Here is a 288358-nt window from a genome sequence, read left to right on the forward strand (position 1 = left end):
AAACATTGCAGTTTCTTCTTTGGGAATTCATTTTTCAAGTTGCCACAACATAAGAAAATGCTATTAGAATGCTGCATCTGCATGTTGGGAGGAAAATAAACACCTTTCTTTTGAGATCACACAGGAGGAGAGAGGTTCAGATAGTATACCACTTGAGAGGGGGGAAAAAAGAAAACAAACAAACAAAAAAATCACTCAGACAACCGTTTTTGAGTTCAGAAACTGCTTTTCAATTTTTTATTAAAACATAATTCTTCAAAGAGTATAGAAATACACCTGGCCATGACCTGTTAGAAGTCAACCAACTGCTTCAAACATACATAAGTAACATCTATCAAATTCCGGCTCACCAGAATTTATTAAGTTGTACATATATGTTATCAGAAGGACACCAACATGGCTACATTTGACCGATTCTTCTAAAGTGGACACAAGTTTCTGACAGGTTATGTTTCCCCTTGATGAACGCTGTAACAACTGTGACGGTTTGAAAGATACGCTTGAAGGGCCACAACGGGAAGCATGAGGGCAAGGAGCTCCAGAGCGCACACAGGGGCCCCGGGAGAGGGGGTGGTGGGCCCCTGTTTCCGCTGTGAGCACACAATGCTTCAAAGAAACGAACACAAAGAGGAAGGCACTCCCTCCTCTGGACAAGGGTCTTTGGGTTCACATTCGGGAATCACAAGACAGCACACCCAGGAAAGGACAGGAAAAGGAAACTCCCTACACATAGTCTGACCTTCCTACGAGGGACAAGGGCCTGTGTGGTTCAAGGAGAAGATCCGTGAGGACCCCTTCCGTTGGGATGTGTTCTTTGCCGCTGAGGATGCCCCCTCCCCTGAGGCTTGCTCAAGGCACTGGATTGGCTCCCTTCCATACTATGAACAAGAACAAAACGCCCTCCAGAGAAGAGCAGACCTGGCGCTTGATTTGCTCTCCTTAAGAGTGAAGTTTCCTTTGTGGTTTGAATTCAACCTGGTGAAGCCCACCCCAACGTAGACTCGAATTGCTGTGAGAGCCCCCAGGCGGCTGATCAATTGAGGACACTGTCCTCCCTCTTCTGTCCTGTCTGGCTCCTGCTACAACTTCACTGGGAAGGAGTAAGTGGAGAGCTCACCTGGGCTAGGTATTGCCTTGGCATTGTACAGTGATGAATTCCTTCTCCATGTTCTGTTCCTCCTTCGTGCCCAAAATGAAGGGAGAACCACAGTCGTACAAACAGACTGAAAATGAGACTGGCGATGCATGGGGTCTGCAGTCCTCCTTGGAAGGGAACCAACTTTTCCCACTCTTTTGGGCAGACTCACTTCTCCTAATCAAGTATTTTTAGCTTGACGTTTCCAGAGGACCCCGTTTACCCTAACTTTGCCTTTTTAAATGACCTTTAATTCCAGAAGTTGGCACAAACCTTTTTCAATACACTTTACCCCTGCTGATTGCTGAATAAAATCTTTCACATGAGACCATGTGGGAAGAGAAAACTCTACAGAGTGTGGATATTTCTCAGTCTTTCTTCTCCACTTCTAAGCTTCTCTCTCATTTGTTGAAAAAAACACAGCTTAAGGGGGAAAGACATGATTAAAGCTTGCAGTGTTTTCCAATCAACACTGCGGACTTCTCTTTCTGAGGCCTTAGTGATGCCCGGAGATGGTCAGGATAATCAAGGACAGAATATCTTCCTAATCCCTGGGCACATCTATTGCCATGTCTGTCAGATGGGGCTGCAATATTCATTCATCCCTCACCTACATCCCAGCAAAGGAGATGAAGGGCATCGGGAGAAACTGTGAGTCATGTGATCAGGCTGTCCAGAAAAAAGGTATCAAATGCCAAGGTTCTATCTTCCCTAAAGATACAGATCAATATAAACCATTTTGAATATTTGTCATTTTAAAATCGATCAAATAGGCATTTTCTTGTGGCCGCACGGCTCCATAATTATCTTGGGCTTCTCTTAGAGTGCCCCTGCTTCCTTTGAACTCACAGACATTCTTCTCTCCGTGTATTCTTTGCAGGGCTCGGAACTGAGATATCCCCAGAAAATGCACACAGAGAACCCACCCAAGACCTGTTTCCCGCTACCCAGCTTTCGTCTCCACAGAGAGAAATGTGGACTTTACTGAGGATCACTGAGATAAATATATATATATGTATAAATATATATATACGCCCTCAATAAAGAGGACATCCGATTTTATATAGATTTCCCTCTCATTCAAAAGCATCCGGCCCATAGAGGAGGAATCAACCCATACTGGGTTGCAAGGAGATCAGACAAATCATAGGCCCAGTGAAGGGAGGGCAGGAATGTGGAAGGTCTGTTGCTTCCAGGGATTTACAAGACTTGCTAGGAATCCACCTTTGGGAAGATGCTCACTTTATTGTTTCTGCTCATCTTCCGTTCCACCCTGCCTACCTTGGGCATCTTTGTCTGGATCAGCTCTTCCGGGGTGTTGCCCAAGGGGGGAAGCAGCCTCTTCTTGCTATTTCGGGTCTCCGAGAGCCACTGTGGAGGCAACTCAAATGGCCCAAAGCCGAATTGCAGGGAGTACCTGTCAGGGAATGTCTCAGGTTCCACAGGGACTGCTGGTGCCACCTGGGATATAGAGTCCACGGTGCCCGGGGGTGGTGCAGGGGTAGCAAACCGCGGCCCCTGCTCTGCCTCCAGGCAGGTGGGAAGTAGCTCCCTGGCCTGGAGGTCAGCTGAGCCGGCATACTTGGCTTCACTCTCTTCCTCGTCATCTGTGGGCTTAAAGATCTGCTGCTGCCCAATGTGGAACATCTCCAGGAGCTGGCTGCCCGAGCGCATGCTGGGCTCCAGGCTGGCATCGGCCACCCCGCTCCCTGTGCCCACCACATTCCGGCGACTGTAGCGGTGGTGCAGTTGTACCAAGGTCCCTACCAAGCACTTGCGGATAGATTTGTTCACAGTAAGAAAGAGCACAGGGTTCGCCAGCAGAGAGACTTTGGGCAGCCAAATGGCCGTGAGCAACAAGAAGACAGAAGTGTTGGGAACATTGAGCACAGTCTGGTAGACGACCAGTGTGGCATAGGGCACGCTGCATAAGATGAAGACCATCACCATGGACAGCAGGGTGGCGTGCAGCTCGGCCTCCCGCTGGGAGGCATAGGGGATAGAGATGGTGTTCTGCGGGGTCCGCAGCGCTGCTATGATGACCTTCTTCTTCTGGCTGGCACTCAGGGCCCGGCGGATCAGTATCAAGAAGAGGAATACCACGGCCACAGGCACGATGACCGTGGTGATGTTGTAGACCAGAACGTACACCAGGTGGCCCAACGAGTTGCTCCAGACTTCCGTGCAGGTGGACATGGCATAGATGTCAGCCACGTTGGTCACCGCAAACACAGGGACGCTGGCCACCACGGCATGGGCCCAGATGTATATCACTAGTTCTCGGGACTTTGCATCAGATATTTTTCTCTCCAGAGGATAGAGGACTGAGTAGTACCTGCCAAACGCACAAGCAAAATTCGTTTCACAGAAGATACGCTTTAATTAGGGGAATCTATATTACTAAAAGTAGGAGAGAGGAAAGAAAGGGTCCATTTCTTCTATTCTGCCTAAGACAGAGGAAACCACTGGGGGAATTAGGAAGCTAGACCTTAAGTTTTGAGGATTTTGCTGTACAATTCACAGTTAGCTTTATAATTATTGCCACCAGGACTAAATCCAAAAGAGTGCCCTCAATATAAAGGATATCTCCCTCTGCTGGAAAGACACCTCTTTTTCAATTTAAGGGTGAAGGGTAATTTGTAAAAAAATTTTTTACCTGGGCTAGAGGAGCTTGAGGGCAATTTTCAAAGCCACTAAGAGAAAGGAAATGTGTCTGCACACAAATCCAAAGGAGACTCGTGCCACAGTGGATATGCACGGATATCACTAGCATTTACAGCCACCTGGGGCAGAAGAAGCCAGTGTGAGGGAGGGACTCTGACAAAATCCTTCCACAAGATCAACCTGACTGAAAACAATCATGCCTGCTCCATCGCCATTGTTCCCATGATAATCGCTCAGTACCCCTAAGAGCAATTAATAGACTTAAAATGCCTGCATGATTAGATTTTTGTTAAAATCAGGGAAGACTTTTTTCCTTCAAGCTTGACTTGATTATTCTATAACCACCTAATCAGAATTCCAAAAGCACCTTGTTTCAATATCACCTTGTTTCAATATCACCTATGACTGGGGGAAACGGAGTAATGTGTTAGACTCTAGAACCACATCTGTCATGAAAGGGCAGCCAGCAGCCCTCAGAGATATGGCGAGTTTCTTCACCTTAGCTCGGCCCACGTCTGTGCAGTCAGCTAATGCTGGAGTCGACCTTCCAACCCTATTAACATGCATTCCCTCATGGGGCCAGCTGAGCAGGCGTGCCTTCTGTCACAAGGATTTCTGAGCACTACCTATCTGCTAGGTATTGTGCCAGGCACTAGAGTGCAAAGATGGAAGAACGCACGGGAATGTTTCTTAACTAAATGGGGAAAGGCGGCATGTAAACAAACAATTATAACCGAGCAGATGATGGCTCTACTGGAGGGACACACAAAGGAGGTGGGGAAAGGGAGCACCTGGGAAAATGTCAAGAGCAAGCAGCCCTGTGGTGGAGTCTGGCAGGGGACAAGCTGTGGGAGAGACGATGCAAACACAACACAACCACGGATGACCAGAGATGGATGGAGTGCAGTAAAATGTGTTCTAGATCACTTTCTGGGAAGGGAAAAAAAAAGAGAAAGAAATGTATAAGTTATGCACGCTCTCAGTTGTTTTTCTCTGAACACGGAGAAGCTTTTCTAACCACCGCTCAGTAAATCCAGTGTGGTGGCCCCACGCCCACGCATGAATACATGTCCACTGTCTCTGATTCCCATTTGCTAAGTGACAGGTGACAAACCCAGGCTTCCCGTCATTTTTGATTCCATTCTAGGTTGGGAAATAGACCGCAGCACAAGCACACAGGCTCACTATACATCATTTTGTTAGTATGTGCGTCTCTAGAGGATGATGCAGGAAGTATAGGTGGCCTCCCAATTCACTTGCTGACTTGGTGCCACGAAACAAATATCTGGGCAAGAAGTGAGAGAAAGAACTGTTTTCCCTTTGTCTTCGTGCACAACAAACCTATACTTTCCAGTAATCTGCATCTCTGAATAATGAAATAGGAATTTACCAAACTTGCTTTTCTACTAAAAGAACTTATCTTTTTTAAAAAATTAGGAATTTTGGATTAATACAATATATAAAATAGATAAAATAGATAAACAACAAGGACCTACTGTGTAGCACAGGGAACTATATTCAATATCTTATAATAATCTATAATGGAAAAGAATCTAAAAAAGAATACACACACACACACACACACACACACACACACACACACACACACACACACATATATATAACTGAATCACTTTGCTGTATACCTGAAACATTGTAAATCAACTATACTTCAATTAAAAAAAATAAGAATAAAAGACACACTGAAAAAAATGATGGCAAAAATACAGTAGATTTTCTGCTGGAAAGAAAATAAGGATTTCTTATTATTTGCATATTTTCTTGCCTAAAACCAAAGGCTCAAAATAACCCACAGGGATTATTGCATTGCTTCCAGGTAGTATAGCAACCTGTCCAGAATAATGTGTTCCCACTCTTGTTGAATCCTGTTCTTAAAAAACCTTCAGGATTCACAGCAGCATTATTTATAATAGCCAAAAAGTGGAAACAACCCAAATGTCCATCAACTAGTAAATGGATAAACAAAATGCGGTATATGCATACAATGGGAATATTATTCGGCAATAAAAAGGAATGAAGTAAGTTAAGAGAGTAGATCATGAGTTCTCATTACAAGGAAAATAAACATTTTTTGGTATCTATATGAGATGATGGATGTTAACTAAATTTACAGTGAATCATTTCACAATATGTGTAAGAGAAGTCACTATGCCATATACCTTAAACCTGTACAGTGCTGTATGTCAACTATAACTCAATAAAGCTGGAAAGAGAAAAAAAGAAGTACTGATACCTGCTATAACATGGATGAACCTTGAAAACATTATGCTGAGCAAAAGAAGCCAGGCACAAAAGAACACATATTGTATGATTCCACTTATATGAAATGTCCCCCCATACAGAGACAGAAAGTAGATTAGTGGTGGCCTCGGTCTGGGGGTGGGAATGGGGAATAACTGTAAATGAACACAAGGTTTCTTTTTAGGGTGACAGAAATGTTCTAAAGTTCAATTGTGGTCATGGCTGCACAACTGTACATATACTAAAATTCATTGACTTGTACATTTTAAATGAATTTTATGATATGCAAATTATATCTCAATAAAACTATTAAAAAAAAAAAACCTTCAGGAAAGAAAAGCCCACCATGTGGACTGCAGACATAAGACCTCACCAAGCAGGTAATAAGGGGCCTCCAGAAAGACCTGCCGTGAACACAGAATGGATCAACACAAAAAGCATTAGGAGGGGCTTCCCTGGTGGCGCAGTGGTTGAGAGTCCGCCTGCCGATGCAGGGGACACGGGTTCGTGCCCCAGTCCGGGAGGATCCCGCACGCCGTGGAGCGGCTGGGCCCCTGAGCCATGGCCGCTGGGCCTGCGCGTCCGGAGCCTGTGCTCCGCAACGGGAAGGATGGGAAGAGAAAACAAACACCATCACAATATAAAACCTTGGAAGTAGATGCTCCAAAGGAATTCTGGTGCTATCTGGCCAGGTCCAACAGGACTGTCTAATCATTTGTTAAATGGCCACTGAATTGTTCTCTTGTTCTTCCAGAAATGTTTTCATCCTGCATCAAAAGGCCCTAATTGCAGAGTTAGCAATCTGATGAGCAATCTACTGCAAATTGCAATGCAAATACCACTAATTCCAACCAAGCTGAAACTACATCATGATCCACCTCTGCCCCAGCATCGTCATGATGTAACCTCCCCAATGCTGTCTTCTGTGAGGCATCTGTTTCAGCAATCGATTTTCTTTCTGTTGACAACAAGCAGACTAAAAAGCAGTATTTGGAACACTGACTATTCACTATTTGCTTCGTGATGCTAATTTTTCAATACACTTAAAAAAAAAAAAAAAAAGTTGCACCCCTGGCTACCTGATCTTACCTGTCCAAGGCAATGGCAGGGAAGCTGAGGATAGTCACAGAGCAGAAGACTTTGTGCAAAAACTTAACGACCTTGCAGAAGAGCATGGTGTAGATCCACCAGCAACAGTGAGGACTGGTACTGAGGATGATGTCGAAGGGCACGCAGACCAGGCTGGCACAAATCCCCGAGCAGGCCAGGTTTTTAATGAACCTGTTGGTGACAGATTTGAACACGGTTGTGCGGCAAGTCGACCATAACACCATGAAGTTTCCTGGCCAGATAGGCAAAAATAAAAACAAACAAAAAAAATGTTTAAATAAAAAGAAAGAAGACAAAAAAGAAAGAAAGAAAATACAGGTTAAAAAAAAGATTGAAAAACCATAGTTAAGAGATCATTTCAAAGAACTTTAAAGGCATAGGATATTGTCAATTTATGTGAAATTATTAAATCACTTTCATAAGTATCAAAAAGTCTAGAAGAATTTTTTAGCCATGAGTTTTATTTAATTTTAGGCATAATCGTATTATGATGATGATTCTGTCTCACCTGAGTATAAACAGTCAGCTAGGGATTACTTAACCTCAGCCAGTCTACTCTAACCAAGTTTGCAAATGACCTCGCCTTACCAAACTCTGTAACAGAAACAGGGCGAAAGCCACACATGTGGCTTAAAATTTCCTAGTAGTGATATTTTTAAAAAGTAAAAAGAAGCAGGTGAAATTTTAATAGCGTATATTATTGAACCCAATCTATACCAAACATTATCATTTCAAAGTCATCATTACTTTAAAAAGTATTAAAGTAATATATTCATTCTTATTTTTGTGCTACATCTTTGAAATGTGGCGTGCGTTTTTTTTTTTGTTGTTGTTATTTATTTATTTATTTTTGGCTACGTTGGGTCTTCATTGCTGCGCTCGGACTTTCTCCAGTTGCAGTGAGTGGGGGCTACTCTTCGTTGTGGTGCACGGGCTTCTCATTGCAGTGGCTTCTCTTGTTGCGGACCACAGGCTCTAGAGTGCAGGCTCAGTAGTTGTGGCGCACGGGCTTAGTTGCTCCGCGGTATGTGGGATCTTCCTGGACCAGGGATCGAACCCATGTGCCCTGCATTGGCAGGCAGATTCTCAACCACTGCACCACCAGGGAAGCCCCTGGTGTGCGCTTTTTAAATTGAAATATAATTAATATATAACAGTGTATTCTTTTTAGGTGTGCATGGTGTATGTTTTATTTTACACTTACAACACATTTTCAGTTCACATTCGTCACATTTCAAGGGCTCCATAGCCACATGAAGCTGGCGGCCACTGGACAGGCCTGCACTGTTCTAGACCTTTAGTGTCAATAACACACTTGCCTGTCCGTCTCTGAGCATCTTCCTCCTGTGGCTTCCACAGGCCTACAGCCTCCTGGTGTTCCTCCCACCTCTCCCAGGCCCTGGCTGCCCCAAGTCTTCTTCACCAGGTCCTTCCCCATCCTCTCTCTCCAGCTTCTCCCTAGGTTAAATCACCCATTCAGGTGGTTCTCCACTGAAATGCTGGTGACTCCCACATTCATGGCCCAGACCAGGCCTCTCCTCTCAACTCCGGACTCCTGTCCCACTGAACATCTGATTCTCCACCCCTTCTCGGTCTGCTCTGCCCACCCATTGTCCTCCAGAGCCTACACAATCCAGGGCCTACCTGCCTAATCTCACGCCACGCTGCCCCTGGCTTGAAGGGCACTGGCTACGCTGCCCTTTTTTTCTGTTCTTGAAACACAACGAGGCTGATCCGGTCTCCACGCCTGTGCACAAATTTTTTATACTGCCTAGCATGGTCCTCGTGTGTCTGATTCCTTTTAATCCAGGTCTTAGTATAATTGCTGCCTCCTCAAAGAGGCCTCCGCAAACCATATTTTTATTTTAAATACTCACTGCTCCTCCCTCCAGCATACTCTCTTATAATATCCTCTTGTGGCCTTCTTAGCTCTTATCATAATTATTAATTTGTTTACTCATTTTCCCTTCAGTTCATGAGGATAAAAAAAATGTCAATCTTGTTCACTATTATAACTCCACTGCCTAGTTCAGTATCTGGCACAGAACAAGCATTCAGTAACTATTTAGATGAATGAATTTGAAAGAGGACAAACAGTAATCAAAAGTCCCTGCAGCAAGATAACCCGTTTCGTAGTAGGAATGTCATGAGAGGCTATTCTGAGTCAATAGTTCCCAAACCTCACTATGCATCAGAAGTACTATACCAGACATCCTGAATCATAGTTATAGGTATAGAACTGGGAACCTGCATTTGTAACAAGCACTTAAGATAGAGTTGGCTCCCAGACTGAAGTTACAGAAATGCCACATCTAGACAGAGACTGTAGCCTTTCATCTCCAGAGTCTCACAGGGCCCAAGTCGTCAGGTATGCTGGGCAGCCTACGTTACCAGGGGAGATTTTACCTGGTGAAAGATCCAGGTCCACATGGCCAGTCAGTCATGACCCAAGGACACTGCTCTCTCCTGGGCACAGGCACACAGAATGCCCTCTAATGACTGAGGCAACAGCTCAGCCTCATGCAGAAGGACAGCATGGTGCCAGGGGAGGGGAGCACAGGGCTCAGGGCTGCAGCCGAAGCCACTACCAGGAGCTGCCTCGCTGCCTCAGATGCTGACATAACTTACTGTCAAGAGTCTCTTTGCAGACACAGTAGTCTACAGCTACTTCTTATCTGCCAGAAAAAAAATGGGCACTGCATTTAGGTAAGTAGGCCAGCTGCCTCCAGGAAATTCTCTACCAAACTTTCCTTACATAAATATGCTGACTCAGTGAGATGAAATTCACAGTGTGAATATATACACACGTTTGTTCAATAGAAAAGCTGTTTATACTAATATTACCACCTCAGGCCCCCTCAAGCTTTCCTGTCACCAAGGTTACAGACAGCAATAATGATATATTTGAAGCTCCATCTATATGGGGATTTTTTTTTCCTGGCCTTTCCCACTGAAATACAGATTAGGATCTGGCTGAAGCATCTTTCCTCACTTAAGTTTTACAGATAGGACTGAAAATCTGGTAACCATCTAATAATGAAATTGTCCACTTAAAGAAATCTGCCATAGGGCTTCCCTGGTGGTGCAGTGGTTAAGAATCTGCCTGCCAATGCAAGGGACACGGGTTCAAGCCCTGGCCCGGGAAGATCCCACATGCCGTGGAGCAGCTAAGCCCGTGCACCACAACTACTGAGCCTGCACTCTAGAGCCCACAAGCCACAACTACTGAGCCCACATGCCACAACTACTGAAGCCTGAGCGCCTAGAGCCCGTGCTCCGCAAAAAGAGAAGCCACGACGATGAGAAGCCCGCGCACCGCAACAAAGAGTAGCCCCCGTTCACCACAACTAGAGAAAGCCCGCACACAGCAACGAAGACCCAACACAGCCATACATAAATAAATAAATAAATAAATTTTTTTTTAAAAAAAGAAACCTGCCGTGAGGAGAGTGTCATAGTATCTTCAGTTGTTAATATCGGGGCTGTCTCCAGTCCACTAGGGGACTTCCTATAAAGACCATCCTTCTGCTTTATAAAACAAGACCCACAGGATTTTCTATTTCTCTATCACTGTTAATCTTTGTCGCTTGGTAGGTTACACTGAATAAAACATTTTGTATAACAAACAGGAAAATTCATTGCAAAGGAGAGGACAGGCTGTGTGCCAAGGTCTCTCATGCATACAGCAGATTTCTTTGAAACTAATGTCCATCATTACCCTCATACTCTAACTCTCTTATCTTTCTCTCTCCCTCCCAATTATGTCAGGCACACTTTTTTATTGTTTTTTTCTTAAATCATACATTTTATTAGTATGTCCATGCTTGCGAATGAGGAAACTTGTTTTCAATGAGTTATTACTGAAAAACCCGAGATGGCTATAATCACATTGTATCTCCACTTACTTATAAAACTCTACGAGGCATCTGAAGCCTAATCCCTTTTCCTAAGAACCTGAAGCTAAAGAAGCCTCTATGTTCTTTCCCTTCTTTAAACCACCTCTCGTCTTCACTTAAAAACTGACTCATTTGGCTCTAAGAACCCAAATTAGAAAAAAGTATCAGGAGAGGAGCACCCACACTCAAGATCTGATTGGCCACACATTAAAAAGAAAAGTGTGTGTGTGTACACATGTGTGTGTGTGTATACACACAACAAAACAAAATAATTACAGACTTGATCATTTAATCTCATGAGCACTTTAGATTCTTCTTAGCTTTACAAGGTACATCAAGGATAACTCAGCATATATTTTAAATAACACAGTATTCAACCTTGAGATACTTTTTAGTTTAGACATCATGGTCTAAATTACCCAACCCCCTTTAGAAATGATTCAAGTTCTCTACCCATTCTTCCTCCCTACATATTCCCATTATATTTTCTAATGCTGGATTCCATGACAACATTCAGTGCCAGGGCTGTGGGCACAGCAACACAATTAGTACACACTCACAGCACACACAACCAAAGGGGAATAAGAAGTAGAGCATGATGGCGCTGGTAATACAAACCTACTCTCCCTGGGACTGCTATTACTCTATCATTACTCCTCATCTAAAATACAAATCAAGGTTTCTCTTTACACAGTATAATCTGATATCAGACAATGCATAAAAGGACAAAAAAGAAAGTAAAAATTACCCACCCAGTGATAACTAACTGTAAACTTTAAGTATTTATCCTTCCAAACTTCTTTTTATATATACGGACTTTTTGATTATGCCAGTGGGACCAACTACTCACACTGCTTTTTTAGATCTTTTTCCGTAACAACCACCTTTCTATACAATAAATAAAAATAGATCTATATCATCATTTTAGCAGCTTCATAAAAGCAATAGTGCTTCTCTGGTTATACACTAATGTATTTTGTCTATTGCACATTGATGATTTTTTTTTAAAGCTGTTTTCAATACATCTCTATTATACAATGTTGAGATCAACATCCTTATATATTTAAGTTCGGAGGAAGTGAACTGATTATTTACTGAAGATAAATTTCTAGAAGCAGAAGTTCCGGGTCAAAGAGCTTACACATTTTTTATATATATTGCAAAATGACCCTCCACAAAAGTCATATGAGAGAGGTGGTTTCCCCATATGCTAAAAGTTCTGCTGTCTCACTAAAATTTTGGAATTTTGCATACTTCCTCAATCCTACGATTCATATTTTCCTTATTTCCAGAAAATTTTCATCCATTGCCTCTGAATCTTGCCCTATCCTTTCTCCTTATTATCTTCTTCTGGAATTCTTATTAGATTTACGTTAGACCTCATTCTAGTCTCTTAACCTCTCATTCATATTTTCCATTTTCCATCAATTTATTGTCTTCTGCAAACTGAATGCTATTTCTCATGTCTTCCTTCCATTTTATCAATTCTCAATTCATCTGGAAGCAATCAAACCATCATTCTTTCTTTCTTTCTTTTAGCTTCTTGGGTAGTAAACTTTTTGAAATTTGTATTTGGCTCCACTTCAAACTGCTTACTCTTTATTCCTAGTGTCTAGTTATTTTACTCTGGCTCTTTTCCTTCTTTAATCTGTAATCACGTTTGTTTTTTTGGCTGTGTTGGCTCTTTGTTGCTGCACACGGCTTTCTCTAGTTGGTGGTGAGCGGGGGCTACTCTTCGTTGCGGTGCGCAGGCTTCTCACTGTGGTGGCTTCTCTTGCTGCGGAGCACGGGCTCTAGGGTGCCCGGGCTTCAGTAGCTGTGGCTCATGGGCTCTAGATCGCAGGCTCAGTAGTTGTGGCACATGGGCTTAGCTGCTCCACGGCATGTGGGATGTTCCTGGACCAGGGCTAGAACTGGTGTCCCCTGCATTGGCAGGCGGATTCTTAACCACTGTGCCACCAGGGAAGCCCCTGTAATCATGTTTTTTAAATGCTTGTACTTTCTTTTAGATTATTCTATTGTTTCTAGTTCTAGATGTGTTAATTTTGCCATTTGTTGGTTCTCCTGGCCCTCCTTTTATGGTTTTCCTCACATGGTTTTTAATGTTCAGTTATGAGCTCATAGTACATGGGGGTTGTTTTTCTGTGGCAGGCTACAGACCCTGGTTGTGGAAATGTTTCAAGTGGCTAGCCAAGCACATATTAGTACTTTGTTGCACTTTCATGTGCAAATCAAAGATAATGCAGTTGAAAGACCATTCTGAGAAAGGTTTAGTGTGTGGGGAAATTTTTACCCTAGGGAGATGCAGGATATTTTAATGACTAAGAGCACAGACCCTGAAGCCTTACTCCCAGATTCAAGTCCCAGCTCCACCACTTACTAGCTCTGTGATCATGGGTGAATTAACTTCTCTGTGCCTCAGTTTCACCATCTGTAAAGTGGACATAATAACAACGCCTATGTCCCAGGGGCATTGTGAGGATTTAATGAGCCCATACAAGTAATATAAGCACAGCACTTAGAACAGCTTCTTGTGCCTAATACATGCTACGTAAGTAGATATGTCACTGTTATTATTAGTTGCAAAAGTTTCCAAGGAAAGGTCTGACAGAGAGAGAAACAGTGAGAGGCTGGGCCAGAGGAAACGAAACCTGGAGCTGTATATAGAGAAGATAGAAGAGGACAGGTCCCTAGAAGGACTTGGAAGCAATCAGGAAGAAGAGGTAAGGTAGGACTGACTGGCCTGCAGGTTCCACATGGAACACTGGGGTCTGACAAGGAAGAAACTCCTAGGTTTACCCTGTGGAGGTCCCTTGGGTGGTGCTGGCAAACTCACAGCAGACTGTCCCATGGGGTCATGATGGGTGCCTGGGACTCTCGTGTTTGAGTAGTTGTGACAACTTCAGAGCTCCGTCCTTAGGCCTGTGGCACACACACAACTAGTCTCTCTCCCTCTCACTGTTGTCTGGATTCAGTGACTTCACTAAAGCCTTGTCTCCCTGGCAGGGGGGGGGGGCAGGGGCCGTTGCAAGATCTGCTCCCTCCTAGAATGTCCAGCCTCCATTTGAATTGCACGTGACAGGTCTCAGACCAAGGACGTCTCTTCTCCAGATGGAGTCCTGCTCCTAGAATCCATCAAGCCTATCATAAGACATTCCAAACACCTTACAGGAATCTTGCAGCAGCACACAAACATGATACATCTTAATAAAGCCCCAGAGTGAACTAAAAACCCAAAGGGTCAAAAAAAATCAAAAAAGGAATCAATGATCTTGACATCGTTTCATTAAGAAAAATGAAAAATCTCAAAGTGATGATGGCTTCCTAATGTTTTCAATTCAATAATCTAAACAGCTTGAAACCATCAAGAGATTATTTGTATCATTATGGGAAAAGTTTTAAAAATGCTATCTGGCCAACGATAATGGTACAAGTAATAAAACAATGATTATTACTATACTTTATCATTTGCTTTAAAAACTTTTTAAAACATTAATAATTACCCACCATCTTCCCAATAGGTAGCCACTAAGCACTCTTGTGCATTTAGACACACAGGTTGAGCAATTAAGAATTTTAATCAGAATTTAAATTTTGAAAAAGTCTATTCAAAATTATTTGAAAAAAAAAAAAACTTCAATTGGCCCTTGAACAAAGCATGGGTTGATCTGCATATAACTTATAATCAGCCCTCCACAGTTTCTCCACATCCATGGATTCAACCAACCATGGAATGTGTAGCACTATAGTAAATATTTACTATTGAAAAATATCTGCATATAAGTGGACCCACGCAGTTCAAACCCATGTTGTTCAAGGGTCAGCTGTATTCAGTTTCTTACCACCTTTCTAGAAAGTAAAGGTGTCCCTGAATATCTGAGGGCATTTCTCCATTTTATTTAGGTATGGTTCAGAGGTAGTTTCATTAGGACACTGATTTTTGCAAAGAGTTAGTTTTAAGAGAATGCCAGGGCTTCTCTGGTGGCGCAGTGGTTAAGAATCTGCCTGCCAATGCAGGGGACATGGGTTTGAGCCCTGGTCCGGGAAGATCCTACATGCTGTGCAGCAGCTAACCCTGTGCACCACAGCTACTGAGCTCTAGAGCCTGCAAGCCACAACTACTGAGCCCGCATGCCACAACTACTGAAGCCCACATGCTGCATCTACTGAAGCCTGCGTGCCTAGAGCCTGTGCTCTGCAACAAGAGAAGCCACTGCAATGAGAAGCCCGTGCACCACAACGAAGAGTAGCCCCCGCTCGCCGCAACTAGAGAAAGCCCGCACGCAGCAACGAAGACCCAGGGCAGCCAAAAATAAATAAATAAAATAAATAAATTTATTAAAAAAAAGAATGCCAGAGGGCGAAAAATGCGAGACTGACTAAGTAAACCCATTTTGAAGAAGAGCAGAGGTACAACAGTAACTTGATTAATATTACCAAAACATTCAGTAGTTCCCTACTGCCACTAGGAAAAAAACAAACTTCTCAACATCATATAATACCCTTTAAGATACGACCCCTGGCTGCTCCCAAGCTTACTATCCAAAGTTACAGCATTATGATAGAATGAAATAACCCTGGAAATCTAAAGGGCAAATCCACATTTTTCTCTGAACCCTTAAACCTGCTGCCTAAGCAAAACCCTCAAAGGAAACTCCCTTTCATTAGCAAGAGTGCGAGAGAGAGAGAGAGAGAGAGAGAGAGAGAGAGAGAGAGAGAGAGAGAGAGAGGAAGCAAAGGTAAGACAAGATAGGAATAAAGAACTCCTCAGTGTAGAGAAGGCAAATGGTACCTGACAAGTTCAAAAACAAAAAAGACACTGTTAAGCTCCGTGAACCTGGGGACACAAATATTCAAACTGAGTTACAAAGTTCACACTTTCAAAGGAAAGCTTAAATAGTTCTAAAAATGATTCTATTTTATTCTGATTTTTAAAAAATCTTTCTCCCGTTAATCTATGTGGGTAAATTTCCCAGCTACCCAGAGAGTCAGCACTGGCAAGGTGATAAGTAGCTTTTTGCCACTGGTATTATTATGAATTATGGCCGCAGCAAGAACGGGGAGGAAAACAAGCTTGTAGCCAGAGCACTGTGCCTGGTGGTTTTCAATACAATTTGCTCTTCCTCTGAGTCTAAAAGTTTGAGCCTTTCCCTCACTAATGAAGTGTCAATTTGCTGTAACTTGTGATTAAACTATCTAATATCTGCCCAACTCTTTTTAAACTGATCATTATTAGCGTGAGAAAACTGTTACTTTAGTTACAATTAATCTGATTCCAGAGGTTGTTCTGAAATGACACAGAAGGTTCCAATTAAGCAGGAATTGGATTAGCAGGAAGAAGCTATGTAGTAAGTTTATTAAAATTCATGGTGAATTTCAAATAATTGCTTTGAATGAAAAGCATCTTATGAAATACATATCCCCAATCTAACCTTGGATGGTTTCCCCTTAGAATACGTGTTCCCAATGAATAATTCAGATAAAATATTAACAGGATTCAGTTTTGTAAAACATAAGAATATAGAAAGAGACTCCAACAATAGCCTCTTCCACTCAACTCCTGTGAGGTTGCACAAAGAATTTTAGGTGAGTCTGCAACAAATGTGCATATGTTTTAGCAACAATGGTATCCCCAAAGGTAAGGCAGACTATGTAACTCAATCAAGACAAAGAGATCCCAGTGACCATAGCCACTGGGGTTCTCTCATGGAAGTCGCAATGCCCCTGAAACTAGCTCAATCTCTCACATCTCTCAACACACAGCAAGATACACACAGATCTAAAAGGTAAGAAGAAAGACTCACAAAATCTGAAGTTGATAACTGTCCCTTTCTTTTTCTTTTTCTTTCTTTTTTTTTTTTTTGTGGTACGTGGGCTTCTCACTGCTGTGGCCTCTCCCGTTGCGGAGCACAGCCTCCGGATGCGCAGTCTCAGTGGACATGGCTAACGGGCCTACCCGCTCCGCGGCATGTGGGATCTTTCCGGACCGGGGCGCGAACCTGTGTCCCCTGCATCGGCAGGCGGACTCTCAACCACTGCGCCACCAGGGAAGCCCCTGTCCCTTTCTTTGACTACTGAAATTTTTTCCATATAAACTAACCAGAAAATTTTCATAACTTCACAGGATTCCTTGCTCTCCGATCTCTCACATTAAATAGGTTAACCTCCCTGAAAGGTATATTATTCCCTGAAAAAAAAATATGGCAAGAGTCTCAGTATCATTGGCCCCATCTAACTGTGACAGCTTCGAACCTTTAATAACCACAAGCTCCATTTCCCCCTCAGTAGGTGTATAGAGAAAGCTTCCAGGGAAAAGGAGGAAACCAGTTATCAAACTCTCTCTCTCATTACACAAGCTCCCCCTGGATCTGCATGCTAACAAGATATTCCTGATTAAGTGGAGGTGAAGTAGTTCACTGCCTTAAATGTCTACGCCACAGGCCATCCTACTAAGAGGTTCTTGTCTATATTAAATTGCTTATGTAGTCTTTGAAGGCAGGGTCTGTATCTTCTGCAGCGTTCATATAGCATTAGCCTAGAGGGGTTATTTCTCCCATAAAATATTGTGAGATTACGAAGCCTGAGAAGAACCTTATCTGGAAATTCTGTTGACCCTCATGAGCACAAACCATGGTTTTGTATCTAGGAGTTGCGTCATAAATACCCAGATAAATGAATGAATAAAAGCTTGAAGTTCAATGTGACTCTATCAGAATTATCAGAATGTTTTTTCTGTGTACTCAGTTTTTCAGGTACATCTATTGATGCCAACTGCCTCTGATCAACAAGCTGAATGTTTACTATCTCCCGATCACCAGCACACAGTGTCAGAGCAGCTTGAGAGTGATGTATTCAACAATATATCACACTATACTATAATTAGTCTAGTGAACGTGCACAGAATACACATGCATTCTATTCTCCTACGCCCTCAGTTCCAGCAACTACAATTATGCAGTCTGAAAGGGAAAATTATGTTGAAACTATTTCCAAAGAACACAAGGGTAAGATAATTAGAGGGCTAAGAAAGGAAAGTGAGCCCAATCCTGCTTCAGTCCACGGGGACCCAGCGTGGCTGATGTGAGGTGGAGGAATAAGATTTTGGAAATGAGCATCCCTTATTCCTTACGATCTGGCACAATCTGACAATGACATTAATTCAGAGTTGAAAGCTCCATTGCTTTTTTTTTTTTAGCTGAGTTTGGAAGGAGAAGGGGAGAGGCTGGAAGGTGAGGGGCAAGAAATGGCAATTCTAAACCTTCTCCTAGCAGATTTCGGGCCACTCCCTCACTAGTGGGGAGGTTCCATCTGCTCTAGCATAGACTTTCCCATGTCTCCTTCACCACTTTCTCCAATTCCTGCAAGGAAGGAGGAGGCCAGCAGCAGAGGGGTGTTTGTAGAGTGAGGAGCTGGGATCAGGAGAGCCAGAGCAGCAGATGGTATAAGATCTGGAGGAAGCCAGACCCAGGCCAGGGCCAGAGACACATGGTCAAGGCAGGGAAGGCTCCGGAAGGAAGTGATGGATCTGAAAGTCAGAGCTCGGTGGGGAATAGAACACAAGAGACATTGAAAAGATCAGTTACAGCACACAGCCCATCAAGGCCCACCAACAACATAAGAAAATGAAATAAATGCTCAGATAAAATACTAGGAGCCAAGAGCTCTGTAAGAAGCGGGGATTGGCACATGGGTAACATGGAAGGAGCTTGATAAGTGAGACAGCCTCAGTCTAGACTCTGAACTTGGATATGACTCTTTGTGAGGCAAGAACTGAACCAATAAGATGTATTTAGGGGCCTTGCAGGTGTAACACGATTTTGGAAATACCTGTAATGAAGGGCGTGTGGATGGGCAGCAATAACACCTTTCAGAAAGCAGATTCTTAACATTTCTCTTTCTCTCTTTTCCCCTTTTTCTCCTTCAAGTAGTAGCAGAGGATGGAGAGAGAAGAGAAGATGACAAAAATTGAGAGCAAAATAATAGGGAGAATAATTGCAATTCCATTTATCTCCACGCCAAGACCTAGCTTGTACGTGCATTTCCCAGTGACTATTTAAGGCAACCAAGGCCTTCTGTGCCTGAATATTCATTAGTCACATTGCTGAAAACTGGACAAAAGGTTTCTTTTCTTTGTATCACGTTCCAAGAATCCAGGATTCATGATTATGGTAACCACAGTGATACAGATAAACAGAGAAGGAGAATTCTCCTTTAGCATTTCATGAATGAGCAGCTTCCAATTCCTGTATTTTTCCTCTAATATTTGCTGATTTGAATAACACTGAGTCATTTACCATGTAATTTTCCTGCTGGTTCAAAATAAAATCAGCATGAAATACTATTAGCTTGTGTAAAGCACTAAGATCAATGAAGAGACGTGACCTCTTAATTCCCCATTATGAAACAAAAGGCCAGGGGAAGCATTTTTTTTTTTTTTTTTTTGCGGTACGCGGGCCTCTCACTGTTGTGGCCTCTCCCGTTGCGGAGCACAGGCTCCGGACGCACAGGCTCAGCGGCCATGGCCCACGGGCCCAGCCGCCCCGCGGCACGTGGGATCCTCCCGGACCGGGACACAAACCCGTGTCCCCTGCATCGGCAGGCGGACTCCCAACCACTGCGCCACCAGGGAAGCCCCAGGGGAAGCATTTTTTATCTTGTGAGATACTGATTTTCCTCTTTGTGTGTTTGTAAATTACTGGCTTTCAGAGTGTAGTCAATGTCACTGATTCAATGTGAATGAAGTAAATAAGATAAAATATAAAATCTGTTCACTTTCATTAAGCTCCAGTTTCCATTAGTCTTGCCTCTGACATTATTCTTATAAAGGTTTAAGCATGCAAACACCATGGCCAAAGGCAGAACATTGGCTAATAAATATTAGCCAACAAATTTTAATATTACCCCAAGGAAATAAAAGTGAGCATATATACAATGGTCAAGGAAACAGTGACCAGCTACAACATTTTAAATTGTCATTTTTCCAATTAGAAACTCTATAATGCTTTAATAGGAATAAGAAAGTAATCTACAACATTTGATTGACTTTATATACTCACATGAATGGAAGGAACCTGGAAGAGTCATCTATACCTCCTTGTTTCCACATAAGACTATGTAAATCTTGTGCAGAGGAAAGATATTTTTGCTAACTGTTAAGACTTCTGGGAAAAACAATACCTTCAGGCCCCCCTACGGTAATCAGCTTCCAAGATGGTCAGTGATCCCTGCCTCCTGGTATTCCTGTCCCCACGTAGGCTTCTCCCACAACTGAATAGGTAAACAATGGGATGTAGCAAAACAACAGTGAGACTTCCAAGGTCATAAAAGACATTGCCATAAAAGACATTGTCTTAATCTCTTGAATCACGTGCCTTGGGAAAAGCCAGAAGATTCTGGCTACTCATTACAACCTCTGCGTCTCCTTCCTCTACCTCTCAGCTTTTTCACAATGAAAATAGCTTTAGTTTATTTCTTTTTTTTTAAGATTTATTTCTTTTTTTTTTATTTTACTTTATTACCTTTGGCTGCAACCGGTCTTAGTTGCGGCACACGGGATCTTTGTTGAGGCATGCAGGATCTTTTGTTGCAGCGTGCAGGCTCTTCGTTGTGGCGCGTGGGCTTCTTGCTAGTTGTGGCGTGTGGGTGTTCTCTTCACTAGTTGTGGCATGCAAGCTCCAGAGTGCATGGGCTCTGTAGTTTGCGGCACACAGGCTCTCCAGTTGAGGCGCATGAGTTCAGTAGTTGTGGCACGCGGGCTTAGTTGCCCTGTGGCATGTGAGATCTTAGTTCCCAGACCAGGGATTGAACCTGCATCCCCTGCACTGCAAGGTGGATTCTTTACCACTGGACCACCAGGGAAGTCCCAGCTTTAGTTTATTTCTGAGTGTTTTTTTTTAAACTAACACATGTTCACTATTATAAATTCAAATGGTTCAGAAAAGTATAGGAAGAAAGAAAAATCACCTGGAATCCCACCACCTTAAGATAAACATGAAACATGATTAATATTCTGGTCATCATCTTTTAATACACCTCTATATGTGTATAAACACAATTTTATGTAAACGGTATACCATTTGTACATACTGTTCTTCTTTGTGGACACTAGTGTGATTTTCTATTTATTCGTAAATTTATACGCTGTATTTAGACATATATGAATATATCACAGTTTATTATTCACCCTTTGTCCTCTAGATGGGCATTCACTTTGTTTATCAGTTTTTGCCATTATAACTAATATTGCAATAAACACTGTACATATATGCTTATTTTCTGGTGTTTATATTTCTGTGACATTGATTTCTCCGTTCCACCAGCAATGTGTACAGAACCTTTTCCTCCAAAATTTTTGCCTATAGCAGGCGCAATCACTTCTCATGGAGTTTTGCTAATCAGTGGGTGAGCAGTTATATGAAGATCCAGAAGCGGTAGTCCCTGTGCCCAGTGCCCTAGGCTTCATGGATGAGGCATCACTGGTAGGGCATATACTTTTCAGAATGGATTACTGTTAACATTTCTGGAAAGCACTTCAGCCAGTTTGGGGTTGAACACTGCTCTAGTCCACCATAAGCTCAGTAACAGGTCTACTTGGGTCAGGCAGACCTTCGTACATCATGCTCTGTCTCCCAGATTACATACACTGCCTCTGTGGGGGGCAAGCACCCCCAAGAGTGTTAGCATGAATTGCGCTGGGGTGCCTACTTCACCAGCCAGATAAGGAGGACAGAGTGGCAGAAGAGGGAAAAAGAGAAAAACCTTAGGCCTCAGAGGAGAGCTGCAACCCACAACAAATCAGTCCCCAGAATTGTGGTACAAATCTGATCCAAGAAACATCCAGTCTGAGCAAGCCAGAGCAGAACAAGGAATGAGGAATTAAGGGTACCGGCTAGAAGCAGAAGTGGGAAGTCACTTCTAGAAAAACTTACTATTCAGCAAAGGACATTGAGAGGGAGTATACTTCTGGAAAAAATTTCCATAGCTGGAGTAAAGACAGGACCCAGGGATGCTTGCAAACTAGAAAAACCTCAGGAAAGGGGGACCACACAGGAAGGTGGACCTAGTTTTAGCAAGGAAGGTGCAAGAAAGGCTCAGAAGCTGCTGGGCCCTAGGAGTCCTTAACTCTCCAGGTGCTTCTCTCTCTAAGCCCGACATGCTGGCCACTGGAAGGTCCTCCCCTTCTGCAGGGGGCTTCTACAGGTTCTGCAGAGAGCAGGGTAGAGCAAGGCAGCACGCCCACAGCGTGACCACTGCAGAGCTGGGGCAAAGCCAGAACACCCACAGCACCTGTGCACACACATTGTTTCCTTCTTGTTCCTGTAACCTTTCCAAATGGCATTTACATGAAATCCATCTTTTCGATGGTTTTTAATTCATACGGTGCAATGAGCTTCTATGATTAAAATCCATCATGCTCATTAAAGCTGCTTCTTCAGCTCTTGCCTGGAGAAAACTGAAGCCTGTGGAGGCCTGAAAGCAGTTGCAAATGTGCCAGCAGGGTCAGCGTCCAAGAAAGACCACTGACCACTGACACAGGGTATCCTCAGAGAATGGCAAAAATTAAAATTAAAAGGAGAAAACATTTCCCACCACTAGTTAGCAAAAATAAAATTTATAAGATCAAGTATTAAAGGCTATGGGGATATAAACATTTTATGTTTTTGGTGGGCAAGTAGATCGCTATAGTGAATGAAAAGTAACCTGGCAGTATCTACTAAACGCATGTTCCTTGACCAGTCCTACTTTTGTGAAACTATCCTACAAATAAAAGAATCAATATATAAGGCTGTACATTGAGCTATGTTTGCTGAAGGACTGCTGACCATGACCTCAAGATTGAAAACAACCTGAATGCCCATCATTAGGATAAACTGTGGCATGTCCCTATAGGAAGATAGAGAAATATATAGAAGGATACACCCCAGGCTGTCAACATTGATTACTTGAAGCAAAGTGGAATGGGCGGATGGCATAATACACGTGTGTAACTTAATTTGTTTCTAAACTAAAGAAGTGAAAGGGAAAATATGTTTGCTCACACACACCTCTCTATGTCTATCCAGCCTGGTATGATGCTGAAGACAGTCTTCAGCTGACTGAAGACAGCTTTAGGGGTTAATTTTTCTATTTCCAAAAGTCTACTGTTAAAATACAGACATTTCTGGGTTTTTTGGCCCTTACCACCTGGGGAAATGATGTTTTGCTCGCTTTCCGGCAGTGATAGCAGGCTGAGGGGAACTTCCTTTCCTAGGACAGGTAGGCACCTATGTGGGGAAGAGAGGGGCAAAGGCACTCCCTGGCTCCTAGCCTGACAGACATGCGCGTTGCTGACACTGAGGGAGAGACACTGAGAGGAGAGGTGGATGGGGCCGGCGTTTCCCACCTTTGCCTGAGGCCACTGTGACTTTGGACGCTGCTCAGGCTTCCTTCCTGGTTCACTGAGGGTGGAGTTGGCCCTCTGCCAGCTAGAAGGGCAGCGGACAGACGGGGACCTTGAGGGGGTCTGGGGGCGCACAGACTAAGCATCGCCTGAGACAGTAACAGGGATCAAAGGTGCCAGACATGGTTTCTTGCAATCAATTCGGGGAGCAGGACAAGTAATCATAAAAGTGTGATTTTCCTCAGCTCCAATAAAATGAAAATGTCTGCCTTTGTTGTGAAGAGCCAGGAGACTCAAAAAAAAGGAGTTAGAGGAGACATCGGCATGCCCCACAGGCAAACCAACCACTGCTTCCAGCCTGATGCGAAACTGAGGACAGAGGCGCTTCAGCCTATACGAGAATATAGCAACACTGCCCTCCCACCATATCGCCTGTGGGCCTGTTCGTCCAGGCTGGAGTACCTGGAATGGAAGCAGAGGGTGCTGATGTTGGGAAGAACAACGGCTCACCAGCATTCAGCGAGCACTTACTCCCTAAGGCTTTGCATGCACCATGCGCACTTTATAAGAACCCCATGAGATAGGTTCTATTTAATCCCACTTTACAGATAAAGAAACTAAGGCACTGAGAGGTTATGTCATTTGCCCGAGTTTATAGAAATAAGAAGTGGTAGAGCTGGAATTTAGTCCCAAGCAGTCAGACTCCGAAGTCAGGATGAAACCACCGCACCAAACTGTCTCCGTAGGAAGAGACAACACCTGATACTGCTATCTGGATGCTAAGAACAAGGACCGAAGATTCATTCCCGGAAATTACCTCACCTCTGGTGGAATGGATTTATGAAAAACCGTGGCTTAACGAAGGAAGCTATGAGATGAGAAAAAAATCCCAAAATTCCAGGTGAGATGTGCGTGCAGGAAACAAGGAGTTCGCAAGCATAACCAATGTTCTGGGGTGGAATCTAGGAAGGTCCTATAGAGTGAGGTTGCAGCTGTCTGCAGGGAAAAGTAACTCACCCTGGGATGGCAGGGTGAGCTTAGGACACACCCAGAAGGGACTTGAAAGTATAAGTTGCTTGACGGACTGGTCAAAAATTAAAATGAGAATTAGTAAGCCAAACCTATATGGTAGAATTTGTTTAGACTACTTTCTCTGTTATACTGCGTAGTCACTTATTGCTTTGACTTTATTGGCACTGCCCTCACCTCACCTGAAAACTTGGCAACCTGGTTTTACAGCTCCAACGCACAGACTTTAAACATCTCCCTCAAGGACAAAGTTGGACCCTTTCTGAGTCCCCATCTCTTCTCTCTGAGAAGGAACCACTCTGCTGCCTACCACATCCAGCAACTCTACTCCTAAGCATAGACCCAAGAGAAATGAAATCACAGGTCCACAGAAAAATTTGTACACAAGTGTTCATAGCAGCACTATTCATAACAGCCCCAAGGTGGAAACAACCCAAATGTTCATCAACTGACGAACAAAGATAATGTGGTATATCCATACAAAGGAGTATTATTCAGCCATAAAAAGGAATAAAGTTCTGATACATGCTACAACACGCATGAACTCAAAAACATGCTAAGTGAAAAAGCCAGTCACAAAAGACCACATATTATATGAATCCATCTGTATGATATGTCCACAATAGGCAAGTTCATAGAGACAGAAAGTAGATTAGTGGTTGCCTAAGGCTGGGGGTTAAGGGGCAATGGGGAGTGACTGCTAATGAGTATGGGGTTTCTTTTCGGGCTGAAGAAAATGTTCCAAAACTGATTGTGGTGATGGTTGCCCAACTCTGTGAATATGCTAAAAACCATTGACTTGTACACTCTAAAGGTGAATTGTCTGGTAAGTGAATTATGTCTCAATAAAGCTGTTATTGAAAAAGAAAAAAAAAAGGCTCAGTCAGTGTGTGCCTGAAGGTGTGGGGCACAGAAATGAGGGAAGACTTTTTTTTTTTTTTTTGCGGTACGCGGGCCTCTCACCGTCTTGGCCTCTCCCGTTGCGGAGCACAGGCTCCGGACGCGCAGGCTCAGTGGCCATGGCTCGCGGGCCCGGCCGCTCTGTGGCATGTGGGATCTTCCCGGACCGGGGCATGAACCCGCGTCCCCTGCATCGGCAGGCGGACTCTCAACCACTGCGCCACCAGGGAAGCCCGGAAGTCTTAATATGTATTTAATTACATGTCCCTTAGAGGTTGCATTGAGTGACTGTTTTGCAGGGAATGTGGTCTCCTGAATCAGTCAGAATATAAAGACAGCTGGCACAGAAATGTGTCTGGCATCTCAGACATGGGTTCCAATTTCATGCACCCGAGGAATGTGACATTGCTCCCTCACTGGGTGAGCCTCCTGCTCCTCAGGAAGCCACAAAACAGGGCAGCAATTAAACATACGAAGTGTTTTGCTTTGAAGATATTCTCTCTCTCTCTCTCTCTCTCTCTCTCTTTCTTTCCCTCACTAACCCGCTCACACGCATACACAGGGAAAGCCCATTTTCTACTACTTCTCCCCAGATGTTATAGTAGAAGTACCCTCTCTCTGTCTCCTCCTTTCATAGTTCAGCAAACAGCTTATTCATTTCATAAGAGCAAACCTGTTGCAACCCACTAATAACAAATCACAGGCATAATTACAACCCCAAGCCTAGCATAGCTAATTCTCTTACTAAAAAAAAGAGTCTGGTTGTGAATATTTTTCATAAAATTAAAGGATAATTACTTAGAGTTCCAGATCCACTGATGGGCAAAAAGCTATAAAATTAAGGTGAAAACAAAAATCTTACGTTCCACAAAGATTTATTATGGGGAAGAAGTCAACCAACTGTTCTCCATTTTCAGAGGCTTGAACAAGAGAAAACAGGAATCGATTGCATCAAAGATACTTTTTTAAAAATAAAAAGTAATATTTTGTCCTTAAGGATGCTTAAGCCCTTGAATAAACTTCATGGAAAGGCTATGAAATCTCCCTTCCTTTAGAGTTGTATCATTGTTATCACTTAAGGTTAGATTTGGCTAAACAAGAAATAGTAGCATAAGCAAGGCAAAAAAGTGTTTCTGTCTCATATAAAAATCCAGAGACTGTCCAGGGCTGCTTACAGAGGTTCTGCCCAACAAAATCTTCAACATCTTTCCAGTTCACCATTCGACCATCCCCAATAGGGGGGCCCCATTTCTCATAGTCCAAGGTAGCAACTAAAACTCCTTGAAACACATCAGTATTTCAGGCAGCAGGGTGGAAGAAGGGATGAAGCTGGGAAAATGATAGCATGTGTCAACTGTCTTTAAGGAAAATTTCAGGAAGCTATCATGTGATGCTTTGCACTGGTTACAGGACCACACTGGTTGCCATGGAGCCCGTCTTTACTCTGAGCAGCCTGTGCCTATCTAAAAATCAGGGTTTCCATTGTTATGGAAAGAGCAGGAAAGGCTGCTAGAGAACAATGCTGTCTCTGCCACTGTCTTCAACACTCATCTCTTTTACTTTGGGCAGTTACTTCAAAAGGCTTTTCTTTTTATAAAAAGTCTAGAGAGAGAGAGAGAGAAAGGAATTTTTCACACTTTGTATACTCAGAGACATTTAAGTACCTCCCTATTAGCTACACTTTGGGATAAATTTTTACCTTTGTTCTTCTGCTTTAGGTTTGAGAAGGGATGCAATTATCCTAGCCCCAAAATAGTCAGAATATTATCAAGTAAGTACAGGATAAATAATCAATAAATAAAACTGTAAAAATTAAATAAATAAGCAAAAAAATGAACAAACCAAAAAATCCTTACTGTCAAGGCCTTACACTTAATGCACACCTGAGGCAGTCCACGTGTGACATCAAACAACCACTTAAATGGGCTACACTGCTGAATCTGGTAGGTTCCAGCTGAACTCCTTGGGCAGAACCAGCTCTTAGAGAGGATGTTTTTATTTGCAGTAACTCATGTAGGTCCAGACTATCAATCTCCAGGACAGTGGAGAAAGTGGACTGTTCATGACCTCTGTCGGTTTTAGATGAGTAAACTTTGGTTTAAATTACGCTGTTTTAAATCATGTATAAAGTGCTTTATATATGTGTATATATATATAATTATAAATACAGATATATAATTATTGTCTTAACAAATAGATTTTATTTATTAATAATTAATAACAATAATAAGGATGTAATAAATACTTGGCCCTAGAGACATATACAGATTTTCTTTTTAGAAAGTACACACTACTTTAAACAATGATATATCGTGATACCTAGACAGTCACTGTGGAATTATTTTTATCTGAGAAGATTATCATTTAGGTTATTACTAAAGTCAATTAAAGCAAATATCTGTGAAGTCATCCTAATTGCACAGGCTAATTATGACAACGCACACTCACCTGCCATTCTGTGCTGGAAGGGAGATAATCAGAGCTGTCAGGTCCCCCACCAGATCATAATACTTCCACGACACATTTTTACCTCTCCGTGTTATCTCTTCCTTTGCTATGTGTAAGTTCACACTCCTATCATCTGATTGAAATATGGTGTTCCTGACTCACCATATAATATGGGACCTTGGACCACTCTGTACCAGGAGGACTCTGGTCCCACAGCCCCTCCCCGACCCCCTTTGTTCAAGGAAGAAGAATTTGGAGACTTTATGAGAAACTTTAGCCAGTGCCTTGAACCCAAGGAGACGAAAAGAAACGAATTTCTGGGAATTTGGGGGAAGAAGGAGATAATCTCAAGACACTGTCAGATGTGCAATCAGAGCCTGATGGTTGAAATGGAAAAGGAAATAAGAGTGGCTCTCACATGGGCATCCAGACTTTGGAAAGCACATGTGAAATGTCTCATTTGAATCTGAAGAGGGCTGGTGCCCTGCAAGTAGGGGACGAAAACCAGCACAAAATAGCCCCACTGGTATGTATTTAAAAGGTAATTTATAAACAAGAAAAAAATTTATACTTCTAAATCATTACTTTTATTATCCTTAGTTTGGGCCATTGTTAGACTAACAAGGCATTCAATTCAATCCTGAATATTAAGAGGCCCTACTGTCCAGCCACTCCCACCACCATAACCACCACCACCACCATGAAAACTGCTGCCAACTGAAGCAGAGCTCCAGGTCAGCCCCAGTGACAGTGAATCAAACCAGCACTCCCAGAATCACATTTTGCATGTTAGCCCACATCTGGAGTTTGAACTTACCAGCCGACTGACAGAGCAGTAGCACTCTCTGCTTGTGCAAAAGATCATTATATAAGCGTAGCTCTGCCTGAGGTGGGAAAAAAGCCTAATCCCCAGCTAAGATGTCATCTGGATTTAAAATGCAATAAATCTCTTTCTAGAGTAGATATGATTTTTAAAATACCAGACATCTGATGGCAGCAGGTGCCGTTAACAGGAAAGAAAATGCTGACTTCAACAACAACAAAAAAATAGCTTACAGATCTGGGAATTTAGCCCTGTTTCAGAATATAGGGTAGCAAGTACTCTCTTCTATGTGATTTTGACTCACTTCCCTCATTTAATTTTCCCTTCAATCCTAGGGGAGGCCTGTAAAGCTGAGAGCAAAGGCTGTTAAACTGCTATGAAGATATTATTCTGTCATTTTCCACTCAAGTTCTCCTTCCACTGCTGAAAGTGGAAAGAATAGCATCAGTAAAGTGTCCGGGGGGATGGCTACTATTGCTCTTCTAACTTTTACCCAAACCTTAACGTCACACAATTAACAGAATGACAATATATGATAAAGCCCTTCAAAGTTCTAAATATTTTTTTCACGGCCCTTCCAACTAGAAGTAAAATCGGATACAGATTTCCCCCCGATATCCTCTGGACATCACCTAAATAGTATAGAACAAGTGAAAAGTGGTCCTCTAATGTCAGGATTCATGAATACGACATGGGGTGCTTGTAAAAAGGTACTTTCCTGGTCCTCTCCCTGAACCTGCTGATTCATAGTCTATGGCGTTGTGCCTAGGAATCTGTATTTAATAAGCCCCCAGGTGATCTTGGAAAGGTAATTTCAGACCACACTTTGGGAAACCCTGCTATAAAATGTGTATTTCACCTCAACGCACATTATATAGCTGTCAGTTTAGCTGTTCACCTACCCTAGTATCTAAATCACAACTAGACAGTGTTCATGGTTCTACCACTGACACAGGGTCAGATAAGGCGGGTGGGGGCAGGGGGCAATGAACAGAGATCAAGGAATCTTCTTTCAAACTGGTCCTAGTAACCCAATGGGAGCTCCTCCACCTCACCCACCCCTGACTGAAAAAAAAATAGATTGGGTGAGAATTTGGAGCAAGAACCAATAGGACACATAGATCCTGGCCCAGGGAGTACCCACCGTTTTCCTTGGTTTGCTGCCTTAAGGAGAACATACATTAGCAAGCCCTCAACTGTACAAGGCTTTGAAGAATCAAACTTGGACAGCCCAGCAATGATCTCAAACTACTCCAATGCCCTCTCAACCTCTTCCCTCCCCAGATCCAACCAGAAAACGTGCTGAGATAACTCTCAGACTCTCCAAGGGTGACCAACCATCCTCGTTTTCTTAGGACAGAGGGAATTTGCAGGATGCAAGACTTCCCCTGCTGAAACTAGGAAAATCCAGGGCAAACTGAGATGAGATATCTGACTTCAGTTGTAAACAGGGGTCACAACTTGTCACCAGTCATGCTGACCTGCCCCTACTTGACACAGATAATTTCTCCATCCTCACCTGGTTTGGAACTACTTTAAACATAACTCATTCTCTGGCTGGAAGCCAATTATTGGAAACAGAACTGGATCTCTATACCACTTCAGGGTGGTCCTCATGTAACAAATTCAATAAAAACATTAAAAATGGGCCCCATCAAAAAATAATAAAATAACAGGGAGATCAGCTCGGTGCTTTGTGACCACCTGGAGGGGTGGGATAGGGAGGGTGGGAGGGAGGGAGACACAAGAGGGAAGAGATATGGGAACATATGTATATGTATAACTGATTCACTTTGTTATAAAGCAGAAACTAACACACCATTGTAAAGCAATTATACTCCAATAAAGATGTAAGATAATAAAATAAAATAACATAAAATAGAAAATACCCAATCTGTCATAAGAGAGAAAGTAGATTGAAAAAAGTGATCCAAGGCTCAGGGATCTGTGTAACTATAATAAAAGATCTAACATTCATGTCATTGAATTCTGGAAGCAGAGGCAAATGATAGTGAGGCTGAAATAGTACTTGAAAAAATAATGGCTAAAAATTTCCCATATTTTGCAAAAGACATAAATATACAGATTCAAGTAGAGTAAACCCAAAAGAAGATAATCTCAAGGAAGTCCACACCAACACACATCATAGTCAAATTTCTGAAAACTAAAGACAGGGACAAAAATCTTGGAAACAGTAAACAAGAGAAAAATGAAACCTTATTACCTATAGTGAAAAAACAATTAGAATAATAGCGGATTTTTTCACCACAAATCATGGAGGCCAGAAACAAGTGGCACAACACTTTCCAGTGCTGAAAGAAAAGAACTGTCAAACCAGAATCATATATCTAGTGAAAATATCCTTTAAGAATAAACGGCAGGCAGACCTACTCTAAAAGGATGACTAAAGAAATTTCTCTTAAATAGAAAGAAAATGATAAAGGGTGGAATCTTGGATTTTCAAGAAGAAAGAAAAAAATGGAAACAGTAAAATATAGGAAAATACAATACATTTTTCTTCTCAAGATTTCAAAATTGTGTTTGATGGTTGAAATAAAAAATTATAACACTAATGTGGTTCTAAATGTATATAGAGGAAATATTCACAAGGATTATACTATAAATGGGGAAGGGCAAAGGAGATAAAGTTTCTATACCATGAACTGGTAAAATGATGGCACCAATAGACTGTGATAAGTTATATGTATGTAATATAATGCCTACAGCAACCACTAAAAAAGCTATACAAAGAGATACATTCAAAAACACTATAGATAAATATAAACGGAATTCTAAAAAATGACCAAGAAATCCACAGGAAAGCAGGAAAAAGAGAGAAACAAAAGACTGAGAGAACAAAAAGAAAACAAAAAAATAAAATGTCAGACTTAAGCCCTAACATATCAATAATTACATTAAATGCAAATGGTCCAAATAAACCAATTAAAAGACAGAGACTGGCAAACAGAATAAAAAAATATGACCCAACTACACACTATCTTCAAGAAACACATTTCAAATATAATGATATACATGGGTTGAAAGTAAAAGGAAGGGAAAATACATATCATGCAAACATCAAAGAAAACAGGAGTGGCTATATTAATATCATATAAAGTAGACTTCAGAACTACAACAACAAAAATTACCAGAGACAGAGAGGAACACCATATAATGATGAAAGAGTAAATCCAGCAAGAAGACATAGTGATCTTAAATGAATATGCATCAAAGAACAAAATATGTGAATCAAAAACTTCCAGAGCTGAAAGCAGAAATGGACAAATCCAGTTATAGTTGGAGACTTCAACACCTCTCTTTCAAGCAAGTGATAGAACAACTAGACAGAAAAATCTGTGAGGATATAGAAGAATTCAATACTACCATCGATCAACAGGATCTAATCAACATTTATAGAACACTCTGTCCAATAGCAGAATACACATTCTTTTCAAGTGCTAATGGAACATATATCAAGATAGACCATAGCCATAGCCATAGAAAAAAAAACCTTCAATAATTCTTTAAAAATTGAAATTATAGGGACTTCCTTGGTGGTCCAGTGGTTAAGAATCCACCTTCCAATGCAGTGGACATGGGTTCGATCCCTGGTTGGGGAGCCAGGATCCCACATGCCACAGGGCAACTAAGCCCACGCGCTGCAACTATTGAGCCCACGTGCTCTGGAGCCCATGCGCTACAGCTAGAGAGAAGCCCACGCGCTGCAACAAAGAGCCCACGCACCACCATGAAAGATCCCGCATGCCACGAAAAAGATCCCTGCGTGCTGCAACTAAGACCCAACACAACCAAATCAATTTAAAAACTAAATTAAAAATTTATTTTTAAATTGTAGAGTGTATTCTCTGACCACAATGGAATCAAACTAGAAATTGATAAAAGAAATAAAACAAAAATCTCCAAACACTTGCAAACTAAATAATACATTTCTGAATAATCCCTGGGTCAAAGAGGGAGTCCCAAGGTAAATCAAAGGATATGTTGAACTAAATGAAAATGAAAATACAACATATTAAAAAAAATACAACATATCCAAACTTGTAGGACACAGCTAAAGCAGTGTTGAGACAGAAATTTATAGCACTAAGAGCTTACATTAGAGCTATTTGTAATGAGGCGGATAGACCTAGAGTCTGCCATACAGAGTGAAGTAAGTCAGAAAGAGAGAGACAAATACCGTATGCTAACACATATATATGGAGTTTAAGAAAAAAAATGTCATGAAGAACCTAGGGGTAAGACAGGAATAAAGACACAGACCTACTAGAGAATGGACTTGAGCATATGGGGAGGGGGAAGGGTAAGCTGTGACAAAGCGACAGAGAGGCATGGACATATATACACTACCAAACGTAAGGTAGATAGCTACTGGGAAGCAGCCGCATAGCACAGGGAGATCAGCTCCGTGCTTTGTGACCACCTGGAGGGGTGGGATAGGGAGGGTGGGAGGCAGGGAGATGCAAGAGGGAAGAGATATGGGTACATATGTATATGTATAACTGATTCATTTTGTTGTAAAGCAGAAACTAACACACCATTGTAAAGCAATTATACTCCAATAAAGATGTTTAAAAAAAAAAAAAAAAAAGAAAGAAAAGACGAAAAGTCTCAGATTGGTAATCTTAGCTCCCAACTCAAGAACCTACAAAAAGAGGAGCAAAATAAACACAAAACAAGAAGAAGAAAGGAAATAAAGATGAGTAGCAATCAGTGACATTTAAAACAGAAAAACAACACAGAAAATCAATGAAATGAAGAGCTGGTTCTTTGAAAAGATCAATAAAATTGACAAACCTCTAACAAGAATAACAAGGGAGGGACTTCCCTGGTGGCGTAGTGGTTAAGAATCCGCCTGCCACCCAGCAATCCCACTACTGGGCATATACCCTGAGAAAATCATAATTCAAAAAGAGTCATGTACCACAATGTTCATTGCAGCTCTATTTACAATAGCCAGGACGTGGAAGCAACCTAAGTGTCCATCGACAGATGAATGGATAAAGAAGATGTGGCACATATATACAATGGAATATTACTCAGCCATAAAACGAAGTGAAATTGAGTTATTTGTAGTTAGGTGGATGGACCTAGAGACTGTCATACAGAGTAAAGTAAGTCAGAAAGAGAAAAACAAATACCATATGCTAACACATATATATGGAATCTAAAAAAAAAAAAACACAAAAAACTGGTTCTAATGAACCTAGGGGCAGGACAGGAATAAAGATGCAGACATAGAGAATGGACTTGAGGACATGGGAAGGGGGAAGGGTAAGCTGGCACGAAATGAGAGAGTGGCATGGACATATATACACTACCAAATGTAAAATAGATAGCTAGTGGGAAGCAGCTGCATAGCACAGGGAGATCAGCTCGGTGCTTTGTGTCTACCTAGAGGGGTGGGATAGGGAGGGTGGGAGGGAGATGCAAGAGGAAGGAGATGTGGGGATGTATGTATATGTATAGCTGAATCACTTTGTTTTACAGCAGAAACTAACACATCATTGTAAAGCAATTATACTCCAATAAAGATGTTAAAAAATAAAAAACCCAAGGCAGCTAAAAATGATTTTAAAAAAATAATTAAAAAAAAAAGAATAACAAAGGAAAAAGAGAAGACACACATTACCAATATCAGGAATGAAACAGGAGATATCAATACAGACTGTGCAGACATCAAAAGCATAGTAAGGAAATTTCTCCATACACATAAAAATGACAACTTAGATGGAATGGGCCCACTCCTCAAGAAACAAAAATTACAACAGTTTATACAATATGGAACAGATCATCTGAACAGTCTTATAATCAATAAGGAAATTTAGCTTGTACTTTAAAAACTTCCCCCAAAAGAAATCTCCAGGCCCAGTCAGTGTCACTGGAGAATTTTACCAAATTCTTAAAATTTAACATCAATTTTACACAATCTCTTGTAGAATCTTCAATAGAAGAGGAAGGAACACTTCCCAATTCATTTTACGAAGCTAGTGTTATCCTGATATCAATAACCAAAGAATGTACAAAAAGAAAGAAAGGAAGGAAGGGAGAGAGGGAGGAAGGGAGGGGAAGAGAGACAGAGACAGAGAGAATTACAGAGCAAAATCCCTCATGAATATATACACAAAAATCCTTAACAAATATTAGCAAACAGAATTCAGCAATATATAAAAATAATTATGCATCATTCCCAAGACTACTTCAACATTTGAAAATCAATGTAATCTCCTAGATTAACACACTAAAGAAGAAAGATCATGATTATATCAGTCAGTGAAGAAAAGGCATGTAACAACTTTCAACACCCATTAAAGATAATAAGTCTCACAAAAATAGGAATAGAGAGGAACTTACTCAACTTGATAAAGAACACTTACCAAAAATCTACAGCTTACATTACAGTTAATGGTGAAAGACTGAACGCTTTCCCCCTAAGATCAGAAGCAATTAAAGCATGTCCACTATTACCACTCTTCAAAATAATGCTAAAAGTTCTAGACATACATACTATATATCAATAGTATGATTCCATCTATATAACATCTTTGAAAAGACAAAAATTATGGAAATGAAGACTAGATTAGTTGTTGCTAGGGGCTAAGGTGAGGTCTGTGGTGGAAGGGAAGTAGTTGTCATTATAAAAGTCCTTGTGGGGCTTCCCTGGTGGCGCAGTGGTTGGGAGTCCGCCTGCTGATGCAGGGGACGCGGGTTCGTGCCCCAGTCTGGGAAGATCCCACATGCCGCGGAGCGGCTGGGCCCGTGGGCCATGGCCGCTAAGCCTGCGCGTCCAGAGCCTGTGCTCCGCAATGGGAGAGGTCACAGCAGTGAGAGGCCCGCGTACTGAAAAAAAAAAAAAAAAAAAAAAAAAAGTCCTTGTGGTGATGAAAATGTCCTGTATCTTGATGTAGAGATGTCAATATCCTAGTTGTGATGTTATACTAAAATCATGAAAGATGTGACCATTTGGAAAACTGGGTACGTGGGATCTCTGTATTATTTCTTAGAACTACATGTCAATCAACAGTTATCTCAAAATAAAATGTTTAATTTCAAATATATATCTCATCCTGTCAGCTGTGGGGAGAATGAATGGTAAAAAGCAGGAGTAGCGAGAGTGAGCCCAGTTAGGAGAACATGAAGTCATCCAGGCAGGAGATGACTGTCCTAAAACTACCATGGTGGGAGTTGAAACAGAGAAATGGGTAGATTTGGGATGTATTGTGGAGGTATAATCAATAGTATTTGCTGATGGGTTACCTGTGGAGCGTGAAAGAAAGAGAAAAGTGAAAAATGACTCCTAGATTTCCTACTTGAACAACTGACTAGATAATGGTGTCACAAACTGAGATGCGGAAGAGTCTGTTCACAGACATTTGGGATTTGAGACTTGTTCAGTTAGTTTATCCTCCTCTTGAACAACATTCAAATTTTGTATGTAAATATTTGCCCCTACAAGAGCTTCCAAGGTTCAACACAGGTTATGTTGCTTTGAATGAAACCAATGAAGAAAACATAAGCCTGAAAAGACCAGAAACAAGAAAGCACTGCTGAGTCAGAAACCCTTGTTTCCACCATTTCTTCAAGAATTGGAATACCAGAGCAAGAGAGAGTAAGACAGGGTTCCTCACTCTGAAGTTGTAAATCAACTATTTCAGGTGAACTGTCTACTTAAAATTTTATTTTTTTCCACTCAAACTGATGTTCTAGTTGAGGTGTTTTCTTCCCGATGCTTCACCTAGTTAAAGATAATTGGAGGGCCTAACGCAAAAGGCAGATGATCATGGAGCATCAGAGAACTTATTTCCTCCAAGGCACAAGATGAAAACCTGGCACTTAAACACATGCTGGGCTCCCTCTTTCTCTAGGGCAGTGCTGGATTCTCATCCATAAACATCAACTCTTGTTTTCCTTAGGAACACGGGTCAGTGGGCTGCAGCCCCTGGTTGTCATAGCAACTGCAATTTCACACACAGAAATGTTTTGCTCAGAACACAGACTCAGAGTAGCACTTTTTTTTTTGAGCATGTATTTTAGCACAGGAAGGATTTGATGCCATTTCCAGTCATCTCTTCCATCTCGAATATGTTTCTCTTCTAAAATGTCACAGTGACTGAAGACCAAGACCAAAAAAGGATTTCCAGATTTTTCCCTTAATTAGACTTTTGATCGTAATTGCTCCCTTGGCTGTATCTGCCCTTGAACAGTCTCCTTTTGGTATTGTGGTCCAAGGGTATCATAAGGCCACATAATCAGATCCAGCCTGCCGGGCAACCATAAACTACTGATATATTCTCAAGGAAAGGACGTACTTACTCCTTTATTTCATGCTGTTCTTATTCTTCTGGTCTAATATTTCCTGCCAGCCCAGAAAAGAAAAAAGAACGATGTGGTTGCTCAACTTTAATATTATGATAAATAGGGAAAAGAATCCTGAAGGCAATGGTTTCTTGTTCAAGAACAGTTTCCAAACGGCCCTAGAGTACATATAAAGCACATATACTACCACTCCCCCACTCTCACCATAGTAAACATTGAAAATCTACCACAGCCCTCTTTACCTCTGAGCCCAGTACAAGACCTCAGAATCCCTCTCAACACTGCATTCCAGGCAGCTGCTACCAATCAACTGGAAATGGTAAGAGTACTGACACCTACTTGCTAGCTGGGACTAGAATCTTAGCCAATGTTTCAAAAATGAAGTCCAGCACACTGACTGTAGCCGTCAAAAACTAATCCTAAGATTTTGCAAAACAAGCTGAAAACTAGTCTGTTACTTGCTTGCAAAGTCACTCACTTGCAAAGTCAACCAGTCAGTTTATCAATTCAGGCAGTTAAAAATCAAACATATTTTTTGATTTATCTTGAGCCTCCATCTTTGCCCTATGGATGTTTTAGAAATGTGTTTGCTAATGCAAACAAGGTCATAGGGGAATACCAGAGAGCATGTTAGCTTTTTCCTCTTGCCCAAACAGGGGTTATGTCCTTAACTCTAAATAGCTATGCTACAAGTATATACACAGGAGAGTTAGATGGCCTGTTTGAAACACACACAGGGTCAAATGTTCCCAACGTGGTGTGTTTTCCTACAGATTTCACCCCCTTTGGGATCTGTAATTTTGGAATGTTCATTAGAAAATGACTTAATTTACCATCTTTTTCCAGGCATTGGCTACACCTCCTGTAGTTGGCTAAAGCTGGGCAATAGAGAAGAAAGGGATCTAAGCGATCAGAGGGCTCAGAACACAGGCTGGCCCCAGCATGGACGAGAGAAGCCGACTTCCACCGGCTTGCTGACAGGGATTTCAGGATGATGCTCCTCTGTGTCAGGAGATCCCTGGCTGACTCTACTCTCCTGTATGTATTTACATTTCCCAATGCTAAAGCCCACGTGGAAATGAAACATAAATTCTATTCTTAATTATTACGATGCTGGGCACTTTGGAATATCCAGAAACTGGTTCCATTTAGAAAGCAGGAACCAGGTGGACCAACTAAGGGAATTAGCACCAATTCATTACTCTGAAGAAGAGAAACTCTCCTAAGGAGGTTCTGAGATAGTCCTGATTGTGAGCATTCTGTTCATCACGGTCCCAATAAATCCCTGACATGTCCCAGGATTTAGTGTTTTGGCAAACTGTGACAGAATGAAGTTAATAACCTCTAGATGGCAAGCCTCCAAACACCCTCCTTATTTAAGAAAAAAAAAATTTCACACAATTGTGATAGCTTGCAAAGCTTATCAACCATGATAAAATGTAGCCATGGCAGTAAATATTTTCAGGGATTATATAGTATGTTACTTTACCTGTAGTATGAAAAGTGTTTGAATAATTTAATTATAAAACTCTATTTTAGTATCAGCATGACTAAGAAACTGTACCTTTACCAAGGCTTTGAAAAAGAAATCTTTTTTTTAAAAGATTGTGACAGGGACTTCCCTGGTGGCACAGTGGTTAAGAATCTGCCTGCCAATGCAGGGGACACGGGTTAGAGCCCTGGTCCGGGAAGATCCCACATGCCGCAGAGCAACTAAGCTCATGTGTCACATCTACTGAGCCTGCATGCCACAACTACTGAAGCCTGCATGCCTAGAGCCCGTGCTCTGCAACAAAGAGAAGCCACCGTAATGAGAAGTCTGCGCACTGTGACGAAGAGTAACCCCCACTCACCGCAACTAGAGAAAGCCTGCACCCAGCAACGAAGACCCAATGCAGCCAAAAATAAATAAATAAATAAATTTATTTATTTTAAAAAGATTGTGACAATCCCCATTTAACACTCTACACCCTTTATGAGTGAGATAAACAGTGCACCCAGCAGGAAACCTGACATCAGTTCACATCAGAGAGACATCAGTTAGCTGTCAACTGGAGAGCTTCTAGGATTTCAATTCAAATTTTTTTCATAAAAAATGTTAAAGTCATGTTTCACAAAGGAAGTGGTAACTTCATGTCACACCTTAACTAGATGACTATTTCAGACCTTTAGATTGAATGTTGAACTATCAGCCCAAACCCTGTGCCTTTTAACATGTTTATTCTCCCTCTGTTCCATGCAATTATTTAGGACCCTTTTCTTCCTTGGGGGCCCTTTAGGAACTTCCATTCCAGTGGCAGTTCTACAGAATGAATGTTTGTGTCCCCCACTGAAATTTCACATGTTGAAACTTAATCCCTACTGTGATAGTAATCGGAAGTGGGGCCTTTGGGGTGATTAGGTTATGAGGGTGGAGCCCTCATGAATGGGATTAGGGCCCTTATAGAAGAGACTCTGAGAGCTACCTGCGCCCTTCCACAGTGTGAGGATGCAGCAAGGATGTCTGTGAACAAGGAAGTGGGCTCTCACCAGACGCCAAATCTGCCAGTGCTTTGATCTTGGACTTCCCAGCCTCCAGAACTGTAAGAAATAAATTCTCGTTGTTTAGAAGTCACGCAGTCTATGGTATTCTGTTATAGTGGCCTAAATAGACTAAAACAGGCTATCTGATTGACTGCTGACCCTCTTGGTTTAGTTCCCATTTCTGACCCTGCCTCCTCCCTCGGAGTGAGAATTTACTTCTCCTGGTTTGATTTTCAGTGTTTGCATTGTCCTTGTCCCCTGGCTTCAGCATGCATTGCCCCTAGTTCTTTGGGAACACACTCCTGTTCTTAGAAATAGAGAAGCTAACCTACTCCAAACACATACACACACACAAAATCTGAAACTAAACTTACTTCCAAATTTCCATATTGTTTTTTGTGCTTGCTTGGGGGGTTTTGTTGCATATTGTTTGAACATAAATTTTCACTAGCACAATCTAAAACCAGAGCTCAAAATAAAAAACTCAGAATTGGTCAAAACGTCATGTTTTACCAGTCATTTCACTAAAATGTACAAAGCTTTCCTATGGAAATAAAAGGTAAGAAATTTTAAACATGATATCCTACCTGATGAAATAAGTGACAAGATTCTCCCTGTTAGGAAAAGCAAGCTCACTGATGAGTTTGCTGGCCTGTGAGCTGGTTCATATAAATAAAAAACCACAGCGTTGAAAATCATACAGATTCTAAGAATCCTTTCCAAAAGTCAATGGACCACTACAATTAGTCGCAAGTCACATATTTGCAACAATTCTATAAATAACCTATCTAATCCTCAAGTAGATGTAGCAGCTCTTGTGGGAAAATCATTCACATTTGTTTACGTTTATTCGGTGCAAATTAAGGCTCTGAAATCATTTAGTGATCATCAAATGAAAAATGATAAGTTTTGCCATATTTTAATAAGATTTCTGATATCTACGTCTGCTCTTGAAATATTATGAACAGTCTCAACTGCCAAAATGTATCTTTAACCATTGAAAATGCTGCCACTCTGTTTAAACTTCCGAAGAGCCCCCAAAATTTGAAACCAAAACTTTAGCAAATGAAGAGACACTGCTTGATCTTACCTAAGACTATTCAACATTATGAAGATATCAACTTTCTCCAGTTAACGTATAACTTTACTATGAATCCAATAATAAAACCAGCAAGTTTATTTTACTCTGGAATTTGATACATTGATTTTAAATTTCATATAAAAAAATGATCAATCTAAAACAATTAGGAAAACCCTGAAAAAGAAGAGCAATGTGGAGGAAATAGTTCTATTGCTCTTAAAACAACCCACGATGCTTCTTTGATTAAAGCAGTGGTACTAAGCATGAACAGATGAAAAAAATGGAACAGAATAGAAAAAACACACCAAGTACATCTGGAAATTTAGAATATGATAAAGATGGCATCACAACTCACTGGGCAAAAAAAAGAGAGATTTTATAATAATAAGGCTGGATCAACTAGATAACATTTAGAAAAGATCATTTTAGTTCCAAACTTCATAACATACACTAGAATAATTCTAACCATTCAGAATTATTCAGATTTAAATGTAAAAAAATAAAAGCATACAAATACTAGAAGAAAAGATAGTGAGTTCTTTCATAATCTAGAAGTAGGAAACAGTTTTCTAACTATGACTTAAAATCCAGAAGCAATTAAAGATAAGACTGATAAATTTGACAACTTAAAATAATTTTCTTAAAGAAACATCTTTATGACAAAAAGAAAAACTGTAAGTAAAGTCAAAAGACAAATCACAAATTGGGAGAAAATATCTGCAATTTATACAAAAGATTAATCTCCCTAATGTATAAAGCGCTCTAAAACACTGAGAAGGAGAAAGACCAAAACCCAATAGAAAATAATGCACTCTCCCTCTTCCCCAAAAAAGGGGCAGACAGTTCATAGAATAAGAAAGGCAAATAGCCCTTTAAAATATGGGGAAAATGCTTACTCTCACAATAAGAAATTAAACTACATTTGGGGACTTCCCTGGTGGCACAGTGGTTAAGAATCTGCCTGCCAATGCAGGGGACACGGGTTCGAGCCCTGGTCCGGGAAGATCCCACATGCCGCAGAGCAACTAACCCCGCGCGCCACAACTACTGAGCCTGTGCTCTAGAGCCCGCGAACCACAACTACTGAGCCCGTGTGCCACAACTACTGAAGCCCACATGCCTAGAGGCCGTGCTCCACAACAAGAGAAGCCTTTGCAATGAGAAGCCTGTGCACCGCAACAGAGTACCCCCCGCTCGCCACAACTAGAGAAAAGCCCGCATGCAGAAAAAAAGACCCAATGCAGCCTAAAATAAATAAATGAATTTATAAAAACAAAAACAAAAACAACTACATTTGGATGCCATTTCTCAGCTATCATATTGACAACACATTGTGTTGGCAAGGCTTTGGAGAAATAGGTAATTTTGTACATTGCTGGTGGGAATGTAAAATGCTTTAAACGCTATGGAAGGAATATGTAACAAATTTCCATATGCATTGGCAACATCTAACAAAATTATATATGCTTTACTTTTTGACCCAGCAATTCCACTTCTATGAATCCATTTAGAAGATTTCCTTCCACTAATACAAAACAACATATAATACAGTTATTCATTGCAGCATTATTTGTAAAAGACTGGAAACAAAACAAATGTCCACCAATAAGGGACCAACCGAATAAACTATCTATGTCCATACCATGGAGTACTGTAAATCATAAAAAAGGACGAGAAAGATTTATATGATATGGAAGGACGTTTTCCAAGATATTTTGTTAAATGAAAATGCAAAGTGTAGAACAGTAATATAGGGTATGCTACCTTTTGTATAAGAAAGGGTGGGAAATAAGATATTTGCTTCTTTTTGCAAAAGCAATACCAGAAGGATAAACCTAAAGCTTATGAAAATGCATACCTATAAAATGGAAGGGGATGATTGTAAAGGACAGGGCTGGGACTTTCTAGTTACCCCTTTCTATATGGTTCTCAATTCTGAACACGGTAAATGTTTTACGTATTTAACAGGTAATCTTAAAAGGGGAAAAGCAAATGCTATAATTGAACAAAACATAAATGACCGAACATAATTTTATCTCAAATTAATACCATAACCACACAGAGAAAAGAATAATTTCAAGCAGTGTTTGAACGCACTACTCTGTATATCCTGGGCAGTATATAGTCTGAGGACAAAAAGAACCGCCAGAAAATCTTAAACTTCACTGGCATATTTATTGTCTGTGCCACGTATGAAGCTAATTTAAGTATATTCTAGAATGAAGAAAATAAGTAAACGTATTAATGTCATAAAAGAAAGAGATAAAAATATAAAATAAAAATACAAAATCAGAACTTTGATTCTTATTCTGAAAAATGTGTTTTCTTTTTCTAAAATGTACTTTTTCAAGGATACCATAAACGTGTCAAGAAACAAAACACGGAAACATTTGAGGAAGGTGGTTAGTCTGGAAATCAGACTGTAAAGCGGCATGAGAAGCGGGTGGGGTAGGGTGAGAGTAGAAAGAGTAGGATTACCCATATTCTAAAACTGAGGAAACAGAAGGAACAGCAGGATCAGGCAAAGGAGACAGCATGTGTTTTAGGACTGAAGGGAAGGAAAGAATGGAAACCTGAGAAAGACAGAAACAGAGAGGAGAGAGAGAACAAATATGAATATAAACAACCTACAGAACAGGGTCACGAAGAGCCCAGAATCCAGGTAAACGATTAATTTTAGAAAGATGGTTCTCACTCTGAGAATGGAGAGCAAGGTGGCCGGTGATATCGTAAGGTAAAGATGGAAAGTACAGAACTTATCTGAGGGTGCTCGTGCCCACTGACCCCAGTTAGTTCCATAATATAAGGGCTAGAAGCCTAGTGGGGCCAAAGCCACACGAACCTGCCCCCAGCATGCTGAGTGGGGCTCAGGGCTCTGCTGGAAGGTGCGATAGCACCACGGAACAGGGGCAGCAGACTCAAGCTGGGGTTCAGGCTCCAGATTTTGAGGATGAGAATGAGGCAGAGAAGGATGGGGAGAATTGACACCATGTGCCCAGACATGGAGGTCTGGAAATGCATGACTTGTCGGGAAACAGCTGTTCAGAGGGGCGGCCAGGGGTGGACCAGATGTGAAAGCAGCTTAGGAGTTTGAACTGCACCCTGAGGCTATGGAAGGCCACTGAAGGATTTCACACAGCTGAGTGAAATGAGCAGATACGGATTTTAGAACAATTGGAGGACAGCGAGACAGACACATACACAGCACAGAAACTGTTCTCAGCGGAGAGAGATAAAATTCTAAAGGAATAAGCATGAGGTCAGACTGACAGAGGGTTAAGATTCAGAGTGAGGAGTGGAAGCAGGGCTAAGGCGGAGGGAGGGGCGTGGCGTTTCCTGACCACCCTTTACAATGAGTGATTAGAACTGTGGCATCCTTGCTCAAGTAGTTCGGGAATAAGAGAAAATTTGGGTACCTGGGGGGCAAGATTTTATAGAAGCTTTGAAGCCTCTTCCAATCTGAATGTTAACTGGATTCTAGCTATTTGCTCAGGCTGACCCAACCAAATGTAGGTCATGATGCTCCCCTCAGAGTCAATAAGTGACATATCGCTAGAGAAGTGGGTTGGGCTGTGAGGACCTTCCACCATCGCCTATAACTGCTAAGTGAGAAGGGAAGCAGAAATGAATGAATTGAAGTTTATGCTGGCCCAAGGAGAAAGCAGGAGAGGGACGATATGAACAGAAAGTAAGTCTAGGATAATGAACAGCCACCCACCAATTGATTTCTTCAGACTCTTGGAGTCTTTATCACTTTTTGGACACATCTGGCTGTTGGTTAGGAGAAAGTGATCAATGAGGTGACCAGAACACAGGCTGTAGGAAAATACAGGTTTTTCTCAGCAAAACCAATCTGTACACCAGGCTAAGAACAAACAGGCCCCAGTGCCAACTGTGGGTGTAGGGGAGCTTCTAAATGAAAGCAGTGGGGCAGGTAGGGTCAGAGGATTTTAGTAGAACATACAATGAGACACAAAATAGGAATTAACAACTTGGGCACTTCTTCACCAGGATGGGCACATTGCTAAGTGCTGCTGACTAAATGTTTGTGTCCCCCCAAATTCATATGTTGAATCCCTAACCCCAATGTGATGCTATTAAGAGGTGGGGCCTTTGGGAGGTAATTAGCTTTAGATCAGATCATGAGGGTGGAACCCTCGTGATGGAATTAGTGCCCTTATAAGAAGAGGAAGAGGGATTCCCTGGTGGTGCAGTGGTTGAGAGTCCGCCTGCCGATGCAGGGGACACGGGTTCATGCCCCGGTCCGGGAAGATCCCACATGCCGTGGAGCGGCTAGGCCCGTGAGCCATGGCCACTGAGCCTGCGTGTCCGGAGCCTGTGCTCCACAACGGGAGAGGCCACAGCAGTGAGAGGCCCGCGTACCACAAAACAAAAAAAAAGAAGAGGAAGAGAGAGAAGTCTCTTCCCATGTGCACACCCTGAGGAAAGGCCATGTGAGCACCCAGCAAGAAAGTGGCTGTCTGCAAGCCAGGAAGAGGATCCTCACAAGGAATCGAATCTGCTGGCACCCTGATCTTGGATTTCTCAGCCTCCATAACTGTGAGAAATAAATATTTGTTGTTTTAGACGCCCAGTATGTGGTCTTTTTGTTATAACCAAATAAGAGCTGACTAAATAGGCACCTTACATGGGGCAGTCAAGGAGGTCACCCCAAGACAGAGTAATGCTGTATGCTTACAGCCAATTTTAAAAACTACTTTTCCAAAGGCTTGCTGTGCTTTTATGGGCTCTCGAGACAGAGGCTTTATCTAGGACATATCTCTTTAATTAGTGCTAATATAAGCACATTAACCCAGTGGTTACAATTAAATGTGGGACTACACCAAAATTTCAGTAACCAATCAGCTTGACAGTCTTCTGTGCAGCCCGTTAAATGCAGGGGCTGCCTGGAGGGTGTTTGCGCCCACAGGAAGAAGCAAGAGGGGCCAGCCCAGGGTCTCTCCCTCTTCGGACACTTGACCTTCACCTGAGTGACCTGTCTTCAGCAACGTAGCAGGCTCAGCTTCATAAGAGGGCCTGACTACACTGGGAAAAGGAATAGGCTTGAGGAAATAAGTGTTCCTCACGTCAGCACCTTAGCCCTACAGAAATTCCCTGAGACATCTAAGGTTCCAAAAACACTGTACATACACTCCCCTCTTCATTTCATTCAAGTGGCAGCACTGCCCTTCACTTCACACATCTGTTTGTTTTTGCAAGTTAAAAAAAAAATGTAGAGAACCGTTTGGTGAGCTTTTTGTTTTGCAATTTTACAGCCCATAATTTTACAACAGAGTCCCTGTGTAGGACTCTATTGTAGATATTTTGAAAACTAATTAGGTTTGGTGAAATTAAAAGTTCTCAATACTTTTTCCTCCATAAAACTGATTAAAGGGAAAGTAGGGATCCTTAGATCTGGGGTTCCAGACGCCCAGCAGGTGAAGCCATGGGAAGCTGTGGCAAGTTGCTCCTGTGACATCCCCACTGAGCCCTGGAGAAGGGCTCTTCATGATGCCGACCTCAGGCAGGTCTCTTGGCTCCCAGAGGTCCAGTCTTGAGCCACCAGTCCTCCAGATGGAGGCCACGTGTCACAGCTATTTACAAAGCGAGTCTCCGCGGCCAAACTGTACTTCTCAGTCACTTCTTTCCTCTTTTCTCTTTTCCCCTCATCTTCATCTCCTCTTTTTAATCTTTTATTCTCTTTTTAATCCCTTCCTGCTTTCATTTTCCTTTCGATTATCATGACCAATTCTTGTTCAAAGGCCTACTGCCTCCCTGCAATAGCACAATATTAATCCTTCACCCCAGTCACGTTTGATTCTTAGAGCTATCCCCCATCTCTTCCAGCTGTGTCTCCAAATAGTCTCAGTGCATTGTGAGAAAAAAAAGTAGACATCATAGCTGTCTCATTAACAAACATGTGGGGTGACACCGTATCTAGAATTTTGTGGAGTTATTAGGGGGCATATTAGCCTCGTAGGACTGCTGTAACAAATGACCACAAACTTAGTGGCTTAAAACAATACAAATTTATTTTCTTACAGTTCTGGAGGTCAGAGGTCCACAATCAGTTCCCCTGGGCTAAAGTTAAGGTGTTTGTAGGGATGGTTCCTTTAGAAACTCGAGGGGAGAATCTGTCTCCCTGCCTCTCTAGCTTCTGGAGGTTACCTACATTCTACAGCTCATGACCCCTTCCTCTGGTCACTCCAACCTCCTGCTTGTCACACCTCCTTCTGCAGCTAAATCTCCCTCTGGCTTCCTACATTGTTGATTACACTTAAATCCCACCCAGCTAATCCTAGGAAATCTCATCTTAAAATCCTAACTTAATCACATCTGCAAAATCCCTTTTGTCGTATAAGGTAATAGTCATAGGCTCCAAGGATTAGGATGTGGATATCTTGAGAGGCCATTATTCAGCCTACCACAGGGGACTTAAGTAACTCCATCCATTTCTGTTTCTTTCAGGAGAGCCAGTGAAAGGGAGTGACATCATTCAGGGATAACCATAAATCTGCTCCTTTTAGGAGAAAATGGTAAATTCCAGTACTTTACCAATAACATATTATTTGTGACATCTCACAACTTAACAGTATGTCCTAACATCATAATTAGGAAAAGTAATAAAGTGGAGAGTTGGTGTGGTAGGCAGAATTCCAAAATGACCCCAACATTCCCTACCTCGGTGTACGCACGCGGTATAATCTTCTGCCCTTGAGTGTGGGTGGGACCTGTGATTATGATGAAATGTCACTCTCTTGATGCACTACGTGATTTTTTTTTTGGCTTTCACATTACAACCTCACTCTATGAGAAACTAACTAGTCATGCACTAAAGTTCTTCTCATTAATGGATATTTAATGGAAGGTCTGCCTCTAAGTAGACCAACCAAGTGGAATGGAACATCTATTGGCTCTTTGCACCTGCCCCACTACCACCAGCCAGCCAACCACCACAATTGCTATTCAGGTCATTAGATCACTTACTTTTCATCTTATTCTCTTCTTGGTCCTCCTTTTGGCCAATATATTCATTAACCATGTCTTTATCACCATGTCTTTATTTGCAGAAATGTGCAAAGCCAGATGATGAAATTCAGACTAATACAGTTTACCCCCATTAACTGTTCTGATTAAAGATTTTCCAGGCTAGATGTTAAAATTACTGGGTAAAATGAAATTTGTGAAATCAACTTGCCATGTTTTACCTAAAACCTAACAATATGAAGAACTCAAAATGTATTATATAAAAGTTAGGTACCAAGAGGCTGGTTATAAGTCCAAGTGACTTGTTTAAGGTTGCAGTCTCTCTCTGTGTTTCCACCAAATGGGATAGGTAGGTGAAAGCTTTGGTACCAGTCATCTTCCTCTTCTTTTCACTGATATTTCTTAGAATTGGGCATCTTTTTCTAAGACACATAGCTGTAGTGGTAGGTAAAACCCCTTCCTTAATGACTCCCCAAGAGTTGACAATCCATCAGACACTCACCAATGACTCCTCATGTGGATGATTTGCTGATGAGAACAGTCCTAAAGTCTGTGAAACCATCAATTTTCACCAGACCAAGCCTTCTCCTCACCTTCTCCTAAATTAATATTAGGCTAATTGGTATCCATTTTTAAAACTGATCCTTTCTTAAAGAATAAACCCCAAAGTTTTCCCACATCTTCAGTCACTTTTCTTTCATTATTGTTGTGTATTGTTAACTGCACAGGGATGGTGGTTTGCATGCATTACATGATTTGCAGTTCATCCTTCAGAAACTTCCTGGTGTTAAATGAGTCATCTTGCAAACTTGAAGAATTCAACATTATCTCTTCACCTTTCATCATCTTTACTTTCTTCAGAGCCAATAAGAATTAGAGTAATAAATGGAGCTGGAGGAATCAGCCTCCCAGACTTCAGACTATACAACGAAGCTACAGTAATCAAGATAGTATGGTACTGGCACCAAAACAGAAATATAGATCAATGGAACAGGGTAGAAAGCCCAGAGGTAAACCCACACACATATGGTCACCTTATTTTTGATAAAGGAGGCAAGAATATACAATGGAGAAAAGACAGCCTCTTCAATAAGTGGTGCTGGGAAAACTGGACAGCTACATGTAAAAGAATGAAATTAGAACACTCCCTAACACCATACACAAAAATAAACTCAAAATGCATTAATGACCTAAATGTAAGGCCAAACACTATAAAACTCTTAGAGGAAAACAAAGGCAGAATACTCTATGACATAAATCACAGCAAGATCCTTTTTGACCACCTCCTAGAGAAATGGAAATAAAAACAAAAATAAACAAATGGGACCTCATGAAACTTAAAAGCTTTTGCACAGCAAAGGAAACCATAAACAAGATGAAAAGGCAGCTCTCAGAATAGGAGAAAATATTTGCAAATGAAGCAACTGACAAAGGATTAATCTCCAAAACATACAAGCAGCTCATGCAGCTCAATACCAAAAACACAAACAACCCAATCCAAAAATGGGCAGAAGACCTAAATAGCCATTTCTCCAAAGAAGATACACAGATTGCCAACAAACACATGAAAGGATGCTCAACATCACTAATGATTAGAGAAATGCAAATCAAACCCACAATGAGGTATCACCTCACACGAGTCAGAATGGCCATCCTCAAAAAATCTACAAACAATAAATGCTGAAAGGGGTGTGGAGAAAAGGGAACCCTCTTGCACTGTTGGTGGGAATGTAACTTGATACAGCCACTATGGAGAACAGTATGGAGGTTCCTTAAAAAACTAAAAATAGAACGACCATACGACCCAGCAATCCCACTACTGGGCATATACCCTGAGAAAACCATAATTCATAAAGAGTCATGTACCACAATGTTCATTGCAGCTCTATTTACAATAGCCAGGACATGGAAGTAACCTAAGTGTCCATCGACAGTTGAATGGATAAAGAAGATGTGGCACATATATACAATGGAATATTACTCAGCCATAAAAAGAAACGAAATTGAGTTATTTGTAGTGAGGTGGATGGACCTAGAGTTTGCATACAGAGTGAAGTAAGTCAGAAAGAGAAAAACAAATACTGTATGCTAACACATATATATGGAATCTAAAAAAAAAAACATTGGTTCTGAAGAACCTAGGGGCAGGACAGGAATAAAGACGCAGATGTAGAGAATGGACTTGAGCACACGGGGAGGGGGCAGGGTAAGCTGGGACAAAGTGAGAGAGTGGCATGGACATATATACACTACCAAATGTACAATAGAGAGCTAGTGGGAAGCAGCCACATAGCACGGGGTGATCAGGTCGGTGCTTTGTGGCCACCTAGAGGGGTGGGATAGGGAGGGTGGGAGGCAAATGCAAGAGGGAGGAGATATGGGGATATATGTATATGTATAGCTGGTTCACTTTGTTATACAGCAGAAACTAACACACCATTGTAAATCAATTATACTCCAATAAAGATGTTAAAAAAAAAGAATTAGCGTAATAGAATGCTCCTTCTCATCACTTTCATAGACATTATATGAGGTTAATGATGTTCGTGAAACCCCTCAAAATTAGGTACAAGGCCAGCAAACGTGAGTCCAGCATAGACTAATAGAAAAGGGAAGCCAGTCCACAACCAATACCACACGTGTTGCTGGCAGGCAGAGTTGATTCCCCTTTTCTAGGGAAGGTTGCTTTGTTTCTAACTATCCAAGCTGGGTTGTTTTTTTTTGTTTTTTTTTGAATTCCTAAATATAGGAGGTGCTATCTTGTTTTCTGAGCATGGTAAAAGTACAAGCAACCATTTCTGAAAACATCTTAGATTATTATGACAATACGAATGTCAATGTCTATTGTTTATTTAACTACAAAGGTATCATAATTTGTTTGGTAAAATTTGTTTTCAGAGAAATATTTGTCTTTGCAGAATCTGCACTAGATGGACAAATATTTGCATATCACTCTTAGAGCTGACATTTTAAAGGCATTCCTGGATAAACACATATGTTCGTACACAAGCAAAGTTGACTCATTCATAAATATTGAGTTTTTCAATGCTATGTTTGTAGCCAGTTTAAAGTATTAGGAAGACCACTAGATTGAGAGTCAACAGCCAGATTCTCATCCAATCTGCCACTCTAAGAGCTTGGTCAAATCTATGAGCTTGATTCTAGGAGGTTGGTCAAATCCTCTCAATTTCTTCACATATGAAATGGGATTATAATGCCAATCCTCTTTACCTGTCAAAAAAATGAAAAAATATATATGAAAATGTTTTGAAAACTACAAAGTATGATAAACATTTAAAATAGTCTCATCATTTTGCTTAACTCAAAGAAGTTTCTCACACATACACATATGCTCAACTTCAACTGATTTATCTGGTGTGTATTTTTTGCAGATATTTGAATCTATTCTATATTCCTCCCAAAGTTTACTGTTTTTAAAAGAATATTTTTAAAAAGAAGAAGAGTATTGGGCAGTAGAATTTTAAAAATTGCTTCAGCATTCATACACCCATAACCCCTTTCAAGGTCCTAGTAACATGCATTTAAAATTGATATTAAACAAATAAAACAAATAACAGACGCCACACTCCATTAAGTGGGAATTGCAGGAATCTCTTTTCCCTTTGCACTTAGGAAATCTCATTGCTACCATCCTCTTGTACACAAGGAATTCAGGCCCAATAAGACTGGATTTCCCACACCTTCTCTCTCATCTTCTAGAATCCTAGATCAGTGTGGGCTGCCGTTCTCAAACTGGTGTCCTACCAGTTTGCATGTTTGAATGCAAGAGGTATGTTAAGAATGTTTATGCTTATATTAATGATTTTTATACGTTAATTTCTATTGCTGTTATTAGGGGATGGCCTATTCAATATCTCATGAAAACTAGCATTTTTCTTAGCTTATATTCTGGTGGGAAATTTTCGCAGTGGCCAGGTAGATGCTCTAAGAATATGTGGTCTACAATATCTTTTGTTCCTTCGAGGTGTAAGGAATCCTATTTTTCTTAATAAATCAATTAAAAGCCTCACACAAAAAAATCCAATTACTGAGTCTAGCAGCTCTGAAAACACCTAACGGAAATCCATGTTGATCCCCAGTGCTATTTATATTCTCTCCTCTTTCATTCTTTAGTTTGTTGCCTCTTTAGGCTTGGAGAGATCTCTTTTATCAAAGTTACTGTTGCCAGGAAACATAATAACAAGATGGAGAACAAAAGCTACGAGCACAATAGGTTTACCTTCTCCCCTCCCTATCCCCACAAATAAGTTCAAGTAGACATCCCTGAACACACACTCATCTACAATCACGTTCACCCAGAGCCATCCATATCCAAATGTAAGCTGTAAACACAACAGATGCCCCCATCAAATTCGAGCAAATACTGTTCTAAATATCATTACCCTTGATACAATTAGCATCCACCTCTGAACTAGGTCACAAGTACATTAAACCCAGGCCTCCCGGTCCCGAACTCCATGCTCTTTCTACTACACATGCAATATTTCCTGATAGGAGTGTTCAAAAAAATGAGGCACGTGCATTTTCCTTCACTACAAATATTTCTTGCTTTTAGTTATGAAACTACTTTAAAGCCCTTTGGATAATAAAGCTCATCATTACACAAAAGAAGAAAATGAAACAAAAAGAAATGGCCAGAATGACAGTCAGGGAGGGCTGGCTGGCTGGCTGAAGGGCCATCCTTTGAAGTCAGGTGGGCAGAACACTCAAAAATCCCTATGTGTTTAGGCTCTGAGGACACAGTCCTTCCTGAATGTCATAGGCGATAGACTGTACTTGATGCACATGTGGGTGGCTTTGCCTGAAAGGTGGTACATCCCGGTGGAGATTACAGTGAAAGGTTATTGAGTGCTGTAATGGTACCACAATGGTACCAAAACCACAACATCTAGTGGAAGAAAACCAGAGGACAAATGGGATCAACCTACCATTTCAGAAACTCTTTACCCTTCACCAAAATGAAGACAGTAAGGTCTTAAAAGGGTAGGTCATTTGCCCAAGACCACAAGGGAAGTCAAAGGCAGAGCTAGGACTAAAACCCAATTTTTAACTCTCTGTCTGATGCTAAAATCTTGAACAATTATGGTGTTGCTTCATGGAAAAGCCCACCTAACCTCATTCTGTCATGCTGGAAGAATATGGTCACAGGAGCCACACATCCCTGACTGGAACCAGCCAGTGGTTATCAGTTGATTTTTTAGGTGCCTGTGGAACACCTAAAGCAACTTTATCCCAAAGATCTACTGAAATCTTGAGGCCAGTGAATTCCACCACACTTCACATCCTTGTCATATACCCAAAATTATACTCTCTTTTACATTCTAATCCCCACATTGCCCAGGGCTTCCTCTCCCTGCCCTTGCTTTTCCTCTACTATTTTTCTTACCTTGCCACTCACGGTGCCCTCTGGAACTTCTATTCCATGATTAAGACCAACACTTGACAATATCTTGCCTACTTTGCAAAGTATTCCCTGTAGCCTTGGGCCTTAACTAATCCAAGTATCCTGCTTCCCCACTGGGTACTACTATCACTCTCCTGCACACTCCATCTCGGGTCTGGGCATTGGGTCATCAGATTCCTCACTCCCTATTCCTACGTCTAGAACACTGTTCTTCCATATTCATGTAGACCATGAATGAGCTCCTGTAAAGCTCATGCCATCTGGCTATGTCTCCTACTTCCTCTTTGTTTCTGTAACCTGCAAGCTTCCAGGTTACTCCTTATTTGCTGATTTTAGCCCCTGATTCATAGCCTCTGTCCTCCCCAGGCCTCATCTTTATCTAGGATAATTTCAAAGTCCCATGTAGGTGACCAGACCCACAATTCCTGTACCTGTCAACTCCAATGAACTTGACCTCTCTTCGCTTCACTCACTCACACAGTGAATACGCTCAAACTTGTTATCTCTCAACTTCTGTGGCTAGGAAATCTAATAGTGACCACAATGGCTTAAGGGAGAAACTCTCTCTCTACTTTTTCCCCTCCAATTACTTCTAGAACCACAGTAATCTACCCCCAGCACTCTTCTGAAACTATTCTGTCACAAGGTCATCATGCATTCATCTTTGTCAATCCAAAGGACATTGTCTAGTTTTTCTCTGCTGGGTTTGATGCCATCGATCACTCTCTCCTGGAAACTCTCTGCTCCCTTTCTTTCTGGAGCACTTCACTACCACAGTCCTCACCCCACCTCTGGGACCATCCCTTCACTGTCTCCTTCACAGGACTCCTCTTCTTTAACTTGCTTTTTAAAATGCCCTTTCAACATCCTCTCATTAGGTGAACTCATCCACACTCTCATGGTTTAGTCATCTACTCTGCTGACTTCTACATTTATACCCTCAAGCTTTGATTCTTATATCTAACTAGGTATTTCCACAGGCACTCAAATTCAACTTGTACCAAACTTAAAACCTTTTCTCCTCACACCCTACTCTGTCCCACCTGCTCCTCCCCATGAACTCAATCCCTCTCTTTATTGATGGTACCACCACAGAGAGCCAATCTAGAAAACTAATCAACACACTCAACTCTGCCTTAACCCAACCTTCACCCCCATATCTGCTCAGTCACCAAACCCTGATAATCTTAACTCCTATATTTCTTGAATTTGTCACCAGCTTGTCACACTTAATTGCCATGCCCTGGTCTAAGCATTCATTATACCTTACCTCCTAATTGGTCTCCCTGCTTCTAAGCTTGTCTCCATCAAGTCCATCCTTCACACAACCAACACAATGATCTTCCTAAAATATAAACCTGACCTTGTCCTGCCCTGTTTAAAACCACTCTGTGGATCCCTGAGGCTCAAAGGACAAATTCCAAGCTTCCTCACCAGCCATGTTCAGCCTTGTGGGATCTGGTTTCTGCCCACTCCTCCAGCCTCACCTTTCACCACTCTCTGCCTTATAATTTATGCTCCAGCCACTCTGAAGTGCTTATGATTTCCATGGACCATAGTGTGCTCTCACTGGGTATCTCTAGCACTGCACTTAGCACAATGAATTATAACTATTTGTTTATATTTCTGTCTTCTCCGGTAGACTGTGAGCTGATTCCTTAAGGGGAGGGACTGTATCTTGTTCATCTTCATATCTCCAGCATCTAACAAAGTGGTTGGCATGTGGTTAGTACTCAATGTTAAAGAATGAATCTTTAAAATCTTCCATTTAAAAGGCACAACATAACCTACGATGTCATTAAAGGACCTAATAGTATTGGGTTTTTAGGCAATCAATCAGTCAAGTGGTCCAGTGGTGATGCGGCAGTTTGGGAGAAATAGTTTTATACCCATATACCTTACAAATTTGAAATGCAAAACCAATTTGGACTTTTTACAACAATCCTATTATATTCTATTTTGTTGTTATTATTACTATTTTTATTATTATCATCATCATCATCATATGTTAAAAACAATTCACTGTTAGATTCAAACTGTTATGAACATTCAAAGGGACTTAATTAAATTTTCTAATTGAACTATATATCATTAACAAAGGCAACTGGTCTAGTACAGACTATCATCTTAACTGTTTCCTATCCAGCACTTAATAACTTAATAGTGCTATGTTCCACACTATTAAAGGCAGTACTTGGTGCAGATGGTCCCTGCTAATGTATTTTAACACCTTTGTGTGTTGTTGTTTGTTAATAAAATTTACATTTTTCACTATTACTAATGTGTTGTGTTTTATCCCCAGTTCATACAAATGAATAGATGGTTCAAAAGTGCTCATTTAGAAGATGTGGAAAAAGGGAGCCCTCCTACACTGTTGGTGGGAATTCAAATTGGTGCAACCACTATTGAAAACACTATGGAGGTTCCTTAAAAAACTAAAAATAGAGTTACCATATGGTCCAGCAAGCCCACTTCTGGACGTATATACAGAAAAGCCAAAAACTCTAATTAGAAAAGATACATGCATCCCAATGTACACAGCAGCACTATTCACAATAGCCAAAACATGCAAACAACCTAAATGTCCATCGACAGATGAATGGATAAAGAAGATGTGGTACATATATACAATTAAATACTACTCGGGCATTAAGAAGAATGAAATAATGCCATTTACAGCAACATGGTTGGACCTAGAGATTATCATACTAAGTGAAGTAAGTCAGAAAGAGAAAGACAAATACCATATGATATCACTTATATGTGGAATTTAAAATGTGACACAAATGAACTTATCTACGAAACAGAAACAGACTCACAGACATAGAGAACAGGCTTCTGGTCGCCAAAGTGGGGGAGAGGGATGGATTGGGAGTTTGGGGATTAGCAGATGCAAACTATTATATATAGAATGAATAAACAACAAGGTCCTACTGTGCAGCACAGGGAACTATATTCAATATCCTGTGGTAAACCATAATGGAAAAGGATATAAAAAAGATTGTATATACATATAACTGAATCACTTTGCTGTACAGCAGAAATTAACACAACATTGTTAATTAACTATGCTTCATTAAAATAAATATTTTAAAAATTTACTGTGTAACACAGGGAACATTTGTGTCCACCTAGAGGGGTGGGATAGGGAGGGTGGGAGGCAGATGCAAGAGGGAGGAGATACGGGGATATATGTATATGTATAGCTGATTCACTTTGTTATACAGCAGAAACTAACATACCATTGTAAAGCAATTATACTCCAATAAAGATGTTAAGAAAAAAAACACAGGGAACAATACTCAAGGTCTTGTAATAACCTATAATGGAAAAAAAATCTGAACAAAAAATATCACTGTGCTGGACACCTGAAACTAACACAATATTGTAAATCAACTATACTTCAATTGTTTAAAAAGTGCTCATTAAGTCATAAATGTGTAATGAAAACAGCAACAAAAATACTAGAATTCACAATAATATTTTAAATATAAACAGTGAACCTCATTCTACTATAGAAATATGAATATACAATGAGGATGATTTCACACAAGTGAAGGAGGTCCAGTCAACTGCCAAGGAATATCTAAGAATTAGATTATATTGGACAATTATTCCATTTCTAAGTGTGTTCCTGTCCTAAACCCTTATCAAAGAGTGGCTTGAAGTAGTCAAAGCTTTCACATCATTTCAAACTGAATTTCAAAAATTGCACAGCAACCTCCCTACTAAACATCCTAAATTTTTCCAAAACAAGTACAAAATAATGCTTTCCAGTATGAAATTGGCTCATTCTGTCACTAAGGACAGAAAATAGCCCAAAACTACAGAAGCATTACTCCAAGTTGCATTCCTCATACAAAACAAATGAAGATTACTCTATTTTCAAAAAACCCATAAACCAGCCACCAGGTTAATGACAAATAAAATGCTCAGAGGAAAATTGGACTATGCAAGTATTGGCAAATTTATTAATGCCTCTGTTGGGCATCACACATCAATGGCATGCAACATGGAAGAATAATTTTAATCACATGCCACTAGTATGTATTTTGTTTCACTGGTGAAATCAATGATGCACGGAGTAGGCATATCAATTAGCACATGAGTAGAACATATTTGAGAAAGAAGTACTTAAAAACTCTTGGTTCTGTCTCTTACCAAAAACCCCATCAATAAAAGAGTTTTTCATTTAATTAACATTTATTTTTGCAAGCTGTTATGAACATTGGAAAAGGTGCCTTAGGATCAGTACTGATAGAATAAACAGCTATGTTTCCACTGAGGGACATAAATAAAAGTGCTACACAAATAAAAGTAGTTTTACCTTTATGCCAAAACACCCACAGCTTTATTCACTACAAAGGATGACACACAACAATATGCCTCCTCATCTTAACCCAGGGTTGTAGGAAATATCAAGTTTAAAATGTGAGTATAATCAAATGACAGTCCCTGTGCATTTGTCTTCTCAGCATGTCCTGCAAAGAAATGGGCAAAGAAATGGGCAAAGAAATGGGCAGCATGTTCTGCAAAGAAATAGACTAGTTGTTCCCCCCAGAAATACTCTGGCTGTCAAGGGCATTCACACCACCTTGTGAACTGAGGAACGAAACTAAAGCATTCCTGTTCCATGCAGATAACGTAAGCAAGGAGCAGCTCCATGGTTTCAAGTGGCAAATGTCAGCAGTGTAGTTAGTTATTTGATTTTCCTGATCCTCTCATTCAGTAACAAAACATGTTTATTTTGAATACTGAGAATAAACTTTAGAGATTCTTTGAGAAGACTGAAGGGCAAATTTGAGGAAAATGTCCTCATAGACTTGTAGGCTTAGCACCTGATGAAACACTGGCTCTATTCTTCAGGTGAAAAATCACACCATCGTTTCTGGACATAGGTTCAATTTGAATCATCCAACTTTCTGAACTAACAGAGTTATCACACGCTTGCTGCCACTCCTGACAAACTCTAATTATGAAGTATTTTCTATTTTAGTAAAATAAGGAGAAAGAACAAAAATCACTGGATATGAAACCAATCATCTTGCTAAATATTAGACATTAAATTGCAAATAATATCTTTCACTGATATAAGGAAAACATTTACTATTAATTTTTCAAGCTTTTTCAGTCAGCTTAACAGACATTTATTACTTATCTGCTAAGAAGCATGGGATTTTGTTGTTGTTGTTCTTTGGGGATTATTTTAAGTTAAAAAAATTTTGTTAATTGAAGTATAGTTGATGTACAATATTATATGAGTTACAGATGTACAACATAGTGATTTACAATTTTAAAGATTATACTCCATTTATAGTTATTATAAAATATTGGCTATATTCCCTGTGTTGTACAATATATCCTCATAGCTTATTTATTTTCTACATAATAGTCTGTACCTCATAATCCTCTACCCCTGCCTTGCCCCTCCCCCTTCCCTCTCCCCACTGGTAACCACTAGCTTGTTCTCTGTACCTGTGAGTCTGTTTCTTTTTTGTTATATTCACTAGTTTGTTTTATTTTTTAGAGTCCACATATAAGTGATATCATACAGTAATTATCTTTCTCTGTCTGACTTATTTCACTTAGCATAATAACTTCCAACTCCATCCACGTTGTTCCAAATGGCAATATTTCATTCTTTTCTATGGTGGAGTAATATTCCATATATATATATGTATATGACACATCTTCTTTGTCCATTCATCTGTTGATGGACACCTAGGCTGCTTCCCTATCTTGGCAATGGTAAATGATGCTGCTATGAACACTGGGGTACATGTATCTTTTCAAGTTAGTGTTTTCATTTTTTTCAGATATATACCCAGGAGTGGAATTGTTGGATCATATGGTAGCTCTATTTTTAGTTTTGTGAGGAACCTCCATACTGTTTCCCAAGTGGCTGCACCAGTTTACATTACCACCAACAGTGTAGGAGGGTTCCCTTTTCTCCACATCCTTGCCAACATTTGTTATTTGTGTTCTTTTTCATGAGAGCCTTTCTGACAGGTGTGAGGCAATATCTCATTGGGGTTTTAATTTACATTTCTCTGATGATTAATGACGTTGAGCATATTTTCACGTGCCTGTTGGTCATCTGAATGTTCTCTTTGGGAAAATGTCTATTCAGGTCTTCTGCCTTTTTTTTTTTTTTTGGCTGTGCCCTGTGGCTTGTGGGATCTTAGTTCCCCGACCAGAGATTGAACCCAAGCCCTCGGCCGTGAAAGCATGGAGTCCTAACCACTGGACTGCCAGGGAATTCCCTTCTGCCCATTTTTTAATTGGGTTGTATTTTTTTTTATGTTGAGTTGTATGAGCTGTTTACATATTTTGGATATTAACCCCTTATCTTTTGGTCATATAATTTGCAAATATTTTCTCCCATTTAGTAGGTTGTCTTTTGGTTTTGTTGATGGTTTCCTGGGATGTCAAAAGCTTCTAAGTTTAATTAGGTCCCATTTGTTTATTTTTGCTTTTATTTACTTTAGGAGACAGATCAAAAAAATACTGCTATGATTTAAGTCCAAGAGTGTTCTGCCAATGTTTTCCTCTAGGAATTTTATAGTTTCTGGTCTTGCATTTAGGCCTTTAATCCATTCTTAGTTTATTTTTGTATATGGTGTTAGGGAGTGTTCTAATTTCATTTATTTATATATAGCTGTCCAGTTCTCCCAGCACTGCTTTGAAGAGACTGTCTTTTCTCCAATGTGTATTCTTGCCTCCTTTGTCATAGATTCATCGATCACAAGTGCATGGGTTTATTTCTGGGGTCTCTAGTCTCTTCTACGGATCTATGTGTCTGTTTTTGTGAAACAGTTTTTATTATTAAATTTTTCTGAACTTTTTTTTTCAATTTACCTCAAATTATGGTGCACTCATTCTCAAAGCACCCTCTGTCTGTAGTTGCTAAAAGTTTGAGAAATATCATGTTGGCATATAAATAAATACCATGGACAACATTTTTTGTGATTCTTGGGAAATTTTCCTCTTCATAAGCCTAAAGGTCTTGAAACATTCACCATGTAATTATTTTTTTTAATTAACTTATTTATTGATTTATTTTTGGCTGCGTTGGGTCTTTGTTGCTGCGCGCGGGCTTTCTCTAGTTGTGGTGAGCGGGGGCTACTCTTTGTTGTGGTGCACAGGCTTCTCACTGCGGTGGCTTGTCTTGTTGCGGAGCACAGGCTCTAGGCGTGCGGGCTTCAGTAGTTGTGGCACGCGGACTCAGTAGTTGTGGCTCACGGGCTCTGGAGCGTAGGCTCAGTAGTTGTGGCGCACGGGCTTAGTTGCTCCATGGCATGTGGGATCTTCCCGGACCAGGGCTCGAACCCATGTCCCCTACGTTGGCAGGTGGATTATTAACCACTGAGCCACCAGGGAAGTCCCTCACCATGTAATTATTTTCCTTTCTTGTTCTAAACAAATGGAATTAGCAATCTATAATTCTCATTTATTTTTCTTATGTAAATAACAGTAAGATCCAGAAGATATATTATACAAATAATGACAAGAAAAGAGAATGTATCATGGCTGCAAAGTTCCTATGATAAATCTTTGTTAACAAATATTGTTATTTACTATTTAATGGGTCCATTAGAGACAACCTGCTCATTGGAACTGCCTCAAATAAGGTATCAGATCTGTGCTCAAATACCCTCCTGGACCACCTTCTGAGCCCCAGAGTAGGAAAAAAAAGAGGTCCAAATACCTCCCACTCTTGGAAGCAGTCACCAGGTCATGTGCACAGAGCTTACTCGAGGGTCATAAGCAAACCCCTCATGGCCCAGCCCCTTAAGACAAGGAAGTCACACTAAGTGTTGGTTCCTGACTGCTCTGACTTTGATGTAATCCTCCTTCAGCAAAGAGCTGTAAACAGTGTGGATAACACCTGACTGTTGCTAGGCACTGCCTTAGGTAGAGCAACATTTGGTAAGTTTTTGTATCTTGGTGCCCTGCAACTTCCACCAAAGTAACCCTAGCAGAGATTGCAGTCTCTCCACATCTAAAATTTCCAACCCTACGTAATAAGGTGAACTGTCCATTAGCTTAGACCATAATTACAAATACCGTGTATAGTGGGAATTCCCCGGCGGTCCAGTGGTTAGGACTCCACGCTTCCATTGTAGGGGTCACAGGTCCGATCCCTGGCTGGGGAACTAAGATCCCACAAGCCACGTGGCATGGCCTAAATAAATAAATAAACCCTGATTTCCTTGGCCCCATCTGTAATTTTTAAAAATATATATATATAAATACCGTGTATAAGGACCAACTAACCAGCAGTTTCCCAAAGTTTTACAGGACTTTATGTAACATAAATCCAACCACAACAGCTTAAACTAAGAAAGCGTTGTTTTTCCCATGTAACCCAAAGCCCAGGAGAGGATGGGGTGGCTGCTCAAAGAAGTCATCAAGGCAAGGGCCCAGCTTCTAACTTCCTACTCTGTCATACTTAGCATGTGGCTTATGTCACCAGAGCTGTAAGACGACTATTGCCTCCCCAGGTGTGGGACTCATACTCTAGATAGAAAGGGAGAAAGGCCTAGGCCAAGGGCAAAGGTATGTCCCAGCTTAACCTGTCCCTTTTCACCAGAAGAAAAAAAAAAAATTCCCAGAGCTCCATCCAGTAAACATCCATTCGCTGGTCAGACCTAGGTTACCTGGGCACCCCTACCTGCAAGGGAATATGGAAGGTATTTTTATCTGGGCACTCTGTTGCCCTAAACAAAATCAGGGTCTTTTAAGAAAGGAATAAATAATAACAGCATAGATACTGAATAGGGAACAGGCAGTGGCTGCCATCTGATCAAGAACACTTTATGTTTTGCTCGTTTCACAGGTCAAAAGCCATTGACTCAAACCTCAAACTGACTATTAACTACAGACATTTTTCTCCTCCAAGAAACAGCTCTAAGTTCCTGATCCTTTACTATCAAATTTACTCTTCATGACTGATTTATGTTACCATGCTCCCCCAAAGAGATTGGCCACACTCTAGAATACATCACATTAGTAACAATCACAAAGATTCACTAGCTCGGGGGCTTCCCTGGTGGCGCAGTGGTTGAGAGTCTGCCTGCCGATGCAGGGGACACGGGTTCGTGCCCCGTTCGGGAGGATCCCACGTGCTGCGGAGCAGCTGGGCCCGTGAGCCATGGCCGCTGAGCCTGCGCGTCCGGAGCCTGTGCTCCGCAACGGGAGAGGCCACAACAGTGAGAGGCCCGTGTACTGCAAAAAAAAAAAAAAAAAAAAATTCACTGGCTCATCAGCACCCTCTGAAGGAACTGAGCAAACCCTCTAGCGTTGCTCTGTTTGTTGTATGTTCTTCCTTGCTGATTCCACGGTAAGAATGGGTCTGTGCCCTTTTTTAAAGCCAGGATGTCTCCAAAGCAAATCAGGTAACAAGGAGTAAGGAGAGGAATGGGAATGCAAAAAAAAAAACAAGGTCATGAAGAACCTAGGGGCAGGACAGGAATAAAGACGCAGACCTACTAGAGAATGGACTTGAGGATACGGAGAGGGAGAAGGGTAAGCTGGGACAAAGTGAGAGAGTGGCGTGGACTTATATACAATACTAAACATAAAATAGATAGCTAGTGGGAAGCAACCGCATAGCACAGGGAGATCAGCTCGGTGCTTTTTGACCACCTAGAGGGGTGGGATAGGGAGGGTGGGAGGGAGACGCAAGAGGGAAGAGATATGGGGACATATGTATATGTATAACTGATTCTCTTTGTTATAAAGCATAAACACACCACTGTAAAGCAATTATACTCCAATAAAGATGTTAAAAAAAAAAAAGCAAAGCTGCCCCCACCTCCTTGCTCCAAGGCAGCTGCTCCTGCCCATTAATTGAATCACCTGTCGGCATCCAAAGTAAATTAGAGACAAGGCTTCCAATTCATTAACTACAGCACAACTATCACAGGACTTGGTAATTACAACACACCTGCCCTCCCAGGCACTGAGGGTGGTCCCCTGGCCTACATTATCAGCCAAGCACTGTCCCTGCCTTCTAGGAAACGAGTGCTCAGTGATATAGAACAAGACGCTAGGAGGAAGACACAATTTCTCCAAGTCTCAGACTGAGTACATAATTCAACACAACGCCCCTGCTTTCACGGGGGAATGCTAAATAATGTGTCTTTAGAAATGGGAATCTTGTCTGCCAAGAACTGTGAGACAGCACAGAACTTGACAGGAACACTTCCCTCCTGCTGGGAAGCAGCCCAGTGAAGGAAAGAACACTCACCTAGAAGTGGCAAGACCTGGGGGCTTGCTGCAGCCCGACACGCCTGGATAAGTCACCTCATCTCCCCACATCTTGATTTTCACATCTATAAAATGATGGCATTGGACACAATTAAAGATATCTGTGTTGTTCTCCCTCAGCAGTGGGGCACAGGGTCAGAAACATGGAAGCATGGGGATGAATGATTTTTTAAATGTTACTGAGTTGAGAGAAGCTATACTTGGCACACAAACATTAGAATGACAGAGCATGGGCCAAGGGCACAAAATGTCTTTACTCACACTGATCTCCTTTTTGTCAACCATCATGCAAATGTCCATAACATAATGTTAGCAGAATTAAACTTTAGCAGCTGAAAACAAGATAATTATGGTCACCTTCCGCTGTCATGGCTAATTGACCTGGGCCTGCTAGTAGCAGTGTGTCACATAATGGTGATCCTTGGGAAGGGGCTTTGTCCCTACTGGCCCACCAAATGGTGTGTGTATCCTAATTTAAACAGAAAAATGAGGCTCCAAACCTTTCCCAGGCTTACCTGCACTTTTGTTCCAATGGGATACAGGTTGGACCCCAGGGAAACTCTGAGGTTATTTCCTAACACTCTCTGAGTCTAAACCAGTGGTTCTCAAACTTTAGTGTACCTATGAGTCACCAGAGAAACTTATTAAAAATGAAAATTCTTAAGTCCCACTCCAGAGACTCTGGTTCAGTAGATTTGGGGCACATCATCACAGGAATGGGTATTTCAGAGAAGCACCAGAAGGCAACTGTGATATAGGTAATCCAAAACCCATAGTTGAAGACACGCGGGTCATTCCAAAACAGCTGGGAGGGGTCCTTGTACTAGAAAAGGGCCTGAGTTTCTTTTGTTTGGCTAAAAATCGCACAGTCAAGAATTAAATTCCAAACCAGCATGAAGAATATGTAGGTCCTTGCTTCTAAGGAAGATGGACATGGCCTGGCCAAGAACGGAACAATGCATATTCCAGACAAACACAGAGAGGTGACTGGTCCACAACCTACATTTGCTGGAATGATGACGCTAAGACAGCAGCATCATTAGACACTGTGTGTGAGTGAATCATTCATTCACCAGGTGAAAAACAGCATGGGCAGAAGTCCTGGAGAGCCCTGCAACCCGAGCAGGACTTACACAGCATCATACAGTTAATTTCCTAAAAAGTTTGTCTCTTTTCTTTCTGCTTTTGCTTATCACAAGTTTTGAGTTTCCCGAGGACCTATCTTCCTAGATAAAAATCTCACTCCCTCAAATTTCGGCACCTATTAGTAAGCCTGGCTCAATGATTCTCAATAGGAAAGATCTGAGGTTCTTCACCAAGAATCCTAACTCCTTTTCCAAAGGAGCATGTATGTCATGCTTCTCTCTGAGCTCTGCCATCAGTAGCTTCTCCAATGCCTTTCTTACCTCTCTTGAGGATGTAGAGCTTTGCAATTCTTTGACAAGATTTCGGTTGCCAGAATCTTGTCCACTGTATAAGCTTCCAGCTCATTACCTTTTTTTTTTCCTTTGGCCACGCCATGCGGCATGTGGGATCTTAGTTCCCTGACCAGGGATCAAACCCACGCTCCCTGCACTGGAAGCTCAGAGTTCTAACCACTGGACCTCCAGGGAAGTCCCCCAATCTCATTAATTTTGAATAAGGGAGGTAATGGCTTGTAATTAAGTCACCTCCTCTGGATTAGTTAGGGAACTGGAACTCTAAGCAAGACCCTTTAATTCCCACCCCTTGTGGTACACTGCTAACGCTCCTGGCGTTGCGATGTTTAGGGTCTCCCACTCCAAGGAAGAGACGATTCAGAGAGCAATTCTACCTCCTTCCCCATCCCTGCCTCACACCCAGGAAAAATAAAATGAGCCCATTCTATTTTCCTCATTTAATAAATGTTATGGGACCTTGACTCAAATGGTCCCCAAATATGAAAATGCTAGGGTCTCAAAAAGTTGCAATTGGAAACTTCTGAAAACATTTCACTGGGATCTAAGTTCCATAAAGGCAGGGACTTCATTTGGTTCATTCTTACGTTCCCAGTACCTAGAGCACCGCATGCCATACAGCAGGTGGACAAATAACACTCAAAAGAGCTGCCCTCAATATCTCCATAGACCTTCCATGGGCTGGGCCTAAGGCACATCCCCTCAGTCCTGTATTTACAGTGGCAAGCGGAGCCTGCTCCCAGCTCAGGAGAGCTGAAAGTACACATTTCTTCCCAGTTCCACTTCAGTGAGGTTACATTGGTAGCCTGAAATTCACCGTGGTGGGAATATCTACATCACGAAAATTGGCAAACACAACAAATCAAGGCTTTTTTCCTAGAGACAGCTGGTTGTTAAACATTTACCAGCATACCACTGCCCTTAAGACCTACAACGTCTCTTATCGGTGAATATGAAGGCCAGAAAAAATGAAGCTCAGTTTTTGGCAGCTCCAGTCTAGAAAATAAAGCGGTATTTGTCAACTTATTTTGTAAAAGAATCAATTCACACCAGTCCCTGATTCGGGTTCCTTGCGGGTCTCTATAGAAGAGACTGCACTGAAAACTGAAGGGGCTCCTCTGTGAGGCCGTTTCCCATCTGCAGAAGGTTACAGTTAATGAGAGTTAATTGAGCAAAGAAAAATTCTGACAACAGGAGTGAAGGGAAGACAGGAGATGAGCCTCGGGCCCAGCCCACTGAGAACCTATGGAGACGCCGAACATAAAGCTCTTCTGAGCTGAGCAGTTTGGAATCACAGACACTGATTTTGACTCTAAATTATGCTTTCTATTATATTTTCAAACATGTTTATAGCATTTACTATGCGCCAGGCACTAGTCAGTTTGCTTAGCAAATGTTTACTCATGATTTTAGCTGCAAGTACCACACATAAGTGTTCACTATCACCCAGACAAAAGAAACCCTTCTGACTCCCCCAGGCTTTAGCTCATGAAAAAGCAGAAACACACATCTACTCACCACCCACTTAATGGCTCTGGGCTTGTTCATGGTAAGAAACCTGGAGCTGAGGTCCACCTGACCATGGATGAGTTGGGTTTGAATGGATTTCCTCAGGGGTCACAGATTAAATTTGGCACCATGGTATATGTCCCTTCAATTTTACAACTGTGGAGTTTAGTGGAAAATGGCAGAAGCCAAGGAGGAGGAAGCAGCCAGTGTTGCCGTAGGCCTTCTCCTTTTTTGAAGAGGTAGAAGACTATATTAGGAAGCCTCTTAAATCTTTTCCCGCTATGTAACAATGATGATAATAAAGATAAAACAAACTACAAGGACTTCCCTGGTGGCACAGTGGTTAAGAATCTGCCTGCCAATGCAGGGGACACGGGTTGGATCCCTGTTCCGGGAAGATCCCACATGCCGCGGAGCAACTAAGCCTGTGCGCCACAACTACTGAGCCCGCGCTCTAGAGCCTGCGAGCCACAACTACTGAAGCCCGTGTGCCACAACTACTTAAGCCCGCACACCTAGAGCCTGTGCTCTGCAACAAGAGAAGCCACCGCAGTGAGAAGCCCGCGCACTGAAACGAAGAGTAGCCCCCACTCGCCGCAACTAGAGAAAGCCCGTGCGCAGCAGTGAAGACCCAATGCAGCCAAAAATAAATAAATTTTAAAAAAAATTTAAAAAAAGAAAACATCTCAGGGACACTGGTGGACTGAGAAGTCCAGACTGGTGACAGGTGGGTGGAATTTCAAGGCCTTAATTATTGAGGTATCAAATAAGAAGTCCCAGAAAAAGGTGGAGCCCAGCATGAATGAAAGGGCTGAAAGCAAAGAAGCCCAAAATACTAGGGATGGCATATGACACATCCCCATAAGAGGGTACATACTGTCTAAATTTTTTATTTCAATCTCAAAGTTTTGTGATTTTTTTAAAATTCTGCATAGTACAAATAGGAGGATGATTTAGTGTTTTCCAGTTTAGGTGACTTCAGACAGTTCTATCATATTTCCGACTGCCAACTATTCCAGCTGAACCTCCATATGTACATATTAGGTTAAGAGACAGAGAAGGAGCAACTAAAGATACGGGGAAGTACTCACATAACCCCACCACTACTTTTATAAAAAGATACCTCAAAAGGCAACCAACCTCTTGCCTTTTTGAATAAAACATTTAGTTATTACTTATAGGATATGGATTGAGATGGAGATGCAGGGGCAGAATTAGGAAATTAGACTATCTCATTCATAAAATTTTCAGGTAAGTTTCTTTATCTATGTCAAATTTGAGAAGGGGCCCTGCCTATTCATATCTAGAGTATCTATTTTTTCCATATTACCCTCAGACCTTAAGCAACACTAGCTATTAAAAGATGGATAGAACTGGTACCAATAACTCCAAAGTTAAATTCCTACTTCCTCCCCATCCCAACCACTCTCTTTGCAAGAATAAGTTGGCTGAAGGCAATGCTACTTACCCCCCTAGGAGGAGAAAAACAAGTCTTCTAATGACCCAAGCACTTACTTTAAATAACCAGTCTTCCCCCTTCATCCTCCTAACATCTACTCTCATTGGTCGGCTCCCGAGGCTATAACCTGGGAGTTAACCTGCATGATGCCCTACTGTCATCCCCACAGACACTAAGAAGTTGGCTGGGCATCCCCTAGATGAATGTTAAAGTGTGAAGCACCTGCATCAAAATCATATAGAGCACTTAGTAAAAATACAGACTCTAAGACCCCAGGCCAAACCCACTGAAACAGAATTTCTGATGGTGGAACTCAAGAACCTGCATTTTTTAACAAGTGATTTTTATACATACTAGGTTTAAGAATCTCTGCCTCACTATGACAATCACGAAGAGAGGCAAAGTGATTTACCAAGTCAACCCATCGCTCAACAGCAGGGCCAGGCTAGAACCCACCCTTCCTGAGCACCTGGTGTGAGCCTCACCAACTAGAGCCCATTGACTTGTTACTAACAAGAAAAACGATTTGGCGCTCTACAGAGAAAGTCCCATCCAATCTTAACAATAACAGCATCCCACAGAGAAATAGCCCTCTAGTCCTTAATTCTGCCTTTCACGTAGCAGAGGCAGAAAGCTTCATTTTAGGGCTTCTGATAATTTGTAGAATCATCGCTGCTAAAGATTTGCAGCCTTGGGAGAAGGCCAGGGAAACAACAGGACAAATACAAAAGGTGCTATTTTCATCAATCAGTGAGAGGGTCTGGAAACTGAAATTTGATTATTTTGTCTCTTCTTGAGTCTCTCTTGAACTCTGTGTTCCTGGAAATTACATTCACACTCAGGTTGACTTCAGAGAGTTGTTCTTTCCTTTCCATTTATCAGGTTTCGGAAGTGTTTTTTGTCCTAAGACACTGCACAGGAAGCCCCCACAAAAAGTAGCTTTAATTAAAGGTGTAAATGAGCACACACAGGGATGCTCAGGGAGCCGGGGAGTAAATATCACAAACTCTCTAATAAGAGGCAGAGGTGTCCTCAAACATTCTCGCTCAGAAAATACGAAGTCACTCGTAATACAAGGCACATTCTCAATTACTTTATCTGGAACAAGTAATACATTATTTTATTTGGACTTTCATAATGACCTGAAATTACCCCAGTCAATGTTACTTTAGGCTTCTTGTAAAGGTCATCTGATGAAGTAATTTTTAAAGGAGACAACGGTATCATTCATCATTCCTGGGAGTATGAACACACAACTGCAAGTTTTATAAGCTCTCATTAAAAAGCCACATATGTCTATGTCATGGAGTTTGTGAATGGCAACCAGACAAATAGGGAGAAAAAATGTCCGAAAGAAATCAGAACGGGGCTTCCCTGGTGGCGCAGTTGTTAAGAATACACCTGCCAATGCAAGGGACATGGGTTCGAGCCCTGGTCCGGGAAGATCCCACATGCTGCGGAGCAACTAAGCCCATGCGCCACAACTACTGAGCCTATGTTCTAGAGCCCACAGGCCACAACTACTGAGCCCGAGTACCACAACTACTGAAACGCACACACCTAGAGCCTGTGCTCCACAACAAGAGAAGCCACCACAATGAGAAGCCCTGTGCACTGCAATGAAGAGTGGCCCCCGCTCGCCGCAACTAGAGAAAGCCTGTACACAGTATTGAAGACCCAACGCAGCCATAAATAAATAAATAAAGAAGAATGGTTACTTGTGGCTTATGTTGAAATTTCAGTGCAAAACAAAAACAAAAAAAAAACAATGAGGCTGTGTCTCTCTTACACAGCTTGGAAGTGATGATGGGCCCTGAAAAACTGTATGAGGTGGCTCTAAAATGCTTCCCGCAAAAGCAGTTGCTGATATCAAAGAGGTATGTGGAGAATTTGAACAAAGTTGCTTCATGAATTTTAAGAAGGAAAAACAGCATTTCTAAATTAACATACTATTTTCTCATTGGAATTGGAAAATTCTATCAAGGCATCAAGATACAATAGATAGAGAATACCAAAGTAAGGTGTCAGATCAAGATGCAAATTTTTCAAAGTTATGGTCAAGTGGTTATAATACTGGAATCCTCACCCACCTGGAGGATATAAAAGAATAGAAGGGGCTTCCCTGGTGGTGCAGTGGTTGGGAGTCCGCCTGCCAATGCAGGGGACGCGGGTTCATGCCCCGGTCCGGGAGGATCCCACGTGCTGCGGAGCGGCTGGGCCTGTGAGCCATGGCCCCTGAGACTGCGCATCCGGAGCCTGTGCTCCGCGGCGGGAGAGGCCACAACAGTGAGGCCCGCGTACCACAAAAAAAAAAAAGAATAGACGGAGAGCTGTGGGCGGGCACTCAGTCCTATCCACGCAGGCAAGAAGCAGAGGGGTAACCATCTCTCCCCTCAACCCTAGTAAGGGGCTTCAACAAGCCCATGCAGACAGCTTGATGTGTGTCCCCTGCAACTGAGGTTCACAGAGAATTGTGACTGGCTCCTGTCTGAAAAACCTACAGCGCAAGAGATGGGCTGATGAGTGGCTCAAAGAAGAGGCTAGAGCAGGCAGCCTGCACTTCCAGAATTTGTTGGGGCCAAGAATCCATGTATGTTCCATTGGATCAGATGTGGGCCACAGTGTACGAGCAATGGCATAGGGTCAGGTCATGGTTTGTCCAAGAGGGTCACCTGCAGCGGCAAACAGCCCTCAGCAAAAAGAAGCTGGAGGTCCAGCAGCATTCACAGGGGCTGAGGATAGAGTAACCTACCAACCAAGAATACGGGAGGGTATCACAATCATCAAGGGACAGGTGACAGTCCAGACAACATGAAGCCACTTACAACAGGATTAGTCTTTCTGGTCTTTTCTGTCCCTGCTACATCTCCCCCCTCCACCTTTATACCACCAAGCCCCACCTCAGCTTCAGTCCTGGAAGGTCAAGAAACCTTGGCCCAGAAGCTCAAGATGGGGAAGGAAGCCAACCAGACTCCTTTACTCAACTTCAAGTTTCTCCCAGGCAACAGGCCTGGACTGGGGATCGCGGAAGGGGGGAGTTTTTCATTTTCAATCAAGTTTTGTGTTTTACCTCTTTCATCAGACTTTCGCACATTATGTACTAAATTGAGAGTGTTTGGGGACTTAAGAATAACCAGAAACGTTGCAGAGTTGCTCATGCTTTCATTAAAGAAGTCATATAAATGGAATTGAAATTAAAAGGAACAAACCATTGACACACACAATTTAGATCAGTCTTCAGGGGATTATATGGAGTGAAGAAACCAATCCCAAAGGGTTATACACTATATTATTGCATTTATATAATGCTCTTGAAATGACAAAATTATAGAAATTGAGATCAAATTAGTGGTTGCCGAGTAAGAAGGGGTGGGAGTGGGAGGAAAGTGGATATGGTTACAAAAGGGCAACAAGAGGAATCCTTGCTGTGATGGAAATGTTCTGTATCTTGACTGTATTGACATCAACATCCTGGTTATGATATTGTACCCACCATACACACGGGCCACACAGGTACTACTGGGGGAAACTGGGTAACAGGTACCTAGCTTCTCTCTGTATTGTTTCTTAAACTGCATGTGAATCTACAATTACCTCAAAATAAAAGGTTTAATTTTTAAAAAGGTGCTGAAAGCTGTGTGTACACCAGTTGAAGAGGTGATGACCAGCCTTTATTACACTGATTCAATTCTGATAGCTGAAGATACTTGGTCTGACTCATTTATAAAACCCGCTGCTTTTAGTTGTGCAAAAATCAGGGTTTTCAACTTAATATTCACTGGTTGCCTTGGTGTATTAGTTTACTATGGCTGCCAAAATAAAGTACCACAGACCGGGTGGCTTAAAACAACACAAATTTGTTGTCTCACAGTTATGGAAGCTAGAACTCTGAAATCAAGGTGTTAGCTGGGCCATGCTCCCTCTGAAACCGGTAGGGGAATCCTTCCTCGCCTCTTCCTAGCTTCCGATGGCTTGCCAGCAACCTTTGGTGTTCCCTGGCTTTCAGATGCGTAACTCAATCTCTGCCTTCACCTCTTTCTCTGTTCCCCCATGTGTCTGTCTTCACTTTGCCTTCTTTTAAGGACACCAGTCATGTTGGATTAAAGGCCCACCCTACTCCAGTATGACCCCACTGAAAGTGCTTACATCTGCAATGACCCTACTGCCACATAAGGTCACACCCTGAGGTACTGTGGGTCAGGACTCCTACATACCTTTTTGGGGGGATAGGGGTGCACAACCCATAACACTTGGCTAGAATCAAAATATTCTGTTTGTTGTTTTCAGACCTTATTCACATCCCCATTCCCACCACGGAGCTTCCCAGATGGACAGGTGGAAGGATGGATGGTGGTTCCCTGACAGTTGATAGAAACTCCAGCGTACCACTCTGATCTCACACACCTAGGAGCCACCTGTCTCAGTACAGGCAGCCAAATGCCACCTGTAGCTCCCTGATGGCAACACTGCCTCTTAGCCACTCTCCCACAGGGAGCATCATGGCCCCAGGCTGCTTCAGCAATCACTCTTTGTCTAGGATCCAAAAGCCTCTGAAAGCTATAGTGACATCCTCATACACATTATGCTGCCAGGTTCAAAACGCTGCCTGTCTTATTTCACAGGCTTGCTCTAAATTAAATCAGGCTATAACGTATGTCCTTGTGGATTTCCTATCAAGAGACCTGCTGTCCCTCCAGATATCTGCCTTTTATGAGCACCGCTCCCAGCCACTGGATATGACTGTGTGTATCTGAGTCCTGGCTGCGGGCAAAATTCAAGGTCAGGAAGCTCCTACGCATGTAAATCAAGATAGTAGCTATTTAATTAATTGTTCTGTTTAATTGTCCCCAAGCATCTCATTCAATAAACACTTACTGAGCACCAACTATATGCCAGGCACTCTTCTTGATGCTGGAGACACAGCAGTGCATTAAACAAATTCTGTATCCTCATGGCTCTGCATTCTAATGGAGAGAGATAGAACACTGAACAAGCAAGACAATCTCTAAGGTTGTAACTGCTGTAAAGGAAATAAACAGGATGATGTGACAGAAGTAGAGAGGGGACATCTGAGCTGCAATTTAAAGGATGAACACAAGCCAGTCACAGGATGTGTCTACGGAAGAACATTCCAGGGCAGAGAGAACAGCAAGGACAATGGCCTTTACAAGTATTGAACTTGGCATGTTCAACTGAAAGGTGATTCACAAACTATGTGGGACCTCTCTGCTTTGCTTCTTTCCACCTTCTGCCACTTTCTGTGTGCCTTCTGCCTTTGTACTGTCTTTTTTTTTTAATTTTTACTTTATATTGGATCATAGTTGATTAACAATGTTGTGTTAGTTTCAGGCGTACAGCAAAGTGATTCAGTTATACATATACATGTACCTATTCTTTTTCAAATTCTTTTCCCACTTAGGTTATTATAGAATATTGAGCAGAGTTCCCTATAGTATACAGTAGGTCCTTGTTGGTTATCTATTTAAAATATAGTAGTGTTTATATGTCAATCCCAAACTCCCAGTCTATCCCTCCCCCCCACCCTGTAACCATGAAAAGATGCTCAACATTGCTAATTATTAGAGAAATGAAAATCAAAACTACAATATCACCTCACACCTGTCAAAATATCTACAAACAATAAATGCTGGAGAGGGTGTAGAGAAAAGGAAACCTTTCTACACTGTTGGTGGGAATATAAATTTGTACAGCCACTATGGAGAACAGTATGGAGGTTCCTTTAAAAACTAAAAATAGAGCTACCATATGATCCAGCAATCCCACTCCTGGGCGTATTTCTGGGGAAAAAACATGATTTGAAAGGATACATGCACCCCAATGTTCACTGCAGCACTGTTTACAATAGCCAAGACATGGAAGCAACCTAAATGTCCATCAACAGATGAATGGATAAAGAAGATGTGGTACATACATACAATGGAATATTACTCAGCCATTAAAAAGAATGAAATAGGGCTTCCCTGGTGGTGCAGTGGTTGAGAATCTGCCTGCCAATGCAGGGGACACGGGTTCGAGCCCTGGTCCAGGAGGGTCCTACATGCTTCAGAGTAGCTGAGCCCATGTGCCGCAGCTGCTGAGACTGTGCTCTGGATCCCAGAAGCCACAGCTGCTGGGGCCCGCACGCCTGGAGCCCGTGCTCCGCGGCGGGAGAGGGCACCGCAGTGAGAGGCCCGTGCTCCACAACGAAAAGTAGCCCCCACTCGCCACAACTAGAGAAAGCCCATGTGCAGCAACAAAGACCCAACACAGCCATAAATAAATAAATAAATAAATAATTTATTTATTTATTTAAAAAAAGAATGAAATAATGCCATTTGCAATGACATGGATAGACCTGGAGATTATCATACGAAGTGAAGTAAGGCAGACAAAGACAAAAATCATATGATATAGCTTACATACAGAGTCTAAAAAAATGATACTAATGAGCTTATTTACAAAACAGAAACAGACTCACAGACTTCCAGAACGAACTTATGAATTGTTTGTTTAACTTGACAATGCCCACATGAGTCTGGCCCAGGTTCTTCCCTGCACTTGAACGCCTGGACTTTGTGCTGACAAATCTCCTGCTGTCCCACCCATGCCCTGGGCTTGGATCAACTGAGGATATGCATTTCACCCCTCACAGAAGTGATCTGCTTCAACCATCCTGAGAGCTGGACACTGGCCATGGTGAAATTCAAAGCAGAAAACGGGGAGCAGCTCATTTCCCCAACCATATACCTGCCAGGCGTCTGTGGACGTCATCCACACCCCACAACTGACTGTGATAAGGGTTGTGTTTCCCAGGACTCAGCCACAGCCTTGCCCGCTGACCTCCCCAGAAGCTCTATAAACACTCTGGAAACAGAAGCCAGCTTATGACCCAGAGTCTGGTGAGCTCATCATCTCCTGGGACGCTGCATCTAACAATGGCAGTTTTCCCTTTTTCTAACACAGATAGATTTTTTTTTCTGGTCTCTAAATTTTTATATTAATTAACTGTTAATAACTATTTATGTGTAAGTAACTTCATTTTTTTTAAACAATGTTTAACTGAGAGAGAAAAAGCATCAGAAGCTCTGTGCTGATTCAGGACCAATGTCACTGATTTCCTGGTCCAGTAGAGTCTCCTCTGGGCTTCTGCCCTTGCACGTGCACATGCAGCTTCCAGCCTCCTCTACGTTCCTGGACGACTTTCCACTCCTGACCTCTTGCACTGCCAGACTTATAGTCACCCTCAGTGTCCATGAGCATCTCTCCAGCTGCCAGCCCGTCTCTGGTTCCTGGTCAACTCAGGGCTCTGGGTTTCGGCCACTCTTCTTTCCTGGGGATCAGACGTTCACGGCATCAGGCCCTGCCTGGCTGTGGGAGTGTGCTCACGAGCAAGTCACTCCCCCTCTGAACATGTTTACACAAATGCAGGATATGGTGACAACAATACTATAGAAATTAGTCAGGATATTTCTGCTGTGCGTGACAGGAAGCCAACTCACGAAAGTTTAAGCAAAAAGGGAGATGTTGGGTTTTTTTGCTTCATGTAATTGGAGAACACAGGTTCAGGACCTCGAGGGACTCACACAGTATCATCAGAATACTTTCTCTGTCTCCCTCCACCCTTCACCCTCCTCTCACCCTCACCTCTGCCCTCATTCTCTACTGACCAGATGGTTCTGGGCTTCCTTTATCCCTGCTTAGCAGCCCCTTTGAAAAAGAGGGCTTCTCTACCAGCATCTCTATATCAAGGGCTTTGACCAAGCTTAGATTCCCACGACCCATTCCTGGACTAATCACTGAAAACAGGTAAATAGGATCCTGGGACCAGCAAGGCCTGGGTCATGTGCCCACCACTACCTCCCAGGGTAGGTGTGGGGCTAAGCAGAGTATTGTGAGGGGCAGTCATATAAGGAACCACACAAAGTAGAAAGCAGTAAATACTACAGTTTGGTTCACTAAATATTCATTCCATAATCCTCCAACCATCTGCTACCCTCTGCTACAAAGGCTAGAAAGCTAAAATTACTACTTCGCAGACTGTCTTGCAGTTAGAGCGCAGGCTTATATCCAAGTTCTGCCCAGCACATGTTCCCGAGAAAAGCAGGCATGATTAATGTGAGGTGGTGGCTGGTGCAGTCATCAAGTTTTCTCGTAAGTACAGGAGGATTACAGATAGCTTTTGTTCTTCGGGGCCAGCTATGTCGTAGGGTTCTAGAGTCTAATCCCTACATCACTGGTGGTACATGACAACAGCTTCATTTCTGCTAGAACTAGTGGTATGGCTGTGCATATTTCCTAACTGTGCCCCTAGCTCTGTAGCATACAGGCTTGGTTCCCTGAATCCCATAAATTCTGTAAGCAACCTAATACCCTGAAAGAAATTTCTTTCTTCATCAACTGGCTAGTTTGGTGTAGAAGTAAAGCACCTTGCCCTGCTACATTATGCAAAAACGTGCACTTTAGGTTCCCTGGTCAGGAGAAAACAAACATACACCTGCTCCCTGAGCCCCACCCCTCCCCCAAAATAAAAACAGTAAAAAGACACAGGATCACACTATCTAGCTCTGGTCCCCAAAATAACTGAAATAATGAACCTTTCCTGTAACTTACTGACTCCTGATAAAAACAACTTTATTGTATTGCAACTTTGACTTTTACAGTGCTGCCATCCAAAGACATGACACTATCTTTGAGGTTACAACACTCACGTGAGATAACTGCTTTTTTCCCCAACACTGAACATAGGAACTGTAAATGTGGTCATCTTGTGGTTGCTTTCTTTTAAAATAACTGTTTGTTGTATATTTCATTTGTCAAGCCACTCCTTCAAAAACCTGAACTCCCTTGCAATCCGTCTTTGTAAATAAAATGTTTTCCTTTCCTGAATGCTTTTATAGCTGTCTTCTTTTGACAATAGGCTCTGTTGTTTGCAATTAAGAGCCCTGATAAATACTGGAAGGGAGGCTCCCCAGTGTATGAACATGAGTTGTTGAGGGAGGGCAGTGCTGTTAAGAGGGAAAGGATGCGTTGAGAAAATAAAAACGCAAAATTTGTGCCTACATTATTTCATAATTCATATTATGATTGACCGGAATAATGTGGTATTGTTATAAACTACAAAACCCAGTGTAAAGGTAAGGCTAAAGCAGTATTCTGATTGGTAGTTACCATTTGGCAGGTGAGTCAAGGGTACCTGCATTGCACAGGAAGCATCCATCTCCCATTAGCAAAACCCTCCTTGTCTTTCCCTATTAAAGACCCTCTATGAAGGTCCTAAACTGCCCACATATATTGTCTTCCTAGATAAGGTGACCATTACTTGGAAATCAACAATGCACACAGAGTCATCTATCCCTGCCACAGGTGCCGACTAAGCATCAACTGGCAAAAACCTGATTGCAGGCCAGCATCAGGCAGCACCACCAGGACACAGACAGGGAGGAAGTTTACACTAGATACCCAATTCAGTGTAGCCATCAGCGCTGGAAGAGAAGGAGGCAACTGGACTAGGGAGAGGCACGAGGGGAGATTCAAATGCACCTATAACATTTTATTTTTATAAAATAAAAAATATAGGAAACAAATATGACAAAATGTTGCCATTTGTTATTTCTGAAGGTGGGCTTGTAATTTGTTAATATTTTTTCTGCATTTTTAAAACCTCTCAAAAAAAAAAAAAAAAGAAGAAAGAGAAGCCCAAAAGAGAAACCTTATAGGTTTCATGCTTTGCCTCTACCTCTGTAATTTTGCCCCTCAGGAGAAACCTTTCATCAGAAATAATAATTTTTTTTAAAAAAATGAGTTCTAAAACTGATGTTAAACCATTACTAGAAATTTATTTTAAGTGCTAAGGTGCCTAGACATTAGTGGTTCAAATTAACCTGAAAGTTTTTCAGGTGTCTCAGATTTGGTGAAGCAAGTTTTCAACGTAGGCCCAAAAGAAGTTTCCAAGATTCCTCAGAATCAAGTGTGGCCACCAATGAAAATATTGCTTGAGTCCATTTGAAGGCATTTCCCTGGAAACTGCTTGTAAATGCAAAAGCAAAAGAAAACAACAAAATTCCTGAACAGGAACATTCAAGAGTTTTTGGTTCTAGAGGCCTCCTGAAAGAAATCGTGTGTGTGTGTGTGTGTGTGTGTGTGTGTGTGTACATATTGGAGGGAGGGGGATGTTAATTAAGAGGGTTCAGGGCTACACCCTTGGCTTATTCAGTCTTGTCCATGCCTTACAGTGTGTTAAAGGAAGCTTTATTTTGCTTATTTTCCCTTTGTCAGTAATCCTTTATAATGCCCTAGCCTCATGGTAGAATTTTAGTAGAATTAAACTAACACAAATCAAAACTGCATAATTGGGCTTCCCTGGTGGCGCAGTGGTTGAGAGTCCGCCTGCCAATGTAGGGGACACGGGTTCGTGCCCCGGTCCGGGAAGATGCCACATGCCGCGGAGCGGCTGGGCCCGTGAGCCATGGCCGCTGAGCCTGAGCGTCCGGAGCCTGTGCGCCACAATGGGAGAAGCCACACAGTGAGAGGCCCGCGTACCGCAAAAACAAAACAAAAAAGACTGCATAATTAATTAAGTCCTGCAATTACTAATTGACCTAAGTCTAGGAAAAGGAGTCATCCAGGACATAGTCAGTTACACAACAGGTATAGCACTAGTTCAAGTATAATGGTTAAAACTAGGTTTAAGACTATTTTGGTTAAAAATCCCAAGTGTGCCCCCAACCTCTATCCTATTAACCCTCAAAGTTGTGGGTTCTGCATTTAACCTAGGAGCTACATTCTCAGACACCCAGGAACTATGGGATTACAAGGAAAGAGAAAAAATTTTAATGTTTTATGAGTGTAAAATAACAAAAACACAAATTTTACTCACTCATCCATTCAATAAAAATTTACGGAAGTCCCACACTGTTTATCAGAAACAGGTATTTTAATATACATGGGTTTCAACACTCTTCTTTCAAAATCTCCCACTTAACTTTAGACTGCTTTACACTCCCCAGGTAACCCCCCGCCCGCAAAACAGGGATTCCATTCTTCATATCCAACTTGAATTTGTATATCATAAATATTCTATTCTAATATTTTGTAATCAGGTAGCTCTTCCATAAATAAATTTTTAAAAATATGCTATTAACCCTAATTTATGTTGACCCAAATGTTTAAACAAAAACAACTCAGTTTGAACCATATGAAGTTGTAGTAAAAAAAAAAAAGGTCAAATGTTTGAAATGGTCAAATATCAGCAATATATAAACAAATATACATATTCTTAATGTTCTTATTTTTTACATACATTATCTCATTTTATTTTTTATTATGAATATGAATATAGTACATGTTCATTTACCCATAAAGCCCATCTACATTATTAATATTTTGTTATATTTTTCTCTAGTCTTACTTGCATTTTTTTGAATTTTATTTATTTTTTTATACAGCAGGTTTTTATTACCTATTTTATACATATTAGTGTATATATGTCAATCCCAATCTCCCAATTCATCCCACCACTACCCTCCCCCTGCCACTTTCCCCCCTTGGTAGCCATACGTTTGTTCTCTACATCTGTGTCTCTATTTCTGCCCTGCAAACTGGTTCATCTGTACCATTTTTCTAGGTTCCACATATATGCGTTAATATACAATATTTGTTCTTCTCTTTCTGACTTACTTCACTCTGTAAGACAGTCTCTAGATCCATCCACGTCTCTACAAATGACCCAATTTCATTCCTTTTTATGGCTGACATACTCTTAATGTTCATTAGTCTAGATTCCTAAACTTACTTGAGCTCACTTCCCTCATCCACTTTCTAACTTATTTTCCTTAATCTTTCAAGGTATTCTTATTCTGACCTGATGCCACCACCCCATTTGATGGTGGCATATCTCCTAGAATCAAATCTAGCAATCATCCCACCTTCTTTTTAATATGTTTTGCTTATTCGCCTACTTCCGATTCTGGCAACGTGGCAGAACTTAGAACACTGCTACAAACAACTAGAAGTGCTGGATAAAACAAAAGACATCTTTAAGTTCATAGCTGAGTTTATAAGAAATAAAAGGAAATCCCCAGTTGCCTAAAAGAGAGACCTGAGAGCTTGCACTGAGGAGTGATTTTCAGACCAGGAACTAGGCCCTCACAGCTAACTTTGGGTTTCAACACCCACACACAGACTGAATGAGCCTGGACCCCCCTGAAGCAGGTAGCTGGAATGGAAAGCCCTGCATAAATCCAGAATCCTCAAAGAGTGGCCACCTCAGTGAAAGAGAGAGTGAAAACTGTATCCTCTACCTCAGAGAGATGGCAAGGAAATGTGCCTGTTCCTGTGGTTGAGATCTTGGGCTAGTGACAACCCTGTTAACACCTGGTAGGAGCAAACGTGAGACTGTTCTGGAGGCCACTTCTGCAGCCAAGACCTCACAGTCCCTTTCAGAAAAAGGAGATGGACTCACAATCAAAAACTTACAAACATTCAAGGAAATGATCCACCATAAGAGAGAATCAGCAGACACAATAAGCATCCCAAGATAACGATCTGAAATAATACATTTTAAATTATAAAAGAGGGAATTAAAACTATAAAAAAAAAGAATAAGACACTAGTATCAACTGATACCCTCCTGCTCCTTTACATGCCAGGTGTATGCTTATACCCTCAACTTTTCTAAATGCCCTACATGCAATAACAGGCTTGCCTATATGATAATGTCACTAGAGGCTCCAAAAAGATCCACTCCACCCATTTCTCCTCAACACCTGTCAAATATATGAAATGCTCAACTTAGTCACCCTTTTTGCTTAAGATAGTAAACTTCTTTTTTTTAAAGTACACTTAATGGTCAATGTATTAATGCAATAACATCTGTTAACATGTACATCGAAAGTGGTTTATTTATTTAGCATGCCACCATGAAGGAATGGAATTCAATTTCTGTTAAGTTTGGAAGAGAGAGGACAAGTAAGTAATTCAGGACAAGGTCACTGGGCACCCACAAGGACAAGAAGAAACCAAGAGGTATCTGAAAAGAGATGGAGTGAATACGAGAACATTAAAACTCTGAAAATGGGTGTTGATTCTCCGAAGATAGTTTTCTTACTTTTTAGTTTTGCCTAGGGTAAATCCTTACTTCTAAATTTCACCTAGAGTCACTCATGCCTTTCAGCCTAGCCAAAAATTCCTCTAAGTTTTTACACTTTATGACTGATAAAGACTTTCCGCCCAGCCAATCTGGAAGTTCCTCGACAATAAAATGGTTTTCACAATAGCTTCCAGTCACAACCAATCTAAATGGTGTGTTCAGAAAAATGACACGTAGAGAAACTCTTTGGCAAACTCTGCAGAAGAGATAATTTCAGAGACTTGGACACCCGAGAAAAACAAAGCCACATCTGTTTGTTCCCATTTTGAAACAAATTTCCTCCCTTCCTAAAAAATTCCACCCAGTAAAAAGGATATTTCTTGTAGAACCGTGAATATTTGGAGTTGAGACTTTAGGACCAAAAAAAAAAAAAATTTAATTAAAGATGAAAATTCCAAACAATAAATTAGTTGCTTTGTCTACCAGCATCAAAAATGTTCTACTATACCTTAACTGTCAACATATGCAGACATACCCCAGAGATACTGTGGGTTCAGTTCTGGGCCAATGCAATCAAGGGAATACTGCAGTAAAGCGAGTCACATGGATTTTTTGGTTTCCCAGTACATATAAAAGTTATGTTTATACTATACTGTAGACTATGAAGTGTGCAATAGCATGTCTAGAAAAACAATGTACATACCTTAATTTAAAAAATACTTTATTGCCATATTTCAAAATTTTTCAATGGGTACATTTTATTCCAAACTCTTTAAAAATATCTACAAACGGGGCTTCGCTGGTGGCGCAGTGGTTGAGAGTCCGCCTGCCGATGCAGGGGACGCGGGTTCGTGCCCCGGTCCGGGAAGATCCCACATGCCGCGGAGCAGCCGGGCCCGTGAGCCATGGCCGCTGAGCCTGCGCGTCCGGAGCCTGTGCTCCGCAACGGGAGAGGCCGCAGCAGTGAGAGGCCCGTGTACCACAAAAAAAAAAAAAAAAAAAACCCCCCCAAAAAATATCTACAAACTTTATTGTTCATACTACTTTACTAATTATACCTAATGGTGTTTGTAAAATAGTGTCTAAAAGAGAAAATCTATTTAATAGGTGTTCAGATATATTAAAAAAATACTTTATTGCTAAAAAATTCTAACCATCACCTGAGCCTTCAGCAAGCCATAATCTTTTTGCTGGTGAGGGTCTTGCCTCCACGTCGATGGCTGCTGACTGATCAGGGTGGTGGTTGCTGAAGGCTGGGGGGGCTGCAGCAGTTTCTTAAAACAAGACAACAGTGAAGTTGGCCGCATCGATTGACTCTTCCTTTCATGAATGAGTTCTCTGTAGCACGTAATAATACCATTTGATAGGATTTTACCCACAGAACTTCTTTCAAAACTGGAATCAATCCTCCCAAACCCTGCCACTGCTTTATCAACTAAATTTGTGTGATATTCTAAATCCTTTGTTGTCATTTCAAAAGTCTTCCTAGAATCTTCAGCAGGAGTAACTTCCATCTCAGGTAACCACTTTCTTTGCTCATACATAAGAAGCAACTCTTCATTCATTAAAGTTTTATCATGAGATTGCAGCAATTCAATCACATCTTCAGGCTCCACTTCTAATTCTAGTTCTCTTGCTATTTCCACCACAAATGCGATCACTTCCTCCACTGAAGTCTTGAACCCCTCAAAGCCATCCATGAGGCTTGGAATCAACTCCTTCTAAACTTCTGTTAATTGTTGTTATTTTGACTTCTCATTAATCACAAATGTTCTTAATGGCATCTAGAATGGTGAATCCTTTCCAGGAGGTTTCAATTTACTTTGCCCAGAGCCATCAGAGGAATCACAATCCATGGCAGCTATAACACTACAAAATGTATTTCTTAAAGAATAAGACTTGAAAGTCTAAAGTACTTCTTGATCCATGGGCTGCAGAATGGATGTTGTGTTTGCAGGCATGAAAACAACATGAATCTCATTGTACATCTCCAACAGAGCTCTTGGGCGACTAGGTGCCCAAGAGCTCACTGTCAATGAGCAGTAATATTTTAAAAGGAATCTTTTCTTCTGAGCAGTAGATCTCAACAGTGGGCTTAAACTATTCAGTAAATTATAGCTGCTTCACTTTATTGTACAGCAGAAACTAACACAACATTGTAAAGCAATTATACTCCAATAAAAATTTAAAAAATAAAATAAAAAGATAGCTCCCCCCCAAAAACAAATATTCAGTAAACCATGTTGTAAATAGATGTGCTGTCATTCAGGATTTGTTGTTCCATTTACAGAGCACAGGTAGAATAGATTTGGCATAATTCCTAAGGGCTCTAGGATTTTCAGAATGGTAAATGAGTATTGGCTTCAACTTCAAGTCATCAGCTGTATTAACTCCTAACAAGAGAGTCAGCCTGTTCTTTGAAGCTTGAAGCCAGGCATTGACTTCTCTCTAGCTGTGAAACTCCTAGATGGCATCTTCTTCCAACCAAAGGCTGTTTTTTCTACATTGAAAATCTGTAGTTTAGTGTAGCCACTTTCATTCATTATCTTAGCTAGATTTTCCGCATAACTTACTGCAGCTTCTACATCAGCACTTGCTGCTTCGCCTTGCACTTTTATGTTATAGAGATGGCTTCTTTCCTTAAACCTCATGAACCAACCTCTGCTGGCTTCAAACTTTTCTTCTGCAGCTACCTTACCTCTCTCAGCCTTCACAGAATTGAATAAAGTTAGGGTCTTGCTCTGGCTTAGGCTTTGGCTTAAGAGAATGTTGTGGCTGGTAAGATCGTCTATCCAAACAAAACTTTCTCCATATCAGCAATAAGGCTGCTTCTCTTTCTTATCATTTGTGTGTTCACTGGAGTAGCACTTCTAATTTCCTTCAAAAACTTTTCCTTTGCATTTACAACTTGGCTAACTGTTTGGCACAAGAGGCTTTTTTTTTTTTTTGGCCTATTTCAACATTCGGCATGCCTTCCTCACTGAGCTTAATCATCTAGCTTTTGATTTAAAGTGAGACACATGCAACTCTTCCTTTCACTGGAGCACTTAGAGGCCAATGCAGGATTATTAACTGGCCTAATTTCAGTATTGCTGTGTCTCAGGGAATAGGGAGGCCCGAGGAGAGGGGGGGAGACGGGAATGGCCAGGCAGTATATTGGTCAGGACACACACAACATTATGGATTAAGTTTGCAGACTTACATGGGCACAGTTCGTAGCATCTGCAAACAATTAAAACAGTAACATCAAAGATCACTGATCACCATAACAAATATTATAATAATAGTGAGAAAGTTTGAAATATTGTAAGAATTACCAAAATGTAACACACAAACACAAAGTGAACAAATGCAATTGGAAAAATGGAACCAAAAGACTTGCTCAACACAGGGTTACCACAACCTTCAGTTTGTTAAAAAAACTCTATTATCTTTGAAGCATAATAAAGTGAAGCACAATAAAACAAGGTATACCTGTAAAAGAATATTATAACATTATATAAACACTGCTCTGATTGGAGAGGGTTACATTTCTAATCCTAAACAAAGGAGTTCTGTATTTCCTTAGCACGTGACCACAGACTGAGGTCCAGAACGAAACAGGATCAGATAAAAGAAAAAACAGTGGACCAAACTTTAGTCTTTCTGCTCCAATGAGCTCATTGTTGTAGAAACCTTTGTAAAGGTGAAATTGTTGCAATTATTCTTGGAGTTAGCTGCTTTAGATGACAGCAGTGTAGCAGAGTTATGATGTAGCCAGATCATTTACTAACATCCTAGCAGTTACAAATGACTGAGCCCTAACAGAGACAAGGCACATTAGCACACATGAAAGGGGTCTAATTGATAGACTAGGTAGAAGAATCCAGGAAACACAGAAAAAAGCAATTAACTGATTATATTTAAGTATGTCTCTATTAATACACTGGATAGGTCATTCATCTCCCTGCCTCTGGGAAAGTCTGTTTCTAGATTTTGGTTTTGTTTTTTTTTTCTTTTTTTGGCCACGCTGCATGGCATGTGGGATCTCAGTTCCCTGAACAGGGATGCCACCCGTGCCCCCTGCATTGGAAGCACAGAGTCTTAACCACTGGACCATCAGAGAAGTCTCTAGATCATGTTTTTACAGCACATAAAGTAAATTGCCAGTGGGGGAAAATATTTATTTTCCTCTTACTTATTCCTTGTCAAAGGTTTATGAAAATCCTTCAGTGGGACAATGGTAACAAAAGTTTTCACAGTATCAACAAGAGTGCCAAGACAATTCGATGGGAAAAGAAGCATCTTTTCAACAAATGGTGTTGGGACACCTAGTTCACAGTATGTACAAAAATTAATGTACATGGACCAAAGACCTAAATGTAAGAGCTAAAACTGTAAATCACTTAGAAGAAAGCATAAGAGTAAATATTCATGACTTTTGATTAGGCAATGGTGTCTTAGAAATGAAACCAAAAGCACAAGCAACAGCAAAAAATTTTAGATAAATTGGACTTCGTCAGAATTTAAAACTTTTGTGCCTCAAAGGATACCAGTGAGAAAATGAAAAGACAACCCACAAAATGGGAGAAAATACTTGCAAATCATGTATCAATAAGGGTCTAGTACCCAGAATACACAGCTGACCCTTGAACAACACAGGTGTGAACTACGTGGGCCCACTTATATGCAGATTTTTTTTACACTAAATACGTACTACAGTACTACATGATCCATGGTTGGTTAATTCTACGGATGCTGGAACCATGAATACAGAGGGCTGACTAAAGTTATGCTTGGATTTTTGACTGCCCAAAGGTCGATGGCCCTATCCCCCGCATTGCTGAAGGGTCAGCTGTAGAAGGAACTCTTACAACTCACTGACAGGAAGACAACCCAAGTTAAAAATGGGCAAAAGATCTAAACAAACATTTTTCCAAAGAAGATATGCAAATGGCCAATAAGAGCATGAAAAGATGCTCAACATCATTAGTCACTAGGAAAATGCAAATCAAAACCACAATGAGACACCACTTAACACCCACTAAGATGGCTATAACCAAAAAGACAAATAATAACAAACGTTGGCAAGGATGTGGAGAAATTAGAACCCTGATACAGTGTTGGTAGCAATAGAAAATGACACAGCCACTTTGGAAAGCAGTCTGGCAGTTCCTAAAAAAGGATAAACTTACAGTTACCATATGACCCAGAAGTTTCACTCTTGCTAAATACCCAAGAGAACTGAAAATATTATGTCTACACAAAAACTACACAAATGTTCAGAGCAGCATTAGTAATAACAGCCAAAAACTGGAAACAACCCAAATGTCCATCAATTGGTGAATGGATAAAGAAAAGGTGGTATATCCATACAATGGAATATTATTCAGCCTCAGAAAAGGAATGAAGTATCTGCTACAACATGAATGAACCTTGAAAACATTATGCTAAGTGAAAGAAGCCAATTACAAAGAACCACTGATTTTATGACTCCATACATAAGAAATGTCCAGTAGAGGCAAATCCACTGAGACAGAAAGTAGATTAGTGGTTGGCTGGGGCTCAGGGTACTTAGGGAAAATGAGAAGCAACTACTAATGTGAATGTGATTTCTTTGGAGGGGGTGATAAAAATTTCCTGGGATTCCATAGTGGTGATGGTTACATAATTCTGTGAATATATTAAAAACCATTGACCTGTATACTATAATTGGCTGAAATGTGTAATATATGAATTTTAATCTTGATAAAGTTTTTTAAGTTTTCATAGAATTTAATTTCCAGAAGAATTGGAAAGTAGAAGCTGTCCATTGAAGGCCTAGAAAGGAGAAGCAAAGGGTTACCAAAAGTATTTCATTCACATGGAGGCCAGACTGCTTTCCTGTGCTTAACGTATTACATTACAAAACAGTGGGGTGGCAGAATGCATACAGCATATGGAAATCAATGGCAACATGAGGCAGTTTGAGTCAGTATATTAGGAGTTCATCTACTCAGGCTGATAACTATTGACCTCACCATTTCAAACTCCTTAGGTCAATTCAGGACACCTTATTCTTGATGTAGTCTACTACATTTCTAGGCACACCAGAAACAGAAAAAGCAGGTATAATAAGGCTGTTGATAGTTACATTATCATTGGCTATAATTATGGCCAATATATTTGTTATCATATATTGTTATATATATATATATAGACTGTTGACATTACATTACTATTGGCTATAATTATAGCTAACATATTATTTATATAATTATGAAAAACATCCTAGTAATTATGCATTATGAGCACAAACTGGTAGTAACATTGTTTCTATCAAACATTTAACTAAGGAACTCCAAGAATTATCCAGCTCTTATCTGGTTAATTTCAACTAGTATCAAAAGCACAAGTATATTTCTCTGTCAAACAAGTACCATGAACACTGCTGGTGCCCAATATAACTTAGCTGAAATATTATAGACTACCATGAGCAAAAATGGTGTTTCTCCATATCACCTGTGAAATCAATTCAACAAGTAACCGCCCCCCCCCTTTCCTCTGAAATGATTACTTCAATAACCACCTCAAGGAATCAGACAACAGACAACTTGGACCTTTACTTGGGGTCATCAACTTCCCAAAGGTTCACTACAGACTATTGCTAAGGAAAGGGGACACAGGTTAAACACAGAGACCATACATACAGTGGTTTGGCAAGAGGAAGGCAGGCCGATTTCTCTATTTTAAAATAAATTTCAGGGTAGGAGACATACTTCTTGGCTGTTGTCTACAGTGCTGATTTTCTTTAAATAAGAGGAAATGCATTTATAAAAATCTCCTAAATGCCTCCAATGATGATAATAACAGATAACAGGCAATTTGTCCAGAAGGAGCTTAGAGGTAACAGACTAGGTCACAACCACTGACCTTTTTCAAGTCAAAGCACCAGAGAGGGGTCCAGCTTTCCAGGCACTTGGATTGTGAATCCAAAGGCAGTGGGGAAAAAGAAAGAGAAAGATCAACTCTGAGGAGTAAAATGCAAAACATTTATTGGAAATGATGGTTCCAATTCTTTCTGAGTCCTTGATTTCACATTGGTCACTACTAAAAGTGGTGTGCGCCATATATTTATCAAAGGGCAATCTAAATTATTTGACTCTCTTTCAAAATCTATGGTATATCTGAAGATATTCCAAGATGTTGCATAAAGAAGGCTGAGACACTAGCTCACACAAACCTTCAAAAGGCATTATTTGAACAATATTATATATAATTCTCAAGTTCATTTTCAACACAGCAAATAACGTCCCCTATGGTTGGATATATTATAGTTATTAAAAGTTGTTGGGGATTCTCCCTCATACAGGGCACTAAAACACTTTTCAAAAAGAGCTGTAAGATGTCAACAGTACAAAGAAATTATTTTCACATAATAGTAGGCCTCTGGAAATCCCAATGAAAAATTCTATGTAGAGAATATGGGAAGTATGTTTGAATTTATGTAAAGGGAAAAAACTCATTTGTCCATGTTTGGGCACAGAGGAAACAAGTAGATTAAACCAGTGTCATATGCTATTCTAGACACTATTCCATCCTCCATTTACTTTTCAGCCTTCTAGATTCTTCTGGGATAATTTTTCTCTATTTTTGGGCTTCATGAAACTAGGCTTCCCAAGTTTATTTGCCTTGCAACTGGCTGCACATGGCTTTGGTACTTAAGCTCTGAGCCTCAACTGGCATTACCAGGATTTGATGACATAGATATGTCTGTATGGGTCAAATCCTCAGAGAACAATGAATCAAGAATACCAGAAACAAGTGCACAGTGCAATGTTACGTAGTTAAGCTTTTAAGAAAACCAGACATGCCTTTCAATTTTGCACAAGTTCTCTGACTTTTGATTTCTAGAAATTTAACCATATTTATACTTTTTCTGAAAATAAAAAGGAGCAAATGAAAGTCTCTTAGGAGGGCCTAAGTCATGGGTAAGGGGGAATCCTCGCTAGGCCAAGTCAAGCATAACCAAAGATCAAGGGCAAAAATCAGTCTCCTCTTTGAAGACATCCACAGAAGCAGTTTTTCCGTGTCAATTAAAGTGCTGTGTGGAAAAAGAGTTGAATTAAGGGTAGATTTACCTAGGAATTCCTGTATCCAATGCAAGTTACCAGAATTGAAAGTACATGGGGGGCTACCCTGGTGTCGCAGTGGTTGAGAGTCCGCCTGCCGATGCACGGGACGCGGATTCGTGCCCCAGTCCGGGAGGATCCCACATGCCGCGGAGCAGCTAGGCCCGTGAGCCATGGCCGCTGAGCCTGCGCGTCCGGAGCGGAGCCTGTGCTCCGCAACGCGAGAGGCCACAGCAGTGGGAGGCCCGCGTACCACAAAAGAAAGTACATGGGAAGCAGAACATTTGTTAAATGTGCACTATTTACTCCGCCCTGTATACACATGCTGTTCTATTTCAATAGTATTCAAATTTTTAGTCAAACTATGAGAAAATTTCTCCTGGCACCATCGTTCTTCAGGGTTAAAGTTACCAATGGGAGAAACAAAACAAAACAACCAAACTCTCTCTCTCTCTATATATATATATATATATGCAGAACAAATGCAGACATAAAAATGCAGCCACTTCTACTGCCTCCCCAATAACCTACTCTTTAAGTAAATGTGACAATACTAGAATTTAACTCTCAAAAATCTACCGTGCAGGGCTACCCTGGTGGCACAGTGGTTGAGAGTCCGCCTGCAGATTCAGGGGGCATGGGTTCGTGCCCCGGTCCAGGAGGATCCCGCATGCCGTGGAGCGGCTAGGCTCGTGGGCCATGGCCGCTGGGCCTGTGCGTCCGGAGCCTGTGCTCCGCAGCGGGAGAGGCCACAACAGTGAGAGGCCCGCATGCCGGAAAAAAAAAAAAAAAAAAAATCTACGGTGCACTGTGCCTGGTACCCAGTAGGCGTTCAGTGTTTGCTTGTTAAATGAATACTGAAAATATCTGGGACACAAGCTTTCGCTTTGTTAATGTGCATTTACATTCCACTCATAAAAACACATTGTAACATACACACACAAGTCTACACATAGCCCCACTGATGTCAACTCCTGAAAATGCCCTCATGACAAAAAATGGAAGATAAATATTATGCTAGAGTGGGACAGGATGATGACAATTAGAGAAGCTGCGAAAGTAAAATTCTAAACACAATTCTTCCATAGTCTTTTTTGTATTACATTGTGTTATTTATTCTTTCTTTTTCTCTTTCTTAAAATTGAAGTATAGTTGATGTTTTATAGTCTTTTTGATGTCGGGTATCTTCGTTTCCATGATAATTCACAGGTGTCTACAAAAAAGTAATCTATTCCTACTATGAAACTTTAGGACTGCTCTTGGCCATAATATCGCACATAATTACGAACAATCTTTTTACATCCTTATAAACGGCACATCAGAGAATTCATATTTTAAAGGAAGCCACATATTTACAAGTAATATGCAACATGTTCAACAAATGTCAACAAGAATTTATATTCATTGTATCATTTATCATATAAAGAGTAGCTACCAGAAGTACAAGTAATTCTCACACTAGTGGACACTTTTACTAACCACTCATTTCAGTTCGTTGATCTTTTCTTTCCCTAACAAGTATTCCTAAATTTCTTGTGTGTGGCATTTTGTGTTTTTTATCCTGTTTTTATGCTGTACTTCAGAATAAACAAAAAATAGGGAAAGAAGTAGATTGGGATTTGTTTTGTTTACGGGTTTAAAAATATCTAAGGCAACATAGAGTTTAACTCCACAGGTTTGTTTACCAGCAGGTTGCTGTTCCAAAGAAGCCAGCCATTTAAAAAACGCGCAAAATAAGGCTCGCAAAAAAAAAAAAATTATATACAGGGAATAGATGGAGCGCAAAACACATCAGTCACCAGCAACAAAACAGAAGCTTCATTGCTCGCTATTTGTAAACAAGAGGTCGGGCCAGAGCTCCGTCCTGGCACCTGGGAGGTAAGGCATGTGATAGGCACAACCCCGTGCCCATCCCTAAGCGTTCCGCAAGGGCCGCCTGGGGCCCAAGACCAGGCAACCTACCCTCCAGCCGGGACCAAGCCCTACCGGAATTCTGCTTCCAGCTTGGGGGCTGGAGTCGACCCTCCCTGCTTAACTTCCCTGCAGATACCCTGACGTTCTTAAACCTCCTTCAACTATCTGCACTTTTGCCACGCACCCCGAAACCCACGGCGGCTCTGGCGACCCCCGATCCCGGCTCTCCGAGCCTGCGCCCTCGGGGAAGCCCACCCGGGAGGCGCCCCCGGGGGCGGCTTACCGAGCAGCGAGCCTATGAAGATGACGACCTGCACGGTGGTGGTGAACTGACGGTACAGCTGCGCCTCGCCGAACTCCCCGAGCGCGCTGCGGTTGGCGCCCTCAGCCCCGGCGCCCGACGCGTTGCGCGGCTCGCTGGCGTTTCGGGAAATCCAGCTGCCGTTATGCCCCATGGCGAGGCTGGAGCTCCAGCTCCGTCTTAGCCCGCCCGTGCGCCCGCCTCGGACCTCCGCGCCACTCTCCTGCCTCGAGCGCGGAGGAACACGCGGGCGCCTGGTGGATATCTGGAGAACCCGGAACAGCCGCGGGTCCCCTCACGTCTCCACATCGCCAGCCCCGGCGCCCGGGAGGCGGGGAGCGGAGAGGGCGAGGCTTCGCCCCATGCCCGTTCCCTCCGGGGTCTCCGTCAGCAGCCACATGAAGGCGGCACGGTCACAGCCCGCCGAGCGTCGTCCGTCCCTCCTCCCGCGTGGTCAGCGCGTCCAAGCCCACTTAGCAGACAGAGAAACACGAGAGGCATTTGATGGTCAAGGAGGGCGCTCTCCGCTCCCGCCGCCCTCTTCAACCTCTGCTTCTGGCCACCCCCGGGGCAGCCCTCTCGAGTCCCCTCCGGCGGACGGGCTCAGCCCCGCTCCTCAGAGGGAAGAGAACATTGGACTGCAGCCTTTTTTTCAGTCCTGCTGGCTTCGAGGCTACGTGGCGATGGGAAACCCGGAAAATGCCCAAGTCAAATGCTCGGAGCCCCGAAGGGACCTGCTGGTCCCCACGCCGCCCATGGCCAGGGTGGAATGCCCCGAACCTCCCCAATAGCCTCGCCGTCAGCGCCCGATAGTCCCCCAAGACGCCCGCGAGGGCTTCTCCGGCCCAGCCCCTCGCTGGGGGTTCCGACCTCCTGCCTCGGCGCGGGATGCACGGGCCTCGTTCCGCAGACCCTTTGCCTCTGCACGGCCCAGTGCCTCCTTTCCTGGCCCCGCTCCGGCCCTCGGCTGCAGGGAGAGAGCCTCCAGACTTTGCGGGGACACAAGAAGACACCGCTAGAAGGGAAGAGGCACTATCTGCGATATCGCCAAACAGCCTGCGCGCGCTTGAGGCGGCTGAGGGCGCGCGGCCCGCGGGGCGATCACGTGACACGCGTGGCCCCGCCCCTACGCCCAGGTTGCCGTGGGCGGGGAGGGACGGCGCCATCTTGCTCCCCTCCCACCACGATCGTGATAGCCAGGGCGGAGAGCGTGGGAGGGGCGGAGCATCCACGTCTCGCTGCGGTGTAGAAGCTCGCGGCTCCTCCGGGGCTTCGCCTCGTTTACCGCTGTCATTACTGCTCCTTATCTCGTCAGCTGGGGCTGCCTGAGGCTGATAATTCCACATCGTTGGCACCTGGGCAAGGAGCCCAGTCTCCTCCATCGGGCCTTGGGTGTAGCTGAAGCAATTAAGAAAGATGGGATTTAGAAATACAGTGCCCGGTTTCCTGGGCCTTTTCATTGAGTCTCATTTCTAAAATGTACACGATACAACCCGGTTGGGTGGATTCTGGGAATGAAGAGTTGGGGAGGGAGCAACTTCCTGTGGGCTGATGCAAACGGTTGGGAGGCCGGGATGAGCGAGTAAACAAGAAAAAATGGTAAAGAGAAGCCGAATGGGAAAAGGAACAGGTATGGATGGCATCCAGAGAGAGGATCAGGGGAAAAGAGAACAGGAGAAATTAGAAGAAAAGACAACTAAAATTTTGCCTGGTTTGACCTTATGAGAACTGTTTCTTTTTAATGAGTGAAGGACACGGTAGAGGGCTTTGACAAATGGACGGGTAGGACTAGGTCCCACCGCAATAACTCTTACGAATTGATTAAAATTACAGAGTTATTTCTTGGTTATCTCAAGGCTGATCGTGCTACCATAGGGCTACTTCACTTTCCCTATTAACCCTTATTACTTATTCTTCTTGAAAGGGCGAAGGTCCATGTCTTGTACATCTTTGGATTCTCAAAATACCTGCACATAATTCTCTATGTAAGCAGGTATTTTGAACATTTTGGAGACAAAAAGAAAAAGAAAAAGAGAGCTTCCCTGGTGGCGCAGTTGTTGAGAGTCCACCTGCCAATTTAGGGTACATGGGTTCGTGTCCCGGTCTGGGAAGATCCCACATGCCGCAGAGAGGCTGGGCACGTGAGCCATGGCCACTGAGCCTGCGCGTCCGGAGCCTGTGCTCCGCAACGGGAGAGGCCACAACAGTGAGAGGCCCACATACCACAAAAAAAAAAAAGAGAAATGGAAGGAAAATTAATGATAAACTGTATTTTCAAAAAAAAATAAGTCAGGCTTCCCTGGTGGCGCAGTGGTTGAGAGTCTGCCTAACAATAAGGGGACGCGAGTTCGTGCCCTGGTCCGGGATGATGCCACATGCCGCGGAGCGGCTGGGCCCGTGAGCCATGGCCGCTGAGCCTACGCGTCCGGAGCCTGTGCTCCACAACGGGAGAGGCCGCAACGGTGAGAGGCCCGCGTACCGCAAAAAAAAAAAAAAAAAAAAAATCATTTCCAGCAGTTAAAATTTGTTCTGGGAGTCCAAACATATTTTTCAAGATGAAACCCCTTACACTGTAGTCACTACAAAACATAATTTATAATAATTCAGCAATATCCAGCACACTCCTTAGGAAAGGTTAGGGAAGATGTGTAAATGAGTTGTGTAGTGACAGTTGTAAAAATACCCCTTTACCCACCGTCACCTGCCATCCCTATTCAATACTACTAAAAAGGATTGGGATAAATGTGTAGAAAACATTTTTCAATTTTTCAGATGTAAAGAGTGTTTAATAAAGCAAGAAACCTCTCATTTTATATTCCGAGAAGATACCAGTAAATTCTCTCCAGCCCCTAAACTGGTGTTAGGGTTTGGGGTTAGTTGAGTCAAGAAATAACCTGACAGGGGCTTCTCTGGTGGCGCAGTGGTTAAGAATCTGCCTGCCAATGCAGGGGACACGGGTTCAGACCCTGGTCCTGGAAGATATCACATGCCACAGAGCAGCTAAGCCTGTGCCCCTGAACTACTGAGCCTGCGCTCTGCAGCCCGTGAGCCACAACTAGTGAGCCTGAGAGCCACAACTATTGAACCTGTGCACCTGGAGCCCACGCACCACAGCGAGAAGCAGCCCCAGCTCCCTGCAACTGGAGAGGGCCCACACGCAACTATGAAGACCCAATCGCAGCCAAAAAAAAAAAAAGAACCTGATAAACTGAGGGGTCACCATGATCCTCAGACTTGAGGAAGGATTGCCTTGTGACAATATAGGACCAAGGATGAGATCAGAGTGGTATACTTCTTATGGCCATGGGCTATATGAAATTTTCACTGATTACGAGATAATTTAATATTGATGTAAGAAGGGGGAAAGGGGGGGCGGTGGGATGAATTGGGAGATTGGAATTGACATAAATACACTATTGGTACTAAGTATAAAGTAGATAACTAATGAGAACCTACTGTATAGCACACAGAACTCTACTCAGTGCTCTGTAGTAACCAAAATGAGAAGGAAATCCAAAATTGAGGGGATATATGTATACGTATAGCTGATTCACTTGGCTGTAGAGTATAAACTAACACAATATTGTAAAGCAACTATATTCTAATAAAAAAGTAAGATTGATGTAAGCGATTGGACATGATTTAAATATATGTCAAATGTCTATAGTAGTGTTATTTATACCTGTCTGCTCATCACAAACTTAGTGGCCTAAATTACAACAGCAATCACTTATTCTGTTCACAAATATGCAATTCTGGCAAGACCCATTGGGACTGCTTATCTCTGCTCCACATGATATCAACTGGACCAGCTCAAAGTCACAGCCAGGGTATGGAATCTGAAGGCTTGTTAACTAACATGTCTGGCAGCTGATGCTGGCTGTTGTTGGGACCTCAGCTGGGCCTGTCAGCTGGAATGCTTATATGTGGCCTCTTCCTGTGGCTGCTTGGCTTTCTTACAGCGTGGAAGCTATGTTCCAAAAGTGAGCATTTCAAGATAAGAGTCCCAAGAGGACAAGGCAGGAAGGTGGCCGACTTTTATGACTCATCTCAGAAGTCACAGAACATCACTTCCACTGTACTCTATTTGTTGAAGCAGTCAAAAGCCGCCACATATAAGGGGAAAGGACAGAGACTACACCTCTCAGTGGAGGCAGTGTCCATCATATTGTAAGAACAGCAGGTGGAATGAGATTGTTGCAGTCATTTAAGGAAAATTAAATCTGCCATAACATCTGTTTTCCTTTTAACAAAAAAATCCTTCCAAAGGTCTCATTTTTAGATATTTTTTTTTGGAATGAAACCAGAAGAGGTAAAAAACCACATAAATTAATTACAGTCCTCTTCAGTTACTGACCGTGTACAGGTATTACAGGGATATGAGCTAGCCAATATTAACACCTGGCAGCAAACTGGTACACAGCCATAGCTGAAGGCAGGTGATTAGGACCACCAGCCCACATATTTATGTGCTAGCTAATTTTTATCCAAAACTTTCTGGAGCTACACTAAAAGCAAATAATAGAAAATGGAATAAAAAAATGGGCAACCTCTGGCTCTTAGATAGTGCTTAGTAATTTTTCCTTACATTTTTCTCCCATAATGAATAGTATAAGAAGGCATTCTCCCAGCTTAAAAACACTTTGCGTTCCCAGAGTTTTAAAGTTAGTTGTGTAGTGCTCAGGATCCATTTCCCTATAGAAATAATAAACAGGATGATAGGGTTCCCAGGCAGAGTGGGGCAAAAAGAAGGAAAGGCTCTGGGGATTAAGGACTCCCAGGGAGGTCCTACTCAGTCTGTAGGTCTACCTAGCTCTCCAAAGGTCTACTTTCTTCACAGTGTTTGAAAGAATTACTCTTCTCCTTGTGCCAGCAGTCCACTCATTTAACTAATGTTAATGCCCTGTGCTGGGAAGGCAGGAATACAGAAATGTGGAATAGAACAGATTCTCGAAGCTTTCTCCAATCACCTGTTCCTTAATCATATACCTCCTGGGATTTGCTTAGGGATTTTACCTCTTATAACCATGGGAAAATAGGTATGATGGTTAATTTAATGTGTCAACTTGATAGGGCCACGGTTGCCCAGATATTTGGCCAAACATTATTCTGGGTGTGTCTATGAGGATATTTCTGGATGAGATTAACATTTGAATCTGTAGACTGAGTGAAAGGATTGCCTTCCTTATTGTGGGTGAGCCTCATCTAATCAGTTGAAGATCTGGCTAGAACATAAAAGCTGAGTAAGAGAGGATTTCCTCTGCCTGACAACCTTCAAGCTGGTATATAAGCTTTTCCTTGCCTTCAAACTTGAAACATTGGCTTTTCTGAGTGTTAAGCCTGGTGGCCTTCAGACTGGAAGGACACCATCAGCTCTCTTGGTTCTCAGGCCTTTAGACGGGACTAGAACAACACCATCTACAATCCTGGGTCTCCAGCTTGCCAACTGCCGATCTTGGGACTTAGCCTCCAAAACTGCATGATGATAAATCTCTGTGGTAACTTTTAAAAGCCTATTTCCGGGCTTCCCTAGTGGTACAGTGGTTAAGAATCCGCCTGCCAATGCAGGGGACACAGGTTCAAGCCCTGGTCTGGGAAGTTCCCACATGCCGCGGAGCAGCTAAGCCCTGTGCCACAACTACTGAGCCTGTGCTCTAGAGCCCGCGAGCCACAACTACTGAGCCCACGCACCATGTCTACTGAAGCCTGCGCACTCTAGAGCCCGTGCTCTGCAACAAGAGAAGCCACCACAGCGAGAAGCCCGTGCACCGCAACAAAGAGTAGCCCCTGCTTGTGGCAACTAGAGAAAGCCCGCGCACAGCAACGAAGACCCAACACAGCCAAAACTAATAAATAAATAAACAAAAATTTTAAAAATTAAAAAAAAAAAGCCTACTTCCTTCTCTGTTTTTTCTCTTACACTCCCATGGTGTGGTGATAGGCAAAATTTACGTGTAGGTGCTAATAACGTCTTTCCAAACCTATAGAATGAAATAGGATCCATTTATGTTCCAAAGAATTCCTGGATTCCAACTTTCTTGGGCATTTATTGAAGAGCAGGAAGGGAGCTGAGTAGGGGACAGAAGAGATGGAATAGGACTTGGGATAATTGCAAAGCCCAAGGGGAAGGTGGGGGGAAGTAAGGAGGAGCCTATGGGTTTATTTCCCCTTCCTTCTTCCTTTTCATCATGGAAGGTCTCTTCCTCCTGCCTCCTGTCCCCAACACTACACTCTCACATGTCCCTGCATGGCCTCTCACTAAAGATGGAGAGAAGAGAAAAGCTGGAAGTGTTTTGAGTTGGTAAGCCAAAGCAGCAGTGTGCTGAGGAAAGAGGGATCCTTATGGCCCCAGGCTACGCATCTGGAATAAGTAGTTCTATTTCCAAATGGCTAATTCTATACCTATACAAAAGACACAGACAATGCAGGTTATTATGTAAACATTACTAGTGTTCAATGGTATCTCATTCTCCTCTTTTTCCGGGCACACAGAAGACTATTTTTCTTGGCTGTCCTTGCAAATGGGAAGGGCTATGTGACTATAATGACTAATGATATGTGATCAGAAGTGACGAGTCATTTCTGAGCTGTGGCAGTGAAAAGCTTGTTGTGATTTTCAAGTCTCTCTGCTGCCCTGCCATTGTGATTGTGGAAGGGGACTTGTGTTGAAGAGTTGAAATATTGAAGCAGCCTGTGTTTCTGAGCTACCATATTGTGGCGGGGGGGGGGGGTTGCGGATGCCCTAGAGACCACCCAGACATAACAACAAATTTTATATAAGCAAGGAATAAATCTTTATTATACTAAACAACCAAGATTTTTGGAGCTGCTCATTATCACAGTATAACCCAGCCTATCCTGGCAGATAGAGTCATGAAAACTGGGGCCTGCAATATTTAAGACAGCATAGACTTTATTTCCTGGGAATGGAAGATATTGAGTTAGGGCTTAAAAAAAAATCTCTGTGTATATTGGTGGCAATAAGGATATCCTAGGTCCTTGTAAAATGAAAGTGGTAGCTGATAATAAAGTCTCTGGGCATCTTTGAATTGAACTACTGGAATATTTCATGTCCAAAAACATACTGGTCTCCAATAAATTTATGTCACTTAAATAACTTTTTTGGGGGAGTACTTAAGCTTAGTATACTCAGATTGTCTCTTTACACAGGCAAACCTACCAACTCCCTCAAGATAAAGAGTCTAGTATCCGGGGCACAGGGAAGGTGGGCAGTATGATGTTGGTGTCAGTTTGACCTGGGTTTGAATGCCTGCTCCCCTATTTCCACTTGTGACACTGGGCAGTTACATGACCTCTCTAAGCTCAGTTTCCTCCTCTACCAAATAGTGATAAAAACGCCTATATTGCAAGGCTGTTTAGAGGACAATAAAATACCAAATTAATGAAAATCTCTAACAGTACCTGGCACATCATAGGAAATCAATGAAACGTAACTATATAAGATTGATTCCAGTTTATTGATGCTTAAAGACAACAAATATCAAAAGGGAAAAAAAGCATCATCTTTCAACATTTTAAAGAATTCTCTCTTTGTAGATATAAATAAAGCACTGCCTAACAAGTCCTGTATTTCAAAAAATGGAAGAACCACTTACTTTGCAATTAACAAAGGACAAAATGGCTTTTGGTTAAAGATTTAGAAGTCTACAATTTAACCTTTACACTATTGGGCTAAATACGTTTACTTTATGGTTCTTAGTTTGGGGTATGTTAAATTACCATCAAAGAAATTATCTGTTGGGCTTCCCTGGTGGCGCAGTGGTTGAGAGTCCACCTGCTGATGCAGGGGACACGGGTTCGTGCCCCGGTCCGGGAAGATCCCACATGCCGCGGAGCGGCTAGGCCCGTGAGCCATGGCCACTGAGCCTGCGCGTCCGGAGCCTGTGCTCCGCAGCAGGAGAGGCCACAACAGTGAGAGGCCCACGTACTGCAAAAAGACAAAAAACAAAACAAAAAAACCAAACAACAAAAAAAGAAATTATCTGTTTAAAAAAGCTAATACTAATAATTTACTAATTATCGTAAGTAATGTAATTAGTATAATAATTTACTAATTATATTTACTAATAATTTGCATATTCCAAATTATCTCAATATGTGGACTGGGAAATGGTTTTCTACTGATATGAATCTATAACTCCTAATGCAGTTTCCTAATTTGTAATAGTCCTTGCACCTATAGATTGCTATTAAATTCATCAAAAATATCTGGAAGGTGAGAGATTGAATACCCCTTCCCCCAGAAAGCCTCAGTAATTTCATATACACAGACACATAGACACATGCACACACACATCTACACATAGTGATTATAAAGAAACCTGACTAATTTTTTAATAGCAAGTATGCCAAAACTAAAATATCCATGAATATTATCACCTTTAAAGGAGTCACCTTGGGAAGTGTTTAACTGTTGAAGAATATCTTAACACTTATTTGGGACTCTCTTTTATAACTAACTTCAGAAGTTGGAATATTCTTTCCTGTATCATAAAAGGAAACATTCTTTTGCTGATGGTAACAAATATGTCCTTTAAGAATAAATTTGAATTTTCTGATAGAGCCAAAAGTTATCTAGGACCAATTCTGGTGAATTAAGTGATCAAGACAGTATCTTCTTTGCTAAAAGATGAGATATGACTATAAAATACTACGACTCACAGTCTGACTTGTAAGTAATGGCACAGCTTTGGAATAAAAATATATACTTAACTTATTCCAGAATTTAAAGGACAAGACTCATTTGGATATATAAATATGTAAATGCATACAAATACCCACAAATTGATGCAAAATAAAAAAAGCAATTTTTATTTCATAATTTCTTGAGCAGCAGGAGCCACCTTGCCTCTCCTACTCCTGCCAGGCCACAGAGAGCTGTAAGAACAATTAAGTGCTTTTACCTGCTACAAGGAGACAGGAGAGAGGGCAGGGCCCAAAAAGTATTCAAAGAAGTAATGGCTGAAAATTTCCCATATTTGGCAAAAATCATAAGCCTACAGATTCAAGAAGCTGAGTGAGCGCTAAACATGATAAACCCAAAGAAATCTATACCAAGACACATCATAATCAAACTTCTGGACACTGACAAAGAAAAAAATCTTTAAAAGTAGCCATAGAGAAATGCCACTTTACCTATAGGGGAAAAACAATGTGAATGATAGCAGAGCTCTAATTGAAACCACAAAGGCCAGAAAGAAGTGGCATAACATTTTCAAGGGCTGAAAGAAAAGAACCACTGACCCCAAATTCTATATCCAGTGAAAATATCCTTCAGGAATGAAAGGGAATATAGTTTTAAAATTTGGGCACAACGACCAACAGTCTGGAAGTTTTTCTTTGGGAAGTTGAGGGTAAACAGCAAGACCAGGAGATGTACTTTTGGGGAGCAGGGAGGTCATGAGGAAGTAGAGTCTCTTCCTTGGAGAACTGATAAGGGTTTAGGGAGGGCCTGGAGAATAAGGAAATCTTGGAGTGTCCTGACAAATTGTTTGTGAACCCCAGTTACACAAAAACAATCTTACCAGTCTGGATGCTCCAAGAGTTTAGAGGTTATCTGCCGGAAGCCAGGCAAGTACCAGTCTTTACTTTCGAATGATCCAAGACTGCTGAGTTATTTCATGTAGGGCAACCAAATGCAATGTGTGGACCTTGTTTGGATCCTAATGCAAACAAAGCACTGTAAAACAAAACAAAACAACAACAACAACCTTTTCCTTTTAACAGATTATTAGAGTATAATTGACATACAATAAATTGCATATATTCTACAGTTTGATCAGTTTTGATATATGCAAACACCTGTGAAACTACCACCACAATCAAGATAATGAATATATCCATCACTCCCAGGAGTTTCTTCTTGTCCCACTGGAATCCCTCCAGAATCCCTCCCTGTGGCTCATCTCTGTTATCCTGATACCAGGCAATGGCTTATCTTCTATTACTAAGTTTGTATTTTCAGAGTTTTATATAAATGGAATCATACAATATGTACTCTTTTGTCTGGCTTCTCTCACTCAGCATAGTTATTTTGAGATTCATCCATGTTATTATTATATAGATAGCATATTTCTTTTTATTGCTGAATAGTGTTCCATTGATTGTATTGATACATCTCAATTTGTTTTTACCAAGAAACAAGTTTGTCCATCACTTTTGATGAGCATTTGTGTTGTTTTCAGTTTGGTGATTAAGGGCTTATGAACATTCATTTACAAGTCTGTTTATGGACATATGCTTTCATTTCTCTTGGGTAAATAAATACCTAGCAGTGAACAGCTGTGTCATATGGTAGGTATGTGTTTAACTTTTTAACTAAAACTCATGATAGGCCTAAATGTAAAACTGAAAACTATAAAACTTCTAGATGAAAACATGGAGGAAAATCTTTGTGACTTTGAGTTAGGCAAAAATTTCTTGGATAGGATGACAAAACACGATTCATAACAGATAAAAACTGATAAATTGAACTCCCTCAAAAGTAAGAACTATGCTCTTTGTAAAACACTGTTAAGAGGGCTTCCCTGGTGGCGCAGTGGTTGAGAGTCCCCCTGCTGATGCTAGGGGACATGGGTTTGTGCCCCCGGTCCGGGAAGAGCCCACATGCTGTGGAGCAGCTAGGCCCGTGAGCATGGCTGCTGAGCCTGCGCTCCGCAACGGGAGAGGCCACAACAGTGAGAGGCCCACGTACCGTAAAAAAAAAAAAAAAAGAGAATGAAAAGGCAAGCCACAGACTGGGAGAAAATTTTTGCAAATTACATATCTGATAAAGGACTTACTTCAGAATATAAAGAATTCTCAAAACTCAATATAATAAAAAAATACAATTTTTAAAATGAGCAAAAGATATGAAAAGACAGAAGATATATGAATGACAAATAAGCACATGAAAAGCTAATTAACATTATTAATCATTAGGGAAATGTAAATTAAGGCACAGTGAGATACTACTACACACCAATTACAATGTTTAAAATTTTAAAAATTGACAATAACAATTACTGACAAAGATGCAGAGTAACTAGAACTCTCCTAAACTGGTGGGAATATAATATAGTACAACACTTTGGAGAACAGTTTGCCAGGGTTTTTGTTGTGAAATTTTGACTTTGAAATAACTTCAAACTTACATAAAAGTTGTAAGAATTATCCAAAGAACTCTCACATATCCTTCACCTAAATTCCCCCCAATGGTCGACATCTATGTTTGACTTATCATCTCTCTCTTTATTTTCTGAATCACTTGGGAGCTAACTGTATATGTAATACCCTATTACCCCTTACGGTTTGAGTGGAAATTTCCTAATAGCAAGGACACTTTCTATTTGACCACAGTACAATCATTAAACTCAGGAAGTTAACACTGATATAATAATGCTGTCTAATCCACAAGACCCCCTTCAAATTTTGCTGATTGTTTTCATTATATCCTTTATAGGTCCAGCATACACTACAGATTCTAATTTTAGACAGATGGAGAATTTTGAACATAATTTGGGTATTAAATAATGTTAAGCAACTGTTATATTTTTAAGGTATAAGGACAGTATTATGTTCATAAAATGTCCTTATCTGTTAGAGATATGTACTTAAGTGTTTATAAAAAGAATATGATGTCTTAGATTTTCTTTAAGATTCACTCCTAAGGAGGTGTGTGTGTGCATGTTTGTGTCTGTGTTGAGGGGTGGGGAGAGGGGAGAAATGAAATAAGATTGAATAAGATTCTAAATTTGTTGAAGCTAAGTGGTGAGTACAGGGGGGTATTGTAATATTTCCCCTACTTTTAATGTATGTGTGAAATTTTTCCATAACTACAGTATTTTAATTTAAAAAATGGAGAAATGGAAGGATTTTAAGAACTGGGGTGATATGATCATATTTTAAATTTAGAAACATTACTCTGGCTGCAATAGGAAGAATGGCTTAAAGTGGGGCAAGAATGAAAGCAGTGACTAGTTTCCCAGCTGTTGAAGTCATCCAGGGAAGAGATGATGGTGACCTGAACCAAGTTAGTGGCAGTGGGATGGAGTGAAGTGGATGAATGGAAGAAATGGTAACTATCTGGATGTGAGAGATGAGAGAGAGGGAATCCAGGATTACTCTTAGTTGGCTTGGGCCAATGGGGAGGGGGGGGGGTGCCATTTACCTAGACAGGCATCACTGGAAAAAGAACAGGTCCCTAGGGGAGGGAAAGAGGAGATGGTTTGAAGGGGCCTTGGGTCAAACTAGTGCCTTTGTGTTATCTGGCCACAACTGAGTAGATAGATGACGGCAAGATACTTAAATAATCATTATTTAGCAAATAGTATAAATAATCACTATTAAGCAAATAGTATAGGGGTAAGCAAGGCAGACAGAAGGAAATGTCACTTAAACTTAACTTGAGATAATACGATATGATTATTCTAAATCAACATGCAGCATTAGTAGCCAACTGAAAATGAAATGTAATGACAATGTCTGGGTAGATAGGTTATTTTATAAACTTGAAAAAATATGATTGGAGACAGGATATAACAGAAAGACCTCCTCAATTCACATTAAGTAAACTGGGCATGCAACATAATTCTCTTCATGGGAGTGTTGCTCATAAGATGCCTGAGTGGAAAGACATTTTTCAGTTGAAATTGCATGGTGGTACTGTTGACCCCTAGGGTCAACATGTAGGAACAGAGAACATGCACTGGGATGTTGAATCTATGGTTAAGGGGACGAGTTCGAGGGTAAAAAACTGGCGGGGAGGGGAGTAGTGGTCTCGATTTTTACTCCTGGTCGTCTTCTGGGAAGGCTTAAGGGGAGTCAAAGCGGCTGGAAAACCCATCAAAGTCTGCCCTTCAGAGTTTTGTCTCCTACCAATGCCAGAGTGAAGGAGTTCCAGCAGGCACTTCTGTGAGAGACTTACTTCGTGAAAACCATACCCCTTGGCATTATCATTCCATTCTGATGGATTTGATCTCCCACGTCCCTTCAGGTTCCCCCGCTCAGTTCCCCCAGCAGAATGTGGGCTAAACCTTCCCCCAGTCTCGCTCCCATGCCGAAGCTGCTCACGCGCTAATAGCGTTCATGACACCGCTTCTCACTCAAGAGGCGGCCAGGGGCGCGGAGTTCCGGCGGGGATCCTGCTGGGCGCCGAGCCCCACCCCCACCGTGACCCCGCCCCCGGCTCGACGCCCCGCCCCCACGCCCCCTCCCGGCGTGGAGCTCCGGCTGCGATCCTTCCCCCAAGCGCGGAGCTCTCCCCATCCCTGACCCCGCCTCCGGCTTGGAGCCCCGCCCACGGTCCCGTCCCCGGAGCGAAGCCCGCCTAAGGCCCACCCACCTCCGCAAGGCCGCCTTGCCTTGCCTTGCCCACCGCACTACCATGGCTGGGGGCCGCGGGGCCCACGGGCGTGGCCGGGACGAGCCGCCGGAGAGCTACCCACAGCGACAGGACCACGAGCTGCAGGCCCTGGAGGCCATCTACGGCTCCGACTTCCAGGACCTGCGGCCGGACGCGTGCGGACGGGTAGGAACGTGGCTTGTCTGGTCGGGGCTGGCGTGCTGCGGCCCAGCTCCCCTGGCTCGATCTACCCCGGCCAGGCCCGCCCGGCTCTGCCGGAAACGAACCGCCTACCCCAGCTTAGGATTCTGGAGTCCTTTAATCCCTCGCGATTCCACCCACGCTCACTTTCTGTCCTTGCGCACGCAGCCGCTTGGCGGGTCTCCAGAACCCCCAACTGGGACGAATTCTCTTACAGCCTTTCCCCCCCGTCGGCTCCAGTCTTACCTGGCCCTGTTTCTTATTCCCACTGACGTTCCATAACTTCCCTGCCTCCTTACTGTCCTGCCTTTTTTCCTCCCTGACAGCCCTTGAGTTTGATACAACAGCGCATCCATAGGGACCCACTGCAACTTTGGGAACGCTTTGGGGGCTCTTGCACAGATCTTACTGATGCCTTCAGTCAGAAGTCTTACCTTCCCGTTTGTGTTCAAAACTATTAACCATGTAATCCCATTGTACTCCTCAGGTATCCTCCCTGTATTGTGCTGTGTGGAGCAACTTTCCTCTGTACCTTTCTCCAAGGCGCTTAGAGAGTATGGAATACAGTCTTCTTAGCTGTAATGGAGAGGGAGTGTGCTGAGTCCACCCTTTTAAAATGGCATTTGACTTAAAATATTATTTTCCTTTTTGTCTGGAAGTAAGTTAAGGCACATTATAAGCTGCTGATACTGACAGTCTTTCCCTCATCATCCTTGAAGAATTATCTACCAAACTCTTTATAGTATTATTTAAAAAGTAGTACCTTCTTTCATCTACCTTTAAATTTATTTATTTTATTTATTTTTGGCTGTGTTGGGTCTTTGCTGCTGCACGCGGGCTTTCCCTAGTTGTGGTGAGTGGGGGCTACTCATTGCGGTGGCTTCTCTTATTGCGGAACATGGGCTCTAGGTGCACCGGCTTCAGTAGTTGCAGCACGTGGGCTCCGTAGTTGTGGCATGTGGGGTCTAGAGTGCGGGCTCAGTAGTTGTGGCACAGGGGCTTAGGTGCTCCACAGCATGTGAGATCTTTCTGGACCAGGGCTTGAACCCGTGTCCCTTGCATTGGCAGGTGGATTCTTAACCACTGCGCCACCAGGGAAGCCCCCTTCATCTACCTTTAATTCTGGCATTTTACAACATGTGCCTTATCAGCACATCCGATATTTTCTCAAGAAATAGGATCTTCGGGAGCTGTCAGGGCAAAACATTTTCCTTCTCACCCAATGTTTTCCTTCCTTCATTAACTATTTATTGTTCTAGGTATTGGGAATACAGTCAAGCACAAACCAAACCAAACCCCCTTCCCTCAGGGAGCTTACTTTTCTAGTGCTTAATTTCAAGAGTTATTTTTAAGCTGAAATAGTAAAAATGTAAATATTCCCCTTATACAAGCTTGTAATAAAATAACAATGTAACTTTCTGGTTATCTGGTTAACTTCTCTGTTCCCAAACATTGAGAACCAGGAATTCGGCTCATGAAGCCAAAATACCTGTTGCAAAGTGTACACGGGGGCTCAGTACAAAGTTCCTAAGACTTCATTCAGAGACAGTTTATTTACTTTACACAGCTTAATTATCTGGTCCTAAGACTGCAAGAAAACAGAAAAGAAAAAGGTACTGCTGTAGGTAGGGATACTGATAGACTCAGAATTTATAGCTGGTGGTCTTTATAACAAGATAGTAGAGCAAACAAAATCAAAAACTGTAATAGGCAGGTAGAAGGATTCAGATAGCTGTACCCTGAGGTACATGGGCAAATAGCCTTAACACTTTGCTAGGCAAATAATTGGTGGTCATAAGGATGAATCAGAATGTAGTCATTCAACATAGAGAACAGACTTGTGGTTGCCAAGGGGGGGTGGGTGGGGGAGGGATGGACTTGGAGTTTGGGATTAGTAGATGCAAACTATTACATGTAGAATGGATAAGCAACAGGGTCCTACTGTATAGCACAAGGAACTATATTCAATATCGTGGGATAAACCATATTGGAAAAGAATATAAAAGATTGTATATATGTGTATAACTGAGTCACTTTGCTGTGCAGCAGAAATTAACACTGTAAATCAACTATACTTCAATAAAAAAAAGTTTAAAAACGTTTTTTAAAAAAATGTAGTCATTCAACAAATACTTATTACTCGCCACTCTTTAGGGAAAGGTTATGCAAGCCCACAATCCTTTATGCAAAACCCTGAGGCCTGATACATTTCAGAATTCAGAAGTGTTTGTGTTCATGGCCACATGTGCACATTCCATACTTACCTAATACCTCACTCAGTGTCTGGAGCAGCATGCAGAATCAAACACAGCAAACCATGTGAATATTCAAATATTCACACTCAGTGGGATGGATAAAGACAATCAATAGCCTCATGTCAATTCAGGCCAAATTTGTTGCCAGTAAATTCAGCTCAGAATTATTGACCTGAGTAAACTTTAGGTTTTTTAAGCATCTGAAGTTTTTTAAACTTCTTTTTGGGGGATGTGTTATAATGTAGATTTTGGTTTAGTAACATATGTATGTTATTTATAAATAACATTTTGGGAGTACATGCTAAAAATTATTTTACATACTAAAGTTTGGACACCACTAGTTGAAAATATAATTTCCTCTAGAGTTATAAATTTATTGTTAACTTAATTATCTTGGCTAATTTTCTGTCAGCCAAAGGTCTGCTCATTTATAATTTGATAGCTATTGCAAACCTCCCTCCTAAAGCCTTGCTTTTGTCTCTGGGCCCACCGGTAGTGTATGAGTGCTTCTTTTCCTACATCTTCACCAACACTGTAGTGTCAGACTTTTTCATCTTTGCCAGTAGATAGATGAAACATTTTTACTTCTTTAGTTGTAAATTATGAGGACCACCTTTGCCTGTAAGCCATGGATTTTTTTCTGTGAACTGTTCAATGTTGTTTGGATTATTTTTACACTCTATTGTCTTCTTTCTTATTCATATGTCAGAGCTATTTAGATGTTAATTTATATGTTAAGAAAATTAGCATTTGGGGTCATATATTGCAAATATTTTTCCCTAATTAACCATTATGCATTTTGATATTTAGGTAATTTATGCAATTTTTTAAAACTTTAATATAGTCAAAATGACCTTGTTTTTTTCATTTTATTGTTGTTACATGATCCCTGTGGTTTGTTTTTTTCCCTGCTCCAGTGTTACCAAAAGATTGAATTCTTCAAGACTTTCTTTTAATTCTTTCATGACTTTGTTTTTAAACTTCCATCAAATAAATATAGAAATAGCTTTTTATTTTTTAAAGTTCTTACCTCTGTCTGAGTATGAATCTAGGCTGCCCACTTTCACGCCCAACTAGCCAGTTAGACTAACACAGATGATTTTTTTCAGTCTCTTCCACTAATTTGAAATGCCACCTTTACTTTGTATGAGAGTAGGCTGGCTTCATAAGGACAGAGTCTCTGTATTTGTTCACATGTACATGCCTAGTGCCTGGTAAAAAGCTCTCAAAATTTTTTTATTAACTGAAATAATTCCCAAATGTATTTGGGTCTATTTAGAAAAAGAGATATGGGGGGAAGTCAGTGATTAAGGCATTTGACATAAAATCTAATTTCTTAGATTTTACTGTCATCATTTTTTTTTGCGGGGAGGGGCATCTTCACAGACTTAAAACCAAAGACTTGCCCAGATTATCTAGCTTGCACATGTTACTTTATTTCTAGATTTGTTGTTTTTTCACGCAGACTAGTTTCTTCCCCACATTACAGCATGTGAGAATGGAGGCAGGTAAGAAACAAGAGGCCATGCTGAGCGAAGTCTTGCCATCAAAATGTAAGGGGGATGTGATGAGCAGAATCTAGGTAACAATTCTAGACCAAACACCTGAAAGTGGTTTGAATTGTGTAACTTTTTCTTTTATGTGCTGTGGTTAAAAACACATGGCATAAAATATACTAGCTTAACAATTTTGAAGTGTATAGTTCAGTAATGTCAAGTATATTTACATGGCTGTGTAAAGGAAGAATTGTGCTAGTATTTTTTTTTAATTGAAGCATAGTTGATTTAGTGTTGTGCCAGTCTCTGCTGTATAGCAAATTGACTCAGTTTTACACATAGATACATTCTTTTTTAATATTCTTTTCCATTATGGTTTATCCCAGGAGATTGGATATAGTTCCCTGTGCTATACAGTAGGACCGTGTTGTTTAGCCATTCGAAATGTAATAGTTTGCATTTACCAACCACAAACTCCCAGTCCATCCCTCTCCCTTTTGTGTTAGTATTTTTAATTAATTTCCCAAACCTCATCCTCACTCTGCTGCTCATCTTGTAAACCAGTAAAGTTTAATCGCAGGCTGTCATTAACCCTCATGCCTTGGAACCAAAAGATTTGCTCCTATGTGGAATGGCTGATAAAATTCTCAGTTTTTTATAGTCTTATCCTTCACTCCAGTACTTCTAACAGAAATAGACACATGCTTACATCAGTTTATTTTTGGGGGCCTGAGTGTGAGGAAGTGCCCAAGAAAACCACATTCAGACTGAGAAACTGGGGTTTCTGCCAGTGTTGGCCGGGCGCTCTTCCAGGTGTTGTGCACTGGGCTGAAAAGAGGGTCCCCGGGCTTCCCTGGTGGTGCAGTGGTTGAGAGTCCGCCTGCTGATGCAGGGGACACGGGTTCGTGCCCCGGTCCGGGAAGATCCCACATGCCGCGGAGCGGCTGGGCCCCTGAGCCATGGCCGCTGAGCCTGCGCGTCCGGAGCCTGCGCTCCGCGACGGGAGAGGCCGCGGCGGTGAGAGGTCCACGTACCGCAAAAAAAAAAAAAAAAAAAAGGGTCCCCTTGGTCAGTGTTCCTCATCCTGTGGGGTTTATTAAGATCCTTGGGTTTTGTTTCTTGAAGAGCTAGTGTTTTTAATTTTTTTAATTCTAGGGGGGATTAGTCCAAATGAGCATTACCTCTCTTATGTTTTAGGACTGAGTTTTGTTATTCTTTCACTTTTTATACCTTGAAGATTTGTTTGGTTATTTGATGGTACTTCAGGAGAGTCTCCAACTTCACGATCTCATTGAGAAGCAAATTTAACTCATCTCTCATTGTAGCGTGCCCTTCTCTCCATGACTACTTATTATGCTGCCTTCATGTCACTTGCATTTTCAGTCTTCAAAACAAATCTTTTTTCTCATGTAGAATTTTGTACACTTTGTAGCTATACATTCTGCATTGTGTTTTCCTCTCATTAGGTGCTCTCAAAAAATTTTGGTTACCCCTTACTTTGAGTTTTTTTACCTACAAATATTCCAGGAATTCATTATTTCCTTGTGCAGGTTAAATCAAAGATTTTATCAACATTGAATTCTAATGACCATTTATCTTCTAAAGGCATGAAGGAGGTCTTACCCAATCCTAATCTTTAGAACATCTTGATTGTTGAACTTTTTAATCAAGTCCTGTTCAGCTCCAGGAGTCCTTGAGTGCCCTAATATGAGCTAACACTTGGTATCCTAAACATGTTTTGCATAAAAGCATCTTCACATGTTGGGAAGCCTCTCAGTTCACTTGAGAGAAGGCTGGCAAATATTCTGTTCTTACCTCTGAAAGCACTGTTCCCTGACTTTATTTTTTATTTTTCCAGTGAGCCTGTACTGGTTAGGATTAGGTTTAGCTACATATGACAGAAAACTTAAAATAACAAAGTTTATTTTTTTACATGTAAAAGTCTGGAGTACGGCTTTTTCTGAATTGCTGTTCTGCCATCCTTAAAGTGCCCTTCGTGGTCTAAAATGACTGTCTGACCTCCAGTCATCACATCTGCATTCCAGCTAGGTGGAATGAGAAGGGGATGAAGAAGTTTCATCCCTTTCCTTTGATAAAGTTCACTTCCTGGAAATTGCATATTACAGTTCTTTCATCTTACTGGCCAGAAATTAATCCAGTAGCCACATTGAGCTGCAAAGGCGTCTGGGAAATGTATCCAGCTAAAAAATCAGGGATTCTATTAAAAAGAAATAAAAACCAAGCTTACGTATTTTGTATACATAGCTGATTGTGTGATTCATGGTGCCACATGTAAGGTTCATGTTATAAATTTCTATTAGAATTTAATGTTGCTAAGTACTTTATTACCCTTAGAAGAATTTTTATCTTTTTTCTTTTCTGATAATGCCGCATTTCTCTTTTTGCCCTGGCTGCCTGGACATTCCAAGGGAAAGTCACAGCAACTCAGGGTTGGCATTAACAAGGGAGGGCTGATGGAAAAGACAGGTTTGGGAGTCAGAATTGGATTTGAAGTCCAGATTTGTTGCTGTGTGTTGGTGGGCAAGAAACTGAAAGTCTGAGCCTGAGCCGCCTTGTCTGTAAAATGTCTGTACAAAGGAGATTGCACCTACCTTGCAAGGTTGGTCAAGTGTCTGGACCATATGTGTATATGTTCCCTCAACCTCCCCTTTCTCATGATATATAGATAATATAAACTGCCTCAAATCCTTTTTGGAAAAAGCATACATAAATAAAGAAGAATGGAGTATTTGGTGAAAAGCAGTTGGTTGAAAGCATACACAATTTTAGAAGAGCTATCAGATTTCTTCATGTCAAGATTTTCACTTATCTCAATATTCGAAGTATCCCCTGCTCAAGAGGCCTCCCCTGACCTGCGTGTCTGCGTACCTTCTTCTCCTCCATCACTATGTTCCATGACTTGGCTTTGTCTTCTTTACAGCACTCATCACTTTTTGAAAGCATTCGTCTTCTACTCTGTGCCAGCTAGTTGGGTTCGTGTCTGTGTAGATTTGCCTCTGAACTCTCAGTCTCTAGGGCAGCACTCAGAAGGTCATCAGCGCTCAGTGACATTTGAATGAATGGAGGCTACATGGGACATTTCAGGTCACTCCTTAGAAACTTTGAAAAGGAATATGTACTCTGTCTTGGAGGTTTTCGGGGTTTTTTGGAATTTTATTTATTTTTTTATACAGCAGTTTCTTATTAGTCATCCATTTTATACACATCAGTGTATACATGTCAATCCCGATCTCCCAATTCATCACACCACCACCACCACTCCCTGCCACATTCCCCCCTTGGTGTCCATACGTTTGTTCTCTACATCTGTGTCTCTATTTCTGCCCTGCAAACTGGCTCATCTGTACCATTTTGTTAGGTTGCACATATATGTGTTAAGATACAATATTTGTTTTTCTCTTTCTGACTTACTTCACTCTGTATGACAGTCTCTAGATCCATCCACATCTCTACAAATGACCCAATTTCATTCCTTTTTATGGCTGAGTAATATTCCATTGTATATATGTACCACATCTTCTTTATCCATTCGTCTGTCGATGGGCATTTTAGGTTGCCTTCTTGACCTGGCTATTGTAAATAGAGCTGGAGTGAACATTGTGGTGCATGTGTCTTTTTGAATTATGGTATTCTCTGGGTATATGCTCAGTAGTGGGATTGCTGGGTCATATGGTAGTTCTATTTTTAGTTTTTTAAGGAACCTCCACACTGTTCTCCGTAGTGGCTGTATCAGTTTACATTCCCACCAACAGTGCAAGAGGGTTCTTCCCTTTTCCCCACACCCTCTCCAGCATTTATTGTTTGTAGATTTTTTCATGATGGCCATTCTGACTGGTCTGAGATGATATCTCATTGTAGTTTTGATTTGCATTTCTCTCATGATTAATGATGTTGAGCATTCTTTCATGTGTTTCTTGGCAATCTGTATATCTTCTTTGGAGAAATGTCTATTTAGGTCTTCTGCCCATTTTTGGATTGGGTTGTTTGTTTTTTTGATATTGAGCTCATGAGCTGCTAGTAAATTTTGGAGATTAATCCTTTGTAAGTTGCTTCATTTGCAAACCCCCATTCTGAGGGTTGTCTTTTCGTCTTGTTTATGGCTTCCTTTGCTGTGCAAAAGCTTTTAAGATTCATTAGGTCCCATTTGTTTATTTTTGTTTTTATTTCCATTACTCTAGGAGGCAGATCAAAAAAGATCTTGCTGTGATTTATGTCATAGAGTGTTCTGCCTATGTGTTCCTCTAAGAGTTTTATAGTGTCTGGTCTTACATTTAGGTCTCTAATCCATTTTGAGTTTATTTTTGTGTATGGTGTTAGGGACTATTCTAATTTCATTCTTTTACATGTAGCTGTCCAGTTTTCCCAGCACCACTTATTGAAGAGGCTGTCTTTTCTCCATTGTATATTCTTGTCTCCTCTATCAAAAATAAGGTGACCATATGTGCATGGGTTTATCTCTGGGCTTTCTATCCTGTTTCATTGATCTATATTTCTGTTTTTGTGCCAGTACCATACTGTCTTGATTACTGTAGCTTTTTAGTAGAGTATGAAGTCTGGGAGCCTGATTCCTCCAGCTCTGGTTTTCTTTCTCAAGATTGCTTTGGCTATTCAGGGTCCTTTGTGTTTCCATACATTGTGAAATTTTTTGTTCTAGTTCTGTGAAAAATGCCATTGGTAGTTTGATAGGGATTGCACTGAATCTGTAGATTGCTTTGGGTAGTAGAGTCATTTTCACAATGTTGATTCTTCCAATCCAAGAACATGGTATATCTCTCCATCTATTTGTATCATCTTTAATTTCTTTCATCAGTGTCTTATAGTTTTCTGCATACACGTCTTTTGTCTCCCTAGGTAAGTTTATTCCTAGGTATTTTATTCTTTTTGTTGCAGTGGTAAATGGGAGTGTTTCCTTAACTTCTCTTTCAGATTTTTCATCATTAGTATATAGGAATGCGAGAGATTTCTGTGCATTAATTTTGTATCCTGCTACTCTACCAAATTCATTGATTAGCTCTAGTAGTTTTATGGTAGCATCTTTAGGATTCTCTATGTATAGTGTCATGTCATCTGCAAACAGTGACAGTTTTACTTCTTCTTTTCCAATTTGTATTCCTTTTATTTATTTTTCTTCTCTGATTGCCGTGTCTAGGACTTCCAAAACTATGTTGAATAATAGTGGTGAGAGTGGACATCCTTCTCTTGTTCCTGATCTCAGAGGAAATGCTTTCAGTTTTTCACTGTTGAGAATGATGTTTGCTGTGGGTTTCTCATATATGGCCTTTATTATGTTGAGATAGTTTCACTCTATGCCCACTTTCTGGAGATTTTTTATCATAAATGGGTGTTGAATTTTGTCAGAAGCTTTTTTCTGCATCTATTGAGTGATCATATGGTTTTTCTTCTTCAGTTTGTTAATGTGGTGTATCACATTGATTGATTTGCATATATTGAAGAATCCTTGCATCCCTGGGAAAAATCCCACTTGATCATGGTGTATGATCTTTTTAATGTGTTGTTGGATTCTGTTTGCTAGTATTTTGTTAAGGATTTTTGCATCTATATTCATCAGTGATATTGGTCTGTAATTTTCTTTTTTTGTAGTATCTTTGTCTGGTTTTGGTATCAGAATGATGGTGGCCTCATAGAATGAGCTTGGGAGTGTTCCTTCCTCTGCAATTGTTGGAAGAGTTGGAGAAGGGTGGGTGTTAGCTCTTCTCTAAATGTTCGATAGAATTCACCTGTGAAGCCATCTGCTCCTGGACTTTTGTTTGTTGGAAGATTTTTAGTCACAGTTTCAATTTCATTACTTCAATTTAATTACATAGAGTTGCTTGTAGTAGTCTCTTAGGATGCTTTGTATTTCTGCGGTGTCTGTTGTAACTTATCCTTTTTCATTTCTAATTTTATTGATTTGAGTCCTCTCCCACTTTTTCGTGATGAGTCTGGCCAATGGTTTATCAATTTTGTTTATCTTCTCAAAGAACCAGCTTTTAGTTTTATTGATCTTTGCTATTGTTTTCTTTGTTTCTATTTCATTTATATCCGCTCTGAACTTTATGATTTCTTTCCTCCTGCTAACTTTGAGTTTTGTTTGTTCTTCTTTCTCTAGTTTATTTAGGTGTAAGGTTAGATTGTTTATTTGAGATTTTTCTTGTTTCTTGAGGTAGGCTTGTATAGCTATAAACTTCCCTCTTAGAACTGCTTTTGCTTCATCCCATAGGTTTTGGGTCATTGCATTTTCATTATCATTTATCTCTAGGTGTTTTTTATTTCCCCTTTGATTTCTTCAGTGATCTCTTGGTTATTTAGTAACATATTGCTTAGCCTCCACGTGTTTGTGTTTTTTACATTTTTTTCCCTGTATTCATTTCTAGTCTCATAGCGTTGTGGTCAGAAAAGATTCTTGATATGATTTCAATTTTCTTAAATTTACTGAGGCTTGATTTGTGACCCAAGATGTGAGCTATCCTGGAGAATGTTCTGTGCGCACTTGAGAAGAAAGTGTAATCTGCTGTTTTTAGATGCAATGTCCTATAAATATCAATTAAATCTATCTGGTATATTGTGTCATTTAAAGCTTGTGTTTCCTTATTTATTTTCATTTTGGATGATCTGTCCATTGGTGTAAGTGAGGTGTTAAAGTCCCCCACTATTATTGTGTTACTGTCGATTTCCTCTTTTATAGCTGTTAGCAGTTGCCTTATGTATTGAGGTGCTCCTCTGTTGGGTGCATATGTATTTATAATTGTTATATCTTCTTCTTGGATTGATCTCTTGATCATTATGTAGTGTCCTTCCTTGTCTCTTGTGACATTCTTTATTTTAAAGTCTATTTTATCTATTATGAGTATAGCTACTTCAGGGGATGGAATATCTTTTTCCATCCCCTCACTTTCATTCTGTATGTGTCCCTAAGTCTGAAGTGTGTCTCTTGTAGACAGCATATATATGGGTCTTGTTTTTGTATCCATTCAGCAAGCCTGTGTCTTTTGGTTGGAGCATTTAATCCATTTACATTTAAGGTAATTATTGATATGTATGTTCCTATTACCATTTTCTTAATTGTTTTTGGTTTGCTTTTGTAGGTCTTTTTCTTCTCCCACTTAGAGAAGTTCCTTTAGCATTTGTTGTAGAGCTGGTTTGGTGGTGCTGAATCATCTTAGCTTTTGCTTGTCTGTAAAGCTTTTGATTTCTCCATCGAATCTGAATGTGATCCTTGCCAGGTAGAGAAATCTTGGTTGTAGGTTCTTCCCTTTCATCACTTTAAATATATCATGCCACTTCCTTCTGGCTTGTGGAGTTTCTGCTGAGAAACCAGCTGTTAACTTTATGGGAGTTCCCTTTTATGTTATTTGTCGTTTTTCCCTTGCTGCTTTCAATAATTTTTCTTTGTCTTTAATTTTTGCCAATTTGATTACTATGTGTCTCAGTGTGTTTCTCCTTGGTTTATCCTGTATGGGACTCACTGTGCTTCCTGGACTTGGGTGGCTATTTCATTTCCCATGTTAGGGAAGTTTTCGACTATAATCTCTTCAAATATTTTCTCGGGTCCTTTCTCTCTCTCTTCTCCTTCTGGCACCCCTATAATGTGAATGTTGTTGCGTTTAATGTTGTCCCAGAGGTCTCTTAGGCTGTCTTCATTTTTTTTCATTCTTTTTTCTTTATTCTGTTGTGCAGCAGTGAATTCCACCATTCTGTCTTCCAGGTCACTTATCCGTTTTTCTGCCTCAGTTATTCTGCTGTTGATTCCTTCTAGTGTAGTTTTCATTTCAGTTATTGTATTCATCTCTGTTTTTTTGTTCTTTAATTCGTCTAGGTCTTTGTTAAACATTTCTTGCATCTTCTTGATCTTTGCCTCCATTCTTTTTCTGAGGTCCTGGATCATGTTCACTATCATTATTCTGAATTCTTTTTCTGGAAGGTTGCCTATCTGCACTTCATTTAGTTTTTTGGGGGGGGTTTATCTTGTTCCTTCATCTGGTACATAGCTCTCTGCCTTTTCATCTTGTCTATCTTTCTGTGAATGTGGGTTTTGTTCCATAGGCTGTAGGATTGTCATTCTTCTTGCTTCTGCTGTCTGCCGTCCAGGTTTTGTTTTTAAACCATGCTTTAGGAAAATGTGACCAACACCTATATAAAATAAAATTATGTGTAATATTTAAAAAGTAGAACTTTGGCTAAAATATTAATAATTTTTATCTTAATCTTTAATGATTGGCTCTCTAGAGAAAAAAGATTTTCTTTTTCTCTTTTAGGTCAAAGAGCCTCCTGAAATCAATTTAGTTCTATACCCTCAGGGCTTGACTGGTGAAGAAGTATATGTGAAAGTGGATTTGAGAGTGAAATGCCCACCCACCTATCCAGATGTGTGAGTACATTTAGAAATAGCTTTGATGTGATTTCAGTTCTCTGTTTTGAAAACATAAGAACCATTTGAACTTAATGGTGTTTTCTCCTTCTGCCCCTATTCCATTTAAAATTTTATTTCCTATCACTTGCATTTCATCAAAGCTACATCAGCAATAGACATTGTCATGAAACCTGTCTCCTGTTAAGTCAGCTTATAGTTAGTAGTCTCTATGGATGGTAATGTTTGCTCCATGACTAATGTTTGTTTCCTCTGATATGTTAACTTTTGTTTGTTTAACTCTTCATAAACAAGTAAGAGGAACAATCTAGAAGAAAAAGATAAAGGTGCAGTGACTATAAAAGCCTTGTGGACTTAGTTTTAAAGTATGATAGGCATTAGGACTTAGAGTAGCCTTCCAGGCCAATGGGACCTTTACTTCCTAGAGTAAAGGAGGATTTAGAGTTGCCCTGTTTCTGTGGGGGGACTGCTAACGAGTTTTCACTGGGCACTCCCACACCCTGCAGGACATGTAACATCACTGGCCTCTACCCACTAATGCCAAGAGAGTTCCCCAGTCAGTGAGACAGCCGAAAACCTCATGTATTTCTAAACTCCCACTGAAGGTGATACTCCCTCTGGCTGAGATTCACTTGTAAAACAAAAGCATTAGCTATCAGGACTTGAGTATTCTTTTTTCAAAGTACCATGCATATTCCATGTAATCTTTCCCCAGACATTCCATGTGGAAAAGCAGATTGGCCTGGATGATGTTTTGTGGTTTGAGCTTGATGTGTAGGAAGCCAGTGAAGGAACGTGACAAATAAAAGGAAGGAAGTCCTGCCTTACACAGTGGGTGGTAAATGTATGGAACTTGTTATCTTAAGAGGTGATAGAGAATGTGAAAATACAGATAGGTCAAGTTGAGTTCCTCAAAGTTAGTAACCCACTTTTTGCCCAACCTCTATGCCTAGAGTAGATATAGTAGGTATTCAGAAAGTTAATTTATGCATTAATTGAAGGGTGATGAATTTTATCAAAGAAAAATAAGACAGTGCCTCTCTAGGTTTTAGTTTTCCTGACACTGTATAGGTTGTGTCTTTTCTGACACCAACAGGGTGTCCAGACAATTCAATTCAATTCTGACACTAAAACTGATAGCTGGGTTAGGGGCTCAGTCCCACAACAAGACTTCAGATGCCAGTTGCAAGTCCCAGTACTTCTGATCAACTGGCTGTAAATTTGCAGGTTCCCATAATGCCCATGGTCGATAATTTGCTAGAACAGCTCACAGAACTCAGGAAGGCACTTCACTTACTATTACCGGTTTATTATATAGGATACAACTCAGGACCAGCCAGATGGAAGAGATGCTTAGGCAAGGAATGCGGGGAGGGGCGCAGAGCTTCTTTGCCCTCTTGACATTGACTGATGTCCTCTGGGGGGTACACAATCACCCCTGGTTGAGAACCACTACTTTAGAGAACTCGTCAGGTAAATCTTGATGTGTCTACTTGGTAAAAATATTATTTAAGAAACAGCATGCAAATGCTTAACAAAAAGTTAAAAAGTAAACATCATAATATCAGCTACATAAAATTATGAATTATGTAGCAAAGGCATAAAGAGAACACTGGAAATTTTAAAGCAAGTTTAATTAGTGTTGCAGTTGAATTTTTCACCATTTTGTTAATATTGCTATATAATGACTGCTTGATTTTTTTTAAAAAAAATTATGTAAGTCTTGACTTGGGGAAACATTCCTATCTTTTGAGATGATATGGGGCAGGAAAACTTTCCTTTTCTGCAAAATAGTCCTTGATGCCACTGTGAGAGAGAGAATCCTGGATTGGCTGGACCACACATAGACTCAGTAGTCTCTCTCCGATTTCCATCTATCCAACTAGATTGATGATTGTAGCAATCTATCATACTGAAGCATTGAGAGAATCCATAGGTAAATGAAGAGTAAAGGCTTCGCCAAGGTAAAACGCCATGAATTACTCAGAAATGCTTGGTGGGAAGTGATGAATCATCTTCTCTTCAAATGAAGCCTACTTAATCTCAGAGTTGTTATTAGATGTGTATTGGTTGGAAATAAAAGAACCCCAAGGGCTGGTTGTACTTTCCTTGGGTAGAAAGTGTTAACTCTTAGTTGCGCTCTGTAGGGATGGAGAGGAGAGTGTGGTAGGCATCCTTGGAAGAGCAGAGTTTGCAGAGTGTGCATGACTAGATTTATGTATGAGTAAGTGAGCTCATTTACAGCAGAATGAGTGCCTGGGACACAGCATGTTGTAGGAATACTAGATAGATCACTGTGGCTCCATCTCGCCTAGTATTCTTGTCCTGCTTTATGCTGGAGTGCACTAATGAGCACAGAGCGTCTGGACTCTGGCAGGTGAGCTGTCTGAGGAAACTGACGTTGAGGGGCAAGCCAGGATGGAGCGTTACCATACAAGGGAGCTCATGGTGAAGTTACTAGGCTAGAATCACACACAGAGCTGGAGTGATTTTTTTAAAAGGCAATAGACAGTAATTGATGCTAAAAATTTAAATCAGGTTGTAAAGCTGAAATCACACAGAGGAGTTGGGGAGACCCCTGATCGAGCCCCAATCATGTATGTCTGGTCCTCTGGGGGATCAGGGCACCCGACTGCCCACACTGACAACTAGCCAGCCCACTGCTGCCCCCACAGGCTGCAGGTGCCTCCATGCTGAGTACTGTGTCAACAGAGTTGCTGGGGTAAAGTTAAAATGCTTTTGAGATGAAAAGAAATGTTGCTGGGGGTACAGAGAGATTCACAAATGAGGCCCTTATGAAATCCCCAGGCCCCGAGCTTGGAACTTAGCAAATATTAATGCAAATAATCTGTACTTTCTCGAGTAACTCCTTTTTGTTTTTTTCTTTTCCAGAGTCCCTGAAATAGCATTAATGAATGCCAAAGGTCTGTCAAATGAAACTGTTAATTTGTTAAAGTCCCGCCTAGAAGAAGTGGCCAAAAAACATTGTGGCGAGGTATGATTTGTTAAACTGGAATTATGAGAGGATGGTAAAAATCTCGTCATGTTCAACAGTGTTTGCCTTCTGGCGTTTTCTTTGGGTTAAAGGCTTTCCCGTTGCACCTCAAATCTAAATTTCACTAGGATGTTTTGGGTTTTATTGGTATCTACAAAGGGGAACATTGCTGTTTGTATTTTTTTAATTAATGGTATTTATGAATTACAAATTGTGGAGTATATATAGATAGTACTGTTGCTTAAGAATTCTTCTGGAAGCACTTTATATGAACCTGGGCATTCTTTTTGCACACTTTGGTCCTGACATCATGACCTCATCTTGACTTCAACCTTTATGCTGGAAAATGTTTGCAGACAAGTGATATCTCACCAAACTTTGCCACCTCTCCAATTTTCATATCAGAAGGACTTTTTCTTCTCAACAATTAACAATACACTCTCCTCCATCAATGTCCCTTTTATACCTGAGCATTTACACCTAGTTCAATACTGATTCTTTTTTAATTCTATGACATCACAGTCTACATGAGCTCCCCCTTGGGTGGCAGAACTCTCTCTCTGGAGGGCTACGCTAGGTGACTTCTTAGGGCAGAGTATTACTGTGTGTATTAACTCTGTGTATACTGTGTGTATAATTACAGAGAGTATTATTATCTCTTAAATATAATCTATTTCCTCACTTTTGTATAAGATCACTCAGTGTTTTTGCCTAGGTAGCTCATGCTTAACTATCCCATCCTATAAAAATTGAGAAGAGCTAGGTAAGGGCTAACCCTAGGCCTCCATGTCTATGCTGGGCCTCTAGGAAAGCGCCTGGACAGTTTTTTACTTGCATTCTATAACACATTGAGTCACAGCCATCTAAGTTGCGTTTCCAAGAACTTCAGTGATTGTTGTAGTATAGAAAGTGACTGTATGACAGCCAGGTCATGGAAGCAACCTAAATGCCCATTGACAGACAAATGGATAAAGAAGATGTGGTAAATATATACAATGGAATATTACTCAGCCATAAAAAGGAACAAAATTGGGTCATTTGTAGAGACTGGATGGATCTAGAGACTGTCATACAGGGTGAAGTAAGTCAGAAAGAGAAAAACAAATATTGTATATTAATGCATATATGTGGAACCTAGAAAAATGGTACAGATGAACCGGTTTGCAGGGCAGAAATGGAGACACAGATATAGAAAACAAATGTATGGACACCAAGTGGGGAAAGTGGCAGGTGGTGGGGGTGGTGTGATGAATTGGGAGATTGGGATTGACATGTATACACTAATATGTATAAAATGGATAGCTAATAAGAACCTGCTGTATAAAAAATAAATAAAATTCTAAAATTAAAAAAAAAGTGATTGTATGAAAAACTGACACCATTTCCTCTAAGATCAGGAACAAGACAAGGTTGTCCATTCTCACCATTATTATTCAACATAGTTTTGGAGGTTTTAGCCACAGCAGTCAGAGAAGAAAAAGAAATAAAAGGGATCCAAATCAGAAAAGAAGTAAAGCTGTTGCTGTTTGCAGATGACATGATACTATACATAGAGAATCCTGAAGATGCTACCAGAAAACTACTAGAGCTAATCAATGAATTTGGTAGAGTAGCAGGATACAAAATTAATGCACAGAAATCTCTTGCATTCCTATATACTAATGATGAAAAATCTGAAAGAGAAGTTAAGGAAACACTCCCATTTACCACTGCAACAAAAAGAATAAAATACCTAGGAATAAACCTACCTAAGGAGACAAAAGACCTGTATGCAGAAAACTATAAGGCACTGATGAAAGAAATTAAAGATGATACAAATAGATGGAGAGATATACCATGTTCTTGGATTGGAAGAATCAACATTATGAAAATGACTCTGCTATCCAAAGCAATCTACAGATTCAGTGCAATCCCTATCAAATTACCAATGACATTTTTCACAGAACTAGAACAAAAAATTTCACAATTTGTATGGAAACACAAAAGACCCTGAATAGCCAAAGCAATCTTGAGAAAGAAAAACAGCTGGAGGAATCAGGCTCCCAGACTTCAGACTCTACTACAAAGCTACAGTAATCAAGACAGTATGGTACTGGCACAAAAACAGAAATATAGACCAATGAAACAGGATAGAAAGCCCAGAGATAAACCCATGCACATATGGTCACCTTATTTTTGATAAAGGAGACAAGAATATACAATGGAGAAAAGACAGCCTCTTCAATAAGTGGTGCTGGGAAAACTGGACAGCTACATGTAAAAGAATGAAATTAGAACACTCCCTAACACCATATACAAAAATAAACTCAGAATGGATTAAAGACCTAAATGTAAGGCCAGATACTATAAAACTCTTAGAGGAACACATAGGCAGAACACTCTATGACATAAATCACAGCAAGCACCTTTTTGACCCACCTCCTAGAGAAATGGAAATAAAAACAAAAGTAAACAAACGGGACCTAATGAAACTTAAAAGCTTTTGCACAGCAAAAGAAAACTTAAACAAGACGAAAAGACAACCCTCAGAATAGGAGAAAATATTTGCAAATGAAGCCACTGACAAAGGACTAATCTCCAAAACAGACAAGCAGCACATGCAGCTCAATATCAAAAAAACAAACAACCCAACCCCAAAATGGGCAGAAGACCTGAGTAGACATTTCTCCAAAGAAGATATACAGACTGACAACAAACAAATGGAAGGATGCTCAACATGACTTATCATTAGAGAAATGCAAATCAATACCACAATGAGGTATCACCTCACACCAGTCAGAATGGCCATCATCAAAAAATGCTGGGGAAAAAAAAAAAATGCTGGAGAGGGTGTGGAGAAAAGGGAACCCTCTTGCACTGTTGTTGGCAGTGTAAATTGATACAGCCACTATGGAGAACAGTATGGAGGTTCCTTAAAAAACTAAAAATAGAATTACCATACGACCCAGCAATCCCACTACTGCACATATACCCTGAGAAAACCATAATTCATAGAGTCATGTACCACAATGTTCATTGCAGCTCTATTTACAATAGCCAGGACATGGAAGCAACCTAAGTGTCCATGGACAGATGAATGGATAAAGAAGATGTGGCATATATACACAATGGAATATTACTGAGCCATAAAAAGAAACGAAATTGAATTATTTGTAGTGAGGTGGATGGACCTAGAGTCTGCATATAGAGTGAAGTAAGTCAGAAAGAGAAAAACAAACACCGTATGCGAACACATATATATGGAATCCATATATATATGGAATCTAAAAACAAAAAACAGGTTCTGAACAGCCTAGGGGCCGGACAGGAATAAAGACACAGATGTAGAGAATGGACTTGAGGACACGGGGAGGGGGAAGGGTAATCTGGGACAAAGTGAGAGAGTGGCATGGACATATATACACTACCAAATGTAAAATAGATAGCTAGTGGGAAGCAGCCGCATAGCACAGGGAGATCAGCTCGATGCTTTGTGACCACCTAGAGGGGTGGGATAGGGAGGGTGGGAGGGAGACCCAAGAGGGAGGAGATATGGGGATTTATGTATATGTATAACTGATTCACTTTGTTATAAAGCAGAAACTAACACACCACTGTAAAGCAATTATACTCCAATAAAGGTGTTAAAAAAAAGAAAGAAAGAAAGTGATTGTAGCACAGTCTGGACAAAAAAATAGGCCTTGGGAATTATTCCAAAGTTCTTTCTAGTTTAAGTCATTTCTAGTGTAGTCTAATGTCTAGCTGAAAAATAATATGGAGTTATATTGAAAATTCAGCTACAGAATCCTCTGGTTTCTTGGATTCATGATTTGTGATTTTTTTGAAAAATTTTTTGCTGTATTTTATTTTATTTTTACAATGCAGTGTTATTAAGTATAATCACTATGCTGTACATTAGATCCCCAGAACTTATTTATCTTATAACTGGAAGTTTGTACTCTTTGACCAACATATCTCCCCTTTTCTCCCACCCCCTCGCCCCTGGCCCCTGGTAACCACCATTCTAGTCTGTGTTTCTTTTTTGTTTAAGTTATTATATTTTATTCTGTTTATATTAGTTTAATACTTTTTAAATTTAACAAATGAATTAATGTATGTCAATGCTGTCTTACAGGTAGAAAAACCAAAATATCAAACCACCAAATTATATCTCAAGAGTACATGTTTTCTTGGAACTTGAGCCAAAATTGAAAGTTAGGGGTCCCTAACACTCTAGTTACTACCTCTGGCTCCTAGGCCGTGGAGACAACAAATACCACAAAGCTGTTCTACTTTGAAAAACGAATAATTATGTGTAAATACTTTACTTTGTTTATAAGTTCAAGTAAGGAAGTGTTCAGTATTCAGTTCTGTCCGAATTCAGTTATCTATTACCGTCTAACAAATTTTCCTAAAATGTAGCAGCTTAAAACAACAGCACTTTTAGTCTTTGTTTCTGTGAGTTCAGCTTTTTTATATTCCACCTGTAAGTGATATCGTGCAGTATTTGTCTTTGTCTGACTTGTTTCACTTAACATAATGCCTCAAGGTCCATCTGTGTCTTGCAAACAGGAGGATGTCCTTTTTCATGGCTCAACAATATTCTGGTGTGTGTGTGTATCACGTCTTCTTTATTCACTTATTCGTTGACACTTAGGTTGTTTCCCTAGCTTGGCAATCGTGAATAATGCTGCAGTAACATGGGAGTACAGATATCTCTTCAAGATCCTTTGTTTTCATTTCCTTTAAATATATACTCAGAAGTGGGATTCCTGGATCATATGGTATTTCTATTTTTAAGTTTTTGAGGAGCCTACATACTGTTTTCCATAGTGGCTGCACCAATTTACATTCTCACCAAGAGTGTACCTGGGATCCCTTTTCTCCACATCCTCGCCAACACTTGTTATTTGCTGTCTTTTTGATGATAGCCATTTTGACAGGTGTGAGGTGATGACACATTGTGGTTTTGATTAGCATTTCCCTGATGATTAGTGATGTCGAGTATCTTTTCATATGCCTATTGGCCATTTGTATGTCTTTTTTGGAAAAATGTCTGTTGTGTTCCTCTGCCCATTTTTTAATTGGATTGTTTGCGAGTTTTGGGGGGGGGTTTATTGTTTTGTTCTTTTTGTTTCTTTTTGGCTGCGCTGCGCCTTTGTTGCTGCACGCGGGCTTTCTCTAGTCGCGGTGAGTGGGGACTACTCTTTGCGGTGCTCGGGCTTCTCACTGTGGTGGCTTCTTTTGTTGCGGGGTGTGGGCTCTAGGCACGCGGGCTTCAGTAGTTGTGGCTCATGGGCTCTAGAGCGCAGGCTCAGTAGTTGTGGCATGCGGGCTTAATAGTTGTGGCTTGCGGGCTCTAGAGTGCAGACTCAGTAGTTGTGGCGCACGGGCTTAGTTGCTCCGTGGCATGTGGAATGTGGGATCTTCCCAGACCAGGGATTGAACTCATGTCCCCTGCACTGGCAGGCGGACTCTTAACCACTGCACCACCAGGGAAGTCCCAGATTGTTTGGTTTCTTTTTTTTGCTACTGAGTTGTATGAATGCTTTATGTATTTAAATATTGACTCCTTATCAGTTATATGATTTGCAAATATCTTCTCCCATTCTGTAGGTTACCTTTTCATTTGTTGATGGTTTCCTTTGCTGTGCAGAAACTTTTTAATTTGATGTAGTCCCACTTGTTTATTTCTGCTTTTGTTGTCCCCCCACCCCCCTGCCTTTTTTGGCTTTATTACAAATTATACTTTTTATTTTGAGATAATTATAGATTCACATGCAATTGTAAGAAATAATACCAGGAGAGCCCAAGTACCCTTTACTCAGTTTGCCCCAATGGTAACATTTTTGCAAAACTGTAGTGTAATATCATAACCAGGACATTGACATTGATACAGTCAAGATACAGAATAGTTTCATCACCACAAGATCCCTAATGTTGCCACCTCCTTACACCCCCATGCCCTCCGTGATACCTGACAACCACTAATCTGTTCTCCATTTCCGTAATTGTCTCATTTCAAGGATGTTATATAAGTAGAGTCACAGTATGTGACCTTTGGGATTTACTCCCCTTCCCCCCACCACTTCAGCATGATTCTGTGGAGACTCATCAGACTGTCACATGTATCAATAGTTGTTACTTTTTATTGCTGAGTAGTATTCCATCTTATAGGTGCACCACTGTTTGTTTAGCCATCCACCAGGTGAAAGACAGCTGAATTATTTCCAGTTTGGGGCTATTAAAAATAAAGCTGCTGGGCTTCCCTGGTGGCGCAGTGGTTGAGAATCTGCCTGCCCATGCAGGGGACACAGATTCGAGCCCTGGTCTGGGAAGATCCCACATGCTGCAGAGCAACTAGGCCCGTGAGCCACAACTACTGAGCCTGCGAGTCTGGAGCCTGTGCTCCGTAACAGGAGAGTCCGCGACAGTGAGAGGCCCCGCACCGTGATGAAGAGTGGCCCCCGCTTGCCGCAACTAGAGAAAGCCCTCACACAGAAACGAAGACCCAACACAGCCAAAAATAAATAAATAAATAAAAAATAAAGCTGTGTAAACATTTATGTACAGCTTTTGGTGTGAACACAAGTTCATTTCTCTGAAGTAAATGCTCAGGAGTGCAGTTGTGGGTGTATGGTACCGTGTGTTCAGTTTTTTAAGAAACTGCCCGAATTTTCCAGGTTAGCTGACCACTTTACATTACCGTCAGCAATATGTGAGTGACCCAGTTTCTCCACGTCCGTGTCAGTATTTGATGTTGTCAGTTTTCTATTTTATCCATTCTAATAGAAGTTGTGATGGTTAATTTTATGTGTCTGTTGGCTAGGCCATGGTACCTGGATATTTGGCCAAACATTATTCTATATGTTTCTGTGAAGGTATTTTTTAGATGAAATTAACATTTAAATCAGTCTACTTTGAGTTAAGCAGCTTACTCTCCATAAGGTGGGGGTGCCTTACCCAGTCAGTTGAGGGCATTAAAAGAAGAAGACTGGCCTCCCTGGAAGAAGGAATTGCCAGGAGATGCCCTTGGGACTTGAACTGCAACATCAACTCTGCCCTGGGTCACCAGCCTGCTGGCGTACTCTGCAGAATTTGGACTTACCAGCGTCTGTAATCATGTGAACCAATTCCTTAAAATCAATCTCAATCAATTTTTCCCTCTCCCTCCCTCCCTCCCTCCCTCCCTCTCTCCCTCTCTCCCTCTCCCTCTCTCTCTCTCTCCCTCTCTCTCTCTCTCTCTCTCTCTCTCTCTCTCTCTCTCTCTCTCTCTCTCTCTCTCTCTCTCTCTCTCTCTCTCTCTCTCGACATACACAGTCGGCTCTCCGTATCTCTGGGTACTACATCCGTGTATTCAGGCAACCATAGATGGAAAATATTCAGAAAAACAATCCAGGAAGTTCCAAAAAGCAGAACTTGAATTTGCTGCATGCCGACAACTATTTACATAGCATTTACATAGTATTTACAACTATTTACATAGTATTTTCGTTCTATTAGGTATTGTAAGTAATCTAGAGATGATTTAAAGTATACTGTGGGAGGATGCACATAGGTTATGTGCAGATACTATACCATATATATATATATATATGTATATATATGGACACATACCCCTTCTATTTGGTTCTGTCTCTCGGGAGAACCCTGACTGATACAGATGTGTACTGCGAGGTGAGGCAGAGCGGCTGTTGTAAATAAGGAGGTCAGGAGAGGCCCCACCAGGTGACATGTGAGCAGAGGCTGAGAGAAGCAAGACGATGGACTGTGTACATTTGGGGGAGAGGGGGACAAGAGCCAGTCTGGAGACTAGCTCTTATTTACATCCAGTCTTGTATGTTTTATCAGATTTATACAGAAAATGCTAGTAAATTAAACAGATTAGCAAAAGAAAATCCCTCCACTGCTTGGCTCCTGGCTCCTTTCTGGTGTAGAAATGGTTTCTCTTTGACGTGATGGAAACTGCCTTCTTTAACCAGCTTTCCTTAAAAGAGCTTTTCACAGAATAGTTTGCCTCTTAGACTCTAAACTAGTGTTTCTAGTGAACACCACAGCTTCTAGTACAATAAAAAATACAGCTTCCCCCAACAATAGCTGTGGTTTCTCCCCAAAAGAAAGGTGAACACCAGGCAAACTATATATTCTTGTGTATAATGAATTCTGTTACTTTTTACCACCCTAAGTCCTTTTAGGAACAATAATTTTTAATGTGCTTCATTGTAATTGAGGAAAAAGAAATTTCAGAGTGGTGGTCCTCATCTGCAGAAGGAGCTTGGCACTCTTGACCTCTTTGGGGTTGGAATAGTTGGTCAGTGTGGGGTCCCAGAAACCCTTGCTCTGTTGATTTACCAACCAAGCTATGGTTTATGATTTAGGGGTTGGGGAAAGTGGCTTCCTACATTCACATAGGATGTCTGAGAGGGGGGCCTTTTTCCTTCTGATACTGTGAATGCTTCCCTAAGTGGAAATGAAATGCTTTCTAAGTATTAATTAGCCTCCTACTGGTCCATTACTAGCAGGGAGAGAGTGAGGCCTTTAAGCATTTGCCTCTGTACCCCAGTAGGATGTTTTCAGGATGCTGTATGGATAGATGAAAGCTCTCATGTTAGCAATGATTATTCTCTGCTCAACTGTCATTATGTAGGCAGGTTTTCTAGCTGGGAAGGTAGTCTTTACTTTTATGCAGTCTTAAATATTTTACCAGATTTATTTATACAGAAAAACATTTTATCGGATTTATTATACAGAAAATGCTAGTAAATTGAATAGGATTGCAAAAGAAAAGTGAAGTTTTTTATTTATCTAGATAGTGATTTTTCTTGATGGTAACACAATGAGGTGAGTGCTATAAAAGCTTTTTCCTCCTGTGGTTGCATCCTAGACCTAATTTAGAACGTGTCACATCAAAATGAATATCACCATTGTGAGTGGGTCTCGGATGGCCTGCATGTTTTTCTGTAGTCTCACCTTGAGGCCCTGCTTTGCTTGACCATTTGACCATTTGTGGTTGATTTCCATCCATGTGTTTAGGTGATGATATTTGAACTGGCTTACCATGTGCAGTCATTCCTCTGTGAGCACAACAAGCCCCCTCCCAAGTCTTTTCATGAAGAAATGCTGGAAAGGCGGGCTCAGGAGGAGCAACGGAGGCAGTTAGAGGCCAAGCGGAAAGAGGAAGAGGAGGTGAGACCCTTGTCGCCGCGGTGTCCGGCCCGGAGGACTGCGAGCTCCTATAGGTTTTCCTCCGTCTCTACCTACTCACTTACTGGTATTTCTTTTAAGTTTTGCTCAGCATTTGATCCAAGAATCATGGATTCATGTGAAAGAAGGCCCTAAGAGTAACCAAGAAATAAATACTATGAGTGATTCCCTCCCAACAGATATCAATGCTACCCCTAGAACGCTTAGTCCAGGTTTTTAAATAAGAGAAAAAGGAAGTTGGCTTAACCAAAACTTCTGGTGCTCTTTCTGCGCTTGTAAAGCTGTGCAGGAGTTCAGAGGCTATTATCTTCTTCCCTCTGTGGGACAAGTATCTCATGCCCAAATGAGTAGCCAAAGCCAGAGACTGAAGGTTTTTTTTTGTTCATTAACCATTTTTACTTTTTCTTAATTTGCATACGGATGTATACTGCTGTGTTATTTTTAAAATCCTTTAATCAGAGTTAATACATGTATCTAAATTTCCTTCCTGATTTTTAAGTTTTTTTTTCCTTCTATTTAGTCTTTTAATAAACTTACCTAGAACTTATTTTGGTGTGGGTTGTAAAAATGAGGGTGTGAGTTTTTCTTTTTTCCCAGTCATTTTCCTAACACATTTATTAAGTAATCATTCATTTTTAAGTGATTTGTAGTAATTCCTTTAAAGTGTATTTTATCTACTCATTTATACTAAGTTCTACTTGTGAATTGTCTCTTTTGTTCAATTCATGTTTTTTTCTTGAGTCTCTACAGCACTCTTTGAGTTATTGTATCTTTATAACGTTTGACTGTCTAAGTCAGGACCCCTGTCCCTTCATCCTTCATTCTTTCTTTTTTTTTCTGTTGGCTATTCTCACAGATAAGTTATAGGATTGCTTTCTCAAAATCAAAACAAAACAAAGCCTGTGGGATTTTGAGTAAAATTGCACTAAACTTACGTATTCATTTAGGAAGAATTAACATTATGACAGTATTCAGACTTCCTATCCAGGAATGTTTTTCCATTTATTTTTATCTCTCAGTGAGGCTTTTTAGTTTTCTTCCCTTAGGTGTTGCAATTACTTGTAGGGTTTTGTTTTTCCTGCTTTTCTTAGGTTCTTATTCCTGGTTCTTTTTTCCTGCTTCATTTTGTTCATCCTTTACTTATGTTAACACCGTCTTTGTGGGTTCCGTTCATTTTTTTCTCAATATTTATTTATTTGGCTGTGCCAGGTCTTAGTTGCGGCATGAGGGATTTTTGTTTGTTTGTTTGTTTTTGGGTTTTTTTTTGGTTTCAGCATGCGGGATCTAGTTCCCTGACTAGGGATCGAACCTGGGCCCCCTGCACTGGGAGCACGGAGTCTTAACCACTGGACCACCAGGGAAATCCCGGTTCCATTCATTTTGTTACTGCTTATCTCCTATTTAATTGCGTAGCCTAGTTACCATTTAGGGTTTAAAGTTCCTTATTGTTGTCATTGTTCTTAGGCAGACACATTTTTACTAGAAGATAAGGATATTTAACAGACTTGTTTTGGTGTCCTACTATAACTACCTGTAAGTTTTGGGTATGCTTTATATTATTGCTGTAATAGTTTTTGGTGAGTTTCTCAATAGTTTTGATATTTAAAACCTGGAATTTTAGGCAGCTCATAAAAAACATTATTTTTCTCTACCTAAAATTCAGAATCATTTGAGTAATAGCTACATGAGTCAAATGGGTAGAGATCAAAATGCCACTTTTAATACTGAGAAAACTGATTGGGGAATGCACCTGAAGGTCTGTGGCTTGTGGGTGTGCACCCAGCTCAGCCCACCTCCACCCAGCGGCCTGGCCGACAGTAGGCGCAAGTGCATGTTCTCTGCAGACAGGCAGGTATCAAAGAGGAGGGTCTCAGTCAAGTGTGGGGAGAAGTGAGCGGCCCATGGTGTTGCTGCAGTTAAAGTCCCTCCACATTGGGAATCCCCTGGCGGTCCAGTGGTTAGGACTCCGTGCTTCCAAAAGAAGTCCGTCCACATAGAAATGGGGAGTACGTGTCCCTCCCCACAGTCTTCACACACATTTAAGTGGGAAGCCTATTGCCTAAGAACTCTAATAAAACTGACGTAACTACAGTTTGTACTAAGGTTCTAGATATTCAGATCTCTTAGGAGATGAGAGCTTGAATTACTGAAATTCAAAAGATTTTTTGTGATTACAGAATTCGTATGTTGTATGGGTTTCAGAGATCAGCATTTGATGGCAGTATGATTTATTTCAGCAACGTGAAATCCTTCATGAGATTCAGAGAAGGAAAGAAGAGATAAAAGAAGAGAAAAAAAGGAAAGAAATGGCTAAGCAGGTACTCTAGCAATTCTGCCATACTCGAATAGTTTACATTCTGCTAAACATAAAACCTTTTTATTTCCATTGATGATATTTGAATTATTGTATCTTTATAATGTTTGAATATCTGAGAAGTCAGGACCCCTGTCCTTCATTCTTCATTATTCTTTTTCCTTCATTATTCTTTTTCCCCTCCATTGTTAGTATCAGTAGTAAAGCTTAAAATGAAGCACTAAAAAGTCCCCCAAATATCATTCATTATATATTTTAGATTCTCCAAATAAGTAGCAAAACTTAGAGTTGTATGTTATCTGTAGATGTCTTTGGCTTACATAACTACAGTAGTTTATCAAAAGAGTTGAAGGACAGAGGAGATTGAAGTTTTGATAATCAACCCAGACTGGAATTATTAATACTTGGAAAACAAAACTATTTGTTCATACAGAAGAGTGAATGGAAACCACATGGATCTCCCTTAGATTTCATTCAGTGATGGAAAAGAAGGATTCAACAGAGCTGGTTTAAAAAGCAGGGGTGGAAAAGGATAAAGTCCTTTTTCCTATATTTTTCCTGAGTCCAACTCAATCAAAAACCAGCTACACATGTTTGGAGAAATCCAGGGACAATTTTGCTCATTCTCTTTTAGAGAAATATGGCATTAAACTTAAGGGAAGCAGTGAGGTGCAGTGGGTGGAGGCACTGAGGTGCAGGTAAGCAGCACCTGGCTGAAAGCTTTGGCTTTTTTACTGCCTGGCTCTGCGACCTTGACAGATGACACTCTCCGAGGCTCATTTTCCTCACCCCTTAAGACGGCACAGATAATGCCTTCCTTTCTGTCTTATGTAATTATTCCCACAGATAAATGTACTGCCCTTTGTGAACGTACAAAGCTGTATACAAATTTAAGGTGATATTACTGTTCCCACCAACTCTCCTATCTTACATCTGATCTGCCTTCCTGTCACTCACTCTGCTCTCTCCTTGTTTGTTTGTTTGTTTTTTACAGTGTTCAGAATAGTTTAATATTGGAGTCAAGATAGATAACAGAACAATACTAATTCTGTCAATAGACAGAAGACATAATGCAAACATAGACCCCCTCCACCCCATGTATATATAACTGATTTTTTGACTAAGGTACAAAGATAATTCTGGAGAAAGGATAGCCTTTTCAGCAAACGGTACTAGAACATTTTTTCTCTTTTCCATTATGGTTTATTATAGGATATTGAATCTGCTCTGTCTTTGAATGTCTCCTTCTGTTCATCTCTTGCTCTTCTCCCTAACTTTTCATGTATATTCCACGATTCTAAGCATTTTCGTTTATAAAACTCACATTCTCTTGAAACGGTAACCTGGCCTTCAGTTCTTAAACCAGTATATATTTGGACATTAAACTTTTAAAAGTTGAGTTCAACTTTATTATACTTGAAAACATTCAGCTTAAATAAGATTTGCATTCTCTACATATTTATAATTATGTACCAGGATTGTCTTCCACTTATGACATATCTAAAGTAGGTTTTACTTTTCTTCTTTTAAGGAACGTTTAGAAATAGCTAGTTTGTCAAACCAAGATCATACCTCTAGGAAAGACCCAGGAGGACACAGAACAGCTGCCATTCTACATGGAGGCTCTCCTGACTTTATAGGAAATGGTAAACATCGGACCAACTCATCTGGAAGGTCTAGGTAAGTCCCTGAGGTTTCTGATCTGAAGGGATGAAAGATGTAGAAGAATTAAAACAACTTGTAGCAAAATTTGGTGGAATTGTCACATGATAGTTTTAATAACTTTTGCAGCGCCTGTATATCTTAATATATTAGTTAGCAATATGAAATGAAATTTTCATTTAACACTTTCCAAGTATCTTTCATGAAACCAGTTTTAGGGTTCATTCCCTTTTATAACAGTTACAACACTTCACAGTCTTGCCTCCAGTGCAGTTTGATCTGACTTTTTATGATCTAATTATTCAGTAAGTGATTTAAAAACTTTTCTCTGTCAGAATCATCATCCAGTCAGATTTCACACTGTGTGTGTTTGCAGCCTGTAACTCCCTAGGTCCCACCACAGATGTGGGGGATACTCCAAAACAGGCACGGGTGTGGGAGATCTTTTACATGAGGATGGGAGCCCCAGTTTGCTGTCAGGGCTTCCCTCCCTGTTGCTACTGAGGACACTGGGCTTCCCTGTTACTGCAGGTGGGCTCCTGGGTTGTTCCCTGTCACCAGAGATGATATGAAAGGTACTATCTCTTCCTCCACATCCTTTTCCACCAAAGAATTGAGACTTCCCTGTCTATTTGCTGTGACCCGCTGTGGACCAGAAAGGAATTTTAGTACAGAATCCATTTGTGAGTAGGTGGGTGATGAAGTAGTATAGGTATTATAATTCAGCTTCTTTATGTGTTTAAACTATCTCTTGTGAGAATCTAAGCAGCACTTAAAACCAACATTTTCTTCTATAAAAAGAAACATTTTAGGTACCAAATTAAAAGCTTATATAATCTTTCGGGTTACAGTTTGTTTATACGAAGGAATCATTTCAGTTCTTTCCCTAATTATCTACTTAAAAAAAAATCAGCTCAGAAATTATTTTGATATTAACATTTAAGCACCTACTGTTAAGGTGAACTAAGTCTTTTCTTGAATGCAGTTTCTGGTAACAATTCCTTTTTAAGGTTATAACTCCTTGCACCAATTTAGATTGTTTTTGCAACTGGGCTTCCAACATAGTTTGAAGTTGTCAGGGTATTTCAGTAGGAAATAATTGACAGATTCCTACTGTGTTAGAAACAGTGGAAATAAATCAATGCCATGAATAAGGATGTATAAAAAACAATTTTTTTAGTTTAAACATTTCCATTTTTGCGGCTAACTGTAGACAGCGGGTCCAAGATTAGACTTGGCTTTTGAGATCAGAGATTATTAGCAAGTTTATTCAAGGAAGGATGGGAACTTCTCTCCCTCCTTGACATAGGTAGAACTTTTCATGTAGTGCTTGTAGAGGGCCATTTGTATGTCTTGGATAAAATGTGACATTCCATGAGCATCCAAGAAGAAATCATTTTTTTTTGTTTGTTTATTTGTTTGTTTTTTGTGTTTTCGGTACGTGGGCCTCTCACTGCCGTGGCCTCTCCCGCTGCGGAGCACAGGCTCCGGATGCACAGGCCCAGCGGCCATGGCTCACGGGCCCAGCCGCTCCACGGCATGCAGGATCCTCCCGGACCGGGGCACAAACCGGTGTCCCCTGCATCGACAGGCGGACCCTCAACCACTGCGCCACCAGAGAAGCCCAAGAAATCATTTTTATGTATCGTTTGCCAACGTTGTTGTACAAACCTGCATGAACTCTGGCACTGTGTTGGCTACCGACTAGAAAAGAATGAATATTTCTTAAAATATAGTTTACATGCTTCTTCAGTTAAGAAATAAAAAGTCTTTCAGGGCTTCCCTGGTGGCGCAGTGGTTGAGAGTCCGCCTGCCGATGCAGGGGTGGGGCACAGGTTTATGCCCCGGTCCGGGAAGATCCCACATGCCACAGAGCAGCTGGGCCCGTGAGCCATGGCCGCTGTGCCTGCGCGTCCAGAGCCTGTGCTCCGCAACGGGAGAGGCCACAACAGTGAGAGGCCCACATACCGCAGAAAAACAAACAAAAAAAGTCTTTGATATACTGAAGTACCTCATGGCATACTCATGATTCTTTTTCTTCCTTGCTATTCACTAGTCTTTGAGTTGGAAAGCCAAAGGAAATAAGCAGAGTGTTCCATTTTATTCTTTCAGTTAGTAGATACATTTGATAGAGTTAGTAGAGATGGCCTTGTCATCACTGTTGTCAGCAGGCATTATTCGAATGGGCTGTGACTAAAAACAATACAATCTAGAACCAGATACTTAATGAGCACTTACTAAAGGTCAGACACTGTTCTGAGTCCTGGGGATTCAATAAGCAAGATCAAGAAGGACGCTGGTTTCATGGAGCTTATATTCTAGTTGGAGGAGACTGTCCACGAGCAAGCAAGAACACGTAAGATAGTGACTAGCGCTCTACAGAGAATTTAAATAGGCTGTCTTGAAGAAAGACTGGATGGCTACTTTAGATTGGAGTCCAAGGATTGGATCCTGAGTGACAGAAGGATGGTGGCTTTCGACTGGGGGGGCACAGATACCAGATCTGGATGATGGAACGGAGCCAGCTGTTCGGGTAAAGAGCAGCCGGTGCAGAAGACCCGAAGCCAGCCTGGTCTTGTGCTGCCCAGACCTCGTCAAACAGGGCAGCGTGGCTAGAATGAGCGGGCATGGAGACAGTGGTTCAAGGGGGCGGCAGGGGTGTGTCACGGAGGGCTCTGTTGGTCGGGTCAGGAGTTTAGGTGTAATGAGCAGCCATTCGGGGTTCTAAAGAGGAATAAGATACCATCTGATCCACGCTGAGTGAAGTTCTTCCTGGCTGCCAGTGGAGAACGGAGAACAGGAGAGCAACAGTAGAGGAACAGTCTGCACATCATGCTTCATGCTACTCTCCCCCTCCCTTAGCCTCTGCACGGCAGCCACGCTCATCTTCCAGTCCCTCGCGCACACCAAGCTCCTTCCCATCTCAGGGCCTCTTCCAGTCACTGCCTGCTACGCTCTCCCTGGGGCACTTTGCATGGCTGACTCCTTATCTTTCGGTTCTCCGCTCACAAGTGACCTCAGCCGCCTTCCCTGAGCACCCCCCACACCCCGCTCCCCTGCTTAGTCACTTGTTCTCCACTTCCCTGTTTTAAGTTTCTCCATAGCAGTTACTGCTAACTGAACTTCATATACATTTGTTTGCTTTTTTATTGTCTTTATCCTTTCATGACAATGTCAAGTTCATGCGAGCAAGGACCTCATCTGTGTTTCCCTCAGGTCCTGGAACAGTGCCTGGGAGAGACAGAGTAGGTGCTCAGTAAACGTCTGATGAAGGGAGGGAGGGAGTCAGGAAGGATGATAGAAAGGGACAGACTGTCTTTTTGGCACTTGTAGGGTCTGCAGCCTCTTCAACCAGGGTGACTCAGCTTTTCTTTTTATGTGGGCATATCAAAAATCAGTAAGGCTTTATTTAATGAAAGGTTTCCACTGCGTAAAACAAGAGAAAGAGAACAGAAAACCACTCACTGCTCAAGTGGAAAGAGCTTAAAGGCCTGATATTCAAGGGCCAGCCCCCTTGGCCCAGCTTTTCACGGATGTGTTTTTGTCTTTGTTGAACAGCTTTATTTTCTGTGTCCTTAAGGTTGTCTTTTTTCTCCCTTGAAGGATTTACCTTTTATTTTTTTTCAAATTGAGGTAACATTCAAATTGAGGTAATATTCAAATAATATAAAACTAACCATTTTAAAGTGTCAGTTTAAACTAACCATTCAGTGTCAAGCTGTCTTTTGTAAATGCAGACATTGTTCTCTCCTGCCTTCTTCCCAGGGATGTTGTATCTCATAAATGGGCACTTTGAACTTTTTAGGAGAAGCAAAAAAAGAAAAAAAAATTCTATAAAGTAGTTCGTGGTAGAGGATTATTTTCATCGTTTCAGACTTGCCTTCTGTGCAGGTTACTAAAGTGTAGCCCAGAATCTAGGATACATCACCCATTTTCACCAGGAAACAGCATCAGGTTGTCTGGTAGTTTGTTTTCCTGATTTTGACACCAGGTGTGGTAACTGCTGGCTATTCCTCCTTACAGAGAAGAGATAATTAAGGGTATAAGTGTTACCCAGCTGGGTTCTTGGACTCTTTAATCAATAGAAATTGATACGAGGCCAGATGAGAAATTCAGGCAAGGCTTTATTGGGACTCGTGCTATATAGCACATGGGAGCAAAAACAAATAACAGGTGCCCTTGCTCTGTCTCTGAGATGGGGGGGTCAAGCTGGTGCCTTAAATGGGGTGAGGGTAGGGGCAGACCCCTGGGTTGGGCCGGAGGGGTGACCTGGGTGGTCGGCCCCACCCCCTTGGTGGTGCTGTGTGCAGGGTGCATGCTCAGTGCCCTGCTTTGCTGCCAACACCTCAGAAGTGGCAGTTGGGTTTTTGGTCTTTTTGTATCTTGTTGTTCATAATTTGCCCCAAGGGGGCATGCACACAGTTATTTTTAGTCCCTTATAGTTTCTTTGTATTCTGTTGCTCTAGGAGACGTGTTTGTCCAGGTGAAAGCACTGCAGCAAAGGGTCCCAGGTCCCAGCCTGTCTCCTAAGTATAAGACATGGGCGGGGGAACCGCTGAAGTATTAAGGATGTGGGTAGGGGAAGAGGGAATCCTTGATACATCTCTCCATACTTGTGAGCCTCCACTGTTCACAGTCTCTCCAGTTGGCTCCATGGAGGCATATACTGGTTCACTTCAAATTAAGCAATGTCAGCAATTCTTACTAACTTTATGTCCGCAGAGCTGCCTGGAGTTTCAAATTGGGGGACCAAGAGCTAGAGCTTTCTGTGGCATCTTGGTGAGTTAGGCGGGAAGGTGAGGCTACCCTAGCCCCCTGTGTCTCATCTGAGATCTCCCTTTTTCTGTCCCATCCCAACCATCTACACCATTGACCATGCTGGCAGAGCAGTCTTTTGGGTGGGAGTCTTGATTCTCAAGTCCCTAGTAGACAAATTGTTTCCTCTTTTCTTGCTACTTGGCTTTTTAAAAAATCATATTTTCTTCTTATTTGAGGTATCAAGGTCGTAGATGCCTAATTTAGTCTTCTAAAATTGAACTGTGTCTAATTATCTGTTCTTTATAAAACCCAGTTAATGTTATTTGGCAGTTTTGTTTAAAACACCTATATCCTGTGTACTGCCACAGCTACTGGGAAAAACTGATAACATGGGTGATATTTCTAATGATATTGCAAACCCCCATGAACATTCCATAATCTAGAATTAATCATTGGCAATGACGGGACTTCCCTGGTAGTCCAGTGGTAAAGAATCCACCTTCCAATGCAGGGGATGCGGGTTCCATCCCTGGTTAGGGAACTAAGATCCCACATGCTGCGGGGCAACTAAGCCCACACACCACAGCTACTGAGCCCGCACACCTCAACTAGAGAGTCCGCATGCCACAAACTACAGAGCCCACATGCCCTGGATCCTTTGCGCCACAACTAGAGAGAAGCCCATGTGCCGCAGCGAAAGACCCCGTGTGCAGCAACGAAAGACCCCGTGTGCCACAACTAAGACCCGATGCAGCCAAAAATAAATAATAAATAAATCTTTAAAAAAAAAAATCATTGGCAATGGCACCCGTGTTAATTGCTTCTAAATACCATTTGCTTGCATTGGGATGGCTATTTCTGATGGAGTTTAGGAGCTGTTTTACTTATTAATGGATTAGGTTCCAGAAGGTTGTTCTGAACCCAATTCTGATGAGTCCAAAGTAGACAGTATGAGCCTCCAATATGTACACATTTTTGGGTGAAAACAGGAAACATCAGTGACATTGGACTTCTTTGTTCCTTCTCTTCAAACTCTCTGTGATTTACTTTTTATCCTTCAGAATTGTTCCTGCTGTCAGTATATCCCATGTGGCATGTACCACATTTGTCCTTTTCTTGACACTTTCACTTTTAAAATGATCTCTGGGTTTGTTTTCAATCCTAATGATACATCTTTTCTTACTAGAACTCTTAACATTCTCATTGGGTTTGTACTTAACAGTCATGATGGGGTGATTAATAGTCTAAACTGCCTTAAAATAAAGCATTTACACACTGTAAACTAAAGAACATAGAGGGGTTAGACTAAAATGACTATTAGCACCATCTGTTGGAGGGGGCAAAGCTCATGTAGAGGTGCTTCTGGATCATTTATTATATGTTAATAAGTCTAGCACGTCATTTTAAACCCTCACGCTTACCGTTTTCTCGATAAATTTCAGTATGCCCAGGGCTGCACAAATAACTTGAGAAGTCAAAATTTAAACAGAGCTACAGTGTATTTAGTCATACGCTGGTATTTGGAATTTGTGGACACACATGTGGTATGAGAGACTCAAGTCATAACAGGTCTTGTCAGCAGTGTGGGCAGGTGTTGGCGGGGGAAGGTGTATAGGATTGAAGGTGATGAGACCAGTTAATAATGGGGTATTTCTTGTATCCAGGAGAAATTTGGTGATGTCCTGAACAGGGCAGGGGAATTGGAGAAGAGAGGCTGATACTTGGGGATCAGTTAGATGCAGGAGGTCTAGGAGCTCAGGGAGACATGCGCATTTTTGACTAGTGAGACAGAATGGATGACTATGCCACCAACCACAAAGAAAAAAGGAACCAAGGGGAAAAATCAGATTGAAAGTGGGTAGGAGGGAGGTGGCAGCTTTATTGACTTCGCAGTGCCATGAAGAGTAAATAGAAGGGGCAGACATGGAGACAAAAAGTGTAGAAGTTTGAAAATGAAAAACAAGACGGGGCATGGGATTGAGGGAGAGTAGAATGGACATGGGAAAGATACATAGGCTGAGGGAAGGAGCCGATATAGAGGAACAGATTGAACATACAGGAGAGAGGGACTAACTGATGGTGCAGGGTCCCAGAGGAGACTGTAGGGATGGAACTGAGGACAGGGCAGCTGTCCTTCCTCACAGTCTGGGAAAAAGAAAAAATGGGGCAGATGCCAAGTAACTTTCTAGGTGGACCCACAGAAAGTGTGGGCTTCACTGCTCATTTCTTCATGTTCTCAGTGAAAGTGGAGGTCAATATCACGCTCAGAGTGAGAGGGCTGCTTCCTAGAGATCAAAGCATTTCTTCCAAGTGTCCGATCCTGACCATCAAGGGCTCTCTCCCTTGCCTCATCCCTGCAAAGCTCTCCCAATTTACTCGTTGTATTTGCATTATAATCTAGCTTCCCAGCTATTGCTTCCCACTCAGAAAAAAAAGTAGAAAAAGGGAAAGAGAAGAAGAGGGGTTGGGCTTTGAGTGTTTTGAAGAAGTCGTGAAGGGGAAGAGCAGAGACCAGAAAGAGAATGAATGAGCATTGAATAGTGGGAAGCCCAGTTGGTGATCGGGAATTTGTAGTGCTCCAAGCCCGCCATTTTGCAGGTTTCTCCAGATGTGTGTGTGCACAAGATGTGGGGTCAACATGGAATAGAGCTAAATCACTGCTGTAGAACTTCTGTGATGATGGAAATGTTCTCGATCAATGCTGCCCAATATGGTAGCCACTAGCCACTTGAGGCTGAGTACAAACATACCTCAGAGATGTTGTGGGAACAGACCACCACAATAAAGCAAGTCACATGAATTTTTGGTTTCCCAGTGCATATAAAAGTCATGTTTACACTATGCTGTGGTCTATTAAGTGTGCAATTGCATTATATTTTTAAAAAAACAATGTACATACCTTAATTTAAAAATACTTTTTTGTTGAAAAATGCTAATAAACAGCATCTGAGCCTTCAGTGAGTCGTAGTAGTAACTGATCACAGATCACCAAAGCAAATATAATAAAAATGAAAAAGTTTGAAATATTGCAAGAATTACCACAACACAGAGACATGAAGTAAGCAAATGCTGTTGGAAAAATGGAGCTGATAGACTTGCTTAATGCAAGGTTGCCGCAAACCTTCAATCTAAAAAAAAAAAAAAGCCACAGATGCTTTGAAGTTCAATAAAGCCAAGTACAATAAAATGAGGTATCTCTGTACTTAAGTGTGCCTATTGCAGTTGAAGAACTGAATTTTTCATTTAATTGAGTTTGAATTGAATTTAAGTAGCCACATGTGGCTAGTGGCTACCATACTGGGCAGCACAGGTGTAGAGCAGGGGTTTGTAGAGTTCATGTGGGGAAGACTCAGTGGTGAGTGGGGGCTTGGACAGCTTTCCCATTAGCACCTTCAGCTCAGTTCCCAGCAGAGACAGATGTTGGACAGTGAGTGGGCTAGTAAGCAGGAAGAAATGGAGGGGCAAGAATTTCCTGTGTTAATCTTAAAGAAAAAAAATCATTGTCCAAATTTATTTTTAAGGCGAGAACGTCAGTATTCTGTGTGTAGTAGTGAAGATTCTCCTGGCTCTTGTGAAATCCTGTATTTCTCTATGGGTAGTCCTGATCAACTCATGGTGCACAAAGGGAAATGTATTGGTGAGTAAACTAGCTAAACTCATTTAAATTATTCTGATGACGAAAGTTAATCATGAAGGAATGGGGTAGAATAGATGCCGCGTCGTCTAGACCAGCGCGGTCCAAGGAAGACTCTTTAAGCTGATAGTCAACCTAGCTCCTGTTCCTGATGACTAGAAGAAGTCACTCAGGTTTCCCCTTCTGTAAAATGGAAATAAAAACCCAGGCTCTTGGCAATATCGTTAGCAGAGAGGTAATTTAAAATTTGCCGTCGTTAGAATTAGCCAAGCTTTTCAAAACCAAAATGGTTGAAATATTATGAATCAGTAGAATTTTGCATCTTGTGCATCTGTTGCTGATAAAATATGTGTAACAAGATGAGTTCTAATGCCTATGATCTTTAATGGTCAAGTCTCATTTTCTTAATTTGCTGTCCACCTGCTTAGCGTTTTCCTGCTTGGCATACTGTACCAGACCAGGAAAACCACTTTATTTTCTATGTGTTTTATTTAGCAGTTTAGCCATCTTATTTAGCAGTTGGATATTTGGAGTGAATCTCATTCAGCAATTTGCTATTTGAATTGTTTATATTAAAATCAAGTTTTCATATCTACTTCCTTTGCCCTAAATGTACATGATCTTTTATCAGTCATACAGATACAGCCACTAATTGGTGTAGGGATCACTTGCATATGGTGAATTTGACAGTTAAGTTCAATTTTCAATCCCATGAGTATTCTTACCAGAGCTAACAGGTAGCTAAATTACCTGGATCAAGTTTGCTTTCTTTCGTTATCTTTTCCCTTCCTCTTTGAGGAGGTATAAATAAACAAGGGAGTTGCCCGGGAGAGGGCAGCAGGTGGAGGGAGAAGAAATCAAGCATCTGAAGAGTCTGTGATCTGGACACTCAACCTTGGCTGACTGAGGCTGCCTGGACCATGCAGGATTCTGCACATACGCGGAGCCTGCCCTGTTCAGACACAGCAACTGTTTGGGCAGGCTTAAGACCTTGTTAGAGATGCTTGGCTTTGGTTCTGAGACTGTCCTTGACTCTGAGGCATTTCCGACTCATGAAGTGGCAACATAAAACTCACAACTTTTAATAATCTGGGGAAATCAGGAAGGCAAATTAATCCAACTGCTTATTACCTTACCTTTGTCTCCTAGTCTCACTGGTAGTCATTAGACAGATTCACCTTACTTAATACCCTCATGAGGAGACACTTTTGCAGCCTGAACTTTTTTTTTTATAAAACCACCAAGTAAATTATTTATTTTGTTTTCTCATGACGGGTCTAGTTTTTAAAATATGTCCTAATTTTCTAAGAAATGTTTTTGTAAAAGATCAATAAATTAACATTTGCTTTAAAGCTATTGGAACTAGAGGGAATCAAGAACTTCCCTAGATATTATTCCTTATATATTACAGCATTATAGAGGCTTCTGTATAGATGATCATTGGTAGCACATAGTAGAGTATCAGTCTGAGCTCTTTTGGTAACATTTTCCTTCAGCCTCACTGCAGTGTGTTCTTTTGTCCCTTTTATTATCCCCATCACACAAAAGTGACAAAAGGAGGGTGGCAGTAATAGAACTATAATACAAAATAAAAACCCAACCAGCAATTATGAAATACCCACTTAGTCCCAGTTGGGGAGATAAATATTGCAAGACATTGTGCCATATAATCCACGAATTTAATTAGGCTTTATGTAAATCACATCACATTCCGTCCCATAAATGTTTACTATCGTGTGTCTCCAGCGTGTGCCGCATAGATCCAACATTCCACAGGTTGCTTCCTTTGATTGACACATTTTCAAACATTAGGTTTTTTTTTTTTCCCTTAGCTGAGAATGTCAGGAATTATGACTAGCATAACAGATCATTTTAAATAAAATCTCTTAAATGGTCAGCATTTCTGTGAAGTAAAACTGCTTCTCTAGGTGAGTTAGTTCAGCCACATTTCTCCAAAGTATTTTTGCCAAGACCACTTTGTCTTATGTATACAGGTTACTTCACTTTTCATTATGCAGATAATGTAGCATCATGGAGAACTGTCAATATTATTTATATAGTAAGAGAAAAAGAATATGAGAAAAAGAAAAGAATATCAGTGTTTCTCAATTGGGGTGATTTTCTTCCCTAGGGGACATTAGGTGACATCTAGAGATATTTTTGATGATTAAGACTAGGGTAAGGGGTGCTACTGACATCTTGTGGATAGAGGCCAGGGATACTGCTGAATATCTTACAGTATACAAGTCAGCCCTCTTCAACAAAGGATTATCTGGTCCCAAATGTCAATAGTGCCCAGGGTGAGAAACCCTGTTATATATGCTACAATTTGGTAAATTAGGAAAAAACAGACGGGTAGAGGGAGCTAGAAGAGAAATAAAACGAAATGGTGATATTGTGGGTAATATTTTTCTCCACTTCCAATTTTTTGGTGATTTTCTATTATAGTCTTTAATAAAAATTTAGATTTTTATAAGAAAATTTTCGGTGTTACAAAAATTGAGCTCTCTCAGGTATAGGTTGAAACCATATGCCTATCACTAAATGAATGTGTCTCTCTCACACGCTTCAAATTTAAACTGTCACGACTGGTTCCTTCCCTTGAAGCCATTGGCCAGTTTGTATTTACTGAGCATATTCACATTTTGTGTTTAGAAAATCATTGATGTATTCAAATTTCCAAGTTACTAAAATCTGTTCTCACTGTGTACACTCATCTGCATTGATGGAGCGTTCCTAGTTCCAAACACCTTCTATTACATTAGTTGGTATTTAGCAGCTGTGTGAGGGTTACTCTACCACACCAGCAGGCGCGGTCATCAGGGGTGGACTGGTTATGAAAGTAACATCGTCAATAACGGCTAGTAGAAGAAAACATTAGTCCAATACTAAGATCTCACTGTCGAATCTTGTCCCTTTGTAAAATTTAATATTTTAGAGTTCAGAGTATGTTGTTAAATACCAAAAATTGGTTACAAAAGACATGTATTACATGAAATCACATTTTTCATAGTTAGTACGTGGTATCCATTGTTGAATGAATGATTGTCTATTCCCTCTTTTTTTAAATGCCCACAGAAAATGTACCAGTGAAATTTAATTATATTTTCTTTCAATGTGCAGGCAGTGATGAGCAGCTTGGAAAATTAGTTTACAATGCTTTGGAAACAGCCACTGGCGGCTTTGTCTTGTTGTATGAGTGGGTTCTTCAATGGCAGAAAAAAATGGGTCCATTCCTTACCAGTCAAGAAAAAGAGAAGATTGATAAGTGCAAAAAGCAGGTAGGCATCCAAGATGGCTCACTGAGCAAAAGGACTAATCTCGAGCTTAAGGCGGTGACAAAACAAAATAGCTGTGCATTTCATTGGCCACCAAAGATGACCCAAAATGCTATGAGATCTGTTTAACCAGAGAGGGTGGTGGAAGACCATAAGTTTTCTCAGCCCCTGCTGCCTCTTTCAGAACTTTCACAACACGGTCAAAACTTTTGCAGCTGCTTCTCGACCTCCTTTCTGAGCCCTTATTATTCCATTAATAGCTGTCTCTCCAACTGGGATTAAAGAGTACTTCATAACTGTGCTATTTGCAATCATTTGCATTTTCTCAGTTTTTTGAAATACTGCTTCACAACTGAATTTTTGGGGACTGGAGAATTTTATAGTTCTTTATAATACTGAGCTTAAGGAGAACATTTAATATTGCATATTGCAGTGTTATATAATAAAGGTTATAAAACAGTAGGTAAAGCATTGTGTTTGGAAATGTATGTATTTATGACAAAAAAAAAACCCTGGAAGTAAAGACACTGCAATCTTAACAGCTGTCTTTGGGTAGTGACCATAAAGATAAATTGTGGGGTTTTTCTTTTGTATTAGTACTTATTAAAATTTTGACAGTGAATCTTTATAATCAGGAAAACTTATTTTTAAATTAACGTTTCTTTTTTCTGGTGGCCACGTTGCAAAAGAAGTTGCTTTTGAAACTTGTCCATCTTTATGAACTTGTAGGTTGACCCTGTGGTTTAGGAGAGGACTCAGTTCAGGGCATATATTCCTTCTCCTCTCCTTTGAAAGTGCATTTTCTATTAAATATTTCACTTCTAAAGTGAAACACTAGTTAATGCCTACCAACCCAGTTATCACCTTACTGGTTTTTTCCATACCAGATTCAAGGGGCAGAAACGGAATTCAACTCACTGGTAAAATTGAGCCATCCAAACATAGTTCGCTACTTTGCAATGAATCTCAAAGAGCAAGATGATTCCATTGTGGTGGACATTTTAGCGGAGCACACTAATGGGGTCTCCCTCTCTGCCCACCTAAGCCACTCGGGCCCTATCCCCGGGCATCAGCTTCGCAGGTACGCGACTCAGCTCTTGTCAGGCCTTGATTATTTGCACAGCAATTCCGTGGTGCACAAGGTTCTGAGTGCATCGAATGTCTTAGTGGATGCAGAGGGCACCATCAAGATTACAGACTACAGCATTTCTAAGCGCCTAGCGGACATTTGCAAGGAGGACGTGTTTGAGCAAACGCGGGTTCGTTTTAGTGACAGTGCCCTACCTTATAAAACGGGGAAGAAAGGGGATGTTTGGCGTCTTGGCCTTCTGCTGCTCTCCCTCAGCCAAGGACAGGAGTGTGAAGAGTACCCTGTGACCATCCCTAGTGACTTACCAGCTGACTTTCAAGATTTTCTAAAGAAGTGAGTATCATTGAGATTTCTCTCTAATTGCACTTTACTCCTATACTTTTGGTTGTGCTTGAGTGTGCTAAACATCTAAGTCATGTGTATAAGCTGAAAAGTGAACAGTATTAGAGTTAATTCTTTGTTCTCCGAGTCCTCTCCCACCCACATATGTTCTGTTTTCTCACTTATATTTATCATTCCCATAACTCCTACATTCTTCTAAATTCACTTGGGCTCTTAATAATAGGTTTTCAAACTACTTTTTGGGGACTGCCTGTTATACCCTAGGAAGTCAATAGGGATTGCTAGGAGGAGAAATGCCCCAGGTATTCCAAATGGAATACCTCTCTGTCCACCTTTGCTGCTGGTTCCTAAGGGGTCAAAGACAAGGCCTCCCATTTAGAAAACAGCTTAAGGGGCATTAATGTGAGCAGTAGGGAGCGGCTGTAAATGAAGTTGAAGCTTCGCTCACTTGCCCTCTGTTCACCTGCTGTGTGGCCGAGTTTCTAACAGGCCACAGACAGGTACCAGGGGTTGGGGACTCCTGGCCTGTGGGATCTTAGTTCTCCAACCAGGGATTGAACCCGGGCCCTCAGCAGTAGAAGTGTGGAGTCCTAACCAATGGACTGCCAGGGAATTCCCTGATTTCCTTCTTCAAAATGTCACCTTTAGCTTTCTGCCCTTCCTCATTGGTCAAGAATAACTTAGTAGAGGTTAGCAATAGCATTATGTATTTTCACATACAACACTGCAAACTTTAAGTAGAACCTATCTTTTCACATTTAACAGTAAAAGGAAGGACTCAGTAGGTAAAACTTTCCTAGTTTTCCTCTTAGAGAAAAACTCTGTGCTATCAGTTTTTTTTTTAATTTATTTATTTTATTATTTTATTTTATTTATTTATTTTTGGCTGCGTTGGGTCTTCGTTGCTGCGCACGGGCTTTTCTCTGGTTGCGGCGAGCGGGGGCTACTCTTCATTGCGGTGCGCAGACTTCTCATGGTGGTGGCTTCTCTTGTTGCAGAGCACGGGCTCTAGGTACACGGGCTTCAGTAGTTGTGGCACGTGGGCTCAGTATTTGTGGCGCACGGGCTCTAGAGCGCAGGCTCAGTAGTTGTGGCACATGGGCTTAGTCGCTCCGCGGCATGTGGGATCGTCCCGGACCAGGGATCGAACCTGTGTCCCCTGCATTGGCAGGCGGATTCTTAACCGCTGCGCCACCAGGGAAGCCCACTCTGTCAGTTTTGAACTTGAGATCAGCACTATTTCTTATTCTGTTAATAATATGGTTGCCTTTAGATTGATTAGTATATTTCTTTCTTCATAGAGTGGTTTGATAGACTGTGCTTGGTTTAGAAGCAGCTGTACAGGATTGTTTTACTACCTTTGCTGTCCAGCCCCAGTTAACAAAGGAAAAAAAAATCATTCCCAGACAAGTATAGCAGCATTTCATTTGTAGTTATATTTTTACTTATTGGTGAACATCCTTTGGAGAAAGGTTTTGTTTCACATCAGTCTCTGTGATGGAAAAGAGCCCAGACTCAGAGCCAGACAGCTGGGTTCATATCCCACCTTTATCCCTTCTGGCAAGTGACTTAAACTCCCTACCCTGAGTTTCCTCCTCTGAAAAATGGGGATAACAGTAGAGTTGTCTCTTGTTATATTAATGAGGTGGATTTGGGCTAAGGATGGGGCTGGTTGCCAGGAGAACCAACCACGTGATTAAGGGGTTTGGAACTGTCAGTCCCACCCCCATCCTCTGTGGAGAGGGGAGGGGCTGAAGGTTGAATGATCACCAGTGGCCAGTGAGTTAATCAATCATGCCTTTGTAGTGAAGCCTCCATTAAAAGCCAAACAGGACAGGGTTCAGAGAGCTTCCGGGCTGGTGAACACACAGAGGTGTTGGGTAGGTGGCGGCCCGGAGAGGGCAAAGAAGCTCCAAGGCTCTTCCCACATACCCCTATGCATCTCTTCCGTCTGGCTGTTTCTGAGTTACAGCCCTTTACATTAAGCTGGTAACCTAGTGAGTAAAATGTTTCTGAGTTCTATGAGCTGCTCTAGCAAATTAATTGAACCCAGGGAGAAGGTCGTTGGAATCCGGTCACAGCCTGGGCTTGCTATTGGTGTCCCAAGTGGGGATGGGGAGGGCAGTCTCATAAGACTGAGCCCTTAACCTGTGTGATCTGATGCTCTCTCCAGGTAGATAGCGTCACAATTGAGTTGAACATACGACACCCAACTGGTGTTGGGGAATTGCCTGTTGGTGTGGAGAAACAGCCCCTCCCCTCAGTAGAATTGGGTGCAGAGCCTTGTCTGTGGTCAAATGAAAAAAGCAAGTTGAAGAATAATATGTACAGGATGATGTCATTTTTAAAAAATCAGTATCCACAAATTAAAACTTTATCTTTTGCTTGGACGTTTGTCCAAGACTTTATCCTTACCAGTAGTGTTTTAATATTTGGAAGGAGAAAGTATTCATGTGTTACTGATGTAATTAAAAATTAATTTAAAAAAATGGTTATGAAGAACCTAGGGGCAGGACAGGAATAAAGACACAGATGTAGAGAATGGACTTGAGGACATGGGGAGGTGGAAGGGTAAGCTGGGGCGAAGTGAGAGAGTGGCATGAACATATATACACTACCAGATGTAAAATAGATAGCTAGTGGGAAGCAGCCGCATAGCACAGGGAGATCAGCTTGGTGCTTTGTGACCACCTAGAGGGGTGGAATAGGGAGGGTGGGAGGGAGGTGCAAGCGGGAGGAGATATGGGGATATATGTATATGTATAACTGATTCACTTTGTTTGCTCTTTAGTTCTTCTAGGCCCTTGTAAAACGTTTCTTGTATATTGTCCATTCTATTTCCAAGATTTTGGATCATCTTTACTATCATTACTCTGAATTCTTTTTCAGGTAAACTGCCTATTTCCTCTTCATTTGTTACGTCTGGTGGGTTTTTATCTTGCTCCTTCATCTGCTGTGTGTTTTTCTGTCTTCTCATTTTGCTCAACTTACTGTGTTTGGGGTCTCCTTTTCGCAGGCTGCAGGTTCATAGTTCCCGTTGTTTTTGGTGTCTGTCCCCAGTGGCTAAGGTTGGTTCAGTGGGTTGTGGAGGCTTCCTGGTGAAGGGGACTAGTGCCTGTGTTCTGGTGGATGAGGCTGGATCTTGTCTTTCTGGTGGGCAGGTCCACGTCTGTTGGTGTGTTTTGGGGTGTCTGTGGCTTTATTATGATTTTAGGCAGCCTCTCTGCTAATGGATGGGGCTGTATTCCTGTCTTGCTAGTTGTTTGGCATGGTGTCCAGCACTGTAGCTTGCTGGTCGTTGAGTGAAGCTGGGTCTTGGTGTTGAGGTGGAGATCTCTAGGAGATTTTCGCCGTTTGATATTACGTGGAGCTGGGAGGTCTCTTGTGGACCAATGTCCTGAAGTTGGCTCTCCCACCTCAGAGGCACAGCACTGACTTCTGGCTGGAGCGCCAAGAGCCTTTCATCCACACAGCTCAGAATAAAAGAGAGAAAAAATAGAAAGAAAGAAAGAAAGAAAGAAAGAGGATAAAATAAAATAGAGTAAAATAAAATAAAGTTATTAAAATAAAAAATAAGAAAAAAAATTTAAAAGGTAAAGAAAAAACAGATGGACAGACCCCTAGGACAAATGGTGAAAGCAAAGCTATACAGACAAAATCACACACAGAAGCATACACATACACACTCACAAAAAGAGAAAAAGGGGAAAAAATAATATATCTTTGCTCCCAAAGTCCACCTCCTCAATTTGGGATGACTCTGTCTATTCAGGTATTCCACAGATGCGGGTATATCAGGTTGACTGTGGAGATTTAATCCGCTGCTCCCAAGGCTGCTGGGAGAGATTTCCCTTTCTCTTCTTTGTTCGCACAGCTCCTGGTGTTCAGGTTTGGATTGGCGTGTAGGTCGCCTGAGGGCGTCTGTTCTTCGCTCAGACAGGACGGGGTTAAAGGAGCAGCTGCTTCGGGGGCTCTGGCTCACTCAGGCCGGAGGGGAGGGAGGGGCACGGAGTGCGGGGCGAGCCTTCGGCAGAGGCCGGCGTGCGTTCTCCCGGGGGAGTTGTCCCTGGATCCCGGGACCCTGGCTGTGGCGGGCTGCACAGGCTCCCCGGAAGAGGTGTGTGGATAGTGACCTGTGCTCGCACACAGGCTTCTTGGTGGCGGCAGCAGCAGCCTTAGCGTCTCATGCCCGTCTCTGGGGTCCGCGCTGTTAGCCGTGGCTTGCACCCGTCTCTGGAGCTCCTTTAAGCAGCGCTCTTAATCCCCTCTCCTCGCGCACCAGGAAACAAAGAGGCAAGAAAAAGTCTCTTGCCTCTTCGGCAGATCCAGACTTTTTCCCGGACTCCCTCCCGTCTAGCCGTGGCGCACTAGCCCCATTCAGGCTGTGTTCACGCCGCCAACCCCAGTCCTCTCGCAGTGATCCGACCGAAGCCCGAGCCTCAGCTCCCAGCCCCGCCCGCCCCGGCGGGTGAGCAGACAAGCCTCTCGGGCTGGTTAGTGCTGGTTGGCACCGATCCTCTGTGTGGGAATCTCTCCGCTTTGCCCTCCGCACCCCTGTTGCTGCGCTCTCCTCCGTGGCTCCGAAGCTTCCCCCCCGCCACCCGCAGTCTCCGCCCGCGAAGGGGCTTCTAGTGTGTGGAAACCTTTCCTCCTTCACAGCTCCCTCCCACTGGTGCAGGTCCCGTCCCTATTCTTTTGTCTCTGTTTTTACTTTTTTCTTTTGCCCTACCCAGGTACGTGGGGAGTTTCTTGCCTTTTGGGAGGTCTGAGGTCTTCTGCCAGCGTTCAGTAGGTGTTCTGTAGGAGTTGTTCCACGTGTAGATGTATTTCTGATGTATCTACGGGGAGGAAGGTGATCTCCGCGTCTTACTCTTCCTCCATCTTGAAGCTCCTCCCTCACTTTGTTATAAAGCAGAAACTAACACACCATTGTAAAGCAATTACACTCCAATAAAGATGTTAAAATAAATAAATAAAAATTAATTTTAAATTTAGGGGAAAATACAGTATCTTATACAAATGCTTTTATTGCAGTCTTTTCTTGCGCTCTCAAAGTATGAAGTTAGGAGTGCTTTACTTTCTAGCGTTGTGACATGAAAAAATTAAATGTTACCCTTTATGATACTTGCTGTCACCAATGTATAGGTGTAGATTTAAGCCCATAATTCACAGTGATGGTTGATTGTTTTAAATACCTTTTTATAATTACGGTCAGGTGCTACTTGGCTCATTGTTACGAAAGCCAACTAGCTTATTAGATTAGTTAGAACAGTGATTCTGACTTTCTTGTGTATTGAAACCACCTGGAGAGCTTGTTAAAGCACAGATTACTGCAAAAACCCCCAGAGTTGCTGATTTACTAGGACTGGGGTGGAGAATTTGTATTTCTAACAAATTCCCAGGTGATACTGATGCTGCTGGTCGGGGACCCCACTTTGAAAAACACTGGGTTAAAGGTATGGCTTGTTTTCATTCATTAAACAAATTGTTTGTTAGAACATTAAACAGAAAGTTAGTAGGCTCAAGGAATGATAATTAAAAGAAACTAGGTGATAAAATGTGGGGCTTTTAAAAGGTTGTTCTTAATTGTTCCCAACATACTTCAAACTGTGATGAGCAGGCTTCATCTGAAGTTTATCATAATGGGCCCCAGCCCTGCATCAGCTATCTAATTTGCTTTTCCTTTGGGAACTTTTATTTATGACTGTTCCCCAGAAACGCTTAGCTTAGCATGGCAATTCATTAAGCTGTTAGTGGGAGTGAAAATTCATGACCTACTTGTGCTGTCTTATCCTAGACTTTTAAAAATATTGTTCTGTGAGCATCAGTCTTCTTGCCTCTAGAGACTGTACTTTTTTTTTATTAATTCCCCCACTTATATGCAGCCTGGTGCTCAGCATGTAAATCCTGCAAGAAGGTTTATTAAATTCACTTATGAGCACATTTTGGCCCATAGTAACATGAATTCTCTAATGTGTATCTTTTAAAAATAAACCCATAGTTAAAAGCCTTGGATTAATTAGTTTAGCATTTATTTTGTGCATCACTGAGATTCTTTTTTCCTCTCACTGAGGTGTGTCTGCTTAGATGACAAGGAAAGATGGAGTCCTCAGCAGTTGTTAAAACACAGCTTTATAAATCCTCAGCCAAAAATACCTTTACTGGAACAAAGTCCCGAAGGTGAGTCTGTTACCGTTCTTTTCTGATAGCCTATTTAACATAAATTATTTTGAAGGTATACGTAAACTTAAGACTGGAAAGGACTGCATGGATCATTTATTTTATCTGTTTTATGCTGAGCTATACATAAATCCATTCATTCAGTGTGTCCTGTATACGTGGAAGTGTTTTGCCATCCTGGTTTTTCCCGCCTCTTCTGATGGAGTGTCTGGTGGTGGAGCCTCTTAGTGTGGGGTCACCCTTCTCATCATGTCACCCTTATTACTGCCTTGGAACTAGATTTCCCTGCTGTTACTCAAGTAGCAGATGCAGGAGCCTCAACAGAGACCGGGATGATCAAGAGACCTGGGTTTGGCTTCTGGCTCTGTCGTTCAGTCATTTCTTTACTGTCAGTTACCCCTACCTGTAAACGTGGGCTAACTGTATATTTCTACCTACTTTAAGGAGGACAGGGTGAGGAAAGTATTAAAGAGTCTGCCAGGTAAGAGGTACTTTTTAAAACTCCCTGGTTGGGGCCCTTTCCTCCCGTGCTTGCATGGTCATTGGATGTTGCCGCTCTTCCTCTATTTTTAAAGCCTCAGTTGCCTCTTACCTTTTGTTTTATCTCAGATTCTGGAGGACAAGATTACGTGGAGACTGTTATTCCCAGCAACCAGCTACCCAGTGCTGCGTTCTTCAGTGAGACACAGAGACAATTTTCCCGCTACTTCATTGAGTTTGAAGAATTACAGCTTCTTGGCAAAGGAGCTTTTGGAGCTGTCATCAAGGTGCGATACATAGTTGTCGCCAGTCCCTTTTAAAGCTCTTTCCCTGTTCCATTTCTGCATACTTAAGGACTTCTGTTTTGAGAGTAGGGAGGGAAGTGAATATGACCATTTGAAACAATAATCTTCCCCTTCGTGGAGTTAAAGGCTTTATTTAAAGTTACACTAGACACATTAAGAACACATCATTCCTCTTCCCTTGCTTGATGTAGTGCGTTAACGTGAAAACCACATGATTATAACTGCACTTCAGGTTGAATTAAGACCTCTGCATGAAGAACCTTTTTGTGTGCTTTGGTTTAGAAAGAAAATTGGTCTCTTTTTCTCCCACTTGCTTTTACAATTGCTGTAGCTAAGAGGGTTACAGGGTTAGAAAAGAGGTGGAATTCAAACTGAGAAATGGCCCCAGATGGTCTTGATGGCTTTTATTATCGAGCTATTACTGAGCTGGAAAACTAGTGATGTGTTATTTTTTTGTTGTTGTTTCTTTGTAAGGATTTTTTAAAAAAAATTTTTAACATCTTTATTGGAGTATAACTGCTTTACAATGGTGTGTTAGTTTCTGCTTTATAACAGAGTGAATCAGTTATACATATACATATATCCCCATACCTCTTCCCTCTTGCATCTCCCTCCCTCCCACCCTCTCTATCCCACCCCTCTAGGTGGTCACAAAGCACCGAACTGATCTCCCTGTGCTATGCGGCTGCTTCCCACTAGCTATCTATTTTACATTTGGTAGTGTATATATGTCCATGCCACTCTCTCACTTTGTCCCAGCTTACCCTTCCCCATCCCCGTATCCTCAAGTCCATTCTCTAGTAGGTCTGCGTCTTTATTCCCGTCTTGCCCCTAGGTTCTTCATGACCATTTTTTTTTGTTTTTTAGATTCCATATATATGTGTTAGCATACAGTATTTGTTTTTCTCTTTCTGACTTACTTCACTCTGTGTGACAGACTATAGGTCCATCCACCTCACTACAAATAACTCAATTTCATTTCTTTTATGGCTGAGTAATATTCCATTGTGTAAATGTGCCACATCTTTTTTATCCATTCATCTGTTGATGGACACTTAGGTTGCTTCCATGCCCTGGCTATTGTAAATAGAGCTGCAATGAACATTGTGGTACATGACTCTTTATGAATTATAGTTTTCTCAGGGTATATGCCCAGTAGTGGGATTGCTGGGTCGTATGGTAGTTCTAATTTTAGTTTTTAAGGAACCTCCATACTGTTCTCCATAGTGGCTGTATCAGTTTACATTCCCACCAACAGTGCAAGAGGGTTCTTCCCTTTTCCCCACACCCTCTCCAGCATTTACTGTGTGTAGATTTTTTCATGATAGCCATTCTGACTGGTGTGAGATGATATCTCATTGTAGTTTTGATTTGCATTTTTCTAATGATTAATGATGTTGAGCATTCTTTCATGTGTTTGTTGGCAGTCTGTATATCTTCTTTGGAGAAATGTCTATTTAGGTCTTCTGCCCATTTTTGGATTGGATTGTTTGTTTTTTTGATATTGAGCTGCATGAGCTGCTTGTAAATTTTGGAGATTAATCCTTTGTCAGTTGCTTCATTTAAAAATATTTTCTCCCATTCTGAGGGTTGTCTTTTTCTCTTATTTATGGTTTCCTTTGTTGTGCAAAAGCTATTAAGTTGCATGAGGTCCCATTTGTTAATTTTTGTATTTATTTCCATTTCTCTAGGAGATGGGTCAAAAAGGATCTTGCTGTGATTTATGTCATAGAGTGTTCTGCCTATGTTTTCCTCTAAGAGTTTGATATTGTCTGGCCTTACATTTAGGTTTTTAATCCATTTAGAGTTTATTTTTGTGTATGGTGTTAGGGAGTATTATAATTTCATTCTTTTACATGTAGCTGTCCAGTTTTCCCAGCACCACTTATTGAAGAGGCTGTCTTTTCTCCACTGTATATTCTTGCCTCCTTTATCAAAGATAAGGTGACCATATGTGCGTGGGTTTATCTCTGGGCTTTCTATCCTGTTCCATTGATCTACATTTCTATTTTTGTGCCAGTACCATACTGTCTTGATTACTGTAGCTTTGTAGTATAGTCTGAAGTCCAGGAGCCTGATTCCTCCAGCTCTGTTTTTCTTTCTCAAGATTGCTTTGGCTATTTGGAGTCCTTTGTGTTTCCATACAAATTGTGAAATGTTTTGTGGAAAATGCCATTGGTAGTTTGATAGGGATTGCATTGAATCTGTAGATTGCTTTGGGTAGTAGAGTCATTTTCACAATGTTGATTCTTCCAATCCAAGAACATGGCATATCTCTCCATCTATTTGTATCATCTTTAATTTCTTTCATCAGTCTCTTATAGTTTTCTGCATACAGGTCTTTTGTCTCCTTAAGTAGGTTTATTCCTAGATATTTTATTCTTTTTGTTGCAATGGTAAATGGGAATGTTTTCTTAATTTCTCTTTCAGATTTTTCATCATTAGTGTATGGGAATGCAAGAGGTTTCTGTGCATTAAGTTTGTATCCTGCAACTTTACCAAATTCATTGATTAGCTCTAGTAGATTTCTGGTAGCATCTTTAGGATTCTCTATGTATAGTATCATGTCATCTGCAAACAGTGACAGCTTTACTTCTTCTTTTCTGATTTGGATTCCTTTTATTTCTTTTTCTTCTCTGATCGCCGTGGCTAAAACTTCCAAAACTATGTTGAATAATAGTGGTGACAGTGGGCAACCTTGTCTTTTTCCTGATCCTAGTGGAAATGGTTTCAGTTTTTCACCATTGAGAATGATGTTGGCTGTGGGTTTGTCATATATGGCCTTTATTATGTTGAGATAAGTTCCCTCTATGCCTACTTTCTAGAGGGTTTTTATCATAAATGGGTGCTGAATTTTGTCGAAAGCTTTCTCTGCATCTATTGAGATGATCATATGGTTTTTCTCCTTCCATTAGTTAATACAGTGTATCCCATTGATTGATTTGCATATACTGAAGAATCCTTACATTCCTGGAATAAACCCGACTTGACCATGGTGTATGATCCTTTTAATGTGCTGTTGGATTCTGTTTGCTAGTATTTTGTTGAGGATTTTTGCATCTATGTTCATCAGTGATATTGTCCTGTAGTTTTCTTTCTTTGTGACATCTGTGTCTGGTTTTGGTATCAGGGTGATGGTGGCCTCGTAGAATGAGTTTGGGAGTGTTCCTCCCTCTGCTGTATTTTGGAAGAGTTTGAGAAGGATAGGTGTTAGCTCTTGTCTAAATGTTTGATAGAATTCGCCTGTGAAGCCATCTGGTCCTAGGCTTTTGTTTGTTGGAAGATTTTGAATCACAGTTTCAATTTCAGTGCTTGTGATTGGTCTGTTCATATTTTCTATTTCTTCCTGGTTCAGTCTCGGAAGGTTGTGCATTTCTAAGAATTTGTCCATTTCTTCCAGGTTGTCCATTTTATTGGCATATAGCTGCTTGTAGTAATCTCTCATGATCCTTTGTATTTCTGCAGTGTCAGTTGTTACTTCTCCTTTTTCATTTCTAATTCTATTGATTTGAGTCTTCTCCCTTTTTTTCTTGATGAGTCTGGCTAATGGCTTATCAATTTTGTTTATCTTCTCAAAGAACCAGCTTTTAGTTTTATTGATCTTTGCTATCGTTTCCTTCATTTCTTTTTCATTTATTTCTGATCTGATCTTTATGATTTCTTTCCTTCTGCTAACTTTGGGTTTTTTTTGTTCTTCTTTCTCTAATTGCTTTAGGTGTAAGGTTAGGTTGTTTATTTGAGGTGTTTCTTGTTTCTTAAGGTAGGATTGTATTGCTGTAAACTTCCTTCTTAGAACTGCTTTTGCTGCATCCCATAGGTTTTGGGTCGTCATGTTTTCATTGTCATTTGTTTCTAGGTATTTTTTGATTTCTTCAGTGATCTCTTGGTTATTAAGTAGTGTATTATTTAGCCTCCATGTGTTTCTATTTGTTACAGATTTTTTCCTGTAATTGATATCTAGTCTCATAGTGTTGTGGTCAGAAAAGATACTTGATAGGATTTCAATTTTCTTAAATTTACCAAGGCTTGACTTGTGACCCAAGATATGATCTACCCTGGAGAATGTTCCATGAGCGCTTGAGAAGAAAGTGTATTCTGTTGTTTTTGGATGGAATGTCCTATAAATATCAATTAACTCCACCTTGTTTAATGTATCATTTAAAGCTTGTGTTCCCTTATTTATTTTCATTTTGGATGATCTGTCCGTTGGTGAAAGTGGGGTGTTAAAGTCCCCTACTGTGAATGTGTTATTGTCGATTTCCCCTTTTATGGCTGTTAGTATTTGCCTTATGTATTGAGGTGCTCCTATGTTGGGTGCATAAATATTTACAATTGTTATATCTTCTTCTTGGGTTGATCCTTTGATCATTATGTAGTGTTTTTCTTTGTCTCTTCTAATAGTCTTTATTTTAAAGTCTATTTTATCTGATATGAGAATTGCTACTCCAGCTTTCTTTTGGTTTCCATTTGCATGGAATATCTTTTTCCATCCCCTCACCTTCAGTCTGTATGTGTCCCTAGGTCTGAAGTGGGTCTCTTGTAGACAGCATATATATGGGTCTTGTTTTTGTATCCATTCAGCCAGTCTTTCTCTTTTGGTTGGAGCATTTAATCCATTTACATTTAAGGTAAATATCAATATGTATCTTCCTGTTACCATTTTCTTAATTGTTTTGTGTTTGTTATTGTAGGTCTTTTCCTTCTCTTGTGTTTCCTACCTAGAGAAGTTCCTTTAGCATTTGTTGTAAAGCTGGTTTGGTGGTGCTGAATTCTCTTAGCTTTTGCTTGTCTGTAAAGGTTTTAATTTCTCTGTCAAATCTGAATGAGATCCTTGCTGGGTAATCTCGGTTGTAGGTTTTTCCCCTTCATCACTTTAAATATGTCCTGTCATTCCCTTCTGGCTTGCAGAGTTTCTGCTGAAAGATCAGCTGTTAACCTTATGTGGATTCCCTTGTATGTTATTTGTTGTTTTTCCCTTGCTGCTTTTAATATTTTTTCTTTGTATTTAATTTTTGATAGTTTGATTAATATGTGCCTTGGTGTGTTTCTCCTTGGATTTATCCTGTATGGGACTCTCTGTATTTCCTGGACTTAACTATTTCCTTTCCTATATTAGTGAAGTTTTAAACTATAATCCTTCAAATATTTTCTCAGTCCCTTTCTTTTTGTCTTCTTCTTCTGGGACCCCTATAATGCGAATGTTGGTGTGTTTAATGTTGTCCCAGAGGTCTCTGAGACTGTCCTCAATTCTTTTCATTCTTTTTTCTTTATTCTGCTCTGCAGTAGTTATTTCCACTATTTTATCTTCCAGGTCACTTATCTGTTCTTCTGCCTCAGTTATTCTGCTATTGATCACTTCAGAGAATATTTGATTTCATTTACTGTGTTGTTCATCACTGTTTGCTCTTTAGTTCTTCTAGGTCCTTGTTAAACGTTTCTTGTATTTTCTCCATTGTATTTCCAAGATTTTGGAAGATCTTTACTATCATTATTCTGAATTCTTTTTCAGGTAGACTGCCTATTTCCTCTTCATTTGTTAGGTCTCATGGGTTTTTACCTTCCTCCTTCATCTGCTGTGTGTTTCGCTGTCTTCTCATTTTTCTTAACTTACTGTGTTTGGGGTCTCCTTTTCGCAGGCTGCAGGTTCGTAGTTCCTGTTGTTTTTGGTGTCTGCCCCCAGTGGCTAAGGTTGGTTCAGTGGGTTGTGGAGGCTTCCTGGTGAAGGGGACTAGTGCCTGTGTTCTGGTGGATGAGGCTGGATCTTGTCTTTCTGGTGGGCAGATCCACGTCTGGTGGTGTGTTTTGGGGTGCCTATGGCCTTACTATGATTTTAGGCAGCCTCTCTGCTAATGGGTGGGGTTGTGTTCCTGTCTTGCTAGTTGTTTGGCATAGGATGTCCATCACTGTAGCTTGCTGGTCGTTGAGTGGAGGTGGGTCTTGGCGTTGAGATGGAGATCTCTGGGAGATTTTCACTGTTCGGAGCTCAGTGGTCTCTTGCGGACCAATGTCCTGAAGTTGGCTCTCCCACCTCAGAGGCACAACACTGACGCCTGGCTGGAGCGCCAAGAGCCTTTCATCCACACGGCTCAGAATAAAAGGAAGAAAAAAAAGAAAGAAAGAAGATAAAATAAAATATAAAAGTTATTAAAATAAAAATTATTTTAAAAAATGTTTTTTAAGTAATAAAAGAAAAATAAGAGGAAAGAAGAGAGCAACCAAAGCACATAGCAAATCCTCCAATGATAACAAGCACTAAAAGCTATACTAAAAAAAAAAAAAACAAAAAACAGACAGACCGAACCCTAGGACAAATGGTAAAAGCAAAGCTATACAGACAAAATCACACACAGAAGCATACACATACACACTCACAAAAAGAGAAAAAGGGAAAAAATATATATTTATATCGTTGCTCCCAAAATCCACCTCCTCGATTTGAAATGATTCATTGTCTATTCAGGTATTCCAGAGATGCAGGGTAAATCAGTTTGATTGTGGAGATTTAATCCGCTGCTCCCGAGGCTGCTGGGAGAGATTTCCCTTTCTCTTCTTTGTTCACACATCTCCTGGGGTTCAGCTTTGGATTTGGACCCGCCTCTGCGTGTAGGTTGCCTGAGGGCGTCTGTTCTTCGCTCAGACAGGACAGGGTTAAAGAAGCAGCTGATTGGGGGCTCTGGCTCACTCAGGCCGGAGGGGAGGGAGGGGTACAGAGTGCGGGGCGAGAGGCCAGTATGACATTGCAGCAGCCTGAGGTGTGCCATGTGTTCTCCCGGGGAAGTTGTCCCTGGATCACGGGACCCTGGCCGTGCCGGGCTGCACAGGCTCCCGGGAGCGGAGGTGTGGATAGTGACCGGTGCTCACACGCAGGGTTCTTGGTGGCTGCAGCAGCAGCCTTAGCGTCTCTTGCCTGTCTCTGGGGTCCGCGCTGTTAGCCGTGGCTCGTGCCCGTCTCTGGAGCTCCTTTAAGCAGTGCTCTTAATCCCCTCTCCTCGCGCACCAGGAAACAAAGAGGCAAGAAAAAATCTCTTGCCTCTTCGGCAGCTGCAGACTTTTCCCCGGACTCCCTCCCACCTAGCCGTGGTGCACTAACCCCCTGCAGGCTGTGTTCACGCAGCCAACCCCAGTCCTCTCCCGGGGATCCCACCGAAGCCCGAGCCTCAGCTCCCAGCCCCGCCCGCCCCAGCCGGTGAGCAGACAAGCCTCTCTGGCTGGTAAGTGCTGGTCGGCTCCAATCCTCTGTGCGGCAATCTTTCCACTTTGCCCTCCGCACCCCTGTTGCTGCGCTCTCCTCCGTGGCACCGAAGCTCCCCCCTCTGCCACCCGCAGTCTCCGCCCGCGAAGGGGCTTCCTAGTGTGTGGAAACCTTTCCTCCTTCACAGCTCCCTCCCACTGGTGCAGGTCCCGTCCCTATTCTTTTGTCTCTGTTTTTACTTTTTTCTTTTGCCCTACCCAGGTACGTGGGGAGTTTCTTGCCTTTTGGGAGGTCTGAGGTCTTCTGCCAGCGTTCAGTAGGTGTTCTGTAGGAGTTGTTCCACATGTAGATGTATTTCTGATGTATTTGTGTGGAGGAAGGTGATTCCACGCCATCCTGAAGCTGCTCCGTGATGCATTATTAAGGTGTGCTGCTGTTAGGTCTTCCCTTACTTATTCCAGGCTATTTGGGCAACTTTTATTATCATCTGCCCCTTAAGAGAGAGTTTTCAACTCTTTTTGTGTAATTTAAGTATTTTGTTTGAATTTAAGAGTCCCAGATTACTATTATCAAATCCATATGAGATATGTCATCTTACCCATAAAAAAGTAGCAGATGGGCTTCCCTGGTGGCGCAGTGGTTGAGAGTCCACCTGCCAATGCAGGGGACACGGGTTCGTGCTCTGGTCCGGGAGGATCCCACATGCCATGGAGCGGCTGGGCCCGTGAGCCATGGCCGCTGAGCCTGTGCGTCCAGAGCCTGTGCTCCGCAATGGGAGAGGCCACAACAGTTAGAGGCCCATGTACCGCAAAAACAAAACAAAACAAAACAAAAACAAAAAAAGAAAGTTGCGCACCATCAATAGGGCATGAGTGTGTTTCGGATTCTGAGAGTATTATTAGGAAGCATTACCTGTATCACTGTGGAAGGCCTTTTACATTGAAAAAAGAATTACATTAGTTTTTCTACAGAAAGACAAACTTAAGCAGGTTTTCCAAAAGAAAGTCGTAATATCATGGGAAATTTTCAACTTTCTTCTTGAAAATATAGCTATTACGTTTAGGTGATTAAATAGGTCTACTTTGGGCAGACAGATATCCTGATCAGGTAATCATAGTTATCTTTAAGAGAAGTGGATGATTGAAGTTTATATTATCCCTTTATAATTTTGATCAACTCCTTTAACTTTAATTTTAGATTCTTGAATTCCAAACATGATCAAACTTCATTTCCTTTCAAGTACTTAAAACTGATTAGTAAGCTCATATAACAAAAACATCCTAGTAACTTAATCCCCCATGTTTTTCCTGTGGTGTCTCCCTGTGAGAACCCAACAGTCCTCACACCCCATCTCTATTTTCAGGTTAAGGTTGGGCCATCTCCTCAGAGATCTGGAATTTCATTAGCAATGGGACCCATTACTGTTAATGCACCTTTGCATTTTAGTAAATGAATTCCTAGGAGTTCTCGTGTAGCAAGCCCCACACCCCAGTCAGTGACACATAGTGTCACCAAACCAAAATTGGGTCAGCTCACCCACTCACAGTAAAGCCAACTTACTGACACTAGGACTTGATAGAGGGTTTTGCAGCATTTATTGCAGGCACCAAGCAAGGAGTACGGGCAGCTAATAACCAAGAGACCCAAGCTCCCCAGTGGATTCCAGGGAAGCATTTTTAAAGGCAAGGTGAGGGAGAGAGTTGCAGGTGCATGATCAGCTCGTGTACCATTCTTTGATTGGGTGACGGTGAGGCAAGAGGGTGGTGTCACGGGGCTTAACATCATCAGTTAAGATGTTAACTGGAACCAGACCCGTTCCAGCCAGTCTGGGGGCTACATGCTCATGCTCCTCATGCAGTTAGATTCTTCTATCTGGTGGAGGTTTTAGTTTCAGTATCTGTAAAACAACTCAGGGACATGCATCAGACATGTTATCTATGTCCTTCAGGAAAGAACTAAAGATTCTGTGACTGTTACATGGCTGATTCACTTTTTAAATTGTTACCAATTCTCCTGGCCCAACTGCTATTTTTTTGTCACTACATGTTCACATTCTTTCAGTCATTATTGAGCAGCCTTTTGTGACTCGGGAGGCCTGGGAGAATAAAGCTTTTCTACAAACAAGACACAGGCAGAGGACATGGTGGGCGATCTGTCCTGGGAAGGCCCCATAGGGTCCTGCTTGGTTACAATAGCATATGTGATATGTACTGAGATATGAGGTTGAAAGACAGTGCCACAACTTCCCCACAGTCCTCCACTCTATTAACGTGGCAGTAAAAGAACACACGGCTGTCATTTTTTTGGAGCACATTTCCTGTTTGCGGCTGTGTGCCAGGTGGTTCGTGAACCTTGTCTTTTAATCTCATGACATTCTTATGAAATAGGTATTATCCCATTTTGCAGATGAGGGAACCGATGCTGAGAGAAGTTATGTCATTTGCCTGAGGTCACATACATCACTAAGACATTTCAGCAAGCATTCAGACTGACACCTGTTTTACTCAAAAATGTACTTTGTACCACTATTTCTGTACCCCCAAAAAGATAATCTGAAGCTCACTTTTATAGTATTCCTTTCTCATTCCTAAAAGTAGTTTTTGGCATAGAAGCCTATGAGCCAAATAAGAGAATGATGCTCTCTTTTGTAACCAACTAGTTTCTCCCTCTGCGATGGGCAAGTTGTTAGTTTCCATCACTTCAGTTGCCCTGCATGGTTGGAACTGGAAGGTTCAGAAAACAAAATTTTATAAAAAATACTTAGTCGACCCAACTGCATAGCAAAACTGCCCGGGATAAGGATGACTCTATGTAAAATACGGAGATTTGGCCTTTGAAACATTTTCTTGTATTTTTCTTGTGTTTTTCCTTTATTCTCAATTGTATTGTTCTAGTTTCCTTACATAACATCAGTTGTAAATCTTCAATCTTAGTAATAAAATCGATGGGCAGTAATTGTGTTAATGCCAATTACTTTATTTATTGAACACCTTTCTCTGTGACACCTTGATACAGGTGCTTTACTCACATCATTTCATTTAATCCTCACAGTCGCCTTTGAGGTAAGGGAAGTGGCATAAATGCCATTTTATAGATTAAAAAATCGAGTTTCAAGGAAATTAAGTCATTTGCCCAAGTTCCTTGTAAGTTGAGAATTAGAATTTGCATGCAGGTCTGTTAAAACTGTTGCTTAGTTTGTGTTTGGTGACTTTAAGTTTAAAAAAACAAGTGGAGAGAAACTAAAATCACCTTCTAAAAATTTACACTGAGTTTGGAAAATAATTTTTTAAAAACAAGGTTAAAAAAGCAACAAGGTTTACTTGGAAATTTAGATAGCAGATGTGATATTGGGAAAGCAGGGATATAATTGTCAATAAAATGAATGATTAAAATGGAGATTATGTTTTCCCCAGAGTCTCTTAGCAGGCGCTATACATTTAGCTTGGGGTGAAATGTTTTCTGTTTTTGGCAGTCACGACTTTCTTCAGCTTAAGAACTTCAGACACGTGGTCCTCGACTGTAGCTGTGGGTTCTGACTCAGAACTCGGGGTTCTCCTTGGGAGGAGATGGGCTGACACGGTAGGAATGCCAGTCGGTACAGGGTTTGGAGTGGCTGACCTGCCGGACCCCTCTCCTTTCTCCTTCGTGCGGCAGGTGCAGAACAAGCTGGACGGCTGCTGCTACGCGGTGAAGCGCATCCCCATCAACCCGGCCAGCAGGCACTTCCGCAGGATCAAGGGCGAGGTGACGTTGCTGTCGCGTCTGCACCACGAGAACATCGTGCGCTACTACAACGCCTGGATCGAGAGGCACGAGCGGCCGGCGGGCCCCGCGACGCCGCCCCCAGACGCGGGACCCCAGGCCCTGGACGGGCGAGCCTTGCCCCGACTGCCCATCGGCGACAGCGACACGGACGGCCCGGGCAGCGTGGAGGCGGCCGCGCCGCCGCCCATCCTCAGCAGCTCGGTGGAGTGGAGCACATCGGCTGAGCGCTCGGGCAGCGCCCGCTTCCCCGCCGCCGGCCCGGACTCCAGCAGCGACGAGGATGACGACGAGGAGCACGACGGCGTCTTCTCACAGTCCTTCCTGTAAGAGTTCCCGGGCGCTGCTGGCTCATCCCCGCCAAGCCCAGGCCGGGGAAGGGGAGGGACTTGGTTAGAAATCCAGTCCTGTGGACCATGATGAAATACATGTATATGCAACTCAGTTTTAGAGAGTAACCAAATTCAGTCCAAGGGTTTTTCCCCTCTAATATCTTCAAGAGATCTCCAAAATCCAAGCCCTGGAGGAAGGAAAAATAGAAACTTCTTCCAGTCCCTCCTCTTAATACATTTAATAGGATTTTTAAAAGAGCATTCTTTTTAGATAAGGGCTTCCGACTCTGTGGAGCATAAAGGAACTAATTTGGAGTCTTGACATAGGACCTACTGCAGCTCTAAAAAGGGTTACCAAACCAGTAATTATGATCCTAAAATAAAGTTTAAAGTTTAACGCATCTCAGGGCTTCCCTGGTGGCGCGGTGGTTGAGAATCTGCCTGCCAAGGCAGGGGACACGGGTTCGAGCCCTGGTCCAGGAAGATCCCACATGCCATGGAGCAGCTGGGTCCGTGAGCCACAATTACTGAGCCTGCGCGTCTGGAGCCTGTGCTCCGCAACAAGAGAGGCCACAATAGTGAGAGGCCCGTGCACCGTGATGCAGAGTGGCCCCCGCTTGCCACAACTAGAGAAAGCCCTTGCACAGAAACGAAGACCCAACACAGCTATAAATTAATTAATTAATTAATTAGAAAGATGTTAATAAAGTTTAACGCATCTCAGAATCCACCCTGGTCATTTACATTCATGTTTTATTTCATTGTATCCATTTGGATACAGTTTATCATAACTCTGAGCTATTGAATTGTAACAGGGAATTTGGTTTTTTTAGTCTTTCTCTATTTCTCTCTTTAAGACCTGCTTCAGATTCTGACAGTGATATCATCTTTGACAATGAAGATGAGAACAGTAAAAGTCAGAATCAGGTAAATATATAAATAGAAGTTACACCTTTTTATTCTTCATGGGATGGGTACATAAGCAAATGTTTGATGTTATAAACCTCAGGTAAAATAGTAAAGCCTTAATCTGATATGCAGATATAGAAACTGTCGATTTTAAAACATGATTTTTTAAAATAAGCTACTCATAGGGTTACTTATAGGTCTTAATTTATCCACATAATAAAAAGAGAAGAATAAATTGACATACTGGGGTTTTTTTGTTTTATTTTGCTTTTAGTGAAAACCACTTCCTAGCGGATTTTAGGAAACATTATGTGGTTGGGGATGAGGGTTGAATGCAAATTAATTGAGTAACTAAACAGCCTAATTGTGGAGTTATGTAGGTCTCTCTCACATCAATTAATCTTGATGACTTACTCTCATAAACCATCCTCTGGAACAGTGTTTTAACACTGTGGGTTATGATCCTGTAATGGGTTATGAAATCAGTTTCAAGGGTTACAACCAGCTTCATTTTATTTTATTTTTATTTTTTTAATTTATTTTTTTCATTTTATTTTTAATGCTGTAGAGAAGAGTAAAGAATACCAAAATGTGTCACACTAGTAAAGGTAAACTCTCTTCATAGAACTTGTCTCTTATGAGTATATGTATTAGGTGTAATATAAAATACAACATGGTCTGAAAGATTTGAGAAACGCTGCTCGAAGCCTTGGGTCCCACTCAATTCTGTATATTCCTGCATCCAGGCCAGCAGAGCCCCTCAGTGCTGATGGCTTGGAGTCGGTGTGAAGCTTTGTAATTTCCAGGGCTGTCAGTTATTGCTAGAGAAACCTTCTGCAGCTGGGGATTGGATGCAGTGACTTTACTACCAGGCATAAAAATATAATTACAAGCAGCGTGCATTCATAGCAGATAAAAAGAAGTCTAGGGCTTCCCTGGCGGCGCAGTGGTTGAGAGTCCGCCTGCAGATGCGGGGGACGCGGGTTCGTGCCCCGGTCTGGGAGGATCCCATGTGCCGCGGAGCAGCTGGGCCCATGAGCCGTGGCCACTGGGCCTGGCGCGTCCGGAGCCTGTGCTCTGCAACGGGAGAGGTCACAACAGTGAGAGGCCCGCGTACCGCAAAAAAAAAAAAAAAAAGTCTACACATAGACTGTCTTAGATAAGCAGTTAAATTGGTTTGAATGAGGTTTGAATGCTTTAGCCAGCACTTTTTTTTTTGGCTGCGCCGAGCAGTATGCAGGATCTTAGTTCCCCAACCAGGGATTGAATCTGTGCCCCCTGCAGTGGAAACACGGATTCTTAACCATTGGATTGCCAGGGAAGTCCCAGCATTTTTTAAAAGTACTTCCCTTTTCTATTAAAATCCCCTTAACCCCTGAGGAAGTTTAAGGAATAATAGCACAAGTAGTCTAACTGCTTTGGTTTTAGCATTAGTTATGCATATAATCATTATGGGGGCACCAAATTTACAATTCTGGTTTTTCTCAATTAAGGGAGGTATCCCATGGGCATTCTAATTGATGGGTAGAAGCCTCTAAGAGATTAACAATCTTGTACGGATAATCCCCAGAATAAATAAATGATTCAAGAGTAGAACTGAGGGAATTCCCTGGCTGTCCAGTGGTTAGGACTCCGAGGTTTCACTACGGACGGCCCGGGTTCAATCCCTGATCGGGGAACTAAGATCCCACAAGCTACGCAGTGTGGCCAAAAAAAAAAAAAAAAAGTAGAATTTGATTGTTTCCAGAGCAGTTTTTTTCATTCAATAAAGATAAAATGTTGAAAAAATGTTTCCACACAAAAAATGCAAATCAGAAACAGTCAAATGCTACCTAATGCTTTCCCATACTTGGGGGTAGGAGGGAGTATTTAAATATGTCTATTAGAAGAAGAAAGAATTTTTTTTTTAAGGGACATGAGTTAGAAAAACAGCTGTAGGGGACTGGCAGACTAACCATGTGGAAAAGTAGTGTAGAGGATCGGTCACCCTAAGTGTCAGCTGGGTGGTGGTTCTTCAGTGCTGTAGCCGAGGGCAGTGTGCCGTCTGGTAATGTGATCACATTTAAATTGTTTTAGCTAAAGATGGATTTCTCATCTTCTGTTTCCAAAGTAAGTCTACCATCAAAGGTAGGCATTCCAATAAAACTGAAGTCTTAAAATATTAGCCTGTGTACATTCTACCCTTCTTATCCATAGAAAGATAGCAAGTGGTGAGAAGGAATTGACTTAGAGCCTTTCTGTGGATTACCTTTAATACCCACCTGTTTCCTATTGTCCCCATCATTGTTCTGTACAGTAACAGACCTGTAAACTGTGCATTAGATTCTGGTATTGGCAAAATTGCCTTTTAAATACTGTAAGCATCTAAAGGACAGTAGTTGTTGTTCTGCTCACTCACCTTCCCTCTAAGGCAGCAGGATCGCTATCTATGTGGTAGGGGCAGGAACAAAAGACTTGGTGGTGGTGATCTTGTTTCATTTCAGCCTCATTTTGAGCTCTCGTGTGTTCCTCTTGGGTTAGGATGAAGATTGCAATGGAAAGAACAGTTGCCATGAAAGTGAGCCACCGGCAACCACTGAGGCTGTGCACTACCTCTACATCCAGGTGAGGCCCTGGCATGCAGCTCAGTGACACGGCAACTCCCAGTAGTATGCTGGTGGGTAGGTTTTGGGAGATGAGAGCAAGAGAGCGAGCAAAGAGGGCTCATCGCACTGCCAAAGATTAATTGGCCAGAGAGGATTATAGCATGGAGGCCCTTTCCCCCTGTCTTGAACCCATGCTCTCCTGTACCGTAGCAGGAGATGGCACAGGGCAGTGGTTCCAGCTCTGGACTTAACTTAGGCTGTGTAAGTTTATATCCTGGATCCACCGGTCACAGCTTTGTGAGCTCAGGCACGGTTCTTCAGCATTCTGTGTCCCAGGTTCCCCACCTATAAATTAAACAGTAGCAGTTACCTCAATGGCTTGTGAAGAATAAACAAAATAACATGTGTGAAGTAATTAGAACCCACCTGAGTTCCATAAGCGCTAGACTGGGCATGTACAGAAACTCTGCTTTGTCTAACAAGTCAAATCTGGACAAGCAAGGTACGAGGCACATACATCCTCGTGTGTACAGAAGAAACACCCACCTGGTTTTAGGAACGTGGCTTGTCCTGGAACCCCTGAGGGACAGGAGAACCAGTTCCAGTGGGGCATTGCTAAAGGGAAGCTTATAGGCTTTGTCCTGCTCACACTTCCGAGGGGCGCATTCTGGACAGTGGCGAGCTCAGCCAGCAGAGGGACAGCCACAAACCAAAGCGGAAAACTTGCCTCTGGCCCAAGTGAACAGGACCGTGAGTCATTATTAGTGTTTTCAGTCACATCTGCAAGGAGGCAGATCTTTAAATGTGAGATACGGTACTATGCCCAAGAAGGAGCCCTCAGACAAGTGTAACGTTTCAAAAGAGTCTAGTTAGGTGGTTGCTTTCCTGGGGTTACAGCGGGTTTTAGGTTTTCCCAGAACATAAACCACTTACACACATGATAAAGCATTCGTCCCCCAAACCGCTAACTGTTGAGTATCTACTACATGCCATTATGCTGTAAACAGTTACAGTGAGACAGAAATACCTAGCAGAGGTACGTGAGGTGTGGTGGGATCTTGGTGTGGGAGGCCTGGAGGATGAGTCAGAGTTTGTAGATGTTATTCTGAGCATGAGAGGATATTCCTCTCATTTAAAATGACATGTTCCTCTCTTTGAAAACAAGAAAGTCCTTCTTCATGAGAAATCTCAACTGTGGCACTGGTTTGAAACATAGGCTAGTTTCATAAATCAAATGCTGCATGTTGCTCTAAGGTTTAAATGATATTGCATTGTTTTCTGATAGATTAATACACTTAAGAAGGATGAGATAGAGCCCTTTCTTAAATGTTGTGATATTTACAATGTTTTGCTCTAGACTTGAAGGTCATTGTCATTAATTTAACATGCAAATGAGAAAGGCTAATGACATCATTGGATTATTAATTAGCGCTTCTTGGAAATTTGGGTTTGGAAACAATCTTGTAAAACAAAAAATACACTTTTACTTAATTCTAAGTGTTTTCATATTATATGTGACAAGGATTTTAAAGTCTTATTTTTTTAATGAACAATAATATAAAAAATAAAAATGATTTTGTTGGGGTGCTAAAGATTATGCATATTTCTTCCCAATTTTTTTTAATACTGTTGGTTTCTTTTTTTAATTAAAAAAATAAGCCTTTTCCATAAGTATTTAAAATCCATGGTACACGTTTTAAAATGGGGGATTACATTAATTGCCATTGTCCTCCTTAATTGAAACTCTATATCATCAAATCCTGCCTGGTTTGTTCTTGTCCATAGATGGAGTACTGTGAAAAGAGCACTTTACGTGACACAATTGACCAGGGACTATATCGAGACACCGTCAGGCTCTGGAGGCTTTTCCGAGAGATTCTGGATGGATTGGCTTATATCCATGAAAAAGTAAGCTTTGCAATATTTTATATCTGAAAAACTTACGTTTACATAAAATTTATAACAAAATCAAATATTGTGAGATTTGAGAAAACCTAAAATAGAGGGAAAATTATGGGTATGTTGAAATAATCTATTTTTATAGGAAATAGAACATATCAAAAGACGAGAAAATAGTATAAAGCATCAAAGTTCAAAGAAAGCATTGAAGGATAGAAGAGGGATCAGCAAACTATAGCCCATGGGTCAAATCTAACTCCCTACCTGCTTCTGTTCAGCCTGTGAGCTAAGACTGGCCCTTACATTTTTAAATGGTTGTAAAAAATTGAAAGAAGGGTAATATTTCATGATACCTGAAAATTCTATGAAATTCAAATGTGTCCATAAATAACATTGTATTGGAAGAGGGCCATACCAGTTTATGTGTTGCCTGTGGCTGTTCTTGTGCTGCACTGTGGAGTTGAGTAGTTGTGGCAGAGACTGTGTGGCCCATAAAGCCTAAAAGATTTACTATCTGGCCCTTTACAGAAGAAGTTTGCCAGCCTCCGGGTTAGGTGGAAATAATTGAACATGTATGGAACATGAGGATGATTCCTTGAGTGGTTTAGATAAAGTGAGAGTGTGATTAATACCTGCCAAGATATGTGATTCTGACTCAGTGCTCCCTTTCCTAGGAACATGGGAAAATTAGAAAGTCATCTAGCAAGGGTAGAGATGAGACTAACATAGTTTGCCGCATGTATAAAATGTCACTGTAAAGCTAGAAATTGTCATCATGATGTAAACGCTAATGGACCTAGCTTCAAGATGAAACACTGCTTACATTTTAAAAATGGGATTGTCTAGGGCTTCCCTGGTGGCGCAGTGGTTGAGAATCTGTCTGCTTATGCAAGGGACACGGTTTCGAGCCCTGGTCTGGGAAGATCCCACATGCCGCGGAGCAACTAGGCCCGTGAGCCACAACTACTGAGCCTGCGCATCTGGAGCCTGTGCTCTGCAACAAGAGAGGCCGCGATAGTGAGAGGCCTGCGCACCGCAATGAAGAGTGGCCCCCACTTGCCACAACTAGAGAAAGCCCTTGCACAGAAACGAAGACCCAACACAGCAAAAATAAATTAAAAAAAAAAAAAAAATGGGATTGTCTAATGTGTTAGTGTAAATAGGTTTTTTCCTTTGCCTCAATTTTCTTTAACCTTAAATTATTTATACTGTACCATATTTAGTAAAAAGCCAGGACTATAATTTACAGATGTCTAGTTTATAAATGATTTGGTGGAAGTGGAATTTGCAAGGTTGGACATAAAAATGGGCTCTAATGAAGGTCATTAGAACTCTATTACTGTGCTAGCGTCCTGGGGTCCTAGAACCGTGCTCTGTGCACTGTCTTCCTTGCCATCTAATCTGCTCAGTACCTGCCAACCATTTGTTGGGTGTCTAACACTGCCAAACCTAGAAATAGAGGAAGGCACAAGTGTATGACAAACCCCATACTTGAGAGGGACTTCCTGTTTTTTTGAGGGAGCTGAAATTTACCTTCATGTAACAGTAAGAGAGATCACACCATCAAGTGTTTTTATTACATTTATTTCCTGTATTATAGTACCGGAAACAGTAAGCATGATGAGGATGCTGTTAGGAAGGGGAGAAAGTAATGTTCACGTAACAAGAAATCATTGAGCACTTACCTGGTATGCTGGGAATGCAAAGTTGAATTATTAGAATTACTGTGGAAGTCTTCATGAGTGAGCTGGCACTTGTAAATATTGGTACAATTCCAATGAGTGGAGAAAAGCCTGGGCAGGGCAGGTAGCCAGAAGAAATGAGTAGAAGAGGGAATGAAAATGGTGTGTATCTCCCTGACCAGAGCAAGGGTTTTGTGATGCAGTAGAGAGAAAGATCATTGTGAACCTGATAGACAGGGGTCTTGGATGCCAAAGGGAACTGTTTGGATTGGACCTGATAAGGACCACCAGCAGGTAGATTGGGAGAGGGTGGCAAGGTCATTGGCAGGACGTTTGGGAGACATTGCAGAGGTCAGACAGCCTGGACTAGCATGGTCTGCAGGAGAAGACCTCATCCAATTTTCATCACTAGGTTGGCCTTTCAAATGAGGAAACAGGTATGATATAAGTTATGTTTGGGAAAAAATTGTTGGTTTCTTTGCTCTTTTCCATCAGGGAATGATTCACCGAGATTTGAAGCCTGTCAACATTTTTTTGGATTCTGATGACCATGTAAAAATAGGTGATTTTGGTTTAGCGACAGACCATCTAGCCTTTGCTGTGAGTATTTTTTTGATTCAAGTGTGCCTGAAAATGGACCCATGTGCCTTAATTATCCTGTCTTCTAACACTCTCATGACTATGAGTTCCCTGAACTCTGCTGTGTAATCCCCAGGAAAGTATACAAGTCTGAAGGGGCAGCTGCAAACGATCCTGCAGGCTTTGAAATTGTGAATACGTTTTAGTGAGTGCGTTCCACTTGAGAGACATAAAATTACTAGTTTGTGGGTGATATTTAGGTCAAAGGCATGAAATACTTTATGAAACGTTTTGGTCTACCATGCCAGGCACTGGGCTAGATGCTTTACACCCGATGGGCTTTTAGTTAGCTTAAGGAAATAAGGCTCAAAACCCATAAAACTTGAGAAGAATGAGTTCTAGACAACATAAATCAGAAGGTATTAATGCTCTTCTTCACAACACTGTAGAGTAGTTGTTAAACATACAAAGCTAAAATAATGTGAAGTGAGAGAAATAGTTATATAAGACTTAAAAACAGGAGAAATTTTGCATATGGTTACGAGGATCAAGGAGGGCTGTATAAAGAAAACAGCATTTCAGATGAGCCTTAAAGGATGGGTGGGAGTCCAGTAGGCTGAGATTGAGGGCAGGGCATGGTGACACCAGGGTAGGGGCTTCCCGAGAGAAAGAACAGCATAAGCAAAGGCCCTGGGGTAAGCAGACATGATTGTTGAAGGCCAGCATGTTGTCTGGTTGGTTGAAACTGTGAGGTGTAGGGGAGCAGTGAGAGAAGATGCTTGAAGGTTGGGGATTCTTGGAGGTGTCAGGCCTTGAGTGCTGGGGGAAGCGTTTTACTTAACATCATAAGCCAGAGATTAGGCACCAAAATCTGTGGTAAATGCAGTTAATTATAAGGGTGGTCAAAAAAAGAAACTAGGATTTGGATTAATGGTGAGAAAAACCTCAGGGGTTAAAGTAGAAGGTGAGGTTAGAAGGAGCAGAGAGGGAGGAAATGGAAGGGGGACAGTAAGGACATGGTCCTGACCAGAACACTGGGGAATTTGAAGAGTGCTAAGACCAAGGAAGGGCTCTATGGGGATTTGATCCCCAGACTAACAAATGTAACTTGATATCTGTAGGCTGTAATAGTAGGGAGGTAGATAAGAGCACAGGCTCTGGAGGCCCACTTCCCTGGGCTAGAGTCCTTGGGCAAGTTACTTAACCTCTTAGTATTCTTTCCATAAAATGTGCCTAATACAAGTACCAGCTTCAAAGTTGTCACCAGCATAAAATAAGAATATAGGTAAAGCCCTGGAACATTGCCTGGCTCTACGAGTATTAGAGCTCTTGTTATTGATGGCAGTGCTCGTGATAGGAATCTGTGGAGAGATGTCAGAAAAATAGTGATTTAGGGGAATGCTGTCACAGAGGTAGTGGAAGAAGGGAGGCTACCTAAGAGGTATTAGCAGTGACAGTGGAACAGATTTGGTGACCAGCCTCTAGGAAAGAAGAGTAAAAATTGACCCAGTGGAAAAATTAGAAAAGTTAGAAAGTGAGTTTGTTGTTATTAATATACCTTTACTCTTCCCAGTAAATAATTCTGTTTTGGCATTTGAAATATGAAAATAAATTAGTTTAGGTAAGTTTTCAGGGGGTTCTGCCACGAAGGAGTTCTACAGTGAATTGCCCTTCTCCTTGGTCTCATTGGGGTTTCCAGTGAGACCTGCATTAGTAGGCTAACTAAACTAAAAAAAATTTAAAACTCAGAAAAGCATTATTATAGTTATTCTGGTTTCTGTGTAATATTTTTCAGTCAGTCTTCATTTAGAAATGATAATCCATTCCTGTGAAATAATATAACATTTTAATTTGTTATTTGGCTTACTTGAATTTTTAGGCTGACGGCAAACAAGATGATACATCAGGAGATCACTTGATTAAATCAGACCCTTCAGGTAAATCCAGAAGACTGTATATTTAATTTGTGTGTTAACAAGCAATCCACAAAATTTCTTTTTTTCTCTTTTATCTTTTTTTAACATACAAAAACTTTACCTATGTAATGTATACAACCTGAGGAGTTAAGAGGTACATACACACCTAAGAAAGCATCACCACAATCTATGCCGTAAACATATCCATCACCTCCAAGTTTCTTCCTGCCCTCTTATTTATTATTACTATTATTATTAATTTTGTGATAAGAACACTTAGCATAAGATCTACCCTCTTAGGAAAATTTCATTTTATTATTATTTTTTTGGCGGGGAGCGCACCATGCAGCATGTGGGGATCTTAGTTCCCCGACCGGGGTTGAAACCCGTGCCCCCTGCAGTGGAAGTGCAGAGTCTTAACCACTGGACTGCCAGGGAAGTCCAGGAAAATTTTAAATATGCAGTACAGAATAAAATTTCTCAAAATGAAACCTTTTTTTCATTTGTAAAGATTTTATTCTAAAGCAAATTATAATTATTCATTAAATTAACAAAATTATGAAAATGCTTTAATTTTTTTCCCTTTTCACTATATAGATTGTTCTTCAGAAGTCTAAGAAATTAGACCTTCAATTAGAATAATTTACTCCTCTGGGTAGGCAGTTATACTTTGACCCCAGGTAGTAATAGGAGGTTGCCTCATGACCTGGGCCATCTGGGGTCTTCCTGCCTGGCACTGCCCCTTTACCACAGCAAAGCCATCCTGTGTGGAACAAAGTGTGTGGCCATCTACGATTTAGGGTTAATAGCTTGGTGAAATGCATGCTGCTTCTTCCTGTGAATAGTGTAAACAGTTAACAGACCATGTCTCTTAAGAAACGTTTTTTGTTTTGTTTTGTTAAAAATTGGCCTTATCTCTAAGTCCTGTTATTGGAAATCCTTCCCTCTGCCTTCTTCCATGCAGGTCATTTGACTGGGATGGTTGGCACTGCTTTATATGTAAGCCCAGAGGTCCAAGGCAGCACCAAATCTGCATACAACCAGGTAAAGAGGAAGGTTTTTGGGGGAAAGGAAAGACCTCAAGAGAGAGATAATAGTAAGAATATCAAGATTACAGCATTTGGGGTTTAGTTACCAGCTGACATAGTCAGGAACATTCATTCACTCAATATATATCCACATGTCTATTGAGCGACTGCTCCAAATAGGACACGTGATGCCCAAGGACAGTGACTGAAGTTGGCACTGTTGTTGCCAAGGAGCTTACAGTCCCTCCATCCATCTAAAGCAGATTTGAACTAACTGGTCCTGGGCCAGGCCCCGGGAACACAGGGAACAAGGCAATCAAGTAATAAGACATCTTATTCCAGCCCTCCGGGAGCTTGTGCATTGGTGGATGATGGTGGATGAAACAGACAGTAAACAAATAAAAAATTTTTAAATCACAAACTCTGTAGGAACTAAGAAGAAAGGAAATGGAGTCCAGTGACCAGAGAACAGTAAAAGACATCATCTTTAGGTCGACTGACTAGAGAAAGCCTCCCCAAGAGGATGGGTTTCAGGATAAAGGAGGAAAGCGGGGAGAAGCCATGCAAAGTTGGGGGCTGGAGCTTGGCTGGGAGAGAAGAGGGGTAAACAGAGGAAATAGCATGCACAGAGAGAAGACTGTGGGTGAGAGGTAGCGTGGCTCACTTAGGACAGTCAGAGAGAAGGTCAGTGTGGCTGCAGCGTGGTGAGAGCTATGAGGACGAGAGGCATGAAGCAAAGCTGAAGGGAAGGCCAGGGTCAGATGATGCAGGGCCAGCTTAGCCATGATAAGGGATGTGCACAGGCAGCGCCTGAAGGATCTTGAGCGAGAGAGTTCACTCTAGCTGCTGCCGGAGGCTTGGCAGGAGTCCAGGTGGGACGGCTGAGCTGGGACCAGAGTGGTGGCAGTAGAGACGGGGAGAAGAGTGCAGATATGAAATACATGTTGGAGGGGAATTGACAGGTTTTCCTAATGGAGTGGGTGTTGGGTGAGGAAAAGAAAGGAAAACAGGACAGTGCTCAGGTTTCTGCCTCGAGTGGCTGGGGGAAGGGTAGTTGACTGAGCTGAGGAACCATGAGGAAAGACCTGGGAGATGGAGGAGAAGACGGCAGGAATACTCCGTCTAGGGCATGTTTAATTTGAAATGCCTGATGAGAAATCCAATTAGCTCCAGTCGACTGTTAGGGACTCAAGACTTGAGTTCAGAAGGAAGATCAGAGGTATAAACTTGAGAGCCACTAGCACACAGATGGGATTTAAAGCCATGAGACTGGATGAGATCACTTCGGGCAAGACCATAGAGCTAAATTTTTAAAATACATGAGGCACGCAATTCACATTAAAGCATATTTTCAAGCTAGCAGTGGCAACTGAAGCCTGGGTTTTGGTTCAGACAGGGAGCACTGGGTAGTGACAGAGTTGAAGCAGACCTCCAAATACTCTGTGAGGATGTGTGGAGATGGACACGCCCACCCTGAGGGAGGGGGAGGCACCTTTAGTGTCATCTTTCTGCATTTGGTTTGTAAGAGTATAATGAAATCCTTAAAAGGACCTTACCCTTTGGCCCAGCACATCCACCTTTTGAAACGTATCCTAAGGAAACAGCCAGGGACATTCAAAAAGACTGGTGTAAGAGGGGTTTGTCACAGCGTTGTTTATAACAATGAAAAATAACAAGCATTTAAAAAATAGGGAACTGGGCTTCCCTGGTGGTGCAGTGGTTGAGAGTCCGTCTGCTGATGCAGGGGACACGGGTTCGCTCCCCGGTCCAGGAAGATCCAACATGCCGCGGAGCAGCTGGGCCTGTGAGCCATGGCTGCTGAGCCTGCGCGTCCGGAGCCTGTGCTCCGCAATGGGAGAGGCCACAACAGTGAGAGGCCCGCGTACCGCAAAAAAATAAAATAAAATAAATTAAAAAATAGGAAACTGATTAAATAAATTATGGGACATCCATGTAATTGAATATGTCATTAAAATATTAGAGGCCGGTTTTAGAAAAATGACATTATAGTATAAAAATATTCTTGCTAAAGTAAGGGAATAAAAGTTACAAACGACAGTGTGGTTCTAGTTTTATAGTGTGTGTGTGTGTGTGTGTGTGTGTAGACATTTAAGAAAAACCACCAAAAGGGCGTATCTTAGCCATCAATTGTAAATATCCTTAAGCAGTGGGATTATGGGTGGTTGCTATTGTATTCTTGGTGCTTTTCGGTATGTTCTGTTCAGTATGTACATTTTTCTACAGCTAACATGTGTAGGAAATGACATAATGAATGTTTGTTTTTAAGACTTTGGAGGTCACTGGTTGCAGAGGCTCTCCTGCTAATCCTTGAGTCCAAATTCATTGAAGTTTTCCTTGAAAGTGGCTCCTGTGCCTGTGTGCAGTTCACCACAAGCAGTCTCCTGCTGAGCCGGGTTGTGCTCAGCTGCCGCAGGCACAGGACCTTCTGACCTCCTTCTTCCCCTCAACAGCTCCCTACCTGAGACTCTGCACTGACTTGCCCTTTTACCTTCTTTACTTACACTTCCATATTTTGTTAGGAGTCATCACGATATTTCTGTAGTGCTGTGCTTCTGACCTCGTTGGTATGGCTTTGCAATCAGTAGCTGACCTTTGCTATCAGCTGCAGGGTGCAGTCTGTGTTTCCCTTTTGCAATGATTAGAAAGATGCAAAGCAAATTCTTTCAACAGATCTCGGTTGTCCTTGCTCTGTAGTGATTATCCTCAGTGTGTGGCCAGTGGTTATCTGTGTCTATGTGTATAGCTAAACCAGTTACAATTAATTGTTAAGAAAAACATTGAAGTCATGCCAAATATATTTTATCATCTAAATATAAATATGTCTCTCGTCTATATTTTACACCTATAATTTTTTTTTAGAACAAAGTGAATTTTTTTCTAGTGTGGCCTATTTTCACTTATGCAAACATCCCAACTAAGTGCTCATCCTATAATTCCCTAGTGGATTATGCTTTCATATCTAGGCTCTAAATAAAATTCTTTTTCCTCCTCAGAAAGTGGATCTCTTCAGCCTGGGAATTATCTTCTTTGAGATGTGCTATCATCCCATGGTCACAGCCTCAGAAAGGATCTTTGTTCTCAACCAACTCAGAGATGTATGTATCAGATGTTTTAATGCCTCAGTTTCCAGTAACCTGAATCTTAGCGTAGACATCAGAATTTGATGCAGGGTATTTTTCTGGTATTTATAATATAGAAAGAAGTGGTCCTACTATAATTTTCTATATTTCTAGTAAATGGAAATCCACCTCTGCTTATGCACTTACATGATAAGAAACTTACCCCAGTTTTATTTATTTTTGTAATCATACTTGAAGATATTGCTAGGTTATCCTTTTGAAAAATATTTTGAGATTACTCTTGATTTTTTTTTAAATTTCATTTTATGTATTTTTTTATACAGCAGGTTCTTATTAGTCATCAATTTTATACACATCAGTGTATACATGTCAATCCCAATCACCCAATTTAGCACACCACCATCCCCACCCCCCCTCTTTTTTCCCCCTTGGTGTCCATATGTTTGTTCTCTACATCTCTGTCTCAACTTCTGCCCTGCAGACTGGTTCATCTGTACCATTTTTCTAGGTTCCACATACATGCGTTAATATACGGTATTTGTTTTTCTCTTTCTGATTTACCTCACTCTGTATGACAGTCTCTAGATCCATCCACGTCTCAACAAATGACTCAATTTTATTCCTTTTTATGGCTGAGCAATATTCCATTGTATATATGTACCACATCTTCTTTATCCATTCGTCTGTCGATGGGCATCTAGGTTGCTTCCATGACCTGGCTATTGTAAATAGTGCTGCAATGAACGTTGGGGTGCATGTCTCTTTTTGAATTATGGTTTTCTCTGGGTGTATGCCCAGTAGTGGGCTTGCTGGGTCATATGGTAATTCTATTTTTAGTTTTTTAAGGAACCTCCATACTGTTCTCCATAGTGGCTGTATCAATTTACATTCCCACCAACAGTGCAAGAAGGTTCCCTTTTCTCCACACCCTCTCCAGCATTTGTTGTTTGTAGATTTTCTGATGATGCCCATTCTAAATGGTGTGAGGTGATACCTCATTGTAGTTTTGATTTGCATTTTTCTAATAATTAGTGATGTTGAGCAGCTTTTCATGTGCTGGCCATCTGTATGTCTTCTTTGGAGAAATGTCTATTTAGGTCTTTTGTCCATTTGTGGATTGGATTGTTTGTTTCTTTAATATTGAGCTGCATGAGCTGTTAATATATTTTGGGGATTAATCCTTTGTCCATTGATTCATTTGCAAATGTTTTCTCCCATTCTGGGGGTTCTATTTTCGTCTTGTTTATGGTTTCCTTTGCTGTGCAAAAGCTTTTAAGTTTCATTAGGTCCCATTTGTTTATTTTTGTTTTTATTTCCATTACTGCAGGAGGTGGATCATAAAAGATCTTGCTGTGATTTATGTCAAAGAGTGTTCTTCCTATGTTTTCCTCTAAGAGTTTTATAGTGTCCAGTCTTACATTTAGGTCTCTAATCCATTTTGAGTTTATTTTTGTGTATGGTGTTAGGGAGTGTTCTAATTTCATTCTTTTACATGTAGCTGTCCAGTTTTCCCAGCACCACTTATTGAAGAGACTGTCTTTTCTCCATTGTATATCCTTGCCTCCTTTGTCATAGATTAGTTGACCATAGGTGCCTGGGTTTACCTCTGGGCTTTCTATCTTGTTCCATTGTTCTATGTTTCTGTTTTTGTGCCAGTACCATATTGTCTTGATTACTGAAGCTTTGTAGTATAGTCTGAAGTCAGGTAGTCTGATTCCTCCAGCTCTGTTTTTTTTCCTTCAAGACTGCTTTGATATTTGGGGTCTTTAGTATCTCCATACAAATTTTAAGATTTTTTGTTCTAGTTCTGTAGAAAGTGCCATTGGTAATTTGATAGGGATTGCATTGAATCTGTAGATTGCTTTGGGTAGTATAGTCATTTTCACAATGTTGATTCTTCCAATCCAAGAACATGGTATATCTCTCCATCTGCTTGTATCATCTTTAATTTCTTTCAACAGTGTCTTATAGTTTTCTGCATACAGGTCTTTTGTCTCCCTAGGTAGGTTTATTCCTAGGTATTTTATTCTTTTTGTTGTAGTGGTAAATGGGAGTTTTCTCTTAATTTCTCTTTCAGATTTTTCATCATTAGTGTATAGGAATGCAAGAGATTTCTGTGAATTAATTTTGTATCCTGCAACTTTACCAAATTCATTGATTAGCTCTAGTAGTTTTCTGGTGGCATTTTTAGGATTCTCTATGTATAGTATCATGTCATCTACAAACAGTGACAGTTTTACTTCTTATTTTCCAATTTGTATTCCTTTTATTCATTTTTCTTCTCTGATTGCCGTGTCTAGGACTTCCAAAACTATGTTGAATAATAGTGGTGAGAGAGGACATCCTTCTCTTGTTCCTGATCTTAGAGGAAATGCTTTCAGTTTTTCACCATTGAGAATGATGTTTGCTGTGGGTTTGTCATATATGGCCTTTATTATGTTGAGGTAGGTTCCCTCTATGCCCACTTTCTGGAGAGTTTTTATCATAAATAGGTGTTGAATTTTGTCAAAAGCTTTTTCTGCATCTATTGAGATGATCATATGGTTTTTCTTCTTCAATATGTTAATATGGTGTATCACATCGATTGATTTGTGTATATTGAAGAATCCTTGCATCCCTGGGATAAATCCCACTTGATCATGGTGTATGATCTTTTTAATGTGTTGTTGGATTCTGTTTGCTAGTATTTTGTTGAGGATTTTTGCATCTATATTCATCAGTGATATTGGTCTGTAATTTTCTTTTTTTGTAGTATCTTTGTCTTGTTTTGGTATCAGGGTGCTGGTGGCCTCATAGAATGAGTTTGGGAGTGTTCCTTCCTCTGCAGTTGTTGGAAGAGTTTGAGAAGGATAGGTGTAAGCTCTTCTCTAAATGTTTGATAGAATTCACCTGTGAAGTTGTCTGGTCCTGGACTTTATTTGTTAGAAGATTTTTAATCACGGTTTCAATTTCATTACTTGTGATTGGTCTGTTCATATTTTCTGTTTCTTCCTGGTTCAGTCTTGGAAGGTTATACCTTTCTAAGAATTTGTCCATTTCTTCCAGGTTGTCCATTTTACTGGCATAGAGTTGCTTGTAGTAGTCTCTTAGGATGCTTTATATTTCTGTGGTGTCTGTTGTAACTTCTCCTTTTTCATTTCTAATTTTATTGATTTGAGTCCTCTCCCTTTTTTTCTTGATGGGTCTGGCTAATGGTTTATCAATTCTGTTTATCTTCTCAAAGAACCAGCTTTTAGTTTTATTGATCTTTGCTATTGTTTTCTTTGTTTCTATTTCATTTATTTCTGCTCTGAACTTTATGATTTCTTTACTTCTGCTAACTTTGGGTTTTGTTTGTTCTTCTTTGTCTAGTTCCTTTAGGTGTAAGTTTAGATTGTTTATTTGAGATTTTCCTTGTTTCTTGAGGTAGGCTTGTATAGCTATAAACTTCCCTCTTAGAACTGCTTTTGCTGCATCCCATAGGTTTTGGATCATCATGTTTTCATTGTCATTTGTCTCTAGGTATTTTTTGATTTCCTCTTTGATTTCTTCAGTGATCTCTTGGTTATTTAGTAATGTATTGTTTAGCCTCCATGTGTTTGTGTTTTTTACGTTATTTTCCGTGTAATTGATTTCTAATCTCATAGTGCTGTGGTCAGAAAAGATGCTTGATATGATTTCAGTTTTCTTAAATTTACTGAGGCTTGATTTGTGACCCAAGATATGATCTATCCTGGAGAGTGTTCCATGCGCACTTGAGAAGAAAGTGTAATCTGCTCTTTTTGGATGGAATGTCCTATAAATATCAATTAAATCTATCTGGTCTATTCTGTCATTTAAAGCTTCTGTTTCCTTATTTATTTTCATTTTGGATGAGCTGTCCATTGGTGTAAGTGAGGTGTTAAAGTCCTCCACTATTATTTTGTTACTGTTGATTTCTTCTTTTATAGCTGTCAGCAGTTGCCTTATGTATTGAGGTGCTCCTATGTTGGGTGCATATATGTTTATAATTGTTATATCTTCTTTTTGGATTGATCCCTTGATCATTATGTAGTGTCCTTGTCTCTTGTAACATTCTTTATTTTAAAGTCTGTTTTATCTGATATGAGTATTGCTACTCCAACTTTCTTTTGATTTCCATTTACATGGAATATCTTTTTCCATCCCCTCACTTGCAGTCTGTATGTGTCCCTAGGTTTGAAATGGGTCTCTTGTAGACAGCATGTCTATGGGTCATGTTTTTGTATCCATTCAGCAAGCCTGTGTCTTTTGGTTGGAGCATTTAATCCATTCACATTTAAGGTAATTATCGATATGTATGTTCCTATGACCATTTTCTTAATTGTTTTGGGTTTGTTTTTTTAGATCCGTTTCTTCTCTTGTGTTTCCCACTTAGAGAAGTTCCTTTAGCATTTGTTGTAGAACTGGTTTGGTGGTGCTGAATTCTCTTAGCTTTTGCTTGTCTGTAAAGCTTTTGATTTCTCCATCAAATCTGAATGAGATCCTTGCCGGGTAGAGTAATCTTGGTTGTAGGTTCTTCCCTTTCATGACTTTAAGTATATCATGCCACTCTCTTCTGAGGCTCTCTCTACTCTTGATTTTAAAGCAAAAGGGGAATCCAAAAATTTTGCGTAATATCAATATAGTTACAGCAGTTGGAATTGGTTATAAGGATAATGGATATTTAGGTCTAGAAATTAAAGGTTCCAGCTGAATGGACCTGGTGTAGTAATGCCTAAAGAATACCACCATGACCAGAAGGTAAACTGAGTCTGGGGAAAATGTCAGGCACTTGAATTTTTTTCCCAGTGAGATCTCCATGTGTGTTCTTGGGATTGATCCTTGCCCAAAGGATCAGTTGTCCCAAACTAAACTGTCATTGCACAAACTAAAAGGGACTTATGTTAGTGTGCGCGAGCCAGGATGCCTATTGGAAATGGCATTAAGATGACAGTGGAGAATAAGGTTTGGGTGAGGGTGGTTTAGATTCACATATTCATGAGCAAGAGTTACAGAGAGTCTTCCTCTTCCTTTCTGAGCAGAGCCAAGCAGTCATGTCTGTTAGGGTAAATCACATACAGCGTAACTAAGAATACTCCACTAGATATCTTGGAAAAGAGTTTAATGGTCTAACTGCCAGAAGAGTGTGGGGAGCTGTGTTCATAATGTATCAGAGGGCAGCTGTGTTCGTAACGTATCAGAGGAAATGAAGTGATTACTGTGTCCTTGCCTTGACTTGGAATGCTCTTCGAGGACTGTGTCCTTGGTGAAGTGCCTTTCCTTAGTCTAAAATTCATGTTTGTTCCCTCATTTCAAGAATATCTCAACTGCCAAGTTAACCTTATGACTGAGGTCTTATTTAGCAGAAAGGTGAGAAATTTGGGTCTAGAGGTTTTTGTGTTGTTTTTCTCTTACTCGGTACTGATGGTTTGGTATTTCTACCCTTTTTTAATCTGTTTGTTTAATAAAGCTACTTTGTCTTTCCCTGAAGCCATTAGATTTTAAAGTTTGTCCTCAAATGAGGTGCTTTCTGTCACCTAGGCTGTCATTTGGGTGAAGTAAGTATCAAGATAATACGAATGTCCTTGGAACGATGTGCGTTGGGTTTCACGATGAGTTTCACATCCATCTTCCCTTGTTAGCAAATTTTCATTTCTGTATTTGATTTTCTTACCTCTGGTGAATAAAATGATTTCACTGTGGCAGTCTGCCAAGCACTTGCTGATTTGAATATAATATATTTTTTAGCCTACTTCGCCTAAGTTTCCAGAAGACTTCGATGATGGAGAGCACACAAAGCAGGTAATTTTCTGATGCTTTATTTACTGTGTTCTCACTCTTGGGTTTTAATTACTATTTTTCTTCTTCTTCAATTAGTAATCTTCTGCCACTCATTCTCTTGTCTCATGGGAACAACGTGGGGAAAAAATATCAAAAGATGGAGTACTTAAAATGTATTTAGACTTGAAATACACCGTAAAAATGCCAAGGGCTGACAGAGAAAATTAACAAACTGCAGGGTTCTTTTTTGTGGTTCATCATGCTTTTGAAGTACTGTTTGAACGCTTGGCTTAGCTATTCTAAAAAAGAGAATGCTCTTACAACTCGTTGTTTTAGATAAAGCTTGGAACTTTAAGAAAAGAAGAATATATCTTAAAACTACAGTTTTGTTCTGTCTTATGGTAAAGTAGCTCAAATTGTAAAGGGGAAGACTAGACAGCCAGATGTTAACGGTAATTTAAAACAAAATAATTTCTCTTCCATACTACAAATGTGTGTGTGTGTGTGTAACTCATGTCATAGCAAATACTGGCATCTGGCTAATATGAAAGGATCATTAGTGAATTTATTATAGTGCTTCTGGTGTACCTTTCTTCTTAATGCTGGCTTTTTGTCTTAGTGAAGCCTTCCATGGTTAATACTCTTGTCATGTAGAAGTTTATTCCTTAAACTGACTTCTTAACAATTATAATCAAGGCAAAATCCCTTATTTAAATTATTAATGTTGAGAACAGAAACCTAGCTAGAATATTGCATTAATTTGCTGTTTCTTGATTATTGGTTATGTATCTGGATGGACAAGTCACTTAACTCTTCTAGACTTTACTTTTCCTCCCCTGTAAAATAAAGGTATTAAGTTCCCTTTATTTATATTAGCACTAACATCCTATAACTCAGTAGCATTTAATGTGACATTTGTTTATGGCTCGAGGGACCCATTTTGCCTCAACTATTGAATTAGTGAAGAACCATTAGAAAATACATTGAGTTGTGTTTCTACTTCTTTTGTTAGCTGTTACCACTGATTCGAACTGAGTTGTTCCCCATGTTTTGGGGTGTCATAAGAAAATATTCATATCCCAGCCTTTCCCTGTAACAAGGTCAGTCTTATTCATTATTTCCTCATGTTGGCAGCTGTGGTGGTGTAGGAACTTAAACCACAGACACAGTGCAACTATACACACCATTTGTCACGACAGTGATTGCCCTCCTGTCACAGGGACTTACTGGGCACCCTTGAGCATTTGCATTTGGGCTATATAAACTTAGCACCACAGCCAGTGCCGCAGCCACCTCCCACGTCACATTGTTGCTTTTTATCTGAAAGGAGGCAGCATAGAAAATGCTTGTAGACTGAGTATAGCACAGTTGTTGCCACATACAGAAATTAAGCAGTATTACATACAGTCTGTTTTGCTGAATAGGATATTATTTTTACCAGTTTAATTTAACATAAATTTTCATAAAGTTATATCATGTCAGTTCCCTTCTTTATGTGAAAAATAATTACCTGTGTTTTTATTTTAGCCTAAAACCAGGGGTAGGGATTTGGGGGAGGGTATTTTAAAGATACGTGATTAGAAAATACTTAATGAGGTTCATCTAAAAATTGAGATTTTCTGATCTCAGGTATTCCTTCTAACTCCTTATAAATCTTCATTGTAAACAAAAGAATTACAAAAGCATTATGGAGCCTTTCCAAGGTTTATATTGCCTTCAAATAGTTCCCTGCTTAATCAGGTAATAGCTGTGAAAGTATAATAAACCAGTAACATAAGAGAATTCAAGGGAATGATATCAATACAGATAACATAAATGGAGAATGAAAAATGAAAAGTTGTTTTATACAGCTTTAGGGGTTCTAGAAGCTCCTACATGTTATAGTTTATACTAAAATTAAGCACCTAAAACTACTAGCTTTATGTTCTTGTATCTTTTTTGATACAGTAGTTTAGATACAGTGTTTAGAAGGCCTAACTTCTGCTTCTATGTAGTTGTTGAGTTGAGGGTTTTTTGGTCCTTTATGGCAGGGAAGTATAAGAAGGACCTCTTTTAAGAAAGACTCATATTACATTGTTGCACAATTCTGTGACCGTAATGAACTACGGGAGGTGGGGGTGGGAGGGGTGGGGAGAGTGACAAATTCAGAGATTTCAGAAATACCAGTTAACATGCACCAACTAAGTGGAAGAAGTGTGTCTCTTTTGGACCTGAACCAACCACTGCTTGTCAGGAGAATCCCTGAGCACCCTCCACTGCACCCTTCCCCGGGGTGCTTGGGTTTCGTTGTAGAAATCTGTCATCTCCTGGCTGTTGAACCACGATCCGGCAGAGCGGCCCACAGCCACAGAGCTGCTCAGGAGCGAACTGCTGCCTCCGCCCCAGATGGAGGAGTCGGAGCTGCACGAGGTGCTGCACCGCACCCTGGCCAATGTGGGCGGGAAGGCCTACCGCACGGTGATGGCCCAGACCTTCTCCCAGCGCATCTCCCCCGCCGTCGATTACACCTACGACAGCGACATACTGAAGGTGGGCCTGAGCCGCGCCTCGAAAGAGCTTCACGTGGTCCACAAAAGGGTGGAGTCACTTCCTCGATTTTCATGCAGTCCTCTAATGCCTCCAACATAAGTTCTTTTTTTTCTAATTGAACTGCAGTTGATGTACAAAGTTGTGTTAGTTTCAGGTGTACTGCAAAGTGATTCATATGGATATTTATGATTCTTTTTTTCAGATTCTTTTCCATTATAGGTTATTATAAGATATTGAATATAGTTCCCTGTGCTATATAGTAGGTCCTTCTCCAACATAAGCTCTTAACCTGAGGTCTGTATATGCAAAATGTGTGCATATGCATTATTCCAGGAAGAGCCACACTTTTTTTAATCACTTAACTTGAAGGAGTTCCTGACCCACCGCCTACTACAGAGATTAAGAAGCGGTGCTTTTAGAGACTGAGCCCTGGCCCAGCCGCCCAGTGCCAAAAATACCCAGCCAGCTCAGATCCAGATCCGGTAGCCAGTAGCTCCCAATGGTGGCTGCACGTCAAAGTCACCTGTGAGGCCCTTTGACAATACAGAGGCTCAGGCCTTACATCCGATCTAGTGACTTGGAATCTAAGTGGGAGGCGCTTCAAGAATCTCAGAGCTCCCAGGTGGTTTCTGAAGCACAGGCAGGTTTAACATTCAACATCGATGTTCAACATAACATTCAAATGCCTTCAACATTTTCTTGTTTAAAAACAAAAACGGTCTGAAACAGTATAGCAAAATGTTAAAATTTGATAAAGTTGGGTGAGTGAATAACATATATTTGTTATATTCTATGTCTCTGTATGCTTAAAATAGAATTTAAAAGAGTAGTAGAGAAAGCAGTGGTAAGGTTTGTGGAAAATCAGTACAGATTTCAGGGGCCAGTTTGTCCTTGCTGGCAATATTAGACATTTGCAGGATTATGGCTGACTTTTTAATTTTGCGGTTTTTTGCTTATCTATTATTTCTAAATTTTCTATAGTGAAATAGTACTACTTTTATAATACGAAACAAATGAAAAAGACAGTTATTTACAAAATACACAAAGGCCTTGAAGCTTTCAAGAGGCCCACTATGAATTACCTTAGAATATGGGAGGGGGTTTGATGCTGTTAGGTGTTTGACTGCTACAGTATCCCTGAAAGTCCTCGGGGAGAATTGTGTAGTACTATATGACTGGCTCTCTCTGAAAGACATACATCAACGTAAGAGCTTGGACTTTAAACCTAGGCAGCCTTCCTAAAGCAGGACATGTTGCAAGACATGTGGTTTCTTCTCTCCTGAATATGTTCAAAAGGGGAATGACTTGTTGAGACCTCTTTTTGATCTTGGGAATAAGCAATGTAATGCCTACTGCAAGCCACAGAAAAGTATGGTAGGGGATCCCTTTGATTAGGCTTTGATGACATTTTAATTGGTCATATCTTAGGGCAGCTTCTCCATCCGTACAGCCAAGATACAGCAACACGTGGGTGAAACCATTATCCGCATCTTCAAAAGACATGGTATGTCCTTTTTAAAAAATTATGTGCCTTCTCAAAAGATGTTTTGTTTCCTCATCAGAAAGTACTATGAATGGATTTGGGTGCAACCATATTTTACTTTTTAAATTCAGTTCTAAGTTGTTGACACCTGTGAAATTTAAGCTTATTTTTATAATTCAGCTTGCTGAGGAGAAACACATTTGAATATTACCACCTTGCTGCTAAAATACAGTTGGTTTGTGGAGTCAGAAATAGGACTGAATTAACAAACTTAACCTTAGGTGAGCTTTCCATTTAGAGAATTGAAGATAAACTGCTTTCAGTGGTCCCAGTAGCAGATTACTCAACTGTCAGGTCTGTGTTCATTTTAAGTTGCGTGTGGAAAGAACGAGAACCTGATGATTAGTTATTTTTTCTCATTTGGTGTAGGAGCTGTCCAATTGTGTACCCCACTGCTGCTTCCCCGAAATAGGCAAATATACGAGCACAATGAAGCTGCCTTATTCATGGACCACAGCGGGATGCTGGTGATGCTTCCTTTCGACCTGCGGGTGAGGCTGGGAACACTCTGTTGACAGCGCGCGTGCCATGCCTGGTCCCAGGGGTGGCACCTGTATTAAAGGATGACCCCCACCATCCCCCCCTAGGCTTATATTCTTAACGTCACCTTTAGGAAACATAATCTTAAAGGAGTTATCAGGGTGAGAGCATTATGGGAATTTGGTAAACATTTGACCCTGTGTACATCCACCTTAGTGCTTGTGACCCTAGAAACCTGAGCCCTGTATTGCAGGTGCCAGGTCTGCATGTCAGTGTTGAGCTTCGCCAGGTGACCACAGCAGGCTAACCTGGCCAACTTAGACACATAAATGGAGTTTTTTTCTTTGTTTATTGGCTAGGTCTTCAGTAACTTTCTAACATGTTAATGTCTAGAACAATTAAATTCTTGTAACAGCAAGCATCTCTGTTAATTATGTGTGAATTTTGCTCATGCTTACTTTCTTATCCCCAGGGTTCCCTTTTGACAGCCATACTCTTACCAGTTGATCACTCACATGGTGTTGGCTGCTAACAAGCCCATCTGTACTGTACATGCATGTAACAGACAAGAGGTTAATACCCCTAACGTACAGAAAGCACTTACAGGTAGAGAGATTAGCAAAAGCTATAACCAGGCAGTTCTCCGAAGAGAAAATGCACAGGGCTGGTAAACTTCTAAAGGATGGCCAGCCTCACTAATAAGGAAATGCAAAGCAAAGGTATCTGAACTTCACCCATCAGACTGTTAAAAATATTTAATTGTCCACGGATGACAAGGGTTCCATGGGTACTTTCATATGTTGCTGATGGGAATGTAAGTTGCTAAACCTTTAGAAAAATAATCGGAAAGTATTTAATAAAATAAATGCACATACTATACCCTTTAAGCTAGCAATCCCACTTTGAGAGATTTACTTAAAGAAATAACACATCAGTATACTAACATTAAAAGGATGTCCATTGACAGTTTATCATAGTGGTCAAAAACTAAAAACTGCATGTTCATCAATAGGAAAATGGTTGAATAATTTATTATGGAATATTAAGGAGGTAAAAGATCAAAATACATATATATTTAGATAGATCCATATCTATATTTGATCTGTAGAAACGTCCATGGTATATTGTTAGCTGAAAAGAAGTATGTTTCAAAGGAACTCTAATATGATTCCATTTTTATTATATAGAGAAAGAAAAAAGTTTAAAAAAGCACAACTGAGCGTGTGAATAAGGTGCACTGTGTGTTTGCATGTACCCAGTATGTGTGAGGTGAATACATGTTCCCACATGCGTGTGAACAAAGTCACATACTAGTTTGTTTGTATCACCAGAGTGAAGTGTCAAAGACTCGAACTTTTGACTGTATTTCTCTGGAGGGAGGTCTGGAATCAGGGCATTGTCTTTTTTGTGTATCTATGTTTTGTTTTATGGTTTAAGAAGAAATTCCTTCCATACCCTCAGATTTAGTTTTTCTTTTATAGTAAGTCAGGTGATTTGGGATTATTTTGAGTGAGAGGTAAGTAGGTAGCATATCAGACACTTGGGCTCTGTTGAAGAAAGGATAGAAGGGCAAACCTTTACATAGCTATACTTAAAACTGGCTGCTTCTTCTCTAGACATTAGGACACTAAAATGCAGATTTTTAAAACATCAGCTCTCTTTCTGTGAGCTGATATATTCAGTCCCCCAAAATAAAAAGTAATTGCCCTTTGAGAATTTGACCCATTGATTAATGATATCCTGTCAGATCTCTTGAGGCAATCTGATAATGGTTTTATAAGTTGTGGTGATTATCAGTGAGTGGTTATTAAGAATTTCTTCTGTAAGATCTACAGGAAAGTCAGGAAATTCACCATAAGAGGTAATACCCAGGCTTCCCTGGTGGCGCAGTGGTTAAGAATCTGCCTGCCAATGCAGGGGACACGGGTTCAAGCCCTAGTCCAGGAAGATTCCACATGCCTCGGAGCAACTAAGCCCGCGTGCCACAACTACTGAAGCCCACAACTAGAGAAGCCACCGCAATGAGAAGCCTGTGCACTGCAACGAAGAGTAGCCCCTGCTCACCGCAACTAGAGAAAGCCCATGCGCAGCAACAAAGACTCGACTCAGACAAAAATAAATAAATTTATTTTTTAAAAAAAAGAGGTAATACCCATGTTGATTGCATTATTATAAGTGACACTTAAAAAAATTCACAGATAATCAAATAACTTGCACAGACTTTAATTTGGCATAATAAAAAATTTAGCAGAGTGTGTTTAATAGTGATTTTTTCTCAAATTCAAAAACCTAAGAAATGCACAGTGAATAAGGTTGGAGGTACATCCAGCAGTGCGGTCGGCTGCTGACTGACCAACTCAGGAACATCCCAAGGGGTGTGAATGGCAAGCAGTGCACAGCTTTGTGAATATTCTACACACCAGTGAATTGTAAACTTTAGAAGAGAGAACTCTGTGGTGAGTTACAGCTCAAAGCTGTTATTTAAAAAACGAAAGGTAGGGGCTTCCCTGGTGGCACAGTGGTTGAGAGTCCGCCTGCTGATGCAGGGGACAGGGGTTCGTGCCCTGGTCCGGGAAGATCCCACATGCCGCGGAGCGGCTAGGCCCATGAGCCATGGCCGCTGAGCCTGCGCGTCTGGAGCCTGTGCTCTGCAACGGGAGAGGCCACAACAGTGAGAGGCCCACGTACCGCAAAAAAAAAAAAAAAAAAGGTGGTTGGCACATCTTGATATTGACCTTTGAAACTTTATTTTTCAGGTTCCTTTTGCAAGATACGTGGCAAGAAATAATATCTTGAATTTAAAACGGTAAGAAGCAATGGGGGTTCATTTGGGGGATGTGGGAAAGAAACCAAGGGAGAATGTTTCATCTTCTGTGATCCTTACACAGTAAAGAATTTGGAGTTTAAAGTACTGAGCTTGGAAAATGGTCAAAAAGCCCAGTCCCAGTACCCCTTTCTATGATCAGGACTGGCAGCCTCCCCTTTGAAGGAATGTAGCAGTTGGGTAGGTACCTGAAGCTCCCACAGTCTATTCTGTGCCTTCTAAATGTCCCCAAGTCACATGACTAATTATTTTCACAACCAGTTGCTTGGAAAAACATCTGGCTGTTCTTGATCACAGATGGCCCCTTTTAAAATTTAATTGAAGGGACAAGTGGCCAATGGTCTCTGTGTGAAAACTGCCTACAAAGGTAACTGCATAAAAGCTGCTTCTGGAGAAGTGGAGTAAACCCAGCAGGAATGCTGAACGCCAAGGACCTCCAGGCACTTACTGCTGGGGAAAGGTTTGGTGTACATTCAGATACCACAGGAGTCAAACACCAAGAGCTTCATAAATTGGAGCAATATTCCTGTCAACGAGGCAGCCGACCTTGCAGCTCCTTTCCTAAACAAAATCAAAGCTCTTTACATCCTTTTATTCTCAGTTCCAAGTGAACAATTAATATTCATAGTCCTAAGGTGTGGGGATCACTGTGTAGAAAGCAAACACTTAAGATAAATTTATTTTTGTTTGTAATTTCATCTCTGTTTCAGACATTTAAAAAAAAAAAATTAAGCCCTGTAGTTTAATAGTGGCAACACTGGGAATTGGAACCTAGATCACAGGCAAGACTATTCTGGGCACATCTATCTTTATGTTTTCTTAATCATACTACTGATTAATTTTTTCACATTTGTTTATTTTATCTTATTCAACAATCTCTTACACATATTTAATTCCAGTAAGCCAGCAGTCCCCAACCTTTTTGGCACCAGGAACCGGTCTCATAGAAGACAGTTTTTCCACGGACAGTGGGGGGGGGTGGTGATGGGGGTGATGGTTCAGGCGGTAATGTGAGCAACGGGGAGCGGCAGATGAAGCTTCGCTCGCCCGCCCGCCGCTCACCTCCTGCTGTGCCGCCCGGCTGGGGACCCCTGCAGTAAGCAATGACCTTAGAAACGCGGGTTTCTCTCTCCAGGTACTGCATAGAACGCGTGTTCAGACCTCGCAAATTAGACCGATTTCATCCCAAAGAACTTCTGGAATGTGCGTTTGATATCGTCACCTCTACCACCAACAGCTCTCTGCCCACCGCTGAAATCATCTACACCATCTATGAAATCATCCAGGAGTTTCCAGCACTTCAGGTTCCTTCCCATATCCTAACATCCCAAGGTTATCCCGCTAGATAGAGTCCTCTGCCGAGTGCCTTGGGAAAGCCGCGAACTGCTCCTCAGATGGTGCTGGCGGTGAATCACATTGTTACTCAAGTCCCTGGGAAAGTCTGATGTAGCTTTTGAGACTTGTCTCAAGCTCTTACCTCTGCCTTGACCAGAACGGGTTTTGTTTTTGTCTCTTTGGTTGGGGGGAGGGTGTTGTTTCTCCATCCATTCTTCCAAAATTTGAGGAATTAGCCTAAGATTCCTAGGATGCTTTGAGCATGTTGAGAACCCTCAGCTCCCTCCTACACCCAGGCTCTTAACAACCATTCACTTTGCATAGTCTCTGTGGACTACCCAGCCAGTGGAGGCTGCTGTGAGCACAGTGGTGGCTCTCCTCCGCCTTTCCTCTGCATCCCACACACACGCCCTGTTCACCCCACCACAGTGAACACCCGTCAGTCACGGCGTGCCCCTGTCCAGAAGGACCTCTCTATCCAGCTACGGTTGGGGCCCTTTCTCCCACTGCATCTGGCTCAGCACACGGCTCGCTACCCTGCAGATGCTCACTGACTGACTTGTGTGCTTATATTCCACCAGCCGGGCTTATAGGTCAGTCACTATTGAACCAGGTCCTCTCCCTCTTTGAAATCTGTGTCAGCTCGCTCAGGCTTTTAAACATAGCTGGAGACCAAAGTATTTCCGATGCGTATAATAAAGTATTAAATTATATTATACTCTGACCACAATAGTGCAAGAAGAATGTATATGAAAAAGTAAACTAGAAGGCAATATGCTAAAATTCAGTCCTTCCGTTGTGTCAGGTTGGTAAATTGGTGATAAGATTCTAGATTTGGTCATGTGCGTGTATTGCTTTTATAATGACGATAATAATAATTCCTCTATCCTAGGAAAGAAACTACAGTATTTACTTGAACCATACCATGTTACTGAAAGCAATACTCTTACACTGTGGGATCCCAGAAGATAAACTCAATCAAGTCTATGTTATTCTGTATGATGCTGTGGTAAGCATTTAATTACTTTGAGTTGATATTGAAGGATAATAATAATAGTTCATGGGTATTTTCTTAGTGATGTAACCATGAAACTGAATTGGAACTTTTATCTCCTTCCCTTATTGCTCTAAGGTAAAAGAACCGATCGGCTTTGATTCAGTGAACAATTAACAAGTGTTGGTTGAGCTTTTATTCTGTACTAAGCCTTGTGCTACTAGTGACCTCCAGGGTGTTTTTTTAAGGGTAACTTCTGAAGATTGAATTGTCTTATTTAATTTAAAATATAATAGAGTTCTTCACTAACTAACTCTTGAGGCAAAATAATCACTGAGTAGTTGGTCCTGATACTTGCCAGTAATAATTTTTAAAAAGAGTTAACCATTACTGAACATATGCCATGCTCAATATTTATGTGCCAAGCATTGTTCTAAGCCCTTTACATGGATTAACTCGCTCTAATCTCACAAGCACTGTTACTGTCCTTTAGAGAGACCAAGAAAGGGAAGTGTTAGTTTTGAGAGTAAAAGACTTATGCCCTGCCCTTATTTCTTCCAACCTGTCTGAGCTTATCAGTAAAGTCATTTATAGACTTGGATTGGTTGAACTGGAGGAGACTGGTTTAGACCTCTCTTGGGGCCTCATTTATCACCTCCTTCCTATGGGACTAGGGCAGCATCACCTCCTGTTACTCTTCCTCATTTAGCCACATCACAGTGTTCGTTACTCTCTAGTATGTGTGCAAAGCCTGGAGGGGAAACGGTGAAAAGCTTAAATAGTATTATATATTACGGCGCCAGGATGGAATTGAATCCTTCTTATCTTTTCTAATTTCTTTTCATGTCAAATATTATTTATTATTATCCTATTTATTCTAAAGTAAGAACATCCAGGAGATTCAATAGCTAACAGTGCCAGACAGCCTATGCTTAAGGAAGGACGAGCAGGGGAAGTCCATAACGGCTTACTGTTTTCTGTACACTAAAAAGCTCAACTTGCTTTTCTTTTGTCTGCCAGGGACACATCAAGGGCCCTAACTTTACTGTTTGCTTCTTTGTGGTTCTTTTCTCCTCCCAAAGTGCTGCTGCTGTTTGGCAGGGACAGATACAACATAGTGTCAGAGAGACGCTGGCGGAAACCCCCAGGGATGGTGCAGAGGGCTTCCCATCACTCTTGTTCATATCCTACAGCCTGCCTGCCAGCGTGGGATGGCGCTCAGAGCCTGTCCACACATGGCTTTCATTAGGGGACGTGGATCAGTTGACTCCCTCCCAGCCCAACATAAGCACCCTGGTTAAGCCTGTCCACCTCTGAGTCACCTCACCATTCAGCAAGTGCAGCTCTCCCCTTATTAATTCTTTTATGTCAGGGGTATTCACATTTTAAAACAATGGTAGTTATAGTTTATGTGAATTGTGGAGGGAAAAAACGTTTTTTAATCAGAGTTAATCCATCTTTCATGATGAGGAGCCGTTTGTCCAAAATGAAGGGTTACACCTGTCAGAATTAGCCTGGAAATTGTATCTTGTTCAGGGCCAAATTTGGTGACTCTCATTGTTACCTTTTTCTGCCCCATTAGACCGAAAAGCTGACGAGGAGAGAAGTGGAAGCTAAATTTTGTAATCTGTCTTTGTCATCGAATAGTGTAAGTACATTTTAACAATGTGATTACAGCTCTCTCTGTAATTTTGTGGTACCAGAAAATGCCACCAAATTCTCGCCGCAGTAAGGCAGCAGTGCCCCCAGCTGCCTCAGATAGTTTTCCCCTTGAGTGTTGATAGGTGCCATGGCAACGTCTGGGATTAGGGGAAGAGAAGCCAGTGTCATGATCAAAGAATGCCTCTCCATGCTGCCTCTTAATGTGCTGTAATCACCCTGCTTCTCCCTGATCACCAGATCCTTCTTTCTCACGCCCCTCGTGAAGGCTGTGCTTGGTGGGGCCTCCTGCTGAGGAGACCTCATACTGCTTGGCCTCTTCTGAAACAGATGCTTCAGGACTAGTTTGAGGCACAGAGCTCTGCAAAGTCATTTGGCTGTCCACCTCCCATGCTTCCCCCCCTGCCCCCTGGTCTTCTAACACCTCAGAGCTGCATTAAAGCTCTTGCTTTTCTGGGCATTTCCTACTCCCAAAATCGTTCATTTGCTTGCATTGGCAATGAGGAAAGTCTCATGGGGTAAACAGGTTTGTCATTTCTCTCTGTAGGCATCAGGTTGGGCCCAGATGTTTGACACAGTCACCCACACTTAACTCAGTCCCTGAAAAGCAAAAGACAACAGAGATTTCTTACATTTTCCTGAATATTTATATAAGAGAAGATTTTTCTTTTTTTTTTTTTTTTTTTGCTTTCCCAGAACCCTTCTAGACCTTGGTCTGACACTCAATTACATAATCCTGTGGTGATGAGCAAAATTCACTTATGGGATAGATTAAAATATGATCGTACGGGGACTTCCCTGGTGGTCCAGTGGTTAGGACTTCGCCTTCCAATGCAGGGGCGGGGGGTGGGTGCTGGTTCGATCCCTGGTCGGGGAGCTAGGGTCCCACATGGCTTGTGGCCAAAAAACCAAAAACATAAAACAGAAGCAATATTGTAACAAATTCAATAAAGACTTAAAAATATATATATATACGTGATCGTACGCAGGCCAGGCAGAGTCATTCAGATTTTGGGACACCTACAGTGTGTCAGGCACAGTGCTAGGGATATAAAGAGGAGTCAGTTGAACAGTCCACAGACTGCTTTCAACTTCTTCATTCATATTGGCCTTTAAAAGCCATGAGGGGACCCATACAGCATGTTTCTACCCTCAGCTCTTTAAAACAACTTTCACAGGCACCGTGGTTTAAAGAAATCACTCAGATAGTTTGCAGGTTGGGAAAGTAAACCAGATACATACCACTAGGAGCTCTAGAAATTAAACCAGATTACATTTTAAATGTTAAATATTAGAGGAGATCTTAACAATTACAAAGTGACCCAAAGGCATACTTTTCTAATATGAAGAAAAGTATTTTCATAATACCCTAGATGTGTACACAGCACATAGCCTGGGCAGAAATAGTCCTGTGTATAAATGACACAAAGGATCTGCCCAAGAAACTGCCCAGTTCAGTGACTCCTTGCCCAACCAAAGGTTCAAGCCCGAAAGGTTCTTTGAACTAATGTCACATTTCAGAATATTTCACACTTGCTCATGATAGCTGCCTTGGTTGCTAAAATGTCAGCTTCTTTGCTTTTTGCTAAATCTCTACCCACTAGTCATTTGATATTAAGCATTAATTTGAAGTTGTGTGTTTGATTAGTTCAAAATGGAAAAATTAGTATCTAATATAGGCATTTGGTACTTTCATTATTTTAAAAGGGAACTCTAAGGATACTAGAAAAGGGAGGAAAAATATTGCAGGAGAGTTTCAAATATCTGGCCCAGTCTTTGCATTTTACAGATGAGGCGCCTAAGGTCCAAAGAGATACGTGACTTATCCCAAGCCACATGGAGTTAGTTGATGACAGGGTGAGAACCAAAATCTGGGGGTGTTAACTCCAGTGCTTCTGGTAGTTTATTAATGGGGTGATATAATGTTAAAATTTATTGAGAAGAAACAATTTTTTATTAAGAAGAAAAAATAATTTAAAATCAAAGATGTAATTTTAAAATTAAAAATTTTTATCTTTAATATAGTAAAGAAATTATAGATTTTAACACTTATGAATTTTTTTTAAATACAAGTGATTTATGATTATTAAACAAAGTCTTCATTCAGCTCTTTGGTTCCACGTGCCAACATACAGATGAACTAGGTTCTGCCTGCCTGTAGTCTCAAAGTAGCTATAATTTCGTTTCTTAGTTTCCACTTTAGCCCCTGGGATTCTTTTTTTCTGGTTTTATGATCATAGTTATTTCCTCTTTCACCTGCTGTGCGCCAGGGTCATTATTAGCCACTGTCCCCTCCTGGGGAAGACGAGGAGTACAGCTGGTGAGAGCTGGGATCTGGGTTGAGCTCTGAGCCAGAGAGATGGAAGAATCGGGGGCTGCCTCTAGGAGATAGTATCCAAACTGCATCTCAAGGCTACAAATAGGAGCTGTTCAAAGCGAGGACAGGGAATTCCTGGCTAATTCAGTGTAGTATTAGAACGAGTCAGACTTTGCCTTCCTGTCCCCCATTGACGTGCCTGAAGTAATGGAAATTCACGAGCATGAGGAAGGCAAAGAGGAGCAATACTGGCCTAAAAATATATAATGGAGGATCTGCTAGTACCAGGGTCTGCTCTGCTGGGGTCAGCATTTGCTGTAAGTGTGTGTGACTAAAAATTAACTCTGAGTAGGTACCTAAAGCACTTCTGCAAGGTGCTTTAGAGTTTTGGAAAAGGATAATCCTTCGTCGGGATTGTGGGAAAGATTAAAATTACCCTTGACCACAAAATCCACCCTTTCGGAGGTACAGAAGCTCTGCCATGCTCCCCTGTGTGTAGGAAACACACTGCAAAGTGAGTCTTTCTTGCCGTGGATTTTGGAAGCTAACTGTGCCTCTTTGCTTTCCAGCTGTGTCGACTCTACAAATTTATTGAGCAGAAGGGAGAGCTGCAAGATCTGACACCAACAATAAATTCATTAATAAAACAGAAAACGGGTGTTGCCCAGTTGGTGCAGTATGGCTTAAAAGATCTAGAGGAGGTTGTGGGACTGTTGAAGAAACTTGGCATAAAGTTACAGGTTTGGCAATTGTTTGATTCTGGCAGCACAGATTTGTAGCATTAATAATAGCACAAGGAGGAAATGGGTTTTATTTTGTAACTGCTAGTAAGTTTTATTTTTCCAGAAGAACGCTGCTTTCTACATTTTGGAACATTTGATATCTAGTAACAATTTTGGCTTAAATCAATTTCTTTGCAAGCATCACAATTCCTATTGTGCAGCAGTCCTTATTATGTCAGCCTCAGAGAAGTGGTTATTCTTGAAGAGAACAGAGCTTCTCTTACTTGGCAGGCTGTAGTTTAAACAGACCGCGTGCCAGATCTCACTGAATATTTTGTTTATACTAAGTAGATTGTTCTGATGCTGATGATGGAAAACGGTGTCTTCAGCATTGCACATTCTAAATCTCGAGCCCTTGACACGTTTGTATGGCATCTCCCTTGGCAGGTCTTGATCAATTTGGGCTTGGTTTACAAAGTGCAACAGCACAGCGGAATCATCTTCCAGTTTGTGGCGTTCATCAGACGGAGGCAAAGGGCTATATCTGAAATCCTTGCAGCTGGTGGCAGATATGACCTGCTGGTGAGGGCTGGCCCTGTGTTTGTTGATGTGTTCTGACTTGGTTTCATTTCTTCCTCGACTCGTTATTTTGAAATTTTTCAAAACTACAGAAAAATTGAACCACTGGTATAATTGAGCACCTATACATATTTCACCTAGGAGTAGAAATGTCTTGTGAACTACATTTGTAATGTTTTCAACTTTCATTTAAATAACTATAGGTTTACAGGATGTTGCAAAGATAGTACAGAGAGGTCTTGTATATATTTCACCCAGTTGCTTCCAAAAAGCTGGCATAACTATAATAAAATACCAAACCCAGGAAGTGGACATCCATACACTGTATGTGTCTAATTCTGTACCATTTTTATCACATGTATAGATTCCCATAACTACCACCACAACTAAGATACAGTACAAATGGAATATAGAACCTTACCTCCGTGTCCCTTACCCCATCCCCCATTTATAATTGTCTTAAATATTTCCTCAGCATACATTGAGGTCCACATCAGACAGTGTTGCGCTTTTTGCTTCCAATGTCAAACTCTGAGGAACTCAAGAAAGTCTGCTGTATTTACCCAAAATTTGGGGGTTCTGATAAGAAATCTGCTGTTATTTGAATTATTTTTCCCGTATAGGAAAGATGATTCTCACTCGATGCTTTTAAGATTTTTTTTTTGTCTGTCTTTAGTTTGAAGTTTAATTATGATGTATCTTGGCATGACTTTCTTTGGATTTGTCTTGTTTTGGATTTTCTCAGGTCCTTGAATCTATAGGTTTGTCTTTTGCTAATGTGGGTCCCCCACCAAGCCCCAGCAGATATCAGAGAAGGCTAAATGGGGAGCCAGGATTTTCATATCTGCCTGGGGGCAGTGCCCCCCACGCCCCCACCAGCAGAGTCAGTGGAGGCCAGGATCCCCGACTTCCACCCACACCCAAGCAGTAACAAGGTCCCCCCCCCTGCTGGGGCGGTGCCAGAGGAGGCTGAGTGGGAAGCTGAAACCTTCACCACTATCCAGCATAGTATCAGAGGAGGAGTGTTTCAGGCATTACTTCTTCTACAGTGTTCTCAGCTTTACCTTCTTTTTTCTCTCCTTCTAGGACACTGATGACACAAATGTTATGCTCCTGTGGTTCTGGGACATTCTGCTTTACAGTCTGTTTTCTCTGTTGTTTAGATTGATTTTTATCTTCAATTTCTCTATTTCCACTGTTATCTCCGTTTATGCTATTGGGCCAATCCAGTGAATTTTTTGTCTTCTGCTTCTTTGCTGAGACCTTCCGTTGTTTTTATTTGTTTCGAGCCTATTTATAATGCTTGTTGTAGCATTTTTATGCTGGTTGCTTTAAAATCCTTGCCAGATAATTCCAACATCTATGTCATCTTGTTAGTGCCTGTTGATTTTCTGATTCACTTTGAGATCCTGGTTCCTGTTGTGATACGTGATTTTCAGTTGTATTCCGGACATTTTGAGTCTTACGTTATGAGATTGTGGAACTTCCCTAGATCTTCTGGTTTAGGAGGTCTCCTCTGATACTGTACTGGGGGGGCGGGGCAGGGGAGGGGGTGGCATTTTGCTGCTGTCGGTTGGGGGTGAAGATCCAGGTTTCTCACTCGGCCTCCCTCTACATCCGGAGCGTGGGACGGGTGCCTTGTTACCGCTTCACACACACCTCCACTGAGAGTATAGTGGAGGGGTGGGGGCATGGGGGAGCTGGCAGGTGGCCTTGTTACCGCTGGATAGTTGTGAAGGTTCCAGCTTCCCACTCAGCCTCCTCCGGCACTGCCCCAGAGGGGAGGAGGGCCTGGTTACTTCTTGGGTGTGGGTGGAAGTCGGGGATCCTAGGGGTCCTGGTCTCCACTGACACCGCTGGGGGAAGCATTACTCTCAGGCGGATACGAAAGCCCTGGCTCCCCATTTAGTTTTCTCAGACGCCGCCCTGCTGGGACTTGGCGGGGGCCTCCTTACATCTGGGAAAGGGTGAACGTGTTGGCCCACACTCAGCCTTTGTGAGTGGGAGTGTCTGTGCTTTTTCTGTGATGTTTGACTGGAGCAGGGCAGATCTTGTCTAAAAGTTTTCTGTCTTGCTGGGTTGCCCCTTTCTTGGTCTTTTGACCAGAGACAGCAGCTTTGCCTTGGGGCTCTCTTGTTTGTTCTCCTCGGCGTTTCTGGGTTGATAGTTTCTCCAGCACCCAGTCCAGAGTATATGAGGCAAAACCAAACCCAGGGAACTCACCACATGTCGTTCCTCAGATCCCATGGTCCCTGGTCAGCCTGCCATCTTCTCTCCACTTTCAGAGTTGTCTTATGTTTGTTTTATATGTAATGTCCAGGGGCTTTAGCTTAGCAGGAGGAATAGGGAGAAATGTACCTACCCATCTTGGTCTAGAACCTATGTATGCAACTTTAAATTGTCTAGTAACATAAAGTAAGTAAAAAGAAAAAGGTGGAATTAATTGTAATAATATATTTTATTTAACCCAATATATCCAAAATAATATGTAAGCATGTAATCAAAATTTTTTTAATTATTAAGGAGTTATTTTACATTTTTTTCTACATCTTTATAATTAGCATTTATTTAACCCAGTATACCCAGAATACTATTTCAATGTATAATCAAACATTTAAAAATTATTAAGGAGCTAATTTACATTCTTTTCCATTCTGAGTCTTTGCAACCAGTGTGTTTTACATATACAGCACATGTGAATTCAGATTAGACATTTCAAATGCTCAAGCCCCATGTGATTAGTGGCTGCCAGATTGAACAGTGCAGAGCTAGATGCAACATTCATCAACATTCACGAAGTGACATGTGTGCTTGCTCTTCTCTCTTGCTACACACACACACACACACACACACACACACACACACTTTATTTTGTTGAACCCTTTGATAAGTTGCTGTTAAGAGTGCAAATCATTGCTTTTCCTATAATCACACTTTCGTCTCCATTTCATAAGCAGAGCTGTGTGTCTCTCTCCACAGATTCCCCTGTTTAGAGGACCACAGGCTCTGGGGCCGGTTCCTACTGCCATTGGGGTCAGCATAGCCATAGACAAGATAACTGCTGCTGTCCTCAACATGGAAGAACCTGTAAGTTCCAGCTTTGCTTCCCAGTGTGCTTTGAGATGTCTTTCATTTTGTAGTCATACACATGGAGCCTCAGATGTGGTAGCTATAGACTGAGGTTTTGGGAGATTACCTTTGCCGTGCGTGAGAGACAAGCCTAAGTCTTGGTGTGAGTACTTAGCCTCTGCTTTTAGCTGGGGGACCTTAGTCCACTAGCCTTACTCTCCTCCTCTGTAATATGCTATGTAAATGTGAGATATTACACTTGTTAGCAGACTCACATTAAAGCCCTTTGTTCATAAATACTGCTGTACTCTACAAAGCTAGAAATGGTTTTTTCCCTATGTTTCAGGCAAGATTAGTTTTCCCAGAGAAAAAGAATGTCTTTCTGATGACTTAGAAATAATTTCAACTACTCTATCTTAAAAGACTAATATAAAAGTTTTTTGACTGTGTCTTTTTTTTTAACCATGTCATTTGAAGCGAAGACTTTTGCATTTATGTCACTGTACACGATTTTAAGATGCCTGTTTTCACATGAGCGCTGCCTCCTTGGCCTCACATATATGCCCACAGTCTCCCTCCTCTAAATGTAATCACTCTGTTTCTGATACAGGTTACAGTAAGCTCTTGTGACCTCCTCGTTGTAAGTGTTGGCCAGATGTCCATGTCCAGGGCCATCAACCTAACCCAGAAACTCTGGTCAGCGGGAATCACAGCAGAAATCATGTATGACTGGTCACAGGTAATGAGACAAAAAGTACCTGTGAGTGGAGTGCACATAGTCGCGGCTTCAATAGCAAATCATCCTCTACGGCTTTAGTTTCTGCCAAACTCTTCATCTCTGTGGTTTCAGTTGCTTCCTCTATGAGTTTCTGATTGTTGCTGTAACAAATCACCATAAACTTAGTGGTCTAAAACAACACTTATTTATTATCTTACATTTCTGGAATTCAGAAGGCTGAAATCAGTTTCACTGGGTTAAAATCAAGGGGTCTGGGCTTTCCTGGTGGCGCAGTGTTTGAGAGTCCGCCTGCCTATGCAGGGGACACGGGTTCGTGCCCTGGTCTGGGAAGATCCCACGTGCCGCGGAGCTGCTGGGCCTGTGAGCCATGGCCTCTGAGCCTGCGCGTCCGGAGCCTGTGCTCCGCAACGGGAGAGGCCACAACAGTGAGAGGCCCACGTACCGCAAAAAAAAAAAAAAAAATCAAGGGGTCTGATAAGGCTGGTTCCTCCTGAAGGCTTTAGGAGCAGAATCCACTTCCTTGCCTTTTCCAGCTCCTAGAAGCCTCCTGCATTCCTGCTCATGGCCTCTTCAAACTCAGCAGGGTAGCATCTTCTTTCCTCTCTACGCTATGCTTCTGTCCTTCCATCTCTAACTGATCCTCCTGTCTCCCTTTTACCAGGACCCTTGTGATTATACTGGGCCCATCCAGATAACCCAGGATAATCTCCCCATCTCAAGGTCTTTAACTTTATTCAATCTGCAAAGTCCCTTTTACCATATAAGGTAACATAGTCACAGGTTCCCAGGGATTAGGATGGGGACATCTTTATGGGGCCATTATCCAGCCTAGCACACTTCCCAAAGGCATTCTGTGTTTAGTGTGTTTGTAGCTTTATATCTTCAGACCTCCCACAGCAGGCCTAACACTTGCTCTGGGTTCCACACCCAGAGTGAGGAAAATGGCACCACTGAGCACCTGCCTACCCTTTAGAAAGAGGGGCCTTTCGACGACTAACTTCTGTACAAGCAGATCACAGAAGGGGCTGCACTTCCAGGTGGTCCTCCGAGTTGTACACACGTTCAGCCACACTCGTGGTGCCCCAGAGAGTGAAGAGATGCCCAGGGAAACAGAACCCCACCCTCCCACCTGCTTCTTCCACATTACCTGCCAAGAGCTGCTGCTGTCCATTTTTGTGTGTGTTACGTAAAAATTGATACCAGAAGTATGCTGAGCAATAAATTGTAGTCATTTGACAGAACAGTGTCCTGTGCCATTTGTTTACTTGTTTCATAAATTGTTAGAGAAGTGTTCTGTTCTAAAGTAAAATTATAAGCTCAGTAACGGTGACTTCAGCCCTGCACAGGGGCATCCCCTGCAGGCTTCTCTGCTCTGATGCTTCTTTGCTTTATGCTTCAGTTCTGCTTTTCACCTTCTACTATTTCTTTTGTTGCCTTTGCTTTCCCCAAAGGCCTTTTCACTCTGCGTGTGTGTGTGTGTGTGTGTGTGTGTGTGTGTGCGTGTGTGTAATTTTTGGCACCTTCTATCAAGATGTGAAGCTTCTGAAAACCTCTTACTGTGTCCTGACCACATTGAATCGCATGGCCCCTTAGAACAATAGTGAAAGCAAGGAAAGCAAAGGAAGTCTTATTCGTCCTTTGAATTCTGTACTCTTCTTGCTTAATATTTAAATATTTATATAAACCCTGAAATCAGCATGTTTAGTTATTCACTTTGAGAATCCACTGAACATAGTGTTTTCATTCTCGTTAATTACTTGAAGCTGTTCCAGCTGCTCTGTGCTTATTTGTTTCAGTCCCAAGAGGAGTTACAAGAGTACTGCAGACATCATGAAATCACCTACGTGGCCCTTGTCTCCGATAAAGAAGGAAACCATGTCAAGGTAAAGACCAGAGGAAATCTTTCACAATTCAACAGTCAGATTTCCCAAACAGTATTAACCGTGGAGCACCCAACCTTCCCACTGAGGTCCTGCCCTTAGTTGTGGGGTGGAAATACATTATTTCATTCTCCTTTTGAATTGCTAGGCCTGTTTTTGGAGAAAGTGTATAAAATAAGGAAGAGAGAATCTGAATCTAAACACTTTTCTTTGAACTCAAAAAAATATAAAAATTAAAACACTATGGCTAGTTTTTTTCCCTACTTTTTTCCCCTTGTTCCCTTTGACCGTCTAAGAAAATAATAACTATAGCTGATACCTGCTGGTCGGCATATCCTCTGGCTACTTCCTAACCAATTCTACTATGTTGCATGTAACTAAAAATGCTCATCCCACTCCTGGGCATATACCCTGAGAAAACCATAATTCAAACAGAGTCATGTACCCCAATGTTCACTGCAGCTCTATTTACAATAGCCAGGACATGGAAGCAACCTAAGCGTCCATTGACAGATGAATGGATAAAGAAGATGTGGCACGTATATACAATGGAATATTACTCAGCCATAAAAAGAAACGAAATTGAGTTATTTGTAGTGAGGTGGATAGACCTAGAGTCTATCATACAGAGGAAAGTAAGTCAGAAAGAGAAAAACAGATACCGTGTGCTGACACATATATATGGAATCTAAAAAAAAAAAAAAAAAGAGGCTCTGACGAATCTAGGGGCAGGACAGGAATAAAGACGCAGACGTAGAGAATGGACTTGAGGACACAGGGAGGGGGAAGGGTAAGCTGGGACGAAATGAGAGAGTAGCACTGACATATATACACTATCAAATGTAAAACAGAAAGCTAGTGGGAAGCAGCTGCGTCGCACAGGGAGGTCAGCTCAGTGCTTTGTGACCACCTAGAGGGGTAGGATAGGGAGGGTGGGAGGGAGATGCAAAAGGGAGGGGATATGGGGATATATGTATACATATAGCTGATTCACTTTGTTGTACAGCAGAAACTAACACACCATTGTAAAGCAATTATACTCCAATAAAGATGTTAAAAAAATATATAACTAACCAAAAATAAATAAATAAAAATGTTCATAAATATATCATCTCATAACCTTTATTTCTATTTTTAAAGGGAAAAAAAATCAACATATTTTCCCCTTGTTTTTCTCCAATAACGTCTTTGTCTGGTTTTTATAGCAGAGTGATGTTGGCTTCATAAATTAGTAGGATCTTCTGTTCTCTGGACAACTTTGTGTAGAATCGGTATTATTTCATCCTCAAATATTTGGTAGAGTTCCTCAAATATTTGGTAAAACCACAGGGGCCTAGATAAAGAGCTATCAGATTGCCTCTTTCTCCTTAAATGAGTTTTGGTAGTTTGTATCTTTCTCAGAATGTTTCCATTTCACCTAAGTTTTCAGATATTCCCTTTCACTATCTGTAGGATCTATAGTGATATCCCCTCTTTCATTCCTGATATTGGTAATTTATGTCTTCCCTTTTTCTCCCCTGATCACTCTGGCTAGAGATTTATCAATTTTGTCTTTTCATAAAACTAGTTTCTATTTTTTGTTCATTCGTTTCCTATTTTATTGATTTCCATTGTTTTTTTTTCTTCAATCTGCTAAATTTGGATTTAGAGACAGTCCCTAACTGAAGTTTGCTTTGTATCCACTCTGACAATCCCTGCCTTTTAATTGAAGTGGTTACACCATTAATATGAGGTGCAGTTATTGAAATGGTTGGGTTTAAATCTACCATTTTACTATTTGTTTACTGTTTGTTCCAACTGTTCTTTTTTTCCATTTTTTTCTTTTCGTGCCTTCTTTTTAGATTGAATAGCATTTATTCCATTTTATCTCTACTATTGGTTTACTAACTATAACTCTTATTTTTGGTGGGATTTTTTTTAGAAACTTCTCTAGAGTTTATAGTATACGTCTTTAACATATTACATTCTACCTTCAAAAATATTATATGCCTTCATATATTGTTGTAAGAACCTTAAAACAATATTTCCATTTCCCCTCTCTCATCCTTTGTGCTATTGTTGCCAATATTTTTCTACATATGTTATTAACTTCATAGTACATTGTACGTATTTTGCTTTTAATTAGTCAGTTATCTTTTAAAGAGGTTTTAAAAGAAGGGAGGAATGTCCTTTATATTTACCATTTCTAGAACTGTTTATTCCTTTGTGTTCAGCCAGCTATCATTCTGATTTCATTTTCTTTATGCCTGAAGAATTTCCTAATATTTCTGACTAGTGATGGTAATGAATTCTCTCAACTGTTACTGGTCTGAGAAAGTCTTCATTTTACCTTCATTTTTGAGAGGTAATTTTTCTGTGTATAGAATTCACAACTTACATTTGTTTCTTTTTGCACTTTGAACACAGGCTTTATTGTTTTCTGACCTGATAGTTTCTGTTTAAAAGTCTGCTTTGATCCTCTGTATATAATGTTTCTTTTTATTTTCTGGCACCTTTTAAGGTTTTCTTTTGTCACTGGTTTACTGCAGTTTGAATATGACGTGCCTCAGTGTGATACTCTCTATGTTCTAATACTTGGTATTAGAACTGTAGATTTGAACTGTAAATTTATAGTTTTCATCAAATTTGGAAACTTTTCAGACATTATTTCTTCAAATATTGTTCTGTCCCTTTTCCTTCGGGGACTCTGATTACAGTATGTTAATCATTTGCTCTTGCCCCTCACTGAGGCTCTGTTTTTGGTGGGTTTTGTTTGTTTTTTCTCGCTCTCTATGCTTTATTCTGGATCATTCACATGTTTTCTGCAATATCTTTTCTGCTATTAATCCCATACAGTGCATTTCTTGTTTCAGATATTGTAGTGTTTTCATCTGTACAAGTTACATTTGTGTCTTTTTTTTTTTAAGGTCTTCCATTTCTCTCCTCATCATGGTTCTTGTTTCCTTTATATTCTTTATAAGATTTATAATAGTCACTTTTAATTCCATCATCTTGACATTTCTGGTCTGTTTCTGTCTGTTGATGTTTCTCCTGGTTATGAGTTGTATTTTCCTTCTACTTTGTATGCCCAGTCATTTTTGGTTGGTTGTTGGACATTATGAATTTTACATTTTTTGGTGCTGGGTTTTCTTATGTTCCTGTAACTACTGCTGGACTCTGTTCTGGGATGTAGTTAAGACCCTTGGATTCTGTTGACCAGGCTTGACTTTACGTTTTGTTAGGGCAGGGCCCGGGCAGCCTTTAGTCTAGGTCTAATTTAGCCCCACTCCAAAGGCAGTGCCCTTTGGAGGATTCAGCCTGAGGCCCCATGTGTCATGAGGTCTCGCTACTCTGGTAAGAACAAGAACTATTCCTGGCCCTGTGGATCTCAGAAATTATTATGCCTACTCATGTCTGCTGGTTGTTTCCCCAGCCTTGGATAGTTCCCTCTCACCCATGCACAGATCACTTCTGTTTCAAAGATGTGAGTGGACTTCTCTGCAGAGCTTCAGAAATCTTTCTTTCTCTGTGTGTAGCTCCCTCCTCTTCAGTCCTCTGCCCCACAGTTTCTAGCCATCGTGGCCTCCCTAAACTGCAGTCTCCCCAGCTCGGCAAGACTCCTGGCCTCTGTTGAGCTTCCTCCTCCGTGCCCTGCCATCTGCAGACTTCCTCAGCACGGTGATCTGGGACACTTGTAGACTCACTTTGTTTGTTTCCCTCCTCTCGGGATAACAGTCCTCCACTGGTTGTTGTCCAGTGTCTGAAAAACATTGTTTATATATTTTGTCTGGTTTTCTAGTTGTTTAAGGTAGAAAGGCAGTTGTTATCGTAGTTACTTCTTCATGGGAAGATTTGTAAGTCCCCACTACTAGTCTGCTTGTTAGTCACAAAATCATAAATGACCCTAAGTCCTACCGATCAAGCCCCTTCCAGAGCAGTGATTGTTCCTGTAATATTACCAAAAGATGATCGTCTAGCCTCTGCTGGATAATTCCAGCATCGTAACCCACTGCTATAATGATTAGCAAATTTTAAAAACTTGAATCAGAATCTGCTTCCCCAAATTTACATTCACTGGTCCTAGTTCTGCCCTCCAGAATGGTCAATATAACAAGTCTAATTCTTCCTCCTTCTCTTACTACCATCACATAAATTTTAGGAGACCACTGCCATGCCACTTTAAGTGTCCTCTTTTCTGGTTTAAACATTCCAGTTACTTAAGCCATTCCTCATAATGTGATTTCCAAATCCTTGACCCTCCTAGTTAACCTCCTCTAGACACACTTAACTTTGTCAATGTCTGTCCTTAAATGTGATACTAGAATTCTACAGAGCGCTCTAAGCATGTTCTGACTAAATGAGGAGGGTCTGTGACCTCTCTCAATCTAGATAACATATTTCTCCTAATACAGCCTACAAGTGAACTAACTTTAGCAACCATGCAGTTCTTTTGGCTCATCCTGAATTTATCATCAACTAAAACCCACTGGCCTTTTCACAGTCCTCACCATGTCTGACCAGCCTTCTACAATGAGGCTTGATGACAGGACTTCATATTTATTGCTGTTAAATGTGATGTTGTTCATTTTAGTACATTGTTCCAGCCCATCCAGCTCTGTTGACTCTTCTGCCTCTGTTAATGGTGGGTCAATAGCATCATCTTCATATTTGAAGAGCAAGACATCACTTCATTCACCCACTTAGCAAGTGCATTATTAAGCATTCACAGTATAGGAGGGATTGAATTTAGGGCCACGATGGATGCAGGGACATTTAAGCCACAGGTCCTGCTGTCAAGGCTCCTGTAATCCAGCAGGGAACAGAAGACATTCATGCACGATTGTGAGCTCGAAAATGCTCAATGCCATGGGAGTCCAACAAGAAAGTTCTCTGAGGTTTCATCAGCCTGAGAGGTTACTACAGAGGTAGCAGGGAAGTCTTCAGAATGGAGGTGGGATTAATGCTGGACCCTCATGGATGGGCAGGATATAGGTACATGCTAAAAAGGCCTTTTAAGCAAAGGAATAGCAGTGGTAATGTAGTTCTTTCAGTAGAATTGTCCCAAAGATAGAGGCAGGCCAGCAGAGAACTCTTCTGGTATTACCCTGATTAGTCCATTTGGGGTAAAGCAGGATTGTGGAGAAGGGTACTTCAGCAGGAGAGAATGGTTCTAGCTAGATCAAGGAGAGACAGAATGCCCAGTCAAGGAATTTGGACTTGTTTTAGCAGTTAGGGGGGAGCCAGGGTATGTTTTTGGACAGAAGGGGACATCAGGGTGTATATGAGAAAAATTCATCTGCAGGGATATGTAGCATGGAATGGAGTGAGGGATACTTGGAGATGCAGTAGCTGAGGGCAGAATATCAGGCTATCCCAAGCCAAGGCAGGATGCTGGCCATGGGAGTGAAGATGAAAAGATAGGCACTGTAAAAGTGGGATGACTGGACTAGGGTTTGGAAAGGAGGGAGCAAGGAGTTGTAGAAACCTTGGTGACTGACCCGAGATGTTTAAGAGGGAAAATATGGGAAAGAATCAAATGAAATAGGAGCTGGTTTGTCTTGGCCTTTTTTTTTTTTTTAAATTCTGTCATCTATTCTGATCTAGACCAGGGTTTCTCAGCAGCCGCATTTTGACATTTGGGGCTAGATACTTCTTTGTGGGGCTGCTGTCTCGTGTGTTGTAGGATGTCTAGCAGCATCCCTAGCGTCTACCCACTAGATGCCAGTAGCGCCCCCCTCAGCTGTCACAACCACAGGTGTCTCTAATCATTGCCAGATGTCCTGTGGGGAGCAAAATCACCCCTGGTTAAGAGCCATCAACCTAAACTGTTGACTTAGTAGACTTACTATAGTACTCTTCAGCCTGTTGGCTTCAGAAATGATGGATCTGTTTCATTCTTTTTAAGGTTAAGTCTTTTGAGAAGGAAAGGCAAACAGAGAAACGTGTGCTGGAGTCTGATCTCGTGGACCATGTTGTACAGAAACTGAGGACTAAAGTCAGTGATGAAAGGACTATCAGGTAACTTAGTAAACAAAAGCCCAGAAAACCAGCTGCAACTGCCTATCTAGAATTACCATACATTTATTTTAAAAGTCAGTTTGATCCTTTTGGGAAATAAGGATGAGTCAGGTTAACTTATATTGAACCATTCTATTGCTTCTGAGTAACTCAGCAGTTTAAGTATATGACTCCCTACGTAAGCCTAGTTATAACTGACTTTCAACATTTGTCCTTCATAACATGTCAGAAAAAATTTTATCATTTTGAAAAGCCTAAGGAACCAAAATCTATCTGCCATTACCTTATTTGGTCTGTTAATCAGTGAATTTCAGTAGTGTTTTGTCAGTGGTTTTGAAAGATCTAATATTCTGGGAGATTATAATATTCTAGGAAAAGATCTCACATACTCATCATAGGAATGCAAATTGGTTCAACTCTCTGGATAGGAATTTAACAAAGTTAAAAGCCTAAAAACTAAAACTTAAAAAAAAAAAAAATTGACCCAGCAATTCCAGTTTAGGAATTTATAGTAAAATTATTCCATAGGGATATGTACAAAGATGTCTATCAAGGCACTGTTTATAATAGCAGTTCTCAAACTTTTTGGTTTCAGAACCCCTTTATACCTTTAAAAATTATTTGAGGACCCCAAAGAGCTTTGTTTATGTGGATTATATCTATCAATAATTTCTATGTTAGAAATTAAAATGTAAACATTTAAAAAATACTTATTTTAAATAACAAACTCATTACATGCAAACCTACATAACATTTTTTAATGGAAAATAACTATTTTCCGGGCTTCCCTGGTGGCGCAGTGGTTGGGAGTCCGCCTGCCAAGGCAGGGGACACAGGTTTGATCCCTGGTCTGGAAGGATCCCGCGTGCCGCGGAGCAGCTGAGCCCGTGCGCCACGACTACTGAGCCCGTGCGCCACGACTAGTGAGCCTGTGCTCTAGAGCCCGTGAGCCACGACTACTGAGCCCGCGTGCCACAGCTGCTGGGGTCTGCGTGCCTGGAGCCTGTGCTCCGCAACGAGAGAGGCCACTGCGGTGAGGGGCCCGCACACCACAACGAGGAGTGGACCCCACTCGCCGCAACTGGAGGGAGCCTGCGTGCGGCGGCGAAGACCCAATACAGCCAAAAATAAAACAAAACAAAATAAATAAATTTATTTAAAAATAAAAATAACTTTTCCAAAACAAAATAAATGTAGTAAGAAAGAATGGCATTGTTTCACATTTTTGCAGATATTGTTAATGCATTGTTGTACATTTTTGTAATCTCTAATGCTTTAGTAGAAGAAACTATATTGTCTTGTCTGTTTCTGCATTCAGTCTGTTGTGATATCACACATCCTGTAGTCTCTGGAAAAGTCCATCACACATTAATGAGAGGATAAGAATAAAAAGGATAGTTAACATTTTAGGATTATTGTGAAAATAGTTTTGACATTGCAGATACCCTGTGAAAGGATCTCAGGGGCTTCCAGGGGTCTCTGGACCACACTTTGAGAATCTCACTTATAATATCACAATATTATAGAAGACTGTTCCAATTACAGTAAATACAGTGAAATACTGTGCAGCCTTTAAAAATATTATGGTAAAGCTGAGTTTATTACAAGGAAGGGTGTCCACAAATAAGATGTATGATATCCCATTTTTGTTTCAACCAAAATATATAGCCCATACATAGAAGAATGTGTGCAATGATGGACCAAATTTTTAAATTATAGTTATTTCTGGTTAGTGGGATTACAAGGGATCTTAATTTCCCTTAAGCTTTTCTATATATTTGTAACTCCTGTATTTATGCTCATAATCAGAAAATACAGTACTCTACTTTTTTTGGCTTATATCCGTGATTCTCAACCAGCAGGAGTTTTGCCCCTCAGAGGACATTTGGCCATGTTTGGAGACAGCATTTTTGGTTGTTAAACGGGAGGTGCTGCTGCTATCTAGCAGGGACCAGGGATGCTGTTAAACATCCTGTAGTGCAGAGGACTGACCCCCCACCCCCACCCCAACAAACAGTTACCTGGCCCAAAATGTCAATAGTGCCAAGACAGAGAAATCCTGGCTTATATAAAATAAATGTTCCTGCTTGCTTCTCCGTCCCCGGCCCCGACCCTGCCCGTATGCACCTAGCTTGACTACATTCACCATCAGGCTTTTTCTAAGAGAATATAATGTTCTTGAAGTCACTAGGTATTAGGATTAAGAATCCAAATCAAAGGCAGAGGTTTAGAAGGAAAAACAAAAAATAGTCAACTAATTAATAGTGACTATTAGTACTAGTACAGGCAAACATCATTAAGACGCTTAACAGGCCAGATGGGATTTAGTTTTAGCAGGGAAAGGTTTAAAATCTTTCCTCCATGTGAATGTTTATTTCCCTGTTTTCCCAAGATAGAGTGCTATTATGTCTCTCAAAGGCTATAAATTAATTCAGTCTTTGAAAGAACATCCATTCAACAGCTTTTGAAAGAATCTCATTTACTAAATGTTCTCCTGTGGGTGATCACCAAGGTTGCTGCCATAATGAAGGCGGGGCATTGCTAATGTTTCCTTGTATTGTGAGGGGAGCAGAAAGAACACCCATTATATTTCATTGAAATTAGCTTCTTATGTTGGGCCAGTACTTCACACCCAGCTGAATAAATCAGAATGTTGTCTCTAGAATGTTAATTTGAAGTGACAGCCTTGATAATTTTTATTTGCTCTTAACCAAAAGCAGAATTAAGTGCAAATTTTTTTGTTTTTGTTTTTCCTCCACTAATAACCAATATTTATTAAATATTTTTATATTTAATAGAAAAAAGCCTCCAAGTATAGCTCACTGTAAATTATCTGCGTTTTGTCTTAATGACTGTTTATTCTAACTGTTTTTGTTTGCTTGTTTTTAGAGAAGCTTCCGATAATCTTGCAGTACAAAATCTGAAGGGGTCATTTTCTAATGCTTCAGGTATAATTACTAATTGTAACCTAAACATAATAATGCTTGTGTGTGTGTGTGTGTGTGTGTGTGTGTATGTATGTGTGTGTTTGCTCTAAATACTTATGACTGTGGCTAACTCACTGCATCAGAAATGTACTCTTAAAGTAACATATACACAGTTATACCAAATGGAATTTATCCCTTTGAAACCCACATTCTAGAAAATGATAAAACCACTGGGAGTTTGGTGACTCTTTTGGTCCTGATATATCTCTGTCTTATTTTTACAAGTGGTTTAATCTTCCTTTGATTCAGTTTATTATATAGGTCAAATGTAGATACGTTTTCCCCATATGGAAGATTGAAGAAAAGCATTTTGAAATGCCTTGGAGAAAGACACTATATATTTGTTTTCATGAAAGCCAAGAGGGAACAGTGGTGATAGTTACGCCTTTAGTTTCACCACATCTGTCAGCCTGACTGAAAAATGTCCCAGTGAAGTCCACGAGAAGACATACTTGGCTTTTAACAGAATTGGGTCTTCTGGGTTCATTTCTGTTAGCAGATTTTGTGCCACCATCAGATTTCAAATGCTTTGAGGAATTTAAAGAAGTATTAGAGTTTGGGAAATACTGTTTGATTTTTTTCTTAGGTTCATGAGGTTTGGCTCATACTGCCTCTCTATGCCTTTGTCACCTCCCACCTGAGGAAAGAAGGCTGGTGATCTTGACGGAAGTGTCAGAACTTCTGGGGGTTGGGTGGGGTTCTGGACTCCTTCTGGTCAAGTGCAAGCAGTTGCAGAGATAGAACACAAAGCTCAGACACAATCCAGTCCATAGAATCACTCCCGAGTGGATTCTAATCGTCTCCGCCATCTCTGTGGTGTGTTATAGAAAGTGGGACCAGATGAGGCCATAACGGCTAAAACTGTCTGTTTCAGGTTTGTTTGAAATCCATGGAGCAACAGTTTTTCCCATTGTGAGCGTGGTAGCCCCAGAGAAGCTGTCAGCCAGCACTAGGAGGCGGTATGAAACTCAGGTATGTGGTCAGAGTTTCCTTGGCTTTCTGTGAGCTACAAAGGAGGAAGAGAACAGGAGAGGAAAAGAAACAGTTTCCTGGAAATGTTTTTCTTTCCACTTCCTGAACTTGGTGACTTCTGAAAATTCCATCAACACAGAGCATCTCTGGTGCCAGGATTCTGCCCCATTTGTCCTCCAAAGAGGCGTCAGTGTACACTGTGGGCACCTAGATGCAGCTGTTGTCAGAATTACTGGATCCAAACAAAAACTTTCTGATCCGGCTCTAACAGCAGATGGGGTTTGTTTGGTTTTGTTGTAAACAACAAAGCAGAAGAGATCTACTGCAAGACTTGGGGCAGGTTTCTCACTGCATACATGTTTTTGATATCTGCTCTTTGCCTGATTCTATGCTAAGTGCCAGGTAAAATAGAAAAGACGTGACGGGGCCCCAGTCCTTGAAGAGTTTATAACCTCCGAAGCATATGCATTATATAGTTGGAAGATAGAAGGAGATCAGTAATAGGATGCTGAATTAATAAGTACACTGAATGAGTGTTAGAGTGTGCTACAGACATGGGGGAGAGACGAAGATCAGTGTCTGCACGGATGATCAAGACAGGCTTCGTGGAGGTGATCCCTGAAGGATTTAAATAGTCAGAGAGGGAAGATGAGAGTGTTCCAAATGGGAGGGACAGTGGGAAGGGAAGTGCAGGACAAGGCTAATGAGCACAGGTGGGACACTGGCCTCATTTGGGAAGAAGGTTTGAGAGCAGTCATTATTTAGGAATGTAATTAGATTGAAATACAGGAGATCGAGTTACCTCATTTTGTGAGCTTTCCTGGCTGTTTCTCAGGATGTTGGGTAGAAACTTGTTTTTCGTATCTTTCTGCCATATTTCAGTTCCATGTTCTCATTGCTGTCACTGTCCCCTTTTTCTAAACTTAGCTTAATACTAAAATCTCCCCGCTTCCACATGCACTGTTTTACAGTACTGAGCTTTTATTAGGTTCATTTCAAAATTATAAAGAAATAAGCAGCTAGGTGGATTAGTAAACAAATGATCAAGATAGGCTATAAAAATCTCATTTCCCCTGAGATTATAATAGGCTAGACACTCACCTTACTGAGGTGGATTAAGAGCAAGTCCTTATATAATATTTGGGATCCCTTCTAGGCTTGGGTTTGTCACCTGTGATTGTTTCCTAGCATAAGAAATGAAATGGCAAGAAAGATGGCTTGGTTTGACAGGTTCTGAATTCTAACATGCTTTCTTCTTCTTAGGTACAAACCCGACTTCAGACCTCCCTTGCTAACTTGCATCAGAAAAGCAGTGAAATTGAGATTTTGGCTGTAAGTCACTTTCTTTAACTTTCTGAGGATGGCTTTTGTCCATACTGTCAAAGTAGTTTCCTCGGAGGTCAGGGCTTTTTTTTTTGCTCAGTGTTAGCAGCATTGGGATGCAGGCCCATTTCTCCTAGTTTCTTCCTCTGAAAGACTGGGGGGAAGGGGACTGAACACGAAAATCATCATTTTTCTAAATGTTTCAGGCCTCTGCAGATAGCAGTGTCAAACTTTTGGGGTGTGATGTGTGGGGCCTGGGAGTATTAGTTCACCAGTGCTGAGATCACATCACTGTCCAGTTCAATAAGCACAGGAGCATCCCCTTCACGTTGCTCCATCCAAAGTGACACCATAGGCACAAGTCAGTATGTGCTGCCTAGGTTCCCTGACATGATATACATTTTTGTGTATCAACAGGTGGATCTACCCAAAGAAACAATCTTACAGTTTCTGTCATTAGAGGTAAGCAAGATGAACTCTTCTGCATTATGGCCTTTAAAATCCCGAAGCTGTTGATTTGCCAAAAGAAAGTTGAAAATGGCATTATTTTCTTAGTGATATTAGGTATTTTTCTGGCAGTTCCAGGAATTTGGTAACATTGTTCCTTTTATGTGACATATGTATTACTAAATCAAATTTTGAGGGAATCACACTTTTCTAGTGACTTTCTTTTAAATTTCAGAGATGATTTTAACAAACGCCTAGTGCTTTTACTGTGTGTCAGGCTGTGGCAGGCCTTGTTCTAAGCACTTCACAAACATTAACTCATTTAGTCACAACAACCCCAAGGGATACATATGTTACCTTCTTACGGATCCCCATTTTACAGATAAATGGAATCATTGTACGTTTTATGGAGAATGGGAGGCAGACAGGTTAGATATCTTACTCAAATTCACCTCACTAGGAAGTTGCAGAGCCAGGATATGAAGTTAGGCAGACTAGTGGAATCTATGTTCTTACCCACTATACTACGCCACTTCTATAAACCTTCATTCCAAGTAGGGAAGCTCATTTGCAGAACTAGAACTACATGGAAGATCTTTTCATAAAAATTAAATTTAGGTCCTTTTTCATATGCTTTTTTTTTATAACAAGTACATACCCTTATTATCGAATAGCCTAATTGAACTTTAAAAAAATGTAAATACTTAGCTTTGCTATTAGAATGTTCAACTGTAAGAATAACTACAGGTGATTTTTGCAACGTCATACCAAAGAATGCTTTTGTCTATCCAGAGTGTTTAGTCACAGATTAAGTTAGATGAAAAATGAACTTTGCCCCAGAGCTAACATCTCATACTACGTTTTGTTTTTTTTTTTAAAGGTTATTCTCCATTTATATAAAATATTGGCTATATTCCCTGTGCTGTACAACATATCCTTGTAGCTTCTTTTATAAGCTGACTTCCCCCTTCCCTGTTTCCCCTCCCCACTAGTATTCTGTTGTCTGGTAAATAAGCATATACTGGGAACTTACTGCTTTATGAGACACTCAAATGGGTATATATCAGAGGTGGTATCTCCATTTCACAGAAAGTCAACAGTTGGCAGAAATAACTGGTATAAAGTCACATGAGCACACTGGGGCTGCAGCACTGTTAGTCAGGATCTAGTAAACTGGTCTTGCAAAGAAACTCAATGCTTCAAAGGAAGAACCCTAGCAGTCTCCCCATTAGTTCTCTCTCCCTCTAACTGATCTTTTCAGTACACTTAAAGGGGGGAATGGCACTGACATTTCATCAGTGACCCAGAAAAAACCAGTTTTAATAAACCCTAGTATCTGTTGTTAAGTCTTATCTATTTTTTTCCTAGTGGGATGCTGATGAACAGGCATTTAACACAACTGTGAAGCAGCTGCTGTCACGCCTGCCAAAGCAAAGATACCTCAAATTAGTCTGTGATGAAATTTATAACATCAAAGTAGAAAAAAAGTAAGTTATTACTTAGGCATTGCAGATTTCAACATGGGTTAAACTCAAAGAGGGTTTTTTTGTTTTTTGGGGTCTTTTTCCCAAGGAGGGGTTTTTAAAGTGACAAATACCTTACTGTCATGTTGAGGTTAGATGGCCAATAAGTTGCTACATTGGAACTGCAACTGGTAATCAGGACTGTGAATCACAGTCATGATCCTGTCAATAACAAAACGCAGTGGTCCCAGTAGCAGCTATTCCAGTTACAATTTTTTTTAATTACTCATTTTCTGAAGGGTGTTTTTCTGTTTTATTTTTTTACAATTATGAATGGGTATGAGTCTTTTCAAATGCTTTTTCTGCACCAGTTATAATTTTTAATCACCCAGGTCACTCCTAGGAACATCTAAATGAACGAAAATAAGTGTGACTACTTTGTTTTATATCCCCTTGCCAGTTGTTCATGTTATCATCCACTTAAAAGGAAACAACAAAGCCTGTGAGGTGAATGGTGGGCTCCTCGTGTAGACCCTTATACTGTGGACCCTTGCCAGTCATAGCTTGTCTAAAACTTATGTAATGTTTTTAGTGACTGGCCTTCCATATTGTTGTTGATTACACAAAACTCCTACAGTTAAGTGTTCTAAAAATAATTTATCAACTCTGTTCTCTACCATTATACTGATCCTGTCTTCTCCCTTCTTTTGCAGGGTGTCTGTGCTGTTCCTGTATAGCTACAGAGATGACTACTACAGAATCTTATTTTAATCCTAAAGAACGAACGATCATTACATTGTTCAAACAGACAGGAGCTTATACTATAAAATGTTGTACATTCATTGTTTTAAATTAGCTTTACGTTCTAAGAAGCTGTCCTACAGAGTTGAGCTTTGTAGGTTTTTCATGTGTAATATATTATAAATTTATCTTTTGAATATAATAAATGTTTTCATATATCTGTTGCTTTTTAATTGCAAATCTATTAGCACTAAAGGTTTTGTGGAGCTAGAACACAAGAAAACAGCCTTGTTCTTCTCAGCCCTATATACCGAGCACATGAAAATGTCCAAAATAAAGGGCATAAAGAAATCAAATATCATCATTAACTTGGAATCTTTATTCTTGATGATTTTGTAATAGGCTTATCCTTAGTTTGGTTAAGCAAACTCTCATTTGGCTATGAGAACTCATTCAAATTTGCTAAAGGAACTATGATGATAAAATTATACAGCCAAGGGGCTTCCCTGGTGGCGCAGTGGTTGAGAGTCCGCCTGCCGATGCAGGGGACACGGGTTCGTGCCGGGGTCTGGGAAGATCCCACATGCCGCAGAGCGGCTGGGCCCGTGAGCCATGGCCGCTGAGCCTGCGCATCCGGAGCCTGTGCTCCGCAATGGGAGAGGCCACAACAGTGAGAGGCCCACGTACCGCAAGAAAAAAAAAAAAAATTATACAGCCAAGTTGGGAAAAATACCCATGAAATAACACAACTTTTTATAAAATTGTCAGGTTTCAATTCCAGTAACTCATAAGACAGGGCCTAAAGCCTATTCATAATCAGTCATTCCAGAATGAGGAACTATTGCCAGAAACTTTTTATGGGATGGGAAAAGGAATAAAAGATGGTCAGTACTGATAAATACAGGTTTAATGATACAGTGCTCTTCACAGACGGCTACAGAGACTGTAAACTATTATCCAGAAACATGCAACCATACAACACAGACCACTTAGCCAGATATAAAATAAACTGGCTTCTTGTAACTACCCTGTAAACACTGCAGCCCTTCTTCCATCCAAAAATGACCCTAATCTCACATGAAAACAGTTATTGTAGAGGAATCAGAAACCCAGCTTTGTGGCCAAAAGTAAAAACCAAAGGAAAAATAGCAATTCAGTGGTTAACTGGTGAAAGCAGGAAACCTGGTGCCCTTCACTGCGCCGCTTTGCTCTTCTTACTCTTGCTCTTTTTGTCCCTCTTCTTCAGCCCATCCATGTTAGCTCTCAATAGGTTTGAATAAGCCTAAAAGACACAGAGCATGACCTTAGTGGGAAGAGTTGCAAATTGGTGGAGCATCTGCTGTGCTTCCATAACAGATTTAGGGTAGCCAAAATCAGAAAGCCTATCTGATAAAGCATATAATACCACGGGGATACTTGTATCCTAAGGAAAATGGTGTAAGGAAAACACCCTCACATTATAGCAGCTTCTGCAACACCCACTAGTGAGTTGCATGTTTTTTACTTTTTTTTTAAGCAAACATGGAAAACTACAGGCAACTTCTCATTCAGCTATACTATACATAGAGCATATCTAAAGCCTAAGACAACAAAATCTATCTAAAAAAGACAATATCAGCGTTGAAAGTAGAATTCACAGCCTGGCAGCTTTTACTTGTAAACTACTGGTAAAACATCACAGGAGAGCAGTGAACCTAAATAGCAATCTTAAGCCAGTGTTAATTATTATGCTGACTCTTGCCCTGAGAAACGAGACACAGAGAACACCAGACACTCACCATCTGAAACTTATTCACTTCTTTGGAGCTCACCTGGAAAAGAATAGGGAAAAGGTCACCCCTGTTATCCACATAGGAATCATCTGCCTCACCCAATAACAACTCAAAAGCCTCGGGAAGACAACACCCTAATCTTTAAAAATATTTCTTCCCAATTGCAGGGGTCATAATACACTAAAAGCTATTTTTCTACTCCACTTTCCTCTGCCTGAGGAACAAGCGAAGTAGCTCTGCACTTTGAGAATTGTACCAAGATGGGAAAGAGGCCAAAGTGGGCTCCTTAAGAAGCTATGCCTCTTGCCTGTGTTGAAATCTCTTACACACATGGCACTGACTTTCTCTCAGGGTTCTGAGAGACGTCAAAGGACTTAATCTTTTGTGCAAGATACTTTTAAATTACTCCCTCCCCATCTTATTTTAAACCTACCATTAATTCAGGCCCATTTAAGCAAAACGCAAGCTACCACAACAAAAGAAATTCTACCTCTGAAGACTCCTTAGTTTTCCGTATTTCATGACACCCAACTTTATTTTTAAAAGCCACATAAGCTTGCTTTACTGTAAAAGTCTTCTCAAGATAACTGGTAATGGGAGACATCAACTAGTTATGGCATACATTATCATGAATATCCTATGCTGATGTGATTAGAAGGCAGGTCTGGTTCTGCCCCAGCAAAATAAAGTATTCATTTGGAATCCAAGCACTCTCTTGTTTTGCCATATTCAACCTCCACTTTGAAAGGGAATAATACTAGGACTCTTGACTAAATCATATGCTCTCGTAATATAATACATGTTTGGTACATGAACCACAAAGATAAATAAACAATCAGCTTAAAAGTAAAAGCATCTGATACCAAGAAACTGTTCACCGAAGGCCCAGCACAGTGAAGGAATAAGGAATCAAATATGCCAACTGCTCCTTAACAGTGCTACTCTGAGTGAGGACCAATATGTTAATTGTATTTCTAACAAGTGTTTGGCTTCTACCTTCTTCGTTTTAATTTTGCTTTTGGGTTTTCTATTACTAAGGTAATAAAAGAAGACCCTGATCCCAAAACAGCTGGGGAGCTACACACTAGGCTTTATTTAATAACTTTAAAAAAAAAAAAACTGGTTCAGATATACCCCTCAAGTTAAATTCAAGGCTTTAAACTCCAAAATTAGGAGTATTAGGAATCGAACTCACCACAGTGCTGATCTTCTTTTTCCCATCAGTAGCTCTTAACAGACACTTGTTGTCTGAGGGCTCAAAGCCCTCCACAGAACCCTTTCTTGGAATGGGTTTAGTTCGACCATCATCTGCATGAAAAATACATCCTGGTGAACACAGCCACAGACGTGGTTAACAGGTAGACGAAGAGTTAAAACGTAGGAGAACGATTCCAAGAGGATACCTAATCCACCTCCACTGGTCTAGTTCTGTTAACCACATTATCTGCTATTACAGACGCCTTGCCCACACTTTGGGAACCTACCTGCCACTTCCACGATGGGAACACCGTAATAACAAAGCAGACTAAATCTCACTAATCATGGCGCGGTCTGGGATCCTTGACAAAAATACGAGACCTGACATGCTTGGGGCCCACTGGAACCGGAATTGACTTAGGTGGCTAAGTGCAGGGGGCCGCACCAGCCACAATCCCCAATACTCTCCGGCCCCTCAGCCCTGAATGTGCCAGTACCAGGTGGAGGAAGGTACGGGAAGGCGGGGACGCGCGGCAGACAGACTCTGCCTGTGGCTCCCAGTCACTGGGCACCCGGGCCGGGGCATCGCTCGGCCTCCCAGCTCCCTTCCGGCCTTGCTGCATCCGCAGCTGCTTACACTTCTTCAGGGTGATGAACACGCTGCCCGACAACCGGCACTTCTGGAAGAGCCTGGTCAGCTCCGTCAGGAACTGGAACACAAGAAGCCCGGCCCCGTTAGGCAACTCCAACCCCCACCCCCCGCCCCTCGCCTCGGCAAGTCCCAGTCCCTCCCGCAGAAGGAGACAGAGGTCCCGAGCTAAGCCCCAAACAGTATCGGTCCCTCAGCCGGCCAGCTCTGGCTATACCTGCTCACTTTCCAGCAGCACCATCCTGGCGCTGCTGGCTCTGCTCCGTCAGCATTAAGTCCCAAGCCGTTGGAGCCGGAAGTTTCCCCCAGGCTGGGCGGGACTTCCGCTATTAGGTTTCAGCTCTCTTCCACCCAATCCCTGCTTCCGCCCTCTGCCCGCCCGCCCCGCCCCGCCCCGCGCCTGCGCTCTGGGGCGCCCCCTCCAGTCCCGGGAAGGCAACGACCCCGAGGCCCTTGGGCTGTGCTTGATTTCACAGACAAGCAAATACTCTAACCCAAGCAGTGGGAGAGAGTGAGAGAGCACAGGAGGGATCTGATGGAAACCTATAGTTGTGTATATTCAGCTGTACTGTTATTCCGTGCTTCAATTTCCTCAACCTATAATAATAGTATCCACTTCACTGTGTGGTTGTGAAGAGCAAATGAACTTACATTCAACAGTGCCTGGCTCATAGAGGGTGCTCGATAACGTTAGCTGCTATTTTCATTACCACTGTCATTGTAATAAGTTCCCATGGCGGGAACTCTCCATGAGTTCCCTCCGAACTCTCCCTCTTCTCTGACCAGGCTGGGTGGCCCCAGCTCTAGCAAGAGGGCCTGGAGCCATGTCTCAGTTTCAGCTCTGGGTTCAGTCTGGAGACCTGGGGTGTAGGCCCTGCTCTGCCAGTAGCCAACTTGAACACTAGGTCTTGGAAAAGTCAAGCATGAAATCATGCAATGGGTTTTCACTGAGGGTCTCTTAGCCTATGCCAGGCACTGTTAAAGGAGAGGGGGCTACAGCAGGATACAAGTTTCTGGTTTCCTGAAACTTGGGTTAAAGAAGTAGTGAGGAAATAAACAGTAAACTAGTAAGTATAGCTTCAGATAAAGAGTGCTGTGTGGACAACTAAACAGGAATGATACAAATGAGAGTGACAGGGGGACTACTTTAGGTTGGGGTCAGGGAAATCCCTCTCAAGAGGAGAACTTTGAGCTGAAAGCTAAAGGGACTAGCCATTCAAAAATCTGGGAACAGAGTGTTCCAGACACAGGGAATGGCTAGAACAAGGGCCCCAATGGGGAAACAATTTGCCCCATGTCCACAAGGCTTGGGGGTGGGGTGGAGGTGGCATGTGGAAGGAGGGGTGAAGGAGTATGGAGAGCTTGGAGAGGTATCCACTGACCAGGTCATATAGGGCCGATGGCCCTGGTAAATTTGGATTTTGTTCCAAATACAAAGAAAAGCTTCTTGGTAAGGAAGTTTTAAACAGAACGGTGATGATCCAATTTAGCTTTTTAAAGATCCTCAGGCTGTGGTGTAGATAAGGCATTGTAGAGACAAGGCAGGAAATGGAGAGACCAATTAGAGGGTTGTATTAGCTTCCTATTGCTGCTGTAACAAATCTGACAAACTTAGTGGCTTAAAACAACATGAATTTATTCTTTTACAGGTCTGGAGGTCAGAAGTCTAAAATCAATGTGTTTGCAGGGCTGCATTCCATCTGCAAGCTTCAGGGGAAAAATCTGTTTCCTTGTCCTTCTAGAAGCCACCTGCATTCCTTGGCTCGTGACCCCTTGCTCACATCATTACCACCTCTTGCTTCCATTGTCACATCTCCTACTACTGACTTTGATCCTCCTGCCTCCCTCTTATAAGAACCTTGTGGTTATATTGGACCTTCTTGGATAATCCAGAATAATCTCCCCATCTCAAGATCCTTAATTTAATCACAAAGTCCTTTAAACATGTAAGGTAACATAGTCACAGGTTCCAGGTATTGCGACATAGATATCTTGGTGAAGGGTCGGGGGCTACCGCAGAAGTTATTGCAAAAGTCCAGGTGCTACCAACATTTGCCATCAGGTTAGTGTATACTTTGAAGGTAGAGTCAACAGGACTCGTACTCAACTGGCTGTGGACATTAAGAGGAAAAGAGAAATCGGAGGTGACTCATAGGTTTTTGAATTTGAGCAGTTGGGTGGGTGGTGGTGCCATTTACTAAGATAGGAAAGACATGAGAAGTAAATAGTTTTATAAGAAGATGAAAAGAGTTATTTTGGTCTTGTAATATCTGAGATGCCTATTACATATCCAAGTGGAACCATTAAGTAAGCAAATGCATATACAAGTTTGGAGCTCAGCGGAGAGGTAAAAGTTATAACTACAAACTGGGGAGTCATCTTCATATGCCCATGGAACTAGCACAGACTGGAACGGTCTGGTGAAAACTCCTCCTATAGGGCTGCCAGCGGAAGACTACCCTGCAATGACTACCACTATGAATAGCCTCTAAAGAGCCGTGGGCCTTGGTCGCACTAGCTCAGAAGTCAGAGTCCTAGTTGCAAGCCCCAGATTAGCCAATCCTAGATCATATGCTTGAGCCCAAGTCCTGGGGTAGGTGAGGGAGTGACCCTCTGACCCTTTTATATTCCTTGCCTTTCACCAAGACCCACACAACGGAGGATTACAAACAGGTACAGATCCTGGAGAACCAAAAGCCACAAGATAATCAGGGTGCTGGACATTTGGAAGAAAGTGTGAAATCATCAGAGACTGAACATATTTAAGATGTGTTGTCAGACTGCCAGGGAATGTGAGGGCTCACTTGATATTTATGGTCATGAATTTAAGTGAAACCAGTTACAGAGTTGTGTGATCCAAAGGTTGGCCTAAATGATGACCATTGTGCTCTAAGCCTCTATCATTCATTGAACATTGACCAATGTCCTTTAGAGCCATGGGCTTGGTACTGGCGACACCAGGGTGAAGGAAATGGCCCTGTGCTCCAGGAGCACAGAGCCTGGAGGCCATGATTCATCTGGGGCCTTGTCAGGATTAGCCCTCAATGTGGACACATCTCACTGCTTCCCACAGGCTCAGTCACACCTCAGTTCCACTCAAAAATCAACAGTCATGCCAGCCACCCTGTGTGATACCTCAAGGCCATCTCATGACAGAACAAGCCACTCTAGTAAAAGAAATACACAAGTCTGCCAGTTTTAGGATCACACGTGGCCCAGTACAATGCAACTACTGACAAAATGTTCTTTGGGCTTTTTCTGTGGGAAGTGATTAAGAGCACCTGTTCTGTAGTTCAATGCGTCTGGGTTCAGATGCCACCTCTGCTTCTTATGTGACCTCAGGCAACCTCTCAAAGTCTAAATCTCTTTATCAGCAAAATGGCAATAATAATAGTTCACAGATGTTATAAAGAGTTTATATGTAAGACCCTTAGGCTTGCTCAAATATGGTAAACATGGATACTTAAAATAAAATTAATTAAAATTACATAAAAGAAAACATTCAATTCTTTAGTCTCACTAGCCACATTTCAAGGACCCAGCAGCCCCGTGTGGATTGGATAGTGCAGATATAGAGCATTTCCATCAGCACAGATTCTATTGGACAGCAATACGTGGCTGGCATTGAGGCTGACACGTAATAAATGCTCAATAAAGAGTAATAAACAGTGCTATCATTTATAATACTATATAAATTCCATCATTTGGACACCACCATCTTGATTTCTGCCATTAACCAAATACCACCTGCACTATCAGTTAACACGTTTAAGTTGACTCGTTTTATACTTAAACAAGTTTATTTAATATCATTATCATAAATGGAAAACCAGTATTTCTGCCATAAATAAAAGAATGATAAAAAGAAGTACTATGAAACAAAATAATGTGGCTACATTTTAAAATTTTAGATTTAAAAACAATGAATAAAAGCAACAAGAAAGTGAATCGCTTTATAAAAATATACATCTGAAAATAAATTCCCTGATAAGAAAAAATGGAATTGTTTATGATCAGTCAGGAGTAAAGGTAGCTCAGTGAACAAAGACATTGAAAGTTTCTGTCAATAAGATGTGGTTAAATTCTTTTTTTTTAATGAATTAATTTATTTATTTTTAGCTGTGTTGGGTCTTTGTTGCTGCACACAGGCTTTCTTTAGCTGTAGTAAGTGGGGGCAACCCTTTGCTGTGGTGCGTGGGCTTCTCAATGTAGTCGCTTCTCTTGTTGCGGAGCACGGGCTCTACGCACGCGGGCTTCAGTCGTTGTGGCTCGCGGGCTCTAGAGCGCAGGCTCAGTAGTTGAGGCTCACGGGATTAGTTGCTGTGCGGCATGTGGCATCTTCCCAGACCAGGGCTGAAACCAGTGTCCCCTGCATCGGCAGGCGGATTCTTAACCACTGCGCCACCAGGGAAGTCCCCAAGATGTTGTTAAATTCTAATGTTGGGCTTCCCTCGTGGCGCAGTGGTTGAGAGTCCGCCTGCCGAGGCAGGGGACACGGGTTCGTGCCGGGGTCTGGGAAGATCCCACATGCCGCAGAGCGGCTGGGCCCGTGAGCCATGGCCGCTGAGCCTGCGCGTCCGGAGCCTGTGCTCCGCAACGGGAGAGGCCACAACAGTGAGAGGCCCGCGTACAGAGAAAAAAAAAAAAAAAAAAAATTCTAATGTTGTCAAGCACTTGAAATCCTACCTTGCGATCAGGTTGGTGGCTTTTGGTGCCTGGAGCAGAAGAGTACGTGCCGCAGGCAGCTGGGTCACTGTCTCCCAACCACGCGGCCCACACAGCTCCCGGCTCCTTCTCCCTCACCGCAGGAGACCTGGGGAATGGAAAATGGCCCCCAAATCTCCTCCCTCATCCGGGCCTTCAGCAAAGGGCTGGGCAGCACCAAGGGCAACACAGAGCCCCTCAGCCCACAGCACCGGCATCTACCTGAGCCCGAGTGCAGGGCCGCTACCGGAAGGCCTGGGAGAAAATAACACCCAGTGCTCCTCAGCCGAAGAGGCCCAAGGGCCTGGAGGAGTATCCTGCTCACACCACCCAGAGCTCTCGCTCCCAAATGCTGTGGTCACATGTGTCCACCATTTAGTTTATTAGCTTTTAATTAGAGCTATAGGGTTTGAAGTAGGATCAAGGGTCTGATTTATTTACAGCTGCAGCCACTCTAATGCAATCAAGTTATGCAGTACCTGGAACATAGGGTGATGGTTATAAACACAGATGCTGCATCCTAGCTGCCTGGGTTCGAACCCCAGGTCTACCTCTCCTTGTCTAAGCAACCGGAGGCAAATTACCTGTTACCCCTGTTAAAAGATAATTAAAAACATTAAAAGGTGAAATCATGACTCTCATACACATACTCAAGATCTATTTCCCTTATCATTAATGAGGGAACCAGGTAGATGCTACAAGTCATTCAAAGGAGACTCCAAAGAACAGACACATATATAGAACAGGAATATTGAGATCAACTTGTAAACGGAAGCAAACTGACTTTTCCACAAGAGGAGACTGTTGTCCCTCGAACAAACAGAATTTGAGTATCCATAGACAGGAATCATTGCATTGCCATCAGTTCTGTACAGTTAACAGTTGCAAACAAGCTGAAAGGCAATGAAAGGCTCTAATCAGACAGCACAGAGGATGAGCTCTAATCAGATAGCCCAGAGGATGTACTCTAAACACTGCCAAGTTTTCCATTGGAAACACCCACTAATCTTTTTTTGCTTATTCCAAATCTACTTAAATCCTTTTGTGCCTCAATTTCCTCATAAAATGGAGATGTAATCCAAGCGCCTCCCTCACTGTGTCGTGGGAAGGAGGAAATGAGCTAAGGTGTGCATTATTGAGCCCTAGTCACTGGGCTGCAGTTGGCTGTTCCCCTCTCCTGTTTGTCAAGGTATAATAGATTTATTCTACAGAAGCAAATCATGACAACAAGCATGGATCAGTGCCCATCTTGTCAGATGCTGTGCTGGTTTCTGAGGGGGACCACACCTCAGGTTCTGACCTGCCTCACGGTATGTAGCCCAGTGTGCTGACTTTAAGATCAGCTAAGGATGAAGGAAGGAGGGAAGGTATCAGCAAAACACAGCAGAAAATGGTGTTGGGTGGGTTTGGGTTCAGGCCCACTTAGGACAGGCATGAGGTCCTAAGGCTGGGGAGCCCTCCTGAGTCTTGGGAGGTGGTTAGGTCTGGTGGAGACATCTGAGAGAAGGCAGAGGGATGGCCAGAGGGAGGTGGCCACACATATCCTAGAAGTGTTCTAGAAGTCTGGGTCCCCAGAGAGAGAGAATAACCTCCTGATCGCCATGGCAACACATTCCCTGGGCTGAATACAACCAGACACTTGGAACTACCAGTTCTTTTATTCTTTCTGTCAGTCAATCAACAAATGTTCACTGTGTGTCTTCTTGGGAGACTCAGTCCTCCAGGGACTTCTGCCCCTCCCTGTGCCCCCAGGATGTACTCCTGGATTCAGTGTCCTGGACAGGCAGCAGGAGAGCACTGGACTGGGGGTCAGGGGCCCTGGGTTTGCCGCTGGTCCCTTACTTTGTGTGGGACCTTGATAGAGGCACCTATCTATAGTTTCCTCTGTGTAGTACCTACCTCGAAGGGTTGTTTTCAAGTTTCAATGAGATAATCCATGTAAAGCGCTCACAGTAAGTGCCCAATAGATATATTTAACTTTTTTTTTCATCATCATGTTAAGGACTTAGACTAGATTGCCGAAGCCTCTTCCACGAACAAATTTATGAGCTACTGCTTCTCCCCCCCACCAGCCCCACCTGAGCCCTAGGGAAATGTCCAGAGCCCATGAGTGCCAGCGGTTAGCACTGGACTTCCCCTTGCTCACGGCGAGGTAGGGAAAGTAGGCAGTGCCACTAGGCCTCCCTCCAGGCAGGCACCTCAGGAGTGGGAGTGCCCCGCTGGGCCCTGCCTGCAGCACTCCTCGGGGCCGGCAGGGGACGCCCTGACCTTGTCAGACAAGTGCGGCCACAGGCAGCCCTAGCCTTCCCAGGTCTTGTCCCATGACCTTAGACCATAAAAATATCCAAGATTGTTAACATCATTTTTCAGAATCACTTCTGCTGAGGCTAGGAGTTTCTCTGTAATGGACATTATCATTCATTCCATCACTGAGCATAGACTAAATGAGCACCCACTCATGCCGGCACTGTTCTAGGTGCTGGGGTCATGGGAAGTGGACCGAGTTCTGTGTTAGAGGAGAGACTCCTTTTTTCTCAGAGAATACCTGGCTTATATTTATTGAGAAATGACTAGTGCCAGGCTCGCTTCTGGTCGCTTTAACTAGATTCTCTCCTGAACCCTCCTAGTAGTCTTGTGAGGTGAATGTTGTTTGACGTCCACTTTCTGGCAGAAGACGCTGAGGCACCAAGAGGTGGAAGGATGTGCCTTGGTCACACCCCCAGTAAGAGGTGGAGTGCAGATCCGAACCTGGGCCCACGGACTTCAGAGCCAACCGCCATGCTGCGCTGCCCTGACAGCGAGAGGAACAGGCAAATGGCGCAGTCTGAGGGCAGCCCAGACTGGAGGCAGGGCTTTCAGATGTCCTAAAAGGTGGTGGGAAAGGGGTAGGAGACGGTGAGAAAGGAGGGAAGTCAGAAAAGAGGTCAGCTCTGGGCACAGTAGAAAAACCTGGGGCTCTGCTCTCCACCTGTCATCTTTCCCCTCCTCCCTCCCAAGCCCCTGTCCCCCACCCCACCTCCATCCCCCAGCACAGGCAAAATCCTGCCTCCTGGGTTCTCAATTCTTGGACTCTAGGCCCAATTCAGCACCTTCTGGCTGTGCTTCTGAAGAAAAGTCTCTTCTTTAATCCCTATGAGCCTCCATTTCCTCAACTGTAAAATGGGACTATTCTGCTCACACTGCTTTGGGGGAGTGGTACGTGAGAAAGCACGACAGAAAGGCCGGGTTTCATTGTTATGTTCCCCTCCTACTCAAGCAGCGCCCTGAGTACAAGCTTTCAGACCTCCGAAGCACCTTCCCCTCCACCCACACCAAACTCCAGTCTCTCACTAGCCTCAGCTACCAGTGCAGAGGCCACCCGTCTGGTAGCTAAATCATGTTAATATGTTCATGACGGATGGTTAGATACGTCACACTCACTCCACTTTTTTTCTTGTTTGTTTGTTTTTTGTTTTTGTTTTTTGCTGTACACGGGCCTCTCACTGTTGTGGCCTCTCCCGTTGCAGAGCACAGGCTCCGGACGCGCAGGCTCAGTGGCCATGGCTCACGGGCCCAGCCGCTCCGCGGCATGTGGGATCTTCCCGGACCGGGGCACGAACCCGTGTCCCCTGCATCGGCAGGCAGACTCTCAACCACTGCGCCACCAGGGAAGCCCTCACTCCACTTTTGGAGGTAACTTAGGCAATATTAAACAAAGAAAAGACTCTAATGGTGGGATTTCAGGTGCTGTGGCTCTGGGGAGCTTCAAAGAAATTCCCAGTACCCCACAGACTACACCCCATGGGCACCTTGTTCCCCCTTGTCTGGAAAGTCAGCCGTGTGTAGAATTGGGTGGCGGCACTCATGAAACACGTGTGAGCTTTAACAAGGTCTCCCCTTCTCATCGATGGTTTCCTTCCTTGCTGAACCTCAGGAAGGCGAGGGCCACCACACCCCAGGTTGTACGAGGAGAAACTGAGACCAAGAAAAGCAGGCGTGGTTATCACTCAAGTTGTCCCAGGCAGGCTAGAGGTCTGGGGTGTGAAGAATGCTGTCCTCTTCCTGCCTTCCTCCTCCCCCTACTTTTAAGAGTTTAGTGCGTGGGAGAAGGGGTCCCTTTATTCATGATGATTAGGGATCCCAAATTTTTAAATTTCCTGCCTGGAATTGAAGGACAGGAAATTATGTAGCCAGAGTTTCTGTACAAATTACCCAGGTGTCCTAACTCCCCAAAGTAACAGATGCTCTTCATCTCTTGGCCTCTGTCATCATTCATCCTTGATTGTCCAGGGAAGCCCACTCTGAGAAACCAGGAGTTGCAGATTTATATGGGGAAACCTAGACAGACATAGTGAACAGACTCCCCGCCAGACCAGAGCCAAGTCCTGGTAATAACATCAATGAATCACTGACTTCAGTGAGTCATACTATCAAGCTTCGAGAGGCCTGCGAGATCTTTCTCGCCTGATGCTTTACCTTCTAGTTAGTCACAAGTAAGAAAACTGAGTGAGGCCCAGAGAGGGAAAGTGACTTGCCCAAGGTCACAAAGCTCATAATGGCAGAGTAGAGGCTGGAAACCCTGAGCCCCAGGCCCATGCACTTTCCACTGCCCTTCACACCCCTCTGAATGTCCCACGTACCTGTCAGGGAGGCATAGGGCCCTCTCGATTAGCCAAGGGCAGCTCAGGCTGTCTCCTAGCAGGCAGGCTCAGTGTCAAGCTCAGGCCTCCCTTGGGAAGGGAAGAGCCTGGGGCCCATCTTCACACCCCAGGTGCCAGGAATTGAGTTGAAGCCTATAGGAGGAGACTTCCTGCTTGGCCCTCATCCAAGGCCATTTCACAATGGGGGGAAGAGCGCTGGGCTGAGAGTGCGAGGTTAGTGCTCCCTCCACCCCTACCCCAGCCCCTCTAAGACCCCCTGGGGACAATGAGCTAGTCCCTAGGGAGATGGAGGTTGGAGAGCCCATACTGGGAGTGCTCTGAGCGGTGCCCTGAGGTGGATAGCGGCCTCCTTGCAGGTGCCCACCACTCTCCCCTTTCCCTGGCCATCTACCTGCAGCGTTCACACTAGGGGAATCCTGTGTAGACGGGAGGTGGTCCACTCAGGCCAGCCCCGTAATACTCTCATTATTAATCAGAGGGGAATCTGGAAGCAAGCTTGGAGAGGGGCAAGGCCTTGGACAGCTTCCCATAATGAGCCATCATGACTACCGGGCAGAAAATTCCGGGCAGGGAAGCCCAAGTTGTTCTTCTCCTTCTCCTCCCCCAACGCCCCAGTCTGGGGTGACTGCAGTTCACACAGGAACCAGGACAGAGACGTTGGGACATTCAACGAGGATTTATTGTGTCCCTACCAGAGGCTCAGCTCTGAGCTCAGCTCTGTAAGGGATCTTGTCTGAAATAGGAGGCAGTGGTTAGGGACCCAAATTCTCCTGTCTTTAAGTCTTAAAGAGGAGACAAAACAAACCCAGGTGAAATGTCAAACCACAAATCGAGGCAGTGTGAGGTTGGGGCCCACACGCTCATACTGGACGGTCCAGTATGGCCAATGGTGGGGCAGGGGTGTCACCATGCACAAGGACGAGGGGACCCAGAGAACAGGGAGAAGTTGGCTTTACGGGGATGGTGGGAAAGTCTTCCCGATAGGGGAGGCGAGGCAGGAGTGAACATACACATTCAGGGGACGGGATCCCGTTTACACAGAATGAGGCTGGAAGTGTGCCTGGCCCTGGGCCGCTTCCTTCCTCTGAGCTCTCACTCCTTGAACCTGGTCTTCCTCTGTATCCACGGGAGGTCGCTGGGTCCTGGTGGAGAGCTAGGCAGGGGCGAGCGGGGTGCCAGGGAGCTCAGCCCCTCAGCCGGAGAGTCGTCTGACAACAGGAAGCAGCTGCAGCAGGTTCCAGGGCTGTGCTGGTGTCTGTCACTCTCCTTCTGCCCCGGCTGCAGCCCCTGCAGAACAAACTGTTCTTCAAGAAGCTCTGGGGACAGAGGACCCACACCTGCTCCCCAGGTCGGTTTGGACAAGCCGGGAGCCCAGCAGAGGCACACCATGGCCCAGCAGCCCCCCTCATCCCCGCCTTGCCTGAGGCAATGTAACACAAAACAAGAGCTTCAGGAGGAAAACAGGTGCTGACTCTTCATGCAGGCCTCATCCTAGAATTTCCCATGACGTCTCTAGAATTAGGACCTAAACTCCAGATCCCAAACTCTGAGCTCAGCGGGGATGCTAAGTGGTGTGGCTTTGCAGAAAGAGCACTGGTTTGGAAGTCAAAGTGCAGCGTTTTCATCTTAATTCTGCCACTGAAAAGCTGTGTGACCTTGGACAAGTCACTTCCCATAGGTGGACTTCAGTCTCCTTCCTTGTAACATGGGAAGTTGGGACTGATGAGCTCTAGGGTGACTTCCAGTTTAAAATGTGAGAGTCCAGTGCTCTGAGGGAGCTTTGGGGTTGCTGTGGTAACTGGTGCTCAGGTAGCTGGGAGAGAAATTAGGATGAGCATCTGACTGAGGGCTAGATAAAATGGAATGGGATTCAGTTTAGGACCTGAGATGGTAGGGTTTTATTTCCCCAGATCCCCATGATAAAGAGAATTGGGTCTGTCGGACTGAGAACACCTCAGGAGGAGCTAATTTTATAGACGGTTCCCCAACACTTGGTGAAGAGCTATAATCCTTCTCAATAGTTCGAGGTCATCCCTCAGTCACAGCTGCCCACCCCCACTTTGCAATGAGCTGGGAGAAAGGACACGCCTGAGAGCAGAGAGTGGGGTGCAGTAATGCAAGGAAAGAGAGAGCCCAACCCTCCCAATGCTCTTCCCCATATAAGCTGCTCCTTAAAATGCCTTCACCTGGGGACCAAGCCTTTCAGGCCACAGTTAAGCTAAAAATAAACGGCTACTATTCTGCCTTCCTAGGACCCAGGGTATACTGGGAGAGACTTTCAGAGGGGAAGGGTGCTGGAAAAGGGAGAGAAAGGGGCAGTCCAGATATCACAGGAGCTGTGCTTTTTCTGAAGCCTGATCTAGGCCTGGTAGCTCAGACCAGTTCCCTGTGGGCAATGATGTGGCAGACCAGTTCCCTTGGGCTTCCTAAATGCCTTCTGGATCGCTTTCTGTAACCCTCCATGTTTGCCTCCCAGGCCTCAGCAGCACCTGAGGGAAGAGTCCAGTTTAGCTCCCATCCATCTACTACCTGCTCATCGTCCAGTGGTGTGGGGGGTGGGGTGACGCTGCTCTCTGGCCTCCCACCAGGTCACCCACGTGGCTTAGACGCTGTCTTGAGCTGTTTAAGAAGGAGCCACAACCCTAGGCTCTTGGAGGCAGCTTCAGCACGGGGTGGAGTGTGGGGGGTGGAAGGGAGCCTAGAGGGTGTGGGAGAGGGGAACACGCTGGTCTCTGCTGGCCTTTAGTCTGCAGGGCCGCACGCTGCCAGGAGCAGTGTTGGCAAAAAAGCAAAGGGGGAGAGGACCAGACCATCGGCCAGAACACGCCGACGTGGGGCACTTCCCAACTGCAGCCCAGAGCAATGCAGACATGGGCTTGGCAAGCTCCTGCCTCTGTGTGTGTGTGTGTGTGTGTATGCACACACACAAAGGTACATGCACAAGAAGGTGTGTGTTTGTTGACCTGGGTGAACACTGCCCATCACTACAGAGAAGATGCCAAAACTCTGTGTTTACCATCAGGGCCAGTGGGGCTGGGACCTGCAGAGCCAGAACCCCCCAGCCCCTGCCTACCGCAAGACATTGCTTCTCACAGGAACAGAGGAAGGAGAGAGGTGGAGAGGCCTGCAGCAGAGGCTGCTTCTTCAAGGAGAGCTCAGCCAGGCCCGCAGCCCTCCTCGCTGCAATGCAGCCCTCTCCTTCTACTTGTCCAGGAGCATTTAATGAGCAGCTCCTTTGCCTGGGGCACCCTCCTGCCCCCAGATCCCTTTCCCCCAAACATGCTACCTGGCAGGAGGCCCAGATTTCTGCATACGAGGAAAGGCTTCAGCACAGCCCTTGTAGTACCAAGTTGTAAAAGCAGTGGGCTTTGAAGGACAGGAAGGATTTGGAAAAGCTGAAATTAGTGGACTAGTGAGCGTGGGAGGCTAGAGAGACATTTCAGACAGGAGGACAGGTTAGGAATGCATGTGATTTATAGGGAAGGTTATAAGGAAACCTCTTTTGTTGTACTGACACATCTCTGACACCAACCGGGAGTCCCGCAATTCAGTTCAGGGTCAGTTCTGACACTAACTCCTCAGGCTTAGCTTCAGATCCCACAAGTTAAAGGGCAGATTCCCCCAGAAGACTGCCCTTACTTCAGATGACAGGTGCAGATGGAGTCCCCAGGCTACCCATACTTCTGTCTGACTTGGCTACGAATTCATACAATAGTTCCCAGTACCCTGCTTCAGGTTCAATAATTTGCTAGAATGACTCATAGAACTCACTAAATGTGCTATACTTAGAGTATTATTATAAACTATAATTCTAGAACAAAGGGAAGATCCATAATAGGGAAGGTCTGGGGGGCAGAGCGCAGAGCTTCCGTGCCCTCTCCTCACGGATCAGGTGTGTCACCTCACCTGGTGTGTTCACCAAGCAGGAAGTTCCACCGGGCTTCAGTGTCCAGAATTTTTATGTGGGGTTTCACGCAATAGGCACAGTTGATTAAACCATTGACCACGTGATTGAACTCCATCTCCAGTCATCCACCTCTCCCCAGAGAGGTTGGAAGTGGGGTGGGGATGAAATTTCCCACCTTCTTTCTAGCAGGGCCAGTCCCGCCTCACCCCCTTGCCCCCCTTCAAACCACCTAAGGACCTACCACTGGTCACCTCATTAGCATAAACTCAGTTGTGGCAGAAAGGGCTGGTTGTGAATAACAAAAGACATTCCTATTACTTAGGAAATAGCTGCATTTTTTAAAGCTCTGTACCAGGTAAGGGGGACAAAGGCCAAATAGATTTTTGTATTATACCACAGTTGTAATGGATGTTCCCTGTATGGCAAAAAGGAGAGAGCTGAGGATGGAAAGATAGGATGGAGCTAATTTATAAGGTCAGAAATTGATAGGCAATCACCCGCTCCCTCCCAAGGAAGTGGAGGCAGAGGAAAAGTAGTAGAGACAACTCCCTCACTTTGGTATCTTGGTAGTCTTTCATCCTGTTTGTTTGTTCACTTTTCCCCTAGGTGTTTCATCCAGAAGGAGGAGTCATCCCCCAGTCTCTGCTTTGGCACCAAGGGCCCCCCCCCCCCCCCGCCGCCCCGATTCAGGTCTATCTATTGACATTCGCCCTAGCTGAAATACCACTTCCTTCTGGAAGCCTTCCCTGATTACCCCAGTGGGAAGTTATCCTGCTCTGAATTCCAAAAGCCCTTTGGGTCAGTCAGTTCACTCTTGCCCTGTATTGTGACTCATATTCTTATCTCCCCAGTTTGGTCCTAAGCTCCTTGGCTTACCCCTTTCTGCTTCATTCGAACAACCAGCACCGTGTGTAACATTTTGTATAACATTTGTGAGCTCTCTGCAGACATCCATGATTATCATCTGCCCCTCCTGTCCCTGAAGAACGTGGTGCCTTCCCTTGAAGAGTCCTATCTCTCTGAATAGAGTGTGAATGTCTATCCTGCCAGACTGTGAGCTCCTCCAGGACAAGGACATGTCTCTATGTTCCAAGCTTTAGCACAGCCTGCCAAGCAGTGGGTGCTCAGACATATGCAGAATGAACTCAGTTCCTCCTAGGAAATGTAACCTTTCTCGCATTTAGGAAAGATCAGGAGAGTAGGGGGATGATTTATGACTTATACTGGGAAGAAAGAGAAGGGGGCGCTAAAACAAGGGCAAGGCTGCACTTTTCCACAGAGTCCTGCACTTTCCAGGCCTCCTGCCCAGAAGACTGCTCTTGGTGGGTGCTCCACGGCAGTCAGGTGGACGGGCAGGATGAAAAGTCAGACCAACCTGGGCAGGCAGGTGGGCAGCTGGGCAGCTGTAAGAACAACACGAACCTCTGGGGGCAGGTCTAGCAGAAAGGAGCCCTTTCCGGGGACTGTGTGAAAGCTTTCCGCCTGAATGGCTTCCAGCCCCTGGAAACCCCAGAGCAATGTCCAAGCCACAGTTTACTTGACACTAATGGTTACCACCCCAAGGCCCCGGGCTGAGTGGGAGCAGGCCTGCTGGCCATCAGTCCTTCCTCCAAGGCCAGGCCTACTGCTCCCTGAGGCAGCCCTCTGAGGGGTCCTCAGTGGACAGACCGGGCGGGGGTGAGTGCCATCCAGGAGGAGGCTCCTGACCACCTCCCCGCAGGCAGTGTCTCCTGACATGGAATTGCCCCAGGGAACCGGTCACCAGCCATGAAAAGGGACATGACACCCAAGGTTTCTCAGTGGCCTCCGAAGCCTGCCGAGAGTCAACGATGGTCCCCTGGCCTCTCTCTGCAGGCTTCAGGGCCTCTCGGGCGGGGACCTGTCTCTTGCATCCCTGGGTCACAAGTCCTTTGATTTTTCTTTGGCTCCGGACCCACTCCACACCACCGAGTGTGGTACCTGGCGTCTTAGGGAAGCCACAGTTTGGGAATGGAAGGAATGGAGAAGCCCTGCTTCCAAGAAATGGTTAATTAATCCTCTCCCCTTCCCCCAGGCCCCTTGCACCTGCAGGCTGCGGTGTGTGGTTTCCCACAGATGCAGCTGGCTCTGTGGCAGCTCCCTCCCTCCCTCCGAGGGAACCTGAGAGGCCCCAGGCCTGAGGCTCCTGGGAGGGGCTCCTCAGCCTGGGTCCAGCTGCTGGGGGTGACACAGGAGGGTCTTACGAGTCCTTTGACCTGGACCTGCCACAGGGAGCGCTCTGCCTGACTGACCAAACCTGGGAGGGGCCTGCCGTCTTCCCCCTAAAGCCAAAGGCAGGGGCTGCCATTTTGGGGATGACCACACACGCCCTCCACAGGGCCTCTCAGCTCTTCCCCGGCTCCACTCCACTGACTTCTGGAAGAAGCTGGTGGTCTTTAGGGTGGGCTCGGCATCCCCCCGGGGGAGGGGAGAGAGGGGAGGTCCTGAAGCAGAGGGTGAGTTGAGGGTGAGAGGTGAGTGGGATGGACAGGAAGGAAGAGGGGGAAGTGAGACTTGGCAGGGCCAGGCCTCTGCTGGTCAAGGCAGCCTTGAACCCACAACGCTAGACACTGGCAGGCTCTGTTCTCTGGCTCACCTAGAAAAGGGCAGGTTGCTACAGAGCCTAGGCGGATACCCAGTTGCCCTCCGGGCCAAATGTGCTCAAGGGACACCTCGGAACACTACTCACTCTGAGGCAATGAAGCAAAAAAATGTGGGGGCTTTCCTGCTGAGACGTTTCCCCAGGACCAGTGAGCGAGGTCCAGAGGATCAGCCTATGGCTGGCAGCCTGCCCACTGCACCGCCCCCGGCCACTGGGCTTGCACCCAAATCCCAGGGGGACATCTGGCTGGTGCTACACGAGGTGCTCCGCCCAAGTCCCAACCGAGGGAGGTTCAGTTGGGTCCAGAGGCTTGGTAGATGGACGGATGGGTAGGTCCCGGTCTGACAGGTACAGGCGGTGACAGGGCCCAGGGCTCTGGCTTATCTCACGTCCAGCCCCAGGCAAATTGCTTCAATTCGACACTTTCCCCGTGAGGCCTTATGGCCTCAGGCTCAGGGCTTCGGTGGCTTCCAGTCTACAGAAAAAGCCCAGCTCCCTCTCAGAGACAACTCCCCCACCCAGGATAAGAAGAGGGAGGGCGATCTGGCAAAGGAGGCTTGAAAGGAAACAGAGCTACCCATCTGCAGAAACCCCTGCGTCAGATGTGGGGAGGAGGGAGAGAGAGGACCCAGCAAAAGCCACAGATTCGGTCCTCACTCCCCTGCCTCAGGACGAGGACAACCGCAGGGTGGCAGCCATCGGGTGCCCGAGGCATGCTGGGTGAGCACCGGGCAAGCTTCGGTCCTCGCTCCTGTATAACCTGACACCCCTAGAGGGGTAGGGCCGACGCCAGCCACCCTGGCCAGTGCCAGGAGTCCACTGTGAACTCCAGACTTGTGCTTGGCTGGTTTGCAGCGGTGCCACGTGGCTGCAAGCATAGAGCTCTGGCTGGGAGTCACCGCTGATTCCGTTTGCCCTCAGGTGTACGGAGGCAAAGCCCCGTGAAAGAACTCTGAGCTCCTGAGAAGACGGGCCTAGGTGAGGAGGCCCGTGATGAGGTGATCCTGCCTACACGGGGCTACTGACTTGTGTATTTTTACTTTATTGTTGTTCTTACACTATCGCGGGCATTTACTCATTGTGGTTGTCCAGACCCCATGTGTCAAGAAAATTCCAGTAAATCTGTGGCTGGGAGAGCTACAGCCCATGTCCGGAATGCCACCTTCTCATTTCTGACTTAAACAGCATTGTCCTCTTCCTCCTTGCTCAGATTCACCCATTTGGACAATTTTGTATCAGTATATGGACCCTTCACCATGATTGAAATGCTCCATTATTGAGTTAGGAATCTTTCTATTCGTGCTTTTATCTGTATTTCGGTCAACGAATATTTAGTGAGTGCCTGCTCTGTGTGATCCATTGTGCTGGTGTTGGGAACACCCTGATGAATAAAACAAGGCCCATCCTTGCTGAGCTGACAGGCCGCACCCCAGGCGCCACAGCCAGCATCACAGGGGGTTACTATCTGTACCCAGCCACGACTACTGAGCACTTTCAATTTCCTGAAAGAAAAATCTTAGAGTCCTTAGAAGGCAAGAACCCCCCAAATGGGACTGTGATCTTTCAATATATTTTGTTATTTTATTTGAAATATGTAATTACAGTCACGTGGTTCAAATAAAAAAACGACATAAAAATCTCAGTGAGAACTCTTCCTCCTAATTTTTTCCTAACAGTTCTCATCCCCGACGTAAAAAAAAAAAAAAATTTATATCCTTCCAGTATTTCTTTATGTAAGTATATTTTCTTGGTTTTCCTCATTATTATTCTATAGATAGTTTACTATAAACATGGTTTTTCTTGACACTATGTGCTGGGGATTGTTCCTTATCCACACATAGGGGGCTGTCCATTTTCTCTTAGAGCTGCAAAGTGTTCCTTGTTCTAAACCAGTCCTCTGTTGATGGGACTAGGTGGTCAGTCTCTAATCTTTTGCTGTCAGTGCGGGATCTGTCCTTCCAGATGCGCACAGGCACACAGGGTCCAAGGGTTGGGACATTTGTAATTTAGAGACACCTTGCAAACTGTCTTACGTAGAGGTTGTGCCGTATTCATTCCAACCAGCAATGTATGAAAAAGCCTGTTTTCCCACCAGGCTGAGATTTTTAAAGAGAAGGCAAGGAGGCAATGTCAGGGCTCCAAAGAAGCAAGGGATGGAGAAGGCCAAGTCCAGAGTGGAAGCCCAGAGCACTTAGCTTGGCCAGTGAGGGTACACGGATAGCTGAGGACTGTGTGGTCCAGGCCATGTTGTTTCATTTGTGTTCGAGCCGTAACCGTCACAGCTGACAATTGGGGTACCCTTCCCTAGGGGAGCAAGGGACTCCAGGAAGAGAATCTATGAGGAGAGCCTGAGGCAAGAGAGCTCAGCTGGTCAACGGGGTGGGTGGTCTATGAGTAAGGACCACGATACCCAGCAGAAAAAGAAAATGAATGCAAACTATAACACAGTGGATTTTCATTAGATCTAGGGAAGAACTTGTAACTTTCAAGGTGTCTCATCCTGCTTTAGGTGGTGGAAGGAATTGTGGAAACTCCTCAGCGGGACTTCCAGAAGCATCATCCAATCTTTTGTGCAGTAAATGTCAAACCCCAACTTCGCCCAAACCCCTGCACCGCCCAAGGTGCTAAGGATACAAACGTGAACAGGACAAAAATCTCCACCCTACAGGGGTCTAAAGGGGCTGAGAGCCAGTAGACAAGTATGTAAACAAGTAAATAAATTTCAGATAGTCAGGGGAAGGGGCAGAGATTGGAGGTGGGACGGAAAAGAGGGAAATCCTCTCTGAGGAGGTGACATTCGGGCAGACACTTGAATCAGGAGAAGGACTGGCTCCGTCACAGATCTAAGAAAGAATCCAGGACGCACTCAGGGAAAAGCAAAGGTCGGGATCCTGAGGGTGAAGGAGCACAGAGGGAGTGAGTGAGGCTGGAGGCGTGGCCCGACAGGCAGGCAGCAAGCTGGGGAGCCTGCAGCGGGCACTGGACCACGAAGTTTGGGTCTAATTTTAAGAATTACAGGAAACGGCAATTGGTCACAAAGACACATATTCCACGATTTATGTGAAATGTCTAAAATAGGCAAATCCATAGAGACTAAAAAGTAGATGAGTCTCTAAAGTAGATTCCCCCAGGCTGGGAGAGTTGGGAGGAAATGGGTCAGTGACTGCTAAGGGATACAAGGGGCGGGAGGAGGGGGGTGTGTGGGGGCGCAGTGATGAAAATGTTCTAACATTGATTACAGTAATGGTCACACAGGCCTGTGAATATACTAAAAAAACCTATTGAATTGTGTACTTTAAATGGGTGAATTATATGGTATGTGAATTATATCTCAATAAAGCTGTTATTAGAAAAATGATAATGGGAAGTTATTGGAGGGCTGCTTTAATCAGGGAGTAACATTTTCACTGTCTGCTGTGGGAGAATAAACTGTCAGGAAGCAAGAGCAGAGGCTGGAGACAGCTGGGAGGCCACTGTCGTGGGCCGGGGCGGAGGTGGGGAACGTGGAGGGGACGGGTGTGTGTGGGCAAAGGTGCCTTGGCCTGGGCTGGTTGCTTTGTGACAGAAGTTACTGAGGAGGTCAGACTGGGGTATACTTCGAAGCTAGAGTTTGATAATGGATTAGATGTAAGGGGTGGTGGAGAGAGAGAGATCCAGGCTATTGAACTACAATGGGGAAGACTGGAGGAAGGGTTGGGCTAGGGGAGAGGCAGGGAATCAGAGCTCTGTTTTGTTTTGTTTTGGTCTGGTTTGGTTTGTTTTCATTTTTTTTGGAGTACCGTTGCTTTACAATGTTGTGTTAGTGTCTACTGTACAGCAAACTGAGTCAGCTACACGTATGCGTATATTCCCTCTTTTTTGGATTTCCTTCCTGTTTAGGTCACGCCAGAGCATTGAGTAGAGTTCCCTGTGCTACACAGTAGGTTCTCATTAGTTATCTATTTTATACACAGTATCCATAGTGTATATATGTCAATCCCAATCTCCCAATTCATCCCACCACCACCCTTTTCCCCTTGATATCCATACGCTTGTCCTCTACGTCTGTATCTCTATTTCCACTTTGCAAATAAGATCATCTATACCATTTTTCTAGATTCCATATATATGGGTATATGCCCAGTAGTGGGATTGCTGGGTCATATGGTAGTTCTAAAAAACAGTGATTAGAGGCCACGAAGCAGATGGCAATGCCTTAACCATATGCGTGTTGTCAGGCCCGAGGGCCTCTTCCATCCTCGTCAAGGGGAGTGCTAGCCTTCTCTCCTTTCATGCACCACAGCTCTGTTTTGGACATGACAGGCCTCTGAGGTGTCCACTAGGCAGGGGAGATGTCAGGATCAGAGTCACCACCATGCTGATGGCCACATGCTAAGGGCCAGCAGTCCTATGAGGAGAGCTCTACAATTACCCCATCTGTACTGGGCACGTCACGTGCACCACTTCAGATTCCCTCGGCCTCCCCTCTGGTTTGGTACCCCACTGTGGTAACCAGTTTTACACAGGCCTCAACCAGTGTCACACAAGTGCAGCCAACAGTGTCCCTCCGCATGCCTCTTAAAGCCTCCTGACACCCTGGTGTCGGGGACAACCATGGGACCCACTTGGCATTGACACATGAGCCACCTAGGACTGCAGGGAGTTAACATCACCGGGGTAACTCCATAGGAGCCAATGTATAAGTGATCCCCCTTTTGTCTGGAAGGTTCTGAAGTACATTTCATAAAGCTTCTCAGAAGGTCCTGCAGGACAGAACAGCAGTCACCCATAGAGGTGGCCAACTAGTTCACACACCTAGGTCAGCAGCCCTCTATCTGTGTTTCACTCTTCTTCTCCCTCAGTCCTGCTCCCTGGGTCATGTTCCCAAATAAGCTACTCACGCTTAAGCCTCTGTCTCAGACCCTGCACTGGGGAGACCCCATGTAGATGGGAGATACCATCTACTGAGGCACAGAGGATTAAGGTCACACAGCTTGTCAGGGTGGAGCAGGTATTAACATCCAGGCAGGGGGTCCTGAGCTGGAGCTGCTGTTTCATCCTCTACTCTGTTCCCCATTGCTTCTCAAAGATTCCAACCTCTAGACGGCACTGAAAGTCATAGGCCAAGATGGGATCTAAGCAGGGAGAGACTGTAAATAGGAAAGAAGTCCCCATACTATGCTAACACTTCGAGGCCAAGAAGAGGAGGAGCTAGTGAAAGAGCTCGGGAAGGAGCTGCCATCAAGGTAGGAGGAAACGACAGCAATTTCTCTACTATGCAAATGCTGTTGAGAGGCAGGATAAGATGACAGGAAACTGACCTTTGGACGTACCAACAAGGAGGCCATTGGTGACTCAGACAAGTGTAGTTTCCACGAAGTGGCAGAGACAGATGCTTGGCTGGAGTGGGCTGAGAGGGAATGGGGATAAGGATGTGGGGTGGGAGGAAAGGGGCAGGAGCTGGAGAGGGCGTAGGGTCACGGGAGGGTTTGCTTTTAGCATGAGAGAGATGACAGCACATTTAGCTTCTGAAGGGAACGATCTGGTGGAGAGGGGCAGTTGCACAGCGCAGGAAGGAGAAGAATGATTTGGGGCAAAGTCCTGGAGTGAGTGAAGGGGTTGGAATCTGGTGCACAAGTCGAGGGGCTGGCTGGGAATTCGAGAGGAGGCCATCCAAGGTCAGAAAGGAAGGCAGTGGCAAGGGTACAGGTGCAGGCACCTTGGGAGAGCTGATGGTGAGAAGACAAGTACTTTTCCCATGACTGCATCTATTTTCTTAGCAAAATAAGGAGCAAGGTCGTTAGCTAACAGCGGGGAAGAAAGAGGAGGTGTTGAGAGTTGGAGAAGAGAGGAGATGTGAAATGCTCATCTGGAAAGTGGGGCAGTGAATCTAGTAGAGAAACACAGTAGGATTACTGGTCAAGCTGAGTGCCCACTTGAGGTTTGTGGTCAGAAAAGTAGAGTGCGACTAGTCACCGTGGCTGTGAATTTTCCCTGCGGTGTTCAGCTACTCAGCACAGGTGCAGAGGAGGTAGGGCGTTGGGGTTAAGCAGGGTCGAGGTGTGTCGAGGGGCGTCAGGAGAGCCCAACCGAAGGCAAAGGGCCAAGAGAGTGGAGGGCTTGTTCAAAGGGGCGATTATTGTTACAGAACACAGACTCAAGCTGGAGAAAGAGGTAAGTGGGTGAATAACGGACAGATGGACAGTGAAAGAGGGTGAGTTCAGCGGAATGGAAGTCCCAGAGGGGACAAAGAATACAATGGAGGTGACAGAGTAAATGAGCTAAAAACACAGGAAGTGGTGATCAGAGACTGGGGGGATCAAAATTCTTGAGTTCAGGCTATGGCCATGGGAGTGGGTGGCAGAGGTGGGAAGAAGACTGGTGCAGGGAGGAGGTCAAAGACCACCAGTGGTAGGTGTTGGGTAGATGTAGACAACATCATCTGTGTAGATGTCTTTCCCCGCCCACTGTGTCTGAGATAGCTCCTCATCCCCTGCCACTAATCCTTCACCTGCCTTTTTCCCTTTCATAGCATCTCTGCCTAATATTTTATGCAGTACTTATTTATATGTTAATTACCCTTGCTCCCTTGAGAATGTAAGAACCTTGAGGACTGGGACATTTTCTCTCTAGTTTACTTCTATATCCTTGATTCTAAGAATAGTACCTGGCGCATAATAAACGTTCAAAAATATTTGTTGGGGCTTCCCTGGTGGCACAGTTGTTGAGAGTCCGCCTGCCGATGCAGGGGACACGGGTTCGTGCCCCGGTCCGGGAAGATCCCACATGCCGCGGAGCGGCTGGGCCCGTGAGCCATGGCCGCTGAGCCTGCGCGTCCGGAGCCTGTGCTCCGCAACGGGAGAGGCCACGACAGTGAGAGGCCCGCGTACTGAAAAAAAAAAAAAAAAAAATGTGTTGAATGAAAGAATGATTGTTAAGGTCTCAAAAATAATCAAGGAGTGGTGGTGGAGAGGGATATAGTGAGCCAGGCACTAGCATATTCTGGGATTGAGTGGAATGGCCTAGAGTGTGGTAAATTTCTACAGCTCGGAAGGGCGGTGGCTGATTTGGTCTGATGGCAATATCTAGCCCTCCTGAAACTCACCTAGATGAGATAGATTCTTCTGATGCCTTCAAAGGAGATGAAGTTTTAGGGTGAGGAGAAAGGAGAGAAACCATAGCAATCGCCATCAGGAGCAAGGAGGACAACTCCCCACCTCCAGACTCACTGGTATGAGGGATGTGGAAGAAATAGTGACCACAGGAGGCGGCTACAAGGGAGTTAGGTTTTGGGGATCGAGGGGCTTTCCATCAAGAGCAGGAAGGTGAAGGAATGGTCGAAGAGAAGGTTGAGTACAGGGGGAGATTTTGCTGATGATAAACCATGAGTTCCAGAGAGCAAAGTGAAAGGATTTGGGGGATGGATCAGATTAGAGGAATTACAGAGCTTTACAGGAGTAAAAATCTAAGGGATGAGGATGACCATGATTCTCAGACTTCAGGTGGTGACTGAGGACACCAGGGTGCAAGGCATGATGGGATTATCCTGATGGTCTTTCAAGGGAAGATGGGTGCCTCCCCCTCCAGCCTGGGCCCTCGGGTGGTATGCGGCGCTGGGGCAGTGATGTTGGGGTTGGGGGAGGGGAAGTCTTGCCCGACACCAACTGTTCAGAGTGGAAAATGCGGGCAGCATTGGGTACGGGAAGGAAAACTGGGTGGGCACTCAAGAGGCTAGAAGTTTGTCCCAACCTTTCCTACAAGCAGTTATGTAACTTTGGGCAAAATGGGCATCATTTTCCTTACCTATAAAAGTGGAGCGGAGAGGAGGTGCCTCCCGGCTCTGTAACTCTTGGTCTCTCTCCTTCTCCTTTCCCTGACCTCCTGTCTCCTCAGCCTCCCCACCACCTAGCCCAGGCTTTATATTCTCCTTGGGGCCCTGCTTTGTGTTAACCACACTCCTGCTGTTAGGAGAGCTGGGAGGCAGAGGCTCCCCAGGCTCTCTGGAAGGGAGCGAAGCCAGCAGCCCTGGCTCAGGGCTGGGCTCTTTACTATCCAGCAACTCTGGGAGCCTGGCGTTTGGCCCAGGGAAATGACCAGAACGAGGTTTTGGCTGGGGGCTTGATCTGAAGCCCTGGACTAGGATGTGGGGGAGGTATATTCTCATCCAGGGTCCCCCAACAGCAAGCGGGATCCTGCCTGACCCGCTGGGCAGGGACAGTAATAACCACCTTGCTGACCTCACTTGTGGGAAAGGTCAAGCAATGAATGCCCACATTCACGAAGCGCTCACCATGCGCCAGGCATCAAGTACTCGTCACGAGGATCCTCAAAGCTGGCCTCCACTACGATTCCCCCCTTTAGGGATGAGGGGACAGAGACTCAGAACATCTAAGTAACTCACCTGAAGACCCGCAGCCAGTAAGCGACAGAGTGAAGATCTTAACCTCTAAACCACAGGGTTTAGTTTCCTCGGCAACCTGTGAAGCAGATATCATGGTCCACTTTACAAAGATGGAAATGAGCTCAGAGGGGCTGAGTGATTTGCCCAGGGCCACTGGGCTCTCCGGTAGCAGAACCAGCATTTGAACCCAGGCCCGACTCCAGAACCCATCCTCTTCTCACAGGGCCACACAGCACCCCCCCAGCATCAGCACAGGGTGGGGGTCTTCAGGCTGCCCTGCCCAAGGCCTCAGCTGTGAAAACAAAGAAGCTGCGGTCTCCCCCAGGCAGCTTCTGCAGGGTTGAGGAGGCCGCTAGCCAGACGTTGGCAGGAAGTGTTTCGCTGAGATACAGCTCCATCACTCCAGAACTCAGACACTCACCTGGAAGAGGAAGATTTTCTGATGCATGGGAAGAGTCAGACCAGCCCACGTCTCCATCTGCTCTGAGAACTCTGGCTGGTAAGTGGCTATTTACATTCCCAGCTTCTTTAGAGTCTCTCTGGAGACTCTGAAATCATTGTCAGCTGGTAAGGGTTAACCTCACCATTTTTCAGATTGGATAATTGAGGCATGGAAGGGCAGACTCCTTCAGCGAGTGCTTTTCTGGTGTCTTTTATGTGTAACCTGAGGCAGGAGGTGGACACAAGATGAGGCAGGAGGTGGATACAAGATGTGTCAGGCCACTACTGCTCTCCAGAAGTTGCAAGTTAGGAGCGGAGTGGGGGATTATTGGGCTGCACCCCACAGGCCTGTAAGCCTTGTAGTTGCTAGTTGCCCAGCTTTGAGACCGAAGAAAGAGTCCGGAGACAGTGACAGAGACATCAGTGGATTATTGGATAGGGGGGATCTTACACAAAGCTTCCTGGAGTGAGACACCCCCCATCGTGTGCAGCAGATAGCGGGCAGGACATGGCAGTAGGCTTCGCTACTAGAGGAGAAGAGGTTACCATTTAAGGGGGGGAATTCACATCAGGTGGGCCCAAAAGTTACCAGGGACTAATGAAACCCTACAATTAAGAGGATTGTGTAGTCACGTGGGTGAAACAGGGACTGGTCAGCCAGGGGATGTACAGAGAGCAAGGGAACAGCCATCTTGAGCGGCCTGACCATACAGGGTGATGTGCAGGGTCCTACAGCATCCGTTGCCTGATGAATGTGCACCGATGACGGTGAAGATACCACGGCTGGCCACGTGGTTCTGGGACCTTAAACCACTCACACTGAAAGTCTGTGGCTTCATCTTGTGGCCACAGTACCAGACTCTACCGTCCATGCCCACCTATAACACATACAATATGTGCTCAGTAAATGCTAATTAGCCTCATACAAGGCTCAGGAAAGGCTGTGGGGAGAAAGGAGGTGGTGTTTCACCTGGGCCTTGAAGGGAATTGAGTTGGTGCAGAGATGAGGGGAGAGGACCTAGGCTGACAAAACAGCATGAGCGAGGCCACGTGGTCCACTGACGGGAGAGTATAATGTGCGATGAGGTTAGGCCATAACTCAGAGTTCCCGAGTGGGAACCTGGTTACCACGTGGTGGTTTACATTTCTTGTTCTTGAGACTTGGACTTCTCTTAGGCCCAGAACCACATTCTGCTCCACAGGCCTTATCCGTGGCACGGAGCTACACCTGCCTAGACAGAAAATCTTTTACAAATTGCCCCCGAGGCACTGGATAGGCTGACGAGGACACTACTTGATGATCTGGCTTCTCCCATTCATTGCGGTGACCACACTCAGTGCTTTCAAGCTGTCCGCAGTGATGGGAAAGTTCTCTCTCTCTGCTTCCAGTACGGTGGCCCCAGCCACCTGTTGGCTATCAAGCACTTGAAATGTGGCTAGTGATACTGGAGTCTGCATTTTACATTTTATTTAATTTTAATTAATTTAAACAGCCATGCGTGGCTAGTAGTTACTGTATCGGGCAGTGCAGGTGTACATTCCTTCCTGGCCATGGACCGTCAGCTCCATAAGAGACTAACTGTGCCTGGTTTTACTTACAGGCTTCTCCCCAGCACCTACCCAGGGCCTGGAACATGATTGGCACCTCCTTAATGAAAAGTTGCCAGATAAACAAATGAGCAAATTCTCTGTTTCCCTCACTACTCTATAATCTCTTTAGATACTGTCTTTTTTGTGTATGGAAAAAAACCACATAACATAAAATTTTCCATGTTAACCATTTTTAAGTGTACAGTGCAGTAGTGTTAATTATACTCACACTGTTGTACAACAAAAGAGCGTGTCACTTTGCGTTCTCAGACCCCAGCACAGCACCTGGCACGTACTCTTAGTAAACATTGGTTGAAGCACTGAAAAGCGTCATGCCTTTGAGAAGCCAGAGCAAAGATTCCAGTGCCACCTCCTACCCCAGCCCCACACATTCCCTGGGGCTTTGAGGATAGCCTGGAGCAAAAGCTCTAGAGCGCTGGGTTACAAAGAAGTCGACAATCCACTGGGGGTAGGGAATAAATAAACTTTGTTTTTAATTTTAAAATAAAATTTAACCCACATAATGTAGGGATTGACAGCAGTACATGTATATAATTTATAAATATATGAAAATCTGGGGATACTGCCCCTCAATTTTTTGCCGATTGGCTGGAAACCGCTTCTCTAGGTCCCTGATATAGACTGATGTTTCTCATTGATGAACAGGGTCTCTCTCAGCCTCCAGCTACTTTCTTCCCTCAGTTCAGGGGACCCTCAATAAGTAGTATTAATAAATAGCAGGTTGCAGGTGGGATCCCGAGGAAGGCTGGACTAAAGGGAGATTAGCTCTGCTAAGGGCAGTCTGAGGGCTGTGAATGTAATAGGGAAGAACCTTTGTATTCTACTACTAGTTAATCACTACAGGGATGTTGCCTATAAGCTTAAATTATACCTACTGGCACATCTCTGGGAACCCTGCCTCCCGGGTAATGAGTGTTAAGCTAAAATACCTTTGTTTAGCTCACAGGAAACATCCCAACCAGACCCACCTGTGAATGGCTGCAGGAAGGAAGAAATTAACACATCCCCTACAGAATCTGGGGAATCCTCACTTTACCTCCTCCCCTTTTAGTATAAAAGAAGCCTGAATTCTAACTCAGGGAAGATGGTTCTTTAGGACATTAGTCTACCATCTTCTCAGTCTACTGGCTTTCCAAATAAAGTTCCTATTCCTTACCCCAACACCTCGTCTCTCCATTGATTGGCCTGTTGTGAGGCAGGCAGTAGGAGCTTGGACTCGGTAACATGAACTGGAGCATTGGCCACAAGCATCTGTGTGTTTAAATTATATCTATTTTTGAGCTCACTCCTAGCAGAAGAGTCAAAATTTACATTCTGACCCCCAAGTAAATTTTCAGTCTTAGTCATGAAGTTGGGGCATCGTACCCCAGGAGTGCTCAAAAGGAGTTGTGAATCAAGTGTAAGAGAATCCATTTTCTGATCCTCAGTTTTCTATGCTCTCTTTCCTAAAAGCAATCTTCCTAAAAATGCACCTAAGACAAGCCATCCCCTTTCTCATAAAGAGGGCTTTAGTGCTTCCCTGGTGGCACAGTGGTTGAGAGTCCACCAGCCGATGCAGGGGACACGGGTTCGTGCCCCGGTCCGGGAAGATCCCACATGCCACAGAGTGGCTGGGCCCGTGAGCCATGGCCACTGAGCCTGCGCATCCAGAGCCTGTGCTCCGCAACGGGAGAGGCCACAACAGTGAGAGGCCCGCGTACCGCACAAAAACAAAAAAGAGAGAGACAGCTACACCGCTCACCCATTTTGACCCACACCGTGGGCACTGCATTGTGGAGTAGGTATGAGAACTCTCAGGATGGGGTAACAAGTCTTTTTGTAAGTCAGGTGGTTTACAATTCTTTGCTGCCAACAAAATTGAAGGAGATGCTAATCAAACTGTCAGCAGATCATTAAAAACAATATGATAATAATGATATTAGACATATAACTTGGAAGAAGTTCAAAGAATTGAATGACATTCCTATGTCAAAACTCATTGGTTTCCATATATTTACTTACTTATGTGAACAATGTTTCTCAATGTTTAAATCTATAAAAATAAAACGTGGGAATGAAATAGATGCTGAACCTTCAGTCTAGCAGTAAGTCAAAGTCGTTCATATATAGATGCACTAATTGGGAAGAAAATGCCCCTGCCACCTGATGAAAAGATATATTTCCGATAAAATTTACTATTTACGTTTAAGTTGTTTATCAAACTTTATAATTATTTACATGGCTCTGATCAATCAAGTATTAATCATTGTGACAACTAAAACCATAACAAAAATTGTTAGCTAAGGAAGTTTTAACTTAAAATTTTTTATTGATGTATTACTCAATAGAAGATTTTCAATCATAAAAAATACATTATATTAGGATAAAATCTATAACAGGAGTAGAATGGAAATACAAGCTCATGGAGGCAAAGAAACAATGTAAACTTCCAGCTGTTGAAAAATTAGAATGTTTCCCTATTTTTTAAATGGATAATGGAGGATATCAAATTGCTATGATACTTAGATTCCACTGGACATTTAAAAGAGATTTTAAATTTTTTGTTTTGAAGTGTCAATATCCATTTTTCTTTGAATTTTCATGGCTCTAATATAAAATCAAATGAAGGCACATGGAAAGTGAAAAAAAATCAATGCTCATAAAATGCTAGAAAGGATATCCTTTGGAACTATTTAAACTCGCAATGAAAAAGTTTAAATGCCAACTTAAAAAATACAGGAGGGGGCTTCCCTGGTGGCGCAGTGGTTGAGGGTCCGCCTGCCGATGCAGGGGACACGGGTTCGTGCCCCGCTCCGGGAAGATCCCACATGCTGCGGAGCGGCTGGGCCCGTCAGCCATGGCCGCTGAGCCTGCACTCCGCAACGGGAGAGGCCACAACAGTGAGAGGCCCGCGTACAGCAGAAAAAAAAAAAAAAATACAAGAGGGTATGTAATGTAAACAATTCCTTTAGAGGACTTGAAAGCCAGTGTCTGCGAGTTAAGGGTCCAGTGTCTACAGCGCCTGCTCCCACCCCTAAGGTCCCGGTCGGCCTCTGGAAGTGCATCTGTCCTGCTCTGCCTTTACAGGGAATCTTTGCTGTGGCCCCCCCAAACCAAAAAAAACTTAGAAAACAAACAAAAACCCCTCCCCAGCATGCCCTGCCCTGGGGCTCTAGATGCCGCCATCCTGTCCACCCGGCCCACTGGGCTCAGCCAGCCCTCCGCCCCTCCCTCCCCCTCCGCCCTGCCTGCCGTCCAGGTCACCTCCTCCCAGCCCCCGCTGTCCAGCCCCGGAGTAAATAAACCACCGGGCAGGGACCCAGACAATGGGCCTTGGCGAGGAGTTAATGGGCTGGGCCTCTGGCGTTAGCCGAGTGTGACCGGAGCTGGCAGGGGGCCTGGCCCGGCGCCAGCATCGATTACGACTAGACGGAGCCAAGGCAGACTTGGCACGGGCGGGCCCCACAGCTGGCAGATTCAGTCACCCTGGCCACGAGGGCATGAGGCGGGCCCCGGGGGGCCGCTGCCACCAGCTGGCCGGGCTCCAGCAAGCTGCGTCACTGCCAGTGGGGAAGGGCCGCCCGTTGAGCCTCCAGACCCTCGGCCCTGACCTTTGGTCCTGCCCACGGGACTGTCCCTGATAGAGCCTCTTCTTCCAGCCCCAGGCTGCCTCGGAGGCTGCTCTGTGGCCCCAGAGACCGTGGGTGGGGGGTGGAGGTGGAGTGAGGGCTAGGGGGTGGGACAGCAGCGAGGATGAGGACTAAAGGAGGCTGCTCAGCTTGGCTGGTGTCTGTCAGCGGGAAGAGCAGGTGAAGCAGCCCCTGCTTCTGCTCTCCAGATGGAGGCTTTCTTTTCCTGTCCCTCGAAAACCCTGCGGGGCCACTTGGCTCTGCTCCACGTCAGAAACCCCACCCTGAAGTGGGTTGGGAGGGGTGGCAGGGGAGCCAACCTGAGGGCTCTGTCTCAAGCTTTGTTGCTACGAAGCTGTTCGCGCTGCAGTTTACAATCCCCGCTTAGCTGGGGGGAAGGGAAATTCTTTGCTTTTTTAAGTTGACTTCTAGCTCCCAGACTCCCTTTGGATGCTCTCCCCCGGGGCAGTGAAGTATAGTATAACCCTTCATCCCTGTACGTGTCTCCATCTCAGGTTGGCTCCTGAGCCTATTCCGAGGCGATCTGTTGGTCTCACTTGCTGATTTGGCCTGATATCAGGGAGGAGATCATTCCACTGGACAGAATCCCCAAATTTTAGGGGATGGTTAGTCCATCTCTCCCCTGAGGGTTCCAGAAAAAAAGCCCAGAGAGAGAAAACACCTGGCTATGTGCCCAGAGTGACAGTCCCTGCTTCCTGAGGCCCCAGGTGGAGAGCAAGGAGGTCAGGTCCTGCAACGGCCTCATGGCCCCACATCCTCAGAGCTGCAGGTGCACAGGTGCATCCCAGCCCAGGAGGCAATGATAATCCTGCCCCACCCGTTACCCAGAGAGGGAGGTTGAAATGGGGAGTGAGAGAGGCATTTGAAACAGACCTCCAAGAGCAGAGGAAGAGCAGCGAGCTCTCATGCCACCTCTAGTTCTCCCTCTAACCCTCAGTTTCCCTCGTTTCCCTCCTCAAGCTCTGGGACCAGATCCGCTACTTTTCCGTGAGCTGTTCTCAGACGGAGTCTGACAGTGTAATGACTGACTAGCTGAGAGTGGGTGGGTTGGGATGGGGTGGGGGGATGGGGGGATGGGAGGAGGATGTGTGATCCACCTAAGGACGCCAGCTCTCATAACACTGGGGACGTGCAGCCTCTGAACTGTGAAAGACAGATGCACTGACAAGTAAGAAACAAACTGGTCTGGGACTTCCCTCGTGGCACAGTGGTTAAGAATCCGCCTGCCAGAGCAGGGGACACGCGTTCGAGCCCTGGTCCGGGAAGATCCCACATGCCGCGGAGCAACTTAAGCCCACGCACCGCCAACTACTGAAGGCTTCGTGCCCTAGAGCCCATGCTCTGCAACAAGAGAAGCCACCGCAATGAGAAGCCCGTGCACCTCAATGAAGAGTAGCCCCCGCTCACGGCAACTAGAGAAAGCCCTCGCGCAGCAACGAAGACCCAGCGCAGCCAAAAACTAAAATAAAATAAAAATTCAAAAAAAAAAAAAAAGAAACAAACTAGTCTGGACTCGGGATGAGAAACGTCCAGACATTTTGGACCAAGGGAGGAAGAGAGGAATGGTGGGAGAGATGACTTTTCTATAAAAGAAATATGGACATTTGATGGAGAAATAGAAACACATACAATTCTTTTTTTCCCTCACTACACTTACTTTTTTAGTGTCCTTTGAGGACCTACAAAAATCACTTAGGTCGTTTAGGAACATAAAATGTGCTATACATAACTTGGCTCATAAAATTGTCACCTTTGTTATATGGTTTTAGAAATGAGAAGGCCTGTTAAAAAGTTAAAAATGTGTTGTTAACGGAGAGCATTTACTTTTCCCTAACATTTTTTAAAACCAAAAGACTCCTCAGGAAGTTTGATTTTTTTCACCCTGCCCTTCACCTCTACAGCCTGGACTCATCCTTTTGGCGTCTGTTTACACAGGAGATGGCAGACCTTTCCCTCTCGACAACCTCACACCCAGGGCTGGCTTGGCTTCATGGGTGTGTGACCCAGACAGTCACACAGGGCCCGAGACATGTTTAGAAGGGCCCTGCACTTGGTTTAATAGTCTGTTGTCACCATCTTAAATTTTTTCATCATGTTTTAACAAGGGGCCCGCATTTTCATTTTGCACTGGGTCCCACAAATTACGTAGCCGGTTCTTCTCACAACCCACCAGTCCCCCTGCCTGAGGCCGACGCTGACCTTCCGCATCCAGGTCCCTCACTGCTGGGCCTCATCAGCACAGCATCTCCCCAGGACCCCGGATGGCCTTACCCTCGCTTAACTCTCCTTCTATGCCGGCCCCTGCATTCCTCCCTGGATCCTCCGCTGTCCCCAGACAGCTTATCGGCATCTATGTCTTACATCCCCCCTTTCCTCTGGCTCTGGTGATGCCAGGAACCCGACGGCACTGAGAGCCTGTTTCCAGCCTGGGGTCAGTTTGAGCAGCCAGGCTTGCTCACCACACCAGCTGGGGTTCCCCTCCAGAAGCATGCCTCACGCAGAGCGGGCAGCCTTCAAAGGAGCCATGCCTTCCTGGTTGCTGCCTTCGCATCCTGATGCAGTCTGATGGTGTTTTTGCAGTTTTCCTGTCAGCTTGGGGGGAGAAGTTCAAAGAGACTCTGTCTTCCTTTCTGGCTTCCTTTCCAGACGGAGCAGCTTTCTCTCGGCGTCTCCCCTGCCCCACCTCTCTCGAGGAAACTGGTGTCTTTCCCGCTCCCTCCCTCCCCCAAAAAGGTTCAGGTATGGGGGGGGGAGGGGAGAATCCGAAGCACAGGGCAGGTCAGAGGTCAGCCAACACCCTGGCTTGGGGGTCTCTTTGCCAACACTCTCCTGTGGAGTTAGACACTCGGAGGGTTGGAGAGGAAGAAGGAGGGAAAGTGAGCTCCTGGGGCTAGAAGAACATTAGCACCTCTCATAAGAGCACCTGCATCACCAGTTCTGAAAGAAGGTGATAATTGTTCATAACTTGCTTCTGGACATACTTCCTAGGGGCCAGTGACCAACGGGGGTTTGCCCGACCTGCTGCCTTCCTGCTGGTGAAGCTTTCCAGGGAAGCTATTCACTAGGAAGTACCTTGGATCCCAGGGGTCTTGGAAGGGGCCTCTGAGCCCAGAATGTGTGGCAGGCACACTGGGAGTTTGCCGGTTCTCCGGAGGCATACGTGTCGCTCAGCACTGAACCAATCTAACTCCTCCAGAAGACCTAGTATAGTGCTCAGGGAAGTGTGCATGCACAATTAATGTCACGCCTCCATCACTTCTCTCCCTCTTTCCTCCTCTAACTATTAAGATGGGTCAACAGGACCTGGGGGTAGAAACGCCTGCTTGCCGTTCCCATGCCAGCCATCACCACTCACTGCAGGAGAGCCTGCCAGGCCCAAGAACAAGCCCAGGGCTCCGAGTCTACCCTTCCAGATCAGCACTGAAGCCAGCTAGATGCAACCTGTGCACTGTCCCCGAAGCTGGGGACAGGAATATGTAAGTAGGCCTGTGAGCAGGCCGGGAGACAAGGTGCACAGTAGGCCCAGCATCAGCGGAAGCATTCTGAAAATCTAAATCCCGAAAGGGTCAAGGGAACTGGTTTCCAGAGAGGCTCCAAAGAATAAGCCTTGTGGAGAAGATTCCAATGGCGGAGGAATAGCTACTGGGGCTCTGGAGAAAGAGGGGAGGCACCGTGGGGCAGGAGAAGGACAGAGGAGCACATGAGGGCACTCAGCAAAAGTTACTTCTCGCCCCCCAAAAGGGAAGAGGAGTGAGGGTGGAAATTTCCTCTAAGCAAGACTGTCAGGCTGCTGAGTAAAAGCGGAAGGGGAAAGAGGTACACAGGGAAGGAAAATCACACCATCAGAATCAAAGTGATTCACTTTGAGCCTGGTGAGGAGGGGAATGGAGTACGGGGTGAAATTTTAGCCACCTTAGTCAATCGTGTGACCCAGTAGTGCTGGGGACTTTCCTCACAGAGTTAATGCAAATGGACGTGGAATACCCTTTGTGGCCAGAAATGGTTAGCTGTGCACAAATTATGTGCCCTTCCATAGCACGCAGGTGATGCTGGGAAGTGCCCACCCAGCCGGGGACTCTATCCCCGAGTTCCCCTTGCATAAGCGAGGTACTGGGTGACTCGTGCTCACTAATGGGAAATGAATGGAGCCGGTGTGTGTCATTTCCAAGTTGATGTTAAGAAGCAGATGTGCCTTCTTCACCCTCTCTTTCCCCATCTGTAGTGGCTTTTGAAGGTACATGCTGAAGTTGGCTGAGTGACAAGCTAGAAGGAGCCTGGATCCCTGGATCACCCATCAAACACCCACATTAGGCAGCTGTGTGAGTGAGAAATAAACTTTTTTGTGTTAAGCCTTTGAGATTTGGCCAGGGCCGGGGGGCGGGGGGGTTGTGTGCTATATAATAGAGCAGTTAGCATTCCTGATATGTCTGACCCAGATGTTGCACTTATAGAAATCATCAGAGATGCAAAGATTTAGAGAGCCTAAGAAGAATGAGCAAAACCTCAAATGGTTATAATCTCAGTGAACACTGCACCGAGCTCTGAAATTATGGGAATGGGAAGTGGGCAGCAGAGGAGAAAAGACAGATTGGGCAATTGCAATGTAGTACGAGTACTAATAGTTGTGATAGGAATAAGGAAGAACAGCAGTTGAGAAGAAAATGAGAAAACGGATCAACAAGGCTGGTGGTTAACAAGTGCGTAAACTGAACCCTCTGTGCAAGCATTTTGAGAGAGGTTGGTGAACAGATCCTGCTACGGAAATACTTTGTTAATTGCAGTCAGGGGTACTCAGCATTTTTTCCTAAGAAAGCCTTTGACATATGATTAAATTACCAAGGTCTCTTTTACCTTTTATATCTAGATTTCTCCAGCCCAAGTATCCCAACATTAGTGTTTTCATGAATCTGAAGACTTTTCTTCTCTTGCTCATAAGTGATACTTCTCACCATCCTCTCTGGCCCCAGGCAGTGATGGTAGTATTTCTAGAGTAAGTACTGGAAGTTATGTCTGAAATATACTATATTTGTATATTGTTTTCAAATTACTTTCACTTACAGTTTCAACATTTTGCAGAATTGCAATCCCTACTTCAAACAGAATCTTCCAGACTGGCAACACTCATATACACCAGAGTTGATTTTCAAAGCTCTATCATTTCATTTTTTTGAAATAGGGATCTCAAATATGGGCAGAAAGTGAAAAAAAGAAAAGAAAAATCTTTCCCCCTTGGTAACTATGTTAGTCAGGATAGGCTAGGGTATGCTGCAGTAATAAAGTAACTCTGAACACAGTGGACACAAAAAGGCTTCTTTCTTTCTTATGCTATGCGTTCATTCCAGGTTGGCCAGGGGCTCTGCTCCACATAGCCCTCAGGGATCCAGGGTGACCAAGGTTACACCATGCTGTAGCTGCACTACCTGAGGTTACGCCATGCTGCAGCTGTACTACCTGGAACAAGAGTCCTCCTCAATCACTAGAACAAGGGAAGAGGATAAAAAATGGCTCACGCATATTTTCTACCCCAGCCTGGAGGTGACACAGCATTTCTGCTCTATTTCACTGCTCAGAAATTGTCACATGGCCCCCCTAATACGCAGGACTAAATACAGTTTTTAGTGAGCACCACTGTCTTTGCCATAATTACTATGTCTTCTCCCATGCTGTCTGCCATTTCCTCTCTGGGACTGCCTGTTTTCTATTCATCTTTACGTACATACAATAATCTAACTTTCTGAGACTGCACTAAGACAGGGACAGCAAACATGTACTGTCGTTTCCTCCGCCCATGCCCAGTAGACAGTGCTGATTGCTCGTAGCACTCTTTTCTGCTACGTCCAGATGTAGCATCAGAATCCTTCCCAACACAGGTGGCTGCCACTTTCTCAGTATCATCACTAGAGATGCAACTTATCCGCCACTCCCAGTCTATGGAATTTCACTGACCCCTAGGACATAGAACTTGGTTTCCTTGGCTCCACCTCCATTACTTTCTTTGGGGATGGACATGAGACCAACAGACACTTGATCATTTCTGTTATCTATACTGTTTACAAATACCTAATCTGGGGCCTCCAGTGTTACCAGCAATTTCAGGCTCTGGTATTTTCCCTTCAACTTCTACCACTTTGATCAGGGTAAGAACAATCAAAGGAAACTTGACTTCCTTCACAGCTAACATGGGCTAACACAAAGACTGAACGAAAAGAAATCTTTAGGGAAAAGCAGAAATGCAAGTCCTTCTGACCCAGAACTTTGAAATGGATCAGTCCAGACCTCCTCTCCAGAAGCCTCTAAAACTTCACAGGTCACTCCCCTCAACCAAGGAAGGGAATCTTTCTTTCCTATCATCAGTGACATGGAGCAAAGAGAACTTTCATTAAAAAATTATAAATTAAAAAAGAAAGATAATATCCCTTTCCTTAAGAGTTTAAAAAAGTAGGATCACAATAAGAAAATCCAGAATGTCCTTTCTCTCAGCTGTTAAAACTCTGCTCACCATTTTCTGTTTCTTGCAAGCTTTATCCCGAGCCCCTGGGGTCTCTGGTAAGAGACACTTTAGAAAATAGAGAAGTTGGGGCAGGCTGCCGGCTTGTTTGTGTTTTGGGGTGTTTTTTTTGTTTCCCTCTAAGTCATTTCCCAAAACTTCTTAAAGTCCTCACGTTATACAAAGTGAAGATTTGTTCTCTTACACCATTAGTGGAGAAGTCTCTCTGGACAGAAGTTTCACTACTGTTGCTGTTTGGAATTGGCTCAGCAGACGTAAACAGGGTCATCCGGGGCCAAAGAGGGTGGGTGTTTAGTTTTAAAGCTCTGGGGTTAAGAGTGAAAGCATGTGACTCTAGCCTGGCCAGAAACAGAGAAGCCTTTGTGTGCAAGGAGCAAGCGACTGGCAGTCCTGAGGCTAAACACAGGGGGAGCGGGGAGAGAGAGCGCTGACACAGGTTTCAAGGGTCTAATAGGATGCCACTGGAGGGAGGTTAACTCTTTGTGTCAGGCTCCCAGGCTTCCGTGGGGAGAGTTTCTGTTTGTGGCTCACGGTAGAGCAAAGAACTTCAAAAAAATAAACAGAGCTTCCTTGGCTTGCAGAGGGACACAGTACTCTTGTAGCCAGTGTGGAGAAGAGGCAGGCTGAAGCAACTGGAAGCAAGAGCAATGTCCATGGGGATAGTTTTTGATAGATCATACGATAGAACTTCCTTGGAGTCCCAACATCTAAACACTGCATGCTGTTCCCGTGCCAATGCTCCCCCCAACTCCTCCCCCTTCTCATCCTGGATGGCTGGGATGAACCAGAGAAGACAACAGGACAGCCTGGACCACATCTCCCCCTCATTGCCCCTCCTCCAGAGGAGGAGGGTTGGCACTGCGGAAGGAAGGCTGGCAGGCTGCTGACTCAGCCCACCCTGGCTGCACCCTCAGGCACCAGCAGCCCACGGCAGCATCATTCACCAAGGTGCTGGGGACCCACGGATACTTGGTGAGCTTGGGCTCTGCTCACGGCCAACGCTGAGGCTTGCCCACCATCCTATACTGCTCATAGCCCGCCTGCCCAGGGCCAGCGTGCCCTTTCCCCGACCCCACCTCTGCCCAGAAATCGCTGCATTCAATCTTACTGAAGTGAGCAAGTCAAGTTTCCTGAAAGTCTGCAAAAATCTGACTTCCAGACTTTGGCAGGGGAGGAAAAGGAAACAAGATTCATTTTTCCACTTAAAGCCTGGACCCACGGGACTCAGGAGGAGTTCAGAAATAAATATGGCAGAGGATGGCGTATCTCACTGGACATCATCACATCAGTTCCCATTCCATTCCTCCCATTGTTATTCGTCACTCCTTCCTTCCACAAAGATTTCTGAGCATCGCACAAGTGTCAGGTTCTTTGCTAGATAGTGGGGATATAGTGGTGAATGAGACAGACCAGTTCCTGCCACCAAGAGTCTTTCCAGACTGGCACAGAGCCATTCACATGCTAATCAAGAAAATGCTGATCTACGTACTGGGTAAATGGTGGCTGCCGGCGGTGAGAGGTGGTCCTGATGGAATGACGTCCATTCTTACAGGTGAATTTCAGTTTCCCCAGTCGATGAAATGTCACCAGCTCTTCTCTACATTTCAGGAGGGGGATCACTTAGGTATATGGCAACAGCAGCAGTATATTGAGGCAGTACCGAGCCTTAGTGCTCTGGCCAAAGGCTCACTGACCCCAGGTTTGATCTACCAGACTCGGCGCTGATCTACCGGACTGTGGTCACTGTTTAAAACGGTACTCAGCCCACTTGAGTGTGTGTTTGTGTGTGTGTACAGTCCCTGTAAAATTTGTACCTGGTGCTCAAGGGCACTGGGCAAATGTAATGATGTGTTAGAAATGAGGTTGCTACTGGGCACTGAACCCTCTCCACTTCAAAGACAGAATCACTGAGCAGAACCCTGGGCTCACTCAGGTGAAAAGCAAGAAGTTTTAACAGGGGTGCCCAGAGTTCCCAGCTCTTTGACCTTGACGGCCCCTGGGTCTCCCAGGGCCACGGGCCATGGTCTCCTTCACTTTCAGCATCCAATTGCTTCCACCAGCTCCTTCAGCACGATCCCGAGACACCTTCATCAGAAGCCCCTTTCCTCCCTGAGTTTACAGGAAGGCACCCAGGCTCTTTGCCCTCCTTCAAGCTAGATGAGGTAGAAGGGCCACAAAGACAACCCCTACCCAGGCGGGGGCCTCCAAAAGGAACACCTTCAGCCCCCCTGTGTGCTGCTTAGAAATGGGCGTCTCTGGACTCAAGAACGCAGTAGAGTAAATGCAGTGCTTCCAGGGCCTATGCCGCCCTCCTTCATGCTGGACATAAGGGTGAGGAGTCAGGCAGGGAGTCACCTCTGGTGGGATGAGCAAAGGCAGGAGCAGAATGAGGAAAGAGTTTGCTTTGGTTTCTGAGTTTTTGCAGTCCTCGTTCTTTTGCTTTTTTCCTCAGAGTCCTTAAACCTGGAGACCAAGTGACAGATAAAGAGACCCAATAAACTGCCTGAAATCTTAGAGAAAAATTCTTGAGTCTGTGTATTCTGTGCCGTCTCCTGAGGAGGGGATCCTTATACAGTCTCAGCAGAGTCTCTTTTAAAAGAGTTCAAGACCCCATAAAGAAATGATGGAAGAAAATGCTGAGCAGGTCACAGATACGCAGGCTGGTCCCATCCCAATGTACAGATGAGGACATCAAGAACCAGAGAGGTGAAGTCACTTCCCTGCCCCAAGTCAATCAGCCAGTTAGTGACAGAGTCAGCTTAAAAATCCAGTCTCCTTAACCCCAGTCAGGTGGGCTTCCCACTGCTTCACAGCAACTGGCTTTCTTTTAGGACCTAATGCTGAGGGCAGGGATCATGTGTTTCTTCCAAATCTGTGCGTGGACTTACGGTGGCGTCCTGGTGAGGGGCTCAGCCGAGGCCGTCAGCTCGTTCAGCGGACCTCGTTTGTCTTCTCTCACAGGCAGGGTTCGGCATTAGTTCAAACACTAGTGATGGATCTGCCTGCAGAGTACCACGGAGTCTTTAAATGGTAGCAAAGCTGCAGCCAGACAGGATACCGCTTACATCACTTACTCTCACCCTCCCTTCAGGGCAATTCCAATTCTCATTCCACGCGGAGCCTTCCCACATAGGAGGGCAAAAACTTCTCTAGGGAAGCAGGGGATTGAGGGCAGAATGGCTGGTTTCAGGGTCCAGTGGAGACTCATTTTCTGCAGGGGCTTGTTCTAAGACCTCCTGTAGGGCCAAAATCACAGGAAGTGAAAACTGCCCTTGAAAGTCCTGTCAGACACCCATGAAGTACAAGGTCACTTCTCAGGGAAACCCCAGACAGCCAGCTTTCCTTCAGGCTGGAAGAGAGTTCTCTTGCCTCAGTTGAACGGCCGAGGAAACCACTGACATTTAGGGCCAGACTGGACTAGAAAAACGTATCTTTGAGGGATAAGATGCTGGTGCGATAAGAGGTCAAGAAAGGGCTGTCATGCATATTCCCGTGTCCCACTCACACCAGGTACCACATGTTCACTGAGAGCAGGGCCAGAGACGGGTCTGCTGCACTACATCATACGTACATTTCTCTCTCTCTCTCCCCTCCCACCACTGCATCCCCCCCCCCCCCCCCCCCGCACCGGTCTCACTGAGCTTATATAGTGTAAATTGATTGGGTGCTCCAGGAATCTCCGCCTTAATACTAGCCTCTCAGCATGCTGCCACCTTGGGCTGCCACTTCTGAATTCCTGACCCACAGAAACTGTGAGATAATAAATGTCGGTGGTTTTAAGCGGCTACATTTTGGGATAATTTGTTATGCAGAATACAAATAAGGATACATGTTATGCAGAATACAATATAATGATACACATACAGAATACTCAGACAAGGGGGTAGCTGGAGAGGCAGGCTACGGAATGTGGAATGGATCCAGTAGGGCAAGTTTTCCAGTGGGAAGGGATGGGAGGGAGTCTGTCTTTTAGAAAGGTCCCCTGGCAGCAGAGAAGGCACTGTGGGTAGGACAAGGCTGGCAAAGAGACCAGGTAGGGGCTCTGCAGTTGTCCAGGGAAAGAAACAGTGTGGCAGAGATAGACAGAAGATAGGTGCAAGGCATATTTCTGGGTAAGAATGGTCAGAGCTGGGACTTCCCTGGCAGTCCAGTGGTTAGGACCCTGCGCTTCCATTGCAAGGGGCACGGGTTCAATCCCTGGTCAGGGAACTAAGATCCTGCAAGCCACGTGGCACAGCCAAAAAAAAAAAAGAGAGAAAGAATGGCCAGAGCTTATTGATCAGCTACCTCCAAATAATAATAATAAAAGTAATATTATTAATAACATTAAGAGCTAACATTTAGTTAAATACTAACATGTAACAAACACTATGCTAAGCCCCTTACACATATTCACACATTTAATGCTTACAACAACCTTATGAGGTGGGTACTAGCATCATCTCATTTTACACATGAGGAAACCGAGGCACAGAGAGACTGTGTGACCCGCCCTGTGCCGCTCAGCTGGCAAACAGCAGCGCCTGGGTTCAAACTTGGGCAGCTGTGCCTTTAACTCCTCACTGGACCTCCTCTGGAGGGATGAGAGAGAGAGAGAGAGAGGGAGAGAGAGAGAAGGGAGGGGGTGAGGTCTCAGGTTTCTAGCTGGGCAACTGAGTGCAGCCTCACCCAAAGTAGGCACAGATGACTTGAAAGAAAGTCGTTACTATCACAATCACCTAATTCCCTGCGAACCTCAGAGGAGCTGCTTCACAGGCTCAGCTACAGCCCTGCATGTGAAATGTAGAATAACATCCGGACGTGGCACCAGGCCCCACTTCTACCACACTCCAGTAAAAATAAACCTCTCTGTCCAAATATAGAGTGCTTAGAAGTGCCATGTTTTACAGGAGAAGAGGCAGTTATTTGGCATTAAAAACAGACAAGTTTTGGCTTCCCCGCAGATCTCGGCAAGAGCACTGCAATTTCCAAATGGAAACCAAGATGGATGGGGTAAGCCCCCCTCTGACTGACTCAGCTATTTAAAAAGCCCAAAGAGAAAACTGCATCCCTTTCCTGGGCCTCAGTTTTCTCATCCATAAAATGAAGAGGTCAGACAAGACAACTGACATCACTTCAAGCTCCCACTCTCTACAAGGCTAGGAACCAGAGCGGAAGGCTGGTCCTCAGAGAGCCGACAGCTTCCTAAGTATGGGGGCCCAGCATTGGCACAGCGAGCTGGCCCTCCAGTTCACAGCTTACTGCCGATAGGACCAGGAGTGGTTTTCCCCAAGGATTTTTAGAACTCTGTCAAGCACTTTAAATGACCCCTTTGAATCAGACAACATTGCTAGTCCGCAAAGAAAGACAAGCCAGGAAGTCCCCCTACAACTTGCCTACCTCATGAGATGCTACCTCGACAAAAGGAAAGCGAAGCCCAGCTTGACAGGGGTGGGGGGCTGTGCAGAGGGGCTGCCAGTTGCTCAGGGCTGGCCCTGGGCAGGTCCTTTGTACACACTCGCTTTAATCCTGCAAGGCAGGCACAGCTGTAATTTACACATGGTAGAACTGAAGGCTCAGAGAGGTTAAACAACTTGCCTATGATCATTCAGCTGGTGGAGGCTGGAACCGGATCCAAATCCAGGTCTGGTTCCAAAGCCCATGTTTTTCCACTTCATGGGGCCTCTGCTGTGCCGCTTACTGTGTGGTCAGAATGGCTCTTTACAACCCCAAGAGGGGAAAGGAAGTCCTGACAAAAGCCGGGGGTCCCGGACGGTAACTCAGGAGGGCAGCTGAGAAGCAAGTTGGGAGTCTCTAATCCACCAACAGATCCCCTTGTATTTTTACTACACCTTGAAAAAGACAAGCTTTGCTTTAAATGGTTTTATTAAAAACTGTACCAATTGATGGGGGAAAAGATACACACACATATATGCATGTGAAGAACACAAAGCCAAATATTCTGTACAGGTTTAAAAACAGTGAGTCCCCAACCCCTCTCTCTCTCCTTGTTTCTCTCCCAGAGGCAGAGTGCCTAGAACCCAGGACAGCTAACCTGGGAGGGACAAAATGCTACATTCTCACTGGGTCTCCCCCGACAGGCCCTGTGGACCCAGGGATGGGGCAGCCCACTGGGCAACGCTCACAGAGCAGGGAGAGGCACTGGCCTCCTGCGCACAGAGAGGGGCAGTGCGAACCGGAAGCCCGCAGGGCTCCGAACACCTTCCGCCCAAGAGGCTGGCGCATCTATGAAAGAGCGCGGCTTTCTCTGCAGTTCCCTCAAGGCTCGAAGTCCCCACCAGCCTTGAGGAGCCCACTGGCCCACACTGTCCCCAGGAGGCTTCACAGCCTGATGGGTTAAGGAGTCTGGCCGGGGTGGTCTGTCACCAAGGAGTCCCCACCTACACACAGAGGGACCCCGCAGGTTCCTCCGGCCTGGGCTGCAGCACTGATGTGCAGAAGCCTGCAGAGCTGAAGGGCCTGCTTCTGCGGGCTCTCACCTGCCCTAACCCCACCGCATCAGGTCCCTCAAACGAGACAAGCCAGCAAGCTCTCCACATGCTCCTTGCTGACCAGGACAGTCACAGTGGCTCCCCAGCCCCTAGTGGAGGCCCTGGCTTGATCATCCCAAATCACCCCCTCCCTGCCACGCCCAGGCCGGACCCATCCTTGGATGGGGCTGGGCCACTGGGGGCAGAGAGACGAGTCAGCTGGGCCCCTCTGAGTGCTCGGAACGTGCCTGCCACATAGTTCCCGACACAGACCCCCTCCCCTAGGGGTTTGTGGAGGGCACCGGGAGGTGGTCTTTTTCTGCCTCGGACTGAGGAAGAAAAGGCCACGGGGGCAGCTCTCCAGCAGCCCAGACTTTGAAGTGGGCAGAGAGGCCCGGCTGAGTCCTCCAACTCTCTGGGGGAGTCAGACGGGGGGCCTGAGGGGGTTCTCTCCCCAGTTCTGTCTACCGGCTTCCAGAATCCCCTACTCTGGGCTTCTGAATCAGAAGGGCTGTTTTGACCCTGAATATCAGGCTTCCCCTCCTCCAGGGCATCCCTACCGGGGAGGGAGGTTTCCAGTCCCTCTCCCACCCCCACCATCAGCAAACCACAAAAGCTCCACAAGTCTTCTGTTGGTTACAGGTCAGGAGCCAGGTCAGACTGTCCCTCCCTCTGAATCTGATTCTCCACTCCCTAACTAGAGACAGCCAAGCTCCTGGGGGACGGGGAGAGGGAGCCCAGGGGGAGGGACATGTGTCCTGAGGTTGGACTTGAGGAATGTTCAGACCAACTCACCAGGCAGAGGGGGAAGGGGCCAGTCTAGACCACTAGGCCAATTAAAAACAGCCAGCCAGGAGGAACCTCTCTTCCTCTTGGGGCTATTCTACCTCCTGGGTTCTGGGGGGAGGGGAAGGAGAGGCGTTGTACATCTTGCCCTGGCTTGCTTAGGATAGTGAGTTAGTTCCTGGCTTCACAGAAGATGGAGACAGTGCAGTCAGATGACCCTCCACCCGGCCCCAGGCGCGACGTTCAGCTGAGCTTCTCAAACTCTGGGCTCAGTTCTCAGGACAGGCCACAGGACATCCCCCCCAGGCCCGGCAAGGTCTCTGAAGCTGATGGCTTTGCCTCGGCACCAAGGCCTGGACCATTTATTTGCTCTCTCACTCAGCTCACGTGGAAAGTCTGCGGAGAGTAGATGAAAGTGGCTGGTAGAAATAATCCTGGTTTTCTTGTGTGTGCCACTCAGAGATACACCAGCAGCCTGCCCATCACAGCCTTGGTCCAGGAGAGGGAAGAACAACACATGTCCTATGCGCGTCAAAAAATGGTGTGGAGGCACACAGGGAAGGCTGGATTTCACGATGGTCAGCGTGTCCCAGCGCCAGTCTTCATGCCTGTTCCCTGGGTTCCTTCTTGTGAGCAGGAACCTATCTTCTTAGCAGACAAACCATGGTACACGCCCTGAGAATATAATTCTGTCCAAGAATAGGTAATACCTCCAGAACATGCAAGCAGAACAAAACCAAGGCTTATGCAGTTTGAAGTCCCTCTCCGAGCCACTGTAAGCCCATAGGGCACCTTTGTGCAAATTAGGAAAGGCACCCCTTCCTGTAAGCAGACACAGCCCTACACTAGGGCATACAGCTTAGTGAGCAGAGCACGGGCTGGATTCTAGCTTCCATTACCTTCCTCTGCAGGTGGCCTTGTGCAGTGAACAACCTGCCTGACCGTACATCAGGAAGATCAATGTGTCCTTCGACGGTAACAAAGACCTCCTCGCTGCAGAATTAGAGGAGCTTGGGCTCGTTCAGATTTGAGAGTCTACTCAGGACTCCTCCAATTTCCTTGGTAGCCCTGGGGTCTTCTCTGCCCAGGGAAGCCATCTTTTCCTTGGGCCTTGCTTCACCGTTAGCACCAATGTTAACTTTTCTCACATATGCAAAAATGATAATTTAATTTCTAGGTTAACAGATTCCCTGTGTCTTTTCAGATTCCCTGTGTCTGCTCTCAGAGCTGCCAGACTGGCTGCTTTAAATTCTCTCCATTAGTGCCACAGCAGGGAGAGAAGGGAAGAAGTTCAGAGGCATCTGTGATCCTGCTGAGTTCCAGAGCAGGCCTTTCTGGCCTGGCTGGAAGCTGAAGGAAGACAGGAAGTGTGTACCCAGCTTTGACAGTTCTGCACTCTAATCACTGTCTGTTACTCTAAAAGACACATTTCAGCTGACAAAGCCGCTGTGCTGGCTTCTTCCTGTATCCCACTAGGTGTGAGAAAGGAATGGGGATAAAAGGGAGGAGGTATGTGGTTTCCAAGGAAACCAAGGGGTCTGGGTTCCTCAAGGCTGACTCTTAGAGGTGGGATGGCCGCCTCGTTTCCCAGAGCCACCGCAATGCAATCCTGTCCCTTCCGGTGCTAGAGCGCTGCTATGGGGGGTGGGACGCCGTCTGTTGGCCGGGTCTTTCAAAACAAGAGCTGACTAAGGCACAAGCTGCTGGCTACAGCACACTGACTGGCTACTTGGCTCATCCATGGTTGACACCCAGACAGTCCCAGGCAGCCAGAGGGGGCAGTGGTTCTGCACCTCAGGACCAATCCTGGGGCTTCCGAGTAGGACCAAGTCAGACATGAGGCCTACCCAGAAGTTTGGTTCATTTTTGCGGCACATTTGAGGGGTCCATGGAGAAACCCAACCCTCCCTGAGGTCTGCTGGAGATGACAGGGGCTGGGCGAGAATCCCTGAGCCCTTGGGGTGGGCAGTGGCTGGGCCCAAGGAGAACCCAGACGCGGAGCTGGCTGACCGACCAAGCGAAGTTGCCACACGCAGCTGGAAAGGCCCCGTCTGAGGCCCTGGTGGGTTAAAGCAGTGTGACCCATCGGATCTGGGCCCCATCCACAGTGGAAGGCTGATGGGTTTGGTGGAACCAGGAGTCTAATCCAGTCTCCTATTTCTTAAATAAGTTCCTGTGGGAAAACTACAGTCCACTCGCCGGAGCACATCACTACCCAGTTGTCTTCAACCACTGACGACCGAAGGATCTACTTGTCCGAGCCCTTGGGAGGTCCCACATCACAGACACACCAGCCTCTACTTCAACAGTGTTTGACAAAGGGCCCCATTCCTGGTCGAGGCCCTGAACTGGGAAAGAGGTCCCGTTTGGGTATGTCTTATGTACACAGAGAGAAATTTTTAAAATAAAAACACAAAACAACAACAACTTCACAAGACACAGTGTCAGTCCTCGCCGATGTCCTTCCGTGGTGCCCCATGTGAAGAGGGCAGCCCAGCCTCACCTGGGACCCGCCCCATTCCTGTTCTCGTCTCCATTCAAAGCGAGGTTGTGCAGAAAGAGGAGGATCTGCCACCACACGCGATTTCGGTTCTGCTGGTGCTGAAAGGAAAACAAAACAAAACAGCGTAACTCCTAAACGCAGCCTTAGATGACTCCTTATCATTTCCAATCAAAGTTCAGATCCACACGTCTTGGGGCGGCACTTTAATGCCATCAGGACAGCAAACTGGGGGAGTTGGGGGAGGGACGAGAGAGTGGCGATGAGGGGGAGATAGTTGAGTTCTCCAAATACAATTGCAGTGTGAACATTAAAAAGAAAAGACCAGGCTCTTTATGCACGGTGCACAAGAGGATTAAACTTTTTCCCCTGCTTGCAGGATTTTCCAAAGTTTAGCCAAGTGCTGCTTTTAATCAGATTGGCTCCTGAGCCCCGCAAACCTCAGCTGCATGAACAACAAACTTTCTTCAGAAAGAAAGAGAAGAAGTGCCCCCCTCTCTCCCCCAGCTCCAAAGTAACACAGAAAACAAGGGGGAAAAGCGGGCGAGCCTCCATCTGCAAGTGATTTGACACTGTGAAGGTCAAAGGGTTAATCTTCCATTTAAACCACACTGCTGAGGCAGCAAAAATCTGATTTCATCCAGTGCAAACACGCACACACACAGACACACACACAGACACACACACACACTTGTGCGCCCGCCCTCTCTCCCTTCCCAGCATCTCCAGCTCCGTGCTGCCCTTTTTATAGCTGCTCTTGACAGTAAGCCATAAATAATCCCTCTTGGAGCGCTTTCCTACTGACTGGAGCCAATTAAACGTTAAGCAAGAACATACTTGAAAACAAAACAAAAACAAAGAATGCACACTACTCTCTGGAGGTTATCCCAGGTCCTACTGTCAGGCAGAGAAGCTGGGGGCAAAGGTCAGCGGTCAGTGGCTCACAGGATTGTGGCTGGTGCCCCGCCCACACAGGTACCATTTCCCAGGGGCCAGCAGAGGTCCGAAGGGCACTGAGGGGTGCTGGAAGAGGCGGTCTTTGTTCTCTCTTTATCTGCCAGGGCAGGAGGACTAGGCTGGGGCCCTCTCCACAGGGTTCTCAGTGGACAGGGGAATAAGAACCTAGTGTGCAAAAAAGGAACCAGCACAGAGGCTGGACTTGGATTGCCGCAGTGGCCCAGGCAGCAAGCACGCTTATGTGAAGTGTGTGTGTGTGTGTGTGTGTGTGTGTGTGTGTGTGTGTGTGTACGCGCGCGCGCGCGTAGGGGATCTGGAGCCCCTGCTGCCTTTAACTACAGCCCAGGCCCCCACCAGGCAGCTCCTAGTCAGAGAAGAAGAGGCTAGAGCAAGTCAGTGGCAGAGCTGGAAATTGAGCCCAGGGCTCCTGGATTCCCAGAGCTTTGCAGGGACATCTCGCCCTGGCCTCCCTGACCTGTCCCCAGGCAACTGTGCAGGAACCTCGCCGCCAGGTTCCCTGTCACCCTGCCTGAGGCCACAAAGAGAGGAGAGATGTCAACTGAGGGTGACCTCAGGGCCCTGTCAGGTATTCCCCCCATCCCATACCTGTAGCAATAGCATTCCTCTTTCCCCTGCAGAAGGGGAGACTGGAAAACAACCCAGAAAGTGGGAGGCACGGCTCCTGCTTGGAGGGGAAGGGAAATCGGGGTATGCCACAGCGGAGGCCTGGCAGACTGCGACTGGGGAGACGGATGGCTTCCTCATGTTTTGTAAACAAAGACAAGTAAAAAGAGGACACACACCCGGCTTAACAAAATCTGGTTAGGGTAAAGCAGCATGAAAATGGACTCAGCTGCAAACCTGAAGACTCAGGCCTGCCTGCAGCAGCTGGGCACAGCACTCCCTCCTTCTGCTTCCCCTCCCCAGCTGCTACCCAGGACAGGTGCAAAGGTCATAGGGTGGAATACGAGGAAAATCCAGGAAAAGACTGGTCTCTGGGGAGGCCGGTCTGCTGGAATTCCGAGGCTCCTCGGGTGCCTGTTTGAAAAGGCCAAGTAACAATAACAACCATGATGCTAACAGTAACTGTAAATTGAGCGTGTCAGGTTCTGTGTTTTACATCCTTGCTTCTCAAAATGTGGTCCACGGACCAGCAGCTTCAGCATCAGCTGGGAGCTTATTAGAAATGTAGACCTACTGAATCAGAATGCACATTTTAAACAAGATGCCCAGGTGACTTTAAGACACATTAGAGTATGAGAAGGACTGGTCTATACACATTAAACCCCTTTGGTCCTCTCAACAACCCTATGACGCAGGTATGTATTATCATGCCCATTTTACAGATGAGATCATTCAAAGAGTTAGGTAACTTGGCCACATAGCTAGTAAGTGGCAGGGACTGGGCTAAATCCAGACCACCTGGCCCTAGGGCAATGTCCTTACCCATTACTACTATGCTCCAAGCGCCACCATATACCTTTCTTTACACCCAAGCAGACCCTCCCACCTCCCCTTCTCTAAATCGTCTCAAAACAGCTCAAGGGCCAAGGAAGGGAAATCACAACTCGATCATTTGGGGCCTGGACCAATCCCATCCCTGTATGCTTCAGTTTCTCCCCACATTCCCCTCATGGAGGCCACCTGCTGCCTGGGTAACTTCCTGGGCCCTGAGGTCTCTGGGGATGAGGCAAGGAAGCATCCTTACTCCAATCATTGTGGGCGCTGGGGAACCTAGACGCAGTTGTGGGCCAGACAGTGCTGTCAGACTGGAAGGCTGAGGTCTTGCTGGGAGACACAGACAGGCCTAGGTGCACACAGGCCCAGCCTCAGGAAGGACCTAGGTTCTGTGCCTCTGCCTGGGATAGGCCTCTGGGCTCCTGAATCATCCAGGAAGGCACTCTGGGCAGTGGGTGGCTCCCCGGGCCAGGAATCAGAGGACCTGGTAGGCTGGGGTCTCCCACCAGCCTGACTCTCCTTATAGGTGAAGTGCAGGTGTGGTATTAGACCAGTGGTTCCCACACCCGACTGCATCACAGAATCTACTGAGGTGCTATTGCAAATACAGAGTCCCCAGGTCCCACCCAGACCAACTGGGGCAGAATCTTCAGGGAAGGGGCCCAGGAACTTGTGTATTGAACATGCTCCCTGAGTGACAGTTTTTAAAAATCAGAAGTAGCATGTATTGTCTATTTTAGTCATAAAAGTAATGTAGAAAAATTGGAAAATACAAGAAATTAGAGAGGAGAAAATAAAATCACTCATGATCCTATAGCCTAGAAGAAAACATTTCATGATTTGGTATTTTCTTTAGTCTCTTTCCCTCCCTCCCACCAAAGTAATGACTTGGCCAACCCGGAGGGAGATCCTGCCCAGGTGCTTCTGAGGCAGCCAGGCCACAGACAGGCATCTGGAAACCACGGAGGCGCTTTCCAGCCCTAAGGTTTGGTGATTCGGAGTTTGTCATCCACAGTTACCTTGAGGACTGTAACTCAGAGCTCCAACAACTGAATCCGGTCATCCTGGCGGAGGGTCTGGGTGGGCCTGGAGAACAGGCTGCCTAGTACAGGGTCAAGCTGGCTGCCTTGGCAGCCGTGCGACCAGCAAGAACAGGGCCTGGGAAACCACCTCTGCCCCAGCGACCCTTTCTGTGAGCACAAGCAATGCCACACATACCCCAGTCAGCCTTCTCCTGCCACAGGGCAGCCCCCAGAAGGTCCTTTTTGGAAAGGAAACCAAATTGCCACATAGCAAGAGAATCAAAGAATGCCTTGATTTTTGAGGATCAACAATAAAATATTTTTAAAAAAATTAAACAAAAGTGCCTGACTGGAAAGGAAAGAAAAAGGTCTTGAAGGGAGGCCAGGGAGAGAAACAGTTAAGAAGAAAGGAAATCAACATTCACCGAACAGAACGAGGTACACAAAGACACCGAAACACCAGAGCACATGGATCCTTCCAGGAGAGGGTGTGGGGGAGCAGGGGAGAAGGAAGGGGGAGCCAGGAACAGGTACGCTTGGCCTCTGACTCTCAGGCACCTGGCACAGTACCCAGTGCATAGACTGAGATCAGTGGGTACGAACCCCTGGCGCAAGGCTCAGCTCTCCCAGGCTGGCTTGGGACCCCTCAAAGTTTGGGAACCTGCAAAGAATGGGGGTTCCCACAATGCATAGCCAGGGTAACCTCAGGGGTAGGAGACTGGGGTTCAGGAGATAGGAAGCTGATGGGAATTTAAGCTTACACCAGAGCTCTCAAATTCAGAGCCGAGACAGTAGGACCAAGACGTGGAAGGAAAGAATAGAGGTGAACGCCCCAAGGGAAGGGGCCCTAACGTGGTGGATAAAAAATATTCTCTTCAGTTAGGAGAGCACGACCAGGCATGAGAGATCTAGGGTTCTTCCTTCAGTCCCACTTTCCTTCTGTGGTCAGGGGATGGAGGCAGTCAGTTGACAAGTGTCTGAGTCACTCCCCCTGTGCACAAGGCACTGTAACTGAACACCCGATCATTCGTCCTGGATAACAGGGAACACGTAGGGCACATAGTAGGTATTCAACAAGCACGCTGGACTGACTATAGAAAAGTCAGCCTTGCAAGATAACCCACTTGTCTGAAGCCAGGAACAACTGATGTCTGGCCAGGTCTAAAGATGTACTTGATGTGATAGGATCAGCCTCTTGCCTAGAGAGGCCCAACTAGTAAAAGGCTTTTTTTTTTTTTTTTAAAGAGCTGGCTGTGGTGTCTGACAAGGTTGGATTACACAAATCAAACTCTGTTTCATCCCACATGGCCTCTGCCCTAAGCACAAAGAGTGTTCCCTGCCCTCCCCAGATAAGAATCTCCCTCTGTCTCTCCCCCTTCGGACCCAATTCACACCCTCTGGGGACTCTGTGTGTCACCAGTGTACCAGATGCTCCAGCAAGAGCTAATTCACCCCCAAAGAATTCGAGGAAGGAGCAAAGGTACACTGTAGCCCTGATTTAAAAGAAACTAACACACAAAATGCAAATTTACCAAACAGATAGCAATTTATATCGTCGCATACTTAAAATGCTTTCCTATTGTCTCTTTTGCTCCTCGCAAAGGTCTGGGACATAGGAAAGGCAGGTATTATTTTCAATCCCATTTTACAGATGGGGAAGCAAAGGTTCAGAAAAGTTACCCCAAGCAAGTTAGTTGGGAGAGGGTGATTCAAACCCCTGACTTCTGACTCTAGAGCTATGTTCTTTCACTAAAATATTACAGTGTGTTTATTCACATTATGAAAATGGTATTAACTGTTCAAAGAGAATCCCCACCTAACTGCTCCCCTAGTATATTTAAAGAAATTGTTTCCAGGGCTTCCCTGGTGGTGCAGTGGTTGAGAGTCCGCCTGCCGACGCAAGGGACACGGGTTCGTGCCCCGGTCCGGGAAGATCCCACATGCCGCGGAGCGGCTGGGCCCGTGAGCCATGGCCACTGTGCCTGCGCGTCCGGAGCCCGTGCTCCGCAACGGGAGAGGCCACAACAGTGAGAGGCCCGCGTACCGCAAAAAAAAAGAAAAAAAAAAGAAAGAAATTGTTTCCAGATCATTATTTAGTAAGGATACTGTGGACCAGAAAAAAAATAAACCTTTCAGAGGCAGAGCTAACTGAAGATCAAACAGAAATGAAGCTACAACTGGCCTGAAATGATAACTTCAGATCATTTTCTGAAACCATGCTCAGTTTCCTTAAAATGCAGAGTTGTATCTACCCTGCTTTACAGGGAGTTACACCCTCTGTAAAGTGCCGTTTTCCTACCTCACCTCTTCCCTTTCCCCCATCAACTCTAAACCCGCCACAGCGAGGCTGAAGGACAAAGCCTTGCTGTTGAGAACAGGAACACAGAGCTAAGGAAGACTTCAGCAAAACTCCACATAAAAGAAGTTGGGAAGATGTTTGTTTGATTCAGCAAACTTTTATCAGGTACCCAACTGAGCTAAGAGTTATGAGGCACAAAAACGAGCAAGCTGTAAGGCTTGTCCTCGATTATTTTACAGTCTGAAGGGGGGAAAAGCAAGAATGCAGATCTCAGTTTTACAGGAGGCAGAGCCAGCGTCGGGCAGCCAGTGGGAGCTCCATCAGATTCTCACCTTCCGGGCTGCGTTTGCTGAGGAGCAGGGGTGCGTAATGGGGAGACCATTGTTTTAGGATCAATCAGATGTGCATGGCTCCCAGCTCAGCCACTTACCGTGTAACATGGGCATATTATCCCACTTCTCTGAGCCCCGGCTTCCAATAAAATGGGGATAATGGGGTCTCGAAGTACAAGGTTGCTGTGATGATTAAATGAGAAAAGTATATGTAAAGCATCGAGGCGGTGGCTGCCCTAGGCAGCTCCCCACTCCCTGGTGAGGACAAGGGAAACCTGGGCCCGACTGCACTTTGCTGAGCAGTTCCCTCAACACCCTCAGCTCAAAGCACCCGCCCCAGGAGCGCTATCTTCTAGGCAGGCTCATGAAGTCCTGAGGAAATCCCTGACTTTGCACTGTGAGATGGGCCATGGCAGCCAGAGGCAGCCGGGCTCAGAATTCCAGGCTGCCAAGCTGGGCAAGGGATTCTGAGACCCACGGGGCAGTCCCTTGGGCCCCGTTGGCCCACTGTCCCAGACTGCTTTTGACCTAGACACCTGAGGAATGAGCAACGTGGCAACACAGAAAAGGAAAAATAATCCTCCTTGACAAGAGCTTCCTCAGCCCAGCCAGAAGCGCTAACAGGAGGTTGAAGCCACCAGCTGCCACCACAGAAACACCAATCACTTCTCCCAGGAAGAAAGGGCAGCCTGGGGCTCGCTGAGGCGAAGACAGGAGGGCTTCCTCTAACATAGGTGGAAGCCACCGGCTTCAGCCACTGGAGGTGCGGGGATAGAGTTGTGTTTGCCACCCATATCCCCAGAGCCATGGGCTGCACCTCCATGGCCTGGAGGTGGGAAGGACTGAGGCCCTTACCCAGCTTCCCCCAGGTGGGTCTGTCTCCCCCAGTCTGAGAACAGCCCCATCAAACTAATGGGCAACTTCTTAAGAACTCAGGGGGGAAGAGGGGTATGTGTGCTCTGGTCAAAAGTGAGGAAGAGGGCTTCCCTGGTGGCGCAGTGGTTGAGAGTCCGCCTGCCGATGCAGGGGACACGGGTTCGAGCCCCGGTCCGGGAGGATCCCACATGCCGCGGAGCGGCTGGGCCCGTGAGCCATGGCCGCTGGGCCTGCGCGACCGGAGCCCGTGCTCCGCAATGGGAGAGGCCACAACAGTGAGAGGCCCGTGTACGGCAAAAAAAAAAAAAAAGTGAGGGAGAGGGGACTGAGGAGGGGGCTGGTCTGTTGTGGGTCTACAGGACGTTGGAGAAGGATCCCCCCACGGCTCCAACTCCCAACTTGGGGCCTTTGCAGCTGGCTGTTCTCGTCCCACCCAGGACCAGTCCCTGGACAGGACAAGCAAGCTGAGCACAGAAGGCCGGACACTTCTCCTCACCGCGCACACCGGCTCTTCTTGTACTGGTCATGGAACATGCCCTCTTGGTTGCCAGACTTGGATTAAAAGGCAAACAAGATGTTTTTCTTTATCCCTCTTTTCTAGAACCTCCCCTAAAGTCCTCCCTCCCATCACCACCCCCTCCAAGAAAAAAAAAAAAAAAAACCAAAGCCAACCCCATCCCCATGGCTTGCCTTGGTGGGGAGGGAATGAACTGTCCGGAACTACAAGGCCCTTCTCCTGGAAGAGAGAGCAGTCAGGTGCAGGGTTGTGTGGAGAACTCAGCTCTACTCAGCCACGCTGATGACTCAGAAGCTAAATATAGTGAGCGATATAAACAGAGCCAGCCACAGAGCAAACACAGGGCCCCCAAGCCCTGGCCCTGGCTCTCACGCACAGCGCTCTCCACAGCCCCTCCCCAAGCCTCACTCTTCCCCAGGCAATGTCCCAGGGGGATCTTCCACTCCGGGGACAGAGGCTGGCTCCACAGGGACCCTTCTCACTCTAGGGAGAATCTCTGGGGCTCCCGCCCAGGGCTGTCCCATCTAGAGCCTGAGCAACTTTATTAGCTATAGTCTGAGCTCCAGAAAACCACTCACCAACAAGGAGAGCATCCCAAAGGGTCAGGAAGTAGTTAGGAGCTCCCTGAACAAAGGATTCAGGCTGCTGGCGGAGAGGCCACTAGTTAATAAACCATGTAAACACCACCTTGGGTACAACTTCCAAAAGAACTCCCAAAGAACAAAATCCTAAGATCATCTTTTAACCCATTTTCAAGTGTTAAACTGTCCACACATTAATAGTTATACATATTATAATTTCCAAAGGGCTTTCACATCAACTCTACAAGATGAGTATGAGAAATCGAGGCTCGGAGAAGTTAAATGACTTGCCTGTGAACACAGAACTCATAAGTGACAGAGCTGGGATTTGAACACTAATTTGTCTCTAAGTCCAGGATCCTTTCTGTGATCTTGCAACTAAAGATGGTTTCAACTGAGTGGCTGAAATTTTTCTCAGATGTCATTTTCCAGAAAGTCTAATTATTATTCAGGGAATTTCCAAATCTGATTGTTCTGAATGGAGCCACTCCTGGTCCAAGTGAAAAAGCCACTTCCAACATGAAGAATTCCAATAATCCTGTAGCTTTACTCACACAACTGTCTACAGTAGTCACTTTTTCCTTTTTTCTTTTTTTTTTAGGATTCTTGGCTTCTTAACATTGCCCGGAAACATCCCACAACTTTCAAGATGGCGCCATTGGGACAGGAGACTCTCCTAAGGGGATGGGACACCAGCTTCTGTCCCCTCTTCGGCTCATTGTGGAGGAGACCACGGCAGGTGGAATGGAGAGAAGCTGGGACTCACCTTCTGGCCAGAGCATCCCTTGAGCTCAGGGAGGAAGCAAACCTGTACTGCCATCTTCCCTGTAGAAGCTGGGCAAACAAGAAACACCAGGGCCCTCTCACAGAGCCAAGGTCAAGGTAGGCCACCGTCAGCAGACCACCAGAGGTCACCTGCTACGGCTGGGCAGCTCACAGAAGATCAAGGAGGAGAATCTTTCACTCCTGACCCAGGCAGAAGAAGTTGGGGGTGTGTGACCAGGTTTGGAAAGGCTTTTACCTCCATTCACTCTGCTTCAAAGTCTCTTGCTGCTTTGGAGACCCAAAGCGCTGACAGCAAGCACCTCACCGGCACTGATTTTCTGCTTCCAATTCCTTGCCCAGAGAAACCACCCTAAACAGGTGGCTGACCTGAACTTGGGTAGCCAGGCTAGAGCTCCATCCAGCAAGCTCCTTGAGAAACATGCTGGGAGGGCTAATGGCCCACAAAAACATGCACCATGTTGCCTCTAGAGTCATGCTGATGCACTCACTTTGCCATAAAGCCATCCTACAACACACTACCATTATCACACCCTTCCCTGTGCTCCACATCTCCCAGGGAGAAGGCTTCCTCTCATACAGAAAAAGAGTAACTGAGGTCCCTAACCAGGGACAAAAGGCAGGAGTTCACATTCCCTACAGGAGTCGGGAACCCACGGCCATGGTCTGGCCCTGGGACACCAATCCCAGACGTGAGGAGAGAGGAGATGGCCAGGCTCCTTCAACCTTCTTACTGCCTTTTGGGTTGTCTTTCTTGGTTATCTAAACTCAGCCCACAGTGATGGAGATTGACCACTATTCTCCTAGGAGAAATGTACAAGGCCAAGACCCACAAGTGAACAGCTTTGACGCTGATTTCTCTGGACGGGGTAGGTAGAAGGGAGCTCACGGAAGGCAGCTCTGCTCAGGGACCAGCTGGACAGGTGGGGTGGGAAATGCACTGTGAACTGACAAGAACAAATGTGGGGGACAATCAGGATTATAGAGAGAAAGAAGAAAACAAGCATTAAAGAATACCTACTGTGTGCCTGGAACTCTCGTAGGTATTTTCTCACTGAATCTTCACGATCAGATTCTCTGGCATTAGGTCTAATTTACAGAAGAGGAAACGGGCTCTGCCAGAGACTTCCCGGTGGCTAGTAGGTAGCAGAGCTGGCATTCAAACCTGGGCCTTCTGACTTTGTATCTGAAGCCTAGAGACTTAACCCTAAATTACTTCCATCCCAGTGCCTCAGTCTCCTTGTCTGCAAAGATGAGGGGAAGGAATAGGGAAAGAAGATGAAGGATAAGAATGTAAGAGTGACAACAGTATTGTGTAGATACGAAATATTTAGACATTAGTTTATATCGTAATCAAGTTCAGAAATGACTCATTTCTTAAAACTAGCTGCTAAAAGGTCCTACACGTGCCAGCTCTCCATCTGCCCATAGCCATTACCCCAGCCCTTCCCACAGGATGAGCTCCTAGGGAAGTGAGCAGGGACAGCAGGGAGGAGGGGGCTAAAAGCAAGAAGACTCCAGTGGACAAAAAGCCTGGCTCTTTGCAATGGAAAGTTTGGGGAAACCAGCTCTTGGCTAGAAAGGCCTCGTTGGCCAGCCTCCTGCCACTGCACGGTAGGAGTAGGTAGCTGGCAGGATGGTGAGGGGCCCAGGGAAGTCAGGAACCAGTAGGAGGTGAGGTGCAGAGCAGGGGAGACTCTCCTCCAGTTCTCCACTGCCTCTGCCCCTCCTCCTCCCCAGCTGGAAGGCTCTGGCTAAGAGGACAGCACCTTGTATGGAGTTGAACCAGGCCTTCAAAGAGACAGCCCTGGATGGGGGTCAATGATGGCAAGCAGCAAAGAACACGGTCAGACCTGGGATCAGGGCCAGTTTCTCCTGTGCGGAACTGAGTCAGGAAGAAAGGGCCCTGGGCTGAGTTCTGGTCCTGTGCCAGGGCTCAGCTGGGCAAGGGAGGCCTCCCAGCCTGCTCCCAAGCCCACAGGGGCTCACCCGTGGATGGCTGAACATTCTGGAAAAGAACTGTTGAGAGAGATCAGGGCTATTGGGAACGCAGAAAACTGCCTCCCAGATAGTTCTCCAGATGAGCCTGGGAGACCCACAGTCACCGTGTCCTCTATCAGCTGCAGCCCCGGGACCGGAAGCTGCGAGCTCAGGCCAACCACAGGCCTACACAACCAGGGCAGAGTGAATGGACAGGAAGAAGGCCAAGAGGCAGAAATCAAGAATCAAGAGTGCATCCACACATGGACTGAAGGGGAAACTCTAAGGCAAGTTTCCACAGAAAAATCAAAGGAGCGAATAGGGGCTAGAGCTTGGAGCCAGAGGAGGTGGCTAGGCTGCCTTATTATCTAAGCATAGGGCCACCCTCCCTTCCTGAGGGCCTGGGAGAGCCACCAGGACCAGGTATAGCCCCAAGTTTCCCTAAGAACCCCTTGGCAGGGGCACTCACCATATCTAACCCCAGATGGCCTGTTCTCAGGAAATCCACAGTCAATTTCTCTTCCCCCTGGTGCTGGCCAAGTCAAACCTTCTATTACCAATAGCTGTCCTCTGGTCACCTGAGGTTCCCCATCTAACCTCAGGGTCTGCCCAATCATGGTGGATTATTTATTCTCTTGATTTCCTGATATACAGTCAGATATAGACTTACACATGCGCGCGCGCACACACACACGCACACACAGCTGACTGGGCCACGGACACTGTCCCACAGGTAGCGAATGTGTTCACTTCCAGGTGGTGTGGCTTCGCTTCAGCAGTGGTTGTACTAGCAGGGATCCAGCCTCAGGCTCCTCTCCCCACCTTGGCAGCCATCCAGAAAGTCAGCCCAGAGAGGAAGGGTTAAGTGCCCGGGGCGGCCCAGACAGCGGCTGCAGAGCAGGGCAGCCTCCAGCCCATGGCACGTAGGGCTCCTCCAGCACGAGCCCGCCAGCCGCCGCCTTTGTTGATGGGCTCTGCCGCATGCTCCACTGACACGCGATGCTCCGCCCTGGCGGGGCTGGTGCCAGGCTGCCGGCCGAGCGCCCGGCCCGGCCAAGCGCCCGGCCGCTGGTCTGGAGAGACTCTGAGGTACACACTCCAGAGTCCCAGGCCCCGGTTCCCAGGCAGAGACAATGAGAAGCGGCCTCCCCAGCTGGAAAGTGTCAGGTTACAACCGGTTCCACCACTTTCCCCAACTCAGGCCCATCCCCGGCCTTGGTTACCCACTTTACACTGCACCGCAGCCAGGCACCCCCCGACTGTCCAGTCTTCCTCAGCACCCTGAAAATCTTCCCCTTAGGTCTGTAAGGAACCATCTCCCACCCCTGGCCTCAAGAAGAGAGAGTCTGTCAATCAAGGCTGCAGAAAGCTATCCCATCCCCTGGGAGGGATCGTAGCATCTCCCTGGAGCCTGAGCTGAGAGTGGGCAGATAAACAACTTGTATCTCAGAGGTGAGGGCAAGAGTGCTCATCCAGTCAGGCCCATCCAGTCCACGAGAATCACAATAGCATGAGGCCAAAACTCTGGGACCTTATCCTTGGGGCCTGGCAGAGACAGAGCTGCTGAGGCAGGCCCCAGCCCCCCAGCCCCAGCAGACGCACCCCCCCCACCCCCCCACCCCCGCCGAAAGTCCCCCATGCCTACTTGCTGCATATGAAGCCGATGGAACTGGTCTGCAATGCGCTGAAGTTTTCGGGCAATCTGTACCTCTGCTCGATGTTGCCACTGCCCTTCAGCGGGCTGCTCACCAAGGGGCAAGCCTGCAGGGAAACCAGCAGGGAGGGGGAGCCGGTAGCCGGCATTGCCTGCAAAGACAGAGGGCCCACATCTCAGCATGTTTCACAGCTGCCCCATCCTCCCCATGCCTGCCACTCCTGGCCGAGACCTGGGGCCAAGGGTAGACCCTAGTGTGGGAAAGGAGAGGAACTTAGTCTGCCTTTAGCAGGGCACTCTGCCAGACGTGGACAGCCTGACTTGTTTGCCGCCCAAGAGTGTGAAAGCTGCTGTTGGAGAAGAGAAGGGAATGGTCCCAGCCTTGCCTTCAGTCCTCCATTCACCGGCAGTGCCATGGCAAAGGTAATAGGTGTGGGTGAGCTTGCCAACCTTCTGTCCTTATTTACCCAGCTACGCTTGACCACAGTTTATTATTTATTACCCTCATATAGTAGTAGCAGGCTGAAGCTCTTCTCTGGAAAAGCACTGGAGGCAGCTCTCCAGAGTTCCTGGGTTGAGCAAAGCAAGGGGACAGAGAACGAGAAAGGCAAAAAAGTATCTTCGCTTTTTAGTGCAGCAGAGGAAGGCTGGTCTCAGGCCTTGAAGCTCTGGGCAGTGGCACAAAAAAATACGGAGAGAGGACTCCTCTGAGGCACAGATTAGCCAAGTTCCTTTCTGGAGGCAGCCCCGGCCAGACCTCTAGACCTGCGCTCCTCACTTACCAAGAGCTGCCACTAGGGGCGCCCGCCGGCCTGCTCCCGTCTTTCCCTCTTCCCCGCCTGCCTTATCTATCTTCTCAGACTCCTGCCAGGACTACTTTGCCAGAATTGTCCTATAGGGCAGCTCCCCCTGGGAATAACTGCAGCGTCTCCTCAATCTGCTCCGTCAGACACAGCAAGATAGCCTCCAAACCTCGGCCCTCTCTCCAGAAGCTTTGTGCTAAATGAAGAAAACAGACTGAGTGTCTAACCCTGCCCTTTTGCCAGAGGAAGGCAGATTGCTCATAAAACCAACCACTGAAGCCCACAAATGAAGGGGTCTTGTCTGATTGAGCCTTGGAAACAGCCCCTTTGGTGGCGCTGAGCCCAGGCAGGCCCAACCTCTTTCTCCAGTTCCCCTTCCAAGCACAGAAAGTCCCAAGTGACAGCTGGGGGCCACCTTCTGCCTTCAGGAACCTACCCTCCCAGAACAGGCTGGGTTTTTCCCTTCAGTGTTAACAGCGAGTCACAGATCCCCCAGCCTTCCCCACGCAGCGTTAGCCACTTTACAGAAGGTACATCACTATCACTACACAAAGGGCTGGGCCACACAACAGGCCACAGGATGTAAAGGCCGAGACCCAGGTACCCTTCTTCCAACCCAAGGAGACACCATGGACCCAAAGATCCTTCCAGAAAGGGACAAAAGAGCAGAAAGAATGGCAAGGCAATCTGCCCTGCTTGGGGCCTGAGGAGCACAGGTGAGGAGCAGTAACAAGCAGAGAAGCAGCAGGTGAGAGCTGAAGAATCGATAGCCCTTGCTGCTCAATTTGGGGAAGGAAATAGCAAAGCGCAGGTTTGGGGAGGGAAAGTCCCCTCTTTTCCCCCAGTCTCTAAGGGAGGAGTCCTGAGGCTAAGAGCACTCACCATAAAAGAGTCGCTGGGGTTCCTCAGTCACCCCACAAGGCAGCATGACACCCTGGCTTGGGGAGGCTGGACTGAGAGTCTGGGTAGCCTTGTCTTCCTGGCTGGTGGGTCGAAGCCCAGGGCCACAGCAGTGCGTGAGAGGGAAGAGCTGCAGACGGCTGAGGGGGCAGTCCAGCTGGCTCTGGGCAAACAGGTCAGCAGAGAGCAAGCTCCCAGGCTGGGTCCCCGGCTCCCCATCCTCTGGCTGGAACACATCATCCTCCAGCTCCTCCACACACTGGGGTGGCTCCATCTCCCCTGTTAGGGTGCAATGCAGGCATCCGGGAGGCTGCCCCCACCCAGGCTATACCTGGAAGGACTCCCCTCCCCTTCCTTCTCTCCTGCTCCCCCTTCTTACGTGGAGAAGTGGGGTCAGGTACTGACGCCAGACAACCCTAGAGCTAAAGCACTGCCAAGGGTGACACTGCCCCCTCATGTGGGCTGCCTCGCAGTTCTGAGACTCTCCACGCTTCCTCCCTGGGCCCACTCAGAACCACCTTCCCTCCCCTCGGCCTCTTCTTCTAACCCAGGCTGGTCACGGTCATGCAGTTTGACTGCTATCGACTCTGAGCCATAGAGGGGTATGATCAGCTGCTACAAGCACGCAGGTACCTGGAGAAATGTCAACAAGACTAGCCTCTATGAGTAGCTGTGGGAGGGCAGAGGGCGCTGTGACTGGCTGTACACACAGTGCTCACAACACACACACGCACACTCACTCACCGGCCTGAGGAGTAACCACAAAACTCTCATCTCACTCTGAGCTGAGCTCCGGGCTCAGCAGCAAAAAACAAAAGCCAGCAGTCCTAGGGTGGCCAGGTTCCCTCCAAACCTGCTAAGCCCTACCCAAGACCCTAGTCTCCACCCACTGCTTGCTCAACACAACAAACAGGCTGAACGATGTGGTAAGAGTGTGTCCTGGGAGAGAGAGCGGAGAAAAACCCAGGTTAGTCATTGCAGCTGCCTTCTCAGCAGAGTACAGCTGTCTGCCCACCACAGCTTAGCCTAGAGGGGAGGTCCAGCATCCAGCAAAGCGGCCAGCCTACCCCAGCTCAGTCTACTCACTAGTCTCCACAACTTCAAATCTTCCCCCACAGCCTACCACTCCTGCCAGCGCTGAACCTGAGATTCGTACAACCTGCCTCACAGAAGGAAGTGAAATTTAGCCCTCTGTCTGTGACCTCACTCGCCGCCTAAACTCCTCAGGTTGTTGACATGAGTTTCTTGCTGATAAAGAAGTTCCACTTGCTCCACCCGATGGCTCTTGGAAGTCTGAGCGTGGAGCCACGCAGCATCTTGAGCTCCCAAGCCAACCCCTTATACACACACCAGGAACCCCTTAGGGTCCCTGAGGCAGCCAGAAAAGCAACCACCTGAATGGTTAAGGATACAGAGAGACAGTGTTTGTCATTGCCAGAGTCAATTAGAGGTCCCCTGGGAATTCTGTCTCCCAGTCTCTCGCCTTTGAAGAACAAGCCAAATGGTCTGTGGGTTGGTAAAGTATTTAAGGAAGCTCAGTTAAATTCAGAAATCTTGGCTTTCTCAAATGCGAGCTCTCTCTGAAGTGCTTGCTTCAACCCTCTCTCCATCCCATCCTGTCCTTGAGCTATCTATGGTCCCTATCCTGCCCTCTTCCCTGGACAGCGAGGAGATGCCCGCTTGGATGGCAAAACAGGCACATGGTATTCTTTGGACAGTGTTTCCCAAAGGGGAGTGAGAGAACTACACTTTATCAGTACCAGGAAACAAGGTTTCCCGCTGAAAGGGCCAAGTGCTGTCCTGCCCGTCACCTGGCAGGGGCTCCCCTCCTGCCCTTCCACCTCCTCTCTGCAAGTTGGCAATCCCAACCTAAGATGGGGCCCTCCAAAGCCAATCACAGTCAGGAGTCATTGTCTTGGGTTTTCCTTTGAAGCCTATCACCTCCCCCACCCGCTCCCAGCAAAGCCCCAAATTCCACCCTTGCCTGGACTGGACAGTGGGGGAGGTGCAGCCAGAGGGTGTGGCTCTGCAAGCCTGAGGGGGACCCTTCCCACTATCCACAGGAACTGCAGGTGGCTCTTCTGCAGGTGGGAGCCTCTGGACAGGTGCTGGACAAGGTCAAGTGTAAACTGAGATACAGTAAAGAGACCTTCTTCTCCCCTTCCCCTGAGCTGAAGAGGTGGTGTGCAAACCGGCAGGAGAAGGGCACTTCCTAAGTGCACTACCAGGGAAGTCTTTATTCCTAGCAAGGAGATCTAAAGCCTGCTGGAGCCGTCCCAGCCCTTAAGGACTCTAACAGGGATGCTGAACTCAGACTCCTTCTCCTAGAAGAAGCAGTAGCTAGACATTCTGAACCTCGACGAGGGCTAAAATCTGGGAACGCACACATATACACACACACACACACACACTCTCTCTCTCTCACGCACTCACACAACACACAGCAGACCTGGGTGACTCCAGGAGAGAATCTCGGCCTCCGAGTCGTGATGCCAGGGCTCCGCGCCAGGGTCCAGCGTGATGAGCACTCGGGGGCTTGGCGCCCAAACTCAGTTGGGAAGGAGGGAAAAAGCCCGGCTGTTAAGGAGAGGAGCCTTCAGACTCCGCAGGGATGCAGGACGTCCCACAACTCCCTGCCCTACCCCAAAGTCAGATCCAGAGGCCGGGCCATTCTCGAGCGCCCAGGTCTGCTCAGCAGTGCACCGCAGGTTCCCCTGCCCACCTGGACCCAACTCCTTGGAGTCTCAAATGCTACTACCCCCACGTTCCTTCGTGGAGCAGCGCACTTAGATGTGGGTTTTGTACCCCGTTCCCATACCCCAGCGCCCCAGTCCATGGTCACTCTAGACGCCCGCAGCCCAACCCTTCCCGGGCCCCCACGCGCAGCGCGATCCTCTCCCCACTTCCCCAAGGAGGTGCGATCCAACACCGCCCGGCCCCCTGCCGCCCGGACGCTCACCGGGCTGCGGCGGAAGGCGGGAGGCGGGAGGCGCAGGCAGGGGCGGCGGCGGCGGCAGGCGGGCTGGCGCGGGTGGAGGCCACTCTGCACCGCGCGGTATTGTTTCCAAAATACGCCCGCTCGGGGCATCCCGCAAACAGCTGATGAGGCCCCGCCTCTGGCGCGTCACACCGACGGCTGGCCAATGGCGAGTGGAACCCCAAGTCCCGGGCTGGGCGGCTGCCAGGGACGGTCACGAATGTACGAACCTTCCCTTGGAAACACTGCAAGGGGCCGAGCCAAATTCCGACCTCCTGCAGAAACGCAATTGGAGCGCCGTCGCCCACGCAGGTTCGGTTCCTAAAGCCGTCTCGGGAAGCACTCGAGAGCCCTTGAGTCCTCCCTATTAGGAGGGAGACAGGGGGCGCCAAAGTGACTTTTGTCTTCTCTTTCAAGGGGCCGAATAATTTTGGCGCGTCCAGAAAGGGAGTGGAAGAGGAGGAAGCGGGGAGTGGCAAAGCATCCTCCTGGCTGCTGGGCAGGTCAGGAGAAAGCTCCAGCCCCAAAGCTGTAGGAAGGTTGAGAACACGTGTGTCTGACATTGTTATCGAGTAACATTCAGATCAAACACATCCAAAGGGACCCTCATGTCCTCTTCTTGACTGGGCGTGGATAGTCAACATTAACATCTGGCCGAGGAGATGCAGGGGCTGCTTGGGCAGTTGACACGCGTCCTGTTCATGGCAGCACCCAGAGATGGTTCTGGGGCTGCAAGGAAAGCAACGTGTCCTGCAGACCGCAAACTATCGGCAAGGGAGTCTCTGGGCTATTTCATAAACATTTATTGAGCACCTACATTGTGCCAGCTACTGAGCTAGGTGCCAAAAACCTGGTGCCTGCCCTCAGGGAGCGTATAACCTACCTAGAGAAGTAGACCGGAAAATAATGGAAAGCAACATGAAATGTGTTAATGCCAGGGATAACGGCTGCTGGGAATGCAGAAAAATTCAGAATGCAGACTGGGGAAGGTTTCAGGGAGGTGGCTTTTGACTTGGACCTCGAAGGATGGGGCAAATTTTCAATCAGGAAAGCCAGATAAAATAGCCAAGACCTAGCTTGAGCAGGATAAAGAGCTGAACTGGAAAACTTGTCCAGGGAGCAAGGGCAGGCTGGAGGACAGGATCATTGGGTACACACCCGGATTGAGGAAGGGTGGGCATGGGCAGGGAGGTTCAGATCAGATTACAGAAGTGTCCCTGGAATGGTAGGCTGGGGAGTCTGCATTTTATTCCGGAGGCAAAGGGGAGACAGCAAAGATTTTATAGAAGATGACTCACTTGACCAAGCCTGGACTTGAGGAATGATAAACGAAGAGACCAGAAATCAGTGAGAGGGAGCAGTCCCTGCAACAGATTAGGTGATCAATGATGGGACCTGACCCAGGGGACAGTGGGGACTGGCAGTGCTCTGACCACCAAGATGCTCTTTCTGGGTTGTAAACTCAGACAGATTTAAGCTAAGTGGAGCTGGAACTCTTTGCTCAGTGGAGTCTGAAGTCTCCTTGTACCTTTTTCCTACCAATTCTTTCCCTAGCTCCCTCGAAGGGTACCTGAAACAGAGTGGACAAGGCATGAGGGCTGTGGTTGCTAGAATAGGAAAAACTGTCCCCAAAAGGATGGAGAAGAGGGAAAAGGGAAAAGGGGGAAAGTCAAGCTTGGCCATCAGCCCAGTCCCCACAGAAGTTGACAGATGTCCAGAAAGAGGTGCCGGAGCAGCTTCCCTGGTGGCGCAGTGGTTGGGAGTCTGCCTGCCAATGCAGGGGACACAGGTTCATGCCCCGGTCCGGGAGGATCCCACGTGCCACGGAGCGGCTGGGCCGGTGGGCTGTGGCCGCTGGGCCTGTGCGTCTGGAGCCTGTGCTCCGCAGCGGGAGGGCCCGCAGCAGTGAGAGGCCCAAGTACCGCAAAAAAAAAAAAAAAAAAAAAAAAGGTGCCGGAGCCAAAAGGAGGTATGTTATTTTACCAGGAGGCTTGGCCAAGAAGGAGTGTCAGAGCTGGTCAGGGTGACCTAGCGCTCATGCCATATGTGGGCAGATGAGAAGACCAAGCCCAGCCTCCATGCAGGGCACTGGGGAGCCCTCACCATGTTTGCCACACACACACCTCCTTCTGTGCATCCTACTCTTCTTAGTGGCTCTCCTCCTGGGCCAGTATCTCAGGTAGGCCAGTTGGGCCTCTGGGCATTACTTAGGGTCAGGAATAGAACTGAAAGACAAACCAGCTCTGAGTCTGTCCTCTGGGGCAGCACAGGCCCCAGGGGGCAGGGGTCATCTTGATTCTCCCGACCCACCTGCGCTGCAAAAGCTCTGTCTGCTTCACCATAGCCCTGCAAGCTGGAATTGGGTTCACGAGGCAAGGAAGCTGATAGAGAAACGTTTTAACCTGGGATCCATGTATCTGCCGGACTCACCAGGGTCTCCTCAGCTTTAGGGTCTGTGAACCCCTGAAACTGGCTAAATGGTGTTTGTGGGTTCACACAGATATTTTTGTGTGGGGGGTGGCTCTGTGGCTTACAAAAGTTTCCCAAAGGGGTCTGTGACTCTATAAAAGGTTTAAATACACCACTGTAGGGGAATGAGGCTGGGGAGCAGAGGGGATCATCTTAGTGGGTCTGGGCAGGTTGCAAGATAGAAGGGTCACACCCTCTAGTGACATTTCTTCTCCGTCCTCTCTCCCAGGCCTTCCCAGCCTGCTCCCTCGGGTTCCTTCTGAAGGGCACCCCGTGGCTCGGCCTCCTGTGCTCTCAGCCTCTAAGGTCAAGCAGCAGGAGCCCAGCCTTCTGAGCCGGAGGGACCAGAAAACACTGTCAGGGATAAAGGGGTCAGGGAGGTCAGAAGCCTCACTCCCCACTTCTCATCACTGTCAAAGCAGACCCCTCCCTCTGTGCCCTTTCTCCCCTTCCAGCACAGGGCAGACTACGCAATGTCAGGACCTGCTGGGCTGGAGATCTGGGCTCGGAGCCCCCTACCAAGAGCAGCACCCTAGGAACAGAAGAACCGTGGACTTGTGACTGGGCTCAGAGCAAATGTACCTTGCAGCCACAGCAGCAGTTGTTTTGAAGAATCTTCTCTC

The 288358-nt window shown here is 43.5% G+C and overlaps 4 protein-coding genes and 1 non-coding gene across 8 annotated transcripts; 1 reads left to right on the forward strand and 4 right to left on the reverse strand.

Annotated features, from left to right (window-relative positions):
• Window positions 1–206: 206 nt before the first annotated feature.
• GPR176 (G protein-coupled receptor 176) lies at window positions 207–92199 on the reverse strand. 2 transcript variants are annotated; one of them, XM_067742637.1, is made up of 3 exons: window positions 91047–92199; window positions 7151–7403; window positions 207–3470 (listed from the first exon to the last, which is right to left on the reverse strand). In XM_067742637.1, the coding sequence occupies exons 1-3, from the start codon at window positions 91216–91218 to the stop codon at window positions 2348–2350; spliced, it is 1548 nt and encodes a 515-aa protein (XP_067598738.1). In that variant the 5' UTR covers window positions 91219–92199; the 3' UTR covers window positions 207–2347. The 2 variants fall into 2 exon arrangements, with proteins under 2 accessions (XP_067598738.1, XP_067598740.1); XM_067742639.1 differs by lacking the exon at window positions 91047–92199 and adding an exon at window positions 18895–27391.
• Window positions 92200–104344: 12145 nt separating this feature from the next.
• On the forward strand, window positions 104345–218531 carry EIF2AK4 (eukaryotic translation initiation factor 2 alpha kinase 4). 3 transcript variants are annotated; one of them, XM_067742646.1, is made up of 39 exons: window positions 104345–104592; window positions 116635–116747; window positions 119640–119742; window positions 128755–128907; window positions 131163–131243; window positions 132771–132919; window positions 141181–141296; window positions 144417–144574; window positions 145459–145994; window positions 152077–152183; window positions 152793–152950; window positions 163815–164248; window positions 165112–165181; window positions 167684–167767; window positions 169534–169656; window positions 171825–171929; window positions 173788–173845; window positions 174789–174868; window positions 177867–177968; window positions 183681–183734; window positions 186006–186242; window positions 187671–187746; window positions 188155–188276; window positions 191022–191071; window positions 192225–192393; window positions 193317–193433; window positions 195001–195066; window positions 197964–198134; window positions 198564–198698; window positions 201675–201782; window positions 202375–202503; window positions 204300–204386; window positions 210268–210380; window positions 213270–213328; window positions 214242–214339; window positions 215603–215671; window positions 216080–216124; window positions 217478–217596; window positions 218286–218531. In XM_067742646.1, the coding sequence occupies exons 1-39, from the start codon at window positions 104449–104451 to the stop codon at window positions 218341–218343; spliced, it is 4956 nt and encodes a 1651-aa protein (XP_067598747.1). In that variant the 5' UTR covers window positions 104345–104448; the 3' UTR covers window positions 218344–218531. The 3 variants fall into 3 exon arrangements, with proteins under 3 accessions (XP_067598747.1, XP_067598757.1, XP_067598766.1); XM_067742656.1 differs by lacking the exon at window positions 104345–104592 and adding an exon at window positions 118066–118220; XM_067742665.1 differs by lacking the exons at window positions 104345–104592; window positions 116635–116747; window positions 119640–119742; window positions 128755–128907; window positions 141181–141296.
• Window positions 218532–219202: 671 nt separating this feature from the next.
• On the reverse strand, window positions 219203–222286 carry SRP14 (signal recognition particle 14). Its single transcript, XM_067742679.1, has 5 exons — window positions 222149–222286; window positions 221920–221992; window positions 221281–221393; window positions 220092–220124; window positions 219203–219595 (listed from the first exon to the last, which is right to left on the reverse strand). Exons 1-5 carry the CDS (start codon window positions 222170–222172, stop codon window positions 219506–219508), a joined length of 333 nt encoding a protein of 110 aa, XP_067598780.1. The 5' UTR covers window positions 222173–222286; the 3' UTR covers window positions 219203–219505.
• A 19670-nt stretch (window positions 222287–241956) lies between these two features.
• On the reverse strand, window positions 241957–242082 carry LOC137208078 (U6atac minor spliceosomal RNA). The gene has a single exon (XR_010935450.1). It is a non-coding gene; the product is annotated as a U6atac minor spliceosomal RNA (small nuclear RNA).
• Window positions 242083–264218: 22136 nt separating this feature from the next.
• Window positions 264219–284866, reverse strand: BMF (Bcl2 modifying factor). Its single transcript, XM_067742692.1, has 4 exons — window positions 284739–284866; window positions 282272–282568; window positions 280578–280738; window positions 264219–268228 (listed from the first exon to the last, which is right to left on the reverse strand). The coding sequence occupies exons 2-4, from the start codon at window positions 282561–282563 to the stop codon at window positions 268127–268129; spliced, it is 555 nt and encodes a 184-aa protein (XP_067598793.1). The 5' UTR covers window positions 282564–282568; window positions 284739–284866; the 3' UTR covers window positions 264219–268126.
• Window positions 284867–288358: the final 3492 nt, after the last annotated feature.

Source organism: Pseudorca crassidens, chromosome 1 (assembly GCF_039906515.1).
Source record: "Pseudorca crassidens isolate mPseCra1 chromosome 1, mPseCra1.hap1, whole genome shotgun sequence".
NCBI classification, from domain to species: domain Eukaryota; kingdom Metazoa; phylum Chordata; class Mammalia; order Artiodactyla; family Delphinidae; genus Pseudorca; species Pseudorca crassidens.

Coding starts and splice junctions, on each gene's coding strand:
- GPR176 (XM_067742637.1), bottom strand. CDS start 91,218: ATGGGGCATAACGGCAGCTGGATTTCCCGAAACGCCAGCGAGCCGCGC. Junction 7,404..91,046: donor CTTCATAGGCTCGCTGCTCG/GTAAGCCGCCCC, acceptor CTATCTGGCCAG/GAAACTTCATGGTGTTATGG. Junction 3,471..7,150: donor CCTGCCATTGCCTTGGACAG/GTAAGATCAGGT, acceptor TGCGTTTGGCAG/GTACTACTCAGTCCTCTATC.
- EIF2AK4 (XM_067742646.1), top strand. CDS start 104,449: ATGGCTGGGGGCCGCGGGGCCCACGGGCGTGGCCGGGACGAGCCGCCG. Junction 145,995..152,076: donor TTTCAAGATTTTCTAAAGAA/GTGAGTATCATT, acceptor CCTCTCACTGAG/GTGTGTCTGCTTAGATGACA. Junction 201,783..202,374: donor TCCTCAACATGGAAGAACCT/GTAAGTTCCAGC, acceptor TTTCTGATACAG/GTTACAGTAAGCTCTTGTGA.
- SRP14 (XM_067742679.1), bottom strand. CDS start 222,172: ATGGTGCTGCTGGAAAGTGAGCAG. Junction 220,125..221,280: donor AAAAGAAGATCAGCACTGTG/GTGAGTTCGATT, acceptor ATTCTTTTCCAG/GTGAGCTCCAAAGAAGTGAA. Junction 219,596..220,091: donor AAGTGAATAAGTTTCAGATG/GTGAGTGTCTGG, acceptor TGTGTCTTTTAG/GCTTATTCAAACCTATTGAG.
- BMF (XM_067742692.1), bottom strand. CDS start 282,563: ATGGAGCCACCCCAGTGTGTGGAGGAGCTGGAGGATGATGTGTTCCAG. Junction 280,739..282,271: donor ACCCCAGCGACTCTTTTATG/GTGAGTGCTCTT, acceptor CTGTCTTTGCAG/GCAATGCCGGCTACCGGCTC. Junction 268,229..280,577: donor ATCGGCTTCATATGCAGCAA/GTAGGCATGGGG, acceptor TTTTCCTTTCAG/CACCAGCAGAACCGAAATCG.